The 288,358-nt window shown below is 44.8% G+C and overlaps 1 protein-coding gene and 2 non-coding genes across 5 annotated transcripts; 2 read left to right on the forward strand and 1 right to left on the reverse strand.

Annotated features, from left to right (window-relative positions):
• Window positions 1-904: 904 nt before the first annotated feature.
• On the reverse strand, window positions 905-119,119 carry SEC24B (SEC24 homolog B, COPII component). Of its 3 annotated transcripts, none has more exons than XM_077278974.1 (24): window positions 118,946-119,119; window positions 112,871-113,527; window positions 108,388-108,546; window positions 106,546-106,650; window positions 94,037-94,120; window positions 93,747-93,931; window positions 92,023-92,207; window positions 83,143-83,245; window positions 82,935-83,061; window positions 78,614-78,723; window positions 77,093-77,205; window positions 73,711-73,829; window positions 72,216-72,271; window positions 69,618-69,824; window positions 69,410-69,533; window positions 67,195-67,353; window positions 57,367-57,540; window positions 54,618-54,728; window positions 50,938-51,113; window positions 47,475-47,612; window positions 45,637-45,741; window positions 14,787-14,879; window positions 3,572-3,675; window positions 905-1,758 (listed from the first exon to the last, which is right to left on the reverse strand). In XM_077278974.1, exons 1-24 carry the CDS (start codon window positions 118,980-118,982, stop codon window positions 1,644-1,646), a joined length of 3,546 nt encoding a protein of 1,181 aa, XP_077135089.1. In that variant the 5' UTR covers window positions 118,983-119,119; the 3' UTR covers window positions 905-1,643. The 3 variants fall into 3 exon arrangements, with proteins under 3 accessions (XP_077135089.1, XP_077135090.1, XP_077135096.1); XM_077278975.1 differs by having other exon boundaries at window positions 92,023-92,204; window positions 118,946-119,102; XM_077278981.1 differs by lacking the exon at window positions 106,546-106,650 and having other exon boundaries at window positions 118,946-119,109.
• A 213-nt stretch (window positions 119,120-119,332) lies between these two features.
• Window positions 119,333-119,404, forward strand: TRNAA-UGC (transfer RNA alanine (anticodon UGC)). The gene has a single exon. It is a non-coding gene; the product is annotated as a tRNA-Ala (tRNA).
• A 317-nt stretch (window positions 119,405-119,721) lies between these two features.
• TRNAA-UGC (transfer RNA alanine (anticodon UGC)) lies at window positions 119,722-119,793 on the forward strand. The gene has a single exon. It is a non-coding gene; the product is annotated as a tRNA-Ala (tRNA).
• Window positions 119,794-288,358: the final 168,565 nt, after the last annotated feature.

Consider the following 288,358-nt stretch of genomic DNA (forward strand, 5'->3'; position numbering starts at 1 on the left):
TCATACCTCGAAATCGCTACGGGGGCAGGTCTTTCCCCCCTAATCCAGACACACCACAGCAATCACTCAGGGCCTCTGCGCGCCGCCTCCTGTTCATTCATTAGCGTACCAGGCGCCTGCGCTATAAGTTCGAAAAGCAGCGCGCAACTGCGCATGCCCCCCCCAAAAATAACAGTGCAGGCGCCGGGGACGCCAATGAAGGAAGAGGAGGCAGCGTGCAGAGGCCCTGAGTGACGGCTGTGGTGTGTCTGGATTAGGGGGGAAAGACCTGCCCCCGTGGCGATTTCGAGGTATGAGGGACAAATTTCAAAAACGATTATTGCAGCAGTGCCAGGAACAAGAACTAAAAGAGCCACCTTGTCAGAATGCAGCATTAGTGCTGCACAAGGTGGCTCTTTTAGTTACAAACGCCTGAGGGGGGGTTGACAAGGTCCCTTTAAAGGGCTCGCTCACACAAGCATATAAACCAGACAAGTGCAATCTGATAAAAAAGGGATTGCACTCGGACCAGTTATGAGGCAGTGCAAATTTGCCATTTTTTCTCAGGTATATTCAAGCATGAGGAAAAATTCACAGCTTGCTGCAATTTGACTCCGAAATTGGTATGGTGCAAGAAAAAAAAATTCGGATGCCATAAGGACCATCAGTAAGGCGTCCGATTTTTACGGATACATTACAATTCTGTAAGACGGGAAACTATAATCGGTCCTGTAAAAGATTAATAGCTGCAGAGAAAAAAAAAACGGATTGCATTCTGACTGCACAGGGATGATAGGTTAGAAAAAAAAAAATCGTTCCACTTTTCTGGATGAGAATGGGTCCGATTTTTTATTTTTTTTTATTTTTACACACGTAACTCCAACCTAGGTAAGTAACTAGGTATGCCAGTAATACGCAAGTCAAGTTGAAGTTTGAAAAGTTTACTTATAGTATTCACAGAAAACAAATGGTATAATTACATTTACAATATAGGGTCTAAACTTGAAATGTTGGCTTTTAAAATAGATATTACTTGCATAAGTATAAAACACATGTTCAAGCAAAAAATGTTTAATTAGGATGTTCGTTATAAATAAATCCACAGTTATTTTACCAGAGGTTTTTTTTTATATATATATTTGGGATAAATGTTGTATCTGTAGAAGGATCTACATTCATCAAGAGTTCACAAGTCATTTGTTTAGTTACATTTTTACACTTTACAAATGCCTTCATATATACATGATCTAGTTTAGCTCTATGGTCACATACGCCAAGTCATATCTTCCCGGTCGAGAATGTCAAAAGATCATAGAAGTTTCTTCAAGCGTAGTAAACACTATCACTGGTCTTTGGCATCTCTTCATATCAGGAAGGAGAATAAAAAAAAAAAACAGTTGCAACCATTGGAGGAAAAAAGTACAAGTCATTCATCACATAAAAGAAACATCGCACCAAAATTCCACACGACTCGACATACATAAATCTGTCTAAAACATAGACCGCAGAACGATGGCCATTCTCAAAGGCTTGGAGATTGTAGAAAACAAGGACTTTGGTGTGGCCTATTCACAGGAAACAGAATTGATGTACACCAAAGGACGGGACTCTCGGTATTAAGTGGGGCTATTTTTCAAGATGAGGGCTCCTCCCCATACCCTTTGTCACTTGCATATTTGTTGTTGGATGTGAAGTAAAAATTCATAGTAGGAAAAGGCCGCCTCTGAACGGTCTTCAATTAAGTGTTGGAAGAATTCAGTCTTCCCAGCACTGTCGTCCCTGAAATGACAAAGACGAATTACTTCTATAAAGCGGAACAAGGCAAGTATTAAATTACTTTCCATTCACCCAAGATTAACATTTCCTAGATGCCTCAAATGGCAGAACTCATTTATTAAAAGAAACTTTAACGCATCCAAGAAAACTATTCCCATAGAACGCACACATAAATCAATTCATCATACTCCTTAATTCTACACTTCAGTACATTTCTGAGGACCTCACGTCCTCTACAGTGGCAAGATTCTAGAGTGGAGAGATGTGATCAAATTGAAAAGATATAGGACTGGATTCATCCCAAAAGTTTCCGACAAAATTCGGTTTACAAATTGCACAACAAAATTGCGTTAAGTCAGTCACAACTAGATCATCATAATTTACACCACAAAAGTTGTGTAAGGACAGAAAAGTGCTCTAGTCTCTGACTGTAGTACGTTTCTTGCGGTGGCGCATGCCAGATAAAAGATGGGCCAAATTCATTAAATGTATCATCAAAAAATGACCTATTGTTTGGGTAAGGTTTATGTGTTAAAGGGAATCTGTCCGCAGGATTTCACACCCCAAACTATCTATGTGCATGTAGCTTTTTCAAAGACTAGTCCAACAATAGTTTGGGGAGTGGTTGGGTGGCGAGTGAAATTATGCTGACAGATCCCCTTTAATTTTTTGATATTAAATATTTTAGGAAGTATCACAATCTTTATTAAAAATGATAAATAGAAAATTTGCAGCCACTGGGGCTTTTCTTAAACTCCTAACTAGTGATGAGCGAATATACTCGTTGCCCGAGATTTCTCGAACATGCTCAGGTGTCCCTCAGAGTATTTTTTAGTGCTCGGAGATTTAGTTTTTGTTGACGCAGCTGAATGATTTACGTCTGTTAGCCAGCATAAGTACATGTGGGGGTTGCCTGGTTGCTAGGGAATCCCCACATGTAATCAAGCAGGCTAGTAGCTGTAAATCATTCAGCTGCGGCGATGAAAACTAAATCTCCGAGCACTAAAAAATCCTCGGAGGACACCCGAGCGTGCTCGGGAAATCTCAAGTAACGAGTATATTCGCTCATCACTAGTCCTAACCTATGGTTTCAGGAAATCCTACATTTGAAGAAATAAACAGATTCCAAGCCTATCTTTTGTATTGAAGCATATTGTGAGCCCCATCGGGGACAGTGATGATAATATGTGCAAAATTGTAAAGCGCTGCGGAATATGTTAGCGCTATATATATATATAAAAAAAAAAATAATAAAAATAAAGAGTATGTGGAAAGGTCATTGAGAAAAGAGGGGGAGAAGGGTCAGGTGTAAGATCACCTATTCTGAACAGCAGAGCCTGTTTTCTCAGACGTGTATAGGGGTATTACAGTCGTATTCCTGCATCGGATAATATGAAGCTTTGCTAAAAACTCACCAGTTTGGGGAATCTCCCTACCAATCTTACACTGTAATCCAAACATGGCCTACTATGGCTTACTATTAGAGATACACCCTATTTCCTTATAGATTGTAAGCCTGCGAGCAGGAACCTCACTCCTCCTGTAACTGATGAACTATGTCACTTTGTGAGGTTCTTTTTTGTCTATACGTGTCCCCGCTTATTTGTAAAATGCTATTGAGTATGTTGGCGCTATATTTAAATAAAATTATTACTATGAATTGTAACACTAAGCTGTGAATTTCTGTATACATTTCTAGGAGGGATAACAGAGGAACAACCATAAAGAGATCTAAAACGGGATGTTCTAGGATTGGTATCTCATGAAACATACAGGTATTTAATTAAGAAGAAAATACACATGCACACATACTTACTTCAACACATATAAAAGAGGGTTTAACGGACTGTCCTGCGTAAGCCATGATATAAAATTTCTTGTTCTTTCAGATGCCACAGTGTCCAACTCTGGAAGCTGGGTCTACAGAAGAAAACACCGGGTCAGTAAAATCATACACAAGATGTAAACTGCTATAAAAATCATTAACATACAAGACATCAAGGGCAAGAAAACTATATTTTTTTTAACTAAGCTTCGCAAGAATAATTAATATTGTTGCTGGATAGTGGATTGAGTAGCTCTGGAAGTTTACTACATTCCCAGCTCAACCTTGCAAATGAATGGGAGGGCTCGAACATCCGGTGGTTCCCAAACTGTCATCTGTGTGGCAGCGTGAGGAACACCGGATCTGATGGGCAGCGGTGACTGTCGGTAACAGGCGTCGGCTGATAAGAGTACTACTCTCATCATCGTATGCCCGGTCTCACTGACGTTAGCACTTGTGAGAAAGTTCTCAAGCTGCCAGCACTGACGTCATTGAGTCACCGGAGTTCATCGACTCTGAACTTCGCACACCTTACTGACGTCACTGCTCTGCAGCTGAGATGTCAGGCTCAGCTCAGTGTTCTACTGGATTTACAGCTGCATCATGCCACTGCTCAGCCATGAAATTCAGATGTAGAAGAGTTGGAGCGCATCAAGGGACATATGGCTTATTTTATCGTCGAGACAGGTGAGGAATATGGTGTTTTTTTAGTTTCCATTTTTGAAAATAAATGGGTAAAAGAGGGTGGGGAGTTTTATTTCAGATAAAGGACTTTATTCTGGCTGCATCTACTTTATTACAATCTATGAAGACACAAAAGAGCACAGTGAGGTCAAAAATACTCTGTTGTAAAAAAAAAAAAAAAAATCACAGTAATCAGCAAGTGCTAGTCAAAAGATGTAAAGAAAACAGGGTATTTAGTTGATACTTTTTTTGCAAAAAAATGTATACTAAGCTGCTCCACCAAATCGTCAAGGTATACCCTTATAGAGCAGTCCTAACTAATGTATAGAATCCCTATCTGATGTATTTAAAACCTGATTATCTGTATAAGGCCGGGGACACACTTAACGTATAAAAAAAGGTCCGTTTTTCACGGCCGAGAATCGCACAAATGTTTCAAAAACAGTGATCCGTGTGCAGTGCGAGGATGCGATTTCCTCGCATCAAATGATCCGTGTGACATCCGTATGGCATCCGTATGCCGAGATTTTCTCGCAAGCTTGCAAAACCGACATCTAATGGATTTATGTGCTCAAATGTTCGGGAAAACATATATACAGTATAGATATAGATATATATATATATATATATATATATATATATATATATATATATATATATATATATATATATATATATATATATATATATATATATATGTCATTGAGACACATATGTATATATTCTGTATTTATATTTCATTCAGCGCGATATCTGTGAAAAGTCGGTAATTCAATTGCCGGCTTTGCATTTCTCCTGCACAAACCCGACAGGATATGAGACATGGTTTACATACAGTAAACCATCTCATATCCCCCTTTTTTTTGAATATTCCACACTACTAATGTTAGTAGTGTGTATGTGCAAAATTTCAGCACTGTAGCTGCTAAAATAAAGGGTTAAATGGCGGAAAAAATTGGCGTGGGCTCCCGCGCAATTTTCTCCGCCAGAATGGTAAAGCCAGTGACTGAGGGCAGATATTAATAGCCAGGAGAGGGTCCATGGTTATTGGCCCCCCCCGTGGCTAAAAACATCTGCCCCCAGCCACCCCAGAAAAGGCACATCTGGAAGATGCGCCTATTCTGGCACTTGGCCACTCTCTTCCCACTCCCTGTAGCGGTGGGATATGGGGTAATGAAGGGTTAATGCCACCTTGCTATTTTAAGGTGACATTAAGCCAGATTAATAATGGAGAGGCGTCAATTATGACACCTATCCATTATTAATCCAATTGTTTGAAAGGGTTAAAAAACACACACACACATGATTAAAAAGTATTTTAATGAAATAAACACAGCGGTTGTTTTAATAATTTATTGCTCTCTCATTCCATTTTCAGACCCTCGCTTGGCAAAACAATAAACACACAAGATACATACCCTCTCTGATGAACTGTCACGTCCCACGAAGTAATCCATCTGAAGGGGTTAACTAATATTACAGGCAGAGCTGCGATAAACCACTCGCTCGTGCCTGTAATCCCCGGGTGCTGAAAGGAAAGCAGTGATCTATACTTACATTCAGTCGCGGTGAGGCGCCCTCTGGTGGATGTTCTCATGAACTGCAGCCTGGGAACTTTTTCCCACGCTCCAGGTCATATGAGGACATCCACCAGGGGGCGCATCACCGCGACTGAAGGAAATGTAGGTCAATGACCTATAGTTACCTTCAGTCGCGGTGATGCGCCTCCTGGTGGATGTCCTCATATGACCTGGAGCGTGGGAAAAAGTTCCCAGGCTGCAGTTCATGAGAACATCCAGCAGGGGCGCATCACCGCGACTGAATGTAAGTATAGATCACTGCTTTCCTTTCAGCACCCGGGGATTACAGGCACGAGCGAGTGGTTTATCGCAGCTCTGCCTGTAATATTAGTTAACCCCTTCAGATGGATTACTTCGTGGGACGTGACAGTTCATCAGAGAGGGTATGTATATTGTGTGTTTATTGTTTTGCCAAGCGAGGGTCTGAAAATGGAATGAGAGAGCAATAAAATATTAAAACAACCGCTGTGTTTATTTCATTAAAATCCTTTTTAATCATGTGTGTGTGTGTTTTTTAACCCTTTCAAACAATTGGATTAATAATGGATAGGTGACATAATTGACGCCTCTCCATTATTAATCTGGCTTAATGTCACCTTACAATAGCAAGGTGGCATTAACCCTTCATTACCCCATATCCCACCGCTACAGGGAGTGGGAAGAGAGTGGCCAAGTGCCAGAATAGGCGCATCTTCCAGATATGCCTTTTCTGGGGTGGCTGGGGGCAGATGTTTTTAGCCACGGGGGGGCCAATAACCATGGACCCTCTCCTGGCTATTAATATCTGCCCTCAGTCACTGGCTTTACCATTCTGGCGGAGAAAATTGCGCGGGAGCCCACACCAATTTTTTCCGCCATTTAACCCTTTATTTTAGCAGCTACAGTGCTGAAATTTTGCACATACACACTACTAACATTAGTAGTGTGGAATATGCAAAAAAAATGGGGATATGAGATGGTTTACTGTATGTAAACCATGTCTCATATCCTGTCGGGTTTGTGAAGGAGAAATGAGAAGCCGGCAATTGAATTACCGGCTTTTCTATAGAACACCGCTGCGTATTTCTCGCAAGTCACACTGCAGGTCCGTGTGTAATCCGATTTTTTCTCGCACCCATAGACTTTCATTGGCGAGTCTCGGCCGAGATACGCTGACAATCGCAGCCTGCTGCGAGTTCCCTCGGATCCGAAATACGGTGGAGAAAATATCGGATGATGGGAGCTGCACCATAGATTAACATTGGGCCGAGTGCTATGCGATTTTTTATCGCATAGCACTCGTCCGTATTACGGTCTAGTGTGACCCCGGCCTAATACCTGTATAAGCAGGGTTCAGAGAAGGACTATCCATGTGGACATGCAGGATGGAGCAGTTAAATGCAAATGACCCACAGAGGAGTGGTGGACTCCCCAGTCTTGTAGAAACAAGAGAACAATTACCGTGATTTTTTTTTTTTTTTTACAACAGAGTATTTTTGACCTCACTGTGCTCTTTTGTGTCTTCAAGTATTCTGGTGGTGTGAACAGGTTCCTACAGACTTGTTCAATGTGCAAGTGGCCCATGTGTTTCTGGTTCTATAATTGTTCTCTTGTTTCTACAAGACTGGGGAGTCCACCACTCCTCTGTGGGTCATTTGCATTTAACTGCTCCATCCTGCATGTCCACATGGATAGTCCTTCTCTGAACCCTGCTTATACAGGTATTATACAGATAATCAGGTTTTAAATACATCAGATAGGGATTCTATACATTAGTTAGGACTGCTCTATAAGGGTATACCTTGACGATTTGGTGGAGCAGCTTAGTATACATTTTTTTGCAAAAAAACGTATCAACTAAATACCCTGTTTTCTTTACATCTTTTGACTAGCACTTGCTGATTACTGTGATTTTTTTTTTTTTTACAACAGAGTATTTTTGACCTCACTGTGCTCTTTTGTGTCTTCAAGTATTCTGGTGGTGTGAACAGGTTCCTACAGACTTGTTCAATGTGCAAGTGGCCCATGTGTTTCTGGTTCTATAATTGTTCTCTTGTTTCTACAAGACTGGGGAGTCCACCACTCCTCTGTGGGTCATTTGCATTTAACTGCTCCATCCTGCATGTCCACATGGATAGTCCTTCTCTGAACCCTGCTTATACAGGTATTATACAGATAATCAGGTTTTAAATACATCAGATAGGGATTCTATACATTAGTTAGGACTGCTCTATAAGGGTATACCTTGACGATTTGGTGGAGCAGCTTAGTATACATTTTTTTGCAAAAAAACGTATCAACTAAATACCCTGTTTTCTTTACATCTTTTGACTAGCACTTGCTGATTACTGTGTTTTGTTTTTTTTTTTGTTTTTTTTTTACAACAGAGTATTTTTGACCTCACTGTGCTCTTTTGTGTCTTCAAGTATTCTGGTGGTGTGAACAGGTTCCTACAGACTTGTTCAATGTGCAAGTGGCCCATGTGTTTCTGGTTTTATTACAATCTATGTTGTTAGTAATGGGGGTGTGTTATAGACACCTCTCCATTACTACCTCTGGGCTTGATGTCAGCTGAAATTAAAAAGCAGACATCAAACCCACAAATATTAACCCACTTGCCACCGCCCCAGGGCAAGTGCAAAGAGCCAGGTTAAACACCAGAATTGGCGCATCTAATAGATGAGCCTTTTATGAGACTGCTGCGGTCTGATATTTTTAGGCTGAGGAGGGACAATATCCATGGCCCCTTCCCAGTCTGAAAATGCCAGCCCCGTCATGGCCGAAAGTCTTGGCACACTTAAAATTGTTCCAGAAAATGCAGTATTTCTCCCAGGAAATAATTGCAATTACACATCTATTGGTATACACATTTATTTCCTTTGTGTGTATAGGAACAACACAAAAATAGAAGAAAAGAGGCAAATTGGATATAATTGCACACAAAACCCTCAAAATGGGTGGGACAAAATTGTTGGCACCTTTCCAAATTTGAGTAAATAATTTTGTTTCAAGCATGTGATGCTTATTCAAATTCACCTGTGCCAAGTAATAGGTGTGGGAAATATGAAAATCGCACCTCAAATCAGATAAAAAGGGAGAAGTTGCATTGTGTGTCTGTGTGTGCCACACTAAGGATGGAGAACATAAAGAGGCGAAGGGAACTGATGGAGTATTTGAGAACCAAAATTATAGAAAAATATTAATAATCTCATGGTTACAAGTCCATCTCAAGAGATCTTGATGTTCCTTTGTCCATGGTGCGCAATATAACCAAGGAGTTTACAATCCATGGCACTATAGGTAATCTCCTGGGGCGGGAACAGCAGAGAAAAAATAATGAACGATTGCAGAACAGGGTAGTTCGGATGGTGACTAAACAGCTCCAATTAAGTTCCAAAGAAATTCAAGCTGTCCTGCAGGCTCATGGTGCATCCGTGTTAGCGCAACCAACAGAAAAGTTATAAAAAGGAGACCCAGGATGATCCCACTGCTGACAGACATAAAAATGCTAGACTGCAGTTTGACAAAATATATGTGAGCAAGCCAAAATCCTTCAAGGAAAGCATCTTGTAGGCAGATGAGACCAAGATAGTAAAATGATTATGTGTTTTACGAAATAGCTCCGTTTACCAAAAACGTGATGAAGCCTACATTTAAAAGAACACAGTACCTACAGTTAAATATGGTGGAGGTTCAAAAATGTTTTGGGGTTGTTTTGCTGCTTCTGGCACTAGGTGCCTTGACGGTGTTGCAAGGCATCATGAAACCTGAAGATTACCAAAGGATTTTGGGTCGTAATGCCGTGCCCAGTGTCAGAAAGCTGGGTTTGCATTCTAGGTCACGGGTCTTCCAGCAGGACAATGACCTCAAACATACTTCAAGAAGCGACCAGAAATGGATGGAAAGAAAGCAATGGAGAGTTCTGAATAGGCCAGTAATGAGTCCGGATGTAAATACCACTGAAGACCCATGTAAAGATCTTAAAATAACTGTTGGCAGAAGGCACCCTTCAAATATGAGGGACCTGGAGCAGTTTACAAAACAAGAGTGGTCAAAAATTCCAGTTGAGAGGTGTTAGAAGCTTGCTGATGGTTATGTGAAGTAATTGATTGCAGTTATTTATTCTAAACGGTGTGCAACCAAATAGTAAGCTACACCAATTTTGTCCAGACCACATTTTTGGGGTTTTGTGCAAAATTATGTTCAATTTGCCTTTTTTTTTTTCCCCTCTTTTGGCTATGACTGTATGCATATAAAACTATTTTGTATGGGCTTTTTGTAGATGAATATCCAATAATTAACTTGTAATGGCATCCCTAGCGATAAGATATCACTTGTAATATAGGAGAAATCATCTTAATGGGATAATCGTTGTCAAAATAATGACATTTGCATTTATACCATAATAAAGGTTTATTTCAGTTGAGGCAATTAAATGCTTCAATGAAGGATTCAAAGTCCAAGATAATTAAGTATAGGATTAGAAAAAAATGTATGCTGTACATTCTTTTTCTAAAATGCCTCTATGCTTATTGCTCATCTGTAGCAGTTTAATCACAATGGTTTTGCTGGATAAATGTTAAACAGAATACGCACCAAGATCCCTAAAAAGGTCTTGAAAAAATAAAAGTTATATATTTATATACAAACCCATTTTACAAACACTCTTACATTTCCAGTTTTTGTTTATATAATTGGCCACAGCAAAGCCAACTGGATATCTATCTATATTTATAAAAAGAGACAACTTAAAATAAGTGATCAGCTGGGGGTTCTGGTGCACAGATCTCTGATTCTCTCAAGGACAATATTCCTTTTGCTACCAGGTTGCTTTGTACATTTACCAAACTCAAAAACACAAGTTATTCCCGATCTATAGGACAGGGGATAACTTGTTTATTGTTGGTACAACTACTGGGATTCGCAGATTTCAATAATGGCACTCTACAGCCATGTCTTGACTGGAGCCAAAGTGCCCATTATCAGCCTCTGCTCCATTCACTGACAACAGGAGAAAGTTGAGCACATCCCTCGGCTTTTTTTGGCAGTCCCAAAGACAGCGGTGAGCTGTGCGGAGTGCATCGTTGGCTTCCCTGTGGCCACCTTCCTGAAGCTGTGGGCCACCAGAGGCGGAGTGTGTGTAGATTGAGAGCTCGGTGGCCCATGGCTTCAGGAAAATGGCCGCCTGAGGCCACGCATGCACAGATTGAGAACTCGGCGGCCATTTTCCTGAAGCCGAGGGTCGCAGAGATCTCAATCTACTCACGCGCGGCCTCAGGGAGGAGGCCGAGAAACCGGTGATGCACTCGGCTCTGCTCGCCGTGGACACCGGGCCGTGGAGTAGCCACATTTTTGCCACCTGCATCCTGAGGAAGGGACCCTGCTCCATGCTCTGCCTCACCGCCAACACCGGACCCACATCATTGCACCCCGGGACTGCAGCACTGCTCCACTTTTACTGCCGCTGGCTTCCTGAGGAAGGGATCATGCCTCCTGTGACCCCGCTCTACCACCGCTTGCCCTCAGGTAAGATACCTTAAAATTCAGACAATAAGACAGACCCCCATCTTATAAAAATCTTTTTTCTTCTATTTTCCACCCCAAAATTTGGGGTGCGTCTTATGGTCCGGTGCGTCTTATAGGCCAAAAAATAAGGTAATTTCGTTATTTACTCTTTTGGATTTTGCCCTTAAACACAATTTTTTTTCTTTTTAAGGATGTTCCCTATGGGCTGCCTTTGCACCCTCATATTGCAACATCTGCCTGGGGATGTGGGAAAGGAAAATCTTTTTACAAACCCAGTACCGTCGTGGTGGTAATTGGGAGGGGAGTCTATCTTAGCTAGAAACTAGATGGATTTCAAATTTGAATACCGTCAGCTTGAATGGACAGGCATGGAGTTCATATGGATTGTCCATATTTTCTGCTCCGGAAAACATTGAAGCGAACATGGAAGTTTTTTAATTTAATATATATTTTTAATATTTAATGTGGAATATTAATTATTTTGCGTATTCATCTCCATTATTACACTTGCACTTTCTAGCGTCCTTTTTTAGGATACTTATTTACATTTATTTTCATCCTTCACGTGGGCTCTTGTGCCCCCTATTTCTTGTACTTGTGTGCTTTCAAAAGATACAATATTTTTATCGACTTTTCACAATATGAATAATTTTCAGGGTTTTTTTCACATTTGGTATACCTTTGTATATCATCTCATTTTATTTATCCACTTTCACTTATTTTTTATTTCTACTACCAGTATTTATTTTTAAAATCATGAATTCCAAACTTAAAGGGAACCAGTCACATCCCCAGTGTGTTGTTAGTGATCCAATGTGCATCATTAACACCTTCTTGTCAATCAAAACAGTGCCATAATGGTCTACAAACATCACTTCCTATAGTTATATAGTACCATCTCTTTCAGTCATATGGGTGGCGCTTCATTTTCTTTCAGTGATGGGCTTGTCATATTGCCGATGCCCACACACTCTAATTAAATAATATGTTTATTGACTTTTCCCTTACTGTGCAATAATAGCTCCACTCCATTCATACATTCCATCCTAAACATATGAGTGATCAATACATTCTTTTTTTTTTATTACAAATGGTTCTCAAACTGTTCTGCCTTATAGTACTACTTATACTACATACTGTGTACACTTTATTTTCATGGCTTATATATTTTTATAACACTCACGCGTTATCTTATTAGTATTGAACAATTCATAGCTCATATATTGACCACCTGGTTGTATGGATCAATCATGATATGTCTAATCCTTTATTGCACTGCCCTTAAGTGATGGGATGATTTGTGCACTTAGGCCATGTGCACACGTTCAGTATTTTTCGTGTTTTTTCGCGAACGTGATAAAAACGCGAAAAAAACCGCTAACATATGCCTCCCATTATTTTCAGGGTAATCCGCATTTTTTGTGCAAATGCTGCATTTTTTTCCGCGAAAAAAAATCGCATCGCGGAAAAAAAAGCAACATGTTCATTAAATTTGCGGAATTGCGGGGTTCCGCACACCTAGGAATGCATTGATCTGCTTACTTCCCGCAGGGGGCTGTGCACACCATGCGGGAAGTAAGCGGATCATGTGCGGTTGGTACCCAGGGTGGAGGAGAGGAGACTCTCCTCCACGGACTGGGCACCATATAATTGGTAAAAAAAAAAAAAGAATTAAAATAAAAAATAGTCATATACTCACCTTCTGATGGCCCCGGAGTCTCAGCGGTGCATGCTGCCGCTTCGGTTCCTATAGCTGGTGTGTGGTGAAGGACCTGCGATGACGTCGCGGTCTTGTGATTGGTCGCGAGACCGCTCATGTGACTGCTCACGTGACCGCGATGTTATCGAAGGTCCTGCACACACACATCATCTATAGGAACGGACGCGGCAGAGGAGATCGTCTGTCTGCAGGTGAGTATAACCATTTTTTTTTTTTTTTTTTTATTACTTTTAAACATTCTATCTTTTACTACTGATGCTGCATAGGCAGCATCTATAGTAAAAAGTTGGTCACACTTGTCAAACGCTATGTTTGACAAGTGTGACCAATCTGTCAGTCAGTTTTCCAAGCGATGCTACAGATCACTTGGAAAACTTTAGCATTCTGCAAGCTAATTTCGCTTGCAAAATGCTAAAAAAACCGTGAAAAAAACGCAAAAAAAAAAAAATGCGGATTTCTTGCAGAAAATTTCCGGTTTTCTTCAGGAAATTTCTGCAAGAAATCCTGACGTGTGCACATACCCTTAGGGTACTGTCACACTCTGCAACTTTCCAACGATCACGACCAGCGATACGACCTGGCCGTGATCGTTGGAAAGTCGTTGTGTGGTCGCTGGGGAGCTGTCACACAGACCACTCTCCAGCGACCAATGATGCTGAAGGCCCCGGGTAACCAGGGTAAACATCGGGTTACTAAGCGCAGGGCCGCGCTTAGTAACCCGATGTTTACCCTGGTTACCATCGTAAAAGTAAAAAAAACAAACAGTACATACTCACATTCCGGTGTCCGTCAGGTCCGTCTGCTTCCCGCTCTGACTGAGTGCCGCCGTAAAGTGAAAGCAGATCACAGCGGTGACGTCACCGCTGTGCTCTGCTCTTACATTCCGGCCGGCAGTCAGTCAGAGCGGGAAGCAGACTGCGAGGGACCTGACGGACACCGGAATGTGAGTATGTACGGTTTTGTTTTTTTTACTTTTACGATGGTAACCAGGGTAAACATCAGGTTACTAAGCGCGGCCCTGCGCTTAGTAACCCGATGTTTAACCTGGTTACAAGCGAACGCATCGTTGGATCGGTGTCACACACACCGATCCAGCGATGACAGCGGGAGATCCAGCGACGAAAGAAAGTTCCAAACGATCTGCTACGACGTACGATTCTCAGCAGAGTCCCTGATCGCTGCTGCGTGTCAGACACAGCGATATCGTATGGATATCGCTGGAACGTCACGGATCGTACCGTCGTAGCGACAAAAGTGCCACTGTGTGACAGTACCCTTAGTCCTACAGAACAATATCTTCAGATAGGACTTTGTCCTTTTTATTTCTACTTACCTGTCGGTCAAACGTGACTTGTACAAATACTTAGGCACTAGTAATTAGTATGATTATTTTAGGGGTACCCGAGTATAGTGGTTCTCTGTACATAATCTCCACTTTTTATTCTCTCTGTGTTTTTTTTTTTTTTTTTTAAATCGTTGATTACTTAGTAAATATAATTCAATTTTACCTCTGGGCGTAATGCTTTTTTTTGTGTAGTTTTAGAAGTGCTCTTTGCAATCCTATATATTGACCAATAGTAAAGTCAGAGAAAGCAAGATTTTAAAAAATGAAATAAAGTAAATAAATAACTGCAGATCACCAGCGGTTTGATGATTTTATAATTAAGTCGAATTTCAACACTAAAATGATGACAAATATATGTATAGCTGTACTTACCATTTTCTGTGGCACTGATGCATAGTTAGGGAATCCTAGAACATCCTTCAAAAAATTAGTATCACAATTCTTTCCAACCCAGAGGTAAAAGGTCTACAGAAAAAATAGAGATTACAAATGTTGTAAAATGCTGTAAAACGAGCTGATGAAATGCAGAATAAAGTGTATGTCTAAATAGTAAGACATTTCCCATTGGTCTGAATAACCTCAGTCTACATTTACAAGGAAGTCTCATTTCTAAGATGTATATGCTTGGAGCATTGGCAATTACCAAGCCCTGACACAGAGCAGAGGAGACATTACTGCGAGGAAGCACACTTAATAAACTAGAGCAGCAATGCCCGGCAGTGTAAAACATTTACAGATTTTAATTGAGTGGGAATAAATGTGTGATTATTAATCAGTATCTGTCCCACGGCATTAGCAATTCCATCACTTGTCACATGGAAATATCCGTTATGTTTAACCCCTTTGTTTCTAAAGGTTTTGGGTCAATTTCCACACTTTTAGCATACAGAATTAAAATGTGAACTATAAGAAAAACCCAATATAACCAACACCAATGTTTCCTGAAATTGGACCTGCTCCTTGTAAAAAAAATACCATCAAGCAGAATGTTTAAGGAAAGAAAAAAGTAAAACGCCTAGCTCAAAACATAGCCTTTGATCTTTAACCACCACCAAAAATAAAAGCCTAAAGGTGCGTCACCCCAAATGTACACATTCACCCCTTCCCGACATTTCACGCAGCGGGACGTCTTATTTAAAGTTGACCTGCGCCAGCATGATCGCCGCCGGGATCACAGCTTAAGTGACAGCCAAGCTCTGACGGATACAGCCAGGGGCAGCGCCCGCACATTCCCCGGCTGTTTAACCCCCTAAATACCATGATAAATAGCGATTGCAGCTTTAGAAGGCTAGGAGAGGGACAGGGCTTCCTCTACCACCCAATCGGCACCCCAGCGAAGTAATCGCACAGGCAGGATGGTTCTCTTGGCAGCAGGTCAAATAATACAGTGGCCTATTAGACCAAGCCAAGCGCATGGCCTAGATGGAGTTTTGTCAGTGTAAAGCATTACTATGCATTATACCAATGATCAGAGTAATAAAAGATAAAGTCCCATAGAGGAACTAGGTAAATAAGCAAAAAAAAACCCCATAAAAAATAGAAAAATTATTCTACCAATAAATATGTACCGGTATATTTATGTAAAAACTAAAAACCCCAAACACATATTTGGCATCTCTGCATCCAGAACAAACTAATTTATAAAAGTGTCACACTAGTTAGCTTCAGTGAGCACAGTAAAAAAATAAATAGAAAACGTGTAAAAAAAAAAAAAGAAACAGTTTTCTTCATCATACCGTCCCCCCCAAACGTAGATTAAAATGCGATTAAAAAGTAGTATGTAAAGAAAAATGGTGTAGCTGAAAAAGCCGTCATACAGATCCATCAGCCGAGATAAAGTGCTACAGCTGTCAGAATATAGCCATGCAAAAACTAAACGTTTTTCTATGAAATTGTTTCTATTGTGCAAAAGTAGCAAAGTGTAAGAAAAAAATAATATATATATAGCTCTCACTCTTTATCTATCTATATAATCACTGTAAAGGTACCGTCACACTAAGCGACGCTGCAGCGATAGCGACAGCGATGCCGATCGCTGCAGCGTCGCTGTTTGGTCGCTGGAGAGCTGTCACACAGACCGCTCTCCAGCGACCAACGATGCCGAGGCCCCCGGGTAACCAGGGTAAACATCGGGTTGCTAAGCGCAGGGCCGCGCTTAGTAACCCGATGTTTACCCTGGTTACCAGCGTAAAAGTTAAAAAAACAAACAGTACATACTCACCAGCGCGTCCCCCAGCCTCTGCTTCCTGACACTGACTGAGCTCCGGCCCTAACAGCACAGCGGTGACGTCACCGCTGTGCTTTCACTTTCAGTTTAGGGCCGGCGATCAGTAAGAGTCAGGAAGCAGAGGCTGGGGGACGCGCAGGTGAGCATGTACTGTTTGTTTTTTTACATTTTACGCTGGTAACCAGGGTAAACATCGGGTTACTAAGCGCGGCCCTGCGCTTAGTAACCCGATGTTTACCCTGGTTACCAGTGTAAAATATCGCTGGTATGGTTGCTTTTGCTTGTCAAACACAGCGATACACGGCGACCTAGCGACCAAATAATGTGCAGACCTTCTAGCAGCGACCAGCAATTTCACAGCGGGATTCTGATCGCTGCTGCGTGTCAAATACAGCGATATCGCTCCCTAGGACGCTGCAACGTCACAGATCGCTGGCGACGTTGCTTAGTGTGACGGTACCTTAATTGTAATGACCAGAAGAGATAGATATATATACATATATATACATATATACACATACATTATATATATATATATTTTTTTTACTTTTGAAAAAAGACCCAATTCTAACCCTAACACAGCCCTAACCCCACTTGCAAACAATGGGAATTTTTTTTAAATAATTTTTATCTAACTAAGGCTACTTTCACACTAGCGTCGGGCTCGGTCCGTCGCAGTGCGTCGGGCCAAGGTCACCGACGCTAGCGTTGTCTCCACCGCACAACGGGGACAGCAGATGCATTTTTCCAGCGCATCCGCTGCCCCATTGTGAGGTGCGGGGAAGTGCGGGGAGGTGGGGGCGGAGTTCCGGCCGCGCATGCGCGGTCGGAAAAAGCGGACCGTCGGGAGCAAAAAACGTTACATGTAACGTTTCTTGCTCCCGACGGTCCGCCACAACACGGCACAACCGTCGCACGACGGTTGCGACGTGTGTCAATGCGTCGCAAATGCGTCGCTAATGTTAGTCAATGCAGAAAAAACGCATCCTGCAAGCACTTTTGCAGGATGCGTTTTTTCGGTAAAAACGACGCATTGCAGTTAACGCCAGTGTGAAAGTAGCCTAAGGGGATGACAAAGGGCGATGTGATTTACTATTTTTTTTTTTATTTTGATCACTGTGATAGGGTCTATCACAGTGATCAAATGAAGCCAATAGGAAAAATTTCCTATTGTTGCCGGGTACTGGCCGGCACATCTTGGCAGGCGCACTGCGCATGCTCCCATAATTTTTTTTCCCAGTAAGATTACGCCAGGCCGGGGGACAGAGCAGGAGGGACCTGGGGGCATCATTTCTCACTCGTCTGACATGTATACTATGTCAGGAGAGAAATCATTGGAGCCGGACAAGTTTTTTTTTGGGATCACCGTTAGACATGATTGGACACCGGAAAATCTGGCCCTGATCAAGTTCTCCAGGGTCTCAGCTACCCCCGGTAACTGAGACCCCAGAGATTTCCCGACTCTGGGGGGCGCTACAGCCTTATTCCCAATTGCTGTTTTAAAACTGCGATGAGGGAATAAGTACCCTTAGCTGCCGCCGTTTTATTATGTACAGGCAGTCGCTAAGGGGTCAAAACATAATGAATAGTCAGTTATTACTTATCAATTGGACAAGATTAAATAGTCACAAAGAAGCAGACTGCAGGTACCCAGGATGTGGTGGCTTCTGCTCGTACAGAACAAGCACATGGTTTTCAAGGTTTAAAAGCTTCATAGCAGCATTGTAAAAATTGGGTGTGATTCTGCATAGTGTGGCCCGCCAGATGTAGTATCGTAGACTTGCGGTGTTGCGCCCCTTTTGGCATAACCTCATATTAACTCTAGCGTGGGAATTTTTCTGAATATTTTCTCACGCTACAGTTCATATGAGGTCTTGCCAGCAGGGGGCGCAGCACTGCAAGTTTAGGTAGCTACGTTCCCCTGCATTCCATTCATTTTCCAGTTTTTACAGGCAGGGGCAACAGCTGCATTAGCAGGCTCCTGCTTGTAAAATTAACCCCTTCAGATGGATTTACAGCGTGGGACATGACTGGTTGCCGGAAAGATATGGGATATTGTTGCTTTTTTATTTTAACTTTGTTTCAGGTGACAAGGGTCTTCAATTGGATTGAGCGTATAATAAAGATATTACAACACCATGTGTATTTATTTCATTAAAATACTTTTTTCCAAATGTGTTTTTTAACCCTTTATTAACCCCTTACTGACATCGGACGGTATAGTACGTCCGATGTCAGCTCCACTGCTTTGATGCAGGGCTCCGCGGTGAAGCGGCATCAAAGCCGGGACATGTCAGCTGTTTTGAACAGCTGACATGTGCCCGCAATAGCGGCAGGTGAAATCGCGATTCACCCGCCGCTATTAACTAGTTAAATGCCGCTGTCAAACGCAGACAGCGGCATTTAACTACCGCATCCGGCCGGGCGGCCGGAAATGACGTCATCGCCGACCCCCGTCACATGATCGGGGGTCGGCGATGTGTCAGGACAGTAATCATAGAGGTCCTTGAGACCTCTATGGTTACTGATCGCCGGTAGCTGTGAGCGCCACCCTGTGGTCGGCGCTCACAGCACACCTGATTTTCTACTACATAGCAGCGAACAGCAAATCGCTGCTATGTAGCAGAGGCGATCGTGCTGTGCCTGCTTCTAGCCTCCCATGGAGGCTATTGAAGCATGGCAAAAGTTAAAAATAAAAGTTAAAAAAAATGTGAAAAAAATAAAAAAATATAAAAGTTTAAATCACCCCCCTTTCACCCCAATCAAAATAAATCAATAAAAAAAAATCAAATCTACACATATTTGGTATCGCCACGTTCAGAATCGCCCGATCTATCAATAAAAAAAAAGCATTAACCTGATCGCTAAACGGCGTAACGAGAAAAAAAATCGAAACGCCAGAATTACGTTTTTTTCGTCGCCGCGACATTGCATTAAAATGCAAGAACGGGCGATCAAAAGAACGTATCTGCACCGAATTGGAATAATTAAAAACGCCAGCTCGGCATGCAAAAAATAGGCCCACAATCAACCCCAGATCATGAAAAATGGAGACGCTACGAGTATCGGAAAATGGCGCAAATTTTTTATTTTTTATTTGCAAAGTTTGGAATTTTTTTTCAACACTTAGGTAAATAATAACCTAGTCATGTTAGGTGTCTATGAACTCGTAATGACCTGGAGAATCATAATGGCAGGTCAGTTTTAGCATTTAGTGAACCTAGCAAAAAACAAGTGTGGGATTGCACTTTTTTTGCAATTTCACCGCACTTGGAATTTTTTTCCCGTTTTCTAGTACACAACATGGTAAAACCAATGATGTCGTTCAAAAGTACAACTTGTCCCGCAAAAAATAAGCCCTCACATGGCCAAATTGACGGAAAAATAAAAAAGTTATGGCTCTGGGAAGGAGGGGAGTGAAAAACAAACACGGAAAAACGAAAAATCCCAAAGTCATGAAGGGGTTAATATTGGTTTAATAATGGATAGGTGTCTTATTGACACCTCTCCATTATTAACCAGGCCTAATGTCACCCTACAATAGCAAGGTTACATTAACCCTTTATTACCCCATATCCCACTACTACAGGGGAGTGGGAAGAGAGGCTAAGTGCCAGAATAAGCGCATCTTACAGATGTGCCTTTTCTGGGGTGGCTGGGGGCAGATGTTTTTAGCCAGGGGGGCCAATAACCATGGTCCCTCTCTAGGCTATTAATATCTGCCCTCAGTCACTGGCTTTCCCACTCTGACGGAGAAAATTGCGCGGGAGCCCACGCCAATTTTTTCCGTGATTTAACCCTTTATTTTAACAGCTAGAGACACAAAATTTTGCACACATACACTTCTAACATTAGTAGTGAGGAATATGTAAATAAAAAAAAGGGATATGAAATGGTTTACTGTATGTAAACCATGTCTCATATCCTGTCGGGTTTGGGAAGGAGATAGCAAAAGCCGGCAATTGAATTACCGTTTTTTCTGCTATCTAGCGCTGTATTAAATAAATAAATATATTTTTTATTATATATACACATACACAGTACAGACCAAAAGTTTGGACACACCTCATTTAAAGATTTTTTTGTATTTTCATGACTATGAAAATTGTAAATTCACACTGAAGGCATCAAAACTAGGAATTAACACATGTGGAATGATATACTTGACAAAAAAAAGTGTGAAACTGAAAATATGTGTTATATTCTAGGTTCTTCAAAGTAGCCACCTTTTGCTTTGAAGACTGCTTTGCACACTCTTGGCATTCTCTTGATGAGCTTCAAGAGGTAGTCACCGGGAATGGTTTTCACTTCACAGGTGTGCCCTGTCAGGTTTAATAAGTGGGATTTCTTGCCTTATAAATGGGGTTGGGACCATCAGTTGTGTTGTGCAGAAGTCTGGTGGATACCAGATAGTCCTACTGAATAGACTGTTAGAATTTGTATTATGGCAAAAAAAAGCAGCAAAGTAAAGAAAAACGAGTGGCCATCATTACTTTAAGAAATGAAGGTCAGTCAGTCTGAAAAATTGGGAAAACTTTGAAAATGTCCCCAAGTGCAGTGGCAAAAACCATCAAGCGCTACAAAGAAACTGGCTCACATGAGGACCGCCCCAGGAAAGGAAGACCAAGAGTCACCTCTGCTTCTGAGGATAAGTTTATCCGAGTCACCAGCCTCAGAAATCGCAGGTTAATAGCAGCTCAGATTAGAGACCAGGTCAATGCCACACAGAGTTCTAGCAGCAGACACATCTCTACAACAACTGTTAAGAGGAGACTTTGTGCAGCAGGCCTTCATGGTAAAATAGCTGCTAGGAAACCACTGCTAAGGACAGGTAACAAGCAGAAGAGACTTGTTTGGGCTAAAGAACACAAGGAATGCACATTAGACCAGTGGAAATCTGTGCTTTGGTCTGATGAGTACAAATTTGAGATCTTTGCTTCCAACCACCGTGTCTTTGTGCGACGCAGAAAAGGTGAACGGATAGACTCTACATCCCTGGTTCCCACCGTGGAGCATGGAGTAGGAGGTGTAATGGTGTGGGGGTGCTTTGCTGGTGACACTGTTGGGGATTTATTCAAAATTGAAGGCATACTGAACCAGCATGGCTACCACAGCATCTTGCAGCGGCATGCTATTCCATCCGGTTTGCTTTTAGTTGGACCATCATTTATGTTTCAACAGGACAATGACCCCAAACACACCTCCAGGCTGTGTAAGGGCTATTTGACCAAGAAGGAGAGCGATGGGGTGCTACGCCTGATGACCTGGCCTCCACAGCAGGGCTGTGGAGTCGGAGTTGGAGAGTCGGAGTTAGTTTTGGTTGGAGTCGGTAGAAATGTACTGACTCCAGCTTTAAAAAAAATGTATTAATATTTCATAATTGAACTTTCATATGAATTTTATAAATGTTACTCAATTATATATGTTGTATCAAACTATGAACAACAGTGATAAGCAGTTCTGCTGGAGATAGAGACATTTCTTACTTCTTTTGTGTCACTGTTCTCCACTGCCCTTATCTAATCTTATACTTGGTTAACCTCATGCTGCCCCAATCCCCCTACTTACAATGTATGAAACTGAAAACGTGTTGCAAATTCTTAGTAGTAAAGCTCCTCCTCTAGACTAGATGTTTACTAGGTGTGCATCTTCCAAGCATCTCACAGCTGCTACTCAGAAGAGGAAGACTAAGAAGTATTATCCTTTCAACAAACTTTGCATCAGTTAACTGTGAGTACATGAGGAATAACAGTATTACTGACCACTATATCAGCTGTATGACCTGGCAATAATTTTGTACAATTGTTTTTAGGAGAAACAATTGTCATTTGGATTGTGAATGCAGAATTAAAAACCTGAGAATGTCAAAGAAGCGTCACATTAAATCAGCTGTATATGAACATTTCACCATCACTCAAGATAGAAAACATTATGTCTGTCAGTGTATGACAAATGATCCAGAGGAAAACAAATGCTGTGAAGCCAAGATCAGTGCATATTCAGGCAAAGATAAAAATGCTCCTACCAGAGCTTCTAATCTAAAGAGACATTTACAGCGCTTTCATCCAGAAGTACTGAAAGCAGTGGATGAGAAAGACTGCATCCAAACCAATGAACCAGTGCCCAGCTCTTCCAGCCAAACAATGGAGCAGAGAACTTTGCAGGCATCAGTTGCAAGATATTTTGTCATTGACAAAGTTACTGTGACAATGACAGTAGATACATTTAAAAAACAGATCATAGAGCTTGTTGTAAAGGATAGTGTGCCTATTTCATTATTTTCACGACCAGCTTTTATGTGTCTGAATGGGGAAATGGCCCGCAAGCTTGGTGTTTCTCTGGAGAGAGAGAGAGTATTAGAAAATTAGTAATCGAAGAAGCTTTTAAACAAAAGGAAGAACTTAAAAAAACTTTCAAGGGACGCTTTCTGTTTCTTAAAATGGATGCCTGCACACGTCACAGAGAACTATTTTGCCATCAATGTCCGATTTGTTTGTGACAAAAATGAAATAGTTACTAAGACATTGGCAGTAAAAGATACGAAAGCTCATCACACCAGTGAGTTTCTCCAGGTCTTGGTGGAAAAGGTTCTGCAAGACTATGAACTTAAAAAAGAGCAAGTTCTTTCTGTCTTAACTTACAATGCTTCAAATATGATAAGTACTATTAAGCTAATGAATGAGAGTAATGATGGTGACCAGCAGCTAGAAGAACATTCTGGGTCAACAGACACAGAAATGATTGAAATAGAGGAACACAGTATTGTAACTGAGGAGCAAACTGAAGTTGCTTCAGATGAACAGCAACATGATAGTTTAGATGATCTTGTTGAAACTGTGTCAATACGTTCTTTCATTCATCACATGCGCTGTGTTGTGCATACGCTACAGCTGGCTATAAGAGACAGTCTGCAAGAAGGACATGCTGCTGCACTGATTGGCAAGGTGAGAAAATTGGCTACTGTTGCCAGAACCCCTAAAGTTGACTCAATTTTGAAGAGACGTGCTGGAAAAGGGGCAATTATTGATCAAGCCACACGATGGGGAAGTACTCACTTAATGATTCAGCGCTTGGTTGAACTGAAAACCTTTCTTGTAGACATGGCTAACCCTCAACTGACGCTAAATGAAAGTCAGTGGAATCAGGTGACTGAGCTGGAAAAATTGCTAGAGCACCCATTTACAGTGACTAAAAAATTACAAGCAGAGGACTTAACTCCAGGTATTTTCTTAAAGGAGTGGAAGAACCTGATGTTTCGCCTGTCCCAAAAAGGAGGGTTAACTGCAAATGGCATTGCTACATCAATGAAACGGAGAGAGGAGCTACTATTACAAAATAACATTCTTTTGGCAGCTGTTTATGTAGACCCAATGCATCGGATTCTTCTAGATGATCAACAGCTAACTAAAGGAAAAGAAGCTCTGTTTGAAATAGCAGTAAGGATGAAAGGGTTGCAGAACAGTCAGGAGGAACAAGAAGAATTTGGTCGTCCTGCCACATCTTCACCCTCATCAACTGATGAAGAATTTAATTTCGAAAAATATTTGGATCACAAGGACCATGCAAAGCGTTCCCCCATAGAAGAAGAGTCATCCCCATCAAAGAACACAGCCAGTACATTTCAGCAGAATTTTTAATGTGCACTAAAAGAAATTGAGAAATTTGACCATTCATCAAAAATAACAGTGCAACAAGCGATTCCTCTGTATCCTGACATTGTCAGAGATGTTGCCCGAGTGGTTACTGCTTTGCCACCAACCCAAGTTAGTGTAGAGAGGTTGTTCTCTGCTCTCAAAATAATTAGATCAGATTTGAGGGCATCCATGAAAGAGGATCTGACAGAGGCAATACTTTTTCTGAGGACAAATTTATAGATTTCGTCTTATTAACTGCATAACAGTGTTTATTGCATATTTACTTACAAGAGTTTAGAAAAGTTTATAAAAGTTATTTGCTATATTCTAATTGTATTCTAATAAATATAGTTTTTGCTCTAAGTGGTCTGATTACTTATATGATGGTGAGAATCTGAATAAGCACGATGTTAATATTTTACAACAGTAAATTTATTGTTACGAATTGGCCATTTATGAAGCAGTCGGAGCCGGAGTCGGAACCTGATAAAATCCAGGAGCCGGAGTCGCAACTGTGGCTTACCGACTCTACAGCCCTGCTCCACAGTCACCAGACCTGAACCCAATCGAGATGGTTTGGGGTGAGATGGACCGCAGAGTGAAGGCAAAAGGGCCAACAAGTGCTAAGCATCTCTGGGAATTCCCTCAAGATTATTGGAAGACCATTCCCGGTGACTACCTCTTGAAGCTCATCAAGAGAATGCCAAGAGTGTGCAAAGCAGTCATCAACGCAAAAGGTGGCTACTTTGAAGAACCTAGAATATAAGACATATTTTCAGTTGTGTCACACTTTTTTGTTAAGTATATAATTCCACATGTGTTAATTCATAGTTTTGATGCCTTCAGTGTGAATGCACAATTTTCATAGTCATGAAAATACAGAAAAATCTTTAAATGTGTCCAAACTTTTGGTCTGTACTGTATACAGTGGGGCAAAAAAGTATTTAGTCAGTCAGCAATAGTGCAAGTTCCACCACTTAAAAAGATGAGAGGCGTCTGTAATTTACATCATAGGTAGACCTCAACTATGGGAGACAAACTGAGAAAAAAAAATCCAGAAAATCACATTGTCTGTTTTTTTTATCATTTTATTTGCATATTATGGTGGAAAATAAGTATTTGGTCAGAAACTAAATTTCATCTCAATACTTTGTAATATATCCTTTGTTGGCAATGACAGAGGTCAAACGTTTTCTGTAAGTCTTCACAAGGTTGCCACACACTGTTGTTGGTATGTTGGCCCATTCCTCCATGCAGATCTCCTCTAGAGCAGTGATGTTTTTGGCTTTTCGCTTGGCAACACGGACTTTCAACTCCCTCCAAAGGTTTTCTATAGGGTTGAGATCTGGAGACTGGCTAGGCCACTCCAGGACCTTGAAATGCTTCTTACGAAGCCACTCCTTCGTTGCCCTGGCGGTGTGCTTTGGATCATTGTCATGTTGAAAGACCCAGCCACGTTTCATCTTCAATGCCCTTGCTGATGGAAGGAGGTTTGCACTCAAAATCTCACAATACATGGCCCCATTCATTCTTTCATGTACCCGGATCAGTCGTCCTGGCCCCTTTGCAGAGAAACAGCCCCAAAGCATGATGTTTCCACCACCATGCTTTACAGTAGGTATGGTGTTTGATGGATGCAACTCAGTATTCTTTTTCCTCCAAACACAACAAGTTGTGTTTCTACCAAACAGTTCCAGTTTGGTTTCATCAGACCATAGGACATTCTCCCAAAACTCCTCTGGATCATCCAAATGCTCTCTAGCAAACTTCAGACGGGCCCGGACATGTACTGGCTTAAGCAGTGGGACACGTCTGGCACTGCAGGATCTGAGTCCATGGTGGCGTAGTGTGTTACTTATGGTAGGCCTTGTTACATTGGTCCCAGCTCTCTGCAGTTCATTCACTAGGTCCCCCCCGCGTGGTTCTGGGATTTTTGCTCACCGTTCTTGTGATCATTCTGACCCCACGGGGTGGGATTTTACGTGGAGCCCCAGATCGAGGGAGATTATCAGTGGTCTTGAATGTCTTCCATTTTCTAATTATTGCTCCCACTGTTGATTTCTTCACTCCAAGCTGGTTGGCTATTGCAGATTCAGTCTTCCCAGCCTGGTGCAGGGCTACAATTTCGTTTCTGGTGTCCTTTGACAGCTCTTTGGTCTTCACCATAGTGGAGTTTGGAGTCAGACTGTTTGAGGGTGTGCACAGGTGTCTTTTTTATACTGATAACAAGTTTAAACAGGTGCCATTACTACAGGTAATGAGTGGAGGAAAGAGGAGACTCTTAAAGAAGAAGTTACAGGTCTGTGAGAGCCAGAAATCTTGATTGTTTGTTTCTGACCAAATACTTATTTTCCACCATAATATGCAAATAAAATGATAAAAAAACAGACAATGTGATTTTCAGGATTTTTTTTTCTCAGTCTGTCTCCCATACTTGAGGTCTACCTATGATGTAAATTACAGACGCCTCTCATCTTTTTAAGTGGTGGAACTTGCACTATTGCTGACTGACTAAATACTTTTTTGCCCCACTGTGTGTGTGTGTGTGTGTGTGTGTGTGTGTGTGTGTGTGTGTGTGTGTGTGTGTGTGTGTGTGTGTGTGTATGTATGTATGTATGTATGTATATACATATTATATATATATATATATATATATATATATATATATATATATATATATATACATACATATATACATACACACACACACACACACACACACACACACATACACACATACACATGCATGCATACATACATATATACAGTGCCTACAAGTAGTATTCAACCCCCTGCAGATTTAGCAGGTTTACACATTTGGAATTAACTTGGCATTGTGACATTTTGACTGTAGATCAGCCTGGAAGTGTGAAATGCACTGCCGCAAAAAAGAATGTTATTTCTTTGTTTATTTTTTTTTTAAATTGTGAAAAGTTTTTTCAGAGGGTCATTTATTATTCAACCCCTCAACCCCCCAGAATTCTGTTTGGTTCCCCTAAAGTATTAAGAAGTAGTTCAGGCACAAAGAACAATGGGCTTCACATATTTGGATTAATTATCTCTTTTTCCAGCCTTTTCTGACTATTTAAGACCCTCCCCAAACTTGTGAACAGCACTCAAACATGGTCAACATGGGAAAGACAAAGGAGCATTCCAAGGCCATCAGAGACAAGATCGTGGAGGGTCACAAGGCTGGCAAGGGGTACAAAACCCTTCCAAGGAGTTGGGCCTACCTGTCTCCACTGTTGGGAGCATCATCCGGAAGTGGAAGGCTTATGGAACTACTGTTAGCCTTCCACGGCCTGGACAGCCTTTGAAAGTTTCCTCCCGTGCCGAGGCCAGGCTTGTCCGAAGAGTCAAGGCTAACCCAAGGACAACAAGGAAGGAGCTCTGGGAAGATCTCATGGCAGTGGGGACATTGGTTTCAGTCAATACCATAAGTAACGTACTCCACCGCAATGGTCTCCGTTCCAGGCGAGCCCGTAAGGTACCTTTACTTTCAAAGCATCATGTCAAGGCTCGTCTACAGTTTGCTCATGATCACTTGGAGGACTCTGAGACTGACTGGTTCAAGGTTCTCTGGTCTGATGAGACCAAGATCGAGATCTTTGGTGCCAACCACACACGTGACGTTTGGAGACTGGATGGCACTGCATACGAGCCCAAGAATACCATCCCTACAGTCAAGCATGGTGGTGGCAGCATCATGCTGTGGGGCTGTTTCTCAGCCAAGGGGCCTGGCCATCTGGTCCGCATCCATGGGAAGATGGATAGCACGGCCTACCTGGAGATTTTGGCCAAGAACCTCCGCTCCTCCATCAAGGATCTTAAGATGGGTCGTCATTTCATCTTCCAACAAGACAATGACCCAAAGCACACAGCCAAGAAAACCAAGGCCTGGTTCAATAGGCAAAAAATCAAGGTGGCCTAGTCAGTCTCCTGACCTTAACACAATTGAAAACTTGTGGAAGGAGCTCAAGATTAAAGTCCACATGAGACACCCAAAGAACCTAGATAACTTGGAGAAGATCTGCATGGAGGAGTGGGCCAAGATAACTCCAGAGACCTGTGCCGGCCTGATCAGGTCTTATAAAAGACGATTATTAGCTGTAATTGCAAACAAAGGTTATTCCACAAAATATTAAACCTAGGGGTTGAATAATTGACCCACACTTTTATGTTTAAAATTTATAAAAATTTAACTGAGCAACAAAACTTTTTGGTTTGTAAGATTTATGCATCTGTTAATAAATCCTGCTCTTGTTTGAAGTTTGAAGGCTCTAACTTATTTGCATCTTATTAAACCTGCTAAATCTGCAGGGGGTTGAATACTACTTGTAGGCACTGTATATATATATTATATATATAATTCATTGTGGTAATGTCTGTAACCAAAATTTGAAAAATGTTGTCTCTGTCCAAATATATATGGACCTAACTGTATATATATCTATATATATAATTGTCTAAGGGTTTTTCCGTCTGTCTGTCTGTCTTTCTCTGTCTGTCTGTCTGTCCTGGAAATCCCGCGTCTCCGATTGGTCGAGGCCGCCAGGCCTCGACCAATCAGAGACGGGCACAGCATGGCGACGATGATGTCATAATGAAAATCCCGCATCTCTGATTGGTCGAGGCCGCCAGCGACGGGCACAGTATCGACGTAGATGTCATAATGGTTGCCATGGCGACGATGATGTCATAAAGGTTGCCTCGACCAATCAGTGACGGGCACAGTCTGCCGCGAATTCTGGAATCATCATTGTCCATATACTGCAGGGACATGCATATTCTAGAATACCCGATGCGTTAGAATCGGGCCACAATCTAGTATATATATATATATATATATATATATATATATATATATATATATATATATATATATATGGACTGCATATATGTTTACACTTACACGAATATTTGAGCCCATGGATCCGTTCTATGTCTATTTTGCAAGCTGGCGAGAAAATCCATACGGATGACACACGGATGATTTTTGGAGAAGAAAGTCACATCCTCGCATTGAATACGGATCAATGTTCAGGAGCTTTTCTGCGTATACTTATTTTCCACCATAATATGCAAATAAAATGATAAAAAAACAGACAATGTGATTTTCAGGATTTTTTTTTTCTCAGTTTGTCTCCCATAGTTGAGGTCTACCTATGATGTAAATTACAGACGCCTCTCATCTTTTTAAGTGGTGGAACTTGCACTATTGCTGACTGACTAAATACTTTTTTGCCCCACTGTATATATGGAGATATAGATATATATATATATATATATATATATATATATATATATATATATATATATATATATATATATATACACTCACCGGCCACTTTATTAGGTACACCTGTCCAACTTCTTGTTAACACTTAATTTCTAATCAGCCAATCACATGGCGGCAACTCAGTGCATTTAGGCATGTAGACATGGTCAAGACAATCTCCTGCAGTTCAAACCGAGCATCAGTATGGGGAAGAAAGGTGATTTGAGTGCCTTTGAACGTGGCATGGTTGTTGGTGCCAGAAGGGCTGGTCTGAGTATTTCAGAAACTGCTGATCTACTGGGATTTTCACGCACAACCATCTCTAGGGTTTACAGAGAATGGTCCGAAAAAGAAAAAAAATCCAGTGAGCGGCAGTTCTGTGGGCGGAAATGCCTTGTTGATGCCAGAGGTCAGAGGAGAATGGGCAGACTGGTTCGAGCTGATAGAAAGGCAACAGTGACTCAAATCGCCACCCGTTACAACCAAGGTAGGCCTAAGAGCATCTCTGAACGCACAGTGCGTCGAACTTTGAGGCAGATGGGCTACAGCAGCAGAAGACCACACCGGGTACCACTCCTTTCAGCTAAGAACAGGAAACTGAGGCTACAATTTGTACAAGCTCATCGAAATTGGACAGTAGAAGATTGGAAAAACGTTGCTTGGTCTGATGAGTCTCGATTTCTGCTGTGACATTCGGATGGTAGGGTCAGAATTTGGCATAAACAACATGAAAGCATGGATCCATCCTGCCTTGTATGGAGCATCTTTGGGATGTGCAGCCGACAAATCTGCGGCAACTGTGTGATGCCATCATGTCAATATGGACCAAAATCTCTGAGGAATGCTTCCAGCACCTTGTTGAATCTATGCCACGAAGAATTGAGGCAGTTCTGAAGGCAAAAGGGGGTCCAACCCGTTACTAGCATGGTGTACCTAATAAAGTGGCCGGTGAGTGTATATATATATATAGATAGATAGATAGATAGATAGATATATATATATATATATATATATATATATATATATATATATATATATATATATATATATATATATATATATATATATATATATATATATATATATATATATATATATATACACACACACACACACACATGCATATATATACAGTTAGGTCCATATATATTTGGACAGAGACAACATTTTTCTAATTTTGGTTACAGACATTACCACAATGAATTTTAAACAAAACAATTCAGATGCAGTTGAAGTTCAGACTTTCAGCTTTCATTTGAGGGTATCCACATTAAAATTGGATGAAGAGTTTAGGAGTTTCAACTCCTTAACATGTGCCACCCTGTTTTTAAAGGGACCAAAAGTAATTGGACAGATTCAATAATTTTAAATAAAATGTTAATTTCTAGTACTTGGTTGAAAACCCTTTGTTGGCAATGACTGCCTGAAGTCTTGAACTCATGGACATCACCAGACGCTGAGTTTCCTCCTTTTTGATGCTCTGCCAGGCCTTCACTGCGGTGGTTTTCAGTTGCTGTTTGTTTGTGGGCCTTTCTGTCTGAAGTTTAGTCTTTAAAGGGAACCTGTCACCTGAACTTGGCGGGACCAGTTTTGGGTCATATGGGCGGGGTTTTCGGGTGTTTGATAAACCCTTTCCTTTTCCGCTGGCTGCATGCTGGCCGCAATATTGGATTGAAGTTCATTCTCTGTCCTCCGGAGTACACGCCAGTGCGAGGCAATATTGCCTTGCGCAGGCGTGTACTCCGGAGGACAGAGAATGAACTTCAATCCAATATTGTGGCCAGCATGCAGCCAGCGGGTAAGGAAAGGGTGAATCAAACACCCGAAAACCCCGCCCATTTGACCCAAAACTGGTCCCGCCAAATTCAGGTGACAGGTTCCCTTTAACAAGTGAAATGCATGCTCAATTGGGTTGAGATCAGGTGACTGACTTGGCCATTCAAGAATATTCCACTTCTTTGCTTTAATAAACTCCTGGGTTGCTTTGGCTTTATGTTTTGGGTCATTGTCCATCTGTAGTATGAAATGACGACCAATCAGTTTGGCTGCATTTGGCTGGATCTGAGCACACAGTATGGCTCTGAATACCTCAGAATTCATTCTGCTGCTTCTGTCCTGTGTCATATCATCAGTAAACACTAGTGACCCAGTGCCACTGGCAGCCATGCATGCCCAAGCCATCACACTGCCTCCGCCGTGTTTTACAGATGATGTGGTATGCTTTGGGTCATGAGCTGTACCACGCCTTTGCCATGCTTTTCTCTTTCCATCATTCTGGTAGAGGTTGATCTTGGTTTCATCTGTCCAAAGAATGTTCTTCCAGAACTGTGCTGGCTTTTTTAGATGTTTTTTTAGCAAAGTCCAGTCTAGCCTTTATATTCTTGATGCCTATGAGTGGCTTGCACCGTGCAGTGAACCCTCTGTATTTACTTTCATGCAGTCTTCTCTTTATGGTAGATTTGGATATTGATACACCGACCTCCTGGAGAGTGTTGTTCACTTGGTTGGCTGTTGTGAAGGGGTTTCTCTTCACCATGGAGATTATTCTGCGATCATCCACCACTGTTGTCTTCCGTGGGTGCCCAGGTCTTTTTGCATTGATGAGATCACCAGTGCTTTCTTTCTTTCTCAGGATGCACCAAACTGTTGATTTTGCCACTCCTAATATTGTAGCAATTTCTCGGATGGGTTTTTTCTATTTTCGCAGCTTAACCCCTCTGTGACCTTAGACGTACTATCCCGTCGAGGTGACCTGGGCCTATCTGACCCTCGACGGGATAGTACGTCATAGCCGATCGGCGGCGCTCACGGGGGGAGCGCGGCCGATCGCGGCCGGGTGTCAGCTGACTATCGCAGCTGACATCCGGCACTATGTGCCAGGAGCGGTCACGGACCGCCCCCGGCACATTAACCCCCGGCACACCGCGATCAAACATGATCGCGATGTGCCGGCGGTGCAGGGAAGCATCGCGCAGGGAGGGGGCTCCCTGCGGGCTTCCCTGAGCCCCCGGCAGCAACGCGATGTGATCGCGTTGCTGCGAAGGTCTTACCTCCCTCCCTGCCTGCTCCAGACCCGGATCCAAGATGGCCGCGGATCCGGGTCCTGCAGGGAGGGAGGTGGCTTCACAGAAGCCTGCTCAGAGCAGGCACTGTGAAGCAGCCTGCACTTCTCTCAGATCGGTGATCTGTCAGAGTGCTATGCAAACTGGCAGATCACCGATCTGTATTGTCCCCCCCTGGGGCAAAGTAAAAAAAGTAAAAAAAATTTTTTCCAAATGTGTAAAAAAAAAAAAAAAAAAAAAAAAAAAATATTCCAAAATAATGAAAAAAAAAAAAAATATTATTCCCATAAATACATTTCTTTACCTAAATAAAAAAAACAAAACAATAAAAGTACACAAATTTAGTATCGCCGCGTCCGTAACGACCCGACCTATAAAACTGGCCCACTAGTTAACCCCTTCAGTAAACACCGTAAGAAAAAAAAAAAGAGGCAAAAAACAACGCTTTATTATCATACCGCCGAACAAAAAGTGGAATAACACGCGATCAAAAAGACAGATATAAATAACCATGGTACCGCTGAAAGCGTCATCTTGTCCCGCAAATAACGAGCCACCATACAGCATGATCAGCAAAAAAATAAAAAAGTTATAGTCCTGAGAATAAAGCGATGCAAAAATAATTATTTTTTCCATAAAATAGTTTTTATCGTATAAAAGCGCCAAAACATAAAAAAATAATATAAATGAGGTATCGCTGTAATCGTACTGACCCGAAGAATAAAACTGCTTTATCAATTTTACCAAACGCGGAACGGTATAAACGCCTCCCCCAAAAGAAATTCATGAATAGCTGGTTTTTGGTCATTCTGCCTCACAAAAATCGGAATAAAAAGCGATCAAAAAATGTGACGTGCCCAAAAATGTTACCAATAAAAACGTCAACTCGTCCCGCAAAAAACAAGACCTCACATGACTCTGTGGACCAAAATATGGAAAATTTATAGCTCTCAAAATGTGGTAACGCAAAAAATATTTTTTGCAATAAAAAGCGTCTTTCAGTGTGTGACAGCTGCCAATCATAAAAATCCGCTAAAAAACTCGCTATAAAAGTAAATCAAACCCCCCTTCATCACCCCCTTAGTTAGGGAAAAATAAAAAAAATGTATTTATTTCCATTTTCCCATTAGGGCTAGGGTTAGGGCTAGGGTTGGGGCTAGGGTTAAGGCTACAGTTAGGGTTGGGGCTAAAGTTAGGGTTAGGGTTGGGGCTAAAGTTACGGTTAGGGTTTAGATTACATTTATGGTTGGGAATAGGGTTGGGATTAGGGTTAGGGGTGTGTCAGGGTTAGAGGTGTGGTTAGGGTTACTGTTGGGATTAGGGTTAGGGGTGTGTTTGGATTAGGGTTTCAGTTATAATTGGGGGGTTTCCACTGTTTCGGCACATCAGGGGCTCTCCAAACGCGACATGGCGTCCGATCTCAATTCCAGCCAATTCTGCGTTGAAAAAGTAAAACAGTGCTCCTTCCCTTCCGAGCTCTCCCGTGTGCCCAAACAGGGGTTTACCCCAACATATGGGGTATCAGCGTACTCAGGACAAATAGGACAACAACCTTTGGGGTCCAATTTCTCCTGTTACCCCTGGGAAAATACAAAACTGGGGGCTAAAAAATAATTTTTGTGGGAAAAAAAGGATTTTTTATTTTCACGGCTCTGCGTTATAAACTGTAGTGAAACACTTGGGGGTTCAAAGTTCTTACAACACATCTAGATAAGTTCCTTGGGGGGTCTAGGTTCCAAAATGGGGTCACTTGTGCGGGGCTTCTACTGTTTAGGTACATTAGGGGCTCTGCAAACGCAATGTGACGCCTGCAGACGATTCCATCTAAGTCTGCATTCCAAATGGCGCTCCTTCACTTCCGAGCCCTCCCATGCATCCAAACGGTGGTTCCCCCCACATATGGGGTATCAGCGCACTCAGGACAAATTGGACAACAACTTTTGGGGTCCAATTTCTCCTGTTACCCTCGGGAAAATACAAAACTGGGGGCTGAAAAATAATTTTTGTGGGAAAAAATTTTTGTTTTATTTTTACGGCTCTGCATTATAAACTTCTTTGAAGCCCTTGGTGGGTCAAAGCGCTCACCACACATCTAGATAAGTTCATTAGGGGGTCTACTTTCCAACATGGTGTCACTTGTGGGGGGTTTCTACTGTTTAGGTACATTAGGGGCTCTGCAAACGCAATGTGACGCCTGCAGACCATTCCATCTAAGTCTGCATTCCAAATGGCGCTCCTTCCTTTCCGAGCCCTCCCATGCGCCCAAACAGTGGTTCTCCCCACATATGGTATATCATCGCACTCAGGACAACTTGGACAACAGATTTTGGGGTCCAATTTCTCCTGCTACCCTCGGGAAAATACAAAACTGGGGGCTAAAAAAATAATTTTTGTGGGAAAAAATTTTTGTTTTATTTTTACGGCTCTGCATTGTTAACTTCTGTGAAGCCCTTGGTGGGTCAAAGCGCTCAAAACACATCTAGATAAGTTCCTTAGGGGGTCTACTTTCCAAAATGGTGTCACTTGTGGGGGGTTTCAATGTTTAGGCACATCAGTGGCTCTCCAAACGCAACATGGCGTCCCATCTCAATTCCTGTCAATTTTGCATTGAAAAGTCAAACGGTGCTACTTCCCTTCCGAGCTCTCCCATGCGCCCAAACAGTGGTTTATCGCCACATATGGGGTATCAGCGTACTCAGGACAAATTGTACAACAACTTTTGGTGTCCAATTTCTTCTCTTACCCTTGGGAAAATAAAAAATTGGGGGCGAAAAATAATTTTTGTGAAAAAATATGATTTTTTATTTTTACGGTTCTGCATTATAAACTTCTGTGAAGTACTTGGTGGGTCAAAGTGCTCACCACACCTCTAGATAAGTTCCTTAGGGGGTCTACTTTCCAAAATGGTGTCACTTGTGGGGGGTTTCAATGTTTAGGCACATCAGGGGCTCCCCAAACGCAACATGGCGTCCCATCTCAATTCCAGTCAATTTTGCATTGAAAAGTCAAATGGCGCTCCTTCGCTTCCGAGCTCTGTCATGCGCCCAAACAGTGGTTTACCCCGACATATGGGGTATCGGCGTACTCAGGACAAATTGTACAACAACTTTTGGGGTCCATTTTCTCCTGTTACCCTTGGTAAAATAAAACAAATTGGAGCTGAAGTAAATTTTTTGTGAAAAAAAGTTAAATGTTCATTTTTATTTAAACATTCCAAAAATTCCTGTGAAGCACCAGAAGGGTTAATAAACTTCTTGAATATGGTTTTGAGCACCTTGAGGGGTGCAGTTTTTAGAATGGTGTCACACATGGGTATTTTCTATCATATAGACCCCTCAAAATGACTTTAAATGAGATGTGGTCCCTAAAAAAAAATGGTGTTGTAAAAATGAGAAATTGCTGGTCAACTTTTAACCCTTATAACTCCCTAACAAAAAAAAATTTTGGTTCCAAAATTGTGCTGATGTAAAGTAGACATGTGGGAAATGTTACTTATTAAGTATTTTGTGTGACATATCTCTGTGATTTAAGGGCATAAAAATTCAAAGTTGGAAAATTGCAAAATTTTCGCCAAATTTCCATTTTTTTTGCAAATAAACGCAGGTAATATCAAAGAAATTTTACCACTATCATGAAGTACAATATGTCACGAGAAAACAATGTCAGAATCGCCAAGATCCGTTGAAGCGTTCCAGAGTTATAACCTCATAAAGGGACAGTGGTCAGAATTGTAAAAATTGGCCCGGTCATTAACGTGCAAACCACCCTTGGGGGTGAAGGGGTTAAGGATGGCTTGCTTCACCTGCATGGAGAGCTCCTTTGACCGCATGTTTACTTCACAGCAAAACCTTCCAAATGCAAGCACCACACCTCAAATCAACTCCAGGCCCTTTATCTGCTTAATTGAGAATGACATAACGAAGGGATTGCCCACACCTGCCCATGAAATAGCCTTGGAGTCAATTGTCCAATTACTTTTGGTCCCTTTAAAAACAGGGTGGCAAATGTTAAGGAGTTGAAACTCCTAAACCCTTCATCCGATTTTAATGTGGATACCCTCAAATGAAAGCTGAAAGTCTGAACTTCAACTGCATCTGAATTGTTTTGTTTAAAATTCATTGTGGTAATGTCTATAACCAAAACTAGAAAAATGTTGTATCTGTCCAAATATATATGGACCTAATATATATATATATATATATATATATATATATATATATATATATATATATATATATATATATATATATATATATATATATATATATATATATATATATATATATATATATATATATATATATATGTAGCCTGCATATATGTTTACACGAATATTTGAGCCCATGGATCCGTTCTATGTCTATTTTGCAAGCTGGCGAGAAAATCCATACGGATGACACACGGATGATTTTTGGAGAAGAAAGTCACATCCTCGCATTGAATACGGATCAATGTTCAGGAGCTTTTCTGCGTATTAAGGCCGTAAAAATCGGACCGTATTTCCCTAAGTTAAGTGTGACGCTGGCCTTACTGCTACACCACCCAGCATCCAGAGTTGCACTTCTTCCTCATAATGTAGAAAACGCCTAGATTGGAGAAACTAGAGTGAAAACACCAAAAGCAGCAACATTTTCGTGCCACCGCAAGTGGCACCAAAATTTTGCTACTTTTCAAAGCAATTTTCATCAGAACTCTGCCGAAATGGCTTTGATAAATCGGGGCCTATGACCAAGTTCCCACAATAAGTGGAAAATGGGGAGTTTTTGATGTTGCTGATTTTTTGCAGTATTTCTGTACCAATTATATAAATTAGGTTTTTGAGTGCAGTTTTTATATATTTTTTTTTTACATGTGTCTATTCTGCTGCATTTTTTTCGTCTCTTTTTAGTACGTCCTATTAATAAAAGTGTTTTACTTAGTGTTGTGGCAAAAAAGCACGGTTTTTGCATTGAAAAGAAAAAAAACCCCAGCAAAAATAGTATGGTATCCACAACAAGTGAACCCATCCTATTAACCATACAAAAGGAAGAGTTTCCAATAAGAAGCAGAAAGCAGAACTGTGAATACAGACTATAACTAAGGATCAGAACTATGGAAGGAATGCAAAGTGCGGTTACATAGATCATGTAGGCAAAAGTTATAAAAGGTCATAGGCACATCTAAACTCCCAGGTAGGACTGATGTTCCTCACTGTTGCTCAGCTTGGATGCCTGCCTCTAGGCTGTTTACTAAAATACACATTTAGTATACTTTTGCCTTTTGTTCATGCATATCTCCGTTATTAGAACTTAAAGACTAACAGATGTTTTAATTTTTATCTAATAAATGATCAGTACACGTGAAAATAATAAAACTTTGGAATATAGCTTAGAGAAATCTGCTTCTCTTTGCACCAGACGAAGGAAGTAATTCCGAAACGCGCGTCGGGGTGTGCGCTGTGCTGGGACCTGGGCGGACCTTAAAAAGTATACGCTCCTTGTATTGAACCCATATTTTGAATCACTGCACTTTGGCATTTTATGTATTTCATTGCTCTTATTTTTGCACTATGGCACTTTAAATTGCTCCTACATTGGAGAAGGATTTATCTTTGTTTAATTATTAACATGTATTCCCACTATGGATGTGCTATGGGTTGTGTGCACTATTTTATATTTTAGTTTTTCACTTACTTGATATGAATAATTGGGTCGATTTTTCTTCTTTCTTTTCTTTTTTTTTTTTTTTTGGGAGGGGGGGGGGGTTCATACTTGGACCATATAGCATTATTGATTTTTATATGACCGATTATTATATTGTTCATTTATTTTCCTCCTTTGGTCCGTCGTTCTGTACATTACCATATATACTCGAGTATAAACCGAGATTTTCAGCCCATTTTTTAAGGCTGAAAGTGCCCCTCTTGGCTTGCTCACAGTGCAGTCTCTGCACTTCCCTGCTTCTCAGATGGTCTCTGGCGCCGGCAGCTCTTCCTGTGTTCAGCCGTCACGTGGTACAGCTCATTAAAGTAATAAATATGCACGCGACTCCACTCCCATAGGCATGGAGCGCATATTCATTACTTTAACACTAGAACTACTGCAGGTTTCATAATACGTATAACTACCATTAGGGGTCATTTTGACCCCCATTCAAAAGTACTGACTCAGGAGTAAAAATAACTTTTTTGTTGCCAACAACTTAAAGAACATTTATTTTAACTTAGTAGGAACAGTGTTTAGATCAAGTACAGGACGCATTTTCCTTTTACATGGTCATAGCATGAAGCTGAAGAATGAACTCCCGTCTGCTAATTTTACTCCCAGTTGCTGTTTTATAGAGTATAGTTGCGTTTATAGCTGCTAAATCAAGTACATTACAAAACACCTGAACAGGCCATCGGCAGCTTCCAGATTTTGTGGTGTACTTTCGAGCCATCTGGTCTACTGTGTCCACACCAACCTTTGTTTTACCATTTCCGTTTTTTTTTCCTTGTCGTTTCCAACTGCTACATCTGGGTGAAGACTACTGAGCAAAATTACATTCTTATTTGGCTTACCTTGGTAAACTGTAAGAGTGATGTCACCATTCTTCATCAGAGTAGTCTCATATGTATTTGTTATTAGGAGACTTGCCTACTACTTCTTTTATGTATGGGGTCAAATTGACCCCTTCAGTACTTATAGGTATGAATTGTAAAATCCGGGCCCCTGAAAAAGTTTCAATTCATTTTTGTGTCCTAAAATATACACTGCCATGAATAAATAAAAGTCACAAAAACTCAGAACTCATTTGTTAAAATTTTAGAAATTATAGGAAAAAGAAATAGCAAAAGGGTCAAAATGACCCCTCAGGTAGTTCTAGTGTTAATGAGCGGTACCATGTGACTGTTCAGTACTGGAAGGAGCTGCCGCCCCGGGACAATGGAGAAGCAGGGAAGTGCAGAGACCGGGCCAGGAGGGTGAGAATGACAGGGGAGGGTGAGCCATGCAATATTCACCTGTCCCCGTTCCACCGCCGCGCTGTGTCTTCCACGTCCTCTGGCTGTGACGTTCAGGTCAGAGGGCGCGATGACGTGGTTAGAGCGCTCTCTGCCTGAACAGTCACTGCAGAGAGATGGGTGAATATCGCAAGTGCCGGGGACACCAGCACCTGGCCCCCAGCGACGAGAGGTGAGTATGTCATTTTTTTTTTTAATCGCAGCAGCATATGGGGCATATTATTCTATGGAGCATCTTATGGGACCATCAACCTTTCTGAAGCTTTATATGGGGCATATTAGTCTATGGAGCATCTTATGGGGTCATCATTAACCTTTTGTGCAGCATTATATGGGGCATATTTTAATATGGAGCATCTTATGGGGCCATTATTAACCTTTGTGCAGCATTACATGGGGCATATTTTTTGTATGGAACATCTTATGGGGCCCATCATGAACTTTATGAAGCATTACATGGGGCATATTTTTTGTATGGAACATCTTATGGGGCCCATCATGAACTTTATGAAGCTTATATGGGGCACATTTTGTATGGAGCATCTTATTGGGCCCATCATGAACTGTATGGAGCATTATATGGGGCTCCTGATTCAATATGGATATTCAAAAACATTTAACCTACTGATGTCTCAATTAATTTTACTTTTATTGGTATCTATTTTTATTTTTGAAATGTACCAGTAGCTGCTGCATTTCCCACCCTAGGCTTATACTCCAGTCAATAAGTTATCCCATTTTTTGTGGCAAAATTAAAGGCCTCGGCTTATACTCGGGTCGGCTTGTACTCGAGTATATACGGTATTTATCCATTTTTCATCTTCTTGTCCTAGAACAGGCATATGCTTTTAATGTTTAGTATTACCTATCTGCCAATCTTTTGCAATAAAGGCAATTTTATTTGAATATTTTGGCTGTCAGGTACTTTCTTCCGTCCTTTGTTTTGGGGTACTCTTCTATAGGTTCTTTATATTTGAGTGGTTTCCACTTCTTTCTCTCAGAGCACCTGGTAATTAATGTATTAACACGTTTACATTATCTCATTCTACTGGAGTTAGATTTTAGTGTAGGATTCTCAGGTGTTACTGTGTGTACTGATTCTCTCTCCACCAGTACTGATCATTCATTCTCAGAATTCTCATTTCATGGGTAAAATCTGCATTCAGGGAAGATAAGAGATGACAGTTGGTGCTGATGAGATTCTGGGCAGATGTGAGGGGTAGGAGCTCTGCCTCAAGATCCTCTCCCTCACCTCCTCCTATCTACATTGAATCTTATAAGCACCAACTGCCATCTCCTACCTCAGAAAAGTAAAAACCTGCCTTCACTCAATATAGATTTAACACAAGAATTGAGAATTAAAGTCCAGGAGGAGAAAAAAAAGTAGAGCCATTACCTCTACAAATATCTTGTTAACGTGGTTGTGGACAAAGTTTATGGGGATATGAAATAGGTATATGAATTACTAATTTGCGAGGATGATTTAATAAAGTATTTTTTTGGCTGCAGTTTTACTTTTTTGTTGTTGATATATTATATTTTAAAGGTATTGTCCACTACTAGGAGAACCCCTTATTAAACTAAATGTTTAGCCCAGATAAAATAATTTAGCCTATACTCACCTCCCATGCCGGCTCCGTTCCAGCGGTGTAAGCACTTGCGGTCCCGGGGCTGTGATGCTGTGGAATGACACGTGATGCCCGGCACCCAATCAGCGCTGGTGTCACTGTCCCCACTTTCGGAAAAACTGAACATGAAGAGGAAGTCCGGGATGAGCTGCTTCTTCATGTTGAGTTTGTCCGAAGGCGCCGGCATCACAACACTTCATTACAGCTCCAGGGAGAGCGAGTGCCGACACGGCGGAGAGTATAAGCTTTATTATTTCATCGGGGCCGAACATCTAGTTTAAGAAGGGGTTGTCCTAGTAGTGGACAACCCCTTTAAATGTAATGCAGTTCTCCTTATCCAGATACAGAATATTCATTTCTTATGTTGAATATTTAAGCAGAGAAATTTTTACTGTGGAGGTATACTGTTAATGTTGCTGGACTCCATGTGTAAGTTTGAGAGTTGAGTTCCTTTGAAGACAGACAGGAAATACCCTCTCCCTAGACTCTAAACAACAGTGAATAAGTTCATAAACCTCAGTCTGATCGTGACAGGTTCAGGAAATCCTAGAGTTTGTTAGTGTGGTGTACGTGTATGCTCACACAAAATGGTAGTCAATGTGGAAGTGCACATTAGGGCTCATTTCCACTGGCGAGGAAAACGGACGAGTGCAATCCGATAAAAAATCGGAATCCACTCGGACCAATGTTATTCAATAGGTGTCTTTTCATTTGTGATTTTTTTCTCAGCCGAAATCGGACTGAGAAAAAAATCTCAGCGTGCTGCGATTTGCTGTGAGTCTCGGACGAGACTCGCCAATGCAAGTCAATGGGTGCGAGGAAAAAAACGGACGGAATACGGACCATCCGTATTCCGTCCGTTTTTTACGGATACATCACCATTCTGTGGCCTAGAACACTGTCCATGGTCCTGTAAATGACTGTAGAAAAATAGTTGCAGAGAAATAAAACTATGTCATACGGATGTAAAACGGATGGTGCGATTAAAAATCGCATTGCACTCGCATTACACTCGCATGACAATTGCATACGCTACATCCCTTTTTTCGGTCCAGATTATGGACCGATTTGTCTCTCGCCAGTGGAAATGAGCCCTAAGGCTTCTTTACATATACCGGGTTTATTCGGCCCGTTATTGTGGGCCTTTTTTGCAGATCGAATCGCCGCAATTTTCAAGGTCTGTCGCAATAACGGACAGCAAAAAACGTGTGGATTGCCGTTTTTCGGATTTCCAATACTATGGAAATATTGGAAAAAAAAACGGCGTTCCGCAAAACCGGAAGTAACGGTGCACCGCAAAAACAAGCTTTCGTTGTTTACGTGTCCGTAAGCTGTGAAAAAGATCGAGCTGGCTCGATCTTTTTACACGCCCGTAAATTATTTATTTATTTATATAGCACCATTGATTCCATGGTGCTGTACATGAGAAGGGGTTACATACAAATTACAGATATCACTTACAGTCAGCAAACTAACAATGACAGACTGATACAGAGGGGAGAGGACCCTGCCCTTGCGGGCTTACATTCTACAGGATGGTGGGGAAGGAGACAGTAGGTCGAGAGTTGCAGGAACTCTGGTGTTGGTGGGGTGGTAGCTCCGGTAGTGGTGAGGAGGCAGCGGGGTCAGTGCAGGCTGTAAGCTTTCTTGAAGAGGTGGGTTTCAAGTTCCGTATGAAGGATCCGAATGTGGTTGATAGTCGGACGTGTTGGGGCAAAGAATTCCAGTGGATGGGGGATATTCTGGAGAAGTCTTGGAGGCGGTTGGGTGAGGAGCAAATAAGTGTTTTAGGAGAGAAGGAGGACTTGGGAGGACCGGAGATTACGTGAGGGAAGATATCGGGAGATTAGTTCAGAGATATATGGAGGAGACAGGTTATGGATGGCTTTGTAGGTCAGTATTAGTAATTTGAACTGGATACGCTGAGGGAATGGGAGCCAGTGAAGAGATTTGCAGAGGGGGGAAGCGGAAGAGTAGCGAGGAGAGAGATGAATTAGTCGGGCAGCCGAGTTAAGGATGGACTGGAGAGGTGCAGGGTGGTTAGCAGGGAGGTCACAGAAAAGGATGTTGCAGTAGTCAAGGCGGGAGATGATGAGGGCATGCACAAGCATTTTAATAGATTGACGGTTGAGGAAAGGACGGATTCTGGAGATATTTTTGAGCTGGAGGCGACAGAAGGTGGAATGAGCTTGGATGTGTGGTTTGAAGGACAGGGCAGAGTCAAGGGTTACTCCGAGGCAAGGAACTTCTGGTACAGGGGAAAGCGTAATGTCGTTAATTGCGATACATAGGTTAGGTAAGGAAGAGCTATGAGATGGAAGAAAGATGATGAGTTCAGATATGTCCACATTGAGATTGATGAAGCGAGAGGAGAAGAAGGAGGATATGGCAGATAGACACTCCGGGATTCTGGACAGCAGAGAGGTGACGTCTGGGCCAGAAAAGTAGATCTGAGTATCATCAGCATACAGGTGGTACTGGAATCCATGGGACTTTATGAGTTGTCCCAGGCCAAGTGTGTAGATTGAGAAGAGTAGGGGTCCTAGAACAGAGCCTTGGGGGACTCCAACAGAGAGAGGGTGTGATGAGGAGGTAGTGTGGGAGTGGGAGACGCTGAATGTGCGGTTGGAAAGGTATGAGGAGATCCAGGATAGGGCGAGGTCTTTGATGCCAAAGGAGGAGAGGATCTGTAGTAGGAGGCAGTGGTCAACTGTGTCAAAAGCAGAGGACAGGTCTAGAAGGAGGAGTACAGAGTATTGTCCGTTAGCTTTGGCTGTAAATAGGTCATTAGTGATTTTGGTCAGGGCTGTCTCAGTTGAGTCATGGGGGCAGAAACCAGACTGTAGATTGTCAAAGAGCAAGTTAGATGAGAGGTGGGAGGAAAGTTCAGCCTGGACGTGCTGCTGCAGGAGTTTGGAAGCTAATGGGAGCAGCGATATTGGGCGATAGCTGGACAGAGCTGTTGGATCGAGGGTTGGCTTTTTAAGGATAGGCGTGATTGTGGCATGTTTGAAAGCAGAAGGGAAGGTGCCAGACGTTAGTGATAGGTTGAAGAGGTGGGTTAGGGATGGGATAAGTGTGGTGGTGAGGTTGGGGAGGAGGTGGGATGGGATGGGGTCGAGCGCACATGTGGTGAGGTGCGATTTGGAGAGGAGACAATTAAGCCCCCTTCAGTGTTGGAGGGGGAGGTTATGGGGTTTGGGCACTGGAATGGTATACAAATGGGTTGTTGTGGTTTAACATTGAAGACTTGCCTTGTTTGGTCGATCTTTTAAAGTGTGTGGCAAAGTCCTCAGCAGAGATGAAGGAGGTTGGAGGGGGCAGTGGGGGCGGAGGAGGGAGTTAAAGGTTTTGAATAACTGTTTGGGGTTGTAGGATAGGGAAGATAGAAGGGTTGTGAAGTACGCCTGTTTAGCAGAGGTGAGAGCAGATTTAAAAGCGAGTGTTGCCTGTTTGAATGCAGTGAAGTCATCTTGCGAATGTGTTTTCTTCCAATGCCGCTCTGCAACCCTGGACACTTGCCGGAGCTTTTTTGTGGTGTTATTGTGCCAGGGTTGTCTAGTGATACATCGCACTCTGTCATGGAGGAGAGGGGCAACCGTGTCAATAGCTGATGCGAGAGTGGCATTGTAGAAAGCAGTGGCACTGTCTGTGTCGTGGAGTGAGGATATGGATGCCAGTGATAGGATAGAGTCAGAGAGTGTGTGGGTTTCTAGGTGTGCAAGGTTTCTGCGGGGGTGCGCATGTTGCTGGACATGGGTGACCAGTGAGGAGGACAGGGATGAGTAGGTGAGCAGATGGTGGTCAGATAGACGGAGAGGGGAGGTGGTGAAGTTAGATAGAGAGCAGAGATGGCTGAAGACCAGGTCTAGTGTATGTCCGTCTGTGTGGGTGGCTGCGGAGGACCACTGAGTAAGTCCAAAAGATGAAGTAAGGGACAGAAGTTTGGAGGCTGCTGACTGAAGGGTATCAGTGGGGATGTTGAAGTCACCCATGATGATGGTGGGAATGTAAACAGAAAGAAAGTGAAGAAGCCAGTTGGAGAATTGGTCAATAAAAGGCAGTGGCTGGGCCCGGAGATCGGTATATGACGGCCACTTGGAGGTTGGAGGGAGAGTAGATGCGGATAGAATGGACTTCAAAAGAGGGGAGGCCCTCACGGCCATACGGCGCACCGTGAAATTATTGCGGCCCGTTTTTGCGGCCCCATAGAAATCTATTGGGGCCGCAAAACAACGGTATGTGTAAAAGAAGCCTAAATGCAGCATGTGCTCCAGCGCATGTAATGACCAGCAGCACTTGTACACCAGTCGTCTGAACTTGGCCTAATACCAAGTGATGATGTCCTGGCAGAGCAGTGGTACTCCAGCTTAAAATACTATACAAGAAACACAATAAGAAAGTGAGCACATACTGAACCAGCATCCATGAGAAAGGCACCATCCCTCTCAAGTTTCTCGACAGATAACTGCTGAAGTTGTGGCTGTGGTACAACCAAGTCATTAACAAGAATAGCCCCCTGCAAAAGAAAATATGAAATACAAATCATTATTCTTATCTATTGTCCTGGATGAAAAAAAATAAATCATAGCAGATTTTAGTCATTTCTAAAGTACGATAGATTATTCATGGAAATTACACCATCACTACCAACAATTAAAAAGATAATACTTGTAGCATATTACATTATATGTTTTCTAAACCAATTTCAAGGGTGCCAACATTTTCGGTCATGACTGTACAGTGGGGAAAATAAGTATTTGATACACTGTAGATTTTGCAAGTTTTCCCCACTTACAAAGAATGGAGAGGTCTGTAATTTTTTATCGTAGGTACACTTCAATTGTGAGAGACACAATTTTCCCACTTGGTCTTGGTGGAGTGTGATTAAAGGTACCGTCACACTAAACGATATCGCTAGCGATCCGTGACGTTGCAGCGTCCTCGCTAGCGATATCGTTTAGTTTGACACGCAGCAGCGATCAGGATCCTGCTGTGATGTCGCTGGTCGCTGAATAAAGTCCAGAACTTTATTTGGTCGTCCGATCGCCGTGTATCATTGTGTTTGACACCAAAAGCAACGATACCAGCGATGTTTTACACTGGTAACCAGGGTAAACATCGGGTTACCAAGCGCAGGGCCGCGCTTAGTAACCCGATGTTTACCCTGGTTACCAGCGTAAAAGTAAAAAAAACAAACAGTACATACTCACCCAGCGTCATACCTCCCCCAGCGTCTGCTTCCTGACACTGACTGAGCGCCGGCCCTCAAGTGAAAGTGAAAGCCGCTGTGCTGTTAGGGCCGGAGCTCAGTCAGTGTCAGGAAGCAGAAGCTGGTTGACGCTGGGTGAGTATGTACTGTTTGTTTTTTTTACTTTTACGCTGGTAACCAGGGTAAACATCGGGTTACTAAGCGCGGCCCTGCGCTTAGCAACCCGATGTTTACCCTGGTTACCCGGGGACCTCGGCATCGTTGGTCGCTGGAGAGCGGTCTGTGTGACAGCTCTCCAGCGATCAAACAGCGACGCTGCAGCGATCGGCATCGTTGTCGCTATCGCTGCAGCGTCGCTTAATGTGACGGTACCTTAAGTGTGTGGACAGGGGTCTTTCATACAGGTAACAAGTTCAAACAGGTACAATTAATACAGATAATGAGTGCAGAGTAGGAGGGACTCTAAAAGAAAAACTAACAGGTCAGTGAGAGCCAGAATTCCTTTAGGTTGGTAGATGATCAAATACTTATTTCATGCAACAAAAGACAATTTAATTTTTAAAAAATCATATAATGTTATTTTCGGTTTTTTTTTTTTTTTTTTTTGTTTAAGACTGTCTCTCATAGATGAAGTGTAGCTATGATAAAAATTACAGACATCTCCATTCTTTGTAGGTGGGAAAACGTACAAAATCGGCAGTCTATCAAATACTTATTTTCCTCACTGTATATTGTAACTGGAACAATATTGCCTATAACGACCGATTAGGTCACAGATTAGTTTATACTATAGAAAAGAAATGGAGAGTCTGATTGCTTTTTATGGCAATCTGCATTAGTGTGCACGCTTTTCTCCCACCAAGCTGTAAAAAAAAAAAAGAAGCTATTTGCATACAGAAGTACTAGAAAAGTAAAAAAAAAATAGAATAAAGAACATTTATGGCTAAAAGGAAACAATAGTAATTACACGAGATGCAATCAATATCTCTGCATAGTCCCAATGCCTGTCCTCAAATTGTCTCCTGCAGATGCTCCCCTACCTCGTCAGTAAGCCTGTCTACTCGGTACAGGCTCGGGTGAATCATTTTCATTTGATGAAGCAACGGCTGATATTTCATCTGGCACATTGCAAAAATGCGATCATCCAGACGAGTACAGGTGCCAGTCCTGAAGGCTTTCTGTGGAGACGATACAAATACAATTATTCTTTTCAATTGCTATCAAGCGCATTAACAATGTGTCAAAGATGACGCAGGCAATCCGAGCTTTCCAGCTCCTGAATCCCATTATCTGGAGTGATGTGCCAAATGGAACGCCACAGCGGGAACGCCAGCAGAGCCGCCAGCGTAACACAGACCAGATCTCATGCATGCCGCACCGACAGGAGGCTAGGAAATTGTAAGGAATTACAACATTTCATATGCAGCACCGGGTTCTATAAATCATGGCTGGCCCATGGGGGAGGGGAGGAAGGCGTAGTAAGGGCGGCGGGCCCACACACACAGTGCCTGGCGCTGCAATATTGTGCCAGCTGATGTCATTTACCAATTAAAGGCAATGTATCACTGGAAATTTAGCTTTAAGATTTTATTCTTTTCAGATGATTTGGTTATTATTGATTGTGTAGTATTTTTTCCCCACATTTGGCAGGAAATACGCCAACTAAATATATTCTTTTTAAAATATTTTACAAGTCTTAATCACAGAGAGAGAGAGGAGAGGGAAAGATGGTGCAGGTCAACGCTGCAAGGAACTAACACAGATGCAAGCTGCTTAGCTTCATTATGTTAGATAAGGATGGCTCATTTCAAAAGAATGTTTAGATGAAAAAAAAAAACAGTAAGTTTTGCAGATGGGGATTGAGAGTGAGATTATGTAAAAAAAAAAAAAAGGCTATTTTTCAGTATCCTCATCAGTTTTGTTCTGTGTGTGTGATCTGTTAAAGAAAAAAAAAAGAAAAAAAAAAAAGGAACTAGCACCACAAAATGAAGCAAGTGTAAACAGGCACAAGTGTCAGGGACTGCATTACATACCATGCAGTGGTACTCTATGTGCTAAAATATATGCAAATCCAATAGGGTGCATATAAATCCAATAAACTGGAAGCGACACTAAGGTATAGGACATATGGCTGGTGCGGAGCACTCTGCACAGGCGATATCTCTAACACAGGATGTGTTTGCCTTTGCACCTACAGCCTTCAATCAGACTCAGCGACTCATGACAAAAGACCTGTGATGGATTAAAGTGTCCTATACCTTAAGGTACCTTCACACTAAACGATATCGCTAGCGATCCGTGACGTTGCAGCGTCCTGGCTAGAGATATCGTTTAGTTTGACACGCAGCAGCGATCAGGATCCTGCTGTGATATCTCTGGTCGTTGAACAAAGTTCAGAACTTTATTTGGTCGTCAGACCGGCGTGTATCGTCGTGTTTGACACCAAAAGCAACGATGCCAGCAATGTTTTACACTGGTAACCAGGGTAAACATCGGGTTACTAAGCGCAGGGCCGCGCTTAGTAACCCGATGTTTACCCTGGTTACCATTGTAAATGTAAAAAAAACAAACAGTACATACTCACCTTCGCATCCCCCGGCGTCCGCTTCCCACACTGACTGAGCGCCGGCCCTAACAGCAGAGCGGTGACGTCACCGCTCTGCTGTTAGGGCCGGCGCTCAGTCAGTGCAGGAAGCGGACGCCGGGGGACGCGAATGTAAGTATGTAGCGTTTGTTTTTTTTACATTTTACGCTGGTAACCAGGGTAAACATCGGGTTACTAAGCGCGGCCCTGCGCTTAGCAACCCGATGTTTACCCTGGTTACCCGGGGGCCTCGGCATCGTTGGTCGCTGGAGAGCGGTCTGTGTGAAAGCTCTCCAGCGATCAAACAGCGACTCTGCAGCGATCGGCATCGTTGTCGCTATCGCTGCAGCGTCGCTTAATGTGAAGGTACCTTTAGTGTCGCTTCCACTTTATTGGATATATATGTACCCTATTGGATTTGCATATATTTTAGCACAGAGTACCACTGCACGGTATGTAATGCAGTTCCTGACGCTTGCGCCTGTTTACACTGACTTCATTTTGTACTCTATTGGATTTGCTTCACATCCATGTATATACATCACTGAATAAAATCACCTTGCAAATTATGCCTTGTGAGTAGGCCTGGGAGAGGCATGTTTGATAGAAATGGTTAGGGTCTCATCAAGGAAAGGTCACCTTGTGGTGGCTGGTGGGCACACAAATTTGTGTACCAATTGTGTTCAATTTGTGCACTAAGTACCTTAATTGGTTTTTCTAACATGAAAAATAAAAATGTCTGTATAAAATAAAACTAAGGGTTTTCAAAAACTTATCACCAGCTTAATGAAAAACGGCAGCACTTGGATGACACACGAGAGGCATTCAAGTGCCATCAGCCATTTTTCTATAGCATTTCAAGTCAATGAGCGAGTCTAATCTGCAGATCAGACTGTGCGCTAACAACAAAAGAATAACAAAAAAAGATATAGGCCCTCTGCAGAATAACTATGTAAGCCACAAGTTCCCATTATGGCCTCCTTCACATACTTTCTTCAGCATCATGCTACAGGCTGGGATTCATTAAGAATAGTGTTTTGACTCTCTTACGGTACGTTCACATTTGCGTTGTGCGCCGCAGCGTCGGCGCCGCAGCGCACAACGCAAACAAAAATGCAGCAAAACGCATGCACAACGCTGCGTTTTGCGCCGCATGCGTCCTTTTTTTAATTGATTTTGGACGCAGCAAAAATGCAACTTGCTGCGTCCTCTGCGCCCGGACGCGGGCGCCGCAGCGACGCAAAACGCAAGTGCGACGCATGTCCATGCGCCCCCATGTTAAATATAGGGGCGCATGACGCATGCGGCGCCGCCCGCCGCTAATGTGAACGTAGCATTAATGAGCGACATGCGGGAGTAATATGCACCAAAAGTCATGAAATCACATGATAAAATTGGTGCATGTTATCATGGTGTGTGCCTCAGGTGTTCCTGGCTAGAGATATTACTCCAGCAAAATTTCTGGAGTAAGGAGTAAGAAATGATGCCACGTTTGATAACTTTAATGGTTGGCTGTAGCCATGCCCTCACTCCTCCCCAGCTATGCCCATTTTGGCGGAGCGGCCCAAATCAGGTGTGAAAATGCTACAAATTGCAACATTTTTGTGCAACTTTGCATTGTGCAAATCTTTTGGGACTTTTCAAAGTGTTGTATGAGCTGGCAAAACACTGATGAATCGGGGCCTTAATCTTTATAGTGAAAAGTCTACATACAATAGCGGCAGTTTTATCAAAACGCGCATTTTTTTTTTTTTTTAAATAAAAGTTTGCTAGGATTCGATCCTCCAAATTTACTAAGAAATTAGTGCCTATTTGGAGGACCTTGGGGGCTGCCTCTGGTGAAAGATTTTGGAGGCCTCTGCTTTAGATTCAGCCAAAAATACTAAAGACTGGTTTCGTTATAAAATGTTTTCACTCACCTGCTTAAGAAGAGCCAAAATATATAAGGGGAAAAGTTTCAGAGAAGTGGGCGCAATGAGAGTGGACTGCTGCAGGTTTGAAAGTGTAGACTTGTAGGAGGACAGTGAGTCTACCACTGCGTTCACCAAGGCATCTCTAGCATCAGAAAGACTGGATGTCACTGACCGATCTACAGCTGCAAAAACATAGAAGAGAGATGAAGAAAAGCAGATGGCAGGCCGACTCTGTAGCTACTGAACGGTATTCAACCACCTCAGCAGAGCCATTCACATAGCACCATTCATGGAAACAACATAGTGTCATGTTCCAGACATGAATACACTCAAGATGCACGCAAAATACTAAAGATCTATTTTATATCCTCTATGACAGCCAACATAAAAAAAAAGTTACAAGCTAAAAAATATGTCCTTAAAGGGAACCTGTCACCCCCCCCCCCAGGCGTTTGAAACTAAAAGAGCCATCTTGTGCAGCAGTAATGCTGCATTCTGACAAGGTGGCTCTTTTAGTTCTGGGTTGTAACTGCAGAAATAATCCATTTTGTAATTTGTCCTAAATACCTTTCTTCAGTTAAGGAGGCAGGCCTTCCCCCCCTGCTGCAGACGCCACACAGCCGTCACTCAATTCTTCTTGGCGCCTCCTCCTCACCGCTGTTTTGAAATGAGCCGGCGCCTGCGCTCTTTTTTCCTGCCTGGTGCAGGTGCAGTGAGCGCTGCCCGTCCGTCCTCATATGCAGCCCAGCTGACTGCGCCTGTGCAGCCGCCCTGCCTGTGAATCCCCGCCCCGTAGTATGAATAAATAAGAAGACATTGCGGGGCTGGGATTTACAGTTTACAGGCAGGGCGGCCGCACAGGCGCAGTCAGCTAGACTGCATATGAGGACAGACGGGCAGCGCTCACTGCGCCTGCCCAAGGCAGGGGAAAAGAGCGCAGGCGCCGGATCATTTCAAAACAGCGGTGAGGAGGAGGCGCCAAGAATACTTGAGTGACGGCTGTGTGGCGTCTGCAGCAGGGGGGAAAGGCCTGCCTCCAGGACTGAAGAAAAGGTATTTTCTGACAAATTACAAAACTGATTATTTCTCTAGCTACAGCACCCAGAACTAAAAGAACCACCTTGTCAGAATGCAGCATTACTGCTGCACAAGATGGCTCTTTTAGTTTGAAACGACTGGGGGGGGGGGGGGGGTGACAGGTTCCCTTTAAAGGGGTATTCGCAACTTGTCCCTTAAGCAGCCATGAGCAGTGCAGTTTCTTCACTTCCTGGCTTCTAGCATGGCGGGCTGTCCTCCTCGAGTGAGATATGATGAAGTGAAAAACTATAAAGCTCAGCACAACGTCTGCTGTAACACATTCAGCTAGCAATGGTTTGCTGTATGTCTGCACTGTTATCACTGTATTTACACAGATAATAAGACATTTAGACAAGCACACAACTCTGGACAGGGAGAGCAGAGAGCCGACTTGCTCTGGAAGCTCTATACTGGTAATGATGCAAGTTAGGGAGAGGGAGGCAAGTAGAACTGCTGTATACAAATCAATGACGTGGAGAGTCTTCGCGAGTGTATGTTAAAGCGAACTGGTCATCAGGATTTTGCTAAGTATACTACAGGCACTGTCAGGTCAGCGCCATTATACTGATTAAAATGATCCCTTGGATGATGACATCCGTCTTGTGGTTGTGGTTTAATCTGTATTTGCAGTTTTCAGTAAATGAGATTCTCGTGCTTTGGGGTGGGCCTGTGGGCGGTCCTTTATTTGGTGCCCTCTTCTTATATTCATCCTTATGGGCTTAAGACAGGTCACTGATCCCTCACTGACCTGCCACCCATTTTACATAAGTCATATAATATTATTGTTGGCTTTAAAAAAGAAAAAAAAAAAACGTAACTTCAGCAAAGTGGCCCCGATGCATGTGCAGTAACATCCATAGCTTGCCGATAGATGCAACTGCGCATGCGCCGACGCCATTTTGAAGTTAATTTTTTTTTCTAACCCCACAATATTATATCTATTATGTAAAATAGGGGGCAGGTCACTGTGGGACCAGTGACCTGTCATGTAAGCCCGTAAGGATGCATATGTAATCAGAGCACCACATGAAGCATCCGAATCTCATTAACTGAAAACTACAAATACACATTAAACAACAACCACAAGACGGATTTCATCAACCAAGGTATCATTTTAATAAGTATAACAGCACCAACCTGACACTGTCTGTAGTTTACTTAGCAAAATCCTGATGATAGACTCGCTTTAAGAGTTAAGGCTGTAGAGGCCAGTTTCCATGGAAACAAGTTGCACACCAAGATAAAATCTCTTATTGAAGGAGGATGACATCAGGTAGAAAAAGCAAATCAATTTTCAAACTTGCTTATTTTTGTGCTGCCTAATTAAATAAGTGCGCAGTATGCTTGCCCAAAGGCGGGCAAAGCCGAAAAGCAGTACGGCGCAGTACTGGCGCATGCTCAATACTGCTTTTCGGCTTTGCCCGCAATTGGGCAAGCATACTGCGCACGCACGAGGTCACATTGCAATGCGCACGCGCAAAGTCTGTACGCGCTCTGCGAGATTCACAGCGAAGAATGCATACAGCAAGACGAAGAGGGGTGGAGTGAGGGAACAGAGGCAGCGCCCATCGGACCGGGCCGAACAGATTAACATACAGCACGGGGCAAATTAAAAAGGTTTTTATGGGTGATGCATGGGGTGTCGGGGGGTTTCAAATGTAGATGTGGAATGCATACCTGACAAGCAATTAAATGATATTTTTAGCTGATCGAGCAAAAAAGTGGTGACAAGTTCCCTTTAAAAAGAGAATATATACACATGGAAAATATTTTCCTATTTAAACTATATACACACACACACACATCATGACAATGACATCCTTACACAAATACCATCTCAAATACTTTACCATCATTTGCTATTAAGCGGATATTTTATAACTATGACATATGCTGCATCTTAATGGCATAATGGGGTCACTGAGAAATTTCTTTTAACATTCCTAATACAGCTTGCTAAGCAAGTCCTGGTTATGTCAGAAAAGCTTTGGAAAAGCAGCACATGTTTAGGCAAGTTAGCATTGTGCCTTAATTCTCAGAAATTAAGCAATATTATAAAAATATAACAAGCTTAAGAGTGTATAAGTATGTATACACACATGCAAACAGGGAGAAAGAGGACTAAACTCTAGTGCTACATATTCAATGTAGCAATCGTAAAAGCCAATATCAACCTTAACAAAGGGCCTTGCCATAGGATGTAGGGTAAAAAGCCAAAATAGACACTCCATTGGCAGACATGTTTTGGGGTGTTTGCCCCTAATCAGCGCAAAGCAGGAGAACTGGTTTGGCTAGTTATGAGGCCTCCGACAGGGAGTTTCAGGAGTACAGTTTATCCATTTGGAGAGTGCCAAGTCTGTGTAAGGAGGTTTCTAAGCATATGTGTAGCAGTGTGTATGGATTATATATGTATGCACACATACACGTGTCTCTGTGTGCATCCATTTGTGTGTACAGAGCGTGTATATTTATATGAAGTCATACTGATATTATAAACTGCAGTTACAGCTACTTATTATTATTTAGTATATATATTTTACATACAAGATGCTTTGCTGACAGCTTTGATAAACATCTACATTCTGATTAAGAAATACATAAGATCTCACCCATGTTTGCCAAGAGACAAGTAGTAGCCTGAACATCTACTCCTGCAAACACATCAGGTAGCGAATTCACCACGGGCAGGCACAAGGTGTGCACACGTATCCTCCGCTGGCCTGCATGCGAGGAACAAGATTGCATTACATTTAAAAGGGGATCTTTGAACCCATTCTACCTTCCTCAACCAAATTGTGTGTGTGTGCTGGTAATTAGAAAAGGAAAAGATATCTTTGCACTGTGTTAGTCAGTAGCTAGAAATATATTTGGAACATTTCACTTTACCAAATAAATACACTGTTCAAAAAAATAAAGTGAACACTAAAATCCCACATCCTAGATATCACTGAATGAAATATTCCAATTGTAAATCTTTATTCATTACATAGTGGAATTTGTTGAGAACAATAAAACCTAAAAATGATCAACGTAAATCACAACTAATATCCCACGGAGGTCTGGAGTTGGAATAATGCTCAAAATCAAAGTGGAAAATGAAGTTACAGGCTGATCCAACTTCAGTGGAAAAGCCTCAAGACAAGGAAATGATGCTCAGTAGTGTGTGTGGCCTCCACGTTTCTGTATGACCTCCCTACAACGCCTGGGCATGCTTCTGATGAGGCGGCGGATGGTTTCCTGAGGGATCTCCTTCCAGACCTGGACTATAGCATCCACCAACTCCTGGATAGTCTGTGGTCAACGTGACGTTGGTGGATGGTGTGAGACATGATGTCCCAGATGTGTTCAATTGGATTCAGGTCTGGGGAATGGGCGGGCCAGTCCATAGCTTCAATGCCTTCATCTTGCAGGAACTGCTGACGCACTCCAGCCACATGAGGTCTGGCATTGTCTTGCATTAGGAGGAACCCAGGGCCAACCGCACAAGCATATGGTCTCACAAGGGGTCTGAGGATCTCATCTAGGTACCTAATGGCAGTCAGGCTACCTCTGGCGAGCACATGGAGGGCTGTGCGGTCCTCCAAAGAAATGCCACCCCACACCATTACTGACCCACTGCCAAACTGGTCATGCTGAAGGATGTTGCAGGCAGCAGATCGCTCTCCACGGTTTCTCCAGACTCGGTCACGTCTGTCACATATGCTGAGTGTGAACCTGCTTTCATCTGTGAAGAACACAGGGTGCCGGTGGTGAATTTGCCAATCGTGGTGTTCTGTGGCAAATGCCAAGTGTCCTGCATGGTGTTGGGCTGTGAGCACAACCCCCATCTGTGGACGTCGGGCACTCAGACCATCCTCATGGAGTCGGTTTCTAACCGTTTTTGCAGACACATGCACATTTGTGGCCTGCTGGAGGTCATTTTGCAGGGCTCTGGCAGTGCTCCTCCTGTTCCTCCTTGCACAAAGGCTGAGGTAGCGGTCCTGCTGCTGGGTTGTTGCCCTCCTACGGCCCCCTCCACATCTCCTGGTGTACTGACCTGTCTCATGGTAGCGCCAATTGATTGCCAAACAGTGTTGCTTCCTAAGTGAATAGTTTGATTTCACAGAAGTTTGATTTACTTGGAGTTATATTCTGTTGTTTAAGGGTTCCCTTTATTTTTTTGAGCAGTGTACTGTATATACTCAAGTATAAGCCGAGATTTTCAGCCGACTTTTTTGGGCTGAAAGTAACTCTCTCGGCTTATACGCGAGTCATACCGAGGGTCTGCAGGGGAGGGGGAGCGGAGCTGTGTAATAATACTCACCTGCTCCTGGCGCGGTCCCTGCACATCCCTGGTACCCCGGCAGCTTCTCCCTGTAGTGAGCGGTCACATGGTACTGCTCATTACAGTAATGAAAATGGACCCGACTCCACTCCCATAGGGGTGGAGCCGCATATTCATTACTGTAATGAGCGGTACCATGTGACCGCTCACTACAGGAAGAAGCTTCCCGTGCCGGGGAACAGACGTGCAGGGACCTCGCCAGGAGCAGGTGAGTACAACGCAGTGCGCAATATTCACCTGCTCCCCGTTCCACCGTCGGTGCCGCTGCGTCTTCTGCGTCCTCTGCAGTGACACTCAGGTCAGAGGGCGCGGTGACGCGATTAGTGCGCGCCGCCCTCTGCCTGAACGTCAGTGCAGAGGACGGGGAAGAAACAGCGGCGGTGGAACGGGTGAATATAGCAAGTGCCAGGGGCCTGAGAGGTGAGTATGTGATTTTTTTATTTTTTTTAATCACAGCATATGGGGCAAATGTCTGTATGGAGCATCTTATGGGGCCATGTGCAGCATTATATGGGGCAAATATCTGTATGGAGAATCTTATGGGGCCATGTGCAGCATTATATGGGGCAAATATCCCTATGGAGAATCTTATGGGGCCATGTGCAGCATTATACGAGGCAAATATCTGTATGGTGCATCTTATGGGGTCATAATCAACATTTGTGCAGCATTATATGGGGCATCTTTTGGAGCCCATCATAAACTGTATGGAGCATTATATGGGGCCTATTTTGTATGGAGCATCTTATGGGGACATCATGAACTGTATGGAGCATTATATGGGGCTCCTGATTCTATATGGATATTCAAAAACACTTAAACTACTGATGTCTCAATTTTACTTTTATTGGTATCTATTTTTATTTTTGAAATTTACCAGTGGCTGCTGCATTTTCCACCCTAGGCTTATACTTGAGTCATTAAGTTTTCCCAGTTTTTTGTGGCAAAATTAAGGGGGTCGGCTTATACTCGAGTATATACGGTATATATTAATACTTTATAAAATCCCCCCAAAAGCCCTGAGAAAGAACTACCTTTGCTAGACGTGTAGAGAAGGGCCACTTGACAACATGCCAAGGAACTGTCCGTCAGACTTTCTTCTAAAGACATCTGCACTGCAAATCCAGCATCCTCACTGATGTTGGCAAGTGATAACAGGTCCGTTGACCGCACAAAAAAATTTCCATGGAAAGTATGTATTGAGAGGCCTAAAACAGAGCAAACATGCGTGACACAACATATACTACACCAGAAAAGCCTCAATGACAGATGCCTCTCTTAGTATTATACAATGGCATTGTGCTAACAAAATGGACACAGAGAGAGATCATTATGTGCAAGTATCTAGTGGGGAAGACACCACTTTTATTATTTCCCTATAGTAAATCGGAGCTATGGAAATCAGATTTAGATGCCAAATAACATTCGGAGCATGGAGCTTAGTGCACAGTAACCTACAGGCAGGCATCTACTAGGCTCCCTCTACTGGTAGCTGCGGGTAACAACATGTTATGTTATAACCATGCAGTAAGTAATTACTAGGATGGACGGTCACTTTAAAAAGTGATCACAAAGGAGGAGCATTATTTGTATCCACATCCAAGTCAAATACAGCCTTGAGGAAGCAGAGCATTTTAGACAGAAGTAATGTTCTTCTCTCCTGGCAGAACTAACCTTTCATTTTAGACACCCGAAGCCTAGGAATTTTTTATGGTGTATATATCTTAGCACTGGATATATACTATGGGGATCAGGTAAAAATAAATCTACCATTACTAAGCCATTTAATGACTATAAATATACAAAAAATGTATTACACAGAGAGCAACTGTTGGACCTAGCCAGCTTATGCAATGCATATGGGGCCTCTCAACTCTCCCCCCTCCCCCAAAAAGATGTCAGCGGAGAGAAGGATCTGGCTACTGGAATTTCAGAGGGAAGATGAGATGGGGAGTGTGTGTGGAGGAATAGTGAGGCCAGCTTCAGCAAATGTTCACTGCCCGTGTCTCACAAACATGCTAAGAATGGCCATAGGGGATGGAGAGGACGAATGTCATGCAGACCACTCCAACCTGCCACACTCCAGATCACAACCACCAGGTGGCCCTGAAAGCCACAGGCAGTCATCACATGCTGGGGGTCTTCGATTCTTACAATGTGTGTGTATTTATAAATATAAGATTGCACACACACATTCAAATTACGGACGCGCTGAAAGGATCAGAATAAACTGTGTAAAATCCATCTGTAGCTTCGGTTTTAGGCCCTGTTCACACTGTGCCTCTGCATTGTGTCTGATGGATCCGTCACAATCCCCCAAAATGGGATTCAGACTAACCTCTGATGGGGCCAGAAGACAATGACAAACGGAATTCAAATGTCTACATTTCTGTGCCAAACAGACACATTCAGAGAAAAAACAAAAAACAAAACACCATTTGAACACGGTTTGCGTCACTGCATTCTATGGCTCCATCGGATCTACTCCATTGGCAGTTCTGCATTATGGGCAGCATGGTGGCTCAGTGGTTAGCACTGTTGCTTTGCAGCGCTGGGATCCTGGGTTCAAATCCCACCAAGGACAACATCTGCAAGGTGTTTGTTTGTTCTCCCTGTTTGGTGTGGGTTTCCTCCAGGTTCTCCGGTTTCCTCCCATACTCCAATGACCTAGTAATAGGGAATTTAGACTGTCAACCCCAATGGGAGCAGCAATGATGTCTGTAAAGTGCTGCGGAATCTGCAAACCATCTATCTATATAATTGTCTAAGGGTCACTTCCGTCTGTCTGTCTGTCTGTAACGGAAATCCCGCGTCGCTGATTGGTCGTGGCCCGCCGGCCGCGACCAATCAGCGACAGGCACGGTCCGGCTGCGAATTCGCCCCTTCCTACTCTCCGTCAGTGCCCCCTCCAGTCAGCGCTCACACAGGGTTAATGGCTGCGTTACACCGCGTTATGCCGCGGTGTAACGCAGTCCTTTAAAGGGAACCTGTCACCCCCAAAATCGATGGTGAGGTAAGCTCACCGTCATCAGGGGCTTATCTACAGCATTCTGTAATGCTGTAGATAAGCCCCCGATGTATCCTGAAAGAGGAGAAAAAGACGTTAGATTATACTCACCCAGGGGCGGTCCCACTGCGGTCCGGATCCGATGAGTGTCTCAGGTCCGGTCCGGAGCCTCCCATCTTTATTCCATGACGTCCTCTTCTGGTCTTCATGCCGCGGCTGCGGCGCAGGCGTACTTTATCTGCCCTGTTGAGGGCAGAGCAAAGTACTGCAGTGCGCAGGCGCCGGGCCTCTCTGATCAGTCCTGGCGCCTGCGCACTGCAGTACTTTGCTCTGCCCTCAACAGGGGAGACAAAGTACGCCTGTGCTGCGGCGTGAAGACCAGAAGAGGACGTCATGGAATGAAGATAGGAGGCACCGGACCAGAGACACCCATCGGAGCGGGACCGCCCCTGAGTGAGTATAATCTAACGTCACATCGGGGGCTTATCTACAGCATTACAGAATGCTGTAAATAAGCTCCTGATCACGGTGAGCTTACCTCACCATCGATTTTGGGGGTGACAGGTTCCCTTTAAAGCTGCTATTAACCCTGTGTGACCAACTTTTTACTATAGTAAAAAGATCTAATGTTAAAAATAATTAAAAAAAAAATGAAAAATCATTATTTTCTCACCTTCTGGTGCCTTTCCCGCTCCTCCGGGTCCATGCATTGCGGTCTCGCGAGACCGCTACGTCATCATCTCGCGAGACCGCAATGCATTCTTGGACCGAAGCGTCGCGAGGAGCATCGCTAAACACCTGGCCTGGATCCGGGGGTCGCCGGAAGGTGAGTATATAACTATTTTTTATTTTAATTCTTTTTTTTAACAGTGATATGGTGCCTACATTGCTATATATACTACATGGGCTGTGCTATACGCTGCGTGGGCTGTGCTATACGCTGCGTGGGCTGTGCTATACGCTGCGTGGGCTGTGCTATACGCTGCGTGGGCTGTGCTATACGCTGCGTGGGCTGTGCTATACGCTGCGTGGGCTGTGCTATACGCTGCGTGGGCTGTGCTATACGCTGCGTGGGCTGTGCTATACGCTGCGTGGGCTGTGCTATACGCTGCGTGGGCTGTGCTATACGCTACGTGCCTGTGCTATACGCTACGTGCCTGTGCTATACGCTACGTGGCCTGTGCTATACGCTACGTGGCCTGTGCTATACGCTACGTGGCCTGTGCTATACGCTACGTGGCCTGTGCTATACGCTACGTGGCCTGTGCTATATGCTACGTGGCCTGTGCTATATGCTACGTGGCCTGTGCTATATGCTATTTGGCTGTGCTATATTTCTCTGCTGTATCTGTGCATCATGAATCGTGGTATGTGTTAAAGAGGGGGGCCCACAGACTCTTTCGCCCGGGGCCCTCAAAAACCTGGAGCCGGCCCTGGCTTCACTGATTGTTTGTGGCGAGCCGGGCGTGACCAATCAGCGACAGGCGCAGTCCGAATCCTGTGTATAAATTGCATTATTCTGAAAACTTCATAAATAAACTATATACATATTCTAGAATACCCGATGTGTTAGAATCGGGCCACCATCTAGTAAGAAATAATGTCTGCAGTGTGAACATGGCCTTAGTAAAGGAGTATGTCACATCTGCGCTACGTTTAGGAAAGGGTGAGGCCCCCACACGCACACGCTATCTGCCAGCTGGCATCTCCATATACATAGATAGCGGTGTGCTAGCATTACTGGACTGATAAGTAGCAGTTTTAGCTCGTATTGTGCGGCAAAAATTATCTCAATTCAGATCAGTATGATTCAGCCGATACATATTTACATAGATTTTTTTTTAATGCTCAAAAAAAAAAAAAAACTAAAAATTTAAGAAGCTTGTAAAAAGAAAATGTTAGTTTGTGTCGGCCTTTTCTGAGACCCATTTGTAACTTTCGGTCAATGCAGTGGTGCATGGGCTTCTTTTTGTGTGGCAAGCTGTTGGTTTTAGTGATAAAAATTTGGGATACATACGACATTTTGAGCATTTTTTTTATTGCATTTTCTTAGGTAGGTGTTTTGATTTCTTTATTGTCTCTATGGCGTTTACCATATGGGTTAACAAATTTTAGATTTTGATAGACAGGACTTTTACGGACACACTAATACCATATACAATTAGGTCTAGAAATATTTTGATAGTAACAAGTTTTGACATTTTAGCTGTTTAGAAAAACATATTTAAGGTACAGTTATATAATCAATATTGGCGTAAAGTGCAGACTTTCAGTTTTAATTTGAGGGTAATAACATCCTAATTGGAGTAAGGCTACTTTCACACTAGCGTCGGACGAAGCACGACGAATTGCGTCGTTGCGACGTACCGACGCTAGCAGTGAATGCGCCGCACAACGGGGGCAGCGGATGCTGTTTTTCAACGCATCCGCTGCCCCATTGTGAGGTGCGGGGAGGAGGGGGCGGAGTTCCGGCCGCGCATGCGTGGCCAGAAAAGACGGGAACGACGCACCAAAAAACGTTACAAGCAACATTTTTTGGTGGCGACGGTCCGACGCAACCGTGGCAATGCGTCGCTAATGCAAGTCAATGGAGGAAAAACGCATCCTGCAAGCACTTTTGCAGGATGCGTTTTCTCTACAAAACGACGCATAGCGGCGTGCAGTGCACGACGCTAGTGTGAAAGTAGCCTAAGGGTTTAGGAATTACAGCTCTTTAAAGAGAGTCTGTCATCCCCAAAATCGAAGGTGAGCTAAGCCCACAGGCATCAGGGGCTTATCTACAGCATTCTGTAATGCTGTAGATAAGCCCCCGATGTAACCTGAAAGATAAGAAAAAGAGGTTATATTATACTCACCCAGGGGTGGTCCCGCTGCGGTGGGTGTCGCGGTCCAGTCCGGGGCCTCCCATCTTCTTACGATCACGTCCTCCTCTTGTCTTCATGCCGCAGCTCCGGCGCAGGCGTACTTTGTCTCCCCTGTTGAGGGCAGAGCAAAGTACTGCAGTGCGCAGGGAAAGGTCAGAGAGGCCCGGCGCCTGCGCACTGCAGTACTTTGCTCTGCCCTCAACAGGGCAGACAGAGTACGCCTGCGCCGGAGCTGCGGCATGAAGACAAGAAGAGGACGTGATCGTAAGAAGATGGGAGGTCCCGGACCAGACCGCGACACCCATCGGTCCGGACCGCAGCGGGACCGCCCCTGGGTGAGTATAATATAACCTACTTTTCTCATCTTTCAGGATACATCGGGGGCTTATCTACAGCATTCCAGAATGCTGGTGGGCTTAGCTCATCGTCGATTTTGGGGGTGACTGGTTCCCTTTAATCAGCCTGAATAATAGAAAGGCCAGATTAGACTGCCAAAAACATATAAAGAACCCAGCCCAATTCTGGAGAAGTATTCTTTGTACAGATTAAACAAAGATCAATCTGTACCAGAATGATTGGAAGCAGAAAGTATGGAGAAGGCTTGAAAAGGCTCATATTCCAAAAGCACACCACATCCTCTGTATAACATGGTGGAGGCAGTGCATGCATGACTTCAAGTGGCACTGGGTCACTAGTGTTTACTGATGATGTGACCGAAGACAGAAGCAGCCAGATGAATTCTGAAATGTACAGGGTGAGACTTTCTGCTCACATTCATCTAAATGCCGCCAAGGTGATTGGATGGCACTAAACAGTCCAGAGTGACAATGACCCAAAACATATACCACAAAAGTAACCCAGAGGTTTAAAGGGAACCTGTCACCCCCCCCCCCCCCGGCGTTTTTAACTACAAGAGCCACCTTGTGCAGCACTAATGCTGCATTCTGTCAAGGTGGCTCTTTTAGTTCGGGTCCCTGCCAACACTGAAATAATCGTTTCTTTATCGCGTCATTGGGGGACACAGGTAACCATGGGTGTATGCTGCTGTCGCTAGGAGGCAGACACTATGCAAAGAAGGAAGATAGCTCCTCCTCCGCAGTATACACCCACCGACAGGCAGGAAGTACTGTACCTCAGTTTAAGCTTAGTGTCTGTAGGAGGCAGACCTGGATCTGATCTGTGTTTTATTAATCTTTTTCCTTTGTCTTTCAGGTTCTTCAGCTTCAGGGTAACAGGGTGCAATGTCTCACCCTGCTTTCCCACACTTATGCGACCGAGAGAGCAGTGTGGTGTCACCCACATCGCCCACTCTCGGACCCGCAGGCAGGACTTTATCCCGTCACCTTTACTGGTGTTTCAGGGTGATTCCTGGTGGCCAGTCCTTGCCTTTTCCCCTCCTCACCCCTCTCCTCGGAGAGGGCTAAGAGGAAGACGGTGGTCACCAGCGGTGACCTCCCCCCTTCTTGTAAGGGGTTGATGCAGTCTTCTGCACCGTCCGGAGACGGTGCGGGAAGGAGGATCCCAGGTTCCAGTGACCCTCGCACACCCTGAGGGCTCCTGATGTGATCCTCGTCAGTGAAGAGGAATTCGGGACTCACCTTTTACAGGTACGTCCTTTTCTCTGTCCCCGGCAGCTACCCGCCTGCCTCACTGTTTACCAGTGAAGAACTGCGCACAGAATATGGCGTCTCTGAACGACAGCGGCCTCCTTTTTATTCATGCTAGTGCTTCGTTAACGCCCCCACATTAAGCGCGCGTAATTATCGCACATTTTTTTCCCTATCAAGGGGCCTCCTCTCACTGCCCGGTGCAGTCCTCGGGCGGCACAGCCAAGAGGAGGGCCCCTACTCCCTCATACCGGACTAGGACCTTAATTAATGCCATTTTCCGGTCCTGTCATTGCAGGTGCCAAGGCATCGCATAATTGCATGTCCTCTGTTAATTTAGCCCCCGGCTTTGGGCCTTCTCCCGGACTCTGTGTAGCTACGCCCGCTTACCGGGCCCCGGCCAATAAGCGATCGCCATCCGCTTAGCCACGCCCCCTTGCTGGACTCTTGCTGTCCCACACACTGCTCAGACGCCGCTGTGCCTGCATCCTACATTGTGCCACCAATGACTCTTGGACAAAACACCAGGACAAGAATTTCCTGGGAAACCAATGCACACATTGAACAGTCAGCTGAAGCTAAAGGGGACATTGCGCTATTTCTTTGCATAAGCAGTGATTTTACCCAATCGGTGATTCCCCATTGAAATAAAGGCAAAAGGCGACTATGTGATAAAGGCCTTGTTCTGGACGAAATGTCAGCTGTCGCTATACACATCACCGTTTAAATAATAAACGTTCACCTAAAGCAAAAAACTTTCTGTATTATGTGTGCAGTGACTCTATAATTGAACTTGTATTTATGGGACTATTGGCCCCTTTTCACTGGCACCATATAATCACACTATATTGTCGAGTGAGAACCATCAAATACTATACATCTCCTGGAGAAGTCCCTCTACAAGCTGGATCCCATCACAGCTATCCAAGTCTACCTTTCAAGGACTGTTCCTTTTCGTCAATCTGATGCCCTGTTCGTAATCTCTGAGGGTTTTCTTAATGGGTTCCTAGCTTCTAAGTTCACTATTGCCGTGGAGGCATTCCGCATTCAGGACAAACAGCCTCTTCCGAAGGTGAAGGCTCTTCCGGAAGCGAAGGCTCACTCCGCTCTGCGGTGGGGGCCTCCTGGGCTGTTCGTTACCAGGATTTGGCTTTCCAGATTGTAGGGCCGCAACCTGGTCATCTTTGCACTCCTTTGCGAGTTTTTACGGGATTCATACCCATGCCTCATCTGATGCAGACATGGGAAGGAAGGTGCTGCAGGCGGCGGTTTTGCACCGGCTGACCTGAGTCCATTTATTCCTTGAATCTTCCTGTTTCCCACCCTAGGGACTGCTTTGGGACGTACCATGGTTACCTGTGTCCCCCAATGAAGCGATAAAGCAAGAGGGATTTTTGGTACTCACCGTAAAATCTCTTTCTTGGAGCCTTCATTGGGGGACACAGCACCCTCCCTATCTGTTTATACCATTATTTGGGTACAGATGTTGTACCATTATTTGGTCTATGTGCCATCGTTGTTGGATTGGTACATATGTTGAGTTTTTTGTTGCTTCTACTGCTCTAACACTAACTGATGTACTTTGTGCCTGTCGGTGGGTGTATACTGCAAAGGAGGAGCTATCTTCCTTTTTTGCATAGTGTCAGCCTCCCAGCGACAGCAGCATACACCCATGGCCCATGGTTACCTGTGTCCCCCAATGAAGGCTCCAAGAAAGATTTTACGGTGAGTATCAAAAATCCCTTTTTTTTAAATTTGCCCCTCTTACCTGCAGTTTGTTAGGGAGGGGGGGCATATCTTTCCCCCCTGACACAAACGCCTCCCAGCTGTCACTCAGGGCCTCCGTGCGCCGCCTCCATTTCCTTCCTGAATGTCCCGGTGCCTGAGCTGTAAGTTTTTTTTTCTGGCATGCGCAGTTTGCGCTGCCCTTTGACTCCCATCACATGATGGGAACATACAGCGCAGGAAGGAAATGGAGGCGGCGCTTGTAATTGCCGCGGGCACGCCGACTTCTTCACACAATAGCTGGGTATCACTTTATGCCTGTCATGAATTGACTATTCCTATATGATATTCACTTGAGCCTACCAATATAGACTTCCTTGATAAAGGCAGATATGCCGAAATGTCGGATGGATTGATGTCTATATTTTCCTATGTCGGCTGTACAATAAATGGAATATGATATGAACTTATGAACCATTTTAGAAAAATTTTTTTGAGTGCCTAAGATTACCATTTTGTCTCTATTAAGATAGAAATAGCTACAAGCAATAACTGAAGTCAGCTGCAGTAAAGGCCTGGCAAAGCATCACAAAGGAAGAAACCCAGCGTTTGGTGACGTCCATGGTTCCAGACTTCAGGAAGTCATTGCCTGAAAAGGACTCTATAAGTATTAAAAATGAACATTTTATTTATGGTAAAGTTTATCTGTCCAATTACTTTTGAGTACTTGAAATGAGGAGGCTTCGCAGAAAGATAGTTGCAATTTCTAAATTTTTGTTCAACCCCTTTGATTAAACCGGAAAGTCTACAGTTCAATTTCATGTCGGTTGCTTCAGTTTAAATAAAAAATAATGTCAAGCAGAGACCAAATCACAAAGATTCTGTCGCTGGCCAAATATTTCTGGACCTAACTGTATATATTTTTGAAATATATATATTATATATACATATTTAAATAGATTTTTTTTAGCCCTATTAGGGGATCGTCTGATGACTGTCCGACCATGGTACTGCAGTACATCTTTGGTACTCCTGTGTGAGATCAGGAGTACCAACATGGCAGTGATGATGGCCCAGTGGTGCCATGGTAACTCATTAATGCCCTACGATGGAATGGCAGCAGGCAGTTAAAAGTCGTTGCATGTGCACACCAGCAACCGTTCCATGTAAATGCCACTGCAAAATGTGATCAGCAGCATCTAAATAGTTAACAGCAGTAATCAGAGATCCTCTTTGTCTGCTGCTGTTAAGAGACTGACGATGGATAAGTAACGTCGCTGGTATCTACTGTGTGGAGGAAGCTTAACATCACACTCAGTGACGCCAGTGCTGACGTACATGTACATCATTTTGTATAACGGGGATAAAAGATTAAATGAATTTTGATTTAAACATTTATCACCTATCCACAGAAAAGGTAATGGTCTTACCTGTGGAGGTCAAAATGCTCAGAGTCCAAAATTCATGTTAATCGAGCATATGTGTGCGTATGTGATTACATTCCAAGATGTTCAGGAGCAATTGTGCGCATGTGTGCCCACTGGTCCCAGTGAGTGAAGCATTGGTCATATGAGTACTACTATTTAAACAACGGACACTGGACTCCTGTTCTCGTGACACATCCTGGACAAAGGATAACAGAAGCCTAATGATAAATACCTTTAGTACAGCGAATTCTCATTACTGCTTCAAAGCCAATCTTCCTAGTAAGATAATGATCCAGATCTTGCTTTAGTTTATCAGCTTGAGCTGGGTTGTGCTTATGATGGAATGATGGATAGTAGTAGATGCATCCAGCAGAGTATTTCGATATGCAGGCTGAAAAACACAATAGCATAATATTAGTGCATTCTTCCATAATTATAAGAGAATAAATATATAGTCTGCAACTAAATTAGTGTGTAACAAAGATGTTGCCACTGCAGAAAAATGCTGCAATGTCTGGATGAACCCTAAAGCTATATTCATACGCAGAGTTTTCGCAGCATTTCTTTCTGCAGCCAAAACTTGCTCTCTAGGCAGTAAAAACACTGCATTCCAGGAGCAGGTTTTGCTGCTATTTTGGGGAGCCAATTTGTCTACAGTATATGTCAAATAAATGTAGGCTTTATTCACAAAAAAGGCAGCAGAAACATTGCAAAAATGCATTAAAGCCTCTTTGCTGAATTTTTTTTTGAAGACACACGGTCCGCCACAAAACATGGACATTTGATCGGCTCAATAGATTTTAAAGGGTATGTGTTCTATCTGTGAAAACTACGGAATGAACACATAATGAAAAACTGGTGTCTGAATGGGGCCTTACAAGATTTTTAGTGGCAGGCTCTGTCAACAGAATGTATATCTTTTGACCTGGTAACAAAATATTCAAGCCATCTCTTCAGAGAGAAGGACTTGAGCCCTAGTGCTAACTATTGGAAGCAGCAACCCTACAAGTCAATATCAACCCATTAATGAGCCTTGCAATATGACTTAGGATAAAAGCCAAAGTAGAATCCCAATGTGCAGACACAGTGTTTCGGGGGGTATTGCTCCTCGTCAGTGCAGAGTATGAGATCTGATTTGGCTGGGTGAGAGGCTAAGATTTTAACGTAATCGGAAAAATATCTTACTAAGACGTTTTCCGTGACTTTAGGATAGGTCCTCAGTAGAACATCGGTAGGGGTTAAACTTCCCACACCTCCACTGATCAGCTGAATAAATGTGCCATAGTGGAATGGAAATGCAAATAATGAAAGAGAGTTTGCAGTGCCATTCTGTGCCATTTCTAGATGTTCAGAGCTGGTATAAATGGGATTCAGTGTGGACCATAATCTACCAAAGACCACATGAGCGTCCACCGCACTGCTCCTAACAGGCCGTGATCAAGGTCCGGGTGGACTGAAATGTTGGTCATCTTGTAAAGTGCGGTACTCCTAAACAGCAGATGATGGCAGATAAATATTTTCTCCACTGCAATCAAGGAGTGCCAAGGTCTTTCTTAAGGTACCGTCACACTAAGCGACGCTGCAGCGATACAGACAACGATGCCGATCGCTGCAGCGTCGCTGTTTGGTCGCTGGAGAGCTGTCACACAGACCGCTCTCCAGCGACCAACGATGCCGAAGTCCCTGGGTAACCAGGGTAAACATCGGGTTGCTAAGCGCAGGGCCGTGCTTAGTAACCCGATGTTTACCCTGGTTACCAGTGTAAAATGTAAAAAAACAAACACTACATACTCACCTTCGCGTCCCCCGGCGTCCGCTTCCTGCACTGACTGAGTGCCGGCCTTAACAGCAGAGCGGTGACGTCACCGCTGTGCTGTACTTTCATTTTACGGCCAGCGCTCAGTCAGTGCAGGAAGCGGACGCCGGGGGACGCGAAGGTGAGTATGTACTGTTTGTTTTTTTACATTTTACACTGGTAACCAGGGTAAACATCGGGTTACTAAGCGCGGCCCTGCGCTTAGTAACCGGATATTTACCCTGGTTACCATTGTAAAACATCGCTGGTATCGTTGCTTTTGCTGTCAAACACAACGATACACGGCGATCTGACGACCAAATAAAGTTCTGAACTTTAATCAACGACCAGCGATATCACAGCAGGATCCTGATCGCTGCTGCGTGTCAAACACAACGATATCGCTATCCAGGACACTGCAACGTCACGGATCGCTAGCAATATCGTTTAGTGTGAAGGTACCTTTATCCTCTTCTGCAGTGCTGATCGCTGAGGGTGTTGGGAGTCTGATCCCCACAGATCTGATACAGAGGACCTAATCCATAGAATAGTTCATCAATAATAAAGTCAGGGATTATCCCCTTTACCAGTGTATTCTTTTCCAATCACAGAAACAAATACAGAAACTTAAAACGGCTACATGTGTACCAACCTAGCGATGCCAGGTCAGAATACTGTGAACTTAGAAGAAACAAGTCCACAGCAGTTTGCTGTCCGGAGCAATCCAAAGCTAACTTCTTATAGAAATCTGTGGCGGGGCCCAAGTGCTGTATTCCCTGAAAAATAAACAGGAATATATTATAAAAAAGAACTACCACCTTAAAGAGAAGCATTTTATAGAACATCCATGGACAATGTACCTTTAAGCTGGATCTTTGGTTTGGATCTTCTCTAGACTGTAAGAGTCCAGCTCCTAAGGACGGCAGCTGGGTCTGGAATACGGATATTCTTCCTCCAGTGGGAGACATCAATTTAAAAGCTCCTTGAAGAGCGGGACCAAGAGCACTGTGCGTTTCCCTTGTGCTAGTAAACATGCCAGGTAAGGCGGTCAACAGATCTTTGATCAGCTAGGAAGAAAAACAAATACTAACAACATTTAGTATTTAATGACAAAAAATACCCTTATCAGTAACGCTCTTGGGCTCAGATCACACTTAAGGTACCTTCACACTAAACGATATCGCTAGCGATCCGTGACGTTGCAGCGTCCTGGATAGCGATATCGTTGTGTTTGACACGCAGCAGCGATCAGGATCCTGCTGTGATATCGCTGGTCGCTTGATTAAAGTTCAGAACTTTATTTGGTCGTCAGATCGCCGTGTATCGTTGTGTTTGACAGCAAAAGCAACGATACCAGCGATGTTTTACAATGGTAACCAGGGTAAATATCGGGTTACTAAGCGCAGGGCCGTGCTTAGTAACCCGATGTTTACCCTGGTTACCAGTGTAAAATGTAAAAAAACAAACACTACATACTCACCTTCGCGTCCCCCGGCGTCTGCTTCCTGCACTGACTGAGCGCCGGCCGTAAAGTGAAAGCACAGCACAGCGGTGACGTCACCGCTCTGCTGTTAGGGCCGGCACTCACAGTCAGTGCCGGCACTCACAGTCAGTGCAGGAAGCGGACGCCGGGGACGCAAAGGTGAGTATGTACGGTTTGTTTTTTTACATTTTACATTGGTAACCAGGGTAAACATCGGGTTACTAAGCGCGGCCCTGCGCTTAGCAACCCGATGTTTACCCTGGTTACCCAGGGACCTCGGCATCGTTGGTCGCTGGAGAGCGGTCTGTGTGACAGCTCTCCAGCGACCAAACAGCGACGCTGCAGCGATCGGCATCGTTGTCTGTATCGCTGCAGCGTGGCTTAGTGTGACGGTACCTTTACGTTGCAGATTCTGCTGTTTTTGACAAGAATTGTAGCAGCGTCTGAATAGAATTCTATTTCACTGACTGACACCACAGCCATATCTGACAACCCCCCCCCCCCAAGAAGTAAATAGGGTCCGTCAGTCGCTGCTGGTAGCCATCATGTCATTGATTCATCAATGTGTCAAGATTTCCGATTATGACAGAAACAACAGAATAAGTTTGGACAAAGCTTGAAAAAACCACATGGATGTGCTACACGAGGGCATCTAGTCATGTGCTACGGAGGAAACATGACTAGGGTATGCAATGTTTACATGTGTGGCAGGTTTGGTGCAGACATGTAACAGGGCTTGGAACAATTCATCTGCAGAAACATCTCTAGTCATATGTCTGGGGCTGGCTGCTAGTGGCAGAGATGTCTGCACAAATGCAAGAGTGTCAATGTCCTAAAGGAAGAGACCGGATACCAAACAGTTATTAATCTTTTAATCACCAAGCCAAACATGGCCTTAAAGGGAACCTGTCAGCAGGATTGTGCACAGTAACCTACAGACAGTGTCAGGTCGGCGCCGTTATACTGATTAAAATGATACCTTGGATGATGAAATCCATATTGTGATTGTTCTTTAATCCTTATTTTCAGTTTTGTGTTAATGATTTGCCCGTGTCCTAGGGTGGGGTATGTGGTGCTCTGATTATATATTCATAATACAGACTGCTGACAGGTCACTGCTCCCTCACTGACCTCCCCCCCTAGTTTACATAATGAATAGAATATGTATTGGATAAAAAAATCTAAAGTTTTTTTGGTGTGGCTATTTTTCTTTTTATGCAGAAGTTAACATTTTTTTTTTACATTCTCTATCCCCTCAAGAGATCATCTCTTTCTTAATTCATATACTTTTTTCCACTGCAACTGGGGCATCTGTAAAAGTCACAGTTACAAAGTAAAACAGTCTACTAGAGGGACCCAAGTTAAATTTTGCGTCGGGGCAGCGTGGGGTATCCCATGTCCATACTCCATGGGTAACTTGCATATTATACTATTTATTTGCAGCTTCTTTTGACACGAGTACATCCATAGCCCCTGTCTCTGCTGATGTCTTAGGTTCTTTCACTTTCTGACCTTACTGTGAATTTGCAAAACTCATGTGTCCGAGTAGATGAACTACTATTCATCTATACTTGCTACTTATTACCAAGTATTTACCAGTAGTATTTGGTGATATATGCTCCCATTCTCTTTGTTCCTCCCTTCATAAAAGACCTCTTGTTTACTGTGATGTGAGTTTTTCTAATAAACTTTGACTTTTACTCTATTTGGTGGTTTATGGCTACTCCATTTTTCGCTTTTGTTTGCATGTCTTAGGAGTACTTTTTTTTGTTTTACACTTTACCTGGGGGAACCACATTACCCTGACAGTTCCCAACTGCATTGATTAATAATGTGCATTCTGAAAATTTGGCTAATTCCCCCAGAAAGAGTTGGGTAAAGAAACTTATGCTTATTTTCCCAACAGAAATAGATGTAAAGGAGATTTATAACAATTCGATGCCAAGTAATCCAGACCCCAAAATATTGCTCTTACCTCCAAGCTTTCGTGAAGATTTACAAGTAAGCCATCAGGTGTAGGTAAGAATATTTCTGAAAGAAAAAAAAAAAAAGAGAATCATTTAAGCTAGAAAAACTCCCATTTATAGTGAACAGACAAAATGCAAAACAAAGTGAATGTAATTACGGGAACTAAGGCCGATACATAGGATTACTTGGCGCTTTCTTGCGTGGTGCAAAGTTTGCATGTATTTTCAATTTTATAGTGCTCCCTCCACTTTTTCCCCTAAAAGAGACATTGGCTGAATGGGAGGTAGCAGGGCCAGCCGCAGCCTGAATAATTAACTTGGATTTTCAATTCATGACTGCGGTATGAAACACCAGTTTTGGTAAATTCCCTTAAAATGTTTCTATGCAAAGATATTTCAACAAAAAAAATTAAGCGACAGAGGGTGAAATAACACAGTTTTTTTTTTTTTTTTAAACAATGCAATTTTTCCTTTTCAAAAGTGAATTTAAATTGAATGGGAAAAATAGAAGGAACAAGACAAGTAATAAATCCCCAAGTTGTATAGACTTCTAGCCTTGGCTCAAAAAAAAAAAATCGGCAGCAAAAACTGTAAAGGTGCTTTTGTAAAAAAAAAAAAAAAAGAAAAGAAATAGCCAGTTTACCACCTCTTTTGTAAGAAGGTTGTGTGAAATAATCCTTAGAAGCGCACAGGAGCAGCTCTCGTCATTTTACTCTTGCTTTAACTTACTTATAGCTGCAGTAGAGTAGTAATGATAATACTGCTACTAAGAAAACTTTTCCTAATAAACTGTATAAGGTGAAAAATAATATAAAAAGAAAAGTGGAGCTTTGTAAAGTCAGAGTTCACAGATAAGAGAAAGTGATTGTGAACCAAGTTTTTCGCAAAACGGTAACCGGTGTACGTAACAATAAAGACATGAACAGAACATCCCACGCTCCCAGCAGTCAGATTACTGGCATACGCTGCAGTGGCAACTGTACCCTAGCATACAAATATCCCATACTATAACGAGAAGGCTATAAAAGTGCCCAGAATCTGGTTTCTTCTTCTATTTTGCTTTCAGGAAGGTTGTGGGCAAATAAAGAGCATTCCTGATCGTACCAGGTGCTGAATGCAGAGCACTTGTGAGGGGGTCAGTGTTGGAGTTCCCTGCATAGTGGGTGACCAGAGGGAACGGATGCCGCAGCGTTACTGCTGTGCATCATCATTGGAAAGATGGGAGTCACTGCTGTAAGATCTAATGATCAATAAGTGATGGGAAAATCCCTTTAAGATTGATGAAAATAATAAAGTTGTGGATTGGATGACTTCTTTAAAACATTAACTCAGTGCAAAAACAAAATGTAACAGCTCTGTCCTGAGTTACTCCTCAACAGAGCAGGTTTGCGGAGATGGTTGCCAATGTATAAACCTCAACCAAAATCTTGGCTCAGAGCCTTTATTTTCCCTTTAAATACATTTATTGTGCCTTCTGTTCATCCCATGCTTTGGAAAACTTACCTTCTACATCGGATACGATTAACATCTGTGGCTGAGAAAGGCCTTCCTGTAGATTGTAGAAATGCACCGTGCTGTCAAACGTTATGAAGCCGATCTTTGTTCTTGAATCTCCCCGTAACCTTACAACAAGTACGGCCAATTAGTGATCAATCATTATGCAGCATTATACTCCTGATGACCAAGTCTCCATTAATAAACATTATTATACAGAAAGCACTGGTTCTCATACAGAAGTCTACAGCAGTGTCTTACCTGTGCTTTATCTTTCCAATTCCAGATAAAGTACCCCAACTAGGACATCATGAAAGCATTCTACACCCTATCAGACATTATGCACATGGATAGGTAAGGGGGTCCTCAGTCCTACAGCCATTTAACTCTTAAAAGGGGGGTTTCCACTACTCAGACAATCCCATCCCAACATATTTGCACCAGTAAAATAAACAGTAAGGCTATGTTCACACGTTCAGGATTTCCATCCTTTTTTTTTCCTGACTGAATCTGCAGGTCTCTGCAGAAAACGCAGGTGCGTTTTTTGGTGCGTTTTTGGTGCGTTTTTTGGTGCGTTTTTTAGTGCGGTTTTTTGTGCGTTTTGTATGCAGTTTTCTCTGCAAATTGTCTGTGTTTGACACAAATAAAGCTTTAACTGCAGTGGGGGAAAAAAAAAAAAGAAATGATGTCATTTCCTTGGCCAACCCTTTTCTTCTTCCATCCTCCATTTTGGGACTAAACACCAAAATGAGTGGACGTGTTTTGAATGACAGCGCTCCGCGTTTTGCGCCGCATGCGTCACTGCAGCGCACGCATCCGGGCGCAGAGGACGCAGCAAGTTGCATTTTTGCTGCGTCCAAAATCAATCAAAAAAAGGACGCATGCGGCGCAAAACGCAGCGTTGTGCATGCGTTTTGCTGCGTTTTACTTTGCGTTGTGTGTTGCGGCGCCGACGCTGCGGCGCACAACGCAAATGTGAACATAGCCTAAGTGCCACGTATTTCAGTGCCACGTGCCACGTATTTAAGTGCCACGTATTTAAGTGCCACGTGCCACGTATTTCAGTGCCACGTATTTCAGTGCCACGTATTTCAGTGCCACGTATCACGTATTTAAGTGCCACGTGCCACGTATTTTAGTGCCACGTGCCACGTATTTAAGTGCCACGTGCCACGTATCTCAGTGCCACGTGCCACGTATCTCAGTGCCACGTGCCACGTATTTAAGTGCCACGTGCCACATATTTAAGTGCCACGTGCCACGTATTTCAGTGCCACGTGCCACGTATTTCAGTGCCACGTGCCACGTATTTAAGTGCCACGTGCCACGTATTTCAGTGCCACGTGCCACGTATTTCAGTGCCACGTGCCACGTATTTCAGTGCCACGTGCCACGTATTTAAGTGCCACGTGCCACGTATCTCAGTGCCACGTATTTAAGTGCCACGTGCCACATATTTCAGTGCCACGTGCCACGTATTTCAGTGCCACGTGCCACGTATTTAAGTGCCACGTGCCACGTATCTCAGTGCCACGTGCCACGTATTTAAGTGCCACGTGCCACATATTTAAGTGCCACGTGCCACGTATTTCAGTGCCACGTGCCACGTATTTCAGTGCCACGTGCCACGTGCCACGTATTTAAGTGCCACGTGCCACATATTTCAGTGCCACGTGCCACGTATTTCAGTGCCACGTGCCACGTATTTAAGTGCCACGTGCCACGTATCACGTATTTCAGTGCCACGTATTTAAGTGCCACGTGCCACGTATTTAAGTGACACGTATCATGTATTTAAGTGACACGTATCACGTATAAGTGACACGTGTCACGTATTTAAGTGACACGTATCACGTATAAGTGACACGTGTCACGTATTTAAGTGCCACGTATTTAAGTGCCACGTATCCCACGAAGATTTTCCATGGAGAACAGACACATCCAGAGATATGTCTGCTCTCCACGGATGCAGCAACACACTGACAGGAGCCATAGTTCCTGTCGGTGTGTCACTGCGCATGCGCGAGCGAGTTTACCGGCGGTCATTGACCCCGGCACTCTCGCTTAACGGCAGTGCTGCGTGGGAAAGTTCAACGCAGCTGTACTGCTGTTAACCGAGACGCCGGAGTCATTGAACTCCGGAACAGTACGCGACACACTGCTAGGAGCTTCGCTCCTGGCAGTGTATCGCCGGAGAGCAGCCGATCGGCGTGGGACACTCGTTTTATGGATTCTGCGGACAGGGAGTATGGATTTGGTTTATTATTTTGCGATTTTTTTCCTGGAGGATCGAGGGCTTCGCCTACAAGTGTGCTGTTGGTGAGTATATACTGTGTTATGTGTTGTATGTACTGTACTGTGTGTCATGTATGTGTATTGTGTGTAGGTGTTTGGTGTAACTTTACCATTGTGCTAAGTCGCCGGACACAGGGACAACTCTCCCATCCTAATACCGGATGGGAGTAGTAGTCCATACGGCAACTTAGCACAATGGTGGCACTAGCGTCGCATGGGGACACGCACACACACACGCATACACACACACATACACATACACACACACACAGACACACATACCAAATCAATCAAACGGCCGACACGATCCCCATGCGACGGTATGCCTCCATGTCTCTCCGCCCACGCACTTCCGGCCCCGCACTTCCGCCGGCTTCCCCGCACTTCCGGCTGCAGCGGTTCTGCACAACAAACCGCAGTAAAACCCGCAGATATATTTTTGATCTGCGGGTTTTACTGCGATTTTGACCTCACAATGGAGGTCTATGGGTGCAGAACCGCTGCGGTTCAGGAAGAAGAATTGACATGCTCCTTCTTTTTTCCGGGAGCTATTCAGCACGGCTTTTTTTTTAAATTTCCGGACCATGTGCACAGTGTGTCCTGTTTTCCATAGGGTACAGTGTACTGTACCCTGCATGGAAAACAGCTGCGGAACCGCAGCGGCAAAACCGCCGCGGTTCCGCGGTAAAAAACGCACTGTGTGAACATGGCCTTATACTCCCCTCTCGTGTCAGCACTGTTCCAGGTGTCCTCACTCACTCTCCCGGGGTTCACATGACATTATGTCACACAATCCCTGTGCCCAATCAATGATGGCTTCACTCTCTCCGTCTTTGGATGAATCAGACACCAAGTGGAAGTCAGAGCTGTGGCTCGCTGCTCACTTCCTCTTGATGACCTGTACGTCTGAAGGAGAGTGAAGACAGCGCTTATTGGGCACAGGGCTGAAGTGACAATCTCACGCGAGCCCTGGGAGAGCGAGTGCCGACACCGCGGGAACGACACCAGTGCTGTTATTTTACGGGGGTAAACATGTATATTGAGAAAGGGTTGTCAGCTACTAATAAAAGTGAAATACACCAACTGGTATACCTACTTGTCTAGATTATCCAAAAGTGACTGAGAAAAACATTGGAGATAGCCAGACTCAACAGCGTTGTACGATACATCCAGAACAAACAGATAAACGGCTGGAGGTGGAGGGCGAAGCTATGGCAAAGATCAGAAAAAAGAAACATATAATTCAAAGACCAGATGTAATTACATTCCTATACACATTAAAACAGTTATCTGAAGTTTACCCCAACTGGGTCAAGGAGGGTAAAAAAGCATAAAATAATAAGGCTATGATGACAAATTACTAACCTGATTAATTTCCCAATGATCCAGCACTGCCACTCCCCTCAAATCTGTTGCCCCTTGTCTGTGACCACTGCAGCCAATCGCTGGCCAAAGCAGAAACCAAGTTTTGACCATAGCCAGTGATCAGTGTGGTGGTCACACTGTCCAGATGGAACAATAGGTGGACATCAGCAAGGGGCCTGGGAGAGTTGGAAAGGGAGTGGCAGTGATCAGTAAGCCAAGTATCACTTCTTTCATTATTTTACTTCATTTTCAGCCTTAATATTTTCTAAAGATTGATATGGACAACGCTTACTAATGAATAGGACCATTCTTAGTGGCTCTACTAAGTAATCCTAAGATAGACCACTAAGGCCTCTTTCACACTTCCGTCTTCTGTTGTCAGTCAAAATCCCTCGTCGCGACGGATCCATCAACAATAGTGAAAAAAGGAAACAACGGATCCGTTTTTTCATCCGTTTCTTCGACAGATCTGTTTTTTCATATCTCCAAATGGGAGGCTCCCAAACGTGTTTGGCTACTGGAAAATAATGGAAACCTATATACTGAGTGTTTGAACACCCCATCTTTGAGAGGTTGTAGAGCAAGTGGCAGAAATGGAAGGAGTTTGGGGCTGTCTGGCCAATTGGCTACTAAATACAGATTTGGAGCATGCTCAGTGTAAAAAAACAGAATCCGTCGCTGGATTCCCTCATTTGACGGATCCTGCGCCCATAGGCTTCCATTCTAGCCAACAATGGATGTTGCTGGATCTAGCAGACAAAAAACGTTACTTTGTATATCCTCTCCAGACGACGGATAAACAAATTCCGAAGGATCCAGCGCACGACGGATGAAACGTGAGGCCATCACTAATACTAATACAAGTCTATGAGGAAAAGACGGATCCAGCGGGCAAATTTGTTTTTTTTTTGTCACAAAACGACGGATTTTGACTGAAACAAAAAGACTGAAGTGCGAAAGAGGCCTAACCAAGATGTCCATATGCGTATATGCAGACTATAAGCCAGGGTTGGCAGATTTTACAACTTCTTCAATGGTCAATTTAAGAGTGATGGCAAGAGTGTACAAAAAGGCTTGGGCTACAATTAAATAGTGAAGATAGTATAGAAGAATTGCAAGTAATGTACTATGCAGGTACGAGTATTTAGCCTTCCACAAACACTGCACAACTGGATTACATTAAATACATATTAGGAACCACAATTTTAAGCTGAATGATAATCCATCCCTTTAGAGTGATCTAACATCCTACCATGTAATCAGATGAAGCAATGAATTCCACTGAAGAATTCAGGACCTCCGGTCGTTTATGCGGCTCTCCATAGGATCGAGTCACTGGATTGTACATAAACTCTTCTGGTACTTTAAATAAAATAAAATTATCACAAGTTATATTTAATGCAAAAAAAAAAAAAAAAAGAATAAGAAAATTGGGAAAAAAAAAAATCAGATAAAGTAAGTCAGGGTAAATAAGTAAAAAAAGAGTACAATAAACTGTAGTCGTAGAAAATAACAGAATCGTCTTCACATGTGGTCTATCGCCACGTTAACACGTTCAGTATTTGGTCAGTATTTTACATCCGTATCAGTAAGTCAAATCCAGGAATGGAACAATCAGAGGAAACATATAATAGAAACACGTCACCACTTCTGTATTATCATTCTGTATTATCACCCACTCCTGGGTTTGGCTCACAAATAGAGTTGAGTGAATATGTTCGGAAACGATCACCAAATCCAAATTTGCCATACTGGTACCCTATCTGTGCCGAATTTGGGTTTGACGATCATTTCTACTCCCATTGACTCCAATGGCGTTCGGTGAATACTGCAAAAACCGTATTGGCTGGAGAACGTAATCCGAACCGAGCCAACCAGATCAGTGAATATGCTACAGGAATCTGCCTGTCAGAGAGAACGTGACATATCGAAAAATGCCATTTACCTGCAGATAAAGTGTTACGCTCAGGTAAATAGCTTTAAATCTAGTTAAATCAGCTTATTGGAGCAGCAGCTACACAGAGAAAATTAAGCTGTGTCTTTTGCAGCCGCTATCTTCCAGTCCTCCGGGTGGTGCAGGGAGCGATTAGTCACGCTCAGCACAGCGCGCACTTGTGATCATACACTTTGATTGATAGCGCACACATGCTGCAAAGAAAATTGTTAATCAAAGTGACAGGGCCTGATAACAGCTCAAAGTATAGTGTGTGTGTGTGTGTGTGTGTGTGTGTGTGTGTGTGTGTGTGTGTGTGTGTGTGTGTGTGTGTGTGTGTGTGTGTGTGTGTGTGTGTGTGACTAACCGCTCCCTGCACAGCCCCAATGACTGGAAGCTAGTAGCTGCAGGGAGGAAGTAAACTTCATTTTCTCCCTGTAGCTCCTATTCCAATAAGCCTGTCGGACATAATACAAATGCTATTCACCTGCAGATTACTTCTATAGACTATACATTTCTGGATATGGCATGTTCTCTTTAATGTGACGTGTTAACTTACATGAATTTTTGCCACGGTCTTGCACGCAGCGATTATCTAGGCAATGCAGGAAAACCGCTGCTGCCTTTTATATTGATGGCCTGTGGGGGTGCGACACCCAGCACACCCGCCCGCTGGTCCAGGTCGGATGTGCAGTGCAGCAAAGCACAGCTCTATCAACTGCCTAGTGGCAGCGGCCGGGTACTGCACATCCGATCCCTATTGATTTGAATAAGGGGAAGATGTGCAGTATGTAAGAGCAGATACTATGTATTTTGTTGACTGAGCTGTGCAGCTCCAAAACTCAGATCAACCGACCAGCACCAGGAACACCTGGCAAGGGTCACATCCCCATCAATCACATATTGATGACCTATCTAAAGGATAGGCCATCAACATAGTCTAAGTTCTGAACAACCCCTTTGAAGAAAATCGGTCAGCAGGTTTCGCTATGTAATCTCAGGGCATATGCCCCCCATTGAGGAAGCCAGTCAGGCGAAACGACGCTGTCGGGGTACCAAGGAGCGTCTCTAACGAGGACAGTTAGTTATGTAAGTATTTAGGAAAAAACCTTTCCATATACATTATTGACAGCTAGTATACTAGTTATCTATAGGGCAACAGTTAAATGATTGTAGTAAATGCAGTTTAGTCATCGGGCCGCAGCTGGCTATTTATTGCAGTTCCCCCTAAATCTGTGCACTATGCTATATACACTGGGTGGAATTACTTTAGCAGGTTGCTGTTTGGTATGATTTCATATGCACATGTTGCGGAATTTAAATTGCTGCTGGGTATATTCTTTACCTACTGAATCCACAAGAGAAAGTAGCCACCCAAAGAATCCGCACACCACCGATGAGTAGTGAAAAAAGGAACAACTTTTATTGGTGAGTAATGATTAAAAACAGATTAAAAACATGCAAAATATCCACATCCACCCATTTGTCTGCTCTCAATATCAGAACAAATATAAATATGCATAAAAATATATCCAAAATGTCATGTTACCACCTGGCCTAAGGAAAGAAAAAACTGCAATACAGGCACACAAATGTCGCCATACAGTGCTGTATATATAGATCACCCACTGGTACTATGTTGTTGAAAAGAGGTATCTCAAATGCTAATAAAGCCCATATGGATGAAGCCCATATCAATATAGGTACCTATAGGTACTATTGGTGAGATCTCTACCAGTCATTCTGGTCTTTTGTTTGCCCCGGTCCTGGGACTTCGTCCCCATTGAGAATATTAGTCTATATTGTGCACCAGTTTGTGGCCTTATTGCTCCTGGCCTGGCCCATCATTGATATGGGCTTCATCCATATGGGCTTTATTAGCATTTGAGATACCTCCTTTCAACAACATAGTACCAGTGGGTGATCTATATATACAGCACTGTATGGCGACATTTGTGTGCCTGTATTGCAGTTTTTTCTTTCCTTAGGCCAGGTGGTAACATGACATTTTGGATATATTGCGGATTCTTTGGGTGGCTACTTTCTCTTGTGGATTCAGTAGTTATATTATAGCCACTTCTTCTGCACCCCCATCTTTAAATATATACGCATATTGTAGTGCGCCAGCTATTTTGGTTGTATATTCTTTACCTGTTTCAGTGGTCGTTCCAGGCTATATGTAAATACGGAAATTTCCCTTGCTGAATATTAATTGTTTTTTAATATTACAATTAAAGATATATATTTTTTAATTATTTCAGTGTTTATGTCCCTTTGTCCCTGTGGATTTCACAAGGGATTTTGTGCAAAATGATGTTTTTGAGGTGGACACAGAATCTCTATTGGACAGTTGTTGTAATTAATCAGCATGACTTAGGGGCTAAAACGCTGAATTAAGTGATATGACACTTATCAGACTTTGTGCGGTTGTTAACTTACAATGAAGGTTTTAATCAAAGGATATTATCACTGTTGGACTGAGTCTATTATGACTGCTAGACCGACTGTGCCCCCTCTGCAGCTGATGTGGACGAGTTCAGCAATCTTAGCTCTGCTGCATTCTACATCTAAGAACTCTGTGTCAGAACTGAGGCACCCAGTAATCTAATTGATGCTGCTCTGTAGATGAGGTAGCAAAAACATGCTGACAGATTCCCTTTAAATATGGCTTCAACTTATGATAATCTAGGGAAGGCCATTGTAATCAGGGTGGATAAAAATCAATGTTTTTTAAAAAAAATCAAAAAAATCGGATTTTTTTGATTTAAATCGGATTTTTTTGATTTAAATCGGATTTTTTTCAATAAACTGCTTTTTGAGGAAAATATTTTACCATCCAAAGGTTCTTCCATCATGAGATAAAGCTGAGTTGTTTAACTCAGTAGAATAAAGGCTGTATATGTGTAACATTCACAATGCCATGCTCTTCCAGAGGTTTCTGTAGGATGCTGACTATCCAACAAGTTTGGGCATGTCAACTGAATGGAAAAAGAAACTAAACCAAAAGTGAAACCAAGCTAGAAGTGTGGAATTAAAGGGGCAGTATGAACAAAATGTGGAGGCTATTAATAGTTTATACAATTAAGACATGCTGCTTTTAAACACCTACCTATTGCCATATATTAAAACAAAAAAGATTTTTACTTACTTTGGGGTCCCCCCCTCACCCTGGCGTTAGATCGTTGCCCCTAGTTTCGTCCGTGTAACTATGGGCGCACATGCGCACTGCTCTCACTTCTCATTTTAATCGTGATTTATATTAAAAAAAACCTTTTGATTTAAATCAGTGATTTAAATCATGATTAAAATCATGATTTAAATCGATCCGATTTAAATAGAAAAAAATCTTTTGATTTAAATCGTGATTTAAATCATGATTTAAATCGGCGTGATTTAAATCAATCCACCCTGATTGTAATATGAAAATATTGTAAATTCAGGGACCTGGGTCACAAATATTCTTGATAAGGCTGCATTCAATCCAATACGACCACCATAATTCAAAGGGTATCAAATGTAGAAAACGGGATATTTAACTGCAGGCAAGAGTCTGGCATAGGGCAGTACTTATTTATTTGTGACTCTGTAAATAGGTAGCATATTATCTTTAGGATGAAATATAATAATGGATTATACGCACCGTCATTCACCCTGTAACACAGATTACATTTCCACCTCCTCTGGTCAATAAACGATACAAATGGATTGATGTATGTCCTACAACTTCTGCAACGCACAATGGTGCTTGGCGATAAAGTGGTGATACGCTGAATAACAAGGAACAAAATAATCAACTGGTATAATCACACAGTTACAGTAACAATCTTTGTAGAGCTGTAAATCCTTACTGGCTTGCTTTTAAAAGGATGAAGTAGTAATCCAAGAGGCAGCTTTGCTTTATTCAAGAGAGCCTGAGTCTGTGGGACGTTTGTGAGCGTGCACCTGAAAAACCTGCAGACACACAGCAAAACTAGAGATTTTGTTTTCAATCATAAAGAGTGTATACGGAAAAACATATAAGACAAGTATAACTGCAAGGAAATAAACGGTGCTCTGGATTAAAGCCTATATAGGATCTATAGTCACCAAACAGCCGGTAATGATCTATAGTGAGCATCAGGGGCGCTGTGTCCGGGATACATGCCTGGCGTGCGTGCGCAGTGGCCACACCATTACAAAGGCGTTTCTTATAACTAATAAACTGTGTGTGTGATACCTCTCCATGTTCATTGTAGGAATGAACTGCACAGCATCATCAGAAGGTGTGGGAGGACAAGCTGCCGGCCCGGAGGTTGGGAGATAGACCTGCAGCCCTCTCCCATCTGTGGCCGCTGTTATTACAGGAGGAGGAGGGGGCTCCTGTGTAATGTCACCAGCAGCTTAGCAGTCGGGACAAGGGAGTACGGGAAGGGGGTGCAGCAGGGACACTGCAAGGCTGGGGGGTCCCCTGTGTGCAGCCCATCCTCTGGCCTCCACTATACACACTTCATCATGCATCCAGTGGCAGAAGTGGAAGCCTGATGTAGGAAATGAACAGCCAGAGGATTTCCTACATTTCATATACAAAATTAGAATATCATCAAAAGGTTCATTTATTTCAGTTCTTCAATACAAAAAGTGAAACTCATGTTATATAGAGTCATTACAAACAGAGCGATGTACACTCACCGGCCACTTTATTAGGTACACCATGCTAGTAACGGGTTGGACCCCCTTTTGCCTTCCGAACTGCCTCAATTCTTCGTGGCATAGATTCAACAAGGTGCTGGAAGCATTCCTCAGAGATTTTGGTCCATATTGACATGATGGCATCACACAGTTGCCGCAGATTTGTCGGCTGCACATCCCAAAGATGCTCCATACAAGGCAGGATGGATCCATGCTTTCATGTTGTTTACGCCAAATTCTGACCCTACCATCCGAATGTCGCAGCAGAAATCGAGACTCATCAGACCAAGCAACGTTTTTCCAATCTTCTACTGTCCAATTTCGATGAGCTTGTACAAATTGTAGCCTCAGTTTCCTGTTCTTAGCTGAAAGGAGTGGTACCCGGTGTGGTCTTCTGCTGCTGTAGCCCATCTGCCTCAAAGTTCGACGCACTGTGCGTTCAGAGATGCTCTTAGGCCTACCTTGGTTGTAACGGGTGGCGATTTGAGTCACTGTTGCCTTTCTATCAGCTCGAACCAGTCTGCCCATTCTCCTCTGACCTCTGGCATCAACAAGGCATTTCCGCCCACAGAACTGCCGCTCACTGGATTTTTTTTCTTTTTCGGACCATTCTCTGTAAACCCTAGAGATGGTTGTGCGTGAAAATCCCAGTAGATCAGCAGTTTCTGAAATACTCAGACCAGCCCTTCTGGCACCAACAACCATGCCACGTTCAAAGGCACTCAAATCACCTTTCTTCCCCATACTGATGCTCGGTTTGAACTGCAGGAGATTGTCTTGACCATGTCTACATGCCTAAATGCACTGAGTTGCCGCCATGTGATTGGCTGATTAGAAATTAAGTGTTAACAAGAAGTTGGACAGGTGTACCTAATAAAGTGGCCGGTGAGTGTATATCAAGTGTTTATTTCTGTTAATGTGGATGATTATGGCTTAGGCTAGGGTCACATTGCGTTAGGGCAATCCATTAAGCGCATAGCGCTAGCGGATTGCGCTAACGCAATGCTTCTCTAGGGTCCGCGTTCGGCTTCCCCGCTAGCGCAGATCCCTGATCTGCACTAGCGAGGAACGGACCTCGGGCGCGCCGCGGACGCTGCAAGCAGCGTCCGAGGTCAGTCACTCAAATGACGGCACATCGCTAGCGCACGCCCAATGTGGGCGGACGCTAGCGACGCGTTCACCATTACAGGCTATGGCGGCGTTAACGGACTATGTTAACACCGCGTTATGCCGCGGTGTAACGTAGTCCGTTAAACGCGGTCACATAACGCAATGTGACCCTAGCCTTACAGACAATGAAAACCCAAACGTCATGATCTCAGTAAATTAGAATACTTTATAACACCAAACAGCAATAGCACAAAAAGAGGACTTGAAAATCCTCCAAAAATACAGCCAAAAGATAGAGCTCCTTACCTGCCCAGGCCTCCAAACAAACGCACTATCAGGCTGCAGTGGACCCATATAGTTAAGATGGCGGTAACACAGGTGCAAGAATACCGATGAGGCAACTGCTCACAGCCTACCAATTCATGGAGGGGGCGGCTGCTTGTTATATAAATGCACAATGAAGACTTGTATGTGGGGCTGTTCACACTATGGTAATGCACAGCACCCAGGTCACCAGCCTAGTAGTGACACCCTTCTGTTAGATCAGGCGGGCTGCCCAGCGCTATCCCAGTGCATCCCATGTGAACAGACACCACAGTTTACAAGATTGGTAGGCTGGGAGCAGTTGCCTCATCGGCATTCTTGCACCTGTGTTCCCGCCTTCTTAACTATATGGGTCCACTGCATCCAGTTAGCAAATTTGTTTGGAGGCCTGGGCAGGTAAGCATCTCTGCCTTTTTGCTGTATTTTTGTACTTTATAACACCAGCTTGAAAAATGATTATAAAATTCAAAATGTTGGCCTACTGAAATGTATGTTCAGTAAGTGCACTCAGTACTTGGTCGGGGCTCCTTCTGCATCAATTCCTGCATCAATGGGGCATGGCATGGAGGTGATCAGACTGCGGCACTGCTGGGTGATGGGTTTTCATTGGCTGTAAGCCATAATCATCAACATTAACAGAAATAAACACTTGAAATAGATCACTGTTTGTAATGACTATATAATATTGTATTTGTATTGAAGAACTGAAATAAATTAACTTTTTGGTGATATTCTAATTTTATGAGAAGCACCTGTATATGTCATGTGTATAAATAATGTGTTTGTTCATACAGCTATGATGTCTATGTGACGGCAGGTCCAGTGTGTGTAATATGTCCATGTCCGGAGTGTGTAAGATTTCCATGTGATCATGTGCCCGGAGTGTGTAAAATGTCCGTGTGATGGTGCACCCAGTCTGTATGATGTCCGTGTGATAGTGTGCCCGGTGTGTGTATGATGTCCGTGTGATAGTGTGCCCGGTGTGTGTATGCTATCCGTGTGATGGTGTATCCGGTGTGTGTATGATGTTTGTCTGATGGTGTTCCACGTGAGTATGATGTCCGTGTGATGGTGTGTATGATGTCCGTGTGATGGTGTACCCGGTGTGTATGATGTCCGTGTGATGGTGTACCCAGTGTGTATGATGTCCGCGTGATAGCGTGCCCGGTGTGTGTGTGTATGTTATCCGTGTGATGGTGTGTCCGGTGTGTGTGATGTCCGTCTGATGGTGTTCCAGGTGAGTATGATGTCCGTGTGATGGTGTGCCAGGTGTGTATGATATCCGTGTGATGGTGTACCCGGTGTGTATGATGTCCGTGTGATGGTGTACCCAGTGTGTATGATGTCCGTGTGATAGTGTGCCCGGGGTGTGTATGATGTCCGTGGGATGGTGTTCCAGGTGAGTATGATTTCCGTGAGATGGTGTGCCAAGTGAGTATGATATCCGTGTGATGGTGTGTCCGGTGTGTGTGATGTCCGTCTGATGGTGTTCCAGGTGAGTATGATGTCCGTGTGATGGTGTGTATGATATCCGTGTGATGGTGTACCCGGTGTGTATGATGTCCGTGTGATGGTGTACCCAGTGTGTATGATGTCCGTGTGATGGTGTACCCAGTGTGTATGATGTCCGTGTGATAGTGTGCCCGGGGTGTGTATGATTTCCGTGAGATGGTGTGCCAAGTGAGTATGATATCCGTGTGATGGTGTACTCTGTGTGTATGATGTCCGCATGATGGTGTACCAGGTCTGTATGATGTCTGTGTGATGGTGTACTCGGTGTATATGATATCCGTCTGATGGTGTGTCCGGTGTGTGTATGATGTCCGTGTGATTGTGTTCCAAGTGAGTATGATGTCCGTGTGATGGTGTGCCAGGTGTTTATGATGTCCGTGTGATGGTGTACCCGGTGTGTATAATGTCCGTATGATGGTGTACTCAGTGTGTAGGATGTCCGTGTGATGGTGTACCCAGTGTGTAGGATGTCCGTGTGATGGTGTTCCAGGTGAGTATGATGTCCGTGTGATGGTGTTCCAGGTGAGTATGATGTCCGTGTGATGGTGTTCCAGGTGAGTATGATGTCCGTGTGATGGTGTTCCAGGTGAGTATGATGTCCGTGTGATGGTGTGCCAGGTGTTTATGATGTCCGTGTGATGGTGTACCCGGTGTGTATGATGTCCGTATGATGGTGTACTCGTTGTGTGATGGTGTACCCGGTGTGTATGATGTCCGTATGATGGTGTACTCGTTGTGTGATGGTGTACCCGGTGTGTATGATGTCCGTATGATGGTGTACCCGGCGTGTATGATGTCCGTGTGATGGTGTGTCCGGTGTGTGTATGATGTCTGTGTGATGGTGTACTCGGTGTGTATGATGTCCGTATGATGGTGTACTCGGTGTGTATGATGTCCGTGTGATGGTGTACCCAGTGTGTATGATGTCCATGTGATAGTGTGCCCGGTGTGTGTGTGTATGATGTCCGTGGGATGGTGTTCCAGGTGTGTATGATGTCCACATGATGGTGTATCAGGTGTGTATGATATCTGTGTGATGGTGTACTCTGTGTATATGATATCCGCGTGATGGTGTGTCCGGTGTGTGTCTGATGTCCGTGTGATGGTGTGCCACATGAGTATGATGTCCGTGTGATGGTGTACCCGGTGTGTATGATGTCCGTATGATGGTGTACTCGGTGTGCGATGGTGTACCCGGTGTGTATGATGTCCGTATGATGGTGTACTCGGTGTGCGATGGTGTACCCGGTGTGTATGATGTCCGTATGATGGTGTGTCCGGTGTGTGTATGATGTCTGTGTGATGGTGTACCCGGTTTGTATGATGTTCGCATGATGGTGTACTCCGTGTGTATAATGTCTGTGTGATGGTGTACCCGGTGTGTATGATATCCGTATGATGGTGTACCCGGTGTGTGTATGATGTCCTCCTGTGTGTGTCTGGTGAAGCTCATCATTTCTATCTGCAGGTAACAGAGAACATTTGTTTAAAAATTGCATTGAGATGTTTGGAGTGTAGTCACTACATCTGTAGCGTCCACTACAGTCTCACAGCATTTACAAGTCTGTTGATACATTGACACCACGTTTTTTGTAATGTACAATACAGACCAAAAGTTTGGACACACCTTCTCATTTAAAGATTTTTCTGTATTTTCATGACTAAGAAAATTGTACATTCACACTGAAGTCATCAAAACTATGAATTAACACATGTGGAATTATATACTTCACAAAAAAGTGTGAAACAACTGAAATTATGTCTTATTTTCTAGGTTCTTCAAAGTAGCCACATTTTGCTTTGATGACTGCTTTGCACACTCTTGGCATTCTCTTGATGAGCTTCAAGAGGTAGTCACCGGGAATGGTCTTCCAACAATCTTGAAGGAGTTCCCAGAGATGCTTAGCACTTGTTGGCCTTTTTGCCTTCACTCTGCGGTCCAGCTCACCCCAAACCATCTCGATTGGGTTCAGGTCTGGTGACTGTGGTGGCCAGGCCATCTGGCGTAGCAGCCCATCACTCTCCTTCTTGGTCAAATAGCCCTTACACAGCCTGGAGGTGTGTTTGGGGTCATTGTCCAGTTGAAAAATAAATGATGGTCCAACTAAACGCAAACCGGATGGAATAGCATGCCGCTGCAAGATGCTGTGGTAGCCATGCTGGTTCAGTATGCCTTCAATTTTGAATAAATCCCCAACAGTGTCCCCAGCAAAGCACCCCCACACCATCACACCTCCTCCTCCATGCTTCACGGTGGGAACCAGGCATGTAGAGTCCATCCGTTCACCTTTTCTGCGTCGCACAAAGACACGGTGGTTGGAACCAAAGATCTCAAATTTGGACTCATCAGACCAAAGCACAGATTTCCACTGGTCTAATGTCCATTCCTTGTGTTCTTTAGCCCAAACAAGTCTCTTCTGCTTGTTGCCTGTCCTTAGCAGTGGTTTCCTAGCAGCTATTTTACCATGAAGGCCTGCTGCACAAAGTCTCCTCTTAACAGTTGTTGTAGAGATGTGTCTGCTGCTAGAACTTTGTGTGGCATTGACCTGGTCTCTAATCTGAGCTGCTGTTAACCTGCGATTTCTGAGGCTGGTGACTCGGATAAACTTTTCCTCAGAAGCAGAGGTGACTCTTGGTCTTCCTTTCCTGGGGCGGTCCTCATGTGAACCAGTTTCTTTGTAGTGCTTGATGGTTTTTGCCACTGCACTTGGGGACACTTTCAAAGTTTGCCCAATTTTTTGGACTGATTGACCTTAAATTCTTAAAGTAATGATGGCAACTCGTTTTTCTTTACTTATCTGCTACTTTCTTGCCATAATACAAATTCTAATAGTCTATTCAGTAGGACTATCAGCTGTGTATCCACCAGACTTCTGCACAACACAGCTGATGGTCCCAACCCCATTTAGAAGGCAAGAAATCCCACTTATTAAACCTGACAGGGCACACCTGTGAAGTGAAAACCATTCCCGGTGACTACCTCTTGAAGCTCATCAAGAGAATGCCAAGAGTGTGCCAAGAAGTCATCAAAGCAAAAGGTGGCTACTTTGAAGAACCTAGATTATAAGACATGATTTCAGTTGTTTCACACTTTTTTGTTAAGTATATAATTCCACATGTGTTAATTCATAGTTTTGATGTCTTCAGTGTGAATGTACAAGTTTCATAGTCATGAAAATACAGAAAAATCTTTAAATGAGAAGGTGTGTCCAAACTTTTGGTCTGTACTGTATGTCAGTTACATGTGGTTCCTGGTGGATCTTTTCTTTGTTCTGATAACCTCTTTGTTGTGTCTCCCATTAAAGAGGTTGTCCTTTTTTAAAGGGAACCTGTTACCCCCAAAATCAAAGATGAGCTAAGCCCACCAGCATCAGGGGCTTATCTACAGCATTCTGTAATGCTGTAGATAAGCCCCGATGTATCCTGAAAGATGAGAAAAAGAGGTTAGATTATACTCACCTGGGGGGGGGGGGGGCGGTCCTGTCCGATGGGCGTCGCGGTCCGGTCCGGGCCCTCCCATCTTCTTACGATGACATCCTTTAATTGTCTTCACACTGCGGCTCCGGCGCAGGAGTACTTTGTCTGCCCTGTTGAGGGCAGCGTAAAGTACTGCAGTGTGCAGGTGTCGGGCCTCTCTGACATTTCCCGGCGCCTGCGCACTGCAGTACTTTGCTCTGCCCTCAACAGGGCAGACAAAGTACGCCTGCGCCAAAGCCGCAGCGTGAAGACAATTAGAGGACGTCGTCCTATGAAGATAGGAGGCCCCGCACTGGACCGCGACGCCCATCGGACCAGACCGCCCCCCCAGGTGAGTGTAATCTAACCTCTTTTTCTCATCTTTCAGGATACATCGGGGCTTATCTACAGCATTACAGAATGCTGTAGATAAGCCCCTGATGATGGTGCGCTTGGGTCATCTTCGATTTTGGGGGTGACAGGTTCCCTTTAAACAATGCACTTTTTTACAACAATGTTGAATATATCTTTGCACTTTGCTTTGGTTCTGTTGAGGAGTATAATGATATTCAATAACAAATTATATTATTGTTAGCCAGAAAAATTGATGTGAATACTTTTCTGCCCAATGATGACAAAAGTATTCTCAGAGTGATACCTTTATTGGCTAAACAGAAAATAATTTCTGGTTAGCCAATAAAGGCATCACTCTGAGTATACTTTTGTCATCATTGGGCAGAAAAGTATTCACATCGTTGATGAATATAATCACTTTTATCAGTGGTGTTAAATAGGACTTCAGATGACATCTACTACATTATCTGTCTATCGGAATTATCAATGTGCCATCTCTGGTGTTACATTTTTTTGTTTGGCTGGAGGTAGTGGTCTGCAAAGCATATGCCCCGGGGGGGACTGGGCCCCAGACCTTTTCTGACCCTAGAAACACCCCTAGTGGGCATCTCCGAGTAGCTGTGGAGGAAATGATCCAGTGTCATAGTCTGAATTCATTATTTTAAACACAGCGGTCAGGATATTTTTTAAAATATATTACTTCCTTATGTCACACCAAGACAGACATCCCCATATAATGTTGTTTTATAAAAAAAAAAAAAAAAAGAAAATAAAATGTCATTAAGAATGTAATAATTTAAAATCTAAACTAATTTAACACATTTTATGACTCCTTAACACCATGTCCCATGTGTTTTAAAAAGTGTTCACACACAAACATTTGGCGCAGGTCATTGTATTGTGCAAATGACAATCTCCTAAATCAGCCGTCACCCAGTTATGTTACACAATTTATCCAGTGGATATGCCAAAAATGTACAGAATGGGAATCACTCTTTAAGGGAAGTGAAAAGCCAACTCATATGTTTGCTACGACAGCTCGACTAGAGATATTACTGAGCTTTCTGCATCCACTGACCGATAAAGCAGTCTAGTTATGCAAGACCAAGAGGATTGGTGTCAGCTGAACAGGTAGTATCAGTGAGGTGCACGCACATTCCGAGTACATACACCTACTAGTAAAACATGCAGGCAATTAGTAAGAGGGAATCTATTTCCAAGAGTCCCTGGGGCCAGAGCTTGGGGAGCCCCGGGTAACGACAGGACAGATGGAACCATAGCACTATAGAAAAGACCAGGCTTACTCTGGGTTGCAGTTTAGTCTCTTCAGGTCTGCATTGAGATTTGGGGCTGGAGGTGGCAGAGATGATGCAGGAAGGACATTCCGATCCTGAATTAGGTTCACAGGTCGAAGGCTCTCAGGCTGCTGGGGTTGTTGCAGGCTTAATCCCGCTAGTGAGGCAGGTAATTGATTCATGCCACCGTACTGCTAATTCACATGGGAAAAGGGAAAATAAAAGCACATTCAGTAGTATCTCCCAGCAGATTACAATTATACAGAAATGGTGGCCTGTTAGACTGGCCGACAGTGCTTCTGATGGGCCCAGAAAGCAGGAACCGGTCATTAGATTCATGCAGCAGGTAGAATCGGAGCTCGGCGGTGCGACTGTAGACAGGTATGTCTGACGCTGGGGCATTTCAGAGAAACCATAGCTTGTAAAGGCGGACGGGGACTATAGGGAGAGGCCTGACCTGCTACCCCTCTGGCCCTGTACAGTGACAGGTCTCTTCCTGTGTACAGCCATGGCAGAGACCTGTCAGTCAACTGCAGAGCGCCGGGGAGAAGCCAGCCGGAGACTGCACTGGACTAGTCAGGTCTCCCTATAGTCTGGGTCCTACATTATAAAATACATTTTCCCCGAAACGCCGCAGAGTTTCAAAGACGTACCAGGCAGTAACCGTGCAGGCAAGCCGAGATCCATGCAGCTCAGGTTCATTGATCAAATTATAGAACGGTCCATGTGCACAGGCTGCCATTGTTCTGTTTATGCAGTATAACATGCTGCTGAGAAGAAATTATTTTAAAAGGGACTGACAGCCCAGAATGATGACTGTTCAAACCAAGTAAAGGCACTCTGTGCATCATGGCGGAGCCAATTATTGAATTGCCCCTTCCCACCCGCTTGTTGACCCTTTATCTCCACCCTCTCCTCCTCTTTGATTGGCGGCTGTGGCTTCATAGAGCCAGAGAATGGTGGAGACAGATGGAAAACAAGAAGGAGGGAAGCTGCCGTTAAAGGGAACCTGTCACCAGTTTTTGTATATCTAAACAAATACCAGCACCTTTATCTGTTCCTTTACTGCAGTCCACAAACATCTAACGACCCCCTGTACACCCCCAAAAATACCACTTGAATTTCTCCTGTGCTGTATGTAAATTAGCAGGGTCCGATGGGCGTCATCGCTGCAGTGTCTGCGCCTCCTTTCTTTTCCTAACCTTCATCTCTGACTGATATGGATGACACCCACATAGCGCAACGTAATCTCACGCCTGCGCAGTAGCATCGCAGTCCCGCTATGCCCTACCCTATGCACCAATGTGCCGTAAGCCGTAATTCCATTAGGTCTAAGATTTATTTATTAATGTTTGCAGTTTATCGTGTGAAATTTGGTAACAGATCCAAAACAAGTGAGGAACATGGCTTGTTATGAACAACATAAAGCGAATGATCTGATCAATGATTTGGCTGACTGTATGATGCAATAACTTAACATCACAACATGTAGATTGTATTTAGGTAAAAGATACTAAGCCATGTCTGCCCCCTACCTAACAAGATTGATCGTTTAGCTTGGATTATCTGCATAATCTATAGTGAAGAAACACAACCATATGCCCCTGGACGATGAAATAACAGGGACACTTGGGCAAAAGCCACTTTAAAAGGCAATACTCGATAAAAGGCAGATGGACAATGGACACTTGATCAGGATATAGACAGGCCGTTTATACAGAACATGTTCTTACAGGAGCATACTGGGAGTAATTTGGCTGATGCACAGGAGTGCTTGGCTGAGAGCTGTGGGGACTTGCTGCATTTTGATATCCAGGCTGGAGAGTTGGGTACCCATGACCATATGGTTTGGATAGCCTAGTAGACACATGAGAAGCTGCATTAACAGGAGCCTGGATGTTTGCGGGAGCAGGCGTCTCTAGAAATGTGCAAAAATAGAGAAGTGGTTAATGTCAGAAACAGATGGAGAGGTCCCCGAAATCCATGTGAAACACTGATCAGCGACATTTAGAGCGATATGCACCTGTGTATCCGCCTCCTTCCAACACATCGTAATTTCTGGGCTCAGACGATGCGCTGCTGGTGGTGGAGGAACTTTCATCAATGCCTGAAAACACACAACAATTACCTGTAAATGCCACTTTGTTAGGGCCGGAGATACCATTTACATTTATTAATCTATTTATCAAACATACAATGATATTACGAGCCATCCAATGTTATAACAGCAGGTTGTGTCGTGATAGAGCAGCCATGAAGCCCAATCATGTGACTATCAACGTCATTAAGAAAAGTGAACTCATTATCACTTCTCCAGTGAGCGGACATTCAGCTGCACAGGAGAAACACACACAGGGGTCACTCCCACATCATTTATGGGGCTATAGCTGGCGGCAAGTGCTACTTCACTCCTATAAAAATACAGACCGGGATCTAGAACACTGCTTCAATGACGTACAGGAACTTTACATTATATATTCCCTGCACCTTTGCATGGTGCTTTCTCCTACTCTAACAGTTATCCTCATTGGGCCCAAAATAATCATAATCACCTCCCTGACCGATGCCACACCTCCATACCTGCTCCTATGTCCAGCGCTGGTCATGGGGCATCAGCATGTCCTCACGTTCTGTCCCGCCAGCTTGTTCTCATTGGATGGAGGGTGAAATGGCAATGCACATAGTGGCAAGCACAGAGGAGCGGCACCAGTCTGTGAGGCGGCATGTCAGGAGTGAGGGATCGGCTCTGCAGTAGACGCTGGTTCACACAAGGGACTACATTTGTTGCTTCAAAACAAACAGGCGGTTTATTAAAAAGTGCATAAACCCGCAGGGTTACAAAAAGAGTGCAGGGACAATAGGGCATTGGGAGTGGACTAGTGGGATCACCCTGGTAGGCGATGCCTTTAAAAGGAATGTCAAAGGGACTAACAAGTGTGAAAGTTTATGGTGAATGATGGGGCTTCACAATGCTCATGAAAGCGCTGCAGAACTGACAATGTGTGGACGATACACAAGATATACCCCGTTATAAAACTCACAACGATTCCCATTAGAGCGGCGGGGGCGGAAACGGCCTCCCCCAATGGCAAATAAACCATTTATACATTCATATAGGGGTCTTAGGCCCTATAAACATCACTCATGTAGTTTACATTATTTATTTTACATACTTTTTTTTAATTCCATATGTAAATGAGAGGGGGTCCTTGGTGGACCCTAGAGGTGGTCAAGATCTCCGTACACAGTTCATTACAATCCTCCACACCTGCCTTAATGTTCATTGACAGCGCTCACTCAAATGGAATCCTCAGCCCTGCACACACTGACACTGCAGGAGCCGAGTGCACGTATACAGTGTCCGTGTGTGCAGGTGCATTCTCATTCCCCTCTCCTGTCTACAGCGGCTGCTACACAAGGTCACACAGCAGTGGGTGAACGATGCTGACAGCGTGCACACACTGACACTGCAGGAGCCGAGTGCACGTATACAGTGTCCGTGTGTGCAGGTGCATTCTCATTCCCCTCTCCTGTCTACAGCGGCTGCTACACAAGGTCACACAGCAGGGGGTGAACGATGCTGACAGCGTGCACACACTGACACTGCAGGAGCCGAGTGCACATATACAGTGTCCGTGTGTGCAGGTGCATTCTCATTCCCCTCTCCTGTCTACAGCGGCTGCTACACAAGGTCACACAGCAGTGGGTGAACGATGCTGACAGCGTGCACACACTGACACTGCAGGAGCCGAGTGCACATATACAGTGTCCGTGTGTGCAGGTGCATTCTCATTCCCCTCTCCTGTCTACAGCGGCTGCTACACAAGGTCACACAGCAGTGGGTGAACGATGCTGACAGCGTGCACACACTGACACTGCAGGAGCCGAGTGCACGTATACAGTGTCAGTGTGTGCAGGTGCATTCTCATTCCCCTCTCCTGTCTACAGCGGCTGCTACACAAGGTCACACAGCAGGGGGTGGCCGATGCCGACAGCGTGCACACACTGACACTGCAGGAGCCGAGTGCACATATACAGTGTCAGTGTGTGCAGGTGCATTCTCATTCCCCTCTCCTGTCTACAGCGGCTGCTACACAAGGTCACACAGCAGGGGGTGAACGATGCTGACAGCGTGCACACACTGACACTGCAGGAGCCGAGTGCACATATACAGTGTCAGTGTGTGCAGGTGCATTCTCATTCCCCTCTCCTGTCTACAGCGGCTGCTACACAAGGTCACACAGCAGGGGGTGGCCGATGCCGACAGCGTGCACACACTGACACTGCAGGAGCCGAGTGCACATATACAGTGTCAGTGTGTGCAGGTGCATTCTCATTCCCCTCTCCTGTCTACAGCGGCTGCTACACAAGGTCACACAGCAGGGGGTGAACGATGCTGACAGCGTGCACACACTGACACTGCAGGAGCCGAGTGCACATATACAGTGTCCGTGTGTGCAGGTGCATTCTCATTCCCCTCTCCTGTCTACAGCGGCTGCTACACAAGGTCACACAGCAGGGGGTGAACGATGCTGACAGCGTGCACACACTGACACTGCAGGAGCCGAGTGCACATATACAGTGTCAGTGTGTGCAGGTGCATTCTCATTCCCCTCTCCTGTCTACAGCGGCTGCTACACAAGGTCACACAGCAGGGGGTGGCCGATGCCGACAGCGTGCACACACTGACACTGCAGGAGCCGAGTGCACATATACAGTGTCAGTGTGTGCAGGTGCATTCTCATTCCCCTCTCCTGTCTGCAGCGGCTGCTACACAAGGTCATACACCAGTGGGTGGCCGATGCCGACAGCGTGCACACACTGACACTGCAGGAGCCGAGTGCACATATACAGTGTCAGTGTGTGCAGGTGCATTCTCATTCCCCTCTCCTGTCTACAGCGGCTGCTACACAAGGTCACACAGCAGGGGGTGAACGATGCTGACAGCGTGCACACACTGACACTGCAGGAGCCGAGTGCACATATACAGTGTCAGTGTGTGCAGGTGCATTCTCATTCCCCTCTCCTGTCTACAGCGGCTGCTACACAAGGTCACACAGCAGGGGGTGGCCGATGCCGACAGCGTGCACACACTGACACTGCAGGAGCCGAGTGCACATATACAGTGTCAGTGTGTGCAGGTGCATTCTCATTCCCCTCTCCTGTCTACAGCGGCTGCTACACAAGGTCACACAGCAGGGGGTGAACGATGCTGACAGCGTGCACACACTGACACTGCAGGAGCCGAGTGCACATATACAGTGTCAGTGTGTGCAGGTGCATTCTCATTCCCCTCTCCTGTCTGCAGCGGCTGCTACACAAGGTCATACACCAGTGGGTGGCCGATGCCGACAGTGTGCACACACTGACAGTGTAGGCGCACAGTGTCAGAGAGCATGTTCCTCCCTCTTTGTCATTTGCTACTGTCTAAAGGTACCTTCACACAACGATTTCGTTAACGATATCGTTGCAACGTCACGCTTTTTGTGACGTAGCAACGATCCTGCTAACGATCTCGTTATAGTGTGACAGCGACCAACGATCAGGCCCCTGCTGGGAGATCGTTGGTCGATGGGAATGATCAGGACCTTTATTTGGTCGCTGATCACCCGCTGTCATCGCTGGATCGGCATGTGTGACACCGATCCAGCGATGTGTTCACTTGTAACCAGGGTAAATATCGGGTTACTAAGCGCAGGGCCACGCTTAGTAACCCGATATTTACCCTGGTTACCATTGTAAAAGTTAAAAAAAAACAACAAAAAACACTACATACTCACATTTCGATGTCTGTCACGTCCCCCGCCGTCAGCTTCCCGGACTGTGAGCGCCAGCCATAAAGCAGAGCACAGCGGTGAAGCGGTGAAGTCACCGCTGTGCTCTGCTTTACGGCCGGCGCTGACACAGTCAGTGCGGGAAGCTGACGGCGAGGGACGGGACAGACATCGAAATGTGAGTATGTAGTGTTTTTTTTTTAACTTTTACAATGGTAACCAGGGTAAATATCGGGTTACTAAGCGCGGCCCTGCACTTAGTAACCCGATGTTTACCCTGGTTACCCGGGTGCTGCAGGGGGACTTCGGCATCGTTGAAGACAGTTTCAACGATGCCGAAGTCGTTCCCCTGATCGTTGGTCGCTGGAGAGAGCGGTCTGTGTGACAGCTCCCCAGCGACCACACAACGACTTACCAACGATCACGGCCAGGTCATATCGCTGGTCGTGATCGTTGGTAAGTCGTTAAGTGTAACGGTACCTTTAGCCTATAGCAGGGGGCAGCCACTACAGACAGGAGAGGGAGATTAGAACCCACCTACACACCGACACTGTGCATGCACTTACTTCCAGCAGCATTACTGCAGATCTCAGGATTCAACTCAAGCAGCGCTCCAAAGGGGATGCAGACGATCAATATAAGGGGCAATCCAGAAGACTGAAATTGACGGGGCAGAATGGTACTATGAGCTCTTGGCCGTGCCAGGAGTGCACCGCAGTCGCATCATTTACAGATCAAAAACTTTTTTTTTATATTATGTGCAGAAAAATAAGTAAAATCTACACTACAGTCATGATTTTTATAGGAGCCAAGTCCTGTTTATGAAAGTATAAATTGTTTAATTTGCGTTTTAGTAGAGACAGACAGTTTGCTAATATCTGATGTATCTACCAGACGCCGATATAAAAGAAAAACAAAATCCACATATACAAAGTCTGTAGGCTTACAGTAATATGCCATCTTATCCATAATACTGAAAACGTGATGCTAGAAATGGGGAAATATCATTATATAAAAGGATTACTCTTATGTATGAATAAGACTATGATTGTATAGATTTTGACAGGATTACGATTTCCTCTATACCAATTACTGTCCACTTCTCATAAAAGTCCCCAGCACACACCCGTAAGAAAAAGGAAGGAAAACAGGAAACGCTGAAAAAAGCTCAAGCCAATGTTCTGTATGAAAGCGTCATTTCAAGGTGATGCCCACATATGTTCATTGAGGGCGCCATGCCTACAATTACAAGTCTCTCCTAGACTCCAGCAAAATTGGGTGACTGGCAACCCCATAAAAAAGCAGAAAAGAGAGCTCAAGGGTCCTTTACTCCACCAAGCCGTCATAAAAAAATGGAATTGCCCTGCCATAACAAAATGAGATTTCGGCCGGGATGTTTCATTGCGTGGAGCTGTCTAGGCGAGCTGGAGAGCAGACTGATTTGTCAGATTCTGTTCATACCACGTTAACCCTCTAGCGTCAGATAGTTTTGGCCTTCACAACAGACCTTTTTTAAGTTTTCTATTGTCACGTTCTACGAGCCATCATATTTTTTTGTTTCGACAGAGCAGAGAAATAAGAAGAATTAACTGGATAGAAAGGCAAAATGAGCAATTGTAAATACAGAGTGCTATATAATATGATGACTCCAATATATTAAGATGATAAAAATACTTCTTGAAGATAAGAGGTACACACCCTGGTAAATAGAGCATAGGTTTATCGTATATATACATTTAGGGATAACCATGATTTGAAAAGATCCTTAGGCCCCCCCCCAACACAGACTAAAGTTGGTGAACCAGGACAGTCTAATGTGTATGCGTACAGTAAAAAGGAAAGGAAAAAGGTCCAGCACCAGGCGTCTTCATAAAATCTTCAGTACTTTATTCTCATGTCAAGAAAAAAAACATCATGCGGGGACGCAGCCCCTAAACGCCTGACGCGTTTCGAACAAAGTTCTTAGTCATAGGCATATGAATAATACATGAAAACATCCTTATATACCCATTCCGTTAAGTAAAACCATGTACACCTGTTGCTTGACATGATTGGTTTACATTCATTACAAAATCAAATGTGAGAGCCCACCAGAAACCACGACGCCTACTCAGATTATCGCCTCCTTATCCACACAAAATAAAGGTACCTTCACACTGAACAACTTAACAACGATAACGATCGCGATCCGTGACATTGCAGCGTCCTGGATAGCGATATCGTTGTGTTTGACACGCAGAAGCGATCAGGATCCTGCTGTGACATCGTTGGTCGGAGCTAGAAGGCCAGCACCTTATTTCGTCGCTGGATCACCCGCTGACATCGCTGAATCGGTGTGTGTGACGCGGATTCAGCGATGTCTTCACTGGTAACCAGGGTAAACATCGGGTTACTAAGCGCAGGGCCGCGCTTAGCAACCCGATATTTACCCTGGTTACCATTGTAAATGTAAAAAAAAAAAAAAACACTACATACTTACATTCCGGTGTCTGTCGGGTCCCCCGGCGTCCGCTTCCCTGCACTGTGTCAGCGCCGGCCGGCCGTAAAGCAGAGCACAGCGTTGACGTCACCACTCTGCTTTAGGGCCGGCGCTTACACAGTGCAGGGAAGCGGATGCCGGGGGACGCGACAGACACCGGAATGTGAGTATGTAGTGTTTGGTTTTTTTTACATTTACACTGGTAACCAGGGTAAACATCGGGTTACTAAGCGCGGCCCTGCGCTTAGTAACCCGATGTTTACCCTGGTTACCCGGGGACTTCGGCATAGTTGGTCGCTGGAGAGCTGTCTGTGTGACAGCTCTCCAGCAACCACACAATGACGAAACAGCGACGCTGCAGCGATCGGCATCGTTGTCTATATCGCTGCAGCGTCGCTTAATGTGACGGTACCTTAAGTTTGTGAGAGATATCCCTTCTGACTCAGTATAACAACTCTGTGGATTAGCCTGTGTGTTGTGCATCACAGCTGAGCATCTGCTACAATAATATCCAATACGAAATGTATAATATATGTCACGGCTGAGCATCTGGTACAATGACATCCACTGCAGTCTATTTGTGCTGTGTATCACAGCTGAGCATATACAATAACATCTAGTACAATCTGTGTATGTTATACTTCACAGCTGAGCATCCGTTACAATATCATCTACTGCAGCCAATGCACACTGTGTATCACAGCTGAGCATCCGCTACAATATCAGCCCATGTATGCTGTGTATCACAGCTGAGCATCCGCTACAATATCAGCCAATGCAGCCCATGTATGCTGTGTATCACAGCTGAGCATCCGCCACAATAATACCCAATGTAGCCTATGTATGCTGTGTATCACAGCTATACATCTGCTACAGCACAATATGACCAGCACAATCTGTATGCAATATGTTTGTGTGTGCTATGTGTCACAGCTGAGCATCTGCTGCAATAGCATAAAGAAGAAAGAAGAAAAACAAAATAAATAAAATAAAGTTTGTAGCCTGTGTGTTGCGCATCACATCTGAGCATCTGCTACAATAATATCCAACCCAGCCTGTGTATGATAAGTTATGTGTCACGGCTGACACAGCAGATGCTCAGCTGTGACACATAGCACACACAAACATATCGCACACAGATTGTGCTGGTTATTACTGTTGCAGATGTATAGCTGTGATACATAACATACATAGGCTGCACTGGGTGATATAGTGGCAGATGTTCGGCTGTGATACACAACATACATAGGCTGCAATGGATGATACTGCAGTGGATGCTCAGCTGTGATACACGGTGTGCATAGGCTTCAATAGATGATATTGTAACAGATGCTCAGCCGTGACACATAGCATATCATACACAGGCTGTGTTGGATATTATTGTACCAGATGCTCAGCAATGACATATATCATATACAGGTTGTATTGGATATTATTGTAGCAGATGCTCAGCTGTGATGCACAACACACAGGCTAATCCACAGAGTTGTTATACTGAGTCAGAAGGGATATCTCTCACAAACTTATTTTGTGTGGATAAGGAGGTGATAATCTGAGTAGGCGTCGTGGTTTCTGGTGGGCTCTCACATTTGATTTTGTAATGAATGTAAACCAATCATGTCAAGCAACAGGTGTACATGGTTTTACTTAACAGAATGGGTATATAAGGAATTTTTATGTATTGTTCATATGCCTATGACTAAGAACTTTGTTCGAAACGCATCAGGCGTTTAGGGGCTGCGTCCCCGCATGATGTTTTTTTCTTGACATGAGAATAAAGTACTGAAGATTTTATGAAGAGACGCCTGGTGCTGGACCTTTTTCCTTTCCTTTTTGTTGTTGCTATTGAGTGGTATCCAGCCACTTGTTCCTGGCACCGGTGTTCATCAGGATTCCCATGAAGCACCACTAATCCCTGTATGATGTTGGACTAAAGGTACCGTCACACTCAGCGACGCTGCGGCGATATAGACAACGATCCGACCTAAACTAGATCGCTGGAGCTTCGCTGTTTAGGTCGCTGTAGAGACGTCAAACACAGCAACTCCAGAACGATGCAGGAGCGATCCTGTGACGTAACGGCGACTCACTTCTCGTTCTCGCTGGTTGTTAGCTCCATGTCAAACATTGTTATCGTCGTTGCTTTTGATGTCAAACATGACGATACACCCGACCTGGTGACGAAATAAAGTTCTGGACTTCTAGCTCCGACCAGCGATATCACAGCGGGATCCAGATCGCTGCTGCGTGTCAAACACAATGAGATCGCTATCCAGGACGCTGCAACGTCACGGATTGTTGTCGTTCTCGTTGCAAAGTTGCTGAGTGTGACGGTACCTTAATGTGTATAGGGGCCTCCCAACCTGACACATGATGTCCACGAGATAAAGGTTGGGCAATTAAGGTACCTTCACACTAAGCGACTTTGAAGCGAGAACGACGATGATCCGTGACGTTGCAGCGTCCTGGATAGCGATCTCGTTGTGTTTGACACGCAGCAGCGATCTGGATCCCGCTGTGATATCGCTGGTTGGAGCTAGAAGTCCAGAACTTTATTTCGTCGCTGATCACCCGCTGTCATCGCTGGATCGGTGTGTGTGACACCGATCCAGCGATGTGTTCACTTGTATCCAGGGTAAATATCGGGTTACTAAGCGCAGGGCCGCGCTTAGTAACCCGATATTTACCCTGGTTACCATTGTAAAAGTAAAAAAAAAAACACTACATACTCACCTTCTGATGTCTGTCACGTCCCCCGCCGGCAGCTTCCCTGCACTGAATGTGTCGGCACCGGCCGGCCGTAAAGCAGAGCACAGCGGTGACGTCACCGCTGCTGCCGGCGCTGACACATTCAGTCAGTGCAGGAAGCTCTCGGCAGCAGCGCGTAACCCTGTGGACGCCGGGGGACGTGACAGACATCAGAAGGTGAGTATGTAGTGGTTTTTTTTTTTACTTTTACAATGGTAACCAGGTTAAATATCCGGTTACTAAGCGCGGCCCTGCACTTAGTAACCCGATGTTTACCCTGGTTACCCGGGTGCTGCAGGGGGACTTCGGCATCGTTGAAGACAGTTTCAACGATGCTGAAGTCGTTCCCCTGATCGTTGGTCGCTGGAGAGAGCTGTGTGACAGCTCCCCAGCGACCTAAACAGCGACGCTGCAGCGATCGGCTCGTTGTCTATATCGCTGCAGCGTCGCTGAGTGTGACGGTACCTTTAGAATTGACGCTTGACCCTATTGTTCTTTGGCAGATAAGATGATAATAGTCATTAGGCAGTGTCTTTCTTCTGGCACAGTTGGGAGAGATAGGCGAAGGTGAATGAGTGCACAGGGTGGTGTGAAAAAGTGTTTGCCCCTTCTCCATTTCCTATTATTTTGCATGTTTGCCACACTTGAATGTTTCAGATCCACAAACACATTAAAATATTAGACAAAGAGAACACAAGTAAAAACACAAAAAGCAGTTTTTAAATGAAGGTCTTATTAAGGGAAAAAGAAATCCAAAGTGAAAAAGTGGTTGCCCTCTAAACATAATAACTGGCTGGGCCACCAAAGTACTGCAGTGCGCAGGCGCCGGGAAAGGTCAGAGAGGCCCGGTACTTTGCTCTGCTCTCAACAGGGCAGACAAAGTACGCCTGCGCCGGAGCGTGAAGACAAGAAGAGGAGGTCATCGTAAGAAGATGGGAGGCGCCGGACCGGACCGCGACGCCTATCGGACCAGAACCGGACCGGACCGCCCCTGGGTGAGTATAATCTAACCTCTTTTTCTCATCTTTCAGGATACATCGGGGGCTTATCTACAGCATTACAGAATGCTGTAGATAAGCCCCTGATGCTGGTGGCCTTAGCTCATCTTCAATTTTGGGGGTGACAGGTTCCCTTTAAGTTTTCATCACCTCAGCAGCATGATTTACAGCTATTAGCCAGCTTGATTACATGTGGGGATTACCTAGCAACCAGGCAACCACCACATGTACTCGGCCGGGCTAATAGCTGCAAATCATTCAGTTGCCATGATGAAAACTAAATCTCCGAACACTAACAAATACTCGGAGGTTACCAGAGCATGCTCAGGAAAACCCGAGCAACGAGTACACTCGCTCATCACTAGTAATCAAGAGTTTGCGATAACTGGCAATGAGTCTTTTACAATGCTCTGGAGGAATTTTGACCAATTAAATTTTGCAGAATTGTTGTAATTTAGGAGGGTTTCCATCATGAACTGCCTTTCTAAGAACATGTCACAGCATCTAAATCGGATTACAGTCAGGACTTTGACTAGGGCACTCCAAAGTCTTAATTTTGTTTTTCTTAAGCAATTCAGAAGTGGACTTGCTGGTGTGTTTTGGGTCATTGTCCTGTTGCATAACTCATGTGAGCTTCAGCTTAAGGTCACGAACAGATGGCCGGACATTCTCCATCAGCAAGTCTTCCAGGTCTTGAAGCAGCAAAACAGCCCCAGAGCATCACACTACCAGCACCATATTTTACTATTGGTACGATGTTCCTTTTCTGAAATGATTTGTTATTTATAGGCCAGATGTAATGAGACATACACCTTCCAACAAAGTTCAACACTTGTGTTGGGGGATCATCAAGATGTTTTCTGGCAAAACTGAGATGAGCATTGATGTTCTTATTACTCAGCAGTGGTTTTCATCTTGGAACTCTGCCATGCATTCCATTTTTACTCAGTCACTTTCTTATGGTGGAGTTATGAACACTGACCTGCAGGCCTCACTTGCCTCAGTTAAGTTCTTTTGATGTTATTATGGGTCTTTTGGGATGTCTTGGAGGAGTCGTCGCTGCGCTCTTGAGGTAATTTTGGTTGGCCAGCTACTCCTGGGAAGGTTCACCACTATTCCATGTTTTCGCCATTTGTGGATAATAGCTCTCACTGTGGCTCGCTGGAGTCCCAAAGCTTTAGAAATGGTTTTATAACCTCTTCCAGATTGATGGATTTCAATTATTTTGTTTCTCATTTGTTCCAGAATGTCTTTGGATCGCAGCATGATGTTTAGCTTTTGAAGAACTTTTGGTCTGCTTTAGGGCTTGTTCACACTTTCCTTTTTTTGCTGCGGATTTTTCAGCTGCGGATTTGGAAAAACCGCAGTGCAAAACCGCGGTGGTTTTCACTGCGTTTTTTTGTGCGGTTTCTACTGCGGGTTTCCAACTGCACTTTCCTATTGGTGCAGGTGGAAAACCGCTGCGGAATCCGCAGAAAGAATTGACATGCTACTTCTTTTTTTCCGCAGAAAATCCGCGCGGATTTTCAAGCGGAAAAACGCAAAGTGGGCACAGCGGTTTTTGTTTTCCATAGGGTAACATTGTACTGTACCCTGCATGGAAAACGGCTGCGGATCCGCAGCTGCAAATCCGCTGCGGATCCACAGCAAAAACCGCAAAGTGTGAACATAGCCCCACTTTGTCAGACAGGTACTATTTAAGTGATTTCTTGATTGAGAACAGATATGGCAGCAATCAGGCCTGGGTGTGGCTAGGGAATTTGAACTGAGCTTCCCCCAGATGTGATAATCCACAATTAAAGCATAAATTAAAGAGGGGGGAGCAATCACTTTATCATATAGGGCCCTGTAGGTTTGGATTTCTTTTTCCCTTTATAATAAAGACCTTCATTTAAAGACTACATTTTGCATTTACTTGTGTTATCTTTGTCTAATATTTAAATTTGCTTGGTGATCTGAAACATTTAAGTGTGACAAACATGCAAAAGAATAGGAAATCAGGAAGGGGGCAAACACTTTTTCACACACAACTGATATATGATAGATAGATAGATAGATAGATAGATAGATAGATAGATAGATAGATAGATAGATAGATAGAGCTCAAATATTATATCTATATATATATATATATATATATATATATATATATATATATATATATATATATATATATATATATATATATATATATATATATATATATATATATATCAAATTATAAACAGGTTGGGTTTTGAAGCTAAGTCAATTTCATTTTTCTTCATGGTGGTGGGGGAGGGGAATCCATTTTAGATTGGTGGTTATCAGGGGAAGTAAATATTTTAATGGTGGGCAGAAACTGAAAGTATGGTTGGCCACCTTCCACCATCATGCCAAAGGGAAGCAGAATAGAGAAACTGATGGAAAATAAACATGTGCTCCACAGATTGCATTCAGGTTCAGACATGAAAAATTTGCAGTATGTCAGACACAGCCATATCACAGAAGAGATCATGTTAATGATTAGGATTGTAAAAAAGCTGAAGCAGACCTGCTTCCTCATCATCCTCCTCCTCTTCCTCATCATCTGAGCTGGATGACAAGGGAGTTGGTGCAAAGTTAGCTTGATTATTGACATATCCAGCATACTGCATGCCTGCAAATTATAGAAAGTACAAGAGAAATCAGACAGCATATCACAGCAGACCGAGTACAGGACAGAAGACTCACAGAACGTCAGCTCTTCATCATAGCACTGAAAACCATGCCGCCACGTCCCTGAGGCTCTGCGATGGCGGGTATAAAGCTTCCCCGGCAGGAGCGCCATTATTGTAAAGCGTACGAGGCAGTATCATTATACCAGGAGTAGAAGGAAAGCTCCGCTCTTTCTCCTTTATCTAGTGACTTCAGAGCGACAGCTATTTCTAGAAGAGAGACTTTCTTCCTAATCCTGGATATCTGAACTATTTATTGGGGCAGAATTCAGCCTCAATCTTACAGGGTTTACTGGTTTCGCCACTTATGGCTGAGAAGGAAATGCTTGTCGATATTTAAGAGAAACAGATAAGTGGACAGCGTTACAATGTTTCCATAATTCCCATTCACTTCTATTGGATTCATGCAACCCACCTAACACAAGGCATAATCCCACCGAAGACAGATGGGTATTCCCATCTTAGACATAAATGGCGGAGGTAGGGATATACCTCAAATGGGAATCTTTCTAATCACCAAACAAGAAAAAGTGGATTTAAAAATGGAGGGGAACTGAAACAAAGTTGTTAATGATACGCTATATAATGGAATGTTCTTTTACATAAACTCAGAGGCCTATGTGATGTGTCAAAACCTCAGCAGCCACTAAGATCAAACTGCTGACAGTACCATGTCTATCAAGTAAGCAATTTCATTCCCATGCCACTTTCAGAACAATTAAAACCAAATATTAATTTTATTCAGGACGTGCAAAGAAAAAGTGTGAGAGTGCATGTCTGAAAAAAAGAGAATTATGGCCCACTTTAAAGACTTAGCAAACAGTTCTAACAACCATTGAAAAAAATAATACAGTCATTGCAATCACAATAACCTATTCTTAAAGTGATAACTTGAACAAAAGCAAATGCAAAGCAACTGCATGAAGCAGAGGCAGCCGGTCATAAAGCCTTACCTAGTGTCCACCGATCATGGCAGCCAGCCTGCTCATACATGCAGCTCCACGGCAGTGAAAGCTGTCAGTTATATATGAGAATCACGAGCAGGACCTGAACATGCAGGGAGGCTGCCGAAGGATCCCGATACTGAAGGAGACATATAGGCAAGGGCCTATTCTGGAAGCAAATGTATTCTCAACTTTTGCTAAGAGAATCACTTTAATGACCCCAAGAACGTAAATGGTATAAAGTGATCGGTATGTGTAAATACAAAGGAAACATACCTACAAGGATAGATATCTAATTTATATACCCCATACAGCCAGAAAGTGAGCAATGCTGCCTGCTCCATTAATCAATTCAAGACCCCGCAATTCCCAGCGGGTGACGTGAAATTGTTGTCAAGTGCCCGCTACAAGTACTTAATGGGCACTAATTGGATGCAGGTTTTACTATTTCATCAGACCAGACCTGACATCCGCCCTGATGGCATATTGAAGCACTACAGCCAAACAGGAGCTGCTGATTGGTTGTAGTGGGGAAGGTGACAACAATTTGGTGTCACCCGCTGGCATCACTGGAACGGCTGTGCAGCAAGAGGTGAGCATCCTGAATTGATTAAGCAGGGGTGATCCAGTAGCACACAACCCCGGAATCTTCCATAGATCAATTCAAAATGATACAAGTTCATGGAAACTCCTAACACCAAACCCTTTTCTGTGTATTCTTGGTAGGACGGTCACCTTGCTGTACTGTGGGCTGAGCGGTATGTGGCGGAGCCGCAGATCCCGGTGACTGGTTTGCAGTAGGTGGATATGTTGCCGTTGAGTTAGTAGCTGATACCGCTGAACTAGGTTGTCCACGATCGGATGTCTGTCCGACTGCAGCAAATGGAGAAGACGCTGAGGGGCGAAAAAAAAGAAAAGTTGGTGTAACTTTTTAACCCTGACTACTACAGTATAAAGTACCGTATATAGTATTTTTGTTTTCCAACAGGACATATGCATGTATGGGATATTTATATAAACCTTTGCTTTCAATCCACATTTAGGCCACGGAGTGTAAGGGGTGCACTTTTTTTCTGCATTACATTTGCTGCATTTAACAGTTCTAGGCATGTGAATTCATGCCATCTCATGTCCACTGTGGGGTTAAAGGTGCTGCTGAACTGTGCATTTTTGGTGCATTTTTCCTTACAGGGTTCTATGGAGAGCCTGAAAAATGCAATGGTATCTTTATACCTAGGAATTGCAATGTTTCAGCACTAAAAATACATTTGCACCTAAAAGATGAAAAAGAGGGAAAGTACAAAAAAATCGTAATCAGAGCAGTTTGCGTAATTTGGTGAAGACATGCAAAGAAAAAAAAAACACGGGAAAATGCACATGGGAGCAGGAGCTAACACTTTAAATGATTTTCCACAGCAATTAAAAAAATAAATAAATAAAATAGTAGGATAAGGTGTCCATGTTGCAGATAAGTGAACAAAATGTACATCTTCACACTTTCCAGCTCTTCTCTTTTTAAATTGAATCTGTCACCAAGTTTTTGCTGCTCAATACAAGAGCTGCATGATATAGGGGCAGAGACCCTAATTCCAGCAATCTTTCACTTACTGGCGGCTTTCTGACATTTTGACAAAAATCACAATTTTATCTGTTGCAGATCTAGCAGTTCTCTGAATGCTGAGCTCTATATAAACCTACCTAAACCACTGATTGGCAGTTTTCTGTGTACACTGTGCATAGGCAGAAAGAAGCCAATCAGTGGTGGGGACAGGTTTATACAGAGGTCATATATAGAGGACTAGGTGACAGGAGCCTTACTAGTCTTCTAGTTAGAATTTCCTGCTGATAAAAACAAGCAGCCCAGTAAGTGATACATTGCTGGAATCAGGGTCTCTGCCCCTACATTACGCCATTCTCAGATTAGGTGGCAAAAATCTGATCTAGTGACAAGATTACTTTTAGAGTTGTAGAATATCCTTCACGCTGTCCAGCAATGCAGTTATTTCTAAAAACCGTAACGTAGGAATGTTTTGTTAAAATCAAATGAAATAAAGCAAAATATGCTGCAGTTCATAGTTGAAATATTATTACCAACATGTATGCCCATATTGCCACTAACGTCTATTACCCAAAAGCCTTATGGTCTTATAAAGACGTGCCTCTGATGAAAAGTTGTAACCAGAGGCTGAGCCACATCTTGCACTTATACAGTGCTCTAATTCACAGGCTTTGATCCACTTCAGGTCATTTAGAAGATGTAATCCACTGCAGCTTACCCAGACACTGGGGCAGCTAATGCCTTACACATCTGTCACCTAGTCATTGGATAGGCATCTGGCAGAATCCGTACAAAACTGTCCTGACCTGAAGATTGCAGACGGTAAGGTGCCAAATTCAGAGCATAAGTACAGTATGTATACTGCTTATCTACAGTACAGATCAAAGGTTTGGATACCTTTTCATTTAAAGATTTTTCTGTATTTTCATGACTGAAAATTGTACATTCACACTGAAGGCATCAAAACTATGAATTAACAAATGTGGAATTATATACTTAACAAAAAAGTGTGAAACAACTGAAATTATGTCTTCTATTCTAGGTTCTTCAAAGTAGCCACCTTTTGCTTTGATGACTGCTTTGCACACTCTTGGCATTCTCTTGATGAGCTTCAAGAGGTAGTCACCAGGAATGGTTTACACTTCACAGATGTGCCCTGTCAGGTTTAATAAGTGGGATTTCTTGCCTTATAAATGGGGTTGGGACCATCAGTTGTGTTGTGCAGAAGTCTGGTGGATACACAGCTGATAGTCCTACTGAATAGACTGTTAGAATTGGTATTATGGCAAGAAAAAAGCAGCTAAGTAAAGAAAACGAGTGGCCATCATTACTTTAAGAAATGAAGGTCAGTCAGTCTGAAAAATTGGGAAAACTTCAAAAGTGTCCCCAAGTGCAGTTGCAAAAACCATCAAGCGCTATAAAGAAACTGGCTCACATGAGGACCGCCCCAGGAAAGGAAGACCAAGAGTCACCTCTGCTTCTGAGGATAAGTTTTTAGCCTCAGAAATCGCAGGTTAACAGCAGCTCAGATTAGAGACAAGGTCAATGCCACACAGAGTTCTAGCAGCAGACACATCTCTACAACAACTGTTAAGAGGAGACTGTGCAGCAGGCCTTCATGGTACCCAGAGGTGCCAAGATAGGACCCGATACAGAGCATTTCCCCTCCACCAAACACATCCTCTTATACCTGTTACTTTAATATCTGCTGCCAACATACACTGTACATAAAGCAGTGAGAAGTGGCAGTATCTGGCTTGCGAAAGTACGACAAATAATCCACCCTACTACTGTCAGGCAGAAGGGACAGTGGCAGCACATAAGACTTGTGGCTAGGACCGCTCTAATACAATAGTATAAAAATATGTACTGCCTCGATCGCATGTAGACATTATAGGGGGCTCAGGCTTACTCAGGTGATTATCACTTGTCACACTATTGGCAAGGTTAATAAGGGTATGTTCACAAGTAGCATTTTTGATTAATTTTCTTCTGCATCAAAAACACAGGTTAAAGCCAGCAAACTCCCCCCCCAAAAAATGTACCACAGTTTAAAAAAAAAAAAAAATCACACAAAGGGTAGGGAATTTTAGAAAGGTCATTCATTTTGCTGTTACTATAAATTGCTGCTTTTTTCTGTATGACAAAAAATTGAGTGTAGACACAATACATGTGAACAAGCCCTAATACATACAGTAACTATTTCTGTCGATAATGTCGGACGTGGGAGAATGTACAAGCCCCATACACCCGAGCCTGTTTTCCCAGCAGGTGATATTGCATCACTGTACTGACTCTTGCTCTCCGTCATTTCCTTTGGGAACATAACCTACATACGACACCTGCACACACAACCCCTCACCACTATCACAAAACCACAAGCTTCTGTTGGAGGTTACAAACCATTCACGGCAGACATTACCAACCTCTCGCACATCACAAAGCCAGTGTATGGAAACAGGCTATTCCCAGCTCGGACACCCAACATGGTATAAAGTCTGATAGATGGGGGTCCCTGGGACTCGCATCTATCTCCAGGCAGAAAATGAATGGAGAAGTAGCTTCAGATACGTGATGGTCAATCAATGTACTTCACTGGGAGCTACAGAAGAGCTGAGACCCACATCTATGAGACCATTTGGGCTGTATCCTCTGAATATGCTGGAAATGTCTAAACTTAGAAAAACCCCTTTAAAGGAAATGGCATTCTTGGCCACAAGAGGAACATATCTGATAATGACATTTCACTTGTAGAATTGTTCACCAGAATCCCCTATTGTCCGAATGCCCTCTCTTTATAGCCAAGTGACATTTTCCAGGACGTCGTGCATCCATTGTCTGGCTGTGAACACACAGGGCTTGTTCAGCAGACTATCCCTCCCACCTTTCATGAATGCTGACCCCCTCCGCTCCAGGCTCACTACGTTTTCCCCACATACCATTAAAGATCTTAAATTCCTCATATAATAAGATATTTTATTTTTTATTTTTTGCAAAACAACAGAGAACCCAACTTTGAGGAAAGGGCTCATGTTTAAGAAAGACCAAGAGAGAAAGTCCCTGCAGCCTTCACATTGAAGGATTAGTCACTACTATAAGACCTGGGTCCCTATGGAATAACGGTGTAATATGGCATCCGATACAGCAAACAATGAAGGCAAACCTCTGTACAAAGATAGGAGACAAAGCCCCCCATAGAGATTTATGGGTACCATACTTCCTTGAGGTTGTACTAAGCAGTAATACTATCATAACCATCGGCCCTGAAGCCCCCCAAACACATTAAACCAGTGACGGCCGAACGCGCTGACATCGACAGATTCAGCTAACAGTGTAATGAGTATTGGTACTCCGGACTGATGACTATCGGGGGAATTAAGTAACCGACATGTCCGATTTGGGATTGCTGATCACTTTGTCCTTCCTGAGGTAAGCCCCATCCTGACATGTCTGGCAGCAGCTCTTTCATAGAGAATACAGGAGGGAGCAACCATCTAAGGTGTATTGGGGGCTTAAGATTGCCTATACCATACCTCTAAAGTCTAACTTAGGTAGCCTTGGTGGATTTCATATTCATGTATGAGCTATGCTGATGTTTATAGGCTAACACAAAGGACGCGTTTTGTAGACTCCCATAGTGGCATATGGACACCATCTTACCTGCACTGGCTTGTTGATGCTTAGTAGCCACACGGCCACCATGAGCTCTGTGATGATCAGCGACTGGAACACACGGTGCACTTCGGTTTTGCAAATCTTGATGAAGTACGTGAGGATGAGAAGTTGGTGGCAGTCTCTGTGTATTACTAGTCACCGGAGGGCCAGTCGGAAGGCCATGGGTAGGGATCACTTGTCCACACTGACTGCTTGCAGGCATGGAGGAGTACGGTGCCCCTTGATAGAAATGACTGGATGTCACGGGTGCAGAGTAGTGACTGGAATGAGTGGATAATCCCTGAGGAGGAAAGGATGAGGTGGCGGAATATGAATAATTGTAGTCACCAGTGAAGGCAGGATATGGTTGCACAGGAGGAGCTACAACTTGGTGCTCTTCTCGTGATGCTGGACCACAAGCACTTTGAGACGGTTCATGATAGAACTGATGGGAACCTTGACTTGTGTTCACATGGTTGGTGTGGAGGGGTGGGATATTGGTGGTCTGTGGTGGAGCTGCATAGTTTGAGTGATAATCAAACCCATACTGGTTATTTGTATGTGAGGGAGTAACTTTACTCGGCACTTGGGAGTAGAATGCTGGAGCGCTGCTAGCTGACGGATATAGTCTGTATCCATGTGGAGGCTGAGGTGGCGCTGGGCCTACAAGAAAGACGACAATATTATTAGGAAAAGATAAAATATGCAATAGTTTCCAGAATCCTACTTTAGAAGAAATATCCACAAGCAGACAACAGAAATACAGTCAAATGCCGTGGTGTTGGAAGCAGACCTCCACACCATTTACATGGAACAAAGAAGGGTGAAGGTACAGGCTCTGTTACTCCAGTACGTAGTCTTGTCCTACAAGCGAGTCACTACCGTCCACCGGACATGTGAAACCAGCCTAATACATGTAGCTTTTTTGCCCAATAATTGTGCAGAGTGGATTAATCATCGGGTCATAATCCAAAGTTTCCCGATTCCCCCTACACAGGACTGTCAGCTCAGCTGAGCGCGTATATAGTGGGTATGGAAAGTATTCAGACCCCTTTACATTTTTCACTCTTTGTTTTATTGCAGCCATTTGGTAAAGTCAAAAAAGTTCATTTTTTTCTCATTAATGTACACTCTGCACCCCATCTTGACTGAAAAAAAAACCCCAGAAATGTAGAATTTTTTGCATATTTATTAAGATAGAAAAACTGAAATATCACAGTCATAATTCAGATCCTTTGCTCAGACACTCATATTTAAGTCACATGCTGTCCATTTCCTTGTGATCCTCCTTGAGATGGTTCTACTTCATTGGAGTCCAGCTGTGTTTAATTAAACTGATAGGACTTGATTTGGAAAGGCACACACCTGTCTATATAAGACCCCACAGCTCAGGCTACTTTCACACTAGCGTCGGGCTCGGCCCGTCGCAGTGCGTCGTGCCGAGGTTACCGACGCTAGCGTTCTCTGCGCCGCACAACGGGGGCAGCGGATGCATTTCTCCAGCGCATCCGCCGCCCCATTGTGAGGTGCGGGGAGGTGGGGGCGGAGTTCCGGCCACGCATGCGCAGTCGGAAAAAGCGGACCGTCGGCAGCAAAAAACGTTACATGTAGCGTTTTTTGTCCCGACGGTCTGCCACAACATGGCGCAACCGTCGCACGACGGGTGCGACGTGTGTCAATCCGTCGTAATACGTCGCTTAATGTTAGTCTATGGGGAAAAAACGCATCCTGCAAGCACTTTTGCAGGATGCGTTTTTTCGGCCAAACGACGCATTGCGACGGATTGCAAAAAACGCTAGTGTGAAAGTAGCCTCACAGTGCATGTCAGACAAAATGAGAATCATGAGGTCGAAGGAACTGGCCAAGGAGCTCAGAGACAGAATTGTGGCAAGACACAGATCTGGCCAAGGTTACAACAGAATTTCTGCAGTATTCAAGGTTCCTCAGAGCACAGTGGCCTCCATAATCCTTAAATGGAAGAAGTTTGGGTCCACCGGAAGTCTTCCTAGACCTGGCCGTCCAGCCAAACTGAGTAATCGTGGGAGAAGAGCCTTGGTGAGAGAGGTAAAGAAGAACCTCAAGATCACTGTGGCTGAGCTCCACAGATGCAGTAGGGAGACGGGAGAAAGTTCCACAAAGTCAACTATCACTGCAGCCCTCCACCAGTCAGGCCTTTATGGCAGAGCGGCCCAATGGAAGCCTCTCCTCAGTGCAAGACATATGAAAGCTTGCATAAAGTTTGCTAAAAAAAAAACTGAAGGACTCCCTGACTCTGAGAAATAAGATTCTCTGGTCCACCAACTTTCACCATCCAGGCTGATGGAACTGGAGAGGATCTGCAAGGAAGAATGGCAGAGGATCCCCAAATCCAGGTGTGGAAAACTTGTTGCATCATTTCCAAGAAGACTCATGGCTGTACTAGCTCAAAAGGGTGCTTCTACTCAATACTGAGCAAAGGGGCTGAATACTTATGACTATGTGACATTTTAGATTTTCTTTTTTAATAAATTTGCAAAAATTTCTACATTTCTGTGTTTTTTCAGTCAATATGGGGTGCAGAGTGTACATTAATGAGAAAAAAAAAATGAACTTTTTTGAGTTTACGAAATGGCTGCAATGAAACAGAGTGAAAAATGTAAAGGGGTCTGAATACTTTCCGTACCCACTGAATATCTGCAATATGAAAAGTGGAGTAAGCCACCGCCAGTAACATCTAGCAGACGCTTTTCTCTTGGGAGTGCAGGAAATTCAATAAACCTGATCCATCTTTCCCCCAGTATTGTGTGTCTGGGGATATTAGATATTCCTGGGTTTGGATAACTTCTCCCAGGAGTATGGGGGTCTTAAAGGGTAACTACAGTACTTTCATGTAATAACTCAGAATAAAGTGTCCTGGGTACACACATGAGGAACACACTATGTGTGGCTATTATACGACTGCCTTGTATACTGAATTTTCTCCAGTTTGCAGGCTTTCTCTAATTTGCAATCCAGTAGGAGCTGTCAGGAGGAGGAGCGGCTCTAACTTCTGCCATACAGAGTACAAGACCCTAATGGAAACCTGCATCTTATCCCCTCAGTAGCATACGGAGAAAAGCAGCAGCATAGAGGAAGTGAAACAGCAGTACTGAGCAGTGTAGATGTGAATACAGCTCTGGGGTGAGGTACAAGACTATTGAGAAAGCTTAGTTTGATCTGAGTTTTAATCTGATGGTTTCTTCAGCTTGTGCCTCACTTATCAGCCCTTCTCCATAAAGTATAATAAACTCTGTAACCTGACAGGCAGCGGGGAGCCGGCTGTCAATCAACATTATATTGGCAGTGACACCCAGTCAACAAAGCAGATCAGAGGAAAAGGAACTTCTCTGCTGACATGACATCCCCAGCAGGAGTGGACCTGGACCGCTCTGAGCCAGAACAGATCTTGGCACGGCATAACAGGCAAATAGTTACTAATTACCTGCCTAGAAAGTTATTGGCCCCATAGAGAAAAAAAACATGCATTTTTTAAAATCTCAAGAAAAAAAATCCCTCCTCATAGGAACAACAAAGAGGATTTCTTGTAGAAATTAATATGAAGAGTTTTCCGAGCATTTTTATAGTTGCTTTTAAGGAAAACGGTTTTGAATTGACTCCAGAAATCTGTTAAAAAACAGACACAAAAAACCTGAGTGTGAACTTAGCCTTAGGCCTCATTTAAACATCTTTGTTTCAATACATACCCAATATAGTTTAAGGAGCTATTTATATGTCAATCGTTGTTTGGGGTCAAATTGTCAAGTAACAAAGCAAAAAAAAAAAAAAAATTAACAAACAAGTCCGATTTTAATCAGAGCCATGGAACAAGCTAGTTAATTCAAATCAGCGCGTCGAAGAAAGCCTCAGACCGCAGACAGCTGCGATCCCAGTGCTCGAGCGCTGCCGTATTCCAGTGACTGCTGCAAACAGAGCGAGAAATCTCCAGGGTTTTTTTTTTTGCATGTAAGGAACATTGAGGAATCTCTGATGATAAAACTGACCAAACACTGATGGAAATAGGTCTGTTTGTCCCACGTACGAGAATAATCAGAAGTCCGAATGAGGCCTTCTAGTCTAATAATACGGCCTACTACAAAATCCCATCTGTCACATAGCACCACTGTCCACTGAAATCCACAGCCAGGACCCAAAGACCCCATAATACACCGACCACACAAAACGACGGCCCGGATTGTGCAGCCTGCTGTACACTACAGTCATATGGAGTAAACGGGGGATTTTGCTCTCCTTTCCCAAAGATGGCTAGTATTCATCCAAACCAGGAGAAGGTGAGGAATCCAAGAGCCAAGTAGTCACATATGGAAGCCACCGGAGAATGGCGGACCTATCAATGTTAATAACCTGGCTGACTGACCCCCTTGTACAGGCCCACCATGAATAAAAGGAGCTCAAAATCCAGAATTCTGTACAGAACTGTGGATCATGTGCTAGCAGAGGTCCAGGCACGTTCCAACTGTGGCCGCCATTGGCCTCATATGTGATATATTTGTTTTCTTTAATATTGTGACAGAGCTGGTTACGAGGTCAGCGTCACTGTTTTCACAGGCCGGGCTCCACATATGACGTCAGTGACCTCGTAAACGGGTTCCGCCACGTGAGGAGCTGACCTTCTACTGGAAGCCACACTGGGAGCCCGGCTGTGGGGGCAGTGACGTCACACTGGGAGCCCGGCTGTGGGGGCAGTGACGTCACACTGGGAGCCCGGCTGTGGGGGCAGTGACGTCACACTGGGAGCCCGGCTGTGGGGGCAGTGACGTCACACTGGGAGCCCGGCTGTGGGGGCAGTGACGTCACACTGGGAGCCCGGCTGTGGGGGCAGTGACGTCACACTGGGAGCCCGGCTGTGGGGGCAGTGACGTCACACTGGGAGCCCGGCTGTGGGGGCAGTGACGTCACACTGGGAGCCCGGCTGTGGGGGCAGTGACGTCACACTGGGAGCCCGGCTGTGGGGGCAGTGACGTCACACTGGGAGCCCGGCTGTGGGGGCAGTGACGTCACACTGGGAGCCCGGCTGTGGGGGCAGTGACGTCACACTGGGAGCCCGGCTGTGGGGGCAGTGACGTCACACTGGGAGCCCGGCTGTGGGGGCAGTGACGTCACACTGGGAGCCCGGCTGTGGGGGCAGTGACGTCACACTGGGAGCCCGGCTGTGGGGGCAGTGACGTCACACTGGGAGCCCGGCTGTGGGGGCAGTGACGTCACACTGGGAGCCCGGCTGTGGGGGCAGTGACGTCACACTGGGAGCCCGGCTGTGGGGGCAGTGACGTCACACTGGGAGCCCGGCTGTGGGGGCAGTGACGTCACACTGGGAGCCCGGCTGTGGGGGCAGTGACGTCACACTGGGAGCCCGGCTGTGGGGGCAGTGACGTCACACTGGGAGCCCGGCTGTGGGGGCAGTGACGTCACACTGGGAGCCCGGCTGTGGGGGCAGTGACCTCACACTGGGAGCCCGGCTGTGGGGGCAGTGACCTCACACTGGGAGCCCGGCTGTGGGGGCAGTGACCTCACACTGGGAGCCCGGCTGTGGGGGCAGTGACCTCACACTGGGAGCCCGGCTGTGGGGGCAGTGACGTCACACTGGGAGCCCGGCTGTGGGGGCAGTGACGTCACACTGGGAGCCCGGCTGTGGGGGCAGTGACGTCACACTGGGAGCCCGGCTGTGGGGGCAGTGACGTCACACTGGGAGCCCGGCTGTGGGGGCAGTGACGTCACACTGGGAGCCCGGCTGTGGGGGCAGTGACGTCACACTGGGAGCCCGGCTGTGGGGGCAGTGACGTCACACTGGGAGCCCGGCTGTGGGGGCAGTGACGTCACACTGGGAGCCCGGCTGTGGGGACAGTGACGTCACACTGGGAGCCCGGCTGTGAGGACAGTGACGTCACACTAGGGTTACATGGACTGGGCACAGTAGTGGGGAGCACGCAGGGTCGGGCACGTACAGGACAGATGACTGACGCCCCCATTATAGCTCCCCAGCAGGGACCAGGCTGTGATGTCAGCAGTACGCGCCGGCCGCGATCAGCTGCACACGTCCCCACTCACCGTTGTGCTGGGCGGCAGGAGGCCCCGGAGCGGACATGACTTCGGCAGTTCGCGCTGATGGTGCGTCACTAATAGCAGCCCCCGGCTGCAGGACCCTCCCGTCACCACCGCAACCACCGGCTTGTGGGAGGAGCTAGCTGCCACTTCGCTGTGAACGGAAACATCATGTGACCCATAGTTAGCCCATGCCTATGACTGAGCTGAGGTGTGGGAAGTGTGCGCCCTCCAGCGGCCGGAGGATGGTGATGCGTGGCTGTTCTCATTGCCAAGTTCTGTAGCGAAAACAGAAACCAAAAACACCAATCACAGACATCACACAGATTCCGGGGGCGGGACCCGGCTGTGCTAACTACATAGGAAGTGTGAGGCGATGAAAATCTATATGGAGGGGATGTAGCTCAGTGGTAGAGCGCATGCTTTGCATGTATGAGGCCCCGGGTTCAATCCCCGGCATCTCCACAGTAGTTTTTATTTCCGTCAGCTGTATGAGCGGAATTTTATTGTGGCTTTCTATTAGACGTTACAAAATTTCAGCATTTTGTAAAGATTACATCACACTTCTATGCGCCCATTATTCCCGCGCTCTTCCTACATGAACACGGTATTGTGTTCTCATGGGTCTGACTACGGACAGGCTTTTTATCTGGGCGCAGCGCCGCCTCTCCTGTGAGTACTGCCGTTTAAAAAGGCGGTGCAAGGCCAGCATACAGGGAAAGGACGTACTGACAGGCGGGAAGCAACCTCATCAGCCCTGTGGAGAATATCGCCAGCCGTGCGGGGATGTAGCTCAGTGGTAGAGCGCATGCTTTGCATGTATGAGGCCCCGGGTTCAATCCCCGGCATCTCCACTTTTATGACTTTTATTTTCCATTCTATTTTGGAGCAGGTTTAAACCGCTGCGGAATCAGCACAAAGAAGTGACATGCTGCGGAATAAATAACGCTGCGTTTACGCGTGTTTTTTTCCGCAGCATGTGCACTGCGGATTTTGTTTTCCATAGGTTTACATGGTACTGTACAACACATGGAAAACTGCTGCCAATCCGCAGCAAAATCCGCATCGTGTGCACATAGCCTCATCGCCTGTAAGTAGCAGCCATTACCATCCACTCTGACACATAAATATGTGGGCAGTCATGTCCACAGCCCCAGTGTACTGCTGCTTTGTCTCTTCTTTACCCAAGTATTGCGCTGGAACCAGGGGCGCCGCTATCATGGCGCAAGTTGAGCCCTTTGCTTCAGGCGGCAGTCGTCACTGAAAGATGGGGCGGCAGAGCGGCGGTCTGAACACCTGGTGCCGACTCTCCATAGTCCCTGACATTTGTTGAGTGTCACTAGTGCGGTGCGCGCGCCTGCTCACAACCCACAACATCACCGTTAGGTTGGGCTGCTTTCACACTAGCGTCGGTACGGGGCCGGCACGCTGCGTCGGCCCGACGTACCAACTCATACTGTGAAATAAATGCCCGACGTGGGCAGCGGAAGCAGTCTTACGACGCTTCCTCTGCCCCATTGTAAGGCCCGGGGAGGAGGGGGCGGAGTTTCAGCCGCGCAAGCGGGGTCGAAAATGGCGGTCTCGACGCACAAAAAAAGTTACATGTAACTTTTTTGTGGCGGTGGTGCGCCAAAACACGACGCAACCGTCGCACGACGGTTGGGAAGTGTGGCGATACGTCGCAATGCGTCGGTAATGTTAGTCTATGGGGAAAAAACGCATCCTGCAGACAACTTTGCAGGATGCGTTTTTTCTCCTAAACGACGCATTGCGACGTCCACCGAAAAACGCTAGTGTGAAAGTAGCCTTAGTCACAACCCACGGTGTGCAATATCAGCCAGTCATCTCTGCACCCGCAGAGGAGGGGAGGAGTCAGGGGTCACATGACCGGGACCTCCATGGATTGCAGGACTCTGCCGTGCTGGTTGCCATGGTAAGCTGCCTTATGTGTGGGGTCAGGAGGGGTTTACAGTGTGGATGTAGCAGAGCCGTGTGTGTACGAGGTGTACGGAGCGGAGCTGAATGTGTACGAGGTGTACGGAGCAGAGCTGCGTGTGTATGAGGTGTACGGAGCGGAGCCGCGTGTGTATGAGGTGTACGGAGTGGAGCCGCGTGTGTATGAGGTGTACGGAGCGGAGCTGAATGTGTACGAGGTGTACGGAGCAGAGCCGCGTGTGTATGAGGTGTACGGAGCGGAGCCGCGTGTGTATGAGGTGTACGGAGCGGAGCCACGTGTGTATGAGGTGTACGGAGCAGAGCCGCGTGTGTATGAGGTGTATGGAGCAGAGCCGTGTGTGTATGAGGTGTACGGAGCAGAGCCGCGTGTGTATGAGGTGTATGGAGCAGAGCCGTGTGTGTATGAGGTGTACAGAGTGGAGCCGCATGTGTATGAGGTGTACGGAGCAGAGCCGGGTGTGTATGAGGTGTACGGAGCAGAGCCAGGTGTGTATGAGGTGTACGGAGCAGAGCTGCATGTGTATGAGGTGTATGGAGCGAAGACAGGTGTGTGTGAGGTGTATGGAGCAGAGCCGGGTGTATGGAGTGGAGCCACGTGAGTACGGAGCGCAGCCATGTGTGTAGGAGAAACTATGTGTGGCCATTATACAGTATGGAGCATCATGTGGGCCCATTATACAGTATGGAGCATCATGTGAGGCCATTATACAGTATGGAGCATCATGTGTGACCCTTATACAGAATGGAACATCATGTGTGGCCATTATACACTATGGAGCACTGTGTGGCCATTATGCAGTATGGAGCATCATGTGTGGCCATTATACAGTATGGAGCACTGTGTGGCCATTATACAGTATAGAGCATCATGTGTGACCATTATACAGTATGGAACATCATGTGTGGCCATTATACAGTATGGAGCACTGTGTGGCCATTATGCAGTATGGAGCATCATGTGTGGCCATTATACAGTATGGAGCACTGTGTGGCCATTATACAGTATGGAGCATCATGTGTGACCATTATACAGTATGGAACATCATGTGTGGCCATTATACAGTATGGAGCACTGTGTGGCCATTATTCAGTATGGAGCACTGTGTGGCCATTATACAGTATGGAGCATCATGTGTGGCCATTATTCAGTATGGAGCACTGTGTGGCCATTATTCAGTATGGAGCATCATGTGTGGCCATTATGCAGTATGGAGCACTGTGTGGCCATTATACAGTATGGAGCATCATGTGGGGCTCATTAAACTGTATGGAGCAATATATGGGGCTCATTATACTGTATGGAGCAATATATGGGGCATGTTATTCTGTATGGGGCGCTGTGCGGTGCCCACAATACTGAATGGAGCAATATATGGGGCTCATTATACTGTATGGAGCAATATATGGGGCTCATTATTCTGTATGGGGCACTGTGGTGCCCAGAATACTGTATGGAGGACTATACTGTCTGATTTATGACCTATTGTAGAATATACAATAGTTATCACTCATGTAATGTATGGGGGACTGTATATGAGATGTTTTGAAGTTTGTCTCAGGCAGCAGTGTGGCTAGGTTCACCCCTGGCTGGAACCCATGATATTTATCTATATACATGAGGCATCGTGATTACTCGCTAATCCCGCCCCCTGCACAGTAGCTCCGTCCCCCAACACATCACCACACACAATCCCGCCCCCACATTACCACACACAATCCCGCCCCCACAAATCCTGCCCCCCACCACATCACCACACATAATCCCGCCCCTTCAACACATCACCACACATAATCCCGCCCCCCAACACATCACCGCACAATCCCGCCCCCCAACACATCACCACACATAATCCCGCCCCCACCCCATTACCACACATAATCCCGCCCCCCTACCACATCACAACACATAATCCCACCACCCCACCACATTACTACACATAATCCTGCCCCCCACCACATCACCACAGATAATCCCGCCCCCCACCACATTACCAGGCCTAGTCCCGCCTGCCACCACATTAACACACATAATCCCGCCCCCCACCACATTACCACACATAATAACGCCCCCCACCCATCACCACACATAATCCCGCCACCCCCACCCCATCACCACACATAATCCCACCCCCACCACATCACCACACATAATCCTGCCCCCCCACCACATCACCACACATAATCCCGCCCCCACCACATTACCACACATAATCCCGCCCCCCACCACATTACCACACATAATCCCGCCCTCCCACCACATCACCACACATAATCCTGCCCCCCAACACATCACCACACATAATCCTGCCCCCCACCCCATTACCACACATAATCCTGCCCCCCACCACATCACCACACATAATCCCGCCCCCAACACATCACCACACATAATCCCGCCCCCACAACATTACCACACATAATCCCGCCTCTCCAGCACATTACCACACATAATCCCGCCCCCAACACATCACCACATATAATCCCGTCCCCCACCCCATTACCACACATAATCCCGCCCTCCCACCACATCACCACACATAATCCCGCCCCCCACCACATTATCACACATAATCCCGCCCTCCCACCACATCACCACACATAATCCCGCCCCCAACACATCACCACACTATTGTTATTATCTTTATTTTAAGTTAATTTACCACCTGCGTGAGCGCTATTGAATGTTGTCATTATTTAGTTTAATCACCAGCAGCGTTAAGTAGATATCAATGAGCATGCTGAGCGTTAGCTGGCTGGAAACATCTAGTGTTATCATAAAAGACCAGTTAAATGTATGTTGTTTATTCTGCCTCCTAAAAATCGGAATAGAAAACAATAAAAAAAAGTCACGTGCACCAAAATGGAACCAATAAAAATGTCAACTTGTCCCGCAAACTGCAACCCCTCACATGACTCTGTCGGCCGAAATATGGAAAAATTATACCTCTCAAAATGTGGCGATGTTTTTGCAACAAGAAAGGCTTCTTTTAGTGTGTAACAACAGTTAAACAACTAGAAGAATACAGCCTGAATAACAGAGAAACCTGGAGTGAATAATCCAAGAGAGAAATTACTAAAAAAGTTTTACTTTATTAAATCATAAAGGCATATAAATATACAAGAAGAGGAAGAAGCTAACGCGAAACGCGCATTGGGGCTGCGTTTGTGGTGTCTTAACGAGGTACTATGGGTAAGAGCATTCCTATATTCATTAGTTAGGTGGCAGTGATCCAGTATGCCAGTATATGGCTCTTTATGGATCACAATTGTGAAGGGTTGTAAATAACTAATATTGGGCCATGATAATATAATATTCCACCTGTCTATTTAAGCACTATCACTTTATATGTTTTTCATGAATGCTGTGCCCACCTCATTATATGATTTTTGAGACCCACATTTTTGTTGTCCATCCCTCTCTATGGAAACTATTTTGTCGGGATACAATTTTGTATAATTATGTGCCTTTTGTGATTTAATAAAGTAACACTTTTTTTTTAGTAATTTCTCTCTTGGAATATTTATTCTAGGTTTCTTTGTTATTCATACTGATGAGGAGTGTCCATATGGGTATTACCCAAGTACTATAAATTCAGGCAGGGGACTATATTTGAGATGTTATAGCAATGCATTCTGTTCTGATTCTCTTATTTCCTAGAAGAATAAAGTCATCTAATCACTTATACCACATAAGGAATGGTGTAAAAGATAAATAAAACCAATTCTCCACCAGCTGTTGATTTGTTCATTCTGCCTCCCAAGATTTCAGTAAGGCCCGGCTCACATTTATCCTGCGTTCTACGTTGAGCTCTTACACCGAGGTTTCCATGTAAATCTCTGAAATACGTGATTCAGATAGAACCCCCAGCGGAAGATTCCCTATAATGAGGCATATGGAGAAACTGTGGACGCTGTCTGACCTGTGATTAGCCAGTGTCCGTTTTTTTAGGCATGCGTAAAAGCACGGGCCGGCACAGTTTTGTACCCTTCTGAAAACAATGGACAATGCTCAACAGAGGCCAGATGGAGTCCAGAGTATCTCTGCTGCATCATTATAGTGATTGGATTCCTCGGGGGTTTCATTTGAATCACGTCACTCGGAGATTTAGATCTCAGCATAGAGCTCCAGATAAAAGTGATCCTAAACATTATGTAAAATGTTCGCAACAGAGGCAAATTAAGGGAGAGGAAAGTGGGACATCTGCCCCGGGTGCAGATGGCAGGGCGGGCGTGGTTGGGCTATTTAATGAGGTGGTCCTAAAGGTACCTTCACACTAAACGATATCGCTAGCGATCCGTGACGTTGCAGCGTCCTGGCTAGCGATATCGTTTAGTTTGACACGCAGCAGCGATCAGGATCCTGCTGTGATATCGCTGGTCGTTGAAGAAAGTTCAGAACTTTATTTGGTCGTCAGACCGGCGTTTATCGTCAGGTTTGACACCAAAAGCAACGATACCAGCGATGTTTTACGCTGGTAACCAGGGTAAATATCGGGTTACTAAGCGCAGGGCCGCGCTTAGTAACCCGATGTTTACCCTGGTTACCAGCATAAAAGTAAAAAAAACAAACAGTACATACTCACCTGCGCGTCCCCTGCCGTCCGCTTCCTGCTCTGACTGAGCGCCGGCCCTAAAGTGAAAGTAAAAGCACAGCGGTGACGTCACCGCTCTGCTGTTAGGGCCGGCGCTCACACAATGCACGAAGCGGACACCGGGGGACGCGCAGGTGAGCATGTACTGTTTGTTATTTTTACTTTTACGATGGTAACAAGGGTAAACATCGGGTTACTAAGCGCGGCCCTGCGCTTAGCAACCCGATGTTTACCCTGGTTACCCGGGGACCTCGGCATCGTTGGTCGCTGGAGAGCGGTCTGTGTGACAGCTCTCCAGCGATCAAACAGCGACGCTGCAGCGATCGGCATCGTTGTCGCTATCGCTGCAGCGTCGCTTAATGTGAAGGTACCTTTAGTGTCTCCCCTGGCGAATGCATTTTATTGCCCCCCCCCTCCCCTGCGCTGGGAGTAGGCCATTCTCTGAGCCAGCTGTCAAGCTGAAAAAAACACATGCCATAAGATACGGCCTTCCCAAAACCTTGTCTGATGACAAATGCGTGTCTAGCAGGATACAGCAGGCCTCCAGTGATAAAGTTTTTATCAGTAGTTTGCACCTGTGCTGCCCCTTGCCTTTATCACTGGAGGCCTGCTGCATCCTGCTAGATGTGCATTTGTCATCAGACAGGGTTTTGGGAAGGCCGTATCTTATGGTATGTGTTTTTTTTTTAGTTCTTCTATGTTAGCTGTTTTTTTATATTAGTGGTAGGACTCGCAAGTATGAGGACCCATGACGTCAATTGCGAGCTTATTAATTTTGGCCAAAATATTAACCAATACCTTATTTAATGTATTTATCATATGCATTAATTTTTTGCACTTTTTATCATATCAATTTTTGCAAGATGTGGCTAGGCCTCTTTTTGTTGGCTTGGTCTATTGGGGCGTCTGTCCCTGTGTGTTGCATATTATAGTGCTGGGCAGCCTGCCTGTTAATACAAGGGCGTCATTAATAAGCTGCAAACCAGACACTTTGCATCACACTTACCTGGGTGACTGACGTCCTGTGCAAGCCAATCAATGTGCAATTTTTTCTACTAGGCAGCCAACCCCTCCATGGTCTGGTGTGTGTGGCGGTGGCTGTTTTTATCAGTAGTTTGTACCTGTGCTGCCCCTTGCCTTTTTAGGATGCCTATCCTTAGAATAGGTCATCAATGTTTGATCGGTGGCGGTGCAATACCCGGCACCCCTGCCAATCGACTGCTCTCAGTTTCGGCCACAACTGCTCTGCTATGGAGCTAAACAGTGCAGCTCCGTCAACTGTATCGTGGCTGCAGCCGAGTGCTGCACATCCTCCCCCTATTCAAATCAATAGAGGGTAGATGTGTAGCACCCAGTCATGGCCACTATACAGTAAAAGGAGCTGCGCTGTGCAGCTCAACAACTGAGCAGTTCTGGCTGCTGCTCGATAAGCCATCAATGTTAAAGTCCTGGACAAGCTCATTAAGTACGAGTGGACCTGCAGTGCGTCTGATCAACCTCTGCTCCATTCTGCTGATGCCTCTTTTCAGATGACGATGCCTCCATATGGTTTATACACGCTGGCCCACTTACGATCACAGCGTGTATAAACTCCACTCCATTTTGGCTCTGGACATCGCAATTTGCTTGAATTGCTTCAAAAAAATTGGAATAGTCATAGCAAATTCATGACAGCTAGCATATATGATTTTACCAAGGTGAACTTTCATAAGAAATTTAACAGCAAATGATCATTGCCTGGGAAGAAATCAGCCATTTGCAATATTTTGTCCAATAGTTATTGGTAGAGTTGGGTGAATGGATTTGTGGGATTCTGGTCCATCAGCGAGGTCAGTAAGCTCTGGCTACTGGGCAGGAGCTCCGCATATCTTTTGTTTTCCGGGATCCCCGATGCAGCTCTTAATTAGCCTCGCTAGTTGCTGGTGTGATATCTTCATTGCAGAGTGCTGCACAGATGTTCCACCAGCCCTGCTGATCAAAAGCCGTAACGGGGATCCTGCAAGGAGGGAGATTTTCAGAGCTCCTGTACAGCAGACAGAGATTACTAACCTGCTCCTTGGACTGGACTTTCGCTACTCAATTTAACAATATTTTATAGATAACAGAAAGCCAATGGATCGCCCCCCAAGGGCAGTGGGGTACTCGGTACCGGGTCCTGCGGTTCACAGGGGGATGGACCTGGTCCTTGGCCCTGGGACATCAGTGTAAAAGGGAAAGGTCTTTAACCCCTTCCCGACATGCGCCGTACTAGTACGGCGCATGTCGGGTCCCCTGCTTTGATGTGGGCTCCGGCGGTGAGCCCACATCAAAGTCGCGACATATCAGCTGTTTTGTACAGCTGACATGTGCGCACAATAGCGGCGGGATTCACCCGCCGCTTTTAACCTGTTAAATGCTGACAGCGGCATTTTACCGGCGCTTCCGGCCGTGCGGCCGGATATGAGCGCATCACCGACCCCCGTCACATGATCGGGGGTCGGCGATGCATCAGGATAGTAACCATAGAGGTCCTTGAGACCTCTATGGTTACTGATGCCGGCCTGCTGTGAGCGCCCCCCTCTGGTCGGCGCTCATAGCAAGCCTGCATTTCAGCTACATAGCAGCGATCTGATGATTGCTGCTATGTAGCTGAGCCGATCGAGTGGCGCCAGCTTCTAGCCTCCCATGAAGGCTATTGAAGCATGGCACAAGTTAAAATAAAATGTTTTTAAAAATATGAAAAAAATTAAAAATATATAAAAGTTTAAATCACCCCCCTTTCGCCCCATCCAAAATAAAACAATAAAAATAATCAAGCCTACACATATTTGGTATCACCGCGTTGAGAATCGCCCAATCTATCAATAAAAAAAAGCATTAACCTGATCGCTAAACAGCGTAACGAGAAAAAAATTAGAAACGCCAGAATTACGTTTTTTTGGTCGCTGCGACATTGCATTAAAATGCAATAACGGGCGATCAAAAGAACGTATCTGCACAAAAGTGGTATCATTAAAAATGTCAGCTTGGCACGCAAAAAATAAGCCCTCACACGACCCCAGATCACGAAAAATGGAGACGCTACGGGTATCGGAAAATGGCGCTTTTTTTTAGCAAAGTTTTGAATTTTTTTTTCACCACTTAGATAAAAAATAACCTAGACATGTTAGGTGTCTATGAACTCGTAATGACCTGGAGAATCATAATGGCAGGCCAGTTTTAGCATTTAGTGAACCTAGCAAAAAAGCCGTCCAATGTCGTTCAAAAGTACAACTCGTTCCGCAAAAAATAAGCCCTCACATGACCATATTGACGGAAAAATAAAAAAGTTATGGCTCTGGGAAGGAGGGGAGCGAAAAACGAAAATACACAAACGAAGAGGGGCCGCAGCGGGAAGGGGTTAAAGGGATAAAGTTTGTGTGAAGTATATCCCCAGGGCTTCCCGGTGTATAGATGGTGGATGGTGAGAGGCGCAGAGAATAACAAGGACACAAGGTTGCAGTCTCTTTACCTTTACTGGAGACTTCAGCATCTACAGTCCAGGGCACCAGAGCAGGCAGAGTACGGCCGGTTTGGAGGCAAGTCCAGAGTCCCCTTGTCCAGGTGGAAATCAGTAGCCTTCCCTTGGGCTGCAGTGTTGTAGTCCCTTACTGCTAAGCTTCTCATAAGGTCCTCACAACTGTTGTAGATGTTATGTCTCTCTCTCTCTGTCCCCCGGATAGGACAAACCCGTATGACTGGTGGCTTAAGGCTGTTTATAGGGACTCTAGCATGCCCCAGCCTCTAAGGGGTGCTACCGTGCCTCCTGGGTGTAGGGCGGACAGGTAACATGAAATTAGCTGTCCTGCCGGTCTCTGGAGCAAGGCATAAAGGTCGTTACTCCCTCAGTTTTCTGGCTACCGGGATTCTGCGCCTCAGAAGGAGGCAGCCTGTGTAGGGCTGGTCCCCTTCTGATATCCACTCCTTTGCTACGACTTCCTTGCACACTCGCTGCAATACAATTCTGCCTTCGATGTCTCTTTCTAGGAGCTGCAGCTCTGAGGGCATGCACAGCTCTGTGTCCTTCTCCTTTCTTCTCTGACAGGATCCCACCCCTGTCAGGGGCCAACTAACTGAGCGGGGCTCAGCCAGCAACTCACTAACTTTCCCTACAGGCGACTAGTTTTACCAATGTGGGGAGTGACCTAATAAATAGGAACAAGAGCTCCTCCTGGTGGCCTGGAGTGTGAAATGTGTTGCTTGTTTGTGATACCTGGATGCAGTTATCTTTCATTGCCTCCAAACGTAGTATCACTCTCCCCAAGAGGAAAGCAATACCACTCCGACGACCAGGACCCTGGGGCACCGCACCAACACACTGTAGTAAGAGTGGTCGCACTTTCAGGAAAGGAAAGAAATCTCCTAGTATTAATAGAGAGGACCTCAGCACTGACACATATGAATAAGGTTATTCTTGCTTGCAAAAATAATTTTAACAGATCCAGCACCAAAAATAAGGAACAGATGGTGTCCAATGTTTCGACCTGCGAGAGGTCTTTGTCAAGGGCATCTGTAAGTGTTCTGGCCGGGTAGGGGCAGAAAAATGGCATCAGTGTGCAGCCAGGTATGGTATGACAGATGTCTTTGACAAAGATCTCTGTGTCTGATTTAGAACAGGAAAGAACAGCCTGGTCTTTATTTGGTAATGTCTATGGCTATCTTAAAGGGGTATTCCAGTCTCAAACATTTAGGACATATCCACAGAATATGTCGTATACAGATGCATGTAACAAAATTGGAATATCATCAAAAAGTTTATTTATTTCTTCTTCAATACAAAAAGTGAATCTCATATATTTTATAGAGTCATTACAAACAGAATGGTGTATTTCAAGTGTTTATTTCTGTTGATGTTGATGATTATGGCTTACAGCCAATGAAAACCCAAAAGTCATTATCTCAGTAAATTAGAATATAACACCAGCTTGAAAAATGATTTTAACATCCAAAATGTTGGCCTACTGAAATGTATGTTCAGTAAATGCACTCAATACTTGGTCAGGGCTCCTTTTGCATCAATGCGGCGTGGCATGGAGGTGTTATGGAAGCCCAGGTTGCCTTGATCCTTCAGCTCATCTGCATTGTTGGGTCTGGTGTCTCTCATCTTCCTCTTGACAATTCTCCATAGATTCTCTATGGGGTTAAGGTCAGTCGAGTTTCCTGGCCAATCAAGCACAGTGATAATGTTGTTTGTAAACTACATATTGGTACTTTTGGCAGTGTGGACAGGTGCCAAGTCCTGCTGGAGAATGAATTTTCCAGCTCCAAAAGGCTTGTCGGCAGAGGGAATCATGAAGTGCTCTAATATTTCCTGGTAGACGGCTGTGCTGACTCCGGTCTTGGTAAGACACAGTGGACCTACACCGGCAGATGACATGGCTCCCCAAACCATCACTGATTGTGGAAACTTCACTCTAGACCTCAAGTAGCTTGGATTATGTGCCTCTCCACTCTTCCTCCAGACTCTGGGACCTTGATTTCCAAGGTCCAGTGTGAAGTTTCCACAATCAGTGATGGTTTGGGGAGCCATATCACCTGCTGGTATATGTACGCTGTGTGTTAGCAAGACCAAAGTTAGCACAGCTGTCTACCAGGAAATTTTAGAGCACTTCATGCTTCCCTCTGCAGACAAGCTTTTTGGAGATGGAAATTTCATTCTCCAGCTGGACTTGGCACCTGTCCACACTGCCAAAAGTACCAATACCTGGTTTAAAAACAACAGTATCACTGTGCTTGATTGGCCAGCAAACTCCTCTGCCTTAACCCCATAGAGAATCTATGGGGTATTGTCAAGAGGAAGACAAGAGACACCAGACCCAACAATGCAGAAGAGCTGAAGTCTGCTATCAAAGCAACCTGGGCTTCCATAACACCTCAGCAGTACCACAGGCTGATCGCCTCCATGCCACTCCACATTGATGCAGTAATTGATGCAGAAGGAGCCCCGGCCAAGTATTGAGTGCATTTACTGAACATACATTTCAGTAGGCCAACATTTTGGATGTTAAAATCATTTTTTCAAGCTGGTGTTATAAAGTATTCTAATTTACTGAGGTAATGACTTTTGGGTTTTCATTGGCTGCAAGCCATAATCATCAACATTAACAGAAATAAACACTTGAAATACATCAAGCTGTAATGACTCTATATAATATATGGGTTTCACTTTTTGTATTGAAGAACTGAAATTAATTAACCTTTTGATGATATTCTAATTTTGTGAGATGCACCTGTACATCTGCTCTAAGGTTCTCTGGAAGCTACCTCTACTGCTCTCTCCATTCACTTCCATTGGAGTTCCAAAAATACGCAAACCCCATTCTAGCACTGCTAGTTTGTTTTTAAGAACTAGAGTGTAGCTTATAGCAAAATCAGAAATAAACTGAACACCTGTCTGGCAGCAATATAATAAAGTAAAAAGCAGCATATTTTCTGAACCATGAGCAAAGGATGGATATTATATAAGTGATCAAAGGAGAATCCAAACAATAGCGTTGGCTGCAGCTAGGCTACAACACAGATTTAATGTTATATTCTAAGGCTAACTGCACTCTCCAAACTCCCCACATGATGGAGCTGTTGCATGAACAAAGAAGCGTTAGCCAGTAAATGGTAAAGTTGGTGCAAATCGATTCAGAGAACCCGATTTATCGGCTCCAGGAGTAATCTTCAGGTACTAGACGAGAGCCCTGAGATTCAACCAACTCTTCTTTTATTTAGCTGACCTGGCGCAACATTGTCGTTGTAGCATGATACATATGTGCTGTTCTGAAAGACTGGCTAATCAAAGAAAGAATATGCAAAACATGGCACATAATCGGATTATCTTCAATTTTCTTTATAAAATGTTAATTTTCATTAGTGTAAATTCAAGACTTGAAAACTTATTTGTCATAATCACCACTGTGAAGAGTATCCCAGATGAAAGTTGCAGAAAGGACAAAGGTGTGGACAATCCAGGCTCATTGGAGTGCGATTATTCTGGGAGCAGCAGCTAAGCAGAGATGCTATCATATGATGAACAGGGAGCACACCTGCGGGGACGTTTTGGGGACTTCACCCTTTCACAAGCCTACAAGAAAGGGGAGGTCGGGAGACGGGCCCTGGGACAGGATGCCCAACAGTACAGCCTGGAGTTTATAATCCTTCTATATTATTTTAAAACACTTTTTTTCGGTGATTCCTTTGTATCTCCGTTCATACTGCACCCACACACACAAATGATATACCATTTGAAAGGTAAACTTGCCCCCTTCAGCAACAAACTAGCCAAACAAACCACACATCCACAATGTGATCACAAAATACACTTTAACCCCTTCATGACCCAGCCTATTTTGACCTTAATGACCTGGCCATCTTTTGCAATTCTGACCAGTGTCCTTTTATGAGGTAATAACTCAGGAACACTTCAACGGATCCTAGCGATTCTGAGATTGTTTTTTCGTGACATATTGGACTTCATATTAGACTGAACAAAAATGCTATTTAACTCCAAAACATCCTAACAGGCCAAGTTACATGTTAACATAGGAACCCTTCTTTGATATCACCTTCACAATTCTTGCATCCATTGAACTTGTGAGTTTATGGAGAGTTTCTGCTTGTATTTCTTTGCATGAAGTCAGAATAGCCCCCCAGAGCTGCTGTTTTGATGTGAACTGCCTCCCACCCTCATAGATCTTTTGCTTGATGATACTCTGAAGGTTCTCTATAGGGTTGAGGTCAGGGGAAGATGGTGGTCAGTCACACCATGAGTTTATCTCCTTTTATGCCCATAGCAGCCAATGACTCAGAGGTATCCTTTGCAGCATGAGATGGTGCATTGTCATGCATGAAGACGATTTTGCTCCTGAAGGCACATTTCTGCATTTTATACCATGGAAGAAAGTTGTCAGTAAGAAGCTCTATATACTTTGCAGAGGTCATTTCACACCTTCAGGAACCTTAAAGGGCCCTACCAGCTGTTTCCCCATGATTCCGGCCCAAAACATGACTCCTCCACCTCCTTGCTGACGTCGCAGCCTTGTTGGGACATGGTGGCCATCCACCAACCATCCACTACTCCATCCATCTGGACTATCCAGGGTTGCTCGACACTCAGTAAACAAGACTGTTTGAAAATTAGTCTTCAAGTATGTTTGGGCCCACTGTAACCGTTTCTGCTTGTGAACACTGTTTAGGGATGGCCAAATAGTAGGTTTATGCACCACAGCAAGCCTTTTGAAGGATCCTACACCTTGAGATTCGAGGGACTCAGAGGCACCAGCAGCTTCAAATAACTGTTTGCTGCTTTGTAATGGTATTTTAGCAGTTGCCCTGTTAATCCAATGAATTTGTCTGGCAGAAACCTTCCTCATTATGTCTTTATCTGCATGAACTCTGTGCTCTGTTTCAGTCACAAATCTCTTCACAGTATGATGATCACTCTTAAGTTTTCGTGAAATATCTGATGTTTTCATACCTTGTGCAATGCATTGCACTATTTAACGCTTTTCAGCAGCAGAGAGATCCTTTTTATTTCCCACATTGCTTGAAACCTGTGGCCTGCTTAATAATGTGGAGCATCATTTTTAAGCAGTGTTCCTTTAATTAGAATCACCTGGAAAACTAATTATCACATGTGTTTAAGATTGATTTTAGTGAACCATTGAGCCCTGAGACACAATACCATCCATGAGTTTATTTGAAAAACAAAACAATTAAATCTTTATGACACTTAAATCCAATTTGCATAATAATTTGGAACATGGTGTATATATATATATATATATATATATATATATATATATATAAATACACTGCTCCAAAAAATAAAGGGAACACTACAATCCCACATCCTAGATATCACTGTATGAAATATTCCAGTTGCAAATCTTTATTCATTACATAGTGGAATGTGTTGAGAACAATAAAACCTAAAAATGATCAACGTAAATCACAACTAATATCCCATGGAGTCCATCTTCCGACTGTTTCACCACCTCGCCCCTGTTACTGGTAAGCCCTGCACTTATACCAGCCTCCTATCAATTGGTGACACCACTGTGTTCTATTTAGGGAAAGTTGTTTATGGTATTGGTATCTGGGATTAGGGCTAGATCTATTTGAGATCTTTTTCCTTATAGCACTTTGTTACATGAGATCATGATGGGGCTTTTTGATGCTCTTCATTGTGGGGGCATCACATGTGGGTGAGGGAGTGGGGTTCTCAGCATTTCCTGGCATTTTTTCTTGTATGTTACTGTACAATATTAATGTTATTCAACTTTACGTCGTATTACTGATGTTTTTATTGAATAAAATTTTTTTATTCTATTTATCGATGCTCCGTATTTCCTCCTTTTCTCAAACATGATATTTTTGGAGCTGATTTAGTGAGTCTGAGGGTGGCTTTTAATTTCCTATCACACTTCCTATCTCACATTATGTATTGGGGTCTCTGTTACTAATATCCCACGGAGGTCTGGAGTTGGAATGATGCTCAAAATCAAAGTGGAAAATGAAGTTACAGGCTGACCCAACTTCAGTGGAAATGCCTCAAAACAAGGAAATGTTTCTCAGTAGTGTGTGTGGCCTCCATGTACCTGTATGATCTCCCTACAATGCCTAGGCATACTCCTGATGAGGCAGCAGATGGTCTCCTGATGGTCTCCTGAGGGATCTCCTCCTTGACCTGGACTAAAGCATCCGCCAACTCCTGGACAGTCTGTGGTGCAACGTGACGTCGGTGGATGGTGCGAGACATGATGTCCCAGATGTGTTCAATCGGATTCAGGTCTGGGGAATGGGCGGGCCAGTTCATATATTCAATGCCTTCATCTTGCAGGAACTGCTGACACATTCCAGCCACATGAGGTCTGGCATTGTCCTGCATTAGGAGAAACCCTGGGCCCTCCGCACCAGCATATGGTCTCACAAGGGGTCTGAGGATCTCATCTCGGTACCTAATGGCAGTCAGGCTACCTCTGGTGAGCACATGGAGGGCTGTGCGGCCCTCCAAAGGAATGCCACCCCACACCATTACTGACCCATTGCCAAACCCGTCATGCCTAAGAATGTGGCAGGCAAATCGCTCTCCACGGCATCTCCAGACTCTGTCACGTCTGTCACATGTGCTCAGTGTGAACCTGCTGTGAAGAGCGCAGGGCGCCAGTGACAAATTTGCCCATCCTGGTGTTCTGTGGCAAATGCCAAGTGTCCTGCACGGTGTTGGGTTGTGAGCACAACCCCCATCTGTGGAAGTCGGGCACTCAGACCATCCTCATTGAGTCAGTTTATAACCGTTTGTGCAGACACATGCACTTTTGTGGCCTGCTGGAGGTCATTTTGCAGGGCTCTGGCAGTGCTCCTCCTGTTCCTCCTTGCACAAAGGCTGAGGTAGCGGTCCTGCTGCTGGATTGTTGCCCTCCTACGGCCCTCTCCATGTCTCCTGGTGTACTGGCCTGTCTCCTGGTAGTGCCTCCAGCCTCTGGACACTATGCTGACAGACACAGCAAACTTTCTTGCTACAGCTCGCATTGATGTGCCATCCTGGATGAGCTGCGCTACCTGAGCCACTTATGTGGGTTATAGAGTCCGTCTCATGCTATCACGAGTGTGAAAGCACATCCAACATTAAAAAGTGACCAAAACATCAGCCAGAAAGCATTGGTAATGAGATGTGGTCTGTGGTCCCCACCTGTAGAACCACTGCTTTATTGAGTGTGTCTTGATAATTGCCAATACTTTCCATCTGTTGTCTACTCCATATGCACAACAGCATGTGAAATTGATTGTCAAACAGTGTTGCTTCCTAAGTGGGCAGTTTGATTTCACAGAAGTTTGATTTACTCGGAGTTATACTCTGTTGTTAAAGTGTTCCCTTTATTTTTTTGAGCAGTATATATATATATATATATATATATATATATATATATATATATATACATCCCTATAGTTAGATTTCCATTCTGTGGTAGAAAGATGAATAGTTTTGGATGATTACCATTGTCCCTTCATTGGTTGGCCATTGCTTCCAAATAGCTTGTTCAAAAAATCAAAGTATGTCATTGGGTGGGAAGGGGTTAAACAGACAGTTTGGATGAGATCACAAAGCACATAAACATCATAGATATCATGTGACATCACAATTGGCATAGAATGTGCAAAGTGCAGCCCCTGAGCCATCTTGTTTCATTAGCGCCTGACAGCTTGAAGGTTCAAGTCCAGGTAGGGAACTCCTCACTTACGACCTCGCTCCCAAATTGTATAGATGGGGGGTTAGTAGTGGGATTCAGAACTACATCCTTCACCTGAAAATCTTAGCAAAACCCGCTGTATCATGCGTCCTGTGATTGTTATAGTGATTTAAGAAATATGTTATTGACTAGATTCCAAGGAAAATATGAACATTTTGGTTCTATATTAAGCCAGTGTGAGCCCGGCCTAACCGGGTTTACCAATCTGGACAACCCCCTCCCTAAATGAGGACTTGCTGGTGATCAACTGATCATGTGTCTCTCGTCTTGAAGACCCTCAGCAATCATCTGGTTTTGCCCTCTGTGACACCCATGTACTCTGATAAAAGCATATAGAGAGGGGTGAGCCATGTGAGACAACTCCATTTGGTTACATTTTTGGGTAGCTTTGCCACTAATGTTGTGAAAACGTTATCGTAGCATAAGTTTAACTGCAGACTGCTACAGTTCTCCATTGTCAGCTGTCTTGGTCCTTTTGGCTCAGGCGTGACTGGGAGATGATAGTTTATTGTGATCAGGAATTGCAGTATGGCGTCCGGTGGTTTCCTTTAGTTCACAGAACAGTAGGTGGTACGGATTAGAATAAAATAGTGGCAATGTTTAGGTTTTAACGTGTGTCATGACTCAATTAAAATTGAGGCTGGTGGTTATTTGCAGCCTGTGATTTTGTTTTATTAATTATCCTCTTGATGTTGGAAACTTGATACATAACACATCAGTGGCAGTTATTACGACAGGGGACATGACATCATAGATATCACATGACCTCACAATTGGTACAGAATGTATAAAGATATTATCTTGAGCCACCTTGAGTCCCCAGAGGGAGCAGCTTGAGGAAAACAAGTCCCGGTAGGTAGCTGCTCACTTAACACTAAGGCCCAATACACACTGTGTGCCTTTGGGTTGTTCGTGGTGATGTTTAGAACTGCACCATTTACCCCTAAAAAATCTCAGCAAACATCTCTGAGTGACGTGTTGTCTCTTTGTGTATGCGAATGATTCCTTAACTAGGACCTACCATTTAATCCTCTTTTTTGTAATGATAGGTGTCATGTCTCATCTAGTTCAGATGAGCAGCTGTAATGAAGCACGGACAGATGACGGTGGTGCAGCAGGAAGGCTGAGCAAAAACAATAGACAACGTAGTAGTTTGATGGCAGCAGGAGGACCAGAACTGGAGCCATAGGATATAATGAGGAGAATTGATTAAACGGCAACTGGCGTAACAGAGTTTCAGACTCAGATCAGAGTTTGATCAGAGTGGCATCAGTTTTTCTCGGACATGGAGAGGGGAAAAAAAGGTTTCTCCACCTTTTCTATTATGTCAGTCTGTGAAAATCGGATTGCACTCAGATGCCATCCAAGTGGGGTCCAATTTTTTCATGGGCCCATAGACTTGCATTGCCAATTTTGACTTGTCTCTGATTTTTTTCCGTGGACCACTGGGTCTGAGGAAAAAATCTGACTTTTGCACAGCCCCATAGAATATCATAGGTACGAGTGCTATCTGGCAAAACCACGGATGGCATTCAGATGACAAAATTGGTTGTGTGCACGAGCCCTTATGTGGAGTTGATCAGTGGGCGACTGGGTCCTGAGAAACCCACTGGTCACTCCAAACAGCTGCTCTATAGCATGCTGCTCAACAGACAGAAGCACAGAGTTTCTGCCTGAGTGGGCTCAAATCTATGTACAGGCTTGATAGAAAGTCTATTAGTCTGTATTCTACTCTGTGCACAGGCTTATAGAATTGCACAAATACACACAAACACATAGATATTTATTTATTTTACTCGCTTACATAGTGCCATTAATTCTACAGCGCTATCTATACATACTATATATAAATAAACTAAATATATAAATAAATATATTTAGCCATATATATTTATATATATTCTCTCCAATTTTCACAGACTGTCAGAATGGAGAAACTTTTTTCCCCCTCTCCACCTGTGAGAGAAACAGATGCCACTTTGATCGCACTCTGCTCAAAGCCTGATTGAAGTCTGCAACTCTAAGGCCGGCGTCACACTTGGCGTAAGACAATACGCCACGTATTATACGTCCGTACTACGGCCGTAATACGGAGAAATGTTCCCAAAATATTGATCCGTAGTCAGGGTGTGTCAGCGTATTTTGCGCATGGCATCCTCCGTATGTAATCCGTATGGCATCTGTACTGCGAGATTTTCGCGCAGGCTTGCAAAACCAACATCTAATGGATTTATGTGCTCAAATGTTCGGGAAAACATATATACAGTATATATATATATATATGTCATTGAGACACATATATATATATTCTGTATTTAGATTTCATTCAGCGCGATATCTGTGAACAGCCGGTAATTCAATTGCCGGCTTTTCATTTCTCCTGCCTAAACCCGACATGATATGAGACATGGTTTACATACAGTAAACCATCTCATATCCCCATTTTTTTTGCATATTCCACACTACTAATGTTAGTAGTGTGTATGTGCAAAATTTCAGCGCTGTAGCTGCTAAAATAAAGGGTTAAATGGCGGAAAAAATTGGCGTGGGCTCCCGCGCAATTTTCTCCGCCAGAATGGTAAAGCCAGTGACTGAGGGCAGATATTAATAGCCAGGAGAGGGTCCATGGTTATTGGCCCCCCCGTGGCTAAAAACATCTGCCCCCAGCCACCCCAGAAAAGGCACATCTGGAAGATGCGCCTATTCTGGCACTTGGCCACTCTCTTCCCACTCCCTGTAGCGGTGGGATATGGGGTAATGAAGGGTTAATGTCACCTTGCTATTGTAAGGTGACATTAAGCCAGATTAATAATGGAGAGGCGTCAATTATGACACCTATCCATTATTAATCCAATTGTTTGAAAGGGTTAAAAAACACACACACACATGATTTAAAAGTATTTTAATGAAATAAACACAGCGGTTGTTTTAATAATTTATTGCTCTCTCAATCCATTTGCAGGCCCTCGCTTGGCAAAATAATAAACGCACAAGATACATACCTTCAGATGACCTATCACGTCCAACGAGGTAATCCATCTGAAGGGGTTAACTAATATTACAGGCACAAGCTGCGATAAACCACTCGCTCGTGCCTGTAATCCCCGGGTGCTGAAAGGAAAGCAGTGATCTATACTTACATTGAGTTGCGGTGATGCGCCCCTGCTGGATGTTCTCATGAACTGCAGCCTGGGAACTTTTTCCCACGCTCCAGGTCATATGAGGACATCCACCAGGGGGCGCATCACCGCGACTGAAGGAAATGTAGGTCAATGACCTACATTTCCTTCATTCGCCGGGGAATTACAAGCACGAGCACACAGCTGCATTAGCAGGGCTCCTGCCTGTAAAATAATTAACCCCTTCAGATGGATTACCTCGTGGGACATGACGGTTCAGCTGAGGGTATGTATCTTGTGCGTTTATTATTTTGCCAAGCGAGGGCCTGCAAATGGATTGAGAGAGCAATAAATTATTAGAACAACCGCTGTGTTTATTTCATTAAAATACTTTTAAATCATGTTTGTGTGTGTTTTTTAACCCTTTCAAACAATTGGATTAATAATGGATAGGTGTCATAATTGACGCCTCTCCATTATTAATCTGGCTTAATGTCACCTTACAATAGCAAGGTGACATTAACCCTTCATTACCCCATATCCCACCGCTACAGGGAGTGGGAAGAGAGTGGCCAAGTGCCAGAATAGGCGCATCTTCCAGATGTGCCTTTTCTGGGGTGGCTGGGGGCAGATGTTTTTAGCCACGGGGGGCCAATAACCATGGACCCTCTCCTGGCTATTAATATCTGCCCTCAGTCACTGGCTTTACCATTCTGGCGGAGAAAATTGCGCGGGAGCCCACGCCAATTTTTTCCGCCATTTAACCCTTTATTTTAGCAGCTACAGCGCTGAAATTTTGCACATACACACTACTAACATTAGTAGTGTGGAATATGCAAAAAAAATGGGGATATGAGATGGTTTACTGTATGTAAACCATGTCTCATATCCTGTCGGGTTTGTGCAGGAGAAATGAAAAGCCGGCAATTGAATTACCGACTTTTCACTAACACCGCTGCGTATTTCTCGCAAGTCACACTGCTGGTCCGTGTGGAATCCGTATTTTTCTCGCCCCCATAGACTTTCATTGGCGATTTTTTTGCGCAATACGCTGACAAACGCAGCATGCTGCGATTTTGTACGGCCGTAGAAAGCCGTATAATACTGAACCGTAATATACGGCTGATAGGAGCAGCCCCATTGAGAATAATTGTGCCGTATGTTATGCGAGTTTTACGGACGTAGTTTCTGCGCTCTTACGTCCGTAAAACTCACATGTGTGACGCCGGCCTAATATATAATATATATTATATGTATATATGTAATTTGTGGCTCAGTAATCGGCAGCGCTTTGGACGCAGCACATGTCCGCTCCTTCCAAAGTGCTGCCGACTTTTGAGTGCAGTTGATTCGGCATGTGTTCATTGAACCGTGCGGAACCACCACATCCAATACATTGTACAGGTGATATTTATCTTGCGGAGACTAAGTGTCTCCGCAAGATAAATAGACATGCTGTGGTCAGGAAGACGTATGTCAGTCTCCGCAGGGAAGTGGACATGCGATTTCTTGAAATCCCAACCACTATGCTGTAACATCTGGATGCTGCAGATGTATGCTGCGGATGTACGCAGCACCCAACCCGCAGCGTTTACTGACTGTGGGAACATACCCTCAGATGCACCTGTCCATAAGATGCACCCCAAGTTTTGGGGTGGAAAATAGGAAAACAAACTTGTTTAAATAACATGGGGATATGTCTTCTAGTCTGGTTTAATGGTAGATTGCCAGGAGGGGCGGCATTACAGGAGGCAGGGTCTATGCTTCAGCAGGCTGGCGTTGGGATGCGTCTTATAGTCTGGTTTAATGGTAGATTGCCAGGGGGGAGGCTTCACAGGAGGCAGGGTCACTGCTTCAGCAGGTTGGCGGCGGCAGCAGCAGTGGACCGATGCTGCTGGCCTTGGGCTCTCATAAGATGTTTGCGCCAGTGAGTGGAGTCCCCTTTCCCATTGATTTCCCCGTGGTGGGCTTTGCGAAAATCGCTGCCGGAGACCACGCATGCTTAGATTGAGATCTTGGAAGACAAGATCTCATCTCCCGAGATCTCAATCTGCGCATGCGCCACCTTCGGCAGCCATTTTTCCGAAGCTCATTGCAGGGAAATCAATGGAAAAGTGGACTTCACTCACTGGTGCCGACAACATATGTGAGCCCAAGGCCAGCAGCATCGGTCCCCTCCTGCCAGCCTCCTGAAGCAACGACCCTGCCTCCTGAGACCTCGCTCCACTGCAGTCGCCACTTCGGTAAGCTACCTTCAGATAATATAAAATGCATGCTTATTTTCCTCCAAAATTGGGAGGGAAAAAAGTGCGTTTTATAATTCGAAAAATACGGTATGCCTGCAGAAGCAGGATGTTGCTTTGTGTATGGTCAAGTGTCAAGTTTGCACCCTTAACGCCAGCCTTGCATAGATGTTTAGAAGCCTTGTGGGGCATTAAATTTCCCAATGTGTGGCTTATTCACACCAGTAGACTCAACTTCAGATGTTCAGTGAGCAATCTGTAATAAATTAGTCAGTGTGCAATATTCTCGCCAGCACTATTTACCCCAGGTGGATGTGCCACCAAGAACGATGATCTTTTTGTGAGGCAGAAAAGATCATTGCATCTGATGAACAAGCGTTTTGCTCATTCATTGGATGATCGGCAGCCTGTTTAGATGGTACAATTATCGTGAACGAGCGTCCCTAAGAAACTCTTGTTCGCAGTAATCATGCAAATGCCCCTTTGGCAGCAGAATATCTATTGCTAATTTAGATCAGCAAAATAGTCATGGAATTAGATTGTAAACTAGGAGCAGGGTGTATATTAGTCTGTATGCTTTCATCAGAATGTATGTTGTATATTATATTGTAAACTATTATTTTCCCATCACGCCTCTCATTTAGCACCTCACTTCTCTCATTTTTCCATCACGCCTCTCATTTTCCCCCTCACTCCTCTTATTTTCCCCCTCACTCCTCTCATTCCCCCTCACTCCTCTCATTCCCCCCTAACACTTGTCATTTCGACCTCACATCTGTCATTTTCCGATCACTCCACTATTTTCCCTCGCTCCTTTCATTTTGCACTCACACCTTTTCATTTTCACCTCACACCTCTCTTTTTCACCTCACATCTCTCATTTTCACCTCACACCTCTCATTTTCACCTCAGTATATACATGTTTGTCATCTCCCTTATATATATAGTATACACCTGTATGTCATCTCCTGTATATTGTATACACCTGTATGTCATCTCCCCTGTATATAGTATATACCTGTATGTCATCTCCCCTGTAAATAGTATATATCTGCTGTATGTCATCTCCTCCTGTATATTGTATATACCTATGTGTCATCTCCTCCTGTATATAGTATATACCTGTATGTCATCTCTTCTGTATATAGTATATACCTGTATGTCATCTCCTATATATAGTATATACCTGTATGTCATCTCCTGTATACAGTATATACCTGTATGTCATCTCCCCTGTATGTAGCATATACCTGCTGTATGTCATCTCCTCCTGTATATACCTATGTGTCATCTCCTCTTTTATATAGTATATACCTGTATGTCATCTCCTCCTGTATATAGTATATACCTGTATGTCATCTCCTCCTGTATATAGTATATACCTGTAAGTCATCTCCTCCTGTATATAGTAAATACCTGTGTGTCATCTGCTCCTGTATACAGTATATACCTGTGTCATCTCCCCTGTATATAGTATGTACCTGTATGTCATCTCCTCCTGTATATAGTATATATCTGTGTGTCATCATCTCCTGTATTAGACCTCGTTCACACGTTATTTGATCAGTATTTTTACCTCAGTATTTGTAAGCTAAATTGGCAGCCTGATAAATCCCCAGCCAACAGTAAGCCCACCCCCCTGGCAGTATATATTAGCTCACACATACACTTAATAGACAGGTCATGTGACTGACAGCCGCCGTATTTCCTATATGGTACATTTGTTGGTCTTGTAGTTTGTCTGCTTATTAATTAGATTTTTATTTTTGAAGGATAATACCAGACTTGTGTGTGTTTTAGGGTGAGTTTCGTGTGTCAAGTTGTGTGTGTTGAGTTGCGTGTGGCGACATGCATGTAGCGACTTTTGTGAGATGAGTTTTGTGTGGCGACATGCATGTAGCGACTTTTGTGAGATGAGTTTTGTGTGGCGACATGCGTGTAGCAACTTTTTGTGTGTCGAGTTGCATGTGACAGATTAGTGTAGCAAGTTGTGTGCAGCAAGTTTTGCGCATGGCGAGTTTTGCGCGTGGCGAGTTTTATGTGTGGTGCGTTTTGAGTATGTGCAAGTTTTGTGTGAGGCAACTTTTTCATGTGTTGCAACTTTTGTGCATGTGGCAAATTTTCTGCTTGTGCAAGTTTTGCGTGTGGCGAGTTTCCATGAGGTGAGTTTTGCACGTGTGGCGAGTTTTGCGTGAGTCTAATTTTGCATGTGGCAAGTTTTGCATGTGGCGAATTTTGCGCGTGGCGAGTTTTGAGTGGTGACTTTTGTGTTTCGACTTTTATGTGGCGAGGTTGGTGTATGTGTGGTGAAATGTGTGCTAAGGGTGGTATATGTGTTCAAGCACGTGGTAGTGTGTGGCGCATTTTGTGTGTGTGTTCATATCCCCATGTGTGGTGAGTATCCCATGTCGGGGCCCCACCTTAGCAACTGTATGGTATATACTCCTTGGCACCATCGCTCTCATTCTTTAAGTCCCCCTTGTTCACATCTGGCAGCTGTCAATTTGCCTCCAACACTTTTCCTTTCACTTTTTCCCCATTATGTAGATAGGGGCAAAATTGTTTGGTGAATTGGAATGCGCGGGGTTAAAATTTCGCCTCACAACATAGCCTATGAAGCTCTCGGGGTCCAGACGTGTGACTGTGCAACATTTTGTGGCTGTAGCTGCGACGGTGCAGATGCCAATCCCAGACATACACACATACATACGCACACACATTCAGCTTTATATATTAGATTTTAAGCTCCTAGCAGCAGGGTGTATATGGTATATTAGATTGTAATCTCCTAGGAGCAGGGTGTATATTGTATATTAGATTGTAAGCTCCTAGGAGCAGAGTGTATATTGTATATTAGATTGTAAGCTCCTAGGAGCAGGGTGTATATTGTATATTAGATTATAAGCTCCTAGGAGCAGGGTGTATATTGTATATTAGATTGTAAGCTCCTAGGAGCAGGGTGTATATTGTACATTAGACTGTAAGCTCCTAGGAGCAGGGTGTATATTGTATATTAGATTGTAAGCTCCTAGGAGCAGGGTGTATATTGTATATTAGATTGTAAGCTCCTAGGAGCAGGGTGTATATTGTACATTAGACTGTAAGCTCCTTGGAGCAGGGTCTATATTGTATATTAGACTGTAAGCTCCTAGGAGCAGGGTGTATATTGCATATTAGATTGTAAGCTCCTTGGAGCAGGGTGTATATTGTATATTAGATTGTAAGCTCCTAGGAGCAGGGTGTATATGGTATATTAGGTTTTACAAGGTGTATTTATCTTTTCCCTTCTTTTCTCTCCTGAGCTTATAATGTCGGGGTCGTAACGACAATATACTCTCATTCACCAGTCATTCCAAATTAACCCCTTCCCGACATGCGCCGTACTAGTACTGCGCTGCCGGCACTGCATTACTGACAGCCGCAGTACTAGTACGGCGGCTCGATCACCGCGGTCTCGCGCTGAGCGCCGCGGTGATCGGGTGTGGGTGTCAGCTGTATATGACAGCTGACACCCCGCAGCAATGCCCACGATCGGCGCTATCGCCAATCGCGGGCATTTAACCCCTCTGATGCCGCTGTCAATAGTGACAGCGGCATAGAGGGGGATCGCGCAGGGACGGGGGCTCCCTGCGCTCTCCCACCGGAGCAACGCGATGAGATCGCGCTGCTCCGGTGACCTGGAAGGAGTCCCCGGATCCAAGATGGCCGCGGGACTCCTTCCGGGTCATGAGATGACCCTGCTTGCCGGCGTCTGCTGAGAATCCTCATAGCAGGCGCCGGCAAGCCTGTGGAACGTGCCTGTCACATCGGTGATCAGACAGAGTGCTGTGCACACTGTCTGATCACCGATCTGTGATGTCCCCTCCTGGGACAAAGTAAAAAAGTAAAAAAAAAATTTTTCCACATGTGTAAAAAAAAAATAAAAAAAAATTCCTAAATAAAGAAAAAAAAAAAAAAATTCCCATAAATACATTTCTTTATCTAAATAAAAAAAAAATCACACAATAAAAGTACACATATTTGGTATCGCCGCGTCCGTAACGACCCCACCTATAAAACTATATCACTAGTTAACCCCTTCAGTGAACACCGTATAAAAAAAAAAAAAAAAAAAAAAAAACAAGGCAAAAAGCAACGTTTTATTCTCATACCGCCAAACAAAAAGTGGAATAACACGCGATCAAAAAGACAGATATAAATAAGCATCGTACCGCTGAAAACGTCATCTTGTCCCGCAAAAAAAAAAGCCACCATACAGCGTCATCAGCAGAAAAATAAAAAAGTTATAGCTCTCAGAATAAAGCGATGCAAAAAATTATTTTTTTTATATAAAATAGTTTTTATTGTGTAAAAGCGCCAAAACATAAAAAAATTACATAAATGAGGTATCGAAACACAAAAAAGCACCCAGGCAGTATTGTAGTCCAAAATATCAAAATTGTTTATTATAATCAGTAAAATACCAACAACAGGTAGAGGGTGAACATAAGGGAGATATGCATACAGTGTAACACAATATGCCCACACGGAGCAACCGACGGTACATGGGGTAGATCAAATATAATGCATGGGGAAATTCCATATCACAAGGCTAACATAAAGCCACTAAGCTAATATACATGCAAGTGCAGAGCCCCACTCCCGTAGTGGAATATATTATCCCATTCATGTTATATAACATAGAAGAACATAGCAGAGTGGGAGGGAACAGATCCCCAGGCTTACCGATAGTATGTACACCACCACCGCACCGTCGACCGCTCACCCCGACGCGCGTTTCGGTGTGAAACCTTCCTCAGGGGGCGCCCCCTGAGGAAGGTTTCACACCGAAACGCGCGTCGGGGTGAGCGGTCGACGGTGCGGTGGTGGTGTACATACTATCGGTAAGCCTGGGGATCTGTTCCCTCCCACTCTGCTATGTTCTTCTATGTTATATAACATGAATGGGATAATATATTCCACTACGGGAGTGGGGCTCTGCACTTGCATGTATATTAGCTTAGTGGCTTTATGTTAGCCTTGTGATATGGAATTTCCCCATGCATTATATTTGATCTACCCCATGTACCGTCGGTTGCTCCGTGTGGGCATATTGTGTTACACTGTATGCATATCTCCCTTATGTTCACCCTCTACCTGTTGTTGGTATTTTACTGATTATAATAAACAATTTTGATATTTTGGACTACAATACTGCCTTGGTGCTTTTTTGTGTTTCAATGAATATATTGCAGTTTGTCCTGTGATTTGTCCTGGTTTCTTTGGGGTACTATCAGGACTGTTTTTGGGTGTCAGCCCATTGGTCATCTTGGTCCCCTTTTTATATATAATGTCACTGACTATATATCTTATATAAATGAGGTATCGCTGTAATCGTACTGACCCGAAGAATAAAACTGCTTTATCCTTTTTACCAAACGCGGAACGGTATAAACGCCCCCCCAAAAGAATTTCAGGAATTGCTGATTTTTGTTCATTCCGCCTCCCAAAAATCGGAATAAAAAGCGATCAAAAAATGTCATGTACCCGAAAATGGTACCAATAAAAACGTCAACTCGTCCCGCAAAAAACAAGATCTCACATGACTCTGTGGACCAAAATCTGGAAAAATTATAGCTCTCAAAATGTGGTGATGCAAAAACTATTTTTTGCAATAAAAAGCGTCTTTTAGTGTGTGACGGCTGCCAATCATAAAAATCCGCTAATAAACCCGCTATAAAAGTAAATCAAATCCCCCTTCATCACCCCCTTTGTTAGGGAAAAATAATACAATTTAAAAAAATATATTTATTTCCATTTTCCCGTTAGGCTACTTTCACACTAGCGTCGGTACGGGGCCGTCACGCTGCGTCGGCCCGACATACCGATGCATACTGTGCAAGCGCCGCACAACGGGGGCAGCGGATGCTGTTTTTCCACGCATCCGCTGCCCCATTGTGAGGTGCGGGGAGGTGGGGGCGGAGTTCCAGCCGCGCATGCGCGGTCGGAAATGGTGGACCGTCGGCACAAAAAAAGTTACATGTAAGGTTTGTTGCTGCCGGCGGTCCGCCACAACACGACGCAACCGTCGCACGACGCTTGCGACGTGTGTCAATATGTCGCTAATGTTAGTCTATGGGGAAAAAACGCATCCTGCAGATGACTTTGCAGGATGCATTTTTTCGCCAAAACGACGCATTGCGATGTATGCAAAAAAACGCTAGTGTGAAAGTAGCGCTAGGGTTAGGACTAGGGTTTGGGCTAGGGTTAGGGTTTCAGTTAGAATTGGGGAGTTTTCACTGTTTAGGCACATCAGGGGCTCTCCAAATGCGACATGGCATCCGATCTCAACGCGTTTGTTTGCGTTAAAAACGCATGCGTTTTTATAGAAAAAAACCAGAACACACACTGAAAAGTCACCCACCACCATCAAGGTGATAAAGGGATCCAAACCCTAACCCTAACCCTACCCCTAAACTCACCCCTAACCGTTTAATGAACATTTTCTGACAGTCATAGTGCCACGTATTTCAGTGCCACGTATTTCAGTGCCACGTATTTCAGTGCCACGATATTTCAGTGCCACGTATTTCAGTGCCACGTATTTCAGTGCCACGATATTTCAGTGCCACGATATTTCAGTGCCACGTCTTTCAGTGCCACGATATTTCAGTGCCACGTATTTAAGTGCCACAATATTTCAGTGAAATACGTGGCACTGAAATATCGTGGCATTTACGTGAAATACGTGGCACTTATATACGTGGCACTTATATACATGGCACTTATATACGTGGCACTTATATACGTGGCACTTAAATACGTGGCCACTGAAATATCGTGGCACTTATATACGTATATAAACGTATTTCAGTGCCACGTATTTCAGGTTAGGGTTAGGGGTAGGGTTAGGGTTTTTTGTTTTTTTCTCGTTTTCTTGTGTTTTTCTATAAAAACGCATGCGTCTAAAAAACGCATGCGTTTTACCGCGTTTACATGCGTTTTTTCACACATGCGTTTTTAAAAAAACGCATTTAGATAAAAAAGCAAGTGTGAAACCAGCCTTACCCTTGGGAAAATAAAAACGTGGGGGCTAAAATATAATTTTCGTGGAAAAAAATATATTTTTTATTTTCGCGGCTTTGCGTTATAAACTGTAGTGAAACACTTGGGGGTTCAAAGTTCTCACAACACATCTAGATAAGTTCCGTGGGGGGTCTAGTTTCCAATATGGGGTCACTTGTGGGGGGTTTCTACTGTTTAGGTACATCAGGGGCTCTGCAAATGCAACAAGACACCTGCAGACCAATCCATCTAAGTCTGCATTTCAAACGGCGCTCCTTCCCTTCCGAGCTCTGCCGTGCGCACAAACAGTGGTTCCCCCCCACATATGGGGTATCAGCGTACTCAGGACAAATTGGACAACAACTTTTGTTGTCCAATTTCTCCTGTTACCCTAGGGAAAATAAAAACGTGGGGGCTAAAATATAATTTTCGTGGAAAAAAAAATATTTTTTATTTTCACGGCTCTGCGTGATAAACTGTAGTGAAACACTTGTTGGTTCAAAGTTCTCACAACACATCTAGATAAGTTCCGTGGGGGGTCTAGTTTCCAATATGGGGTCACTTGTGGGGGGTTTCTACTGCTTAGGTACATCAGGGGCTCTGCAAATGCAACATGACACCTGCAGACCAATCCATCTAAGTCTGCATTTCAAACGGCGCTCCTTCCCTTCCGAGCTCTGCCGTGCGCACAAACAGTGGTTCCCCCCCACATATGGGGTATCAGCGTACTCAGGACAAATTGGACAACAACTTTTGTTGTCCAATTTCTCCTGTTACCCTTGGGAAAATAAAAACGTGGGGGCTAAAATATAATTTTCGTGGAAAAAAAAATATTTTTTATTTTCACGGCTCTGCGTGATAAACTGTAGTGAAACACTTGTTGGTTCAAAGTTCTCACAACACATCTACTCAGGACAAATTGGACAATAACTTTTGTGGTCCAATTTCTCCTGTTACCCTTGGGGAAAAAAATTGCGGGATAAAACATCATTTAGTGGAAAGAAAAAATTATTTTTTAATTTTCATAGCGCTACATTCTAAACTTTAGTGAAACAATTGGGGGTTAAAAGTGCTCACCACACATCTAGATAAGTTCCTTAGGGGTCTTCTTTCCAAAATGGTGTCACTTGTGGGGGTTTCCACTGTTTAGGCACATCAGGGGCTCTCCAAACACGACATGGGTTCCGATCTCAATTACAGCCAATTTTGCATTGAAAAGTCAAATGGCGCTCCTTCCCTTCCGAGCTCTGCCATGCGCCCAAACAGTGGTTTATCCCCATATATGAAGTATCAGCGTACTCAGGACAAATTGCACAACAACTTTTGGGGTCCAATTTATCCTGCTACCCTTGGGAAAATAAAAAAATTTGGGGCAAAAAGATCATTTTTTGTGAAAATTAATATTAATTTTTTTTTACAGCTCTACATTATAAACTTCTGTGAAGCACTTGGAGGTTCAAAGTGCTCACCACACATCTAGATTAGTTCCTTAGAGGGTCTTCTTTCCAAAATGGTGTCACTTGTGGGGGTTTCCACTGTTTAGGCACGTCAGGGGCTCTCCAAACACGACATGGGTTCCGATCTCAATTCCAGACAATTTTGCATTGAAAAGTCAAATGGCGCTCCTTCCCTTCCGAGCTCTGCCATGCGCCCAAACAGTGGTTTATCCCCATATGTGAAGTATCAGCGTACTCAGGACAAATTGCACAACAACTTTTGGGGTCCAATTTATCCTGCTACCCTTGGGAAAATAAAAAAATTGGGGCAAAAAGATCATTTTTGTGAAAATTAATATTATTTTTTTTTTACGGCTCTACATTATAAACTTCTGTGAAGCACTTGGAGGTTCAAAGTGCTCACCACACATCTAGATAGGTTCCTTAGGGGGTCTTCTTTCCAAAATGGTGTCACTTGTGGGGGTTTCCACTGTTTAGGTACGTCAGGGGCTCTCCAAACACGACATGGGTTCCGATCTCAATTCCAGCCAATTTTGCATTGAAAAGTCAAATGGCGCTCCTTCCCTTCCGAGCTCTGCCATGCGCCCAAACAGTGGTTTATCCCCATATATGAAGTATCAGCGTACTCAGGACAAATTGCACAACAACTTTTGGGGTCCAATTTATCCTGCTACCCTTGAGAAAATAAAAAATTTGGGGCAAAAAGATCATTTTTGTGAAAATTAATATTCATTTTTTTTTTACGGCTCTACATTATAAACTTCTGTAAAGCACTTGGAGGTTCAAAGTGCTCACCACACATCTAGATAAGTTCCTTAGGGGGTCTTCTTTCCAAAATGGTGTCACTTGTGGGGGTTTCCACTGTTTAGGCACGTCAGGGGCTCTCCAAACACGACATGGGTTCCGATCTCAATTCCAGCCAATTTTGCATTGAAAAGTCATATGGCGCTCCTTCCCTTCCGAGCTCTGCCATGTGCCCAATCAATGGTTTACCCCAACATGTGGGGTATCGGCGTACTCAGGACAAATTGTACAACGACTTTTTTGGTCCAATTTCTCCTGTTACCCTTGGTAAAATAAAACAAATTGGATCTGAAGTAAAAATTTAGTGAAAAAAAAGTTAAATGTTCAATTTTTTTTAAACATTCCAAAAATTCCTGTGAAGCACCTGAAGGGTTAATAAACTTTTTTAATGTGGTTTTGAGTACCTTGAGGGGTGCAGTTTTTAGAATGGTGTCACTTTTGTGCATTTTCTGTCATATAGACCCCTCAAAGTCACTTCAAGTGTGAGGTGGTCCGTAAAAAAAATGGTTTTGCAAATTTTGTTGCAAAAATGAGAAATCGCTTTTCAACTTTTAACCCTTATAACTCCCTAACAAAAAAAAATTATGTTTCCAAAATTGTGCTGATGTAAAGCAGACATGTGGGAAATGTTGTTTATTAACTATATTATGTGATATAACTCTCTAATTTAAGGGCATAAAAGCGAAAAATTTGAAAATTGCGAAATTTTCATAATTTTCGACAAATTTCTGTTTTTTTCACAAATAAATGCAAGTCATATCGAAGAAGTTTTACCACTATCATAAAGTACAATATGTCACGAGAAAACAATCTCAGAATCACCAAGATCCGTTGAAGCGTTTCAGAGTTATGACCTCATAAAGTGACAGTGGTCAGAATTGTAAAAATTGGCCGTGTCAGTTAGGTGAAAACAGGCTTCGGGGTGAAGGGGTTAAAGTATGAGCCGAGCATCTGGTACCGGGTAAGAATGACTCAGACAAGGTGCTGATTCAATCTCAATTGAATGCCCGTGCATCTACTCATGTCTGCAACGGTCACAACAACTGGCTTTATTCTAAAATACACAATACTATATTGAGTGTTAGGGGAAGGCGTGCATTAGGCGGGGTTTGAACAGTATACGTCTAGTGCTCAATCTCCTCCTGATTCGCTGGACATCTTCTGGTGGATTCTCCTTTTCTTCTCATTCCTTAAGTTTCGATTTCAGAAGAAATGAAAGTTAACTCTTTAGACACTGAACTAAAGTAAGAATAAACACTGGCAGCCATCTTTGAAAACAATTACATTTGCAAGCAAGCAGTTAGGAAAAACTTATTGTTTCACAATATAAGAGTATAAAAGTACAAAAAGGTATATAAGAAATATATTTTCACCTTGACAATAATACATGTAGATATACGGCAATATGCAGCAGGACAGATGTGATCCAGGGAAATATCCGATCGCCACAACTGGGGTCAGGAAGGAATTTTTTCCACCCTGAGGCAGAACTCTCCAGGGGGTTTCTTCGCCTTCCTCTGGATCTTTCGATTCAGTGGCTCTCAGCCGGTCCTCAATGCCCACAGCTAGTTCTGTGGTCTGTATAGGGCCTGACCTGAGAGCCATTGTGATCATGGTTTAAAATCTTAAAGGGCCGGTAATATTTTTATTACAGTGTTGCTTATTGCTATTAAAATAAAAAAATTAAAAGAAAAAATAAAAGTGTCATGGGAGTTTTTTTGTATTCACTTTCTTTTTACACAGTAACAATGATAGGAGTGATCATTACTACCCTCAATACTCTACAAGTTGAACCAGGAATTACAGAAGGCAGACCACATATATTTCCACCCATTGTGGTATCATAATGTCAACTCCTGTCCCAAGTTACATTACAAGTGTTATGGAGGCAGTGCCCTAAAGTAGTATATGTCCTACACAGCAAACTACCTGATAGAAGACTGAAGACAGGGACACAGCACTGCAGAATGCAAGAGACACAAGTAGTGTAGGATTGGGGTGCCAAGGGCCCACCAGTAACCAACACCAGGGCCCCACTTTTCAGCTGATAATGTGACATTATCCTCAATTAAAAATTTATATAACAATAAAGTGGGTAGATTGTTGCATGAATAAGATGTCACCTTTATCTCTACATATCTCTACATTGGCAAGTATATATTGCCAATTACTGTTCATATAAGAGGGCAGTGGCTCACTCTTGCACAGTAAGGCCGGCCTCACACTAGCGAGTTTTACGGACGTATGAGCGCATAAACTACATCCGTAAAACTCGCAAAATAAACGGCACAATTATTCTCAATGGGGCTGCTCCTATTAGCCGTATATTACGGTTCAGTATTATACGGCTTTCTACGGCCGTACAAAATCGCAGCATGCTGCGTTTGTCACCGTATTGCGCAAAAAAATCGCCAATGAAAGTCTATGGGGGCGAGAAAAATACGGATTCCACACTGACCAGCAGTGTGACTTGCGAGAAATACGCAGCGGTGTTAGTGAAAAGTCGGTAATTCAATTGCCGGCTTTTCATTTCTCCTGCACAAACCCGACAGGATATGAGACATGGTTTACATACAGTAAACCATCTCATATCCCCTTTTTTTTTGCATATTCCACTCTACTAATGTTAGTAGTGTGTATGTGCAAAATTTCTGCGCTGTAGCTGCTGAAATAAAGGGTTAAATGGCGGAAAAAATTGGCGTGGGCTCCCGCGCAATTTTCTCCGCCAGAATGGTAAAGCCAGTGACCGAGGGCAGATATTAATAGCCAGGAGAGGGTCCATGGTTATTGCCCCCCCCCCGTGGCTAAAAACATCTGCCCCCAGCCACCCCAGAAAAGGCACATCTGGAAGATGCGCCTATTCTGGCACTTGGCCACTCTCTTCCCACTCCCTGTAGCGGTGGGCTATGGGGTAATGAAGGGTTAATGCCACCTTGCTATTGGAAGGTGACATTAAGCCAGATTAATAATGGAGAGGCGTCAATTATGTCACCTATCCATTATTAATCCAATAGTACGAAAGGGTTAAAAAACACACACACACATGATTTAAAAGTATTTTAATGAAATAAACACAGCGGTTGTGGTAATAATTTATTGTTCTCTCAATCCATCAGGAACACCCTCGCTTGGAAAAATAATAAACGCACAAGATACATACCCTCTGGTGAACCGTCTCGTCCCACGAAGTAATCCATCTGAAGGGGTTAACTAATATTACAGGCAGGAGCCCTGCTAAATGCAGCTGTGCTCCGTGCTTGTAATTCCCCAGCGAATGAATGAAATGTAGGTCATTGACCTACATTTCCTTCAGTCGCGGTGAGGCGCCCTCTGGTGGATGTTCTCATGAACTGCAGCCTGGGAACTTTTTCCCACACTCCAGGTCATATGAGGACATCCACCAGGGGGCGCATCACCGCGACTGAAGGAAATGTAGGTCAATGACCTACATTTCATTCATTCGCCGGGGATTACAGGCACGGAGCACAGCTGCATTTAGCAGGGCTCCTGCCTGTAATATTAGTTAACCCCTTCAGATGGATTACTTCGTGGGACGAGACGGTTCACCAGAAGGTATGTATCTTGTGCGTTTATTATTTTTCCAAGCGAGGGTGTTCCTGATGGATTGAGAGAACAATAAATTATTACAACAACCGCTGTGTTTATTTCATTAAACTACTTTTAAATCATGTGTGTGTGTGTTTTTTAACCCTTTCCAACAATTGGATTAATAATGGATAGGTGTCATAATTGACGCCTCTCCATTATTAATCTGGCTTAATGTCACCTTACAATAGCAAGGTGGCATTAACCCTTCATTACCCCATATCCCACTGCTACAGGGAGTGGGAAGAGAGTGGCCAAGTGCCAGAATAGGCGCATCTTCCAGATGTGCCTTTTCTGGGGTGGCTGGGGGCAGATGTTTTTGGCCACGGGGGGGCCAATAACCATGGACCCTCTCCTGGCTATTAATATCTGCCCTCGGTCACTGGCTTTACCATTCTGGCGGAGAAAATTGCGCGGGAGCCCACGCCAATTTTTTTCCGCCATTTAACCCTTTATTTCAGCAGCTACAGCGCTGAAATTTTGCACATACACACTACTAACATTAGTAGTGTGGAATATGCAAAAAAAAAGGGGATATGAGATGGTTTACTGTATGTAAACCATGTCTCATATCCTGTCGGGTTTGTGCAGGAGAAATGAGAAGCCGGCAATTGAATTACCGGCTTTTCACAGATATCACGCTGTAGTAAATATAAATACAGAATATATATATATGTGTCTCAATGACATATATATATATATATATATATATATATATACACTGTATATATGTTTTAATGAACATTTGAGCACATAAATCCATTAGATGTCGGTTTTGCAAGCCTGCGCGAAAATCTCGCAGTACGGATGCCATACGGATTACATACGGAGGATGCCATGCGCAAAATACGCTGACACACCCTGACTACGGATCAATATTTTGGGAACATTTCTCCGTATTACGGCCGTAGTACGGACGTATAATACGTGGCGTATTGTCTTACGCCCAGTGTGAGGCCGGCCTAACTCACCAGAAGATTTTCCTGTTCTTCTGTGGGCCAGTCAAAGCCTGGGTATAAAATGTGTAATGTATGTAAATGTAATACTTCGTGTTTGTAGTGGTGATCTGTCCAGCTATATACTGTAGGTACAGACATAGCTAAAACTTGGGACTGGCCCATAGTGGGAGAGGAAAGCCCTAGTATAGCTAAAGCTTGGGACTGGCCCATAGTGGGAGAGGAAAGCCCTAGTAAAACAGGACTACCTCCTGATAGTCAGATAGAGAAATACAGTATGGTGGGCAGCCATCATTCAAGGCAGTGGGAGGCCTTACTGGAATCTCTTGCGGACATTCCTGCAACATCCTGAGCCTAGGGTTCAGAACAGATACTACAAAAAGTGCCTTATACTCTAGTGTACAGAGGAAGTGAAACTGCATTAAGGGAAGGTTGCACTGTGGGACTGTACAGGAAATCCCTGGAAAACCAGTTAATGTGAGGATAGTCCAGGAGGAATGGACAGCGATACTGGAGACGTACTTTACTAAAGACCAAGGAATAAGAAGTGCCCGAAATTGCATGTTACAGTCTGAAGAACTTGAACTGCCCAATAAATGTTTGCCATACCTCCCAACTTTTGAAGATGGGAAAGAGGGACAAAGTTTGCGGCGCGCTTAGCGCGCCGCGGCAAATTTTAGGCCACGCCTCTGACCACACCCATTCATAATTAGTCACACCCATATCCACATCCCAACCACACCCATTTAGCACTGCCGATCACAGTTTCATATACAATAATTATAAACAAAAAAATATGGCCACACAGTGCCCCATACTGTATAATGGCCACACATGATGCTCCATACTGTACGATGACCACACATGACGCTCCATAATATATAATGACCACACATGACGCTCCATAATATATAATGAACACACATGACGCTCCATACTGTATAATGAACACACATGATGCTCCATACTGTATGACCGCACATGATGCTCCATAGTGTATAATGACCGCACATGATGCTCCAGACTGTATAATGACCGCACATGATGCTCCATACTGTATAATGAACACACATGATGCTCCATACTGTATAATGGCCACACAGTGCTCCATACTGTATAATGGCCACACATGATGCTCCATACTGTATGACCGCACATGATGCTCCATACTGTATAATGACCGCACATGATGCTCCATACTGTATGACCGCAAATGATGCTCCATACTGTATAATGACCGCACATGATGCTCCAGACTGTATAATGACCGCACATGATGCTCCAGACTGTATAATGACCGCACATGATGCTCCAGACTGTATGACCGCACATGATGCTCCAGACTGTATAATGACCGCACATGATGCTCCAGACTGTATAATGACCGCACATGATGCTCCATACTGTATGACCGCAAATGATGCTCCATACTGTATAATGACCGCACATGATGCTCCAGACTGTATAATGACCGCACATGATGCTCCATACTGTATGACCGCAAATGATGCTCCAGACTGTATAATGACCGCACATGATGCTCCAGACTGTATAATGACTGCACATGATGCTCCAGACTGTATAATGACCGCACATGATGCTCCAGACTGTATAATGACCGCACATGATGCTCCAGACTGTATAATGACCGCACATGATGCTCCAGACTGTATAATGACCGCACATGATGCTCCAGACTGTATAATGACCGCACATGATGCTCCATACTGTATAATGGCCGCACATGATGCTCCATACTGTATAATGGCCGCACATGATGCTCCATACTGTATAATGACTGCACATGATGCTCCATACTGTATAATGGCCACACATGATGCTCCATACTGTATAATGACCGCACATGATGCTCCATACTGTATAATGACCGCACATGATGCTCCATACTGTCTAATGGCCGCACATGATGCTCCATACTGTCTAATGACCGCACATGATGCTCCATACTGTATAATGACCGCACATGATGCTCCATATTGTATAATGACCACACATGATGCTCCATACTGTATAATGACCGCACATGATGCTCCATACTGTATAATGGCCACACATGATGCTCCATACTGTATAATGGCCGCACATGATGCTCCATACTGTATAATGACCGCACATGATGCTCCATACTGTATAATGGCCGCACATGATGCTCCATACTGTCTAATGACCGCACATGATGCTCCATACTGTATAATGACCGCACATGATGCTCCATATTGTATAATGACCACACATGATGCTCCATACTGTATAATGACATACAGGCACGCAGCTCACACACAGGCACGCAGCTCACACACGCACGCAGCTCACACACGCACGCAGCTCACAAACACATGCAGCTTTGACACAAATGCATCACACACGCAGCCATCACACACACACACGCAGCCATCACACACACACACACACGCAGCCATAACACACACACACACACACGCAGCCATCACACACACACACGCAGCCATCACACACACACACGCAGCCATCACACACACACACGCAGCCATCACACACACGCAGCCATCACACACACACAGCCATCACACACACACAGCCATCACACACACACACAGCCATCACACACACGCAGCCATCACACACACACACACACAGCCATCACACACACACGCAGCCATCACACACACACGCAGCCATCACACACACACGCAGCCATCACACACACACGCAGCCATCACACACACACGCAGCCATCACACACACACGCAGCCATCACACACACACGCAGCCATCACACACACACAGCCATCACACACACACAGCCATCACACACACACAGCCATCACACACACACAGCCATCACACACACACAGCCATCACACACACACACGCAGCCATCACACACACACACACACACGCAGCCATCACACACACACACACACGCAGCCATCACACACACACAGCCATCACACACACACACCCAGCCATCACACACACACACGCAGCCATCACACACACACACGCAGCCATCACACACATCACACACACACAATCTCCTCTGTGATGCAGGGGCGGCTGATGTCCATGTGCAGCTCTCTGCTGAAGTCTTCAGTCTCCTGCTCACAGCTCTGCACTATCCCGGCACCTCCCCCGTCTCTCCTTCTCTGCCGGGATAGCAGCTAAGAGCAGAAGCCGGAGCTCCGTGCACACACAGCAAGAGGTAGTGAATCGCTGACCTTTCTTCTTGATTGCTGCAGGCTCTCTCCTTCAGCGTGGCAGCGCCGCACAGGGGGCGGGAGGGGGGGGGGGGTGTTGCGCGGGCGGTCAGGAGGCAGCTTTTATATAAAAAAAAAAAAACAGGCTGGCTCTCTCTACGTCCCGGAAGTGGGCGGGGCTTCACCGGCGGCCGCAAATTCGGGATTTTAAATGCCCGAAGCGGGACAGCGGGACCCCGGTGCCAAAGCGGGACTGTCCCGCTGAAATCGGGACGGTTGGGAGGTATGATGTTTGCTTGTTCCAATGAACTGCGTGTTCCCTGAGTTATGTGTGGCGTCTCCTGAGGAGGGAGACCTAGAGAAAGCAGAGGCCTGCGGTCTACAGGTGAATGTGATGCACCCCACACTTGCCAGCAGGGACAGACTAGGACTGAAACTCAGCCCTGGCATTTGAAATCACACAGGTCCATAGTGTTCCCGATCCCGAGCATCAGATGGGGATATATTTCTAATATTACCCTGCCTGGAGAAATCAAGATTTACTGCAAGATTAATATTTCTAATAATATCAATAATATTGCTACGGTATATAAGATTAAATAATTATAATATTAAAATAATAATATTTCAATATTACAGACAAATACCAACAAACCATAACCAAATATTACCAGCATATACAATATTGATAACACCACCATACTGATTGTTAAAGAGGTTGAGGTTAAAGTCTCTGTAACTTCAGACTTCTGAATCCTCATAGCGCACACTGTGAGGATTCTCCGTTGGCGGCATTGGGAGCAGCCATCATGTGACCACAAGTATGCGACTTTCACACCTCCGGCCACATTCCGACTAATTGTACTCGGCTTTGTGTGTTTCACTTGTATTGAGCGAGGCTGTGCATGTCTAGTCAGCATGTGACCACATGTATGCAAATCGCATAATTACAGTAGATGCAAGGGTTGCAATCGCACCCAGGCCCTGGAGCCTAGAGGACTCCAAAAGTACATTTGCCCTATATAAAAAGACCAATGCAATTAAAGACTTGCAATAATTGAGGGCCCCATTAGAGCTTTTGCTTTGGAGCTCATGCTGTTCAAGTTACGGCAGTGCACATGATTACCAACTCCCAGTGCAGCATCGGAGAATTCACACAGCGAGCGAGCTCTGCGAGGAATCAGAAGTCTGCAGTCACATAAAGTCACTGCAGACTTTAGCTTCAAGCTTGGGCAACAACTCTAGCCACAAACACTGTACTAAGACTGATATTACCACCATACGGTGACCATATAATGGTATAATGGTAATATCCGTTTTACACCAGCGCTCTGCAGACCAACATGACCTCATATTTCATCTATAATTCGGCCCTGCAAAATGTAAAACACAAACATCTTGACTTAATTGATTTTCCAGTACCCTCCACCTTCTACCACCTCTACACAAACCACAACTTGGGATACCTTATAATAATTCCCCTGTACCTCCTTTAATAATGCCCCCCCTTGAACCCTTATAGTAATGACCCTGTACCTCCTTATAATAATAAAAATATCCCCTGTGCTTTCTTATATTAATAACAATGACTCCTTGCTTCCCCATAATGATAATGATTCCCCTATTGTGCCTCCTTGTAATAATGACCCTCAGTGCCTCTATATTGTAATAATGCTCCTGAACAGGGGCGCACATAAATAACAGGTGCCCCTTAAAAAAGTCCTATCACGTCACAGTAAAAGAAGAGCATATCTCCCAACATTTTAAGAAGTGTAGAAGGAAGTGTATTGCAGCATTTAGACAGTTATTTTGCTCCTACTGAAGCCCCTGAGTGGTCTCACTATAACCCATTCATGACTCCCGTAGAGTATTATGCCCCACAAAGTGTGATGACCCCACGCAGTATGATTTTCCCACAAACCTTCCACAAAGTATAATGCCCCACAGCACACCACACATTAAGATTGTCACCACAGCCTTCTACACGGTATGATATCCACCGCAGCCCCCAATATACAGTATGAGAGGCACCACAGACCCCCACACAGTATGATGTCCACCACAGGCCCCTATAAACAATCTGATGTCCACCAAAGCCCAACAGACAGTATGAGGACCCCACGGCCCATATACAGTATGATGTTCCCCATAACCATCCCATACAGCATGATGGTCACCACAGCCCCCAACATAGTGTAATGTATCCCATAGACCTCCAGAAGGTATCATGTCCACCACCACCACCCCACACAGTAAGCTGGTCCCCACACAGTATGATAGATCTGTCATACACTATTGAGATCCCCATAGCCAAAATACTATATGACGGTCCACCCACAGCCCCCTATATAGTATGATGGTCCCGTCACAGCTCCCTGTATAAAATGATGTCCACCTCACAGTCCCCCATATAGTATGATGGGCTCTCCAACAGCCCCCTGTTTAGTATGATGGTATGGGGCGCCCCCGTGGGCAGTGGGGTACTCGGAACCGGGTCCGTCGGTTCACAGGGGGATGTCACGGTGGCTGACCGGTTTTGTGGCCCTCGGGAGGTCCGTGTATAAGGAGAAAGGTCTTTAAAGGGATAATGTTCGTGACGCCACCTGTGGTATTCGGTCAGATTGACCGACGCTGCTTTAAGGGGTCCGCTGGGGTGATGTTATGGCAGCTAGATGGTATACCTTCACACAGGTGAAGTATGTCCCCAGGGCTTTCCAGTGTATAGATGGTGGATGGTGTGAGGCGCAGTGAAGAACGAGGACACAAGGTTGCAGTCTCTTTACCTTTTACTGAAGGCTTCAGCATCCACAGTCCAGAGCACCAGATCACAGGGCAGGCAGAGTCCGGCTGGTTTGGAGGCAAATCCAGAGTCCCCTTATCCAGGTGGAAATCAGTAGCCTTCCTCTAGCGCCGTGATGTTGTAGTACCTTACTGCTAAGCCTCTCATAAGGTCCTCACAGATGTTGTAGATGTTATTGATGTTATCTCTCTCTGTCCCCCAGATAGATAGGACAAACCCGTATGACCGGTGGCTTGGGGCTTTTTACAGGGACTCTATCAAGCCCCGGCCTCTCGTGGGTGCCACCTTGCCTCCTGGGTGTAGGGGGCGGATCAGTAACTTGCAATTAGCTGTCCTGCCGTTCTCTGGAGCAAGGCATAAAGGACTGTTGCTCCCTTGGTGTTCTGGTTACCGGGATCCTGCGCCTCAGAAGGAGGCAGCCTGTGTAGGGCAGAACTCCTTCTGGTATCCACTCCTTTGCTATGACTTCTTTACCCTCTCTACAATACAGTTCTCTTTTCATGTCCTTTCTTAGGAACTGCCGCACTTAGGGCAGGCGCAGCTCCATGACCATCTGTCTAGGCCTCTGACAGGCTCCCACCCCTGTCAGGGACCAACTACCTGAGCAAAGCTCAGCCAGCAACTGTCTAACTTCCTCTCCAGGCCACTAGTTTTACCTAAGGGTCAACAGTGCCCTAATAAAAGGGAGCATAGCTCCCCCTGGTGGACTGGAGTATGAAATGTGTTGTATGTTTGTGATACCTGGTAAAGAGATCTCCTTTAAACGTAACATCACTCCCCCTAGAGGAGAATGATATTACTGCAACGACCAGGACCCTGGGGCACTGCACTCCCCCCCCCCCCCATTAAATCCAGTACTCCGGGACTGGGAAAAGAAAACAACAGTACATTAGTAAAAGACAAGCAATTTTTTAAAATGCTATTAAACAAGTTAATTTAACTGATGCTTCCCTTTATGGGAGGTGAGGACGCTTGAACGTTGTAAACAAGAACATATGTACATTGTGGAAACAATGTAGTTAAACATTGCATTAACTAACTATGAAATGCAATTACTATCTGTTTAGGCTTCAAAGTGCAAATCAACATTTTTCTTTATTTAAGTCACAGTGCAAAGTTTTGACCAACCCCCACGGGTTTACTGTTATTCAAGTGCAAAACTTTTCTCTAACCCCACGGGCTGTCTATATTTCCTTCATTTTATTCAAAGTACACCATTAAATATTTCCTATCATTTATCTCAACCTCAATTTTATTAGCTTTCTCTAAATTTCTGGCTGCATACAATCAACTATGTAAACATCATTTCTATCTGGATTTAAATTTCAAATTTTATGTACTATATTAACCCTGTAATATATTAACTTTCTTGCAAAGTGCAACAATTAAACATTGAACCCTTCATGGGCTCAGATATCTCAATGAGGTAGTGCAATATCAATCACATCAAGATTCAAGTCAGTTTAGCAACAAAAGTGACGTGATGCGAGGGACCCTTTACAAACCCCCAACGTTGGTCTTGGGCGGGCTACAAGACATGTATCCTGACCCAGAATTCTGCCACACAAACAAGTTTTTCTTCAGGTCCTGAAAAACAAAACAATTTTCACAACAAGATTAGCAACAGTCTATGTTGGAGGCAGTCTCTGTAAAAGCCTCCTGTTGTAAAACCAGTAGGAAGCACCTTTAAGAAGGTGCAAACTATTTACAAGACAGTTTGTGAACCATTCACTGTCCATGATTCTGCAGTCTTTTAAACGGAAAGCAACTTGTGCAAAATAAGGATCCCTTTAACATGGGACCCCTTTAAGAAATAACCCTGGACGGGTTTAGAACTTGACAAACAGCAGCAAAAAGAAAGTTTAAGAACCATTTACAGCCAGTTCCAGTTTTGTGGGTCTTACTGCAGTTCTGGAGGTAGCACTGGTGGAGGTAGCCCTTTAGGATACTGGCGGCTACCAGGTGCTACATATGGGGTTCCCTCACTCCAGATGGGGGTCTGAGTGCCCACTGAGTTCTGTTCTGGAGTAACCTTGGCACAGGTTACAGTTGGAGTTGGTTCTGTAGTTACCGCAGTCTCTGTGGTGGTGACAGTACTCACTGTTGTCCTTGTAAAGGTGCAGGTATGGGTAACTGTATGCGGAGAGAGAGTGGCTGCAGTTTTGGCACAAGGTGGCGCTGTTGCCACAGGAGAAGGCATAGCTGATGTTTTAGAGCTGCGTGTCACAGGACCTCTGCGCTTGTAGACATTCAGAGCAAACCATCCCTTTTCACCAAGGTGCCTGTGTAGGTGACACTATCTCCTGGATACTGGTCCCTATCTGGGTACCCTTCCCAGAGATGAGATTCCACGTCCCTCCGGTTGACGAATATTTCTGCGTATAACCCCTGCTCCTTTATGAAACCCCAACCTTCTTGCAGTTTGAAGGTGACCACTGTGCCCTGCTTACGCGGGGCCTGGTTAGCAGTACGGTCCTTGCGAGCCTGGGCTTTAACCTATAGATCCTGCTTGTCAAAGGCTCTGCACTGGGCCTGATGTTTCTCCTCCTTCTCTTCCCACTTGCGGGCGAGCTGGGACTGGTAGTCCTCCCAGCTTAGGACCTCTACGGTTTCTCCCTTCTGCTTCGCGGTCTCGGGGAACCCCATGAGGTCAGGGCCTTGGTTGACCCATCGGTACACAGTTCGCTCTGCATATAGCTCACCCGGCAGGGTGGTGGGCGCAATTTGGGCCTTCATAAATTGCTCCATTCCTGTGGCCTGGTCCCAAGGCTCAAGATGTTGGAGCCGGCTGGTACCGCGGGGAGGTGACGCTGCTACGCGGCCTATCAGCAGTCCCTCGGCGTCCTTACCTGCCACATCGGTGTCTTCGGTGCCGGTCGGTTCTGCTGGTGGCGGAATCTGCAGCGGTGCTGGCAGCGGCTCCGGAAGCGGTGGTGGAAGCGGTGCTGATGGATCCTCTGCAGGCGCTGTCCGACATGTGGCCTTAGCACTCAGCTGCAGCTGCAGGAGCTAGTCTATGAGTTCCTCCACGCCGGTCTGCAGGAAGTCAGGCCGAACGGGTGATGCCTGGCCGTGGTGTCTCTCCAGGTAGCTGGGGGAGTCCTCTGCTCCGACCCAACACTCTGGTTCCGGGCGGCTGGCCATGGCGTCATCCTCGTGGCTGGCTCCTTCCTGGTCTCTTTCCCGCTCTCTTCTCCGGGGGTGGTTTCTTTTTCTTTGTCTCCGCCCGCCATTGAGGATCAGAGGCGGATCTCGGCTGCTGACGGACACGTCCTCAAGGTACAGAGATATTTAGACTGGGCGGCCATTATTTTTCGCGCTTCTCAGTTCGTTCATGCCCACGATGGCACGCCCTTCTTCTTCTCCTGTGCTCCTCGTGGCACTGTAATGGCGGCGGTTTTGGCGGGAATTTTGGCGGTCTTTTGCAATACATAGTCCCTAGTAAATCACAGTTCAAGCACAATTCTGGCACAGTCTCTAGGCGCACATGACCCGATTTTCAGGCTTAAGTAGATCGTGTTCGTGAAGCCAAAGCTGGAGCGCCCCCGTGGGCAGTGGGGTACTCGGTACCGGGTCCTTCGGTTCTCAAGGGGATGTCACGGTGGCTGACCTGGTCCGTGGCCCTTCGGGAGGTCCGTTTAAAAGGGAAAGGTCTTTAAAAGGATAATGTTCGTGACGCCACCTGTGGTATTCGGTCAGAGTGACTGACGCTGCTTTAAGGGGTCCGCTGGGGTGATGTTATGGCAGCTAGATGGTATACCTTCACACAGGTGAAGTATGTCCCCAGGGCTTCCCAGTGTATAGATGGTGGATGGTGTGAGGCGCAGTGAAGAACGAGGACACAAGGTTGCAGTCTCTTTACCTTTTACTGAAGGCTTCAGCATCCACAGTCCAGAGCATCAGATCACAGGGAAGGCAGAGTCCGGCCAGTTTGGAGGCAAATCCAGAGTCCCCTTATCCAGGTGGAAATCAGTAGCCTTCCTCTAGCGCCGTGGTGTTGTAGTACCTTACTGCATGCAGAAAATAGAAATAAACAGGCCACAAGATAAATGCTCAAAAAATGGGCCTAAACAAATACTGGGAGCTTCAATAGTACAAACAGGATAACCCCTTTCTACAATATAATATAACCGCTGAATAGAGCCATGACCCGCAGACAATAGGCAGGCAGGGTACCAAAATGTTAGAAGCTATCTGCCCCTGACGAAGCCACCTAGCGGTGGCGATACGAGTCGGGCATCTCCACAGACTCCCCCACTATATGGCCATCTAGGTATTGCTCTGCCGGGTTTATCCTTTGGGTTATTGGTAGCTTCTAACATTTTGGTACCCTGCCTGCCTATTGTCTGCGGGTCATGGCTCTATTCAGCGATGTTATATTGTAGAAAGGGGTTATCCTTTTTGTGCTAATGAAGCTCCCAGTATTTGTTTAGGCCCGTTTTTTGAGCATTTATCTTATGGCCTGTTTATTTCTATTTTCTGCATGCATTTGTGTTCATTTGTTACTCCTTGTGTGTACTATTTACCTGTGCCATATTTTGAAGACATAAGCACCTTATTTATGTGAAAATGTACGGTACCTTCCACAAGTTGTTTAGCTATTGTGTTTATATGCATGCATGTTATTCTTTAGCCTTGTATGTACCTTGACATTCGGGCATATGGGAGAGGGGCCTTCTGGCTTTATTAAGAGCCACTTGACCTGTTACGTCATGTTAGTGACTTTTTAAATGTTTTTATGGTATTGGTCTGTTTTGTATTCAATTAATAAAATTTTCTAAATATTCATGGTGTGATCCCTGGTATTGGTCCGCAGCTTTTTCTTTGGTCTATATTCGTTATGTGTTAGTGTGGACCACAGGTGAATCCCCCTTCATTTCACTGTGTGGTGCCCTCCATAGCCTCACTACGCCACACAGTAGTATACAGCACAGCCCACACAGTAGTATACAGCACAGCCCACACAGTAGTATACAGCACTGCCCACACGGTAGTATACAGCACAGCCCACACAGTAGTATACAGCACAGCCCACACAGTAGTATACAGCACTGCCCACACAGTAGCATATAGCACAGCCCACATAGTAGTATATAGCACAGACTACATAGTAGTATACAGCACTGCCCACACAGTAGTATACAGGACTGCCCACATAGTAGTATACAGCACTGCCCACACAGTAGTATACAGCACTGCCCACACAGTAGTATACAGCACTGCCCACACAGTAGTATACAGCACAGCCCACACAGTAGTATCAGTAGTATATAGCACTGCACACACAGTAGTATATAGCACAGCCCACATAAGTAGTATACAGCACTGCCCACACAGCAGTATACAGCACAGCCCACACAGTAGTATATAGCACAGCCCACACAGTAGTATACAGCACAGCCCACACAGTAGTTTCAGTAGTATATAGCACTGCACACACAGTAGTATATAGCACAGCCCACATAAGTAGTATACAGCACTGCCCACACAGCAGTATACAGCACAGCCCACACAGTAGTATACAGCACTGCCCACACAGTAGTATACAGCACTGCCCACACAGTAGTATACAGCACTGCCCACACAGTAGTATACAGCACAGCCCACACAGTAGTATCAGTAGTATATAGCACTGCACACACAGTAGTATATAGCACAGCCCACATAGTAGTATACAGCACTGCCCACACAGTAGTATATAGCACAGCCCACACAGTAGTATACAGCACTGCCCACACAGTAGTATACAGCACTGCCCACACAGTAGTATACTGCACTGCCCACACAGTAGTATATAGCAATGCCCACACAGTAGTATACAGCACAGCCCACACAGTAGTATACAGCACAGCCCGCATCTCCTCTCCCCCGAGAATGGCCCCACAGTCCAGTTAAAAAAAAAACACACACTCCTCACCTCTCCTCGTGCCCGCGTTGCTCCCTGCTCCTGTCTCGGCGGCTGCCGCTGCACTGCCTGGGACACAGTGAGTGCGCACGCACCCACAGTGTCAGAGGCAGAGCCGGGAATGATGGGAGAGGGAGCGTCAGCGGACGCTCTCTCCTCCATCATTGCATTCAACTGTTCCGGCATCATAGACGCCAGTATAGTTGAATGCGGCAGCGGCACTGGGGGGGTGAGTCGGCGCGCAGTGGCCCACTACTGGCACCGGCCCTTCTGGCATTTGCCAGTTTTAACAAGTTTATATAATGGAGACATCAGTACATATGAGATCCCAGGTAAAAAATACTGAAATTACATGATATACAATATGTGCTGAAATGCATTATGATGAACACAATGGCTGCTCACGCCCTCATGTGAATAGGACTATATCTCAAATATATCTTGTGTTTACTGCGATATGGCATAGTGAGATATCGGGAGAGTACTATTATAAAAAGTATTGTAAATCATACTCCCTATTAAGTCCCTTGGGAAAGAGGGTTTGTAGTTGATGGATCCAATAGGACGCTCTGAGCATTTGGATCTGGTTGCCCTGAAATTTCAATTGGGCAATTGTATGCCCTTTGGTAATGAAGTGGAATGGAATTGGAAGTAGCATATTCTTGCAGCGTATATTTGATTTATGTTGTGAGATGCGGTCTTTTATAGGTTGTGTCATCTCACCTATATTTAAAACACCGCAAGGACATTTAATCAGATAGATCACATAGGAGGAATCACAGGGAGTAATCTCTAAATGTGTACTTCTTGCCCGAGTGTGGATGGTAAAAGTAGTTACCCTTCTGTACATTATTGCACTGATTCAATGTAAATATGGATATGTGACTACTTTGGGGGAATGGAGAAACCTCTGGGTGGATGAGCGCGTCCTGGTTTTAATGTCTGCTCGCACTAATGAGTTTCGGATGTAGGGGGGGCATTTGTAGCATGGTAGAAATGGATTGTGAAATTCCCTAACGTTAGTGTGCGCTGTTTTAAGGATAGTCCAATGTTTCCTAATTGTGCGGTGTAAAATGTGTACATAGGGGTGGTATGTATGTACCAAGGGTATTCGTTTGTCCACCGAACGATGTGAGACGTCTGATTGTCTCATGGCTTCAGAAAATACGGTTGCAGGATAGCCACGTTCTTTAAATTTCTCATGCATTTCATCTACCCTTAGTTGGATTTTTATAGGGTCAGTAACTATTCTTTGGACCCTCCTGAATTGTGATCGTGGTATGGATTTCTTCATGGGTAGGGGCACTCTGGTAATGCTGCATAATGTTATTCATAACTGATTTGATGCCGCAACTCTCTCTCCAGGTCCCTCCCTCTGGCTTCCCTTGGAAGTGTTTTCAGGAAATCCCTGGGGAGATGTAACTTGGAAAGAATATTATTTGTTTCATCAGGTTGATATGAAAAAGTAATAAAAGTACATACAGACCCCCACAGGGATCGCATGCCGTAGAAACCTTCATAGGGTTTATTGATAAATAATTTCAACAACTGCGACATGATATGGAAAGTGGTAAACTACATTACCAACCTAATCTGTCACCTTTGGACTTTCAAGCTCTTCAATCCCTTCCTCAGGATGATAACATTGTCATCAAACCTGCCGATAAAGGGGGAGATATTTTAGTGTTGGACAAGGAGTCTTAGGGTACCGTCACACATTGAAATTTTCATCGCTGCGACGGCACGATTCGTGACGTCGCAGCGTCGTATAATCATCGCTCCAGCGTCGTAGACTGCAGTCACACGTTGCAATCACGGCGCTGGAGCGATGCCGAAGTCCCCGGGTAACCAGGGTAAACATCGGGTAACTAAGCGCAGGGCCGCGCTTGGTAACCCGATGTTTACCCTGGTTACCAGCGTAAACGTAAAAAAACAAACCGTACATACTCACCCGTCGGTGTCCTTCAGGTCCCTTGCCGTCTGCTTCCTGCTCTGAGTGCAGCCGTACAGTGAGAGCAGAGCGCAGCACCGCTGTGATCTGCTCTCACTTTCCGGCCGGCACTCAGAACAGGAAGCAGACGGCAAGGGACCTGAAGGACACCGACGGGTGAGTATGTACTGTTTGTTTTTTTTACGTTTACGCTTGTAACCAGGGTAAACATCGGGTTACTAAGCGCGGCCCTGCGCTTAGTTACCCGATGTTTACCCTGGTTACAAGCGAAGACATCGCTGGATCGCTGTCACACACAACGATCCAGCGATGTCAGCGGGTGATCAAGCGACGAAAGAAAGTTCCAAACGATCTGCTACGACGTACGATTCTCAGCAGGGTGTCTGATCGCAGTAGCGTGTCAGACACAGCGATATCGTAACGATATCGCTAGAACGTCACGAATCGTAACGTCGTAGCGATGGAAATTTCAATGTGTGACGGTACCCTTACACTAATGAGGTATTACGTCAATTAAATGATAATTCGGTGTACACGAAATTAACTACCGATCCAACTAGTGAAACTGGGGACCTCATTCACTACATAGTGTCAGATTTCCTATCCCGGGGTGTCATTGACCTTAAGACTAAGGAATTTCTCATTAAGAAAGACCCTATAACTCCTGTGTTCTACATCTTACCTAAGATCCACAAGAGCTTAGATAATCCCCCGGGCAGACCTATAGTAGCCTCCACTGAATCCATTTTGTCCCCTCTCTCCATAATTTTGGAGAAGATACTTACACCTATGACACGACGTGCACCCTCATTTCTTCTTGATACCAGTGATTTTTTACAAACCATTCGTAATCTCAGCCAAATACCTGCCACTTCCATATTAGCTTCACTAGATGTGAAAGATCTGTACACATCCATCCCTCATCAACAGGGTATAGCCTGTGTCAAACGTCTTCTCGCAACCTCTGACATAAGTCGTGGAGTAGTAGAACTATGCCTTGAGCAACTTAAATTGGTTCTGACCAGGAACTACTTAATGTTCGAGGACAATTTTTACTTACAGACGAAGGGCACCGCAATGGGGTCCAATGTAGCACCGCCATATGCAAAGTGCTACATGGCTACATTTGAAGAAGTAGTGTACACAGACCCTCTCTTCAAGGCCCATTGTCTTGTCTGGAGAAGATTCATAGACAACGTTTTTTGTATTTGGACCGGCCCACTTGATTCTTTGAATCTTTTTTTTTTCCAAATTAAATTCTTCCTGGCCAGGCCTAACCTTTACTCTGACCCACAATGATAAACAAGTGAGCTTTTTGAATACTCTAGTTCTTAAAGATGAGCAGGGTTGTACCAGCAGTGACTTATATACAAAACCCACCGATCGAAACGGTCTATTGCATTTCAACAGCCTACACCCCCTACCCATGAAGAAATCCATACCACGATCACAATTTAGGAGGGTCCAAAGAATAGTTACTGACCCTATAAAAAGCCAACTAAGGGTAGATGAAATGCATGAGAAATTTATAGAACGTGGCTATCCTGCAACCGTATTATCTGAAGCCATGAGACCATCAGACGTCTCACATCGTTCGGTGGACAAACGAATACCCTTGGTACATACATACCACCCCTACGTACACATTTTACACTGCACAATTAGGAAACATTGGAATATCCTTAAAACAGCGCACCCTAACGTTATGGAATTTCACAATCCATTTCTACCATGTTACAAACGCCCCCCCAACATCCGAGACTCATTAGTACGAGCAGACATTAAAACCAGGATGCGCTCGACCACCCAGAGGTTTCTCCATTCCCCCAAAGTCGGCACATATCCATGTTTACATTGCAATCAGTGCAATAATGTACAGAAGGGTAACTTCTTTTACCATCCACACTCGGGCAAGAAGTATACATTTAGAAATTACTCCACCTGTGATTCCTCCTGTGTGATCTATCTGATTAAATGTCCTTGCGGCCTTTTATATATAGGTGAGATGACACAACCTATAAAAGACCGCATCTCAAAACATAAATCGACTATACGCTGCAAGAATATGCTACTTCCAATTCCATTCCACTTCATTACCAAAGGGCATACAAGGATTAAGGATAGACTGGAGAGGGGAACGTCGAGTAAGGGGGAGGCCAATTAATAGAGCTTTGCAGTAGTCCAGGCGGGAGTAGATCAGGGCGACAGTGACTGTTTTTGTTGCTTCCATAGTGAGAAAAGGGCGGACACTAGAGATGTTCTTTAGGTGTAAGCGGCACAAGCGGGCAAGAGATTGTATGTGGGAGGTGAAGGAGAGATTGGAGTCAAGCATAACACCCAGACAGCGCACCTGCTGCCGGGGTGTTATTATGGTGCCACCCACGGAGAGGGAAACGTCAGGTTTAGGGAGGTTAGTAGATGGTGGGAGCAGAAGAAGTTCAGTTTTGGAGAGGTTGATTTTCAGATAAAGAGCGGACATGATGTTGGAGACTGCGGACAGACAGTCACTGATGTTTTGTAGTACAGCGGGAGTAAGGTCAGGGGATGACGTGTATAGTTGTGTGTCGTCGGCATAAAGATGTTGTAATAGTATGCAGGTACTGAGTGTGTCACCACGGAACAGACAGACCAACTGTTGGGGGGAATTTATTAACAGGGACCATATTCTCCTCGCAGGGAGAAAACAGTAGAAAATTAACTGAAAAGAATACGGTGCAAAATATGGGAGTCAAACAGTGTAACAGAATTAAGCAGGATTTCTTGAGGAAAAGAACACTTATCAGTCTGATGAGGACTTGCTTGAAGGGTCGTCTTCTCCAACGTAGGCGCCGAGAAACAGCGGCACTTGTCGTCCCTCTATTGTCCGTGGGCTGAGTAGTCTCTAGGAGCCCGCTGGCTGGGGTTTCGGGAGTTAATGTGATATGCACAGGCTCTGAGTCTTTAGCTTTTGCAGCACAGCCTATCCCGGGAAAACGATGCTCAGTCTATTATTAAGTCTCTTAACAGGAATCAGGGGCTCTGCACTGATACCGTGGGTACCAGGGGGTCATAGTCTCTGCACGGCCACTGTCTCTGCACGGGTGTCAAGGCGCCCCTCTCCAGTCACAGCAGAGTCCGCTTTCATGTACTCACAAGATGCAGTCTTTCTGGGCAATCTCCCTGCATTTGTCCTCTGACTGGGAGCCCTCTCTCCTCCCCGGAGCGCAGCTGCGTCCTGCCCTGACCGCTGCACACGCTGCTCTGCCACTTGCGCGCGTGCCTTTCCTGCCCTCTGCCAGGCTTCCTTCCTGTCCCAGTCTACAAGTTTGCCCCCAGGGGAACCTATAGCACAGCTCAATGGTTCCAGGCACGGAGCAGAGAAGGTACCCGCCCCCGGACTCTTCTTGTGTTCCACCTCCTTACAATGGTACTGAAAGACAAATCTGCTGATGGTCTGTCCAATTGGGGCCATGTAGAGAGAGAAAAGAAGGGGGCCAAGGACTGAGCCCTGAGGTACCCCGACATTGAGAAAAAGAGGAGACGAAGTGCAACCAGAGAACAGAACACCGAAGGAGCAGTCAGAAAGATAGAAGGAGAACCAGGAGAGAGCAGTGTCCGTAATGCTTAGTGACTGGATCCTAGAGAGTAGGAGAGGGTGGTCAACAGGGTCGAAAGCTGCAGAAAGATCAAGAAGAATGAGCAGAGTGGTCACCATTACATTTTGCTGTGACAAGGTCGTTGGTCACTTTGATGAGTGCAGTTTCTGTCGAGTGTAGGGGGCGGAAGCCGGACTGTGAAGGGTCTAGGTGGGAGTGAATGGAGAGGTAACGGGTAAGGCGGAAGTAGACTAGGAGCTCCAAGAGTTTAGAGATGATGGGGAGGTTGGAGACCGGTCTATAGTTATTTGTGCAGGATGGGTCGAGGGCGGGTTTCTTTAATAACGAAGTAGTGATAGAGTGTTTGAAGGAGGACGGGAAAATACCTGAGGAGAGTGAGAGATTAAAGATTGTAGTGAGGTGAGCAGTGACGACTGGAGAGAGAGACTGGAGGAGATGAGAGGGAATGGGGTAGGTAGTGCATGTAGTCAGACGAGAAGAAGAGAAAAATAGACATGCTGGGGTCTGGAAAAACGCGCCGCATGTCAGTGTCCGTGGATATCAGTGCACGCATAGTGGACATAGGATTTCTTAAAATCCCATTCACTACGCTGTAACATCTGGACGCTGCGGGTTGGATGCAGCGGATGTACGCAGCATCCAACCCGCAGCTGTTACTGACCGTGGGAACATACCCTTAGAGGGGGTGACGGGTTTTCACACACACTAGCCCTATTTACACAGCAGTATACACACACACTAGACCTATATACATAGCAGTATACACAGACACACTCTAGACCTATACACACACACTAGACCTATATACACAGCAGTATACACACACTAGCCCTATATACAAAGCAGTATACACACACACTAGCCCTATATACAGCAGTATGCACACACTAGCCCTATATACACATCAGTATGCACACACTAGCCCTATATACACAGCAGTATACACACACTAGTCCTATATACACACAGCAGTATACATGCACACTAGCCCTATATACACAGCAGTATACACAAACACACTAGCTCTATATACACAACAGTATACACACACACTATCCCTATATACACAGCGGTATGCACACACACACACTAGCCCTATATACACAGCAGTATACACACATATTCGCCGTATATACACAGCAGTATACACACACTAGACCTATATACACAGCAGTATACACACACACTAGTCCTATATACACAGCAGTATGCACACACACACACTAGCCCTATATACACACCAGTATACACACACTAGCTCTATATACACAGCAATATAGACACACAGCAGTACATACACACACACTAGCCCTATATACACAGCAGTATACACACACTAGCCTTATATACACAGCCGTATACACACACACTAGCCCTATATACACAGCAGTATACACACACACTAGCCCTATATACACAACAGTATGCACACACTAGCTCCATATACACAGCAGTATACAAACACTAGCCCTATGTACACAGCAGTATACACAAACACACTAGCTCTATATACACAGCAGTATACACACACTAAATGTATATACACAGCAGTATACTCACACACTATCTCTATATTATTATTATTATTATTATTTATTGTTATAGCGCCATTTATTCCATGGCGCTTTACATGTGAGGAGGGGTATACATAATAAAAACAAGTACAATAATCAGATATAACCAGATATACACAGAGGTATACACACACACTCACACATTAGCCCTATATACACAGCAGTATACACACACACACTAGCCCTATATACACAGCAGTATACACACATATTCGCCCTATATACACAGCAGTATACACACACTAGCCCTATATACGCAGCAGTATACACACACTAGACCTATAAACACAGCAGTATACACACACACGCTAGCCCTACATACACAGCAGTATACACACACTAGCCCTATATACACAGCAGTACGCTCAACACTATTGTCAACATATTCAATATGACGATCTAATGTTATCAAATTCTGTGTCATACCTGTGGGTTCAAAATGCTCACTATACAACTGGAAAAAATCTTTGAGGGGTGTGATTTCCAAAATGGGGTTACTTGTGGGGGGTTTCCACTGTTTAGGTACATCAGGAGGTCTCCAAATGTTACACGGTGCCCGCCATCGATTCCAGCCAATTTTGCGTTTAAAAAGTCAAACAGAGCTCCTTCCCTTCTGCGCCCAAATAGTAGTATTTCACCACATATGGGGTATCGGCGTACTCAGAAGAAATTGCACAACAAATTTTGTGGTCCATTTTCACCTGTTACTCTTGTGAAAATAAAAAAGTTTGGGTCTAAAGTAAGTTCATTTTTTCCTTACACATTGCTTCTGTTCTCGTGAAGATAATTAACAAATTGTTGAGAACCCCGAATGAGCCCCCACTAGAAAGCCTAAAATCTAACTTTTAATTTGATTTTAAAATTATGAGCAAAAGGGTACAAAGATTTTGGTCCCTAATCTGCTAAAGCTTCAAGCCTATGTCCCATCCCCTGATGACGCCGCTAAAATTCTAAAATTCACTGTCCTATTATGCCAGATATGTGCTAGCATCCCGGGTGCTATACACTTCATCAATACAGAGTAGCATGCACTCTGTTTAAATATAATTGAAATAATAGAGGCAGATTAAGGACTAGAACTTGTATAACCTTTTGCTCATAATTAAAAAAATGTTTCCAAAATTGTGCTGATGTAAAGTATAGATGTGGGAAATGTTATTTGTGAGCTATTTTGTGTGACATCACTCTCTGATATAAAAACACAAAAATTTTAATTTTGAAAACTGCAAAATTTTCAAAAGTTTTTCCAAGTTTTCGTTTTTTTCATAAATAAATGCAAGTCCTTTCAAAGAACTTTTACCATTATCATGAAATACAATATGTCACGAAACAATCTCAGAATCTGTGGGATCCGTTGAAGCATTCCAGAATTATTACAACATAAAGTGACAGTGGTCAGAAATGTAAAAATTGGCCTGGTCATTAAGGTCAAAATTGGCTGGGTCACTAAGGCCCACAAAGACTCTTTCACTCGGGGCCCATGAAAATCTGGAGCCGGCCGTGGGTACAAGTCTCTAGTTTTCAAGGTCACCATTGATGGGCCTGGCGGCACCCTCTAAAGATAAAATGTGCATAAAATTATATAATAATATATAGGAGGCATTGGTTGTTTATTCAGTATTTTGCACCTGTGTTACTTCCTTTTGTAAAGGGGATCTGCTACCTCCTGTTTGTGCATTTTCCTTTGTGACCTTGGCTGGTAAATACCATTGCCTTTTTGTTATGTTTATAATTTAATTATTTGGGGAATTTTTAATGTTACTTTTATTTTAAAGTTCCAGATATTTTTTTACACAATCGTAAGAGTCTGAAGAATTATTTTAACAGGCTATAACAAAAATTGGATGCAGCTAAGTGTCTCCCTCTGGCTTCTCCCTGACTGGCTCTGCTTAATAAACATTTCTTCTCTTAAATGCAAATAGGAAGGAATCTGTCAATCATGTCAAGCCAGACGTGGAGAATCTAAAGGGTCTTCCCACAGTATATGTATATAGGGAGGGACCTGTCAATCAATTCAAGCCAGACATGAAGACTCTGTAGCGTCTTCCCACAGTATATGTAAATAGGGAGGGACCTGTCAATGACGTCAAGCCAGAAATGGAGAATCTGTAGGGTCCTCCTACTGTATATGTAAATAGGGAGGGACCTGTCAATCAAGTCAAGCCAGACATGGAGAATCTGTAGGGTCCTCCTACTGTATATGTAAATAGGGAGGGACCTGTCAATCAAGTCAAGCCAGACATGGAGAATCTGTAGGGTCCTCCTACTGTATATGTAAATAGGGAGGGACCTGTCAATCAAGTCAAGCCAGACATGGAGAATCTGAAGGGTCCTCCTACTGTATATGTAAACAGGGAGGGACCTGTCAATCATATCAAGCTATGGAGACATGGAGTATCTGTTGGGAAGCCTGAGGACACGTTTCCCCATGTCCAGTTTTCACTGAAGATCCACAGTGTTACAGAGAAAAGCGTATTTCTTTGTAACATGGAGCCATATTTTCTTTTAGATGTTTAAATGCTTTTGTGCCTTCACTTATTACTATCATCTGAGCCCTATTGCTGAAGAGCTTCATGTTTTATTTTCTTTACAATATCAGTTAAGACAACCATTTCCCTTGGTGCAGACTGTAGTGCTAATCACAGGATGCCCACTTAACCATAAATAATTATAATCCTCTTGTATCCTGTACTGTTATTAATATCCTTTTGTATTTCTTAGGTAAACTAACAGTAGAACAAAGTTTAACCAGGGTCTTGCCAAACTACACAACATTCATTGTATTCCGTGGAGCATAATGGACCTTGCCGTGAATTTACAGAAACTCAATATCAGAATGTGTCTGAGTTTATCATAGTATATCTGCAATTCTTTAACATAAATATTAAAGTAACATAAACCTCACATTAAGTTCATTTGGGGAACGAGGGCATATTTTAACATTCCCATTGTATTAGTGTAATTCCCAATTGTATGCATTCTATGTAAAGCAATATGTGGTAATTGTCCAGTGAAGCCGTGTAATGCTGATTGATATGCCTTTTCTGGTTAACTGTATTCCCCAAGTTTTCTGCTCTTAAATTAGTCGTCCTGAAAAAGGATACATTCTGAAGATCTGTCCATGACCTGAAAAATGAAATAAAATTACTTATAAGTAATTGATGGGCACTCTATCCAGTAGCTTCAGTAGGTCAGCAATCAGTCACCCATTAAATCGAAGCATTCCTTCATGAGAAAGACAGGATTCTGTACTGGAATTTTTTTCCAATGGCCTTGATCCAAGTCTGCTTGGCTGGATGACATGAGTTGAACTGGTGTGTTAATGACTCGAGATCTCTGTGGTGTCAGTTCACTCTTTCAGCGGATACTATCGGTCTTGTGTGACCCCAGTGTTGATTTAGTTTCATAGCACATCCAGCAAATACAGGAACATCTAAAGTATATTTACATGTTTCATACATTTTATTTTTTCGAAACATGCATCTATATCCTATTCACTGGCTGGACTGCTCTGCTAAGTGTTTGCTTTGAGTAAAATCCAGATGGTCAGACACTCAGTGGTATTTGAGCAAGCTGGTCTGGAAGATAAACTACTGTAAGGTCATTTTTGTTCTATCCATATGTTTTAGATTATGTACAAGCGAGCTTCAGGACAAGGTGCATGTTAGGTGTAAGAGGGAAGCTGTATTACAAAATTATAGTATAGTACTGATGGTGCTAGCCCAGGCCTAAATTCAGCCATATCGGGTGACCATGCACTTGGTTGTGTAACCAATACTCTTTTATGATTTCATTCATCTCCATTAGCAATTAGGAATAAATATTCATTACTGAGAAACCCGCATTTGAATTTGTATGCAATTGAGAATGAAGGACTATGATAAAAATGAAGCCTCTGACACTCCAGCTCTATTCCTTACCTACCTCCGCCTACTACTGATTGACTGACAGTCTCTATGCTATCTGACTTCAGGCAAAGCAGTCATCAGTCAAGCAGGAGGAGATAATGCTGTGCAGCAAATAGAGCTGGAGTGACAGAGGCTTCAGATGTACAATCGCTTTGTACAGTATATCAATACAAATACTGATTTATCAGTAAAAGAGGATTGGGCTGGCAATATAAAAGTATTACTAGCCTTGTCTTTGAAAGTACTACATGTGCATGTAAATAGTTTGAGGGGTGAAATCCTGTTGACAGACTCCCATTATGGGGTCTTGCTGGAATTTTTTTATATAGTTTTGAAGGAAAATGTTGAGCATAAATATTGTTTAATTAATTGAAATCACTGTTTTTATACTTAAGAATTTTGATTCACCCCTAATCAGTGGTTGACAGCTGTCACATTCCGCCTTTGTGTCTGAAAGCAGTGAGTCACAGTTCAGCCGTCCAATCAGAGGCTGGGTAATGCTGAGCTAGCAATGTGTGGAGTGACACTTCAGCTGTCCAATCAGGGTCGGGGAGTTGCCTTACCTCTGTTCAATCACATACCCAATAGATTTATCAAAAGGGATACGGATGCTACATCTGCCCTTTGTGAACTCTCATACAGTGATTTCTTGTCCTCCAAAATCAGCGACCAAGAAAACCCCCCAGGAGAGCTAAACATAAGTCCTTTAATTCCAAAGAAGCGCAACAGACAGTACAAAGAATAATCATCATGAAATGCAACAGGAAAATATACAGGATAGCTGTCTGGAAAAGTCTGGGTGATTGTTGAGGAGGTCACCCAGACTCACAGATACATTTTAATTCCTCAGATAAAGTACTGCTGAATGTAGACTACTTTTACAAAGCCAGTCATTATCAGCATTAGCTTTTATTGATTGTGGGTCTGCAGCCAACTTCATCGTTTAAGCACTGGTTCTGAGATTAGGATTAGGGACAGTTAGGTCGAAAGGACCCATTCAAATTGTTGCCATTGACAGGACATTGTTACTCCAGAATAGTGTTGAGCGATACCGTCCGATACTTGAAAGTATCGGTATCGGAAAGTATCGGCCGATACCGGCAAAGTATCGGATCTAATCCGATACCGATACCCGATACGAATACAAGTCAATGGGACTCACGTATCGGACGGTATTCCTGATGGTTCCCAGGGTCTGAAGGAGAGGAAACTCTCCTTCAGGCCCTGGGAACCATATTAATGTGTAAAATAAAGAATTAAAATAAAAAATATTGCTATACTCACCTCTCCGACGCAGCCTGCACCTTACCGAGGGAACCTGCAGCGTTGTTTGCTTAAAATTCGCGCTTTAACTTCCTTACGTGAAGTCCCGGCTTGTCATTGGTCGCGCGCCGCCCATGTGGCTGCGACGCGACCAATCACAGCAAGCCGTGACGTAATTTTAGGTCCTTCAGTATTTTAAAATTACGTTCCGGCGTTGTGATTGGTCGCGTCACGGTCACATGGGCGACGCGACCAATCACAAGCCGTGACGTCACGGGAGGCAGGAGACGCGCGCATTTTAAAATGCGCGCGTGTCCAGCCTCCCGTGACGTCACGGCTTGTGATTGGTCGCGTCGCCCATGTGGCCGCGACGCAACCAATCACAGCAAGCCGTGACATAATTTCAGGTCCTTCAGGATTTTAAAATTACGTTCCGGCGTTGTGATTGGTCGCGTCGCGGTCACATGGGCGACGCGACCAATCACAAGCCGTGACGTCACGGGAGGCTGGACACGCGCGCATTTTAAAATGCGCGCGTCTCCTGCCTCCCGTGACGTCACGGCTTGTGATTGGTCGCGTCGCCCATGTGACCGTGACGCGACCAATCACAACGCCGGAACGTAATTTTAAAATACTGAAGGACCTAAAATTACGTCACGGCTTGCTGTGATTGGTTGCGTCGCGGCCACATGGGCGGCACGCGACCAATCAGAAGCCGTGACGTCACGGAAGGAAGGAAAAGCGCGCATTTTAAGCAAAGAACGCTGCCGGTTCCCTCGGTAAGGTGCAGGCTGCGTCGGAGAGGTGAGTATAGCAATATTTTTTATTTTAATTCTTTCTTTTACACATTAATGTTGTTTCGATACCGATACCTGATACCACAAAAGTATCGGATCTCGGTATCGGAATTCCGATACCCGCAAGTATCGGCCGATACCCGATACTTGCGGTATCGGAATGCTCAACACTACTCCAGAACCTTCTGCAGTTGGTAACGGTGGAATTCACTTTTACGGTAGGAACACTTCATTCTGAGTCTATCTCCTGCTAGGATTTGCACAATTTACCTGCTGGGTTGGTATTGGGGTTTTCATGGCTGCGTATTATCAATCCTTTTATTAAATGGTGTCTGACATATGTTGTTAAGTGGAGCCCTAAGTGTCATAATAGATGTCTTAGTTCTGTACAAATTTTCTCCACTAGTCTGGAGGGTCAACCGGGGTACCTGAAAGACTTCGGAGATGTGTTCTCAGAAAAAGAGGCAGATATATTACCTCCCCATCAGCCTTATTTTTTGATTCAGATCATTTTAATTGATAAGAAAGAATACATAACATTGTTACCAATATACCATCAAATAATAACTTGTTCACACTTAAAGATTAAGCCTTTACATTACTGCTATGCAATTAATTGTATCAACAACTTTCCATATATCCATCTCTAACTAAGTTTTATTGATTATATTTATAAATGAGAACAAAAGCAAACACTGCTCCCCCCTCCCTCCAATAACACACCAGACCAAGCTATATTCATAGTGCACTACATCCAATATACCCCGACTTGACTGACACACAATAGTCAGTTCTATTTATGATGTCAACTGACTACCCCTATATCCAAAACCCAGGAGTATTGTAGCCCTCTATGCGGGAACCACTGGCTGCCATATCCTATCTCTCACCAGAGCTGCAGACGGTAGACCCAGCATATTTACCGTAACTATGGTCCCCATATATTTTCAAATTTCGTTATTGCCTTTTTTTCTATAAACCCCCTTTTCCATCCAGATGTTATCATTTATCCTGTTTATTAGTACATTAACCGACGGAGGTTGGACATCCAATCAATGTGATGGAATCAGTTCGCGAGCCTGGTATAATGCTCATGATGACCCAATGGCCAGCAGAGATTCAAAATCCGTTGACTTGCCCAGATATCCCAGCACACACACCTTTGGGTCTTCCTGAAGTTACACTCCAAACACCCTTTGTATTAGAGCTAACGTGCTTTTCCAATATGAGCCCAGTTTACTGCATTCCCAGAACATGTGCATTAAATGCACATCCTCTGCTCCACATCTAGGACAGTCTGCATCAGAGCGGACCCATATCTTAAAAAGGAAGCTCGGCATTCTATACACCTTGTGCATGAGATATATCTGCGAGAGTCTCTGAGACTAACACGGGGACAGTCTGGGAACCTGCTCCAAAACCTCTTTCCATTGTTCTACTGTGATCTGTCCCACATCTTATTCCCACTGCAACATCCAGGGGTGGATTAAGGGTAGCCAGGGCCCCGGGCTGTTCAGACTCTGTGGGCCCCCCGTTCATGCGACGGGTCATGCGACGGGGTCATCATATACCTGAACCAGATTATTCCAGAAAAATAGTTGCTGAGTGAAACTCCACTTCTCACCTATCACACATTAACAGTTCCCATCACAAGATCACACATATAGCCGGCAGCTTTGGTTTTGGCCAAAAGATTTTTTAAGCCGCCACCATAACATGGTAGACACTTTTGGCCGGGCCCTACTCTACTGTAACCTATTAAATATTTGTTAAAATATGCAATACAATTTAGGTATATTTTTATTTATTTTTCAATTTTTAAAATGACCAATAATATCGCACACAAGGAACAAATACCGCTACACCATGACTAGACCACATATTACCACCACAAAGTGACCAAATAGCACATACAAGGGACAAATACCGTAACACCATGTCCAGACCACATATTACCACCACATAGTGATTGAATACTACAATACTGATCAGTAATAAAAAAAAACACAATACTGTCACCATTAGTGCCCTTATACACAGGAGATCTGCACTTAGTATGCAGTGTCTGTATACAGGTAATACAGTGATCACTCGTGACATTATACACAGGAGCTCTGTATATAATATATAGGTAATACTGTGATCACTGGTGACATTATGCACAGGACCTCTGTATATAGTATACAGTGTAAAGTGTCCGTGTATAGGTAACACACTGACTCAACAGTAACGTCTCTAGGTGAAGTCCTTCATCTTTCATCCAGCACAGACCACCATCACTTCTTCCAGCCGGGGCTCGTCTCCCCAGGAAATAACACAGTTATCTAGAGCAACACTTGCAGAACACATAACTTACTTTTTCCCAACTTCTACATTACACCACATGAAGAAAAAAAGGGGACATAGTGTCACTCTACACAGTAACAGGACCGCCCCCCCCCATTTAAAACAGTATACTCAAAAAATAAAATAAATACATCACTGCAGTAATAATATCCCTTAATTAGCCCCTATGGTAATACTATTCCCCATCCTAGCCCCCGTGTGTCTCATTCCTGGCTTCAGCCATATGTTCTCCCATCCTGCCCTCATGAATATCCATCCTGCCCCATATGATCTCCCCATCCTGCCCCATCTGTCTCCATCGTATCCATCCTGCCCCATGACCCTGCACGATCTGTCTGCAATCATGCCCCCATGTCTTTCATCCTACCCCGTATCTCCATTCTGCCCCTATCTCCATTCTGCCCCCTATGTCTCCAATCCTGCCCCATCTGTCTCCAATCCTGCCCCATCTGTCTCCAATCCTGCCCCCAGTGTCTCCAGTCCTGCCCCCAGTGTCTCCCTGTTCTGACCCCAGTGTCTCCAGCATTCTGACCCCAGTGTCTCCAGCATTCTGCCCCAGTGTGTCCAGCATTCTGCCCCCAGTGTGTCCAGCATTCTTCCCCCCGTGTCTCCAGCATTCTGCCCAGGGCCCCCTGGATCGCCGCTCTCAATAAAAAAAACAAACATCAAAACGAGTTCTTCTTACCTGGCCGCGCTCCTGCAGCGAAGCCCCCTCTAGCTGAAGCGCCCACGTCACCAGAGACTGACAATGACGTCAGACGCCGGCGACGTGCGCGCTGTGGCTGACGTCAGCTGCCAGCCTTCGATTGGCTTGTGGCTGTTAACTATTGATGTGCGGGCCCGCACCCACACGTCAATAGCGTTAAACTGCCGCAGCATCGGTAGGGGCCTGGTGAGCAGATGAGACGGTGCCCGATGCGGGCCCCCTCTGCCCACCGGACCTCATACGCCAGTAAGGGCAGTAATGCCCTGATGGTGGCTGAGGTCAATCTGAGCGGTAACCCAGGGCCCCCTCACACCACTGGGCCCTGGGCTACCGCCCAGATTGACCTCATTATAATCCGCCACTGGCAACATCTGCTGATATATTCTAGAGATTAGACCAGTCGTATACTTTGCCGATGCTAATGACTCAAGTGCTTTTTTGGATTTTGGGTGCACTAACACCAAACTGGGACCAGAAAGCATGCCTCAGTTGTAGGTATTGAAAGAAGGAATCATTAGGAAGCCCATATTCTTGTTGGAGTTTATTAAAGCTTTTAAGTGTTCCGTTTTCTAGTATATTTTCCATAGTTTGTATTCCATTCAGCTCCCACCCTCTAAACCCCTTTAACTTGTCAAACTCTGCTAATTTATGATTGTGCCATATTGGAGTAAATTTGGAGTATCCAGTAATTCCCAGCTATCTCTTTCCCCTATCCCACACCTTGTATACTAATGCCATAGTGGACCACTCTCCATCCACGAGGCTCGCACCCCCTTCCAATATGTGAATAGGTGAAAAGTATTTTTTGTTATGTAAAACAAGTCTTCCCACTTTGCCCACACTCTCCCTCTTTTCTCAGCCATGAAGCCGTGACAATGCTGCATCCATGGATCTGGTATCACCAGCCCACCCTCTGTTTTATTACTGTGAAGGGTTAGTAATTTAATTCTTGCATTGCGTTTGGACCAAATTAGTTCTCTAAACATTGACTGCACTTTACGGAATATAGGAGGAATCCAATATGGAGAGTTGTGTAGTATGTATAGCAATTGTGGCATTACTATAATTTTAATGAGATTTCCTCTACCTGTTACCGATAGCAGGAGTTTGCACCATGCATTGATTTTAGACCTGAATCACTCTAACAAGGAGTTAATGTTTAGCATTATATAATCTTATATGTGTGCATCAATCACTAGTCCAAGATATGTACATTTTTCTACCACATGAATCTGTTTATATGTTATATAAATTCTGTGGGGGAAAAAGGATCCACCGGTAACGACAAAATTCTTTAATTTCCACCATTATTGGTCCCAAAGATGTCTCTATATTCCCCACATATAACAGCATTTCATCAGCATATAAACTTACCTTTCCTCTATATCATTACACCTAAAACCCACAAAGTTGCTTGTATCCCTCAATCTAGATGCCAACATGCCATCGCCATAGCAAACAGGAGTTGCGAAAGTGGGCAACCCTGGCGCGTGCCCCGACCCAAGGTAAATGTACTTGATATATGTCCGTTAACCTTCAACCTAAGTTTTGGTGATGGTACATTAATTTGACCCAAATTACAAATTTCAAGCCACCTCCCATTCTACTCATGATGACTTCCCATAGATAATTTCACTCGACACTGTTGAAAGCCTTCGCAGCGTCAAGTGACACTATTGCTCTATGCCCTGTTTCCACACTACATCATTTCATGTTAAGATATACATGTCTAATATTGATAGTCGTGGATCTATTTGGCTTAAAACTTGTTTGATCTTCATGTATTAGCTCCGGTATTATTTTATTAAGTCTTATAGCTAATATTTTAGCAAATAGTTTTACTTCTACAGGGAGAAGAGATAGTGCTCTATAGGATATATAAGGCAGCACCCCCATAGGCAGACCCTTCACTATAAGGCAGCACTCCATAGGCAGACCCTGTACTATAAGGCAGCACCCCCATAGGCAGACCCTGTACTATAAGGCAGCACCCCTAAAGGCAGATCCTGTACTGTAAGGCAGCACCCCTATAGGCAGACCCTGAACTATAAGGCAGCACCCCTATAGGCAGATCCTGTAGTATAAGACAGTACCCATATAGGCAGACCCTGTAAGTATAAGCCAGACCCCCCTATAGGCAGACCCTGTAGTATTAGGCAGCACCCCACAAACAATAAATAAATACTCACCTGTCATCTTCCTGGTTCCTCATCTCCTGACAGCGAACGCCGGGCAGTGACGTCATCGCACCCGCTGTCAGCGTCGGCGACATCAGATGCTGAGAGGGGGATGATGGGGGAAGGAGCGCAGCTCTCCTTCCCTCATCATTGCGGTCAGCTGTATCAGCTAAATGCCAGTACAGCTGATCTTGCGATGACAGGCGGGGGGCCCACTGCTGGCACCGGGCCCCCCACCTGCCCAGGAGCCCCATAGCGGCCGGCAGCAGAGCGGGGAGATCGATTCTCCCTGCTCTGCTGCAGAAGGTAATTGTATCAGCGTACAGTTACAGTAGCATAGTTCCGGGTGGGCCCCCTCTGAGCAGCGGACCTGGGGCGCCCGCACCCTCTGCCCCTCGGTAGCTACACTACTGCCCACCTGTAACTGTATTAATAATGGGGAATGGTCCAAAATGTTGCTGGGAAGAAATTCTATTGACTTGATATATCTCAGAATGGCTTCATTCCCAATAGCCAGATCTATGCTGAGCAACGAACGATAGGAAGAGGAGTAGCAAGAGAATTGTTTGACTCCTGGATGACCTACATACCAGAGATTTAGCATTCCCGCCTCCGATAGTAAGTAATGCAGAGATGTTGGCCTGATGCATTGGGAGATAGTGCCCACATGATGATTATCCCAATACGGATGTGGATATGCGTTAAAATCTCCCACCACAATAACAGGGAAATCTGGAAAATCTTTTGTAAAAGAAATGATTAACTTCAGCACCTGTGAGGAGTAAGGCGGGGGGATGTACAAAGCTACTATAATTATTTTTGTATTATAAATTACACAAGCAATACATATATATCTACCATTTGCATCAGGTTTTGTTGCTTGCCCCATAAATGGGATATCCCGACCTTGTGTACTAATAAGCTGACTCCCCTAGCATGAGACGAGTAGACTGAATGAAATGCTTTCCCCTACCATGCCCTTTTCATTAAATGTAATCTGTCATTTGTCGTATGTGTTTCTGCTAGGCAGACTATACCAGGCTGGTATTGGCATAACCAATCAAACATCGCACCCCTCTTCATCACCTCACCCAGCCCCCTGACATTCCAGGCCACAATGTTAGCTAGATACGCCATTCCCATATATAAGTTTATATGTATCGGCATACATCCAGACTCTCAATTTTCCTACACTTTCTTGATGATGAGTAATGTCTCTGGCATGTTGTCCCTTTTTACATCTGTAACTAGAACCATACAACTTAAAATTAAACTAAAACCTCCCATCCAGTGAAAGGTAGGGCGATTAGGAAGCCTGAGATTGGCAAACATAACCGTTACCATTTTCCTCAAGTCATAACAATCTGAACAGTCAAGCACATCCTGCAGACCTTGGATCCCTCCAACTTTAAAGGATCCGTACATCAGACCCATGCCGAACTAGCCGTTTCTCATAAGTGTTGGAAACAAAAGTAAAAAAACATAGTGGCATGAACACGAGACCAGTGTCCCTCTTTTCACGAAACACCTCCCTCTCCCTTATCATGGCGCAGGATTCAGGAACCTTTCATTAGTGTCCATTCAAGCCATTGCCTCTGGGATTGTCAAACATCTGGACTTTTCCTGCCGCAGCCACTCTGAGATGTGCTGGATATAGCATGGAATATTGGATTTGTTTTTCACGTAGTCTCCTTTTTATGCCCAAAAATTGTGCTTTCTTCCTCTGCACCTCCCCCCATCAGCCTTATGACAGTGAAATTAATCTTATTCCTAATGCCAAAAATCCTAAATCTTGCCTGTATAATTTATTGGATCCTGAATGTACGGCCATGAAAGAATGTGTAAACAAAAGTTTATCCATCCTTCCTCCTTGCGTAGCTGCTGGGTGGTTCCCTGTTAAAAAGAAAGATGGGTAGTCTCCATCCTTGCAGTGAACTAAACAAAATTAAGGTTAAGAATATAAACCACTTCCAATCATCCCTGACCTATATAATCAGCTTACGGGGGCTAAATAGTTTTCTAAAGTTAATCTTGGAGGGACTTATAATTTTCTATGCATTCGGAAGGATAATGAGTGGAAAATGGCATTTTTAACGTCTGTGGATCTATTTGACAATCTTGCTTTGCCTTTTGGGTTAACCAATGCACCAGCAGGATTTCAAAACTTTATGAATGATATCTTTTCTGATTGTATTGGACTTTTTTTCCCTTGATGATATTCTAATTTTTTCGCCTGATCTGGATTTGGACAATGAACATGTCCGTTTTGTTTTACAAAAGCTTAGGAAAAATTCTTTGTTTGCTACGTTGGAGAAATGTACTTTTTCTGTTCAAGAAATGTCATTCCTGAGGTTTATTGTATCGGCTGAAGGGTTTATTATGGATCTGGTGAAGGTGTAGGACGTAATTGATTGCGTTCAATCTCGTGACCTTAAAGCATTGCAAGTTTTCCTAAGATTCACCAATTACTTTAAAAAATGTATTGATCTCATATGTTTGGGGGCGTATCTGTAGTAAATTCAAAAGGTGCTTCATGTCCGTTCCAGTTTTAATCCCACCTGATCTTCAGAAAACCTTCACTGTGGAGGTGAATGCTTCAGAGGTCAGGGTAGGACCTGTATTATCTCAAGGTTCCAAAACTCTGACAAACCTCGGAGTTGAAAGAGGAAATCCGTAAAGTCCAGTTGTTGGCTCCTTCCACTACTCCAGGGTACACATGATTTGTGCCTGTACATTTAAGATTATGCCTGTTGCAGCAGTTTCATGACTCTATCTTGAGTAGTCATCCTGAGGTATAATGATTGTGATGGTGTGATATACTATGTGAGTATCATTTTTGTGTATATTACTATTTTACTTATTTTCATGGTGTTCTCTTGTAGAAGTAGTTATTTGCTAATTGATGAATGGCTGCTGCTGCCATCTGATATCAGCTCCCACAGTACTGTATTGTTTGCTCATATGCTAATGACATGTTGACCTAGCTTGTTGAAACAATGAGCCCCTGAGACCTTCCCCCTCATGACCTGTGAATGAGGAGACTTTTAAAAAATATCAGTGAGGTGAGACACAGATCAGATCCAGTGTGGAATGATGATGTGAACACAGCACCTCAAAGAGAAAGAAGAGTATACGGACTATGCTATCCTCTGTCTGCTGGATTGTTGGACTTTTATCCTGTTACTGAACTGCATTCGTGTTCTGGACTATTTTATCCTTTGTGTGGTGGATCGTATATGGACCTTTCATATTTTTGCCTAAATAAAGGTCATGGAATTGTTTACTATACTCTAGCTCTGTTGATTGTGTGGAATTGGAGAAGGACCCAGTGACAACTGGTGGCAGCAGTGGGATCAACAGAGCGTAACCAAATGGAGAACCACACAAGAGTGAGTACAGAAATTGGATTGTATCCAGTTTACAGGAGAGAGCCAGAGACCTGGGCCTGAACTACCAGAGACTGATTAAAGAAGCCTTAATTGACCTACTGGTGGGTGCTAGCCCGGCCACCTCCTCCCAGATGTCTGAAGGACAAGCACTGGAGACCGGGATCCCCACCCCAAAAAGCCAGTCGGTAGTGTGGTACGAAAAAGAGATGGCGGTTCTGGGCTCTGGTGTCTCTCAGGAGTATAAGGAGGAGGCTGAGGCTACAAGACGCGATGGAGATCGAAAGAGGGAGTAATGTAATGTGATGTGTAAAGCCAACAATTTGGAAGCCTGCACGGATCACTCGGACAGAGTTTAAGCCATTTGATGAGGCTTCCGGAGATGTGGAGGGGTTCTTCAAGGACTTTGAGCAACAGTGTGCTGTGATGGAGGTGCTCCACTCTGGCTGGATGCATTTGTTAGTGGGACTCCTGAACGGTAGCCTGGCGGAGGCTTACCGAACCATTGACTCACGGCGGAATCGGGATTATAACATTGTAAAGTGGACTATCCTGGATTACCATGCTATCACCCCAGACTCATATAGGGCCAAGTTCCAAGACCTCCCATGCACCACGAGGGGGATCGTTTAGGATGTATGCACATAAGATGTCTCAGGCATGTCGGAGATGGCTGGAAGCAGAAAATGCCTTCACTGTGGAAGATGTTATACAGGTGTTCCTTATAGAACAATTTCTTGCCAAGTGCCCCACAGAGGTACGGGAATGGGTCCGGAAGCGTACGCCGTGTACCGTGGATAGAGCTGCAGCCCTAGCTGATGAAGCCCTAACTATCCAACCGCAATGGAGGAGGCTTCTTGACAATGAACCACAGCCTGCTCCCATGCCGCTTCCCCCTCCAATTATAGCTGCCCTTCCACCTAGTCGCAAGCCGAGGACAATCATTCCTCACAATCCTGGGCTCCATCAGTTCCGACCACGACCTGGGGATATCACAGAGAGGAGATATTATGGGTGTGGGCATCCTGGACATTTGTAGTCTGGCTGTCCCTCAAGGATTCAGAGGGAGCCCCATGCAGCCCCACCTTGTCCAGTGCATTTTGTGCACTCCATCCCACCTAAGGAAGAGCTACCACCACCCCCACCAGAGTGGACAACCGACCACGGCACCATAGATACCCCTCCTGGAGTGTACAGACTCCATCCTTTGTCCATCAGAAATACAGAGCAACGGCTTTGCCACCTGCAGGATGTCTTAATTGATGGATACAAAGTGTCGGGATTTAGAGACACGGAGGAATTCCTGACTATCGCTGACCCCCGTGTGGTTCGACCCGAGGCAATTCACCAGGGCCCGAGAATTTCCATTGTCTGCAAATATATACAGCGAGCTTTGGTACGTTTGGATTATGGTTTTGGACAAAAACTGTGTTGGATTGGAGTATTGGGAGGACTTGCTGCAGATATCCTCCTTGGAAATGACATTGGGGAGTTACAAAGTCATTTATGGGAGCAGAAGATCCGTGGGCCTCTCACTCTTCTGAAAGAACAATTGGAGGGAGATATCGCAGATACCAGAACGCCCATCATTCTATGTTCTAGAGTTCAGAGACTGTCTCGCCCAGCTAGCTACCTTGGCTAATGAACATTAGCAAATGGCCCAGTCTAGTCAAAAAGCCTGGTATGACCCAGGTATGGACTGGGGCTGAAATTCAGCCCTGGCATTTGAAATCACACAGGCCCATGCTGTCTCTGTCCCTAAGCACCAGATGGGGATATATTACAAATATTACCACTGGATGGAGTAAAGCAAGATTTACTACAAGACCAATCTTTCTAATGATATCTGTGGCCTGCTGGGGTAAGTGATGGCATCAGTGACTTTGTGCACCATCACAACTCTTAACAGTATGGGTGTCTTAAGAACACCGATTCTGCTAACAACGTAGCAGACAAGGCAGCCCATGACCAGACAGGCCCTTCTGGCATTTGCCAGAATTGCCAAATGGCCAGTCCGGCCCTGGACTATGACCATAAAGCCAGGCCCTGGGAATTTATGGACAAGTGCTCATGATTATTGCAGCCCCTGCCACTGTACAAGGAACTATAAACTATTGAGCAATGTGCACTAAAGTGAGCAGGCCAGAGGTCTGTGTAGACCTCATAGCGTGCTCACTTATTATGAGGGGGGATAGGTTGTGATGGTGTGATATGCTATGTGGGTATCATTTTTGTGTATATTTCTATTTTACTTATTTTCATGGTGTTCTCTTGTAGAAGGAGTTATTTGCTAATTGATGAATGCCTGTTGCTGCCATCTGATATCAGCCCCCACAGCACTGTATTGTTTGCTAATATGCTAATGACATATTGACCTAGCTTGAAACAATGAGCCCCTGAGACCTTCCCCCTCCAGACCTGTGAATGAGGAGGGAGACTTTTAAAAAATATCAGTGAGGTGAGACACAGATCAGATCCGGTGTGGAATGATGATGTGAACACAGCACCTCAGAGAGAAAGAAGAATATATGGACTATGCTATCCTCTGTCTCCTGGATTGTTGTACTTTTATCCTGTTACTGAACTGCATTCATGTTCTGGACTATTTTATCCTTTGTGTGGTGGATCGTATATGGATCTTTCGTATTTTTGCCTAAATAAAGGTCTTGGGAATTTTCACTCTTCGCTGGCTCTGTTAATTGTGTGGTACTGGAGAATGACCCTGTGACAATGATATTAAAGATTTAGTATATGCTTGTGAAGTTTGTGCATGTGCTAGTGCAGCGCCCCAGAGTCCTGGTCGTTGCAGTACTGTGGCTCCGCCACTAAGGGGAGCTACGGTGCGTCCGATGGCACTGAAGGAGTTCATCTGATCAGGTATCACAGACACCAATACATTTCACAGCTGGGCCTCCGGGGGGAGCTAAGGGTTCTATTCAATAGGCCACTCCCCACCATAGTGGGTAAACTGGGGGTCAGGCAGGAAGTTAGATCAGAAAGCTGACTGGATTGGACGAAGCAACACCTGGTGGCAGAGGGTGTTGTGGAGGAAGAGACAGTAGGGTCTCTGTCAGGGGTGGGATCCTGACAGAGGCTTGGCATTGAAAAGAACGTAACGGGTCCGCGCCAGCTCCGGGAAGCGGCGGGACCCAAGAAAGGACTAGAAGCGAGATAGATTGTGCTGAGTGAGAAACAAGATCAAGCAATAGGAGAATACCAGTAGGGGTCATGCTGTAAGACCGGAGCAACACCCTACTGAGGCGCATTACCGGTGGCCGGAACGCCGAGGGAATGGAATAACATTCAGCTTCAAGCAATACTCCAAACAGCGGCAGGGCAGTCAGTCTCAGGCGGGCTGTCTCACCTAAATCACCTATGAAGTCTTGGGAGGCAATTGCGGGAGAGGGGCGACTCTAGGGTCCCGGAAGAACTCCAGGCCTACCCGACAAACGGGTGCCGTTCTAACTGTGACATCAGGAAGGGACGGATGATTAGCAGAAGATCAGTTAATCGAGTTGTTGTGAGGGAACTTAAGAAACAGACACAACAGTTGTGGGGTACTTTCCGTAAGCATAGCAGGGAAGGACTACAACACATAGCGCTAAGAAGGAAGGCACCGATTTCCACCTGTGAAGAGAACTCTGGAGGTGCCATTGGACCGGCCGGACTTGCGCAGCCTGGTGAACCGTATTCTGGACTGAGGACCCAGAGATCTTCAGTAAAGAGGTAAAGAGACTGCAACCTGGTGTCCTCGTTATTTACCGCGACCTGCACCCCACAACTGCACCGTTACAACACCACTTATTGCACCGGACGTCCCCCACTGACAGAGAGGGCCACGGACCGGGTCTAGCCACCGTGACAACCCCAGAACTGATAACTCAGAGGCCCGGCTCCGGGTACCCCTCGGCCCTGCGGCGGTGTGGGGGCGCTCCACTAAATTCTGTCATAACCAGCTGACTGGGGAACTGACTCCATATAATCAAAGACCATAGAATCATTTGTCCATGGATTTCATCATGGATTTGCCTTTGTCTCGAGGGGAAACTGTTATTTGTGTGGAAGTTGACCGATTCAGTAAACATACTTATCGGGGTTACTGAATGCTGAAATGCTTTCTAGGTTGTTTAACAATCATGTGGTGAGGTTACATGGAATCCCTCTGAACATTGTATCAGATAGAAAGATGCAATTTGTCACCAAATTCTGAAGAGCATTTTGTAGGAAATTGAGGATTGAGTTGTCATTTTACTCTCCTTACCACCATAAAACCAACAGTCAGGCAGAAAGGACAAATCAATCAGAACAAATTTTAACGTGTTTCATTGCAGTTCAGCAAGAGAACTCTACATCATGTTTATCTCTTGCTGAGTTCGCCTTTAACAGTCAGGTCAATCAGTCAATCAGCAATTATGGTTGTCATTCCCATTTTGGTGAATTTTCTAGGATGAGTTCTGGGTATTATGGAGTAGAGGCTACCATACAGAAACTTGGGGATATCTGGATGGAGATTCAGAAGAATATTTTGTGTGTCTCAGCTTCGCCAAAAAATGGAAGGCCAATAAGAAACGTTTAGCAGGTCTCATCTTCAAGGTGCATGTTAAGGTTTGGTCATCTTCCAAAAATATTGAGCTAACTTTTTTGGCCCATATGAGATTCTGGAGGTAGTTAATCCTTTGGCCTTTAGATTAAGCATTCTTTCAACGCTTCACATCCAAAATGTGTTACATAGATCCTTGTTGAAACAGTTTGTCCTGTTAGTGTTGTCTGCCTCGTTTCCACCCCTTCCTGTTTCTGTTAATGGAGTTTCAGATTACAAGGTGGAGCGGATCATGGATTCTCTGAGGGTCCGATATTCTCTCCAACATCTCGTTCAGTGGAGGCCATATGGACCTGAAGAGAGTTCCTAGGTTCTGGCGCATTCCGTCAAGGCTAATTGTCTGGTCAGGGTGTACCTTTGTAGGTTTCTTGGGAAACCTGAGGGTCCAGTGGCCCCACTAGAAGAGGGGGTACTGTCACGATTTTGCCTAACAGTGTGTCTGGAAGCAGTGAGTGATAGTTCAGCCGTCCAGTGGATGAAAGGGGCATGCTAAGCTGTCAGTATGGTGATGGACAGCTCAGCTGTCCATTCAGAGGCTGGGGCAAGCTGAGCTGTCAGTGTGTTGACTGACCGTTCAGCCATACAATCAGGGCCGGAGAATACAAGGCCTTCCTCCATGTGTCTCTGATTCACGTGATTGCCTGGCTGTTTAGCTGGCCCTCTGCCTCCAAGTAGTGCCAGTTGTAGCTTAGCCCAAGTGGTATGTGCTTGCTCTGTACTCTGTGTTCCTGTATTTGATCTTGTTGCCTGACTTGGACCTTGCCTTTGACCATCTGTTTGACTTGCCCGTTTATCTCAATCTACCACCTTTCCGGAATTCTGACCTCAGACTGTGACTTGAATAAGCCTTTGCCTTACCCCTTTGTTTATGAAGAGCCTACTTGGTTTCTAACACCAGGCCTTTTGACTATGCAGCCTCATGTCTTGTCCCGTGAGTAGTGACTAGCATCACGCTATCTCTGTATGCAAGGAAGGCTGTCAATCATAACCACCCACTGAACTCCAATGCTCAGAGTAGGTAAAAATTTTAACTGATTACAAGTTAAACAGTATAATTTACCACAAAACTATATATTTATCCATTCAGCGTCTACTAATCTAATAAATGCAACGCATTTCCAAGCTCAAAGGTTCCTTTTAAAATATTTTGCAGTTTATATTTACAAAAAACAAGTTGTGATTTCACCCTGTGTCATAAAATATGTAAAGTAGATTAAGTACCTAAAGAGAACAGCATTGCCTTGCTTGCCATAAAGAGGCAGTGCATAAATAATATATGCAATATCAGCACACACCTTCTATATAGGGCATCTTGCCCATGAGGAATGGACTGATTCTTCAGGAAAGCTTCCAGAAGCTGCTGCCCTGGCTGTGCCTCACATTTGCAGAAGGTCTAACTACTAAAGACAATTGTCTTGAGAGGCTGAATAATTTGGAGCCTGCAGTAGGCAATAAATAAATAAATAAATGGAGTGTTGCCCTCCCTCTAATTGAGGTAATGGGACTGGGTAGTATGCTTAGTAGGCAATAAACATTGCATTTTGTGTTGAATTTGGATACGCCACTTGTTATATTAGTTGTACTGAGGTGTTTAAAATGTTCTTGTTTTAGTAATTTATTGCATACAGCAGAAAGTTTGTACATTTTGCTAAGAAACATAATTTACAATGTGGGTTGATTGAATAATTTTGACTGCAACTAAATGTCTTTTATATTTCTGCACAGTTCCATTACCATATTCCTGCCTGCCCTAACTTGTTGAAAGGAATGTCTCCACAGTCTATAAATCTATTTTAACTTGAGTTAATAATACATGAAATATCTATACAATTTGGCATGCAGTTTCTTGTTTTTCTATTGTCTTTCTTTCCAATAAATTTGATTCTCTCTATTCAGAGTTGTATATATAGAATAACAATAAAACAATATGTAGGAAACCTAGCTCTGGAGATTTCAATTATGAATAATTTGAAGGTAACAGGGTTGCATTGCAAAAAAAATACATTTTGAAATCTGAATTGCCATAAAATGAATATATATTTGTTTTGTTTAATGTTTTATGAAGTTGTGGCAATGCACTTTATTTATGCAGTAGAGTTTAGTGCTTGCAAAAAGGAAAACTAGTAAGCATAAACATAACATCTCGAGGACCTGGGTACTTTTGGCTTCACCCTCTTCACGACATTTGACATAAGTTTATATCATGGTCAAGAAGGAGTTTCCGAAAAATTACGTAAATTTACATCATGGCAATCAAGTAAGTCCGAGCTCCGGCTGTCACAATGCCGTAATGTCCTGAGCCATATAACCCCCCTCAGTCGATAGTGATCACAGCGTTTCGTAGGCTGGAAGAGGGAGGGATCTCCCTCTCCCATGTAATTGATACCTCCGTGACATCATCACGAAGGTCTGATTGTTGCCATGGCAACCCGAGATCATAATGACGACCTCCTGGTTTTGCCAGCTATGTTGGCCTGTTTGAATTATGCCCAAAGCATGATAAAAATAACGGTGTCTTGCAGCAGTTCAATATTTGACAATTAAAAAGGGCACATAGGCACAAATGGGACACACCATCAAAAAAGCTCAGAGTCTTCTTGGAAAAAATTCAATAGAAGAAAGAAACAGCATCCAATTCAGGTGAAAAAACCTGTTAAGGTTTTATTCATTCTGCCATAGATGTGACGTTTCAACCAACCATAGGTCTTTTTCCCCTCACAACAATATAATCGAACCTATTATAAAACCTATACATGTGTATATACATGAGGCCAGTCTCACACGTCCAGATAATTCCGGTACCGGAGAAATCGGTACCGGAGTTATCCGTGTCCATGTGTCCGTGTGCTCACGTGGCACATCAGTGTGGCACACGTGCGGCAGCCGTGAATATGCGGTTCCATTCCTATGGGAGGTGGAGCCGCATATTATTCCCTGTAATGAGCGGTACCACGTGACCGCTCACACAGGACAAGCTGCCAGCGCTGAGAGGAGACATCGCGGGTGCTGGGTGAGTATTTTAATGCAAACGGGCGGGCGCACAGGGGGTGGGAGGTGGGAGGTGAACCCAAACTTTATTCTTAACAAAAAATAAATAAAAAAACCTTGATTTTTCATTCCTTCTCTCCAGCGAACGCTGCTGAGGAGAAGGAATGAATGCCGGCTTCGGCACCAAAAGCAGGGGACAGCGCTTAACTCTAGCGCTGTTTCTCCTGCATCGGTACGTGCACACGGAGGAGAGTGCACACTGTTCTCCGTGTGCACATGTGCGGGACGTTTTGCGGATTGTGCTGCCGGAGAAATGTGGACATGTCTCCGTGTTTTGCACACGGACACACGGTCCGCGAAAAATCACTGACATCTGCAAAGACACATTGATTTTAATGTGTCTACATGTGTCAGTGTCTCCGGTACGTGAGGAAACTGTCACCACATGTACCGGAGCCACTGACGTGTGAAACAGGCCTAAGTCAGTGTATAGATCATACATTATCCAAATGTTTAGCATTTCTGTAATGAAGAAAGCCTGCTTAATTTATGGGTGCATGTCTCCAGAAGCATGATCTGAGCATAATGTATAATGTGCGGGAACTATAATGTACTGGACACTACGATGTACTGGGCAATATACTGGCAGATTTGCAATTTTCACTCAATAACAACCACTGCTGTTTGTTTCTGGAAAACACCTATGGAGTCAAATTGTCAATATATTTGTAAATAAATTCCCAGAGAGGTGTAATTTCCACAATGGGGTCACTTGAGATTTGATCCTGCTCTTGTGGCACTCAAGGGCTCAGTTTATGGAGTCCGCAAACTATTCTAGGATGTAATTTGTTCTCCAAGAGTGAAATAGTGCTCCTTCTCTCCCAAGTCTCACAGTGTGGCTAAGCAGTACTGTACAGCCACATATAGGGTATTGCCACGTTCAGCAGAAATTGTGTGACAAATTTTGTTGCCATATTTTACCCATTTCCGCATGTGAAAATGTAAAATTATGGACTAAAATACAATTTTTGTGGTAAAAATGTGATTATTTTTTCTTCTATGTCCAATGCTATAAAATTCTGTGACACATTTGTGATGCCAATATAATCACTGTATCTTTAGATGAATTAATTGAGAGGTGTAGTAAAATGGGGTCACTTATGGGGAAGTTCTGCTGTTCTGGCATCTCATGGGCTCTTCCAGTGTGTCATGGCACTTGCAAATCATATCAGTAAAATCTGCACTACAATATACTGTATACACTCCTTCATTTCTGAGCCTTCCACTGTGCCTGAAAAGTATTTCCTGATTACATGTAGGGTATTGGTACACTCAGGAGAAATTGCACAACAAACTGTGAGGTCCATTTTGGCTATTGGCCCTTATAAAAATTAAAAACTTGGGGCTAAAACAACATTTTAGTGGTAAAAATGTAATTATTCTTTCTTCACCACCCAGTTCTGTGAGGCACATGCAGGGGTCAACATGCTCACTGCACCCTTAGATGAATTAATTGGGGTGTGTACTTTGTAAAATGTAAAACTTATGGAGGGGTTCTGCTGTTCTGTCACCAAAGGGTCTCTGTCAATGTGTCATGGCAACCTCAAACCATTCCAGCAAAATCTGAACTCCAATATGGCGCTTCTTCCCTTCAGAGCTTTGCACTGTGCCTCAAAAGTAGTAGTAGCAGTTTTTGACTATAAATGAGGTATTGGCACACTCAGGAGAAATTGTGTATCAAAATTTACCATTCATTTCCTCCTATTATTCCTTTTGAAAAATAAAAACTTGGGGCCAAAGCAACATTTTAGTGTAAAAGATTGCCTGAAGGTTAAAAATGCTTACTACACCCCTAGATGAATTCCGCAAGAGGTGTAGTTTCCAACATGGGGTCACTTGTGGGGGTTTCTGCTCTTTTGGCATGTCAGGGGCATGTCAAATGTGACATGGCATCCTCAATCTATTCCAGTCAAAATTGCACTCCAGAATTCAGTTGGTGCTCCTTCCCTTCCAAGCCTTGCCGCGTGCCCAAACAGTAGTTTTCCGACATATGTGGGGTATCGGATTACTCAAGAGAAATTGCACAACACTTTTATGGTTCATTTTCTTACCCTTCTGAAATGAAAAAGTTAAGGCAAAACCAACATTTTTGCAGGAACATTTTTTATTTTTATTTTCACAACTCAATGTTATAAAATTCTGTGAAGCACCTGTGCGTTCAAGGTGCTCGCCATACCTCTAGATAAATTCCTTGAGGATTGTAGTTTTCAAAATGGGGTCACTTGTGTTTTTTCTGTCTATTAAGGCACTGAATCAATGTCTAGTATCGATTCCAGACAATTTTGACCTCCAAAGTCAAATGGTGCTTCTTCCCTTCCGAGCCCTGCTGTGCCCCCAAGCAGTACTTTTCCACCACATATGGGCTATTGGTGCGCTCAGGAAACCTGCACAATAACTTTTTGGGTACATGGTATCCTGTTGCCCTTGTGAAAATGTAAAATTTTGGGCTAAAGCAACATTTTTGTGCAAAAAAGAAAAATTGTAATTTTTTCCTTCCACATTGATTTAATTCTATATGAAGCACCTGAAGGGTTAATACACTTATTGAATGTGGTTTTGAACACTTTGAGAGGTGCAGTTTTTAAAATGTGTCACTTTTGGGTATTTTCTGTCACATAGGCTCCTCAAAGTCACTTCAAATGTGATGTGGTCCCTAAAAAAATTGGTTTTGTAAATTTAGTTTGAAAATTGAGAGATGGATCAACTTTTATCCCTAATAACTTCCTGACGAAAACAAAATGCTGTTTAAAAATTATGCTATTATGAAGCATCTATGGTGTGTGATATAACTATCTAATTTAAGGGCATAAAAATTAAAAGTTTGAAAATTGTGAAATTTGGGCCAAACTTCTGATATTTTCACAAATACAACCCCTGGCAAAAATTATGTAATCACCGGCCTTGGAGGATGTTCATGCAGTTGTTTAATTTTGTAGAAAAAAAGCAGATCACAGACATGGCACAAAACTAAAGTCATTTCAAATGGCAACTTTCTGGCTTTAAGAAACACTAAAAGAAATCAAGAACAAAAAATGTGGTAGTCAGTAATGGTTACTTTTTTTAACCCCTTCACCCCCGGAGCTTTTTCCGTTTTTCCGTTTTCGTTTTTCGCTACCCTCCTTCCCAGAGCCATAACTTTTTTATTTTTCCGTCAATTTGGCCATGTGAGGGCTTATTTTTTGCGGGACGAGTTGTACTTTTGAACGACATCATTGGTTTTAGCATGTCGTGTACTAGAAAACGGGAAAAAAATTCCAAGTGCAGTGAAATTGCAAAAAAAGTGCAATCCCACACTTGTTTTTTGCTTGCCTATTTTGCTAGGTTCACTAAATGCTAAAACTGACCTGCCATTATGATTCTCCAGGTCACTACGAGTTCATAGACACCTAACATGACTAGGTTATTTTTCACCTAAGTGGTGAAAAAAAATTCCAAACATTGCAAAAAACAAAACAAAACAAAATTGCGCCATTTTCCGATACTCGTAGCGTCTCCATTTTTCGTGATCTGGGGTCAGGTGAGGGCTTATTTTTTGCGTGCCGAGCTGGCGTTTTTAATGATAGCATTTTGGTGTAGATACGTTCTTTTGATCGCCCGTTATTGCATTTTAATGCAATGTCATGGCGACCAATAAAACGTAAATCTGGCGTTTCGAATTTTTTTCTCATTACGCCATTTAGCGATCAGGTTAATTCTTTTTTTTTATTGATAGATCGGGCGATTCTGAACGCGGCGATACCAAATATGTGTAGGTTGGGTTTTTTTTTAATTGATTTATTTTGATTGGGGCGAAAGGGGGGTGATTTAAACTTTTATATTTTTTTATTTTTTTCACATTTTTAAAAACTTTTTTTTTTTACTTTTGCCATGCTTCTATAGCCTCCATGGGAGGCTAGAAGCAGGCACAGCCCGATCGGCTCTGCTATGCAGCAGTGATCATAAGATCGCTGCTACACAGCAGATTTGCAGGTGTGCTGTGAGCGCCGACCACAGGGGGGCGCTCACAGCCACCGACAATCAGTAACCATAGAGGTCTCAAGGACCTCTATGGTTACAATGGAGGAGCATCGCCGACCCCCGATCATGTGACGGGGGTCGGCGATGCGCTCATATCCGGCCGCACGGCCGGATGCGGTAGTTAAATGCCGCTGTCTGCGTTTGACAGCGGCATTTAACTAGTTAATAGCGGCGGGTGATCGCGATTTCACCCGCCGCTATTGCGCGCACATGTCAGCTGTAAAAAACAGCTGACATGTCGCGACTTTGATGTGCGCTCACCGCCGGAGCGCACATCAAAGCAGGGGTCCCGACATGTGACGTACTATACCGTCACATGTCGGGAAGGTGTTAACCAAGCATAGGGGAAAAATTATGGAATCACTCAATTCTGAGGAAAAATTTATGGAATCATGAAAAGCAAACAAACAAAAAAACAGTCCAAAACATCACTAGTATTTTGTTGCACCACCTCTGACTTTTATGACAGCTTGCAGTTTCTGAGGCATGGACTTAATGAGTGTCAAACAGTACTATTCATCAATATGGCTCTAACTTTCTCTGATTGCTGTTGCCAGATCAGCTTTGCAGGTTGGAGCCTTGTTATGGACCATTTTCTTCAACTTCCACCAAAGATTTTCAATTGGATTGAGATCCAGACTATTTGCAGGCCATGACATTGACCTTATGTGTCTTCGTCCCCAAACATCCTTTCAATTGATGGGATAAGAAAAGTGTCCAAAATATCAACATAGACTTGTGCATTTATTGAAGATGTAATGACAGCCATCTCCCTAGTGCCTTTACCTGACATGCAGCTCCATATCATCAATTACTGTGGAAATTTGCATGTTCTCTTCAGGCAGCCATCTTTATAAATCTCATTGGAACGGCACCAAACAAAAGTTCCAGCACCATCACCTTGCCCAATGCAGATTCGCGATTCATCACTGAATGACTTTCATCCTGTCATCCACAGTCCACGATAATGATGGCTTTCGTTTAGCTTTTCTGTATGTAAATCCCATTTCCTTTAGGCGTTTTTTTACAGTTCGGTCACAGACGTTGACTCCAGTTTCCACCCATTCGTTCCTCATTTGTTTTGTTGTGCATTCCCTGTTTTAGAGAGATATTGCTTTAAGTTTCCGGTCTTGACGCTTTGATGTCTTCCTTGGTCTACCAGTATGTTTGCCTTTAACAACCTTCCCATGTTGTTTGTATTTGGTCCAGATTTTAGACACAGCTGAACAACCAACATCTTTTGCAACATTGCGTGATGATTTACCCTCTTTTAAGAGTTTGATAATCCTCTCCTTTGTTTCAATTGACATCTCTCGTGTTGGAGCCATGATTCATATCAGTCCATTTGGTGCATCAGCTCTCCAAAGTGTGATCACTCCTTTTTTAGATGCAGACTAACGAGCAGATCTAATTTGATGCAGGTGTTATTTTTAGGTATGAAAATTTACAGGGTGAATCCATAATTTTTTCCTCAGAATTGAGTAATTCCATCATTTTTTCTCTGTGATCTGCTTTTTTTCTACAAAATTAAACAACTGAATGAACATCCTCCAAGGCCGGTGATTCCATAATTTTTGCCAGGGGTTGTAAACACAAAAAAATAACAAAAAATATGGGACTAAATTTACCACTAACATGAAAGACAATGTGTCGTAAAAAAAACATTATCAGAATCAATGGGATACATTGAAGCGTTCTAAAGTTGTTACCACATAAAGTGACACTGGTCAGAATTGTAAAACTTCCTTCTTCTACTTAGTGCTTAGAAGGATTCAGCTACTCAATTTTTAATCACATGATGTAATAAACCTAAGGAAAAAGAGAAGAATTAACTAAGTAGAGGGGCAAAATGAGCAATTGTAAGTACACAATGCCATATAATATGATGACTGCAATAAGATAAGAGGATAAAAACTTTGCTTCTTTAATCCTGGACTACTTTCTTTGCCTAACATCTGTCTCACCTTCTGGACTTGACTACACCTTTGTATACAATTTTGTCATTGTCTCCACCTATCTTCTGACCCAGCTTGAACACATTTCTTCCGTCAACTTGTTCCACTGGCCCGCTGCTGATTCATGGATGCAAACCTAAATACCTCCACAGCGAAAGCTAGCTCCCTGTTTATGAGTAAAAGGATGAATACCAGGGAGCCCATGGGATTTTATTTGCGAAATAGCTAAGGCCAAGTCAAGTCTGTCCATAGAAGTCTATTTCAGCTGATGGATTCATAACAGAGTCTCATAAATATACATATGGTTAAGAAAGGATGATGCAAGCTTTATAATTTTTTATTTTAAGGTTGGATTTGGTTGGAAGGCGCTTATGGCAAAAAATTTGGACCTGTCAACTTCCCAAAAATAGCTTTTAAAAAAGCACACACAGAGATGGTTCATAGACAAAATACTGGCACATCCAGACTAGTGTGAATACGTGTATACCAGGAGGAGCTACCTCCATATACAATACCAGATGGTGGCCGGATTCTAATGCATCGGGTATTCTAGAATATATATGTAGTTTATTTATGAAGATTTCAGAATAATGCAATGAATACACAGGATTCGGCCGGCCGGCCGCGACCAATTAGCGAAGCGTGGTTCAAATCCCACAGCAATTCCTGGACGGACTGCGCCTGTCGCTGATTGCTCGCGGCCGGCCACATAGTATATAGCACAGCTACGTAGTATATAGCAGAGCCACGTAGTATATAGCACAGCCGATGTAGTATATAGCACAGCCTACGCAGTATATTACACAGCCCATGCAGTATATTACACAGCCCACCTAGTATAGAGCACAGGCCACGCAGTATATAACACAGGCACGTAGTATATAGCACAGCCACGTAGTATATTGCACAGCTACGTAGTATATTGCAGAGCCACGTAGTATATAGCACAGGCCACGCAGTATATAACACAGCCCATGTAGTATATAGCGCAGGCCACGTAGTATATAGCACAGCCCACGCAGTATATACCACAGCCCACGTAGAATACAACACAGCCCACGTAGAATATAGCAATGTGGGCACCATATCCCTGTTAAAAAAAGGACTTAAAATAAAAAATTGTTATATACTCATCTTCCGGCGGCCCCTGGATCCAGCCCAGGCCTTTAGCGATGCTCGTCGTGAAGCTCCGTTCCCAGTAATTCCTTGTGGCAATAACACGTGATGATGTAGCGGTCTTGCGAGACCACTATGTCATCACGGGTCATTGCTGCAATGCATTCTTGGGACCGGAGCGTCGCGAGGAGCGGGAAAAGCTGGTGCGGACGACGGAAGGTGAGAATATAATGATTTTTTAAAAAAATTATTTTTAACATTATATGTTTTTACTATTGGTGCTGCATAGGCAGTATCAATAGTAAAATGTTAGTCAAACAGGGTTAATTGCACCGTTAACGGACTGCATTACACCGCGTTATGCCACGGTGTAACGCAGTCCGTTTAACGGACTTCTGAGGGCGCTGACTGGAGGGGAGTTTGGACGGGGCACTGACTGGATGGGAGTATGGAGGGGGCACTGACTGGAGGGAAGTAGGGAGGGGCCAATTCACGGCCGGACTGTGGCTGTCACTGATTGGTCGTGCCCAGCCGGCTGTGACCAATCAGCGACGCAGGATTTCCGTGACAGAGAAACAGACAGACAGACAAACAGACGGAAGTGGACCTTAGACAATTATATAGATAGATACAATAAAGGTTGCACTCTAACTTGCTAAAGCATGTCAATATGAAATATATGAAATATGAATAGCAATACGGCTTTTGAACATTAGGAAAAAATTAGATGCTAATGTAACACCCCAGGAAGCCAGATGTTACAGTGGTGTTGCCTTCCTTTCAGAGAGGGTGATGCCATGCTTGGAAGCGACGGGGATCCCTTTATCAGGTGGCACAATACATGCAACATGTTCTGACTCCAGGCCAGAAGGGGGAGCTCTAGACCCAGTTTCAGGGGACCTTCCCTAGATATATTCTGGCTTGAAGGAGGAGTTAGGCAGTCTGAGTGAGGAGATAGAGAGGAGCAGGAGAGCTGGAGCAATGCAGACATGTGGTTCTGCAGCTCCTGACCAGGAGTGGAGGAGTGAGAGTTGTGTTTGTGTAAAGTGCGAGGGGAAAGAAGGCACAGGAGAAGTGAAGAGCTGGAGGGAAGCTGCGACTGAGCTCCCTCCACGCTGAAGCGCAGGAACCGGACACCGGGAGTCCGAGGCTGCGTGGGACCGTATGCCCCATGGCAGAAACCGGAGGGCAGGAGATTTCAAGTCGTCTGTCCACAACCACACCCGAAGGCACAGCAACATATAGAACCTGGAGTTGCAACCAGAGACACCTGTAAAAAGGCTCGCGTTGCCTGCCATGCGGGTACTGTTCTACATATAGGACAGAGAGAGGGGACCTTGTGAGAAGCCATAGGCAGCAAGGGACGAACACTACAGCACAGATAGGAAGGCTTTCAACCCCACCTGCAAGGGGGATTCCTAATCGCTTCCAGGCTGGCCAGATATCACCATCACCTGCGATCCATACCCTGGACTGTAAAGGTAAAGAGACTGCTACTTTGTGTCCTCTGATTCTTTCTGGTGCCACACTATCTACCATCTGTCCCCCACTACACCGGGAGCCCTGGTGATCCAGCTTCACCTGTGGGAAGCCATACCATCCCTGCTGCAGTACCATCATTCTCAGTGGACCCCTTTAAGCAGTGTCAGTCATCCCTGATGGAATACCACAGGTGGCATCACGAACATTCTTTATTCAACAACCCCTTTAAAGACCTTCCCTTTAACTTGGACGCCAAGGGCCACGGACCAGGTCGCTGCCACCATGACTACCCCTGTAACGACCGCCGGATCCAGTACCGAGTATCCCCTAGGCCCTAGCGGGCGCTCCACTTAGCATAGAATTTGGCCATATTATATCTGCCCATCAACCGACGTCAGTTTGGTCTGAAAGACTGATGGGTCCCTACATGTGTGAATACCTCTCCTGGTGCCATCAGCCCCCCTGAGGAATCTGTAGCGAAACGCTCATAGGGCGGCGTGTTCACATCATAGACAAGGTAAGAACTCTTAATGGAAATACCAGTCTCCCTATTGCACTGACTGACTGAGCGGTCACTGACCTTGAAAAAACTCATACCATACTATTATACTTATGTGGGAATAGGGAGCTTTGATACTCCTTATTATAAAAAAAAAAATTCTTTGCAGTGTCACTTCATACAGTATGGAATTCCTTTGAAAGGAGGTTTATTTTAAGATTGTTCCATCCTATGCTTTGGTGTTTGTGATGTAACACCATTTTTTGGTGTACCTGTAACCGCATTCAAATTTCTCTGTTCTAAAAACTGCTCTGCGATATATGGGACTAATTGTCTTTTTAAAATATTTTGCTATTAAAATACTTTTTTATTATTATGATTTGATTGGTGATTGATAAGCTCCATGTTCTTTTGTGTTTTCAATTTAAGTGGGGAGCTCCACTGGGTGGGTATAACCCATACCAGTCCTGGTTGGCAGTTCTAGGATGGTTATGTATTACTAGACTGTGGCCCGATTCTAATGCATCGGGTATTCTAGAATATGCATGTCCCCGTAGTATATGGACAATGATGATTCCAGAATTCGCGGCAGACTGTGCCCGTCGCTGATTGGTCGAGGCAACCTTTATGACATCATCGTCGCCATGGCAACCATTATGACATCTACGTCGATATTGTGCCCGTCGCTGATTGGTCGAGGCCTGGCGGCCTCGACCAATCAGAGACGCGGGATTTCCATTATGATATCATCGTCGCCATGCTGTGCCCGTCTCTGATTGGTCGAGGCCTGGCGGCCTCGACCAATCAGAGACGCGGGATTTCCAGGACAGACAGACAGACAGACAGACAGAAAGACAGACAGACAGAAAAACAGACAGACGGAAAAACCCTTAGACAATTATATATATAGATGATATCTGTTTCTGAGATCTTGTTTCTTATTGCTGACAGAGGTGTCCACATTCACACAGGAATTCAGACATCAGCCTGAGAGAGGTGTTCACACACGTAGGGACCCATCAATCTTTGAGACCACCTTGACGTCGGTTGATGGGCAGATATAATTTGGCCAAATTCTAATTCTATGCTAAGCGTCTCATTTTTTTTCCTAATATTCAAAAGCCGTACTGCTATTCATATATTTCACATTGACATGCTTTAGCGCGATAGAGTACAACCTTTTTTCGTATAGGTTCATAGACGAAGACAGAAAAGGAAGTTCAGCATTGTGGAGAGCTTTGCAATTCAACAAATGGAGTTTTAAATATTTATCTAGGAGAAACAGGTAACTTTAGCACAAATATAACCATTAAATAGAGAGCTCAGCCAGGGTTCATGGTGGACTGCATATGCAATTTAGTTAATGGATTGTCAATTAAGCGTTGGTTTAGACATCCATTTTTTTCACGTATGAGAAACATGGACAGAGTGTTTCAATTGAGTTTCATCAGAGTTTGGTCCGAGTTTGATTAGTTTTTTTCTTGGATGAGAAAAGAAAAACTGTTTCTCCAGCTTCTCCTATTAACCAGCCTGTGAAAAACGGACAGAAGCGCACGGCATCCGAGTGCTGGACAATTTTTTTCATGGACCCATAGATTTGCATTGGCGATTTGGTTCCAACAGAATCTGAAAAATAAAATATGACTCTGAGCAGTGTAAAGGCAACAGAATTTGGTAATGGGTTAAATGAAAAAAAAGACAAATCTGTACATATATATATATATATATATATATATATATATATATATATATATATATATATATAACTCCAGGACAGCCACCTTGGAATCAGATAGGCTGCTGGCATTGCACACAGACTAGAAACATCTGATTTAAGTGAATAGAGGTTTTGATACATTAAAAAGTATATTGCACCCCTATGAATGTACTTATTAGTATGGAAATGAGGTGTGTAGTTACCAATGATATGATAACCCTGAGAGTAAATATCTTACAAATAAAACTGTGGAGATGGACTGATTGCCATCATGCTGTTTAGTATAGTCTCTGGGGCATAATTCTTTTTAGACATTATTATTGAAAATCATAGAAGAACAGTTTTGAATAGTTTTATGTCATCGTTATAGACTGAAGAACTAGTTACAGGAAGGTTGCACACTTTATTTTAGAGGGCAATCAAATTGTCATATTTTATCATATTGAAGAGGACATTGAATCACGAGGAGGTCAGAAGCTCTCTAGTGAGGAGAGCATAATGTGATGTCTGTTACATTCGCCTCTTTTTCTATTATATTCTCCATTATGCTGAATAGGAAGTAAATAGATGTCAGAGGTGCTCCCTGGTGTGCAAAACTTAAAAGACATAATAAAGGGAATAAGATAGCAGAATACACTTATTTGCTGGGAGAGCATAAAAAAACTACAGCGGAAACCTGTTAAAATTACATTTCATATGCAGAACTGAGTAACACTGAGAACAGGAATAAACAAGTCGCACAAGACTCAGAAATGTAAGACGCAAAATTGACAATGCAAAGACAGTGTCACGGGTTTACTGCGACTGAGAGGGGTCAGAAGACCGCAGCGTCTGATTTCACATACACCTGTACAGACCAGAAGCACTTCTTCATATTAAATGGTGCATGTTTCTGTTAGCAGTGCAGGGGTTAATCTGTTCAGCTTTTAGTCTTTGTAGTTTCCCAGCTTGGATGATCTCTGCTGCTCAGTGTTGACCTCTCCGATATATACCTGCCTCTGGCAATTTAGATTGCCAGTGTCAAGTCTTGTACTGTCTCATGAGAAGTGGAGGAGTTGGTTGTTGGTAGAGGCATTTTGGAGTGTTTATCTTTGATTGTTGCTAGGTGTTTTGGCTGTGTGCAATCACTTGTCCTCTTCTATTTAGTTTCCCTACCTTTTTCTACACGGTGTTCTCTTTCTGTTGTCTGTGAGTGCATATTTGTATGATAGATATATTAATTTATCCCTGTTCTTCCTTCCTTGTTTGTGTATATACATACACCATTACTCTCCACTTCCCTGGGTGGGGGAGGGGGAGACATATGGGCTGATTCAGGAGTTCAGCAAGGTATGTGGCCCCAGCATCTTCACCATCAGAAATTAGCTGGGGAGGAGGGATAGCTAGGGTGCACCTAACATTAGGGACAGGGAATTAGCCCCTGGCCTCGTGTAATCTGACAACAGGGATGTGACAGACAGTGTCTGAGGGTCCACCAGGATCTTCCATAGGTTCAGGCTTTGAAGCAACTATGGCCCCAAATATCTAGCAGAAAAAAAGCTCTATTGTAAGTGGACTTTGAGTATGGGCATAATGACTGCGGTCACCGATTCGACCAGGCTATATAAGTAAGCGGTCCACCGATGCCAGCGCAATGTTCAACTGGGTGTGATTCCCCGGACGCAGATTCAGCTGAAGTGTATTATGGTGCAGAGACCTGTTCGGTCCATGTGTAGCAATACACGCAGCTGCACAATCAGAGGCCAGCAGCTGAGATCGACTTGCAGGAGACTGAAGTCAGCTGCCGGCTTCAGTAGAGGACACCACATGGTGGGGGAGCCACACTGGCCACGTGAACACACTGGCCATTAAACAGACCTAAGACAGAAAAAAAAATGAACATATACCCTGCTGTAAGTAAATAAGTAAAAGCAGCAGTGCATATAAATAATACAGGGTACTTGGTAAACACTGTTTTGATTAAAAAAAACCCATTAAAGCTATCCCACCTGATCGACCCTTATTCACATTGACGTCACCTTGACACATGGTAAGGTTTTAATACTAGATGTTAGGACTAGGGTTGAGCGACTTTCATTTTTTTAAGATCGAGTAGGGTTTTGGGAAACCCGATTTTGTCCAGAGTCGAGTCGAGTGCAGTCGGCCGATTATCGCTAAAAGTCGGGGATCGACCGAAACACGAAACCCAATGCAAGTCAATGGGGAAGCATAGTCGGCAGTGAGTGGAGGCCAGGAAAACACCTACAGTGCCCATTTTAATGCCAAAAACATCCATTCTTGTTTCTGAAGCTTGCCAATCTTAATTAACTGTATAATAATAGTTGGGCATAGGGAATTGGGGGAAAGTTGTGGGGGGAGTAGGGCTGGCTCAAGTTTTTCGTGGGCCCAGGAAATGCGGACTACGTCACGGCGGTGTTGCAGGGAAAGGTAAGTATTTAAAAGTTGCAAGTGCTGTGATCCTGAGCAAGCAGGGGGGGCCCACTCGTTCGCATTGCCACTGGCACAGGGCCCCTCAAAGTACGGCGGTGTGTTTGCATGGCGGGGGCGCCTCCCACCAGCAGCGACACTTTTGCGTACTCTGAGGGGCCCTGTGCCAGTGACGTCGCCAACGAGTATGCCCCCCCACCTGATGAAGGAACCTGCACTTTCATCTGCACCTTCCTCTTTGTCCCTGTGTAAGGTGGTATAACATGCGGGAAGGGGAACCTTACTTTCAGCAGGGTCAGATTCTGGCTGTGTAGAGTACAAGGGGAATGTAGTGGTCTAGGTCAATGTACCAGCAGACTCATTTAGCAGTGGCTGGGCAATGGGCAGGATGAGGAGGAAACAGATATAGGGCCAAAGAATAAAGTAGGCTACATGCAGTTCAAAATTGGTAACAGGACTAAACAGGCGGCATTGCTTTGTTCAGTGGAGTAGCAAACCCAAGAGCAGCAGACACTGTTTCAAGGGCCTAACCACACTAGTAGGCCAAATGCAGTTTAATATCTGATAGTATAGGGCGAAAGCCAGAATGTGGAAGCTCAGCTTTGTTCAGTTGAGGACAACACCAGGGAGGGGCAGACACCTTTAGTAGGCCGGAAAAGCCTATTGCATTTTTTAAAATGGTAATTTGGAGCAGAAGGTTGAAGCTCAGCTTTATTTAGTTGAGGGCAACACCAGGGAGGGGCAGAAGCCGTTAGTAGGCCCTAACCACCATTTTTTTTTTTTTTAAAACCACTTAATGAGAGCCGGAAGGTTGAAGCTCAGCTTTATTTAGTTGAGGACAACACCAGGGAGGGGCAGAAGCCGTTAGTAGGCCCTAACCACCATTTTTTTTTTAAAACCACATAATGAGAGCCGGAAGGTTGAAGCTCAGCTTTATTTAGTTGAGGACAACACCAGGGAGGGGCAGAAGCCGTTAGTAGGCCCTAACCACCATTTTTTTTTTAAAACCACTTAATGAGAGCCGGAAGGTTGAAGCTCAGCTTTATTTAGTTGAGGACAACACCAGGGAGGGGCAGAAGCCGTTAGTAGGCCCTAACCACCATTTTTTTTTTTTTTAAAACCACATAATGAGAGCCGGAAGGTTGAAGCTCAGCTTTATTTAGTTGAGGACAACACCAGGGAGGGGCAGAAGCCGTTAGTAGGCCCTAACCACCATTTTTTTTTTAAAACCACTTAATGAGAGCCGGAAGGTTGAAGCTCAGCTTTATTTAGTTGAGGACAACACCAGGGAGGGGCAGAAGCCGTTAGTAGGCCCTAACCACCATTTTTTTTTTTTAAACCACATAATGAGAGCCGGAAGGTTGAAGCTCAGCTTTATTTAGTTGAGGACAACACCAGGGAGGGGCAGAAGCCGTTAGTAGGCCCTAACCACCAATTTTTTTTTTTTTAAAACCACTTAATGAGAGCCGGAAGGTTGAAGCTCAGCTTTATTTAGTTGAGGACAACACCAGGGAGGGGCAGAAGCCGTTAGTAGGCCCTAACCACCTTTTTTTTTTAAAAACCACTTAATGAGAGCCGGAAGGTTGAAGCTCAGCTTTATTTAGTTGAGGACAACACCAGGGAGGGGCAGAAGCCGTTAGTAGGCCCTAACCACCATTTTTTTTTTTTTTAAAACCACATAATGAGAGCCGGAAGGTTGAAGCTCAGCTTTATTTAGTTGAGGACAACACCAGGGAGGGGCAGAAGCCGTTAGTAGGCCCTAACCACCATTTTTTTTTTAAAACCACTTAATGAGAGCCGGAAGGTTGAAGCTCAGCTTTATTTAGTTGAGGACAACACCAGGGAGGGGCAGAAGCCGTTAGTAGGCCCTAACCACCATTTTTTTTTTTTAAACCACATAATGAGAGCCGGAAGGTTGAAGCTCAGCTTTATTTAGTTGAGGACAACACCAGGGAGGGGCAGAAGCCGTTAGTAGGCCCTAACCACCAATTTTTTTTTTTTTAAAACCACTTAATGAGAGCCGGAAGGTTGAAGCTCAGCTTTATTTAGTTGAGGACAACACCAGGGAGGGGCAGAAGCCGTTAGTAGGCCCTAACCACCTTTTTTTTTTAAAAACCACTTAATGAGAGCCGGAAGGTTGAAGCTCAGCTTTATTTAGTTGAGGACAACACCAGGGAGGGGCAGAAGCCGTTAGTAGGCCCTAACCACCATTTTTTTTTTAAAACCACTTAATGAGAGCCGGAAGGTTGAAGCTCAGCTTTATTTAGTTGAGGACAACACCAGGGAGGGGCAGAAGCCGTTAGTAGGCCCTAACCACCATTTTTTTTTTTTAAACCACATAATGAGAGCCGGAAGGTTGAAGCTCAGCTTTATTTAGTTGAGGACAACACCAGGGAGGGGCAGAAGCCGTTAGTAGGCCCTAACCACCAATTTTTTTTTTTTAAAAACCACTTAATGAGAGCCGGAAGGTTGAAGCTCAGCTTTATTTAGTTGAGGACAACACCAGGGAGGGGCAGAAGCCGTTAGTAGGCCCTAACCAAAGTTGAAGGCCAAATGCAGTTTAATTTCTGATACTATAGGCCGAAAGCCAGAAGGTGGAAGTTCCGATTTAGACAGTGGAGGACAATTTGAATTAGGGACTGCAGACAGACTTAGTAGGCTGTCCCCTGTGGACCATGCATCCACCACATTAACCCATTGCGCCGTAATGGACACGTAATCTTCCGTGGCCATGCCTACAGGTCCATGCGTCTGTTGTCAGGTGCACCTTTGTACTCACAGATTGCCAGAGTGCATGGACAATGCGGTCTTCTACATGCTGGTGGAGGGTTGGGATGGCTTTTCTCGCAAAAGAAGTGTCGACTGGTTAGCTTGTAGCGTGGTACAGCGTAGTCCATCATGGCCTTATTAATAGTAAATAAAATATATAACTAGGCTCTATGAACTTTTAAATAGGTTCCAGGGGTACACGGGCAGCATTGGTGTGGTCAGTGGAGGAGTATTGCAAGTAGGGGCTGCAGACAGGCTATCAAAGGCCTAAAATAACAAACAGTAGGCAGTCATGGCAGTTTTACATCGGTTACATGGATACACAGGCAGGCACTCCAGGCAGCATTGTGCTCAGTGGAGGAGTATTGCAAGTAGGGGCCGCAGACAGGCTATCAAAGGCCTAAAATAACAAACAGTAGGCAGTCATGGCAGTTTTACATCGGTTACATGGATACACAGGCAGGCACTCCAGGCAGCATTGTGGTCAGTGGAGGAGTATTGCAAGTAGGGGCCGCAGACAGGCTATCAAAGGCCTAAAATAACAAACAGTAGGCAGTCATGGCAGTTTTACATCGGTTACATGGATACACAGGCAGCTAGGTGGTGAGTGGAGGAGTATTTAAAGTAAGGACCGCAGACAGGCTATCAAAGGCCTAACATAACAAACAATAGGCTCATGGCAGTTTTACAGCGGTTACATGGATACACGGGCAGGCAGCTTGGTGGTGAGTGGAGGAGTATTTAAAGTATGGACCGCAGACAGGCTTCGAAGGCCTAACACAATAAAATGGGCTGGCTGTAGGCACTTTAAAATTGGTTCCAGGGGTACACGGGCAGCAGTGGTCTGGTCAGTGGAGGACTAGTGGAAGTATGGACCGCAGACAGGCTTCGAAGGCCTAACACAATAAAATGGGCTGGCTGTAGGCACTTTAAAATTGGTTCCAGGGGTACACGGGCAGCAGTGGTCTGGTCAGTGGAGGCCTAGTGGAAGTATGGACCGCAGACAGGCTTCGAAGGCCTAACACAATAAAATGGGCTGGCTGTAGGCACTTTAAAATTGGTTCCAGGGGTACACGGGCAGCAGTGGTCTGGTCAGTGGAGGCCTAGTGGAAGTATGGACCGCAGACAGGCTTCGAAGGCCTAACACAATAAAATGGGCTGGCTGTAGGCACTTTAAAATTGGTTCCAGGGGTACACGGGCAGCAGTGGTCTGGTCAGTGGAGGCCTAGTGGAAGGAGGGACCGCAGACAGGCTTCGAAGGCCTAACACAATAAAATGGGCTGGCTGTAGGCACTTTAAAATTGGTTCCAGGGGTACACGGGCAGCAGTGGTCTGGTCAGTGGAGGCCTAGTGGAAGGAGGGACCGCAGACAGGCTTCGAAGGCCTAACACAATAAAATGGGCTGGCTGTAGGCACTTTAAAATTGGTTCCAGGGGTACACGGGCAGCAGTGGTCTGGTCAGTGGAGGCCTAGTGGAAGTATGGACCGCAGACAGGCTTCGAAGGCCTAACACAATAAAATGGGCTGGCTGTAGGCACTTTAAAATTGGTTCCAGGGGTACACGGGCAGCAGTGGTCTGGTCAGTGGAGGACTAGTGGAAGGAGGGAGCGCAGAAAGGCTTCAAAGGCCTAAAATAACAAACAATAGGCTCATGGCAGTTTTACAGCGGTTACATGGATACACGGGCAGGCAGCTTGGTGGTCAGTGGAGGAGTAGGGACCGCAGACAGGCTATCAAAGGCCTAAAATAACAAACAATAGGCTCATGGCAGTTTTACAGCGGTTACATGGATACACGGGCAGGCAGCTTGGTGCTGAGTGGAGGAGTAGTGCAAGGAGTGTCTGTCCCAGTACTCCCAAAATATAAATAGATGTTAATGTCTCGCAAAACAACCAAAACAAAAAAAAAGATGGCATACTTAGGTACAGGGGTGGGCTCATCTGCTGTGTTTCTGACATAGTAATTTGGCAGTAACTATTTAATGGTGCCAATATAGGACACAGACACAGACTACTTTAAGTTGCATCATAGATGTCTACAAATTTGTATTGTCAGTGCCAGACATTGAATGATGTCAGCGAATAGACTAAAGATTGGTGGAGCTGTGCGACATAATTTTGCACGTAGTACAGCCCAGTTTGAGCTGGGGTAGGGGGGAACTCTCTTGAGGCCGGCGGGACCGCCCCAGGGCCACTCATGTTACAACGGTGTGTCTGACGTTGGGTGCGCACCACCACCGCCAGAGACACTACATTGTACTATGAGGGACCCAGTAGCAATGCCGTCAACCAAAAGCGAGCACACCCACCTCTTCAGACAAACAGCAGTCTCACGGGTGCTTGCGCCAAGTCGCGATACCACGGCCCCGTGTGGGGAGTTTGGCCATTTAGGGAGGTGTAAACATGTCGTATGCTGTACAATCTGCAGCAGCAAATTAGACATTAGAAAAGTAATTCACAGGCAAGAGCTTTTCATAGGAAAGCTAGGTGTCGGCCGGGCAAGGTGGGGCAAAAGATTTTGAAATCCAGTTGTGGTTCATTTTAATGAATGTTAGATCGTCAACATTTTGGGTAGCCAGACGAGTCCTTTTTTCGGTTAATATTGACCCTGCAGCACTGAATACTCTTTCTGATAGGACACTTGCTGCCGGGCAAGCAAGCTCCTGCAATGCATATTCTGCCAATTCTGGCCAGGTGTCTAATTTGGAGGCCCAGTAATCAAATGGGAATGACGGTTGAGGGAGAACATCGATAAGGGATGAAAAATAGTTAGTAACCATACTGGACAAATGTTGTCTCCTGTCACTTTCAATTGATGCAGCAGTACCTGTCCTGTCTGCGGTCATAGCAAAATCACTCCACAACCTGGTCAGAAAACCCCTCTGTCCAACGCCACTTCTGATGTGTGCACCCCTAACACTCCTAGTCTGCTGCCCCCTGGAGCTCGTGTGAGAACGATCACGTGCGCTGTGTGCTGGGAATGCCTGAAGCAAACGGTCAACAAGAGTTGATTGTTTGGTTGCTAATATTAGTTCCAAGTTCTCATGTGGCATAACATTTTGCAATTTGCCTTTATAGCGTGGATCAAGGAGGCAGGCCAACCAGTAATCGTCATCGTTCATCATTTTCGTAATGCGTGTGTCCCTTTGTAGGATACGTAAGGCATAATCCGCCATGTGGGCCAAAGTTCCACTTGTCAAATCTCCGGTTGTGATTGGTTGAGGGGCAGTTGCAGGCAAATCTACGTCACTTGTGTCCCTCAAAAAACCAGAACCCGGCCGTGACACGCAACCAATTTCCTGTGCCCCCGTGAAAGTTTCCGCATTAAAAATATACTCATCCCCATCATCCTCCTCGTCCTCCACCTCCTCTTCGCCCGCTACCTCGTCCTGTACACTGCCCTGACCAGACAATGGCTGACTGTCATCAAGGCTTCCCTCTTCCTCTGGTGCAGACGCCTGCTCCTTTATGTGCGTCAAACTTTGCATCAGCAGACGCATTAGGGGGATGCTCATGCTTATTACGGCGTTGTCTGCACTAACCAGCCGTGTGCATTCCTCAAAACACTGAAGGACTTGACACATGTCTTGTATCTTCGACCACTGCACACCTGACAACTCCATGTCTGCCATCCTACTGCCTGCCCGTGTATCCTCCCACAAATAAATAACAGCACGCCTCTGTTCGCACAGTCTCTGAAGCATGTGCAGTGTTGAGTTCCACCTTGTTGCAACGTCTATGATTAGGCGATGCTGGGGAAGGTTCAAAGACCGCTGATAGGTCTGCATACGGCTGGCGTGTACAGGCGAACGTCGGATATGTGAGCAAAGTGCACGCACTTTGAGGAGCAGGTCGGAGAACCCAGGATAAGTTTTCAATAAGCACTGCACCACCAGGTTTAAGGTGTGAGCCAGGCAAGGAATGTGTTTCAGTTGGGAAAGGGAGATGGCAGCCATGAAATTCCTTCCGTTATCACTCACTACCTTGCCTGCCTCAAGATCTACTGTGCCCAGCCACGACTGCGTTTCTTGTTGCAAGAACTCGGACAGAACTTCCGCGGTGTGTCTGTTGTCGCCCAAACACTTCATAGCCAATACAGCCTGCTGACGCTTGGCAGTAGCTGGCCCATAATGGGACAACTGGTGTGCAACAGTGTCATCTGCCGATGGAGTGGTTGGCCGACTGCGTTCTGTGGAAGAGCTGTAGCTTCTGCAGGAGGACGAGGAGGAGGAGGAGGGGGTGCGAACGCCTACAGCCAACTGTTTCCTAGACCGTGGGCTAGGCACAACTGTCCCTAAATTGATGTCGCCTGTGGACCCTGCATCCACCACATTCACCCAGTGTGCCGTGATGGACACATAACGTCCCTGGCCATGCCTACTGGTCCATGCATCTGTAGTCAGGTGCACCTTTGTACTCACAGATTGCCTGAGTGCATGGACGATGCGCTGTTTAACATGCTGGTGCAGGGCTGGGATGGCTTTTCTGGAAAAAAAGTGTCGACTGGGTAGCTCGTATCGTGGTTCAGCGTACTCCATCAGGGCTTTGAAAGCTTCGCTTTCAACTAACCGGTAGGGCATCATCTCTAACGAGATTAGTCTAGCTATGTGGGCGTTAAAACCCTGTGTACGCGGATGCGAGGATAAGTACTTCCTTTTTCTAACCAGAGTCTCATGTAGGGTGAGCTGGACTGGAGAGCTGTAGATCGTGGAACTTTCGGGTGTGCCGGTGGACATGGCAGACTGAGAGACGGTTGGAGACGGTATTGTTTCCGCCGGTGCCCTACATGCAATATTTCCTCCTACAAAACTGGTGATTCCCTGACCCTGACTGCTTTTGGCTGGCAAAGAAACCTGCACAGATACTGCCGGTGGTGCGGAAAATGGTGGCCTTACAGTGACGGAAGGGATGTTGCGTTGCTGACTAGCTTCATTGGCCGAGGGTGCTACAACCTTGAGGGACGTTTGGTAGTTAGTCCAGGCTTGAGAATGCATGGTGGTTAAGTGTCTATGCATGCAACTAGTATTTAGACTTTTCAGATTCTGACCTCTGCTTAAGCTAGTTGAACATTTTTGACAGATGACTTTGCGCTGATCAGTTGGATGTTGTTTAAAAAAATGCCAGACTGCACTCTTCCTAGACTCTGATCCCTTTTCAGGGATTGCAGACTGAGCTTTAACCGGATGGCAACGCTGTGCTCCAACAGGTTTTGGCTTTGACACGCGTTTTGGTCCAGATACGGGCCCGGCAGATGGAACCTGTTGCGATGTTGATGCCTGCTGCGGCCCCTCCTCCACCTCCGCTTCTGAACTACTGCCGCCTGCACCCTGTTCCCCCAATGGCTGCCAATCGGGGTCAATAACTGGGTCATCTATTACCTCCTCTTCGAGCTCGTGTGCAACTTCGTCTGTGTCACTGTGTCGGTCGGTGGTATAGCGTTCGTGGCGGGGCAACATAGTCTCATCAGGGTCTGATTGTGGATCTGTACCCTGAGAGGGCAATGTGGTGGTCTGAGTCAAAGGAGCAGCATAGTACTCTGGCTGTGGCTGTGCATCAGTGCACTCCATGTCAGAATATACTTGTAATGGGCATGGCCTGTTAAATGTTTCACTTTCTAAGCCAGGGACGGTATGTGTAAAGAGCTCCATGGAGTGACCCGTTGTGTCGCCTGCTGCATCCTTCTCTCTTGTTGTAGTTTTTGCTGAGGAGGACAAGGAAGCGACTTGTCCCTGACCGTGAACATCCACAAGCGACGCGCTGCTTTTACATTTACCAGTTTCGGAAGAGGAGGCAAAAGAGCTAGAGGCTGAGTCTGCAATGTAAGCCAAAACTTGCTGTTGCTGCTCCGCCTTTAAAAGCGGTTTTCCTACTCCCAGAAAAGAGAGCGTTCGAGGCCTTGTGTAGCCTGACGACGAAACTGGCTCCACAGCTCCAGACTTAGGTGGAATATTTTTATCCCCACGACCACCTGATGCTCCACTACCACTACCATCATTACCAGCTGACAATGAACGCCCACGACGACCTCTTGCACCAGACTTCCTCATTGTTTTAAAATCTTAACCAAAGTAACTTTATTTGTTGCTATCAAACAACTTACACGGTGAGCTATAACTTCAGTATGATTTCAATATCCCTTAACAGGTTGGTGAGACCACAAGGAAAATCAGGCACAATGTTACACACTCTGTTTTCTGTGGCACAAAATCACAGAGATGACACACACGCAGGACTGTCACTCAAGCACTAATGTCAATATTAATCTCCCACCTAATTTATTTATTTTTTTTTCTCAGGGAGACTTTAGAAACCAAATAATATTAAAAAAAAAAAAAAAAAAGGCTTTCTATGGCCCACAATTAGAGAGAGAGAGGTGGCACAACCAGGAGTCAAGACTGGCGCACAAGCTGAAAGGGCAATATTACTCTCCCACTGTTTTTTATGTTTTTTTTGTTTTTTTCAGGGAGACTTTAGAAACCAAATAATATTAAAAAAAAAAAAAAAAAAGGCTTTCTATGGCCCACAATTAGAGAGAGAGAGGTGGCACACCCAGGAGTCAAGACTGGCACACAAGCTGAAAGGGCAATATTACTCTCCCACTGTTTTTTATGTATTTTTTGTTTTTTCAGGGAGACTTTAGAAACCCAATAATATTTTAAAAAAAAAAAAAGGCTTTCTATGGCCCACAATTAGAGAGAGAGAGGTGGCACAACCAGGAGTCAAGACTGGCGCACAAGCTGAAAGGGCAATATTACTCTCCCACTGTTTTTTATGTTTTTTTTTGTTTTTTTCAGGGAGACTTTAGAAACCAAATAATATTAAAAAAACCAAAAAAAAAAAAGGCTTTCTATGGCCCACTGAATGAGAGGGAGAGAGGTGGCACACCCAGGAGTCAAGACTGGCACACAAGCTGAAAGGGCAATATTACTCTCCCACTGTTTTTTTATGTATTTTTTGTTTTTTTCAGGGAGACTTTAGAAACCCAATAATATTTAAAAAAAAAAATAAATAGGCTTTCTATGGCCCACTGAATGAAAGGGAGAGAGGTGGCACACCCAGGAGTCAAGACTGGCACACAAGCTGAAAGGGCAATATTACTCTCCCACTGTTTTTTTATGTATTTTTTGTTTTTTCAGGGAGACTTTAGAAACCCAATAATATTTTAAAAAAAAAAAAAGGCTTTCTATGGCCCACAATTAGAGAGAGAGAGGTGGCACAACCAGGAGTCAAGACTGGCGCACAAGCTGAAAGGGCAATATTACTCTCCCACTGTTTTTTATGTTTTTTTTTGTTTTTTTCAGGGAGACTTTAGAAACCAAATAATATTAAAAAAACCAAAAAAAAAAAAGGCTTTCTATGGCCCACTGAATGAGAGGGAGAGAGGTGGCACACCCAGGAGTCAAGACTGGCACACAAGCTGAAAGGGCAATATTACTCTCCCACTGTTTTTTTATGTATTTTTTGTTTTTTTCAGGGAGACTTTAGAAACCCAATAATATTTAAAAAAAAAAATAAATAGGCTTTCTATGGCCCACTGAATGAAAGGGAGAGAGGTGGCACACCCAGGAGTCAAGACTGGCACACAAGCTGAAAGGGCAATATTACTCTCCCACTGTTTTTTTATGTATTTTTTGTTTTTTCAGGGAGACTTTAGAAACCCAATAATATTTAAAAAAAAAAAAAAGGCTTTCTATGGCCCACAATTAGAGAGAGAGAGGTGGCACAACCAGGAGTCAAGACTGGCGCACAAGCTGAAAGGGCAATATTACTCTCCCACTGTTTTTTATGTTTTTTTTTGTTTTTTTCAGGGAGACTTTAGAAACCAAATAATATTAAAAAAACCAAAAAAAAAAAAGGCTTTCTATGGCCCACTGAATGAGAGGGAGAGAGGTGGCACACCCAGGAGTCAAGACTGGCACACAAGCTGAAAGGGCAATATTACTCTCCCACTGTTTTTTTATGTATTTTTTGTTTTTTTCAGGGAGACTTTAGAAACCCAATAATATTTAAAAAAAAAAATAAATAGGCTTTCTATGGCCCACTGAATGAGAGGGAGAGAGGTGGCACACCCAGGAGTCAAGACTGGCACACAAGCTGAAAGGGCAATATTACTCTCCCACTGTTTTTTTAGGTTTTTTTTTTTTTTCAGGGAGACTTTTGAAACCAAATAATATTAAAAAAAAAAAAAAAAAAAAAAATATAGGCTTGCTATAGCCCACTGAATGAGAGATAGCGCACACACAGCAGTGGCACACAAGCCCTGACTGAGGCCAATATTTTTCTCCCACTGATTGATGTAGTGTTTCTGTGTTGAGGTAGATTTTAGAACACAAATCACGGAAAAAATAAATAGGCTTTCTATGGCCCACTCAGTGAGAGATGGCACACACAGGGATGGCACTGTAGCAGAAATGCCAATCTTAATCTCCCCCAAAAAAAAAACAAAAAAAAAAAAAAAACTGTCCTACAATTACTATCTCCCTGCAGTAATGTAAGCCAGGTATGGCAGGCAGCAATAGGAGTGGACTGATGCACAAATTAAATAAAAAGTGTGGACAAACAAAAAAGATAGCTGTGCAGAAAGGAAGGAACAAGAGGATATGTGCTTTGAAAAAAGCAGTTGGTTTCCACAGTGGCGTACACACAGCAATACAGCTATCACGGAGCCTTCTAGGGCAGCCCAATGAGCTACAGCGCTGAGGGGAAAAAAAAAAAAAAATAGCTTCCACTGTTCCTGCACACCGAAGGTGGTGTTGGACAGTGGAAATCGCTGCAGCACAAGCGGTTTGGTGGTTAGTGGACCCTGCCTAACGCTCTCCCTGCTTCTGATGAAGCGGCAGCAACCTGTCCCTAAGCTCAGATCAGCAGCAGTAAGATGGCGGTCGGCGGGAACGCCCCTTTATAGCCCCTGTGACGCCGCAGACAGCAAGCCAATCACTGCAATGCCCTTCTCTAAGATGGTGGGGACCAGGATCTATGTCATCACGCTGCCCACACTCTGCGTTCACCTTCATTGGCTGAGAAATGGCGCTTTTCGCGTCATTGAAACGCGACTTTGGCGCGAAAGTCGCGTACCGCATGGCCGACAAGCACAGGGGTCGGATCGGGTTTCATGAGACGCCGACTTAGCCAAAAGTCGGCGACTTTTGAAAATGATCGACCCGTTTCGCTCAACCCTAGTTAGGACCATCCCGATTTGGGTGCATCTTGTCGTGGGGGGATGACTTTTAAATTTTTTTAATCAAAAGCAGTGTTTACTAAATACCCTGTATTATTTATGCCCTATTGCTTTTACTTATTTACTTGCAGCAGGGTATATGTTCATTTTGATTCTACATTAGATTAAAGTCAGCCAAATAAGCAAGTATCAGTGGGATTGTCCGACTCTCCTCAAGCAAATGATGTTTGGGGAGATAAGGATTAGGCAGTCTGATTTTAAATTCCCAACCCTTTTATTCTCAGGATGGTAGGACTGCCAGAGGTGACAGCCAGGGCCGGTTTCAGACAAAGTGGGGTCCACATCCCCACACCAAATATCCCTCCATGCACTTAATCTTCGGTGTCTTCAGCTCCACTGGAGCACTTACCACCAATGTACCCCCATCCCCACACTAAATCTCCCCACACACATTAAATACTCTCATCTCCACACACATTAAATACCCCCTTCCCCACATCAAATCTCCCAACACACATTAAATACTCTAATCCCCACACCAAATCTCCCCACACACATTTACTCCTTTCTGACATCAGGCATAATAGAATGTCAATGTTGGAATCCCTAACTTTGATGTGGGCTCTGGCGCTAAGCCCTCATCTTTTTGGCACATGTCAGCTGTTTTGAACAGCTGACATGTGTCTCTAACGGCCACGGATGGAATTGAGATCCACCAGCGGCTGTTAAATAGTTAAATGCCGCTATCAATCTTTGACAGTAGCTTTTAATTCGCGCTTCCGGCAAGCGCTCTGGAAATCCCGCCCATCGGTGACCCCATCACGTTAAAACGGGTCACCGATGAGTTGACGTGACAACCAAAGGTCTCCAGAGACCTCTATGGTTGTCACTGCTGGATTGCTATGAGCGCCGCCCCGTGGTCGGAGTTCATAGCAAGTGAACATTTTTGCTACATACAGGCAATCTGATCATCGCCTGTATGAAGCAGAGCCTATCAGATTATGGCAGCTTCTAGTCTCCATGGAGACTATTGAAGCATGCTAAAAGCACAAAAAAAAGTTTTAAAAATTTAAAAAAATAAAAAAGTTCAAATCACCTCCCTTTTGCCCCATTCAAAATAAAACAATAAAAAAATTAAACATACATATATTTGGTATCTCTGCATTCAGAATCACCCAATCTATCAATATAAAAAAAGAATTACCGTAACCTGATCGTTAAACGTCATAATGAGAAAAAAAAGTCAAAACGCTAGAATTACTTTTTTTGGTCGCTGCAACATTGCATTAACCCCTTAACGACCGCCGATACGCCTTTTAACGGCGGCCGCTAAGGGTACTTAAACCACAGCGCCATTAATTAACGGCACTGTGGAAAAAGTGAATAGCGCCCCCCAGAGTCGGATTTTCTCTGGGGTCTCGGTTGCCGAGGGTAGCCGAGACCCCAGAGAACATGATTCGGGGGGTTTTTACCGACCCCCGAGTTGCGATCGCCGGTAATTAACCGTTTACCGGCGGTCGCAACAAAAAAAAAAAAACGCGATTTGCCATTTAATTTCTCTGTCCTCCGATGTGATCGCACATCGGAGGACAGAGAAATAGGGTCCCCGATGGCCCCCAATAGCCCCCCAATACTCACCTATCTCCCCCGGTGCTCCTCGTGGCTCCCGATGGGCGCCGCCATCTCTTTCCGGGGAAAAAATGGCGGGCGCATGCGCAGTGCGCCCGCCGCCCGGCCCCTGGAAGATCTTTGGGGTCTCGGCTGCCGGGGGTAGCCGAGACCCCAAAGAACATGATCGGGGTCGGTTTTTACCGACCCCTGTTTTGCGATCGCCGGTAAAAAAAAGCGATTTGTAATTCTCTGTCCTCTGATGTGATCGCACATCAGAGGACAGAGAAATAGGGGGATTCGGGGACCCTATCATACTTACCGGTGTCCCTGGGTCCTCCTGCGTCTCCTCCTGCCGGCCGGCTTCTTCCTCGGGAAAGAAAATGGCAGGCGCATGCGCAGTGCGCCCGCCATCTGCTGCCATCTGCCGGCCAGCAGGAGAGACGAGTTGGGGCTAAAATTAGGGTTAGGGTTAGGGCTAGGGTTAGGGCTAAATTTAGGGTTAGGGATGGGGCTAAATTTAGGGTTAGGGCTAGGGTTAGGGTTAGGGCTAGGGTTAGGCGACTTTCACACTAGCGTTTTTTGGCTTCCGTCGCAATGCACCGTTTTGGAGAAAAAAACGCATCCTGCAAAAGTGCTTGCAGGATGCATTTTTTCTCCATTGACTTGCATTAGCGACACATTGCGACGGATTGCCACACATCGCATCCGTTGTGCGACGTATGTTTTGTGCTTTGGCGGACCGTCGGCACAAAAAAAGCTACATGTAACTTTTTTTGAGCGACGTGTCCGCCATTTCCGACCGCGCATGCGCGGCCGGAACGCCACCCCCGCCTCCCCGCACCTCACAATGGGGCAGCGGATGCGTTGAAAAACAGCATCCGCTGCACCCGTTGTGCGGCGCTTACAACGCTAGCATCGGTACGTCGGCCCGACACACTGCGAAGGGCCGAGTACGACGCTAGTGTGAAAGTAGCCTTGGGCTTCTTTCACACTTGCGCCGGTACGGGGCGGTCGCAATGCGTCGGCCCGACGTACCGACGCACGATGTGAAAATTGTGCACAACGTGGGCAGCGGATGCAGTTTTTCAACGCATCCGCTGCCCAGTCTATGTCCTGGGGAGGAGGGGGCAGAGTTACGGCCACGCATGTGCGGAAATGGCAGACGCGACATACACAAAAAAGGTTACATTGAACTTTTTTTGTGACGACGGTCCGCCAAAACACAACGGATCCAGTGCACGATGGACGCGACGTGTGGCCATCCGTCGGCAATACAAGTCTATGGGCAAAAAAGGCATCCTGTGGGCACATTTGCTGGATCCGTTTTTTGTCCAAAACAACAGATTGCGACGGATGCCACATGACGCAAGTGTGAAAGTAGCCTTAGGGCTAGGGTTAGGGTTGGGGCTAAAGTTAGGGCTAGGGTTAGGGTTAAATTTTGGGTAAGGGTTGGGGCTAAATTTAGGGTTAGGGCTAAAGTTAGGGTTAGGGCTAGGGTTGGGGCTAAAATTAGGGCTAGGGTTGGGGCTAAAGTTAGGGTTAGGGTTGGGGCTAAAGTTGGGTTAGAGTTTGGATTAGGGTTAGGGTTTGGATTAGCGTTGGTATTAGGGTTACGTTTGGGATTAGGGTTGGGATTAGAGTTACGTTTGGGATTAGGGTTGGGATTAGGGTTAGGGTTGGGATTAGGGTTAAGGTTAGGCTTGGGATTAGGGTTAAGGTTAGGGTTGGGATTAGGGTTAGGGGTGTATTGGGATTAGGGTTAGGTTTGAGATTAGGGTTGAGATTAGGATTAGGGGTGTGTTGGATTTAGGGTTTTGATTAGGGTTATGGTTAGGGTTGAGATTAGGGCTGTTTTGGGGTTAGGGTTGTGATTATCGTTAGGGTTGTGATTAGGATTATGGATCGGGTTGAGATTAGGGTTAGGGGTGTGTTGGGGTTAGGGTTGGAGTTAGAATTGGGGGGTTTCTGTTATGACCCCAATGGCGAGGGTCTCAGAGGAACGTGGAAGTCTGCAGAATACAAAATCCAGCTCATAGGGCAGTGGTAACTGGGTTGACCATATATCTACTCCTAACGCCAACACTAGAAGTAGCCGGGGATCATTCCTACGTTGATTCTAGATGACACGCGCCAGCCGGAGAATCTAGCTACCCCTAGTAGAGGAAAACAAAGACCTTTCTTGCCTCCAGAGAAGGGGACCCCAAAGCTGGATAGAAGCCCCCCACAAATAATGACGGTGAGGTAAGAGGAAATGACAAACACAGAAATGAATCAGGTTTAGCACAGAGAGGCCCGCTTACTGATAGCAGAATAAAGAAAGGTAACTTATATGGTCAACAAAAACCCTATCAAGATCCACACTGGAAATTCAAGAACCCCCGAACCGTCTAACGGTCCGGGGGGAGAACACCAGCCCCCTAGAGCTTCCAGCAAAGGTCAGGATATAGATTTGGAACAAGCTGGACAAAAATACAAAACCAAAACAAATAGCAAAAAGCAAAAGGCAGACTTAGCTGATATAACTGGAACCAGGATCAGTAGACAAGAGCACAGCAGACTAGCTCTGATAACTACGTTGCCAGGCATTGAACTGAAGGTCCAGGGAGCTTATATAGCAACACCCCTAACTAACGACCCAGGTGCGGATAAAAGGAATGACAGAAAAACCAGAGTCAAAAAACTAGTAACCACTAGAGGGAGCAAAAAGCAAATTCACAACAGTACCCCCCCCCCTTAGTGAGGGGTCACCGAACCCTCACCACGACCACCAGGGCGATCAGGATGAGCGGCATGAAAGGCACGAACTAAATCGGCCGCATGAACATCAGAGGCGACCACCCAGGAATTATCCTCCTGACCATAGCCCTTCCACTTGACCAGGTACTGAAGCCTCCGCCTGGAGAGGCGAGAATCCAAGATCTTCTCCACCACGTACTCCAACTCGCCCTCAACCAACACCGGAGCAGGAGGCTCAGCAGAAGGAACTACAGGCACAATGTACCGCCGCAACAAGGACCTATGAAATACATTGTGAATAGCAAACGACACAGGAAGATCCAGACGAAAAGATACAGGATTAAGGATTTCCAATATCTTGTAAGGCCCAATAAAACGAGGTTTAAATTTGGGAGAGGAGACCTTCATAGGAACAAAGCGGGAAGAAAGCCATACCAAATCCCCAACGCGTAGTCGGGGACCCACACCGCGGCGGCGGTTGGCAAAGCGCTGAGCCTTCTCCTGTGACAACTTCAAGTTGTCCACCACATGATTCCAGATCTGCTGCAACCTATCCACCACAGAATCCACCCCAGGACAGTCAGAAGGCTCCACATGACCCGAAGAAAAGCGAGGATGGAAACCAGAGTTGCAGAAAAAAGGCGAAACCAAGGTGGCGGAACTAGCCCGATTATTAAGGGCAAACTCAGCCAACGGCAAGAATGTCACCCAATCGTCCTGATCAGCAGAGACAAAACACCTCAAATAAGCCTCCAAAGTCTGATTGGTTCGCTCCGTCTGTCCATTAGTCTGAGGATGGAAAGCAGACGAAAACGACAAATCAATGCCCATCCTACTACAAAAGGATCGCCAGAACCTGGAAACGAACTGGGATCCTCTGTCTGACACAATATTCTCAGGGATGCCGTGCAAACGAACCACGTTCTGGAAAAACACAGGAACCAGATCGGAAGAGGAAGGCAGCTTAGGCAAGGGAACCAAATGGACCATCTTGGAGAAGCGATCACATATCACCCAGATAACGGACATGCCCTGAGATAGCGGAAGATCAGAAATGAAATCCATGGAGATATGTGTCCAAGGTCTCTTCGGGACAGGCAAGGGCAAGAGCAAACCGCTGGCACGAGAACAGCAAGGCTTAGCTCGAGCACAAGTCCCACAGGACTGCACAAATGACCGCACATCCCTTGACAAGGAAGGCCACCAAAAGGACCTGGCCACCAGATCTCTGGTGCCAAAAATTCCCGGGTGACCTGCCAACACCGAGGAATGAACCTCGGAAATGACTCTGCTGGTCCACTTATCCGGGACAAACAATCTGTCAGGTGGACAAGACTCAGGCCTATCAGCCTGAAATCTCTGCAACACACGTCGCAGATCCGGAGAAATAGCTGACAAGATAACTCCATCTTTAAGAATACCAACAGGATCAGCGACTCCAGGAGCATCAGGCACAAAGCTCCTAGAAAGAGCATCGGCCTTCACATTCTTTGAACCTGGTAAATACGAGACAACAAAATCAAAGCGGGAGAAAAACAATGACCAGCGGGCCTGTCTCGGATTAAGGCGTTTAGCAGACTCGAGATACATCAGATTTTTGTGATCAGTCAAGACCACCACACGATGCTTAGCACCCTCGAGCCAATGACGCCACTCCTCAAATGCCCATTTCATGGCCAACAACTCCCGATTGCCCACATCATAATTTCGCTCGGCAGGCGAAAACTTCCTAGAGAAAAAGGCACAAGGTTTCATAACAGAGCAACCAGGGCCTCTCTGCGACAAAACGGCCCCTGCCCCAATCTCCGAAGCATCCACCTCAACCTGAAAGGGAAGTGAGACGTCAGGCTGGCACAAAACAGGCGCCGAAGTAAACCGGCGTTTCAACTCCTGGAAAGCCTCCACGGCAGCAGGAGCCCAGTTAGCTACATCGGAGCCCTTCTTGGTCATATCCGTCAAAGGTTTCACAATGCTAGAAAAATTAGCAATAAAACGACGGTAGAAGTTAGCGAAGCCCAAGAACTTCTGAAGACTCTTAACTGACGAGGGCTGAGTCCAATCAAGAATAGCTCGGACCTTGACTGGGTCCATCTCCACAGCAGAAGGGGAAAAAATGAACCCCAAAAAGGGAACCTTCTGTACACCAAAGAGACACTTTGAGCCCTTGACAAACAAAGAATTTTCACGCAAAATTTTAAAGACCAACCTGACCTGCTCCACATGCGAATCCCAATTATCAGAAAAAACCAAAATATCATCCAGATAAACAATCAAAAATTTATCCAGATACTTCCGGAAAATGTCATGCATAAAGGACTGAAAAACTGAAGGCGCATTGGAGAGCCCAAAAGGCATCACCAAGTACTCAAAATGACCTTCGGGCGTATTGAATGCGGTTTTCCATTCATCACCTTGCTTAATGCGCACAAGGTTGTACGCACCACGAAGGTCTATCTTGGTGAACCACTTGGCACCCTTAATCCGGGCAAACAAGTCAGACAACAGCGGTAAAGGATACTGAAATTTGACAGTGATCTTATTTAAAAGCCGATAATCAATGCAAGGTCTCAAAGATCCGTCCTTTTTTGCCACAAAAAAGAATCCCGCACCAAGAGGGGAAGAAGACGGACGAATATGTCCTTTCTCCAGAGACTCCTTGATATATGAACGCATAGCGGTATGTTCAGGTACCGACAGATTAAACAGTCTTCCCTTAGGAAACTTACTGCCTGGGATCAAATCTATAGCACAGTCACAGTCCCTATGAGGAGGCAGTGCACTGGACTCAGACTCACTGAAGACATCCTGATAATCAGACAAATACTCCGGAACTTCCGAAGGCGTAGAAGAAGCAATAGACACAGGCAGGGAATCCCCATGAATACCACGACAGCCCCAACTTGAGACTGACATAGCCTTCCAGTCCAGGACTGGATTATGGGTCTGTAACCATGGCAGCCCTAAAACAACCAAATCATGCATTTTATGTAAAACCAGGAAACGTATCACCTCGCGGTGTTCAGGAGTCATGCACATGGTAACCTGTGTCCAATACTGCGGTTTATTTGCTGCCAATGGTGTAGCATCAATACCCCTAAGAGGAATAGGATTTTCTAATGGTTCAAGAGTAAAACCACAGCGCTTAGCAAATGAGAGATCCATGAGACTCAGGGCAGCACCTGAATCTACAAACGCCATGACAGGATAAGATGACAGTGAGCAAATCAAAGTTACAGACAGAATAAATTTAGGTTGCAAATTACCAACGGTGACAGGACTAACAACCTTAGCTATACGTTTAGAGCATGCTGAGATAACATGTGTAGAATCACCACAGTAGTAGCACAAGCCATTCCGGCGTCTATGAATTTTCCGCTCATTTCTAGTCAGGATTCTATCACATTGCATTAAATCAGGTGTCTGTTCAGACAACACCATGAGGGAATTTGCGGTTTTTCTATCACATTGCACCGAATTAGGTGTCTGTTCAGACAACACCATGAGGGAATTTGCGGTTTTGCGCTCCCGCAACCGCCGGTCAATTTGAATAGCCAGTGCCATAGTATCATTCAGACCTGTGGGAATGGGAAAACCCACCATAACATTCTTAATGGCTTCAGAAAGGCCATTTCTAAAATTAGCGGCCAGTGCACACTCGTTCCAATGTGTCAGCACGGACCATTTCCGAAATTTTTGGCAATACACTTCAGCCTCGTCTTGCCCCTGAGACATAGCCAGCAAGGCCTTTTCTGCCTGAATCTCAAGATTGGGTTCCTCATAAAGTAAACCGAGCGCCAGAAAAAACGCATCAAGATCAGCCAATGCCGGATCTCCTGGCGCCAGTGAAAAAGCCCAATCCTGAGGGTCGCCCCGTAAGAACGAAATAACAATTTTTACTTGCTGAGCAGAATCTCCAGATGAACAGGGTCTCAGGGACAAAAACAATTTACAATTATTCACGAAATTCCTAAACTTAAACCTGTCTCCGGAAAACAGTTCAGGAATCGGTATTTTAGGTTCTGACCTAGGATTTCTGATAACATAGTCTTGTATGCCCTGCACACGAGTAGCCAGCTGGTCCACACTTGTAATCAAGGTCTGGACATTCATGTCTGCAGCAAGCATAGCCACTCTGAGGTAAAGGGGAAGAAGAAAAAAAAAAAAAAAAAAACTCAGAATCTTCTTTCTTATAATCCCTCTTCTGCAATGCATTAAACATTTAATACAGGCCTGGCAAACTGTTATGACCCCAATGGTGAGGGTCTCAGAGGAACGTGGAAGTCTGCAGAATACAAAATCCAGCTCATAGGGCAGTGGTAACTGGGTTGACCATATATCTACTCCTAACGCCAACACTAGAAGTAGCCGGGGATCATTCCTACGTTGATTCTAGATGACACGCGCCAGCCGGAGAATCTAGCTACCCCTAGTAGAGGAAAACAAAGACCTTTCTTGCCTCCAGAGAAGGGGACCCCAAAGCTGGATAGAAGCCCCCCACAAATAATGACGGTGAGGTAAGAGGAAATGACAAACACAGAAATGAATCAGGTTTAGCACAGAGAGGCCCGCTTACTGATAGCAGAATAAAGAAAGGTAACTTATATGGTCAACAAAAACCCTATCAAAATCCACACTGGAAATTCAAGAACCCCCGAACCGTCTAACGGTCTGGGGGGAGAACACCAGCCCCCTAGAGCTTCCAGCAAAGGTCAGGATATAGATTTGGAACAAGCTGGACAAAAATACAAAACCAAAACAAATAGCAAAAAGCAAAAGGCAGACTTAGCTGATATAACTGGAACCAGGATCAGTAGACAAGAGCACAGCAGACTAGCTCTGATAACTACGTTGCCAGGCATTGAACTGAAGGTCCAGGGAGCTTATATAGCAACACCCCTAACTAACGACCCAGGTGCGGATAAAAGGAATGACAGAAAAACCAGAGTCAAAAAACTAGTAACCACTAGAGGGAGCAAAAAGCAAATTCACAACAGGTTTCCACTGTTTAGGTACATCAGGGGGTTTCCAAACACGACAGCCAATTTTGCGCTCAAAAAGTCAAATGGTGCTCCCTCCCTTCTGTGCTCTGCCGTGCGCCCAAACAGTGGTTTACCCCCACATATGGGGCATCAGCGTACTCGGAATAAATTGGACAACAACTTATGTGGTCCAATTTCTCCTGTTACCCTTGTGAAAATAAAAACTTGGGGGCTAAAAATCTTTTTTGTGGAAAAAATTTTTTTTTTTATTTTCACTACTCTGCATTATAAACTTCTGTGAAGCACTTGGGCATTCAAAGTTCTCACCACATATCTAGATAAGTTCCTTGGGGGGTCTAGTTTCCAAAATGAGGTCACTTGTGGGGGGTTTCTACTGTTTAGGTACATCAGTGGCTCTGCAAATGCAACATAATGCCCGCAGACCATTCTATCAAAGCCTGCATTTTAAAATGGCGCTCCTTCCCTTCCGAGCTCTGCCGTGCGCACAAACAGTGGTTTACCCCTACATATGGGGTACCAGCATACTCAGGACAAATTGGACAACAACTTTTGGGGTCCAATTTCTCTTGCTACCCTTGTGAACATAAAAATTTGGGGGCTAAAAAATCTTTTTTGTGGGGAAAAAATATTTTTTATTTTCACTACTCTGCATTATAAACGTCTGTGAAGCACATGGGCATTCAAAGTTCTCCCCACATATCTAGATAAGTTTCTGGGGGGTCTATTTTCCAAAATGGGGTCACTTGTGGGGAGTTTCTACTGTTTAGGTACATTAGGGGTCTGCAAAAGCAACATAACGCCCGCAGACAATTCTATCAAAGTCTGCATTCCAAAACGGCACTCCTTCCCTTCCGAGCTCAGCCATGCGCCCAAACAGTGGTTTATCCCCACATATGGGGTACCAGCATACTCAGGACAAATTGGACAACAAAATTTGGGGTCCAATTTCTCTTGTTACCCTTGTGAAAATAAAAACTTGGGGGCTAAAAAAATCTTTTTTGTGGGAAAAAAAAATATTTTTTATTTTCACTACTCTGCATTATAAACTGTGAAGCACATGGGCATTCAAAGTTCTCACCACATACCTAGATAAGTTCCTGGGGGGGTCTATTTTCCAAAATAGGGTCACTTGTGGGGGGTTTCTACTGTTTAGGTACATTAGGGGTCTGCAAACGCAATATAACGCCCGCAGACAATTCTATCAAAGTCTGCATTACAAAACGGCGCTCCTTCCCTTCCGAGCTCAGCCATGCGCCCAAACAGTGGTTTACCCCCACATATGGGGTACCAGCATACTCAGGACAAATTGGACAACAACTTTTGGGGTCCAATTTCTCTTGTTACCCTTGTGAAAATAAAAACTTGGGGGCTAAAAAATCTTTTTTGTGGAAAAAAAAATATTTTTTATTTTCACGGCTCTGCATTATAAACTTCTGTGAAGCACTTGGGCATTCAAAGTTCTCACCACACATCTAGATAAGTTCCATGGGGGGTCTAGTTTCCAAAATGGGGTCACTTGTGGGGGGTTTCTACTGTTTAGGTACATCAGAGGCTCTCCAAACGCGACATGGCGTCCGATCTCAATTCCAGTCAATTTTGCATTGAAAAGTCAAATGGCGCTCCTTTGCTTCCGAGCTCAGCCATGCGCCCAAACAGTGGTTTACCCCCACATATGGGGTGTCGGCGTACTCAGAACAAATTGTACAACAACTTCTGGGGTCCATTTTCTCCTGTTACCCTTGGTAAAATAAAAATTTGGAGGCAAAAAATCATTTTTGTAGAAAAAATGCGATTTTATTATTTTCACGGCTCTACATTATAAACTTTTGTGAAGCACCTGGGGGTTTTAAGTGCTCACCACACATCTAGATAAGTTCCTTAAGGGGTCTAGTTTCCAAAATGGTGTCACTTGTGGGGGGTTTCCACTGTTTAGGCACATCAGGGGCTCTCCAAACGTGACATGGCGTCCGATCTCAATTCCAGCCAATTCTACATTGAAAAAGTAAAACGACACTCCTTCTCTTCCAAGCTCTGCGGTGCGCCCAAACAGTGGTTTACCCCCACATATGGGGTATCGACATACTCAGGAGAAATTGCACAACAACTTTTGTGATCTAATTTCTCCTGTTACCCTTGTGAAAATAAAAATTTTGGGGCAAAAAGATCATTTTTGTAGAAAAAATGTGATTTTTTATTTTCACGGCTCTACGTTATAAACTTCTGTGAAGCACTTGGGGGTTCAAAGTGCTCACCACACATCTAGATAAGTTCCTTAAGGGGTCTAGTTTCCAAAATGGTATCACTTGTGGGGGGTTTCCACTGTTTAGGCACATCAGGGGCTCTCCAAACGTGACATGGCGTCCGATCTCAATTCCAGCCAATTCTACATTGAAAAAGTAAAACGGCACTCCTTCTCTTCCAACCTCTTCGGTGCGCCCAAACAGTGGTTTACCCCCACATATGGGGTATCGACGTACTCAGGAGAAATTGCACAACAAAATCCGTGGTTAAATTTCTGTTTTTACACTTGTGAAAATTAAAAAAATGGTTCTGAAGTAAAATGTTTGCAAAAAAAAGTTAAATGTTCATTTTTTTCTTCCACATTGTTTCAGTTCCTGTGAAGCACGTAAAGGGTTAATAAACTCCTTGAATGTGGTTTTGAGAAGCTTGAGGGGTGCAGTTTTTAGAATGGTGTCACACTTGGTTATTTTCTATCATATAGACCCCTCAAAATGACTTCAAAGGTGATGTGGTCCCTAAAAAAAAGATTGTGTTGTAAAAATGAGAAATTGCTGGTCAACTTTTAACTCTTATAACTCCCTAACAAAAAAAAATTTTGTTTCCAAAATTGTGCTGATGTAAAGTAGACATGTGGGAAATTTTATTTATTAACTATTTTTTGTGACATATCTCTCTGATTTAAGGGTATAAAAATACAAAGTTTGAAAATTGCAAAATTTTAAAAATTTTCGCCATATTTCCATTTTTTTCATAAACAATCGCAAGTAATATCGAAGAAATGTTAACACTAACATGAAGTACAATATGTCACGAAAAAACAATCTCAGAATCAGCGGGATCCGATAAAGCGTTCCAGAGTTATAACCTCTTAAAGTGACAGTGGTCAGAATTGTAAAAATTGGCTCGGTCATTAAGTACCAAATTGGCTCTGTCACTAAGGGGTTAAAATGCAATAATGTCCGATCAAAAGATCGTACACCAAAATGCCATAATTAAAAACGTAAGCTTGGCATGCAAAAAATAAGCCCTCACCCAACCCAAGATCACGAAAAATGGAGACGCTACAGGTACCGGAAAATGGCGCAATTCTTTTATTTTAACAAACTTTGGAATTGTTTTTCACCACAAATAAAAAGGAACCTAGACGTGTTTGGTGTCTATGAACTCATAATGACCAGGACAATCATGATAGCAGGTCAGCTTTAGCATTTAGTGAAAATGGTAAAAAAATCCCAAAAAACAACTGTGAGATTGCACTTTTTTTCAGTTTCACAGCACTTGGAATTTTTTTCCCAGTTTCGAGTACAAAACATGGTAAAGCCAATGGTGTCGTTCAAAAGTACATCTCGTCCCGCAAAAAAACAGGTCCTCACATGGCCATTTTGACCAAAAACTAAAAAAGTTATGGCTCTGGGAAGACGGAGAGCAAAAAGCAAAATCAAAAATACATTTGGTCGTTAAGGGGTCCCCACACTAAAGGTACCGTCACATTAAGCGACGCTGCAGCGATAGCGACAACGATGCCGATCGCTGCAGCGTCGCTGTTTGATCGCTGGAGAGCTGTCATACAGACCGCTCTCCAGCGACCAACGATGACGAGGTCCCCGGGTAACCAGGGTAAACATCGGGTTGTTAAGCGCAGGGCCGCGCTTAGTAACCCGATGTTTACCCTGGTTACCAGCGTAAAAGTAAAAAAAACAAACAGTACATGCTCACCTGCGCGTCCCCCAGCTTCTGCTTCCTGACACTGACTGAGCTCCGGCCCTAACAGCACAGCGGTGACGTCACCGCTGTGCTTTCACTTTCACTTTAGGGCCGGATCTCAGTCAGAGCAGGAAGCAGACGCTGGGGGACGCGCAGGTGAGCATGTACTGTTTGTTTTTTTTACTTTTACGCTGGTAAACATCGGGTTACTAAGCGCGGCCCTGCGCTTAGTAACCCGATGTTTACCCTGGTTACCAGTGTAAAACATCGCTGGTATCGTTGCTTTTGGTGTCAAACACAACGATACACAGCGATCGGACGACCAAATAAAGTTCTGGACTTTATTCAGCGACCAGCGACATCACAGCAGGATCCTGATCGCTGCTGCGTGTCAAACTAAACGATATCGCTAGCCAGGACGCTGCAACGTCACGGATCGCTAGCGATATCGTTTAGTGTGACGGTACCTTAAATCTCCCCACACACATTAAATACCCCCATCCCCAGACTAAATCTCCCCATCCCCACACCAAATCTCCCTCCATGCACTTAATCTTCGGTGTCTTCAGGTCCACTGGAGAACTTACCACCAATGTGCACCTCTGTAGCACCAGCGAGTGATATCAGCAGCTTGATCACATGACAGAGGTCAGAGTTTTATGAGATGTCTATTGCATATAATAGAGCTATAGGCTCTATAAATAGCATGATGGGACCATAATAACTACTCAAAAAGATATGGAAGATGCATGAAAACAGAGAGTATATACACTCACCGGCCACTTTATTAGGTACACCTGTCCAACTTCTTGTTAACACTTAATTTCTAATCAGCCAATCACATGGCGGCAACTCAGTGCATTTAGGCATGTAGACATGGTCAAGACAATCTCCTGCAGTTCAAACTGAGCATCAGTATGGGGAAGAAAGGTGATTTGAGTGCCTTTGAACGTGGCATGGTTGTTGGTGCCAGAAGGGCTGGTCTGAGTATTTCAGAAACTGCTGATCTACTGGGATTTTCACGCACAACCATCTCTAGGGTTTACAGAGAATGGTCCGAAAAAGAAAAAAAATCCAGTGAGCAGCAGTTCTGTGGGCGGAAATGCCTTGTTGATGCCAGAGGTCAGAGGAGAATGGGCAGACTGGTTCGAGCTGATAGAAAGGCAACAGTGACTCAAATCGCCACCCGTTACAACCAAGGTAGGCCTAAGAGCATCTCTGAACGCACAGTGCGTCAAACTTTGAGGCAGATGGGCTACAGCAGCAGAAGACCACACCGGGTACCACTCCTTTCAGCTAAGAACAGGAAACTGAGGCTACAATTTGTACAAGCTCATCGAAATTGGACAGTAGAAGATTGGAAAAATGTTGCTTGGTCTGATGAGTCTCGATTTCTGCTGCGACATTCGGATGGTAGGGTCAGAATTTGGCGTAAACAACATGAAAGCATGGATCCATCCTGCCTTGTATGGAGCATCTTTGGGATGTGCAGCCGACAAATCTGCGGCAACTGTGTGATGCCATCATGTCAATATGGACCAAAATCTCTGAGGAATGCTTCCAGCACCTTGTTGAATCTATGCCACGAAGAATTGAGGCAGTTCTGAAGGCAAAAGGGGGTCCAACCCGTTACTAGCATGGTGTACCTAATAAAGTGGCCGGTGAGTGTATATTTGTGTGCATCAGGCAATATAGTCTTTGCTTTATACTTTATTATGCCTTCAAAAATTTTGTACATCACTGATGTCAAACTTACTGGACAGTAGTTACACGGACCCACCTTTTATTTCTTCTTAACCCCTTCGCGACATGCGCCGTACTAGTACTGCGCTGCCGGCACTGCATTTGTGCCAGCAGCAGTACTAGTACGGCGCATCGATCACCGCGGTCTCGCGCTGAGCGCCGCGGTGATCGGGTGCGGGTGTCAGCTGTATATGACAGCTGACACCCCGCAGCAATGCCCACGATCGGCGCTATCGCCGATCGCGGGCATTTAACCCCTCTGATGCCGCTGTCAATAGTGACAGCGGCATAGAGGGGGATCGCGCAGGGACGGGGGCTCCCTGCGCTCTCCCACCGGAGCAACGCGATGAGATCGCGCTGCTCCGGTGACCTGGAAGGAGTCCCCGGATCCAAGATGGCCGTGGGACTCCTTCCGGGTCATGAGATGACCTAGCTTGCCGGCGCCTGCTGAGAGTTCCTAATAGCAGGCGCCGGCAAGCCTCTGCCCTTGCCTGTCACATCGGTGATCTGACAGAGTGCTGTGCACACTGTCAGATCACCGATCTGTAATGTCCCCCCCTGGGACAAAGTAAAAAAGTAAAAAAAAAAATGTCCACATGTGTAAAAAAAAGTTAGAATTGGGGAGTTTTCACTGTTTAGGCACATCAGGGGCTCTCCAAACGCGACATGGCATCCGATCTCAATTCCAGCCAATTCTGCTTTGAAAAACTAAAACAGTGCTCCTTCCCTTCCGAGTTCTCCTGTGCGACCAAACAGTGGTTCCCCCCAACATATGGGGTATCATCGTTCTCAGGACAAGTTGGACAACAACTTTTGGGGTCCAATTTGTCCTGTTACCCTTGGGAAAATAAAAACGTGGGGGCTAAAATATCACTTTCGTGGAAAAAAAATATTTTTTATTTTCACGGCTCTGCGTGATAAACTGTAGTGAAACACTTGTTGGTTCAAAGTTCTCACAACACATCTAGATAAGTTCCCTGGGGGGTCTAGTTTCCAATATGGGGTCACTTGTGGGGGGTTTCTACTGTTTAGGTACATCAGGGGCTCTGCAAATGCAACATGACACCTGCAGACCAATCCATCTAAGTCTGCAATTCAAACGGCGCTCCTTCCCTTCCGAGCTCTGCCGTGCGCCCAAACAGTGGTTCCTGTTGTGAACTCTGTTTTCAGGCTCCCTCTTGTGGTCACTGGTGGTATGGTGTGACTTTTGCTTTGGGCTCCCCCTGGTGGCTTTGTTTGTTATCCTGCTGGTCTCTGGCTATCAGCTGGTTCATTATCCTCTGGGAGGTTCCTATATAGCTCGTTTCACTTACACTTGTTGCCAGCTGTCGATGTAATCAGTGCTACTCAGATTCCTTCTGACTACCTTGCTCCCAGTCCATCCAGGACAAGCTAAGTTTTGTTTGCTCATTTTTTGATCAGCAGTGTTTATCATGTTGTCTTGTCCAGCTTGCTAAAATGTGATTCCCTCGCTTGCTGGATGCTCTAGTGGACTGAGTTTCTCCCCACACACCATTAGTTGGTGCGTGGGTTCTTGAATTCTCAGGATGGATATTTTGTAAGGGTTTTTTATTGATCGCATAGACCCCTGCTCTATTTTCTGCTTTCTAGTACTAGTGGGCCTCTTTTGCTGAATCTGATTTCATCCCTACGTATGTGCCTTCTTCTTACTTCATCGTTAATATTTGTTGGGGGCTTCTATATCTTTGGGGATTATTTCTCTGGAGGCAAGCGAGGTCTCTCTTTCTCTTTAGGGGTAGCTAGTTCCTCAGGCTGGCTCGAGACGTCTAGGAAATTTTTTAGGCACGTTCACCGGCTACCTCTAGTTGTGTTACATAGGTTCAGATTTGCGATCAGTCCAGTTACCATCTCCCTAGAGCTTGTCCTTAGTTTATTCACTTGCTGGTCTATTCGTGATCCTCAGCCACTAAGGATCATAACAGTACAGCCGGCCACTAAAGTATTAATTGCATGGCAGAAGCAGGAGAAAAGAAGCCTTGAGAATTTTTTTTTTTTTTGTTGTTGCCGTGTGTCTAGCTGCTGTGGCTAGCTTCTCTCCTCCTCTTAATCTTGGTGTGGCTCTGAGTTCAGCTGCTGACATGGATGTCCAGAGCTTGGCTTCCAGTCTGGATCATCTTGCTGCTAGGGTTCAAAGTATTCAGGATTTTGTTGTTCACAGTCCTATGTCAGAGCCTAGAATACCTATTCCGGAGTTGTTTTCTGGAGATAGATCTAGGTTCCTGAATTTTAAGAACAATTGTAAATTGTTTCTTTCTTTGAAACCTCGTTCCTCTGGTGATTCCGTTCAGCAAGTTAAGATTATTATTTCTTTCTTGTGCGGCGACCCTCAAGATTGGGCCTTCGCTTTGGCGCCAGGGGATCCTGCATTGCTTAGTGTAGATGCGTTTTTTCTAGCCCTTGGATTGCTCTATGAGGAACCTAACCTTGAGAACCAGGCTGAAAAAACGTTATTGGCCCTCTCGCAGGGGCAAGATGAAGCAGAGGTATACTGCCAGAAATTTCGGAAATGGTCGGTGCTTACTCAGTGGAATGAGTGTGCCCTGGCTGCAAATTTCAGAGAAGGTCTTTCTGAAGCCATTAAGAATGTCATGGTGGGGTTCCCTACGCCTGCAGGTCTGAATGAGTCAATGACTCTGGCCATTCAGATTGATCGGCGTTTGCGGGAGCGCAAACCTGTGCACCATTTTGCGGTGTCTTCTGAACAGACACCTGAATCTATGCAATGTGACAGAATTCTGACCAGAAGTGAACGGCAAAATTATAGACGGCAAAATGGGTTGTGCTTTTACTGTGGTGACTCAGCTCATGTTATCTCAGCATGCTCTAAGCGCAAAAAAAAGGTTGATAAATCTGTCACTATTGGTACTTTACAGCCTAAGTTCATTTTGTCTGTTACCCTGATTTGTTCCCTGTCATCTTACCCGGTTAATGCTTTTGTAGATTCAGGTGCCGCCCTGAGTCTGATGGATTGGTCATTTGCCAGGTGCTGTGGTTTTGATTTGGAGCCTTTAAAATTCCCTATTCCACTAAGGGGAATTGATTCTACACCATTGGCTATGAATAGACCTCAGTACTGGACACAAGTGACCATGTGCATGACTCCTGTTCATCAGGAGGTGATTTGCTTTCTTGTACTGCATAATTTGCATGATGTCGTCGTGTTGGGTCTACCATGGTTGCAGACTCATAATCCAGTCCTGGATTGGAAAGCTATGTCGGTGTCAAGTTGGGGTTGTCAGGGAATTCATGGTGACGCTCCTGTGGTGTCAATTGCTTCGTCCACTCCTTCTGAAGTCCCTACGTTTTTGTCAGACTACCAGGATGTATTTGAGGAGCCCAAACTCAATTCTTTACCTCCTCATAGGGACTGTGATTGTGCTATAAATTTGATTCCTGGTAGTAAGTTTCCTAAGGGACGACTTTTCAATTTATCTGTGCTGGAGCATGCTGCCATGCGGAGTTATATAAAGGAGTCTTTAGAGAAGGGACATATTCGCCCGTCCTCATCCCCTCTTGGTGCAGGATTCTTTTTTGTGGCTAAAAAGGATGGTTCCCTGAGACCCTGTATTGATTATCGCCTTTTGAATAAAATCACGGTCAAATTTCAGTATCCTTTGTGTTGTGAATTAGACTTTTTGGCTCCCTCTTGTGGTCACTAGTGATATGACTCTGGGATTGTCTTTCTTCAGTTTGGCACTCACCTGGGTCGTTAGTCCAGGGGTGTCGCTATATAAACTTCCTGGATCCTTAGTCCAGTGCCGGGCATCGTTGTAATCAGATCCTTCTGTTGCTCCTGTCTGCTGGTCCTGGTTCTTGCAAAATTAAGCTAAGTCTTGCTTCTTTGTTTTTTGGGTTATTTGCTTTGCTTCTATTTTTGTCCAGCTTGTACTAAATGTGAGTTCTGACCTTGCTGGAAGCTCTAGGGGGCTGGTGTTCTCCCCCCGGCCGTTAGTCGGTTCGGGGGTTCTTGAATATCCAGCGTGGATATTTTAATAGGGTTTTTACTGACCATATAAGTCATCTTACTATATTCTGCTATTAGCTAGTGGGCCTCTCTTTGCTAAATACCTAGCTCATTCTTATGTTTGTCTTTTCCTCTTACCTCACCGTTATTATTTGTTGGGGGCTTGTATCCAACTTTTGGGGTCTTTTCTCTGGAGGCAAGAAAGGTCTATCTTTTCCCTTCTAGGGTTAGTTAGTTCTCCGGCTGGCGCGAGACGTCTAGAACCAACGTAGGCACGTTCCCCGGCTACTGCTATTTGTGGTGCTAGGATTAGATATATGGTCAGCCCAGTTACCACTGCCCTATGAGCTGGTTTTTTGTGTTTGCAGACTTGGTATTTATTCCTGAGACCCTCTGCCATTGGGGTCATAACACCTTTGCCATTGTTAACTGATTTGTTTGCTCGCATTAGGGGGTCTAGTTGGTTCACCAAGATAGATCTTCGTGGTGCGTATAACCTTGTGCGTATAAAACAGGGTGATGAATGGAAAACTGCATTTAATACGCCTGAAGGCCATTTTGAGTACTTGGTGATGCCTTTTGGACTTTCTAATGCTCCTTCAGTCTTTCAGTCCTTTATGCATGATATCTGGATAAGTTTATGATTGTGTATCTGGATGATATTCTGGTTTTTTCGGATGATTGGGAGTCTCATGTTAAGCAGGTCAGGATAGTCTTTCAGGTCCTGCGTGACAATGCTTTATTTGTGAAGGGCTCAAAATGTCTTTTTGGAGTCCAGAAGATTTCTTTTTTGGGTTTCATTTTTTCTCCTTCTACTATTGAGATGGACCCAGTCAAGGTTCAGGCTATTCATGACTGGACGCAGCCTACATCTGTTAAGAGTCTTCAGAAGTTCTTGGGTTTTGCTAATTTTTACCGTCGCTTCATAGCTAATTTTTCTGGCGTTGTTAAGCCTTTGACGGATTTGACCAAGAAGGGTTCTGATGTGACTAATTGGTCTTCTGCGGCTGTGGAGGCTTTTCAGGAGCTGAAGCGTCGGTTTTCTTCGGCTCCGGTCTTATGTCAGCCAGATGTCTCACTTCCCTTCCAGGTGGAGGTTGATGCTTCCGAGATTGGAGCAGGGGCTGTTTTGTCGCAGAAAAGCCCCGATGGCTCTGTGATGAAGCCATGTGCTTTCTTTTCAAGAAAGTTTTCGCCTGCCGAGCGGAATTATGATGTCGGTAATCGGGAGCTGTTGGCTATGAAGTGGGCATTTGAGGAGTGGCGACATTGGCTCGAGGGAGCTAAACATCGTGTGGTGGTCTTGACTGATCACAAGAATTTGATTTATCTCGAGTCGGCCAAGCGGCTGAATCCCAGACAGGCTTGTTGGTCGTTGTTTTTCTCTCGTTTTGATTTCATGGTCTCGTACCTGCCGGGTTCGAAGAATGTGAAGGCTGATGCTCTTTCTAGGAGTTTTGTGCCTGACTCTCCTGGAGATTCAGAGCCGGCTGGTATCCTTAGAGAAGGGGTGATTTTGTCTGCCATCTTCCCAGATTTGCGACGTGTGCTGCAAGAGTTTCAGGTGGATAGACCTGACCGCTGTCCACCGGAGAGACTGTTTGTCCCGGATAGATGGACCAACAGAGTCATCTCCGAGGTTCATTCTTCGGTGTTGGCGGGCCATCCTGGAATATTTGGTACCAGAGACTTGGTGGCCAGGTCTTTTTGGTGGCCTTCCTTGTCGCGGGATGTGCGTTCCTTTGTGCAGTCTTGTGGAATTTGTGCTCGGGCGAAGCCTTGCTGTTCTCGTGCCAGTGGGTTGCTGTTACCTTTGCCTGTCCCGAAGAGGCCTTGGACGCACATTTCCATGGATTTTATTTCAGATCTCCCTGTCTCTCAGAGAATGTCTGTCATCTGGGTGGTGTGTGATCGTTTATCTAAGATGGTCCATTTGGTGCCCTTGCCTAAGTTGCCTTCCTCCTCCGAGTTGGTTCCACTGTTTTTTCAAAATGTGGTTCGTTTGCACGGGATTCCTGAGAACATTGTTTCTGACAGAGGATCCCAGTTTGTGTCTAGATTTTGGCGGACCTTTTGTGCTAAGTTGGGCATTGAATTGTCTTTTTCGTCGGCCTTCCATCCTCAGACGAATGGCCAAACCGAGCGAACTAATCAGACCTTGGAGACTTATTTAAGATGTTTTGTTTCTGCTGACCAGGACGACTGGGTTACTTTTTTGCCGTTGGCCGAGTTTGCCCTTAATAATCGGGCTAGTTCTGCTACTTTGGTTTCTCCTTTTTTTTGTAAATCGGGGTTTCATCCTCGTTTTTCCTCGGGTCAGGTGGAGCCTTCTGACTGTCCTGGAGTGGATGTTGTGGTTGATAGGTTGCATCAGATTTGGAATCATGTGGTGGACAATTTGAAGTTGTCACAAGAGAAGGCTCAGCTCTTTGCCAACCGCCGTCGCTGTGTGGGTCCCCGACTTCGCGTTGGGGACTTGGTGTGGTTGTCTTCTCGCTTCGTTCCTATGAAGGTCTCCTCTCCTAAGTTCAAGCCTCGGTTTATTGGTCCTTATAAGATTCTGGAAGTCCTTGGCCCTGTGTCATTCCGTCTGGACCTCCCGGCATCATTTGCTATTCATAATGTGTTCCATCGCTCGTTGTTGCGGAGGTATGTGGTACCTATGGTTCCTCCGGTTGAGCCTCCTGCCCCGGTGCTGGTTGAGGGAGAATTGGAATACGTGGTGGAGAAGATCTTGGATTCTCGTGTTTCTAGACGGAGGCTCCAGTATTTGGTCAAGTGGAAGGGCTATGGTCAGGAGGATAATTCTTGGGTTGTCGCCTCTGATGTTCATGCGGCCGATTTGGTTTGTGCCTTCCATGTGGCTCATCCTGATCGCCCTGGGGGTTTTCATGAGGGTTCGGTGACCCCTCCTTAAGGGGGGGTACTGTTGTGAACTCTGTTTTCAGGCTCCCTCTTGTGGTCACTGGTGGTATGGTGTGACTTTTGCTTTGGGCTCCCCCTGGTGGCTTTGTTTGTTATCCTGCTGGTCTCTGGCTATCAGCTGGTTCATTATCCTCTGGGAGGTTCCTATATAGCTCTGTTTCACTTACACTTGTTGCCGGCTGTCGATGTAATCAGTGCTACTCAGATTCCTTCTGACTACCTTGCTCCCAGTCCATCCAGGACAAGCTAAGTTTTGTTTGCTCATTTTTTGATCAGCAGTGTTTATCATGTTGTCTTGTCCAGCTTGCTAAAATGTGATTCCCTCGCTTGCTGGATGCTCTAGTGGACTGAGTTTCTCCCCACACACCATTAGTTGGTGCGTGGGTTCTTGAATTCTCAGGATGGATATTTTGTAAGGGTTTTTTATTGATCGCATAGACCCCTGCTCTATTTTCTGCTTTCTAGTACTAGTGGGCCTCTTTTGCTGAATCTGATTTCATCCCTACGTATGTGCCTTCTTCTTACTTCATCGTTAATATTTGTTGGGGGCTTCTATATCTTTGGGGATTATTTCTCTGGAGGCAAGCGAGGTCTCTCTTTCTCTTTAGGGGTAGCTAGTTCCTCAGGCTGGCTCGAGACGTCTAGGAAATTTTTTAGGCACGTTCACCGGCTACCTCTAGTTGTGTTACATAGGTTCAGATTTGCGATCAGTCCAGTTACCATCTCCCTAGAGCTTGTCCTTAGTTTATTCACTTGCTGGTCTATTCGTGATCCTCAGCCACTAAGGATCATAACAGGTTCCCCCCATATATGGGGTATCAGCGTATTCAGGACAAATTGGACAACAACTTTTGTTTTCCAATTTCTCCTGTTACCCTTGGGAAAATAAAAATGTGGGGGCTAAAATATCATTTTCGTGGAAAAAAATATATTTTTTATTTTTGATAAACTGTAGTGAAACACTTGTTGGTTCAAAGTTCTCACAACACATCTAGATAAGTTCCTTGGGGGGTCTAGTTTCCAATATGGGGTCACTTGTGGGGGGTTTCTACTGTTTAGGTACATCAGGGGCTCTGCAAATGCAACATGACACCTGCAGACCAATCAATCTAAGTCTGCACAACGCACAACGCAAACAAAAACGCAACAAAACGCACGCTAAAACCCTGCGTTTTGCGACGCATGCGTCCTTTTTGGCCGAAAGTTGGACCCCAAAAAAATGCAACTTGCTGCGTTTTCTGTGCTCAATGCTTGCGGCCAAAAAAACGCAGCACAACGCATGTCCATGCGCCCCCATGTTAAATATAGGGGCGCATGACGCATGCGGCGACGCTGTGGCGCCCGAAGCTGCGGCGCCGAACGCTAATGTGAACGTAGACTTAGAGGGTCTACTTTCCAAAATGGTGTCACTTGTGGGGGTTTCCACTGTTTAGGCACATCAGGGGCTCTCCAATCGCGACATGGGTTCCAATCTCAATTCCAGCAAATCTTGCATTGAAAAGTCAAATGGCGCTCCTTCCCTTCCGAGCTCTGCCATGTGCCCAATCAATGGTGTACCCCAACATGTGGGGTATCGGCGTACTCAGGACAAATTGTACAATGACTTTTTTGGTCCAATTTCTCCTGTTACCCTTGGTAAAATAAAACAAATTGGATCTGAAGTAAAAATGTTGTGAAAAAAAAGTTAAATGTTCAATTTTTTTTAAACATTCCAAAAATTCCTGTGAAGCACCTGAAGGGTTAATAAACTTTTTGAATGTGGTTTTGAGTACCTTGAGGGGTGCAGTTTTTAGAATGGTGTCACTTTTGGGCATTTTCTGTCATATAGACCCCTCAAAGTCACTTCAAGTGTGAGGTGGTCCGTAAAAAAATGGTTTTGCAAATTTTGTTGCAAAAATGAGAAATTGCTGGTCAACTTTTAACCCTTATAACTCCCTAACAAAAAAAAATTTTGTTTCCAAAATTGTGCTGATGTAAAGTAGACATGTGGGAAATGTTATTTATTAACTATTTTTTGTGACATATCTCTCTGATTTAAGGGTATAAAAATACAAAGTTTGAAAATTGCAAAATTTTAAAAATTTTCGCCATATTTCCATTATGTTGTGCTGATGTAAAGCAGACATGTGGGAAATGTTGTTTATTAACTATATTATGAGATATAACTCTCTAATTTAAGGGCATAAAAACTAAAAGTTTGAAAATTGCTAAATTTTCATAATTTTCGACAAATTTTTGTTTTTTTCACAAATAAATGCAAGTCATATCGAAGAAGTTTTACCACTATCATGAAGTACAATATGTCACGAGAAAACAATGTCAGAATCGCCAGGATCCGTCGAAGCGTTTTAGAGTTATGACCTCATAAAGTGACAGTGGTCAGAATTCTAAAAATTGGCCCTGTCACTTAGGTGAAAACAGGCTTCGGGGTGAAGGGGTTAAATATCAGTACCACTTTTGGCTATGTGCAAGTGTGTGGGAGGGCCAGGGCCGTAGTCATGGCTGAGAGTATCTGCTTTTCTGCGCCCTGGCCTTCCCGCCACATGAAAACAGTGTCCCCTTTTTAGCGTACCTTCGGCTACATCATCTGCACCGACAGGGTCCCATCTGAGCGGCTGAAGCTCTACTGCTGGTGTTGTGACACAAATAGAAACAGAGTTCACATTTAACTTGAAACAGATAACTTTACTGGTTTCTTCTCTCAGCACATCCATATTTTTTTGCAGCATCCAGATTCCACACAGCATATTTCCTTTGCTTCTTCAGTCACAACATCAGCATTAGGCTCTGCACAACATATTTCCTTCTCTTTCCCTGTGCTTTTCCCTGCATCCTTCAGGGTGTTCCCGGGATGTCCCGTCCTGCACAGTATCGCAGCATCCTCCCTGCCCAGCTTGGCTACCTTTGGGAGTTTTCTCGTCCGTTTTGCGCCAGACATGAGGGTATGAGCCCAAGAAGTAAGCTGCCACATTTTCGGAGCGACCTGCGTACTGTCCTGCTGTGACTCCTGCGATAGCTCCTGCTCTACTACCGCTGTCACTTCAATCCGTCTGTATGGAAAAGTAAAACTGTGCACCCCCATTTATCTCCACAGCTTCATAGTATAAGCAGAATTACAGCATGCATACACGAAACACACTGTGGAGAAATAAGAGCGTCCCTTTCCCTTTAAATTCCGTTTGCAATATGACACTAGTCAGCAGCCAATAGGATCACGGCATTTGACTTTGAAAAGAAAGCAAACCGTCAATCCTCCTCAGTCTGTTACAGGACTGTGAGCAGTGAAGATGAATGTCGGTGAGAGCACCCATCCGATTATCTGATGGAACTGACACTGATTTATCTCATCTCCCTAACGATTTATTCTTGTTATCTGGAATCCGCTGATGATTTTTTGTCATTTCACCTAAACTTAAAATAGGAGGGAAAATGGGTAGAGCAGGCAAATCTGCCACAACTGCTGTTGTCCCCCACCACTAGGGGGAGCTATCAGCATAATATTTTTACTGGTGCACTGCACTCCCCCAAGTGGCTGCAGGAAAGCAGAAATGTATCATTAGGTTACACAGGACACTGTGCTGCCAGTAAAATTTATTGAGGAACTTTTTTTGCAACTATTGTCAATGGGATTAGTGTTCTGGCACTGTTAATGGGGGTTAGGCCTTATACGCTGTCAATGAGGAGTATTTGGCTGTCATTTTTGAGGACTTACCTGCACTTATGTGCATGAAGGGCATAGAAATACATGCATGCTATATATCTTTATTTACAGGGCACCAGTACAATCCAGTGCACCATATATTTTGCATGTGGTGTTACTAGTGATGGGCGAGCACTAAAATGCTCGGATGCTCGTTGCTCGGGTCGAGCTAATTGGAATACTCGGGTGCTCGATCCGAGCAATGAGCCCAATGTAAGTCTATTGGAAACTCAAGCATTTTTCCGGTGGCCCCCAGGCGATCTGCAGAGGGACAAGAAATTGCAGAAATCGATGGGAACAGTGCTCAAATGGGAACAGCATGGGGAAGACCCCGGACGCATTTCTGACTCCCAGGTCACTGCTGTGAACAATGTTGTCAGAGTCTTACTCCACTTTTACAGACTCACAATAAAACATACAAAAACTAAACCAAAATGGATTTTCCTGGGAAATATGTTAAGGAACATTCTTTCCAGGTTAATGACTTGTTTATAAGGCAAAGTAAAATAACCAAAAACAAAAATGCTCCTCCACATCTTGGGCTATGTTCACACGTAGCATTTTTTATGCATTTTTGAACTTTAGCATTGCTTTCAACCAAGACAAATGCATTCACAGGGAAATGTCATTTTGACATTTTACAACATTATTTGGCAATATGGTGTGTGACACTTCATCAGACACATCATGTTAAATTTATGAAAGAGGAACTCTGAAAGTCACAAAGCCTATTTTTATAGGGTCATCAGGCGGCCTTTACTATTCTTAAAGGGCCAGCAGTCGGCCCTCACTATTCTTAGAGAGTCATCAGCCGGCTATGCTTTGTTGTTCCCATTATTAAACAGTTGGTCTCCTATACTGTTATTGCATATGCAGTGAGTGGCAGGGCTGCCCAAAATTTGGACAACCCCAATACCCCTTTGAAGAGACATACAGGAGGGCCTCCTGAAAACAATGTTCCCATTATTATAAAGTGGGTCTCCCATAGTGTTTGCCTCTGCAGTGAATGCAAAGGTTGACACAAATTTGGAGGCACTCCAATGCCCCTTGGAAGAGACGTGGAGGAGGGTCTCATATAAAAATGTTCCCATTAGAAAGGAGCGGGTCTCCTATACTTGTAATGCCCATGCACTAAGTGAATGGGTTGACAAACATTTACCCCTGGGGTTATACATGAACATACTGTATAACAATTTTTTTTTTAACATCATAAACACCCTTTAAAAATATTATGTGGGTGTTGCATCACGGGCCACGGTCACCCTGGTGATATGGTGGTCAAGGATGAGGATGAGGAGAAGGAGGAGGACAACAGCAAATAGCCAAAATCGGGAAGCGTATACCCATGTGTGAGTGTGAAGAGGTGCATGGGAATAGACCTCCCAAAAAAAGACACTGGATTTGAGTTTGTTATGCTGCTATCATTCGGTGTTGTTGAGAAGTCTGGCCCAATCCAGCCCTTGTTCCTTTTTCATAAGAGTCAGCCTGTCAGCATTTTCAGTTGACAGGCAGATGTGCTTATCAGTTACTAGCTATTGAACCCGTTCTACGCCCGGGTGGCGAGCATTTATATTGGTATATGGCCTCCATCCTGGTATGTGCTGCTCTCATCTTGCTCTCCCATCCTGTCATGTGCTGCTCCATCCTGCATCCCCATCCTGTCATGTGCTGCTCCATCCTGCATCCCCATCCTGTCATGTGCTCCCATCCTGCGCCCCCATCCTGTCATGTGCTGCTCCATCCTGCATCCCCATCCTGTCATGTGCTCCCATCCTGCGCCCCCATCCTGTCATATGCTGCTCCATCCTACACCCCCATCCTGTCATGTGTGTGCCCCCATCCTGTCATGTGCTGCTCCCATCCTGCGCCCCATCCTGTCATGTGCTCCCATCCTGCACCCCCATCCTGTCATGTGCTGCTCCCATCGTGCACAATCATTCTGTCATGTGCTGCTCGCATCCTGTGCCCCCATTCTGTCATGTGCTGCTCCCATCCTGTGTCTCCATTCTGTTGTAATGTGCTGCACCCATTCTGCCTGTTCCTGTTTCCATTCTGCCATATGTTGCTCCCATCTTTCTCTCTCCGGCTCTACTGCCCGAGTGCGGCTGTGCTGAGTGCGGGCGGCTGTGCTGAGTGCGGGAGGCTGTGCTGAGTGCAGGCGGCTGTGCTGAGTGCGGGCGGCTGTGCGTGGCTGTGGTGAGTGCGGGCGGCTGTGCGTGGCTGTGGTGAGTGCGGGCGGCTGTGCGTGGTGGTGGTGAGTGCGGGTGGCTGTGCTGAGTGCGGGCGGCTGTGCTGAGTGCGGGCGGCTGTGTGTGGCGGTGGTGAGTGCGGGCGGCTGTGCTCAGTGCGGGCGGCTGTGCTCAGTGCGGGCGGCTGTGCTCAGTGCGGGCGGCTGTGCGTGGTGGTGCTGAGTGCGGGCGGCCGTGCTGAGTGCGGGCGGCTGTGCTGAGTGCGGGCGGCTGTGCTGAGTGCGGGCGGCTGTGTGTGGCTGTTCTGAGTGCGGGTGGCTGTGCGTGGCTGTGGTGAGTGCAGGCGGCTGTGCGTGGCGGTGGTGAGTGCGGGCGGCTGTGCGTGGCGGTCGTGAGTGCGGGTGGTGTTATGATCCGGTGACTTTGAAGCCGCATGAACTGGAGTAGGTGGAAACTGTACTGACCGCAAAACCTGAACTAACACCGCAACTAGAAGTAGCCGTGGGGTGTGCCTAACAAACCCTAGACACCTCGACACAGCCGGAGGACTAAATACCCCTATAGATGGAAATAGGAATACTACCTTGCCTCAGAGCAGAACCCCAAAGGATAGGCAGCCCCCCACGAATATTGACTGTGAGTAGGAGAGGAAAGACACACGCAGGCAGAAAACAGGATTCAGCAAAAGAGGCCACTCTAGCTAAATAGGGAAAGATAGGACAGAATACTAAGCGGTCAGTATTAAAACCCTTCCAAAAATATCCACAGCAGATAATACAAAAAGTTCCACAATCTAACTAAAGACATGGAATGTATATCTGCCACTCCAGAGAATCCAACAAGACTGAGAAAATACTGACACAATCTAAGCTGGACAAAAAAAACCCACTGAATAGCACAGAATTATTAAGCACACAGCATGTGTGCCACAGAAACCAAAACCAGACGCTTATCTTTGCTGATTTGGCAGAAGGCAGAAGGAACCAAACCAGGACGAAAACCTCCCAACAACCATGGACAACTGGCAAGGACTAATGAATCCTGCACGCCTAAATACCCCAGTCAGAACTGCAATCAGCAGATACACCTGACCAGAACTGCAACTCAGGGACAACTGCATTACCACCTACAACCACCGGAGGGAGCCCAAAAGCAGAATTCACAACAGGGCGGCTGTGTGAGTGTGGGTGGCTGTGCTCAGTGCGGGCGGCTGTGCTGAGTGTGGGCGGCTGTGCTCAGTGCGGGCGGCTGTGCTCAGTGCGGGCGGCTGTGCGTGGCGGTGGTGAGTGCGGGCGGCTGTGCGTGGCGGTGGTGAGTGCGGGCGGCTGTGCGTGGCGGTGGTGAGTGCGGGCGGCTGTGCGTGGCGGTGGTGAGTGCGGGCGGCTGTGCTGAGTGTGGGCGGCTGTGCTCAGTGCGGGCGGCTGTGCTCAGTGCGGGCGGCTGTGCTCAGTGCGGGCGGCTGTGCGTGGCGGTGGTGAGTGTGGGCGGCTGTGCGTGGCGGTGGTGAGTGCGGGCGGCTGTGCGTGGCTGTGGTGACTGCGGGCGGCTGTGCGTGGCGGTGGTGAGTGCGGGCGGCTGTGCGTGGCGGTGGTGAGTGCGGGCGGCTGTGCGTGGTGGTGCTGAGAGTTCGGGCGGCTGTGCTGGGGGCCTGAGCAGGCGGGGACACCGGCGCGCTGTGGGGGTCAGCTGCCGGAGTCGCCGCTAGCTCAGGCCCCCAGCAATTGCTATATTTACCTGTCCCCCGTTCCACCGCTCCGTCTTCCGGGTCCTCTGGCTGTGACTGTTCAGTCAGAGGGCGGCGCGCATTAAGTGCGTCATCGCGCCCTCTGAACTGAACGTCACAGGCATCCGCGCTTTCCGGCGCCATTTTCCTGAAGACACGCAGTGTGTCTTCAAGAAAATGGCGCCGGAAAGCGCGGACTGCGCAGGCGCCGATTCCGGGAGCAGGGGGACATTCATGGCCCGGAATCACGTCGGTGGAACGGGACAGGTAAGTATTGCATACTCACACTCCTGGCTCGTCCCTGCTTCTCCATTGGAGATCGCGGTGTGCGTTCAGCGCTTACGCATACCGCGATCTCCTGGGAGCGTCACTCTGTGGGGTCCAGACTGCGCCGGCGCTTGCGCTTGTGCAGTCTATAAAGGCTTCGGACAGAGTGACGCTCCCAGCGTTATATTATAGATAATTCCACCAGCGGCACTAAAAACCTGCTCTGACAAAATGCTAGTGGCAGGGCAGGCCAGGACCTCCAAAGCGTAGAGAGCCAGTTCATGCCATGTGTCCAGCTTGGATACCCAATAATTATAAGGCACAGAGGAATCACGGAGGACATTGGTATGGTCAACATCTTCTCAAATTTTGCACACCTTGTGAGAGTACCCCACGCCTCGGGGCCTGTGCGATGGGAGGGTTTGAGAAAACTCTCCCAGAACTTTGACAGTTTTGCCATGCCTCTGCTGGATTGGAGTTGTGTCTCTCTCTCGCCTGTACTCCTTGGTTGTCCAACAAACTGTGATCTCTGCCTCCAGCATTTTCAGATGTGAATTTTTTTAATAATTCCGCAATAATTCTGGTTCTGCCCCATTTTAGTAGACCTGTCCATCTCGGGAATACGAGATAGAAATTTTTCCTTGTAGCGTGGGTCTAGAAATGACACCAAACATTAATGACTAATATTCATAAGCAAAAAAGACAGCGCCTCACAAGTTGTTGAAAATGAAATCACATTTTATTCTGCCTTCTGTGGCGAAGTTTCGATCCCAATGATCTTTATCAAGCAAAGATCATTGGGATCCCAAAGATCATTGGGATCAAAACGTCACCACAGAAGGCAGAATAAACTGTGATTTCATTTTCACCAACTTGTGAGGCGCTGTCCTTTTTGCTTATGAATATTGGACTTTATTCCAAGAGGGACTCCTTGGATGAGACGTGTGCCTCATGTATGGGTAAAGTTGACCCTGTTTTTCTATGACGTGCTGTGTACCATTGTTGAATTAACATACAACCAGTAATGACTGTCACCAAAAAATTTGAGAACGCGAGGGTCATGGGAAAGGCAGCGTAACATAAACTCAGCCTTGGGTGCCAGAATGCTATCAGGCAAAACTTTGGTGTCCTCACATGGAGGACGACCGACCATGCTCTCCTTTTCCTCCTCCTCCTCCCTGTCCTCAGGCCATCCACGATGGTATGACAGTTGTGCAGGTAGTACCATCTATAGCACATGAAAATAGCTCCTGTTCTTCCTCCTCCCCCTCTTCCTCATTGTCACTCAATCCACAATGGGATGAGATAATGCTGGGCTGTGTGTAATCACCCTTTATGGTTCCTTGCTTCATCTCATCGTGCTCAGCCTGCAGTGCATCCTCTTTGGTTGTGAGCATTGAGCGTTTCAGAACACAGAGAAGCGGGATGGTGACGCTAATTATGGTGTCATCGCCGCTCACTATCTTGGTGGAGCCCTCAAAGTTTTGGAGGATGGTACGTATGTCTGACATCCATGTCCACTCCTGTGGTCCTATGTGTGGAGTCTGAACTGAATACTGATGGCCTTTTTGGTGCTGGCAGTCAAGAACTGCCCTCTTTTGCTCACAAATCCTTCCCAACATCTGCAGTGTAGAGTTCCATCTCATGGAGATATCAAAAACCAGTCGGTGAGCCAGAAGCTGCACGGGCAGCGCAAGCTGTAGCTGACTTTCTAAAATAGGCACACAGATGGCGTACTTTGACAAGCAGATCCGACAGCTCTGGGTAGGTTTTGAGAAACCGCTGAACCACGAGGTTAAGCACATGGGCCAGGCGATAGCAAAAATATAAATACTGCTCTAGGGAGGTGGAAACTGGGCTAACCGCATACCTGATCCTGACACAAACAACTAAAAGTAGCCGGTGAACGTGCCTACGTTGGTTCTAGACGTCTCGAGCCAGCCGGAGAACTGACTACCCCTAAAGGGAAAAAATAAGACCTCGCTTGCCTCCAGAGAAATTGAACCCCAAAGATATAGAAAGCCCCCAACAAATAATAACGGTGAGGCAAGAGGAAAACACAAACGTAGAGATGAACTAGATTCAGCAAAGTGAGGCCCAATAGTCTAGATAGCAGAAAATAGATAGTGGACTATGCGGTTAGCAGAAAACCCTACAAAACATCCACGCTGAACATTCAAGAACCCCCACATCGACTGATGGTGTGGAGGGAGAATATCAGCCCCCTAGAGCTTCCAGCGAGTCAAAAATCAAATGTAAAGCAAGCTGGACAAAAACACTGAATAATGCAAACGATCCAAATTGTACAAAACAGACTTAGCTTTTCTTGCATGAGGCAGACTGAAAGGAATCCGGAGGAGACCAAATAGGTCTGGATACAACGATGCCAGGCAAGAGACTGAGTCCAGAGGAGACTCAAATAGGAAACACCCGCTGCTTAACGACACAGCTGGAGCTCAGGCCTGCAACAAGACATACCTAACACAATACCGTTAGTGACCACCAGAGGGAGCCCAGAAACACAGTTCACAACACTTGTCCACGTGTTCGTGGTTAGGTGGACTTTCCTAGTAACTGCATTGTTGAGGGAACGGCTAACGTTGTGGTACACGTGCTTATGTAATTCGGGGATGGCACACCAGGAGAAATAGTGGTGGCTGAGGACCAAGTACCAAGGGACAGCTGCCGCCATCAGGTTGCGGAAAGCTTCCATCTCCACGAGCCTAAAAGGTAATATTTCGAAAGCAAGCAGTCGCGAAATGTGGGAATTTAGTAGTGTGGCCTGTGGGGCGTTGGCTGCGTATTTGTGCTTGTGCTCCAAGGACTGGGGTATGAACAACTGAACGCTGCGCTGGAACAAGAACGTGGACGTGCTTGCTCATGGTGCTAGTTGAGTGTGTGCAACGACAGGTGCAAAGCAGGAGGCATCTTCGCATGCAGCATGGACAGAGGATTGGAATGCACGCACAACAGCATAAGAAGCAGTGGTGTCACCCAGAGACACTGTTTCTGGACCCTGAGGTTTGACCCACAAAGTCAGGTGCAAATCGAATTTTTAAGGTTTATCGGCACAGTCTCTAAAAAACAACCAGACTCGGGAAGACCTAACAGTTGTACTGGCAACTTCCATCGTGTTGGTGTTATAGAGAATGGTTGCCCACCTCTGTCTGCGGCCAGCACTCTGCTTGTTCCAGCCTGTTAGGGTGCTATGCCTCCCTCCCCCTGTGTGCTGCTATCCTCGCTCTTCATGTCCTCCTGTCAGGTTGGGTCAGTTATTATATCATCCACCACCTTGTCTTCCATTTCCGCACCCCGGTCCTTCTCCTGACTTTCTGGCAATTGTGTCTCATCATCATCCACCTCTTGTGACACTTTCCCAATGTCGCCTTCGTGTGACCGTGGCTAATCAAATATTTGGGCATCGCTACATGTGATCTCCTCTTGCCCTGCTTCAAGTGGACCAGGCGAGAGGCCCAAAACTGTAAATGGAAAACTGAACAGCTCTTCGGAGTGTCCGGTGTTCTCTGAATTTCTTTTTAAGCAAATAATCAGAACTAAGATCCCCAAAAAATTATTCCTGGCCCCTGATACCTGGGGCTATGTCTACAAATATCTGTAAAAGCAGCAGACACAGAACTGGAATGGACCCTCTTGCTTTATGCACTGCAGTCTGCCACATACACTGCCTGACTAGCACTGATATCTATGCAGCTGGATTAGTCCTCAGAAGGACTGTTAGTTGAGATGGATATGTGTATAATATATTGTGGTATACCTACACTAAGTAAGAAACAAGCAAATCTCTCCCTAACTCAGCAGCACCTCTCCCTACACTGCTTGATTACACAGTAGACTGTGATGAGCATGGCGGTGCCAGGTCTGATATAGACCTGATGACGCCGTGCGGCCAGCCAGTCACTGTAATGTCACAACCAACATGGCTGCGGTATTACAGTCTTTGGTAGACAATCCCTGCATGTCCATTGGCTCTCTAAAGAAATACTCGGCGAGCTCCAAGCATCTCGAGAAGTGAGATGCTTAGGCGAGTACCGAGTCGTGGCAAGCATACTCGCTCATCACTAGGTGTTACATATACCGGTGCCCAGGTACAGACTGGGGATGAAATTCAGCCCTGGCATTTGAAATAACACAGGCCCAAGTTGTCCCCGTCCCCAAGCACCAGATGGGATATATTACTAATATTACCCTGGATGGAGGAAAGCAAGTTTTACTACAAGACCTGTTGTGAATTCCGTCTGGGCTCCCTCTGGTGGCCTTTAGCGATACTGCGGGTCTGGAGCTGGGCTCAGCTGCCTCATTTCCTGCTATGCTGGTTCCTATTTAATTCCGCCTGGACCTTTACTTGTTGCCTGCTGTCGTTGTATTCAGTACTGGTTCTGACCTCTCCTGGATTTTCCTGGTGACCTGTCTATTTCTGAGAAGCTAAGTCTTGCTTGTTATTTTTGCTCATTGTTTCCTTGAAAATGTTTCTCAGTATATGATGTGTTCAGTCCAGCTTGCTTATATGTGATTTTTCGCTTGCTGGTAGCTCTGGGGAGCAGAGTGCGCCCCTCACATCGTGAGTCGGTGTGGGGGTTCTTGTACTTTCTGCGTGGATAGTTTTTGATAGTTTTTGTACCGACCGCACAGATCCCTGCTATCTTCTGTCTATTTAGTGTTAGCGGGCCTCATTTGCTTAAACCTGTTTTTCATTCCTACGTTTGTATTTTCCCCTTAACTCACCGTTATTATTTGTGGGGGGCTGTCTAAACTTTGGGGTTATTTCTCTAAGGCAAGTGAGGCTTTGCTTTCTCTCTAGGGGTTGATAGTTTCTCAGGTTGTGAAGAGGCGTCTAGGTTTTTAGGTAACGCTCCACGGCTGCCTTTAGTGTGTGTGGATAGGATCAGGATTGCGGTCGGTATAGTTTCCACATCCCCGGAGCTTGTCCTACTATTCAGGTTTACCTATCAGGTCAGTTTTGTGATCCTACCACCGGATCATAACAGTACAGCAGGCCCATAAAAAGTTAATGCATCGCAAAAGAGGGATAAGAGAAATCCTGAGTTCATTTTTTTTTCTCCTCTGCAGTGTGTCTAGCCTCTCTCCTCCCCTTAATCTCTGGGTGGTTCAGAATTCAGCTGCAGCTATGGACCTTCAGAGTCTGTCTTCTAGTGTGGATCATCTCACTGCTAGGGTACAAGGCATTCAGGATTATGTAGTCCGCAGTCCTATGTCAGAGCCTAAGATACCTATTCCTGAGCTGTTCTCCGGAGACAGATCTAGGTTTTTGAACTTTAAAAATAATTGCAAATTATTCCTTTCTCTGAGACCTCGTTCCTCTGGTGATCCGGTTCAGCAAGTTAAAATTATTATTTCTTTGTTGCGGGGTGACCCTCAAGATTGGGCATTCTCTCTGGCGCCGGGAGATCCTGCATTGCAAAATGTGGATGCGTTTTTTCTGGCGCTTGGAGTGCTTTATGAGGAACCTAATCTGGTAGACCAAGCAGAAAAGGTTTTGCTGGCTCTCTCCCAGGGTCAGGATTAAGCAGAGGTTTTCTGTCAGAAGTTTAGGAAATGGTCTGTGCTCACTCAATGGAATGAGTGTGCCCTGGCAGTGATTTTCAGAAAGGGTCTTTCTGAAGCCATTAAGGATGTTATGGTGGGGTTCCCCACGCCTGCGGGTCTGAATGAGTCAATGTCTTTGGCCATTCAGATTGATCGGCGTTTACGGGAGCGCAAACCAGTGCACCATCTGGCGGTATTTTCTGAGCAGAAGCCTGAGTCTATGCAATGTGACAGGATTCTGACCAGAATTGAAAGGCAAAATCACAGACGTCAGAATGGGTTGTGCTTTTACTGTGGTGATTCTGCTCATGTTATCTCAGATTGTTCTAAGCGCATAAAAAACTTCGCTAAGTCTGTCACCATTGGTACTGTACAGCCTAAATTCATTTTGTCTGTTACTTTGATTTGCTCTCTGTCATCCTACTCAGTTATGGCTTTTGTGGATTCAGGTGCTGCCCTGAATTTGATGGATTTGTCTTTTGCCAGGCGCTGTGGTTTTATCTTGGAGCCTTTGCAATTCCCTATTCCACTAAAGAGAATTGATGCCACGCCATTGGCCAAGAATAAACCTCAGTACTGGGCTCAAGTGACCATGTGCATGACTCCTGCACATCAGGAGGTGATTCGCTTTCTTGTGTTACATAATTTGCATGATGTTGTCGTGTTAGGTCTGCCATGGCTGCAGGCTCATAATCCAGTCCTGGATTGGAAAGCAATGTCTGTGTCAAGTTGGGGTTGCCAGGGGATTCATGGCGATGCTCCTTTGGTGTCAATTGCTTCTTCTACTCCTTCTGAAGTCCCTCAATTTTTGTCGGACTACCAGGATGTATTTGATGAGCCCAAGTCCAGTGCCCTACCTCCTCATAGGGATTGTGATTGCGCCATAAATTTGATTCCTGGTAGTAAGTTCCCTAAGGGACGACTTTTTAATTTGTCTGTACCAGAACATGCCGCTATGCGGAGTTATATCAAGGAGTCTTTGGAGAAGGGGCATATTCGCCCGTCCTCGTCCCCTTTGGGTGCGGGGTTCTTTTTTGTGGCCAAGAAGGATGGTTCTCTGAGACCCTATATAGATTATCGCCTTCTAAATAACATCACGGTCAAATTTCAGTATCCTTTGCCACTGTTGTCCGATCTGTTTGCTCGGATTAGGGGGGCCAGTTGGTTCACCAAGAAAGATCTTCGTGGAGCGTATAATCTTGTGCGTATAAAGCAGGGCGATGAATGGAAAACAGCATTCAATACGCCCGAAGGCCATTTTGAGTACTTGGTGATGCCTTTTGGGCTTTCTAATGCCCCTTCTGTGTTCCAGTCCTTCATGCACGACATCTTCCGAGAATATCTGGATAGGTTTATGATTGTGTACCTGGATGATATTTTGGTCTTTTCTGATGATTGGGAATCTCATGTGAAGCAGGTCAGGATGGTATTTCAGGTCCTGCGAGCCAATGCCTTGTTTGTAAAGGGCTCTAAATGTCTCTTCGGAGTCCAGAAGGTTTCCTTTTTGGGCTTTATTTTTTCTCCTTCTACCATTGAGATGGATCCAGTCAAGGTCCAGGCTATTTATGACTGGACTCAACCTACATCGGTAAAGAGTCTTCAGAAGTTCTTGGGTTTTGCTAATTTTTACCGTCGCTTCATCACTAATTTTTCCAGTGTGGTTAAGCCTTTGACGGATTTGACCAAAAAGAGTTCTGATGTGACGAATTGGTCTCCTGCGGCCGTGGAGGCCTTTCAGGAGCTCAAACGTCGGTTCTCTTCGGCTCCTGTCTTGCGTCAGCCGGATGTCTCTCTGCCCTTCCAGGTCGAGGTTGATGCTTCTGAGATTGGAGCTGGGGCTGTCTTGTCACAGGGAAGCTCTGATTGCTCTGTGATGAGGCCATGTGCTGTCTTTTCAAGAAAGTTTTCGCCTGCCGAGCGGAATTATGATGTTGGTAATCGGGAGTTGTTGGCAATGAAATGGGCATTTGAGGAGTGGCGACATTGGCTTGAGGGAGCCAAACATCGTGTGGTGGTCTTGACGGATCACAAGAATTTGACTTATCTCGAGTCTGCTAAACGGCTAAATCCTAGACAGGCTCGATGGTCACTGTTTTTCTCCCGTTTCGATTTCGTGGTTTCATACCTTCCGGGTTCGAAGAACGTGAAGGCTGATGCTCTTTCTAGGAGCTTTGTGCCTGACTCTCCGGGAGTTTCTGAACCGGCTGGTGTCCTCAGAGAGGGGGTGATTTTGTCTGCCATCTCCCCTGATTTACGACGGGTACTGCAGGAATTTCAGGCCAATAGACCTGACCGTTGTCCACCGGAGAGACTGTTTGTCCCGGAGAGATGGACCAGTAGAGTCATTTCCGAGGTTCATTCTTCGGTGTTGGCGGGTCATCCTGGGATTTTTGGTACCAGGGATTTGGTGGCTAGGTCCTTTTGGTGGCCTTCCTTGTCACGGGATGTGCGTTCGTTTGTGCAGTCCTGTGGGATTTGTGCTCGGGCCAAGCCTTGCTGTTCTCGTGCCAGTGGATTGCTTTTGCCTTTACCTGTCCTGAAGAGGCCCTGGACGCATGTTTCCATGGATTTTATTTCGGATCTTCCAGTCTCTCAGAAGATGTCTGTTATCTGGGTGGTTTGTGATCGTTTTTCTAAAATGGTCCATTTGGTGCCCTTGCCTAAGCTGCCTTTCTCCTCCGATTTGGTTCCACTGTTTTTTCAGAATGTGGTTCGTTTGCATGGTATTCCTGAGAATATTGTGTCTGACAGAGGATCCCAGTTTGTGTCCAGATTTTGGCAGTCCTTTTGTGCTAAGATGGGCATTGAATTATCTTTTTCATCAGCCTTCCATCCTCAGACGAATGGCCAAACCGAACAAACTAATCAGACCTTGGAGACTTATCTGAGATGTTTTGTTTCTGCTGATCAGGATGATTGGGTGACTTTTTTGCCATTGGCTGAGTTCGCCCTCAATAATCGGGCTAGTTCTGCTACTTTGGTTTCGCCTTTTTATTGCAATTCTGGTTTTCATCCTCGTTTTTCCTCAGGTCAGGTTGAGCCTTCTGACTGTCCTGGGGTGGATTCTGTGGTGGATAGGTTGCAGCAGATTTGGAACCACGTGGTGGACAATTTGACGTTGTCACAAGAGAAGGCTCAGCGCTTTGCTAACCGCCGTCGCTGTGTGGGACCCCGACTTTGTGTGGGGGATTTGGTATGGTTGTCTTCTCGTTATGTTCCGATGAAGGTTTCCTCTCCGAAGTTCAAGCCTCGTTTCATTGGTCCTTATAAGATTTTGGAAATCCTCAACCCTGTGTCATTTCGTTTGGACCTCCCAGCATCATTTGCCATTCACAATGTGTTCCATAGGTCATTGTTGCGGAGATATGTGGTGCCTGTGGTTCCTTCTGTTGACCCTCCTGCTCCGGTCTTGGTCGAGGGAGAATTAGAGTATGTGGTGGAGAAGATCTTGGATTCTCGTGTTTCGAGACGGAAGCTTCAGTACTTAGTTAAATGGAAGGGCTATGGTCAGGAGGATAATTCCTGGGTTGTCGCCTCTGATGTCCATGCGGCCGATTTGGTTCGTGCCTTTCATTCGGCTCGTCCTGATCGGCCTGGGGGCTCTGGTGAGGGTTCGGTGACCCCTCCTCAAGGGGGGGGGGTACTGTTGTGAATTCCGTCTGGGCTCCCTCTGGTGGCCTTTAGCGATACTGCGGGTCTGGAGCTGGGCTCAGCTGCCTCATTTCCTGCTATTCTGGTTCCTATTTAATTCCACCTGGACCTTTACTTGTTGCCTGCTGTCGTTGTATTCAGTACTGGTTCTGACCTCTCCTGGATTTTCCTGGTGACCTGTCTATTTCTGAGAAGCTAAGTCTTGCTTGTTATTTTTGCTCATTGTTTCCTTGAAAATGTTTCTCAGTATATGATGTGTTCAGTCCAGCTTGCTTATATGTGATTTTTCGCTTGCTGGTAGCTCTGGGGAGCAGAGTGCGCCCCTCACATCGTGAGTCGGTGTGGGGGTTCTTGTACTTTCTGCGTGGATAGTTTTTGATGGTTTTTGTACCGACCGCACAGATCCCTGCTATCTTCTGTCTATTTAGTGTTAGCGGGCCTCATTTGCTTAAACCTGTTTTTCATTCCTACGTTTGTATTTTCCCCTCAACCCTGGGGGGCTGTCTAAACTTTGGGGTTATTTCTCTAAGGCAAGTGAGGCTTTGCTTTCTCTCTAGGGGTAGATAGTTTCTCAGGCTGTGAAGAGGCGTCTAGGTTTTTAGGTAACGCTCCACGGCTGCCTTTAGTGTGTGTGGATAGGATCAGGATTGTGGTCGGTATAGTTCCCACATCCCCGGAGCTTGTCCTACTATTCAGGTTTACCTATCAGGTCAGTTTTGTGATCCTACCACCGGATCATAACAAAGACCAATATTTCTAATGATACCCATGGCCTGCTGGGGTAAGTGACAGAGCCAACAACTTTGTGCTCCATCACAACTCTTGACAGTATGGGTGTCTTGAGAACACCGATTCTGTTAACAAAGTAGCAGACAACGCAGCCCATGACCAGACAGGCCCTTCTCTCATTTGCCAGAATTGCCAAATGGCCAGTCCGGCCATGCCGGTGCCTCTACTGTGAGGAGACTTTACAAACACCAAGTAAAGGCTACAATGTGGCTACAATGTGTACTATGTGGTCATATTGCCTGCGTCAATGAGCATAATGGGGGTCCGATACCAGGGGGACATTCTCTATGAATATGTGTGGAAAGCTGCGGTGTTTGTGTCTTTATCAGATCTGTGACTAAATCTTTTTTGGATTCCCAGATTTTCTTATGGTTTCTACAGAAGAGTAGATATAAAGTATGGCAACGAGCCATAGATCTTCAGGGGGTCAACAGTTTCAATATAACCGGACCCCTTGTCCTATTCTCCATCCCTGATGATTGATTGCTCGCTCACCAGATTCTGTTTTCTTTAGGATGTTGGGACCTGGACACTTCTCATGTGAGATTATTTTTTAAATAAAAAGAATTCCCAGTTAAGGTGAAAATAAAGTACCATTCCTTTAATCCAGAATTTAATAATCTAATACATCTATTAGTCCAGCATAATGTAGATGAAGCAGAAAGACAGTTTAAAAACCGTTTTTAATAGATTGTATGTTTTTCTATGCCCAAAATCTAGCAGGTCACTTTGTTGTTGGGTTAAAGGAATTTTCCCTTAATTTTAATGATTTCATGCCTCTGAACATTGTGTGATTGATCTCATTAACTGCTTGTGTTTTATTTCCAGCTTATCCCAACACAAAGGAGGAGAGAGAACAACTACTCATCTATAGCACCTGATTCCTGCCATCACCGATCTTCAAGATTGAGGTCACAGATCATACTGCATATTATGTTGTCCTTGTTCTGTCAATAGATGTGACGGAAAATCTCAGTAGACAATTTTCTGAATCTATTCTTTTCTTAGCGCCTCATGCCGACCAACTGAGAACTTCAAAAGAAATATCTGCCATATCCTTTAGATTAAAAAAATCCTGAGCCGAGAACAATAATGCCAGATGAGCTGAAAGAAGAGGAACCTGGGATGTCCAAGTAGGCAATGAAATACCGGGAGGTAAAAGAGCTTGAAGAAAATGAGGCAGAGTAATAAAGTATACTGTAGTAATGATCATAAAACAGAATTAATTTCACTATAAAGTAATAATAAAATTATGCTATAAATCTAAAACTAAAACATTAATTATATTTATTACAATTTCAATAGGTATTAGGGGATTTGCTCCAGGGTTCTAGGACTGATCGCCTTTTCCTGAGGTCAACAAGGAATTTTCCCCCTGTGGCCCAAATTGGCTGAATGTGCCCAGGTTTGTTTTTTGCCTTCATCTGGATCAGTAGCATTAGAAATAGGGATATAATTAATAGTAAATACAGAAATAATAGAAATATTAGTAACAATAGCCATAATATTAGAAATAGTAATTAAAAAATATATATATATTTTAAAAAATAGTGGTAGTAATAAAATAGCCATATAAATTATAATAGTATAGCATTATTAGATATGGTATAATAATAGCATAGTACATTATTAGGCATCACCAGGTTTGATTCAGGATTTTACGACTGATCGCTTTTTCCCGGGGTCAAGAAGGAATTTTTCCCCTTGACACAAATTGGCTTTATGTGTCCAGAGGTTTTAGCCTTCTTTTGGGTCAACAGCTTTAATTCTAGGCATCTCATAATACTAATGTGATAATAGTAATATTAAGTATAATAATATTGTAATATTAATAAAAGGATTGTGATGATGATAATAAGAGTAATATAAACACAATAAATAGGTTACTCTGTTAGTGTAGGGCCCTATCTGATGAGGTCGCTTTGTCGTTAGCACATGGGCTTGCACAAATAATCAAAATGTGCACTAAGAACCTCAAATGTATAAGTACAGTAAATAAAGAAGTATTAGAGGAAGTTATTTCCTCTAATAAAGAAAAATTTAACGCAAATCCATAAGAAATTGGTATATTCTTTCTTGCAATGAGGCGCACAATGCAAATGTCTCCTGACACATACCGCCATGTAACCCTAGCACAAAATGCATTACTGGTAGACAATTAACCAGTAATTGTGAGCTATGGAATTGATTATTAAAATTGCACTCATTTGCATATATTCTTATAGGCAGTGGGAAGAACAGTACATTTGCTATGTCTAATAGCGCCCCCCGGAGGAAGCAATTGTGCGAAACGCGCGTCGGGGCTTTCCTTTCCCACGTTCTGGAGCAGGTTGGTTCATTTTGTGTCATGTGAATTCCCTTTAGGGGATTTCTGGCTGTATTTCTTTGCTACATTAGTGTGGTCTTTACCCTATAGTAGGTCTTCTGGTATACCCTTATATATTGGATCTGTCACTTTGTGGATATGATCCATAGTGACTCCCATCAATTATACTAGCCACTGTGGCTATGGGTTTTGGTACACTTGGTTGCACCTTATACCTACTTGCATGATGCACTTTATTATGACCATATTTAGCCTTTTTGATCAAATTCTATCTTTTTATTAGCCCACATATATTGATTAGGGGCAACATAATGATCTATTGTCTAATGTGTAATTATGAGATTTCTTACACAGTATAATTTTGCTTACACTTGGTTAGCTATATTATAGCCACTTTGGCTTTATCATGTGGGTATATTATCTATTTTCATTGGCAATATGTATTTATTACAATTGACACACTGAATGTATTCTATATGATATTATGAACCATTAGTCCACTTCACACAGCTGTAATCTACTTCAATAATCCTATAGAGAATGACTCTGAGATTATTTACCGTACCTTTACTTGTTTATATATGGTGTGTAGTGGCTTATTGTGAATTATCCTGCAACACTTCTTTTCCTGTTCGTTGTACAAGTTTTGTTGCCTGCCCCTTTTCTATTGTGTCTTTTTTGTTGTATATTATTATTGTGTTTGAGAACTTTTTAGAGTATTTCTAATAAAATTTCTAATATTTTTAGCTCCAGTGTCCATTTCTTGTTTTGGGTTTTATGTCTAATAGCGTCTGACAGCTACAAGCAAACCGATTTAATAGCCTCTTTATGCAGTATGAAGGAGGTGATGAGAATCGTTTAGCAGGACCTGGTCCATCAGCCATGTCAGCAGTCTGTAGCTGGAAAAACAGAAGTCCTGAGAATTGCCTTCTAACACCTGGAATATGCAACTGTTTGTCTGAGTCGCCGGCCAGGTACAACGTCATTGTTGCAGCATGATGTACACATGACATTGTGCCAGGGTGGCTAATAAAAAGAAGAGCCACAGTTGCCAGGAGGAAAGTAGTGGTTTCTAGGACTCCTGTCCGATGACTACAGATTACTGACATTGCTAATTGAACTGTGTCCTGCAAATCCATTTGCATTAATTCTCTCACAGAACAATAATTTTATGCAAATACTCGTGACTGCTATGGGGCCCTTGAGCCCCCTCCGCCCATCATCATTATCACAAAAATTAAGATGGAGGATGGAGCATCATTTCATCCACAGCATCTGACTTCTCAGTGTAGTGACATTATTACAGCGTACCCGTTGCGCTTCACACCACACACTCAGGAGATCAAAGCATCAGGTGGAACGAGAAGAGGTGAAAATTGTATTTGTTTTTAAACAGTGGCTGGTGACCATATTAGAGTATGGAGGACCATGGAAAATGCATTATATTCTATGGAGAACCATGTATACTCTATGGACTACCATGGGGAATGCATTATATTGTATTGAGAACTATGTGGAGTTCATGTTATATGGAGGACAATGGGGAGAGTATTATATTATATGGAGGGCCATAGGGAGAGTATTATATTATATGGAGGGCCATAGGGAGAGCATTATATTATATGGAGGACCATTGGGAGAGCATTATATTATAAGGAGAACTATGGGGAGAACATTCCATTACATGGAGGACCACGGGGAGAACATTACATTATATGGAAAACCATGGGGAGAGCAATATATTATATGCAGGACCATGGGGAGAGCATTATATTATATGGAGGGCCATGGGGAGAGCATTATATTATATGGCGGACCATGGGGAAAGCATTATATTATATGGAGGACCATGGGGAGAGCATTATACTATATGGAAGAACATATACTATATGGTGAGTGAGAAAGAGCATGTGCTCCAATGGATGGCAAGTGCTGCATCAAGTGGCCTCCCTTCCTCCACCTTAACATCACACACAGTACAATCCTCAGAGGTGGCACCTCAATCACCCATCCCCCCCGTGTCATAACCCTGTGTTCCCCATGTGGGGAACCTCAGTTGGTCTGGTCTGCATTTGGGTATGTTTGACGAAGCATTCGGTGAACATGTTCGGCAAACATTGGGATGTTTACCAAACCGAATAGAACCCAAAGGTTAGCTCATCTCTAGTTAGTTGTACTCTGGTCCGTACTATTTTTATCACAATCAGTTTTATAAACCGAACCATTTTGTGTGGCTTTAATGCAATTTCCGGGGATCCTCATGGTGTTAGGTTTCATTGCCTTTAGTTTAGGTCTTAGGACTGCCAAAGTTACACTGAATGTAATTGTTATGCTCCAGGATTCAAAAACTTGAGCCTGTGTTTTGTTGTCGGCTTCTCTGTCACAGCAGACACACATTTTCTCTTTAGATTCTGTTATTCTGGCTGCAGTCTCTTTTGCACAACACAGGTGTTTTCTTTTGTCTGCCCTATCATCTTTCGTGTGCGGCTTTAACTCATGGTTAATCCTCATGGTGTTAGGTTTCATTGCCTTTAGTTTAGGTCTTAGGACTGCCAAAGTTACACTGAATGTAATTGTTATGCTCCAGGATTCAAAAACTTGAGCCTATGTTTTGTTGTCGGCTTCTCTGTCACAGCAGACACACATTTTCTCTTTAGATTCTGTTATTCTGGCTGCAGTCTCTTTTGCACAACACAGGTGTTTTCTTTTGTCTGCCCTATCATCTTTCGTGTGCGGCTTTAACTTCTTTCCCTCTGCTGGTGCAGCGCCCCAGGGTCCTGGTCGTAGCAGTAATGTCATTCTTCCACCAGGGGGAGTGATGTTATGTCCGAAGGCAATAAAGGAGATCACTTTACCAGGTATCACAAACAACACAACACACTTCACACTCCAGTCCACCAGGGGGAGCTATGCTCCTATTTATTAGGGCACTCTTCACAATTAGGTAAAACTGGTGGTCTGGATAGGAAGTTAGGCAGAAGCTGACTGGGCTTCACCCAGACAGCACCTGTCAGGCATCCAAAGGGGAAGGAGGAACATCTAAGAGCTGCAGACAGAGAGGTCCCTGACAGTGGTGGAATCCTGTCAGAGTCCTAGACAGAAGGCCACAGAGCTGCGTCGGCCTGGCGTGCGGCAGCATCCTAAGAAAGGACACAAAAGAGAATTGTATTGTAGAGGGTGAGAAACGAAGTCATAGCAAAAGGAAAGGAAACCAGAAGGAGTTCTGCCCTGCAAAAGGCTGCCTCCTTTCTGAGGCGCAGGATCCGGTAGCCGGAACACCGAGGGAGCAATCGTCTCCAAGCATTGCTCCAGAGACCGGCAGGACAGATAATTCCATATTACCTGCCCGACCTATACCCAGGAGGCACGGTGGTAACTTGTGGGGGCTAGGGCATGCTAGAGTCCCTGTAAAAAGCCTCAGACCATCAGTCATACGGGTTGTTCCTATCCATCTGGGGGACAGAGAGAAAGACATAACATCTAGAACATCTACAACAGTTGTGAGGACCTTATGAGATGTTCAGCAGTAAGGTACTACAACATCCAGGCGCTAGAGGAAGGCTACTGATTTCCACCTGGTTAAGGGGACTCTGGATTTGCCTTCGGACTGGCCAGACTCTGCCTGCCCTGTGGTCTGGTGCTCTGGACTGTGGATGCTGAAGCCTTCAGTAAAGGTAAAGAGACTGCAACCTTGTGTCCTCGTTCTTCACTGCGCCTCAAACATCCACCATCTATACACTGGTGTCAGGACTCTGAACATTTTTTACCTTTTGTGCATTACTGCCCTTTTCCAAGATGGCGTCATTGGTCTCATGTGCACTGTGTCTTCCTGCTATAAAACTCCACCCCAGCCTTCAGTCTGTGCTAGAGTATTCTGCCTTGCATCCAGCTCCTGACCTCTGATTACTCCCTGGCTATATACCTGCTCCTGTGAACCTGTGGGGTTATCCTGCTACTCTGCTCTGAGTTCCTGCTGCATACACCAGTTTCCAGTAATCCTCCTTCATCTGCTGCTCGTGTTTACTTCCATCTCATTTGCTGGACATGTAAGCTGTTTCTGCTCTGCAAAAACCTGAGACTATTGACCAGGCCTCCCTGGTTGAGCTGAGATATGATTTGAACTGCCTTATAAGCTTATCTATCTGTGTTTTGGACTAAGACAAGGATTTATTCGTGTCAAGTATCCTCAAGAATAACTGTGCTTCATAGACTTTCTGCTTGATTGCATTTTCCTCTGAAGTTTCCTATAGACTGCTAAGCTGCGTTTAATATTTACACCAAGTGTTGTGGACTTGAGTTTCTCTCTGCACCTGTTTGAATCATCGTGTGATAATATAGACTTTACCACTTATAAAACTGTGTCCTGTAGTTGTCTTGTTCCACGCAAAGAGTCTCCTGAGTTATCCTCTATAATTATTACAGGATACTCTAGCCATAAAAAAAGGAGACTGCTGGAACAATGACTGCAGAGAGCAGATGTTTTCCATAATTAGATCACTGCAGAAAGATGTGGAAGGTCTGCAAAAGAAGTTTGGAAGCTTTGAACACAATCAACAAGTGTTTGGACAAACTTTGCAGGACTTAAGCAACCGCATGGCAGCCCAGGAAAACAAACTTGCTGGCATAGAGTCCCAGTATGGACAGGCTTTTCAGGACATAAGCACGCAAATAGCTGCACAAGTGACTTTACCCTCTGGGCAACCGCCACCAGCTAGCCCACCTAAGTTGCCCCCAGTCAGATTTAATGGTGATCGCGACAAATTTCGTGGCTTTGTGAATCAATGTATGCTATATTTTGATGTGCATGCTGACCGTTTTCCTACTGATAGATTCAAAGTATTGTGTGTAATAATGCTACTGACCTCATGAGTGCTCGCCTGGGCGAATCCGATGATTGAGTCTCGTGACCCACGGTTAAATAACTTGGATGATTTCTTAGCCGCTATGGCATTAATGTTTGATGACCCTAATCACTGTGCAACCGCTGAATATGCTTTGTTGTCTTTACACCAGGCTAAACGTTCTGTTATTGAGTATGCCACTGAATTCAGGAGATTAGCGGTAGATACCAATTGGGACAGTTATGCACAATTGCCTATTTTTAAAAGGGGTCTGTCTAGTATTATAAAAGATGAATTAGCTCGCTCTGAGTCACCACAAGAGCTAGAGACATTTATACAGCATTGTGTGCGCATAGACATTCGCCTTACTGAGCGTAGGCAGGAGAAATTTGCTGCATATAACTGTATTTCTAACGTTTCCCTTCCTTCCAAAGAGCCTGCAGGTAAAACCTCTCGGGAGGTGGAGGAGGTGCCCATGCAAATTGATTCTGTTCAGAGGCGCGAGATCAATGAGCGCCGGGAGCATCGCCTTCGTGAAAGTCTATGTTTCTACTGTGGCCAGTCTGACCACTTCTTGATCAATTGTCCTAAGTGTCCTAGACGGTCTACAAGGTGCTAGAAGCAGTAGGGGAGAATGACAACTGTGATGATGAATCTGACATCTCTGAATGTAGCCTGCCTTTAAACGCTGTATTCCATTCACTTTCTATGACTTCACCCCCAAGGAGCTGAAGGAGAAGAACTCTCACTGGTCTCTCCCTATTAAGATCCTGTGTTCAGGACAGTGGATTTCCAGTGCAGCTATGATTGACTCTGGTGCAGGTGGCAATTTCATGGATATCGCATTTGCCAAGGAACATGGTATTGAAATTCAGCAAAGAGCCTCTCCAATTACCATGGAAACAGTGGATGGGTCACCTTTAATCTCTGGGCCTGTGGATCAGGAGACTGTACCCCTTGAAATTTTGTTGGAGCCTAATCATCAGGAACAACTTTCTTTCTTGCTAATTTCTTCTCATTTTCCTGTGATTTTAGGCATTCCTTGGTTGCGTTCTCAGAACCCAATTATCAACTGGGAGACCAAGGAGATTATCTTTCCAACAAGGAGCAACTCAGCGATAACAGAAGCTGTCCCTGAGTCCACGGCTACGGAACCACATGTACAGGTATTTTCTGTACCTCCAGCATATAAAGAGTTCTCTGACATCTGTGACAAGAAGAATGCAGATCAGCTTCCTCCACACAGGCATTATGACTGTCCCATTGAGTTGCTTCCTGGGGCAGCTATTCCTTTTGGTAATGTATACCTTTTGGCGGCACCTGAGCTTCAAGCCTTAAAGGAGTATATTGATGAAAATCTGGCCAAAGGCTTCATATGTCCTTCTTCCTCACCAGCAGGGGCACCTATATTTTTTGTAAAAAAGAAGGAAGGGACCCTGAGACCCTGTGTTGACTATCGGGAACTCAATAAGGTAACCATACGAAACCGTTACCCTTTGCCTCTGATTCCCGAATTACTGGAAAGAGTCCGCCATGCTAAGGTGTTCTCTAAACTGGATCTTCGTGGGGCTTATAATTTGGTGCGTATTCGTCCAGGGGATGAGTGGAAGACAGCATTCCGATGCCCGGTATGGACACTTTGAATATCTCGTGATGCCCTTCGGGCTTTGTAATGCCCCTGCAACGTTTCAACACCTTGCTAATGACATTTTCAGAGATTTGTTGGACCAGTTTGTGGTGATCTATATGGACGATATTCTAATCTTTTCTGACTCTCTACAGGAACATGAAGAACATGTCAAAGCTGTTTTAAGACGTCTGAAAGAGAACCATCTGTATATCAAGCCGGAAAAATGCGAGTTCCATCATTCTGAGATACAGTTCTTGAGTTATATCATCTCTCCCCAGGGGCTGAACATGGAATCTGGTAAGATTCGGGCTATCCTTGACTGGCCGGTGCCCAAGAACGTTAAGGAGGTCCAACGTTTTATTGGTTTTGCAAATTTCTACAGACGCTTCATTCGAAATTTTTCTGATATTGTCCGTCCCATTACTTCCTTGACAAAGAAGTAAAAGCCCTTTAAGTGGTCATCACAGGCTCAAGAAGCTTTTGATCGGCTTAAGATTTGTTTCACATCAGCACTGCTGTTGATACACCCAGATCCAACACTTTCATTCATTGTGGAGGTGGACGCTTCTGATAATGCTTTGGGGGCTATTCTCTCCCAAAGAACTGAAGAGAAGGGTCTGCTACATCCTTGTGCTTTCTTTTCCCGTAGACTAACCTCAGCATAGAAGAATTACGACGTGGGAGACAAGGAATTGCTGGCTATTATTGTGGCTTTCAAAGAATGGAGGCATCATCTGCAACGAGCTGCACAACAGATCATAGTGCTAACTGACCATCGCAATTTAGAGTTCCTTAGATCCGCTAGATGTCTTTCTAATCGTCAGGCTCGTTGGAACTTATTTTTAAATCAATTTAACTTTGTTATCTCGTACCATCCAGGTTCTCGTAATGGGAAGGCTGATGCTTTATCCCGAATCCATGCTGCGGATTCCGTACGTGGAGCCCCATCCAAGACCATTCTATCTGATGCCAATTTCATCGGAGTTATCCACGATCAGGACTTGTGGAAGGAGTGCAGGGAGGTCTATGACAGTGATGTATTTCTGGCCAACCCACCTGTGGATAATTATCTTGTCTTTAAGGGTGGCATGTGGTTCAGAGATCGACGTATCTACGTCCCTGAGGTCATCCGTCTGAAGATCCTCAAGTTGGTACATGACTCCAAGTTGGCTGGTCACAGGGGTACAGAACACACAAGAGTTCCTGAGCCGATTCTTCTGGTGGCCAACTTGCCTGAAGGATACCAAGGACTATGTTCTCTCTTGCGAGGTATGTGCTCGTTACAAGACTCCTCATGTGGCACCTACGGTTCTTCTACAACCATTACCTGTTCCGTCCCGCCCTTGGGGGTCTATATCAATGGACTTTATTGTGGAGCTGCCTACATCGGGGGGCATGAATACAATCATGGTGGTAGTTGATCGCCTGACTAAAGCTGCTCATTTTGTTCCATGCACCGGCCTCCCCTCAGCTAAAGATACAGTGAACTTGATTATACAGAATGTCTTTCGGTTGCATGGGGTTCCGGATGAGATCATCTCTGACCATGGAGTACAGTTCACTTCAAGATTCTGGAAGGGGTTTTGCTCTGCACTCAATATTAATGTCTGTCTCTCTTCTGCTTACCATCCCCAGACAAATGGTCAGACTGAGCGTACCAACCAGACGCTGGAACAATATCTAAGATGCTATGTCAGCCATCTCCAGGATGATTGGTTGGAGTTGCTGCCGTTAGCCGAATTTTCATATAATAATTCTCAGAGCGCCTCCACTAAATTTACACCTTTCTTTGCCAATCTGGGTTATCATCCGTGTATTTTACCTAGGTCTCCAATTAATTCTCCGGTTCCAGCAGTGGAGGAAAGGCTGACTGCGATGAGACAAAATCTGGAGGTTCTGAAGGAATCCCTGACCACAGCTCAAGAACGCTATAAGAGATCGGCTGATAGATTCCGTAAACCTGCACCCATGTTCAAGGTAGGAGATTCCGTGTGGTTAGCAACTAAGAATCTGAAGTTAAACATTCCTTCACAAAAACTTGGACAGAAATTCATTGGCCCTTTCAAGATCAATGGTATTGTGAGCTCTGTGGCCTGCCGGCTGAAGCTGCCTAGGACTATGAAGGTACACCCAGTTTTTCATGCATCTTTACTAAAGCCTGTATCTCCTAATACCTTCCAGGGACGTGTTTTGCCACCTCCGCAGCCTGTGGTGATTGATGGGCAAGAACAATTTGTGGTGGAGGAAATTATTGATTCCAGGATTCGCAGGAATCGGCTCCAATATCTGATAAGATGGCAGGGATATCCCCCTGAGGAAGACTCTTGGAAACCTGTGGAAAACATCAATGCCCAACAGAAGATTTCTCGTTTTCATCAGAGATTCCCTGAGACACCAGGTCCAGGATCGTCCTGAGGCCGCTTCTAAGGAGGGAGTAATGTCAGGACTCTGAACATTTTTTACCTTTTGTGCATTACTGCGCTTTTTCAAGATGGCGTCTTTGGTCTCATGTGCACTGTGTCTTCCTGCTATAAAACTCCACCCCAGCCTTCAGTCTGTGCTAGAGTACTCTACCTTGCATCCAGCTCCTGACCTCTGATTACTCCCTGGCTATATACCTGCTCCTGTGAACCTGTGGAGTTATCCTGCTACTCTGCTCTGAGTTCCTGCTGCATACACCAGTTTCCAGTAATCCTCCTTCATCTGCTGCTCGTGTTTACTTCCATCTCATTTGCTGGACATGTAAGCTGTTTCTGCTCTGCAAAAACCTGAGACTATTGACCAGGCCTCCCTGGTTGAGCTGAGATATGATTTGAACTGCCTTATAAGCTTATCTATCTGTGTTTTGGACTAAGACAAGGATTTATTCGTGTCAAATATCCTCAAGAATAACTGTGCTTCATAGACTTTCTGCTTGATTGCATTTTCCTCTGAAGTTTCCTATAGACTGCTAAGCTGCGTTTAATATTTACACCAAGTGTTGTGGACTTGAGTTTCTCTCTGCACCTGTTTGAATCATCGTGTGATAATATAGACTTTACCACTTATAAAACTGTGTCCTGTAGTTGTCTTGTTCCACGCAAAGAGTCTCCTGAGTTATCCTCTATAATTATTACAGGATACTCTAGCCATAAAAAAAGGAGACTGCTGGAACAATGACTGCAGAGAGCAGATGTTTTCCATAATTAGATCACTGCAGAAAGATGTGGAAGGTCTGCAAAAGAAGTTTGGAAGCTTTGAACACAATCAACAAGTGTTTGGACAAACTTTGCAGGACTTAAGCAACCGCATGGCAGCCCAGGAAAACAAACTTGCTGGCATAGAGTCCCAGTATGGACAGGCTTTTCAGGACATAAGCACGCAAATAGCTGCACAAGTGACTTTACCCTCTGGGCAACCGCCACCAGCTAGCCCACCTAAGTTGCCCCCAGTCAGATTTAATGGTGATCGCGACAAATTTCGTGGCTTTGTGAATCAATGTATGCTATATTTTGATGTGCATGCTGACCGTTTTCCTACTGATAGATTCAAAGTATTGTGTGTAATAATGCTACTGACCTCATGAGTGCTCGCCTGGGCGAATCCGATGATTGAGTCTCGTGACCCACGGTTAAATAACTTGGATGATTTCTTAGCCGCTATGGCATTAATGTTTGATGACCCTAATCACTGTGCAACCGCTGAATATGCTTTGTTGTCTTTACACCAGGCTAAACGTTCTGTTATTGAGTATGCCACTGAATTCAGGAGATTAGCGGTAGATACCAATTGGGACAGTTATGCACAATTGCCTATTTTTAAAAGGGGTCTGTCTAGTATTATAAAACATGAATTAGCTCGCTCTGAGTCACCACAAGAGCTAGAGACATTTATACAGCATTGTGTGCGCATAGACATTCGCCTTACTGAGCGTAGGCAGGAGAAATTTGCTGCATATAACTGTATTTCTAACGTTTCCCTTCCTTCCAAAGAGCCTGCAGGTAAAACCTCTCGGGAGGTGGAGGAGGTGCCCATGCAAATTGATTCTGTTCAGAGGCGCGAGATCAATGAGCGCCGGGAGCATCGCCTTCGTGAAAGTCTATGTTTCTACTGCGGCCAGTCTGACCACTTCTTGATCAATTGTCCTAAGTGTCCTAGACGGTCTACAAGGTGCTAGAAGCAGTAGGGGAGAATGACAACTGTGATGATGAATCTGACATCTCTGAATGTAGCCTGCCTTTAAACGCTGTATTCCATTCACTTTCTATGACTTCACCCCCAAGGAGCTGAAGGAGAAGAACTCTCACTGGTCTCTCCCTATTAAGATCCTGTGTTCAGGACAGTGGATTTCCAGTGCAGCTATGATTGACTCTGGTGCAGGTGGCAATTTCATGGATATCGCATTTGCCAAGGAACATGGTATTGAAATTCAGCAAAGAGCCTCTCCAATTACCATGGAAACAGTGGATGGGTCACCTTTAATCTCTGGGCCTGTGGATCAGGAGACTGTATCCCTTGAAATTTTGTTGGAGCCTAATCATCAGGAACAACTTTCTTTCTTGCTAATTTCTTCTCATTTTCCTGTGATTTTAGGCATTCCTTGGTTGCGTTCTCAGAACCCAATTATCAACTGGGAGACCAAGGAGATTATCTTTCCAACAAGGAGCAACTCAGCGATAACAGAAGCTGTCCCTGAGTCCACGGCTACGGAACCACATGTACAGGTATTTTCTGTACCTCCAGCATATAAAGAGTTCTCTGACATCTGTGACAAGAAGAATGCAGATCAGCTTCCTCCACACAGGCATTATGACTGTCCCATTGAGTTGCTTCCTGGGGCAGCTATTCCTTTTGGTAATGTATACCTTTTGGCGGCACCTGAGCTTCAAGCCTTAAAGGAGTATATTGATGAAAATCTGGCCAAAGGCTTCATATGTCCTTCTTCCTCACCAGCAGGGGCACCTATATTTTTTGTAAAAAAGAAGGATGGGACCCTGAGACCCTGTGTTGACTATCGGGAACTCAATAAGGTAACCATACGAAACCGTTACCCTTTGCCTCTGATTCCCGAATTACTGGAAAGAGTCCGCCATGCTAAGGTGTTCTCTAAACTGGATCTTCGTGGGGCTTATAATTTGGTGCGTTGTTATGACCCCAATGGCGAGGGTCTCAGAGGAACGTGGAAGTCTGCAGAATACAAAAATCCAGCTCATAGGGCAGTGGTAACTGGGTTGACCATATATCTACTCCTAACGCCAACACTAGAAGTAGCCGGGGATCATTCCTACGTTGATTCTAGATGACATGCGCCAGCCGGAGAATCTAGCTACCCCTAGTAGAGGAAAACAAAGACCTTTCTTGCCTCCAGAGAAGGGGACCCCAAAGCTGGATAGAAGCCCCCCACAAATAATGACGGTGAGGTAAGAGGAAATGACAAACACAGAAATGAACCAGGTTTAGCACAGAGAGGCCCGCTTACTGATAGCAGAATAAAGAAAGGTAACTTATATGGTCAACAAAAACCCTATCAAAATCCACACTGGAAATTCAAGAACCCCCGAACCGTCTAACGGTCCGGGGGGAGAACACCAGCCCCCTAGAGCTTCCAGCAAAGGTCAGGATATAGATTTGGAACAAGCTGGACAAAAATACAAAACCAAAACAAATAGCAAAAAGCAAAAGGCAGACTTAGCTGATATAACTGGAACCAGGATCAGTAGACAAGAGCACAGCAGACTAGCTCTGATAACTACGTTGCCAGGCATTGAACTGAAGGTCCAGGGAGCTTATATAGCAACACCCCTAACTAACGACCCAGGTGCGGATAAAAGGAAAGACAGAAAAACCAGAGTCAAAAAACTAGTAACCACTAGAGGGAGCAAAAAGCAAATTCACAACAGTACCCCCCCCTTAGTGAGGGGTCACCGAACCCTCACCACGACCACCAGGGCGATCAGGATGAGCGGCATGAAAGGCACGAACTAAATCGGCCGCATGAACATCAGAGGCGACCACCCAGGAATTATCCTCCTGACCATAGCCCTTCCACTTGACCAGGTACTGAAGCCTCCGCCTGGAGAGGCGAGAATCCAAGATCTTCTCCACCACGTACTCCAACTCGCCCTCAACCAACACCGGAGCAGGAGGCTCAGCAGAAGGAACTACAGGCACAATGTACCGCCGCAACAAGGACCTATGAAATACATTGTGAATAGCAAACGACACAGGAAGATCCAGACGAAAAGATACAGGATTAAGGATTTCCAATATCTTGTAAGGCCCAATAAAACGAGGTTTAAATTTGGGAGAGGAGACCTTCATAGGAACAAAGCGGGAAGAAAGCCACACCAAATCCCCAACGCGTAGTCGGGGACCCACACCGCGGCGGCGGTTGGCAAAGCGCTGAGCCTTCTCCTGTGACAACTTCAAGTTGTCCACCACATGATTCCAGATCTGCTGCAACCTATCCACCACAGAATCCATCCCAGGACAGTCAGAAGGCTCCACATGACCCGAAGAAAAGCGAGGATGGAAACCAGAGTTGCAGAAAAAAGGCGAAACCAAGGTGGCGGAACTAGCCCGATTATTAAGGGCAAACTCAGCCAACGGCAAGAATGTCACCCAATCGTCCTGATCAGCAGAGACAAAACACCTCAAATAAGCCTCCAAAGTCTGATTGGTTCGCTCCGTCTGTCCATTAGTCTGAGGATGGAAAGCAGACGAAAACGACAAATCAATGCCCATCCTACTACAAAAGGATCGCCAGAACCTGGAAACGAACTGGGATCCTCTGTCTGACACAATATTCTCAGGGATGCCGTGCAAACGAACCACGTTCTGGAAAAACACAGGAACCAGATCGGAAGAGGAAGGCAGCTTAGGCAAAGGAACCAAATGGACCATCTTGGAGAAGCGATCACATATCACCCAGATAACGGACATGCCCTGAGATAGCGGAAGATCAGAAATGAAATCCATGGAGATATGTGTCCAAGGTCTCTTCGGGACAGGCAAGGGCAAGAGCAAACCGCTGGCACGAGAACAGCAAGGCTTAGCTCGAGCACAAGTCCCACAGGACTGCACAAATGACCGCACATCTCTTGACAAGGAAGGCCACCAAAAGGACCTGGCCACCAGATCTCTGGTGCCAAAAATTCCCGGGTGACCTGCCAACACCGAGGAATGAACCTCGGAAATGACTCTGCTGGTCCACTTATCCGGAACAAACAGTCTGTCAGGTGGACAAGACTCAGGCCTATCAGCCTGAAATCTCTGCAACACACGTCGCAGATCCGGAGAAATAGCTGACAAGATAACTCCATCTTTAAGAATACCAACAGGATCAGCGACTCCAGGAGCATCAGGCACAAAGCTCCTAGAAAGAGCATCGGCCTTCACTGTTGTGAATTTGGATTCTGGGCTCCCCCGGTGGCCGCTTGTGGAATTGGACTTGTCATCCTCTTTCCTGTTTCACCTGGTTCCATCAGTAGTGGGTGTCGCTATTTAAGCTCATTTCTCTGGTGGTTTCTTGCCGGTCAACAATGTTATCTGATGCCTCTCAGTGCTTGTTCCTGCTTCTGACAACTACTAGATAAGTTGGACTTTTGTCCATGTTTCGTTTGCCTATTTTGTTCCAGTTCACAGCTGAAGTTTTGTTACTGTGTCTGGAAAGCTCTCGTTGATCAGGGATTGCTACTCTGGTGTTATGAGTTAATGCCAGAGTTTAAGGTAATCTCTGGATGGTGTTTTGTTAGTGTTTTTCTGCTGACCATGAAAGTATACCATCTGTCTTCTGCTATCTAGTAAGCGGACCTCAAATTTGCTAAGACTATTTTCCTGCTGCGTTTGTTGTTTCATCTGAACTCACCGTCATTATATGTGGGGGGCTACTGTCTTCTTTGGAATATTTCTCTAGAGGTGAGCCAGGTCTTATATTTCCCTCTGCTAGCTATTTAGGTCTTAGGCCAGAGCTGGGCATCTAGCAATAAATAGGAAATGCTACCTGGCTATTTCTAGTTGCGCGGCAGGCTTAGTTCATGGTCAGTATAGTTCCATCTTCCGAGAGCTTGTCCCTCTATAGGCTTGCTATGATCTCTGCTTGCAGAGATCATGACAGTTTGACCGGCCCATAAAGTGTTAAAGACCCAGGTTGAGAAAGGAGAGTTATAAGAAATCTGCTGGAATTTTTTTTTTTTTTTTCCCTCCAGTTTGCCTTGCTGCAGTCTTTTTTCTCTCTCTCCTCCTCATCTCTGTATGGCTCTGTGTGCACCTGACAATAATGGATCTTCAGAGTGTAACTGCGGGTTTGAATAATCTCATCACGAAAGTACAAAATTTACAAGATTTTGTGGTACATGCTCCAGTATCTGAGCCGAGAATTCCTTTGCCGGAGTTCTTCACAGGGAATAGAGCTAGCTTCCAGAATTTCCGAAATAATTGTAAGCTTTATTTGTCCCTGAAGTCTCGTTCAGCTGGAGACCCTGCTCAGCAGGTTAGGATTGTGATTTCCTTGCTCAGGGGTGACCCTCAAGATTGGGCCTTCTCATTGCCAGCAGGGGATCCTGCGTTGCGCGATGTGGATGCGTTTTTTCTGGCCTTGGGCTTGCTTTATGAGGAACCTCATTTGGAACTTCAGGCAGAAAAAACTTTGATGGCACTATCTCAGGGGCAAGACGAAGCTGAGGTTTACTGCCAAAAATTCCGTAAATGGTCTGTGCTTACTCAGTGGAATGAGTGCGCCTTGGCGGCAACTTTCAGAGAAGGTCTCTCTGATGCCGTTAAGGATGTTATGGTGGGGTTCCCTGTGCCTGCAGGTCTGAATGAGTCCATGACAATGGCTATTCAGATTGATAGGCGTCTGCGGGAGCGCAAACCGGTGCACCATCTGGCGGTGTCTATGGAAAAGACGCCAGAAAGTATGCAGTGTGATAGAATTCTGTCCAGGAGCGAGCGACAGAATTTTAGACGGAAGAATGGATTGTGCTTCTATTGTGGGGATTCTACTCATGTTATATCAGCATGCTCTAGGCGTACAAAGAAGCTTGATAAGTCTGTTTCCATTGGCACCATTCAGTCTAAGTTTATTTTGTCTGTAACCCTGATTTGCTCTTTGTCATCCATTGCCACGGACGCCTATGTTGACTCTGGCGCCGCTCTGAGTCTTATGGATTGGTCCTTTGCCAATCGTTGTGGTTTTGATTTAGAGCCTTTGGAGACTCTTATTCCTCTGAAGGGGATTGACTCCACCCCATTGGCTAATAATAAACCACAATACTGGACACAAGTAACCATGCGTATCAATCCGGATCACCAGGAGATTATTCGTTTCCTGGTGCTGTATAATTTACATGACGATTTGGTACTGGGATTGCCATGGTTGCAGTCTCACAATCCAGTCTTGGACTGGAGAGCAATGTCTGTGTTGAGCTGGGGATGTAAGGGTATTCATGGGGACTTACCTTTGGTTTCTATTTCGTCGTCCATTCCCTCTGAAGTCCCTGAGTTCCTCTCAGATTATCAAGACGTCTTTGACGAACCCAAGCTTGGGTCGTTACCTCCGCACCGTGAGTGCGATTGTGCCATAGATTTGATACCGGGTTGCAAATATCCAAAGGGTCGTTTGTTTAATTTGTCCGTGCCGGAACATGCTGCTATGCGGGAATATATAAAGGAGTCTTTGGAAAAGGGACATATTCGTCCATCTTCTTCTCCCTTGGGAGCTGGGTTTTTCTTTGTCTCAAAAAAGGACGGCTCTTTGAGACCATGTATTGATTATCGGCTTCTGAATAAGATCACTGTTAAGTACCAATACCCATTGCCATTGCTTACTGATTTGTTTGCTCGTATAGAGGGTGCTAAGTGGTTCTCTAAAATTGATCTTCGTGGGGCGTATAATTTGGTGCGGATCAGGCAGGGGGATGAGTGGAAGACCGCATTTAATACGCCCGAGGGCCACTTTGAGTATTTGGTCATGCCTTTTGGTCTTTCTAATGCCCCTTCAGTTTTCCAGTCTTTTATGCATGATATTTTCCGCGATTTTCTGGATAAATTTATGATAATATATCTGGATGATATTCTGATTTTTTCTGATGACTGGGACTCTCATGTCCAGCAGGTCAGGAGAGTTTTTCAGGTTCTGCGGTCTAATTCTTTATGTGTGAAGGGGTCTAAGTGCGTTTTTGGGGTCCAGAAAATTTCCTTTTTGGGGTATATTTTTTCTCCCTCTTCCATTGAGATGGATCCCGTCAAGGTGCAAGCTATTTGTGACTGGACTCAGCCCTCCTCTCTTAAGGGTCTTCAGAGATTTTTGGGCTTTGCCAACTTTTACCGCCGATTTATTGCTGGTTTTTCGGATGTCGTTAAACCACTGACTGATTTGACCAGACATGGCGCTGATGTTGCTAATTGGTCCCCTCATGCTGTAGAGGCCTTTCAGGAGCTTAAGCACCGTTTTGCCTCTGCCCCTGTGTTACGTCAGCCTGATGTGAATCTGCCTTTTCAGGTTGAGGTTGACGCTTCGGAGATCGGAGCTGGGGCAGTGTTGTCGCAGAAAGGTTCCGACTGCTCCGTCATTAGACCTTGTGCCTTCTTTTCTCGCAAATTTTCGCCCGCAGAGCGGAATTATGATGTTGGGAATAGGGAGCTTTTGGCCATGAAGTGGGCGTTTGAGGAGTGGCGCCATTGGCTAGAGGGGGCTAAGCATCAGGTGGTGGTATTGACTGACCACAAAAATTTGATTTATCTTGAGACTGCCAGGCGCCTGAATCCTAGACAGGCGCGCTGGTCTTTATTTTTTTTCTCGCTTTAATTTTGTGGTGTCATACCTACCGGGTTCTAAGAATGTTAAGGCAGATGCCCTTTCTAGGAGTTTTGACCCGGACTCTCCTGGTAATACTGAACCCACAGGTATCCTTAGGGAGGGAGTAATTTTGTCGGCCGTTTCTCCTGATCTGCGGCGGTCCTTGCAAGAGTTTCAGGCGGATAGACCGGATCGTTGTCCGCCTGATAGACTGTTTGTTCCGGATGATTGGACCAGTAGAGTCATCTCTGAGGTACATTCTTCTGCATTGGCAGGTCATCCCGGAATTTTTGGTACCAGGGATTTGGTGGCAAGATCCTTCTGGTGGCCTTCCCTGTCACGAGATGTGCGAGTCTTTGTGCAGTCATGTGACATTTGTGCTCGGGCCAAGTCTTGTAGTTCTCGGGCTAGCGGACTGCTGTTGCCCTTGCCTATTCCTAAGAGGCCTTGGACACACATCTCGATGGATTTTATTTCAGATCTGCCTGTTTCCCAGAAGATGTCTGTCATCTGGGTGGTCTGTGACCGTTTCTCTAAAATGGTCCATTTGGTTCCTCTGCCCAAGTTGCCTTCTTCTTCTGAGTTGGTTCCTCTGTTTTTTCAGAATGTTGTCCGATTGCACGGTATTCCTGAGAATATTGTTTCTGACAGAGGTACCCAATTTGTGTCTAGATTTTGGCGGGCATTCTGTGCTAGGATGGGCATAGATTTGTCTTTTTCATCTGCTTTTCACCCTCAGACTAATGGCCAGACCGAGCGGACTAATCAGACCCTGGAGACATATCTGAGGTGTTTTGTCTCTGCTGACCAGGATGATTGGGTTGCTTTTTTGCCATTGGCAGAGTTCGCCCTCAATAATCGGGCCAGCTCTTCCACCTTGGTGTCCCCGTTTTTCTGTAATTCGGGGTTTCACCCTCGATTTTCCTCCGGTCAGGTGGAATCCTCGGATTGTCCTGGAGTGGATGCGGTGGTGGAGAGATTGCATCACATCTGGGGGCAGGTTATGGACAATTTGAAGTTGTCCCAGGAGAAGACTCAGCGTTTTGCCAACCGTCATCGTCGTGTTGGTTCTCGGCTTTGTGTTGGAGATTTGGTCTGGTTGTCTTCTCGTTTTGTCCCTAAGAGGGTCTCTTCTCCTAAGTTTAAACCTCGGTTCATCGGCCCTTATAGAATATTGGAGATTCTTAATCCTGTTTCTTTCCGTTTGGACCTCCCTGCGTCCTTTTCCATTCATAACGTTTTTCATCGGTCGTTATTGCGCAGGTATGAGGTGCCTGTTGTACCTTCAGTTGAGCCTCCTGCTCCGGTGTTGGTTGAGGGTGAGTTGGAGTACGTTGTGGAGAAAATTTTGGACTCTCGTGTTTCCAGACGGAGACTCCAGTATCTGGTCAACTGGAAGGGTTACGGCCAGGAGGATAATTCTTGGGTCAATGCATCTGATGTTCATGCTTCTGATCTTGTTCGTGCCTTCCATAGGGCTCATCCTGGTCGCCCTGGTGGATCTGGTGAGGGTTCGGTGCCCCCTCCTTGAGGGGGGGGTACTGTTGTGAATTTGGATTCTGGGCTCCCCCGGTGGCCGCTTGTGGAATTGGACTTGTCATCCTCTTTCCTGTTTCACCTGGTTCCATCAGTAGTGGGTGTCGCTATTTAAGCTCATTTCTCTGGTGGTTTCTTGCCGGTCAACAATGTTATCTGATGCCTCTCAGTGCTTGTTCCTGCTTCTGACAACTACTAGATAAGTTGGACTTTTGTCCATGTTTCGTTTGCCTATTTTGTTCCAGTTCACAGCTGAAGTTTTGTTACTGTGTCTGGAAAGCTCTCGTTGATCAGGGATTGCTACTCTGGTGTTATGAGTTAATGCCAGAGTTTAAGGTAATCTCTGGATGGTGTTTTGTTAGTGTTTTTCTGCTGACCATGAAAGTATACCATCTGTCTTCTGCTATCTAGTAAGCGGACCTCAAATTTGCTAAGACTATTTTCCTGCTGCGTTTGTTGTTTCATCTGAACTCACCGTCATTATATGTGGGGGGCTACTGTCTTCTTTGGAATATTTCTCTAGAGGTGAGCCAGGTCTTATATTTCCCTCTGCTAGCTATTTAGGTCTTAGGCCAGAGCTGGGCATCTAGCAATAAATAGGAAATGCTACCTGGCTATTTCTAGTTGCGCGGCAGGCTTAGTTCATGGTCAGTATAGTTCCATCTTCCGAGAGCTTGTCCCTCTATAGGCTTGCTATGATCTCTGCTTGCAGAGATCATGACACTTCACATTCTTTGAACCTGGTAAATACGAGACAACAAAATCAAAGCGGGAGAAAAACAATGACCAGCGGGCCTGTCTCGGATTAAGGCGTTTAGCAGACTCGAGATACATCAGATTTTTGTGATCAGTCAAGACCACCACACGATGCTTAGCACCCTCGAGCCAATGACGCCACTCCTCAAATGCCCATTTCATGGCCAACAACTCCCGATTGCCCACATCATAATTTCGCTCGGCAGGCGAAAACTTCCTAGAGAAAAAGGCACAAGGTTTCATAACAGAGCAACCAGGGCCTCTCTGCGACAAAACGGCCCCTGCCCCAATCTCCGAAGCATCCACCTCAACCTGAAAGGGAAGTGAGACGTCAGGCTGGCACAAAACAGGCGCCGAAGTAAACCGGTGTTTCAACTCCTGGAAAGCCTCCACGGCAGCAGGAGCCCAGTTAGCTACATCGGAGCCCTTCTTGGTCATATCCGTCAAAGGTTTCACAATGCTAGAAAAATTAGCGATAAAACGACGGTAGAAGTTAGCGAAGCCCAAGAACTTCTGAAGACTCTTAACTGATGAGGGCTGAGTCCAATCAAGAATAGCTCGGACCTTGACTGGGTCCATCTCCACAGCAGAAGGGGAAAAAATGAACCCCAAAAAGGGAACCTTCTGTACACCAAAGAGACACTTTGAGCCCTTGACAAACAAAGAATTTTCACGCAAAATTTTAAAGACCAACCTGACCTGCTCCACATGCGAATCCCAATTATCAGAAAAAACCAAAATATCATCCAGATAAACAATCAAAAATTTATCCAGATACTTCCGGAAAATGTCATGCATAAAGGACTGAAAAACTGAAGGCGCATTGGAGAGCCCAAAAGGCATCACCAAGTACTCAAAATGACCTTCGGGCGTATTGAATGCGGTTTTCCATTCATCACCTTGCTTAATGCGCACAAGGTTGTACGCACCACGAAGGTCTATCTTGGTGAACCACTTGGCACCCTTAATCCGGGCAAACAAGTCAGACAACAGCGGTAAAGGATACTGAAATTTGACAGTGATCTTATTTAAAAGCCGATAATCAATACAAGGTCTCAAAGATCCGTCCTTTTTTGCCACAAAAAAGAATCCCGCACCAAGAGGGGAAGAAGACGGACGAATATGTCCTTTTTCCAGAGACTCCTTGATATATGAACGCATAGCGGTATGTTCAGGTACCGACAGATTAAACAGTCTTCCCTTAGGAAATTTACTGCCTGGGATCAAATCTATAGCACAGTCACAGTCCCTATGAGGAGGCAGTGCACTGGACTCAGACTCACTGAAGACATCCTGATAATCAGACAAATACTCCGGAACTTCCGAAGGCGTAGAAGAAGCAATAGACACAGGCAGGGAATCCTCATGAATACCACGACAGCCCCAACTTGAGACTGACATAGCCTTCCAGTCCAGGACTGGATTATGGGTCTGTAACCATGGCAGCCCTAAAACGACCAAATCATGCATTTTATGTAAAACCAGGAAACGTATCACCTCGCGGTGTTCAGGAGTCATGCACATGGTAACCTGAGTCCAATACTGCGGTTTATTTGCTGCCAATGGTGTAGCATCAATACCCCTAAGAGGAATAGGATTTTCTAATGGTTCAAGAGTAAATCCACAGCGCTTAGCAAATGAGAGATCCATGAGACTCAGGGCAGCACCTGAATCTACAAACGCCATGACAGGATAAGATGACAGTGAGCAAATCAAAGTTACAGACAGAATAAATTTAGGTTGCAAATTACCAACGGTGACAGGACTAACAACCTTAGCTATACGTTTAGAGCATGCTGAGATAACATGTGTAGAATCACCACAGTAGTAGCACAAGCCATTCCGGCGTCTATGAATTTTCCGCTCATTTCTAGTCAGGATTCTATCACATTGCATTAAATCAGGTGTCTGTTCAGACAACACCATGAGGGAATTTGCGGTTTTTCTATCACATTGCACCGAATTAGGTGTCTGTTCAGACAACACCATGAGGGAATTTGCGGTTTTGCGCTCCCGCAACCGCCGGTCAATTTGAATAGCCAGTGCCATAGTATCATTCAGACCTGTGGGAATGGGAAAACCCACCATAACATTCTTAATGGCTTCAGAAAGGCCATTTCTAAAATTAGCGGCCAGTGCACACTCGTTCCAATGTGTCAGCACGGACCATTTCCGAAATTTTTGGCAATACACTTCAGCCTCGTCCTGCCCCTGAGACATAGACAGCAAGGCCTTTTCTGCCTGAATCTCAAGATTGGGTTCCTCATAAAGTAAACCGAGCGCCAGAAAAAACGCATCAAGATCAGCCAATGCCGGATCTCCTGGCGCCAGCGAAAAAGCCCAATCCTGAGGGTCGCCCCGTAAGAACGAAATAACAATCTTTACTTGCTGAGCAGAATCTCCTGATGAACAGGGTCTCAGGGACAAAAACAATTTACAATTATTCACGAAATTCCTAAACTTAAACCTGTCTCCGGAAAACAGTTCAGGAATCGGTATTTTAGGTTCTGACCTAGGATTTTTGATAACATAGTCTTGTATGCCCTGCACACGAGTAGCCAGCTGGTCCACACTTGTAATCAAGGTCTGGACATTCATGTCTGCAGCAAGCATAGCCACTCTGAGGTAAAGGGGAAGGAGAAAAAAAAAAAAAAACTCAGAATCTTCTTTCTTATAATCCCTCTTCTGCAATGCATTAAACATTTAATACTGGCCTGGCAAACTGTTATGACCCCAATGGCGAGGGTCTCAGAGGAACGTGGAAGTCTGCAGAATACAAAAATCCAGCTCATAGGGCAGTGGTAACTGGGTTGACCATATATCTACTCCTAACGCCAACACTAGAAGTAGCCGGGGATCATTCCTACGTTGATTCTAGATGACACGCGCCAGCCGGAGAATCTAGCTACCCCTAGTAGAGGAAAACAAAGACCTTTCTTGCCTCCAGAGAAGGGGACCCCAAAGCTGGATAGAAGCCCCCCACAAATAATGACGGTGAGGTAAGAGGAAATGACAAACACAGAAATGAACCAGGTTTAGCACAGAGAGGCCCGCTTACTGATAGCAGAATAAAGAAAGGTAACTTATATGGTCAACAAAAACCCTATCAAAATCCACACTGGAAATTCAAGAACCCCCGAACCGTCTAACGGTCCGGGGGGAGAACACCAGCCCCCTAGAGCTTCCAGCAAAGGTCAGGATATAGATTTGGAACAAGCTGGACAAAAATACAAAACCAAAACAAATAGCAAAAAGCAAAAGGCAGACTTAGCTGATATAACTGGAACCAGGATCAGTAGACAAGAGCACAGCAGACTAGCTCTGATAACTACGTTGCCAGGCATTGAACTGAAGGTCCAGGGAGCTTATATAGCAACACCCCTAACTAACGACCCAGGTGCGGATAAAAGGAAAGACAGAAAAACCAGAGTCAAAAAACTAGTAACCACTAGAGGGAGCAAAAAGCAAATTCACAACAGTGCGTATTCGTCCAGGGGATGAGTGGAAGACAGCATTCCGATGCCCGGTATGGACACTTTGAATATCTCGTGATGCCCTTCGGGCTTTGTAATGCCCCTGCAACGTTTCAACACCTTGCTAATGACATTTTCAGAGATTTGTTGGACCAGTTTGTGGTGATCTATATGGACGATATTCTAATCTTTTCTGACTCTCTACAGGAACATGAAGAACATGTCAAAGCTGTTTTAAGACGTCTGAAAGAGAACCATCTGTATATCAAGCCGGAAAAATGCGAGTTCCATCATTCTGAGATACAGTTCTTGAGTTATATCATCTCTCCCCAGGGGCTGAACATGGAATCTGGTAAGATTCGGGCTATCCTTGACTGGCCGGTGCCCAAGAACGTTAAGGAGGTCCAACGTTTTATTGGTTTTGCAAATTTCTACAGACGCTTCATTCGAAATTTTTCTGATATTGTCCGTCCCATTACTTCCTTGACAAAGAAGTAAAAGCCCTTTAAGTGGTCATCACAGGCTCAAGAAGCTTTTGATCGGCTTAAGATTTGTTTCACATCAGCACTGCTGTTGATACACCCAGATCCAACACTTTCATTCATTGTGGAGGTGGACGCTTCTGATAATGCTTTGGGGGCTATTCTCTCCCAAAGAACTGAAGAGAAGGGTCTGCTACATCCTTGTGCTTTCTTTTCCCGTAGACTAACCTCAGCAGAGAAGAATTACGACGTGGGAGACAAGGAATTGCTGGCTATTATTGTGGCTTTCAAAGAATGGAGGCATCATCTGCAACGAGCTGC

Source organism: Ranitomeya variabilis, chromosome 1 (assembly GCF_051348905.1).
Source record: "Ranitomeya variabilis isolate aRanVar5 chromosome 1, aRanVar5.hap1, whole genome shotgun sequence".
Taxonomy (NCBI): Eukaryota; Metazoa; Chordata; class Amphibia; order Anura; family Dendrobatidae; genus Ranitomeya; species Ranitomeya variabilis.

Coding starts and splice junctions, on each gene's coding strand:
- SEC24B (XM_077278974.1), bottom strand. CDS start 118,982: ATGTCCGCTCCGGGGCCTCCTGCCGCCCAGCACAACG. Junction 83,062..83,142: donor ATCCTTTTAAAAGCAAGCCA/GTAAGGATTTAC, acceptor CTTGTTATTCAG/CGTATCACCACTTTATCGCC. Junction 14,880..45,636: donor TTCTCATGGATGCTGGTTCA/GTATGTGCTCAC, acceptor TTTTTTCTGTAG/ACCTTTTACCTCTGGGTTGG.